The 288,358-nt window shown below is 38.8% G+C and overlaps 1 pseudogene; it reads right to left on the bottom strand.

Annotated features, from left to right (window-relative positions):
* Positions 1 to 87,643: 87,643 nt before the first annotated feature.
* Positions 87,644 to 211,864, bottom strand: LOC118668612 (annotated as a pseudogene).
* Between the last annotated feature and the right edge of the window lie 76,494 nt (positions 211,865 to 288,358).

The raw sequence follows: 288,358 nt of genomic DNA, 5'->3' as shown, positions 1-288,358 counted from the left end.
GGCCTCTCCATATTTCAACTTTTTTCCATTATTTCACCAGTTTGTTCAAGATTCAAATTCCCAGAAGAGAATCTCATCATTCTAGATTCTGTCAGAGACAGGGCTTAATCCCCAGCTGAGGTGTGTGTGCGAGTAGGTGGGGGGCATGAAGGCAGGGGAGGCACAAGTATTTATACCATTACTGTAGGGAAGCTAGATAGAATAGTCCCCCAAAGGAAAGGGTAAAAGAAAGATGCTGGGGAAGTAAAACCCAGCAGCTGTCCAGAACAGTGCTCAAAAACTAATCTAGAAGGGACTGAATCATAAGTCTGAGGGGAAGGTATTTAAGAGTTTGAGATTTTTGTGGTAAAACGCTAGCACTGCCAGCTTTGCCCTTTCCCGTATTCCTACCAAATTACTCATAAAAATCCCCAAATAAATTAAAAGTTTAAGTAGGACCAGACATGAGAATATTAGTTAAAAACCTTTCAGATCACAGATGGAATTCATTTTCATTAAGCAAAGTTAGAATCAGAGCCTTAAGCTGAATAGAAAAACCATACACAGGATAACGCTACACAAAATTTCCACCAACCAATACCAACCACATGAGCATAACAGATGTTCCACACAGACCAAGGCCGTACCACTCTAACTTGTCACCCACAACCCACTACATTAGTGACTGTGTTCCTTTCAATGTTTCAGAATGTATCTTTTGACCTCAGTATTTCTATTTTTATGTTTATTCAAATGAAATAATTTTTAGATAACGATTTTTATAGAAAGATACACAATTGTAGAATGAAAGGATTAGTGGAATGCCAGATTAAACAGATTTTTAAAGCTATTCAGTGCACACTATAAAGTTCAAAAACATCAAACACAAAAAAATTCCATAAAATTTCATAAAGTAATAGTATAATCCTAACACAACACACACAAAAAAACCCAATAAAAATAATACAGGATAAACAAGACCATGGAGTAATTTATTGAGTGTTGCAGTAAAACAAAGATAATTTTAGACCCAGAAAAGCAGCCATATAATAGTGAAAGCAAAACAATGTTGTATTCAGTCATCCAAGACTTTGGAAATTGCACCATATAATCATGCTCTTTGAAAATATTGTTGGAAAGAGTATCTGGGAAAGGAGAGAAACAAATGGAGGAGAGTGCTATGAAATATAGGAAACCAGGGTGGAAAAATATCACCTATTATTTAAGCAAGCAAGACCAAAAACGTATCCCAACAGTAATACAGATCCAATATCACAGGTGATAACATAGAATATTAGTCAAGAGGTAGGGGTAGGTGCATAGAAAGACAAGAAGGAGAAGGTAACTTGCTAGAATAATTATCTAGTTTTATGTAGAAGTATAAATATTGCTGAATTTAACTGATGGATAAAAAGCAAAGAAAATATGTCATCATTACTTAGGGAGACTTCCAAAAGAAAAAAGTAGATAGAGTGAAACTTTCAAAAGAGCTCAAAAAAAAATATGATTTATCTAATGAAAGAGGGGAAAGAAGGAAAAGGAAAATATGTCAATGAAAACTGTAAAATATGACGGCAGAAATGACTTCTAATAAATGAGTGAATAGAGACTTCTGACTCTGGCCAACATGGAGAACTGGGACCAGATTTACTCTTCTGATGTAAATATCTAGAAAACCAGACAAAATATGGGAAATAATTATTGCCAGACATCCGATAGCAAACACTGCCTGGCTGTGATCCTTGAAAAAAGAGAAACAAAAAGGTGAGCCTATGATGGTACTAAACAGCTGCTTGGAGGCAGTTTCCAGAGTATAGCAGAGTGAGGGCAACCCAAACACAGTCCAACAATCTCACTGACTTCAGGAGTCAGAGACTGCAGTTTGGAGAGGCCAAGTTATCTAGAACTTTTAGTGCAAAGTACTGGAGATAAAGGAGTTGCACACAGAGAGGGACAGAGATATAAGGATATGTATACAAAGAGAGCTGAAACTTCAGAGAAGGATACTTGGGGTACTTAGCTAAATATGGATTTGTGCAGTGTGGGGAGGAAACTACCCAACTTATAAAAAAGAACTCCCAGAGAGGAGTAGAGGAGAAAGGGGAAGAGCTCACACTGACCTGAAATAATCTGTAGTCTTACCAGCCAGAGTCGAAAAAGACCTTGCTGTAATACATGGGAGCACAGTGAAGACATCTTAAGAAAATACCAGCTTAGATTAAGGATGCTTAGGATCTGTCCTACTAAAGCTTAAAAGCAAAAGCTTGAAAAGATCCTGCTAATTCCAAGTAAACAATAAAAACTTATACCCCCCCCCCAAAAAAAAGACAGAAAAAAGTGATGTAAGTGTCTTTATTAATATTAACTAAAAGACTTCAGAATAGGAAACATTATTATGATTAGAGGAAATTTTTATAAGATGACTGATTCATCAGGAGGATATAACAATCATTAAATATGTACACACTTAATAACAGAGTTGCAAAAGGAAAGCAGAAACTAATAGACATGAAAGGAAAAAATAGAGAAATCTAAAAATACAGATGAACACCTCAACACTCCTCTCTCAGTAACATACTAGAGGCCCAGTGCATGACATTTGTGCACTCGTGGGGGGCAGTGGGAGTGTCCCTCAAGCCCGGCCTGTGCCCTTTAGCATTCTGGGAGCCCTCAGGGGATGTCTGACTGATGGTTTAGGCCTGCTCCCCATGGGGAATGTGCCTAAGCTGCAGTCGGACATCCTTAGCACTGTCGTGGAGGCCGAAGAGGCTCCCACCACCATTACTGTGCTCACCAGTTGTCAGCCCGGCTTGTGGCTGAGCAGCGCTCCCCCTGTGGGAGCACACTGACCACCAGGGGGAAGCTCCTGAGTTGAGCATCTGCCCCCTGGTGGTCATGCAAGTTATAGCGACTGGTCGTTCCACCATTTGGTCAATTTGCATATTACCCTTTTATTATATAGGATGGGGAGGGAAGCAGATAGAAATTAAATAAGGATGTAGAGGAATTACACATTTCCACCAGACTTTATTTGGTTTGTTAAGTGTGCAAAACAGACTTAAACCAAAATTAATCTATATGATTCACCATATTAATAGATTAAAGAATAAAAAAAAAATCATCTTAATAGGTACAGAAAAAAATCATTGAACAGATCTACAAAATTCCTATTAAAAACTCTCAATAAATTAGGTATGATATGAAACATCCTCAGTTTAGCAACAACAAATAAGCACACACAGAGACACCTGCAGCCAATATCCTAAATAACGGTGAAGGAAATGTTTTCTCCCTCTGAGCCTGGGAACAGGGCAACAATGTCTAATCATAATTTTAATTCAAGATTTTATTGGCAGTCCCAACCTGGGCAAAGGCAAAAGAAGAAAAGGAACCAAAAGGGGGCATGAGGAAAGACAGTTAGTCCATTTGGCCGTACACCAGGTTAGTTCTTTTTGACTACTCATAGCACTAATATTTTCATATCCATCCTATATAATAAAAGCATAGTATGCAAATTGTCCCCTCAACCGGGAGGTCATCTGGGAGTTCGACCGGGGGGTGGGGGGGGGTGGCTGGGGGAAGAAAGGGAGTACCCGACCAGCAGCCAGCAGATGCTAGGGACCCTGCCAGTGCACAAATTTCATGTACTGGGCCTCTAATCTGATAATAAAGATTTTTTGGATATTTCTAATCTGAGGTAGAAAATTCCAACATTACATATTTTCCAAATATACAAGGATAAGAATGTGTGTATGTATAAACAGTTTGGAACAGGTCCCACTGGTTGGAGGAAACTGGCTTGGGGTTAAAGAAAAAAAATCGTTATATTGTTGATTACCTATCATGAACTGAGAAGTATGAGAAATTCACATATGTACCTGAGAGTCATGGAAACATTTTCTACATGTGAAAAGAAAGGAAAGGAAAGGAAAGGAAAGGAAAGGAAAGGAAAGGAAAGGAAAGGAAAGGAAAGGAAAGGAAAGGAAAGGAAGGGAAGGGAAGGGAAGGGAAGGAAGGGAAGGGAGGGGAGGGGAGGGGAGGGGAGGGGAGGGGAGGGGAGGGGAGGGAGGGGAGGGGAGGGGAGGGGAGGGAGGGGAGGGGAGGGGAGGGGAGGGGAGGGGAGGGGAGGGGAGGGGAGGGAGGGAGGGGAGGGGAGGGGAGGGGAGGGGAGGGGAGGGGAGGGGAGGGAAAAGAAAAAGTTAAATGTCACTCAGTGTGAGTGAATCAAATAAAGAGCAAGAAGCTGAAAGAATAACTGTTATAATGAATTTCTCAAGGATATCTACAACTGGACACATGGCTGTGGAAAGGAACTATAACTGGATGACAAAGGCAAGGATAGTTGCAGATTTCAAATTTGGATGTCTGGTAGCAAGAAGGTGAGATAATTCCAAGTGATGGCCTCTTGTTTCTCAATATTACAGGTGAGGCTATTTGCTGAGGACCAAGAGCAGATACAGCATTAAAAATTTAAACAGCATAGAAAAGATCTGAACCAAACTTTTTTTTTTAAGTGAAAGGGTACATTAATCAGAAAAATGTGGGATGCACACACAATCACATTTGCATATATTATATATATATATATATATATATTCATATATCACTTGCGAATGCAAATCTACTCACAAAAATGAAACAAAGTATATACACTACAGTGTTACGAGAGCTTATCCCTGAGTAATGAGGTAACAGGTAATTTAATTTTACAAAGTTTATTCCTTTTGTTCTAAAATGAAAATGTATGACTTTTACTATCAAATTTTTAAGGACTGAGGCAGGGTTTTATAGTCATGGGAGAATACTAATTTATGCGTTAGAGACAATAATTAGGCTAAGCCCAGCAGCAGGAATAATCAGGTAAAGAGCTTCATGGAAAAAGCATCTTCCCAACTTATCCTCCAAAGATTTTGTTTAAAAAACCCAGAAAAGAATTTGAAGATTTATAGTATCAAGCAGAACACAATGTCACTGGCATTTCTAAAGATAGATTATGTGTCTTGGCCTAACCTGAATAGCCGTTTACATGGTTTTTATAAGTTTTCCAACTTATATGGAAATGAACTAGATGAAGTAGTTAGTTCTATACGCTACCCATACAATTGATATCCGGATGCTTCCCCCATTCTTAATAAGAGTATATTGGAGCCCAAAGGGAATGAGAAATTTTTCCTTGAGTGATATTGCGAGGCACTAACAGAACTGGGATCAAAATTCAACTAATCCAGATGTTGAATTTTGCCTTCAGTTGAATGAAGTCCATATGACCTTCTTTGTGCTTCTCAGGTCCTCCAAGTCTGCATCTGTTTTATATACTGCTCCATTGAGAAAGGTCCCCAAACAGATGCAATATGTGAAGTATGCGAGGAAAAAAAAAAAAGATGTGAAGATATAGTATTATAATCAGTCAGGCTAAAATTAGATTCCTTCTGTTTCCAATATTCTGCCTGTCCCAAAATGTTCCAAAGTCAAACAGCAACCAGGTGGGAGACATCCATTTCTGTGTTTTAAATACACTTTAGACAACTTAGGTTCAAATAAAGTTTAAAGTTTTCCAAACTCAGGTAGAGAATAATTTTCCATCCAGGTGTGGTACAGATGTTATGTTTCAATGTCAATGATAATAGAAATTAGAGCGGTTCTCAGACCCATTGTTTTCAGTCCCTGTCTCTGTCTGATTAAATGAACTCTCCCAACAGCAGTCTATCACAGAGGATAAATATTCTGTATTATCTTGCCCCCCGATCCTCTACTTAATTACATATAAAGTGTGGTATTTTCATGTCTCTGGGAAACAAAACCTAAGAATTTAGCTTTCAGATTTTGTTTCACTGTGACCTTAGAAGGGAGAGTCCACATTCTGAAGTAGAGTTTGCCTGTTGATAAGGCAACCTATGACATTGTGTCCTGTCGGTATTTATCAAAATTCTCTAGCATTATTTCTTAAACTTAGCATCATCTGAACATGCCAGATAATTATAGGGATTCCAAACCTTATTGGTTTCCTGTTAGGATAAGTGCATAATTTATTGTCCAAATAGATAGGACCCTTTTACAAGTAAAAAAGGAAATATTAAAAATAATATCCATGAACAACATAAACTGATGAACAAAAACAGATCCAGAGACAGAGAAGCATCAATCAGGTGCTCAAACCTTAGAGGGAAGGTAGGGGAGGGTGGGGGTAAGGGAGAGAGATCAACCAAAGGACTTGTATGCATGCATAAAAGCATAATCAATGGACGCAGACAACAGGGGGTGAGGGTGAGGGCATGAATAAGGGGGTGGGGTCAATGGGGGGATAAGGACACATATGTAATACCTTAATCAATAATAAAAAAATAATATCCACACAAAGGCTTAAACTGGAACTTTCTGAGGCAAACCATAATATGGAACCAAACTATGTTAAACGTGCAACTGTTTCCCCAGATTGCTATAGCGAAGCATCATTTGGATATCAATGTTTCTTTTCCCAAACCAATTAATCTTTTCAGTGTTCCCATTTCTGTATATTGTACCACAATTCTCCTAACCGCTATATTTTAGAATAGCAAAATCATTTTTATGTCTTTTTTCTTTACTTACAATAGCAATTCATTCATCAAACCCTTTACTCTCAGCACCCCTAGGCTAAGTCCATAATAACTAAACAACAAATCTAACTTTATTCTGATATATTCTTAAATTATTTACCCAAATATCCTTCTAGTTAATACACATAAACATTTTTTATTGCCCTTTAGATAAATGTAGTTCTTAGCTGACTACTTAATATTTGATATCACCAACACACATGCTCATGTGTGTAAGCATAACCTGTCCACACTATCACCTCAGTATTTTGATCCTTCTGAACCTTTTTCTTACAATGCCCTTCAAGATGAGTTACAGACTCTGGCATAAACGACTATTTACTTGATGTATAGTCCTGGGCAAGTTAGTTAATTTCTTTTTGTCTTGTTTCTTCGTTCATTTCCAAGGTTTGTTTAGAAAGCTTTATTGCGGGAGGTACAGTGTGCAATATACAATATTTAAATGCATCCCTGGACGCTCTACCTAGTAAATACCACCAGCACCTCCTCTCTCAAGCTTTGATCATCAAAAATGTTTCCAGTATTTCCAAATGTCCCTTGGGGGTAAAATTGCCTGTGACAGAGAATCACTGCATTATACAAGGCTAATAATAGTTAAGATTTTTGGGACAATTAAATATTTATCATATTGAACATTCTTTGACGAGTATGAGCACATGAGAAAAATTATCTAAATGCCAGCATATAACTTCCACAAGTTCAAACCATCTACTCCTTCTAGACCTATGAAACCTTAAAATTATTTTGCAAGAATTTGTTCCTTGGTCTCATGCAATATATTTTGAGATAAGCTCTTCAATCTTGTTAATACCTCTTTTTCCCCTCCAGCAATAAAATATTTTATTTTCCTTTAACAGTTCAAAGCAACTTGTTTATCCCTCCTGCAATTTATTCTGCCATAACAAAGGAGATGCTAACTAAATGGAAGCCATTTTTGTTTGATGGTGGTATAGCTGCTGAATTATTCACCTTTCCCTAAGCAGGCACATTTGAGGCAAGGGAAAACAATGTCAGACTTGGGAAAAAATTATTAATGGCAAGTTTAAACATGCAGTGCACAAAGACTATACCAGATTGGGTCTTTATTTTATATTTTTTTTAACAGTTTTAAGATTCAAAAGAGACACCTGGAATGAATAACTTGGGATATACTGGGTTAACCCATCTATAATTCAATAGCCTTAACTTGCCTCTGGGTTTGTTAATTATATAAATATGGACCATAGCTTTGGATTTCTAAATCATAAACATAGCCTTTACCCATAGAAGATGAAAGAATGTATTCCTAAACACATGAGGAATGAGGAAGCTTACTATAAAAAGACTATGCCACCTTCTTGGGTTGAGGTAAATAAAAAACACAGGGAAAATATTACAATTCCAAAGGCAATGAAGCAACTTCAAAGTTCTAAGATTGTGTTTCCAATCTTAGCAATTCCAAAGCAGAGTCATGGAGGCTCCCATGGGTCTGGCGTAATGTCCTTGCTCAGCGAAGTAGAGCAGGTATTCTCTATCCTGGCCGTATGTGAGAATCACCTGGGAGGCTATTATAACTCCCCTGCCCAGATGGGGCTGCAAACCCTCTCTGAGGGAGATACACTCATCAGTAGTTTAAAGCTCCCCAGGTAATTAAAATACACTGTCAAAATAGAGAACCACTGTGGCAGAGGCTGTGCCATTAGTGACTAGATTAAAATCATTAGATTAAAATGAAGGGGGTTGTATATTAAAAAAATGGGAAACTTCTTATAAAACTTATTTTTGTTTGTTTGAGTGTGTGTGTGTTTTTTGTTAATCGTCACCCAAGTATTTTTCAATTGATTTTTGGAGAGAGTGAAAAGGAGGGAGAGAGACAGAGAGAAACATCGATGTGAGAGAGACACATCAATTGGTTTCCTCCCACATGTGCCCTGACCAAGGTGGAGGATTGAGCCTGCAACCCAGGTAGGTGCTCTTGACCAGACTCGAATCCTGGACCCTTCAGTCCACGGGCTGATACTCTCTATCCACTAAGCCAAACTGACGAGGGCATAAAACTTCTTTTAGAGCTTATTCTAAAGCATGGTGACTGGAGCAAATTTCTCAGCTTTCCAAGAAGGCGATCGGGTCTCAAATTCCACTCCAGAGAAAGAGATGGTAGTATGCATACCACCCTCCCCCGACATACCGCGTGCCAATATTAACCTCATACTGGGAGACTTCTCCCAACTGAGGTTTTGTGGTTTTTCTTTCATTACAGTTTACATTCAATATTACTGGTATTAGTGTCAAGTGTACAGCATAGTGGTTAATCATATACTTTAGAGAGTGGTCCCGCAATATTTCAAGTACCCATCTGGCCCCATGCATAGTTATTATTATATTATTGGCTATATTCTCTATGCAATAATTTACATCTCGGTAACTATTCTGTAACTACCAATTTGTACTCTTGAGTTTACATTCATTCATACAATTATTCTAGCCAATCAGCATAAGCTTGCATTTAAGGCAGAAACCAAAATTTTCTTCATCTAAACTCATCCACTGAGATACCATGTAATTTTTGCTAGAGTTCTTGCCAACACTGAATCCTGGATTCTAGAAACTTGATCTTGCCTGGGATAACTTCTCTTGAGCTGGGAATTAGCATTTTCTAAATTTTGTGGCCATGGGGTCAGTGCATAATAATACTGTGTATCTTTTTGAAAATTTGCTTCTGAATGTTGAAAGTGAGACAAATCAGAGATTTGGTATGAAACAAAACTTTCAATTGTGAGAGAAACTTGCAGTCCACAGAGAAACAGGCCTGGATGCAACTACAAATTTAAAAAAAAAATGCAGAATATAAATTTTGGATTTAAATTCTTTGAATTTTAATTCCTAAGAGTAAGGCAATTTGATTTTAAAGTTAAATTTATTTGACTTCAACTTATAAGTACATTAATTTGAAGACTTTCATTTCTCCTCATTAAATCTATGACAATAGAAATATATACTAAATCTAGAGGCCCAGTGCACAAAATCCATGCACAGGTAGGGTCCCTAGCAGCTGCCAGCTGCTGGCCAGGGCCTTCCTTCCTTCTGCGCCGCCCCCTTGTGGTCAGCGCTCACCATAGTGAGCAATTGAACTCCTGATCAGTCAAACTCCCAAGGGGACACTTTGCATATTAGAGTATATATCCTATCTAATAATAGACAAACATGGTAATTGACCATACCTCCACTACGCTTCCCATTGGCTAATCAGCCAGATATGCAAATTAACTGCCAACAAAGATGGCGGCTGGCAGTCACATAGCTGAAGCGAACATGAGGCTTGCTTGCTCCAGTGATGGAGGAAGCCAAGGTTTCCCTCCTGCTGCGGCCCAGCTCTGAGCTCCGGAAGCAACAATGTTTCAATTATAGAAGCTAAACAAACCCCAGATACCTGCATTCAGCCAACCGGGGCCTCAGAGCTTAGAGCGCCAGTGATGGCAACAGAGTTTCAATTATAGAAGCTAAACAAACCCAGATCAGCAAGCCGCGGCCTCAGAGCTGGAGCCGGCTCTCAGCTACAGTGACAGCTATAGAAGGTAGATAATCCCAGAATAAAAAACAAAATTAAAAAAAAAGAGGCTGGGAGCTTCAGTCATGCGCCAGTCTGAAAACGGCCCTCAGCCCCTCACCCAGACTGGCCAGGCACACCAATGGGGACCCCCACCCTGAAGGGGATGTGACCAGCTGCAAACAGCCATCAGTTCCTCACTCAGGCTGGCCAGGCACCCCAGCAGGACCCCCACCCTGATCCGGATCACCCTTCAGGGAAAACCAACCGGCCTCCACCCGTGCACCAGGCCTCTATCCTATATAGTAAAGGGGTAATATGAAAACTGACCCTAACAGCAGAAAGACTGGGAATGACTGGTCACTATGACACACACTGACCACCAGGGGGCAGACTCTCAATGCAGGAGCTACCCTCTGGTGGTCAGTGTGCTCTCACAGGGGGAAGCTCTGCTCAGCCACAAGCCAGGCTGATGGCTGCCAGTACAGCAGTGGTGGTGGGAACCTCTCCTGCCTCCTCAGCAGCGCTAAGGATGTCTGACTGCAGCTTAGGTCTGCTCCCCACTGGCAAATGGACATCCCCCGAGGGCTGCCGGGCTGCCAGAGGGATGTCTGATTGCCATCTTAGGCCCAATCCCCCAGGGAGCAGGCCTAAGCCAGCAAGTGGTCACCCCCGAGGGGTCCCAGACTCTGCAAGAGGGCACAGGCTGGGCTGAGGGATCCCCCTTGCCCTGAGTGCACAGATTTTTGTGCACCGGGCCTCTAATATATATAGATATAGATATAGATATAGATATAGATATAGATATAGATATAGATATAGATGATATAGATATAGATATAGATATAGATATAGATATAGATATAGATATAGATATAGATATAGATATAGATATCAAGATATAGATATATATATATTTGATGCATTTCTCTGTTGACATTTTATTATTAGATGTTGAAGTAATTCATCTTTTCTTCTGGCAGAAACCATGATAGGCTAGGTGGACAATGTTAGATATAATTTGGGATGGAAAATAGAATAGTGAGCTTGGGGTTTTCAGCCTCCATCGGAAACTAGAAGTTGACTTAATGAATTAATAGTTATGAACCAATTAGAGCTCCGAGGCAAATTTCTGTCATCTAGCAGTTGTACTAAAAGGATATCCAACAGAGCAGTGCCTTTTCCTGGAGACTTAGTCCTGTGAAGATGGGAGCTGAATTCTCCTGACAGTTTGAGTTCTCCTGCCCTACGGTAGATAGTCCCATGCTTAGTTGACCACAGCCTTAATGGTGAAGCCAGTGGATTAAAAAATAAAGCTTATTCTCCACTCCCCAATGTTTCCATCCGTTCCTCAAGCTCCACTGCAACAAGTCTCTCACTCTGTCACTCACTGCTCTCCTGGAAGTAGGAGGAGTAACAGAATTCTTGGTTTTAGAAGAAAAATCTAAGCACATGTGGTTGATTCTCTTCGTCCTGCTTTTGGGAAGTAAGCTTCCAAGGAGCACATGTTCCCTGCTCTTCTGTGCCACATGTGAGAACATGTGGAGAAAAGCCTTCTCCAGTACAGAGATGACTGGGCTGAGTGGAGAAAAGTGGGGGACTCTGGGTTTAGAATTACGAATATTACTTGCTTACATATTTAAATTGTGTTCTCCAATATCCACTTAATAAAATTTATAATTTTATATCTGTGTATCTCACTCCTTTCTTTTATTTCTCAATTTTCTCATAACTAGGGTAGGATAGAAGGATTCTAGCTAGTAAGGAACCACCTCAAATACTCTCCAAAAGTTATAACTTAAAAATTCCTTGCCTAGTGTTTAATCAAACTTTTTCTTCATTGAGATCTCTGGAGGGTTGCTTATGAGGACACTGGCATATTTGTATGTGTTATATACTATAATACTGTGCATAAAACACAAATAAGTGGGTGCAGGATGAATGATGACAGCTGAGCCATGATCTCCTAGAACCAAATGATAAACTTTCCATCTGTGTGGTTATCTTGGAGATCCAACCTGCTGTGCTTTTCTTTATAGCCCCAAGAAAGCTAAAACATATTTTGGACAATAAAGTATCCAATTTTATTAACAATTAAATTTCAACCCCAACACAATTTTCACTTTCAACCAAGATAGAGTATCAGGAATCAAATTTACTCTCACACAACCAAAAATATGAGCATTGGGGGAGGTGTACAAGGAAGAGATTATACAAGGGCATGAGAAAACTTATACAGCAAAGGACATACTGATTTCCAGTGGTTCTGAATGATGGTTGTTCTATAGTTTAGCTGTAATTTTGGTGTGGTTGTTGGTGGGTGTGAGTACTTCATTTACCTATACTGCCATCTTGACCAAAGTCCCTCTCTTTTCTTCATTTCAGATAATTTCTATTAATCTGTCTTTAAGCTGATTGATCTTTTCTCTTATAGTGTTTATTCTGCTATTAAATTAATTTGATGTATTTTTAAATTTCATTCATATTTTTATATCTAAGTTTTCTTTTACTATTTTTGCAGTTTTCATTTCTTTAATGAAATTCTGTTTTCTCATTCTTTCATCTCTTCCTATAAATTCTTCAAAATATCCATAATAATTATTTTAAGTTCCTTGCCATCTACTTGCAGTATCTGGGTATCTGTGAGTTAGTCTAATGCTATTTTATGAGGATAAGTTCTATTGACTTGCTTCCTAATATGTCTTACATTTTTTTATTGTATAGGATCATTATTTATGAAAGAAGAATAAAGGCTGAGGAATACTATCAACTTAATATTATTACTACTGCTACTATTCCCTAAGAGTGTAAACTTTCTTACCTTTGTTTGCTAAATTAAAGAGATTTCAGCATGAATCTGTGACTGAGCCACAATGTTAATAAAATCCAGCCCAACCATCCACCACTCCTGCTGTTGCTGCTTTTACCACCATGACTGCCCTTCTGTTATTTAGGCTCTAGGGTTTGAACCTGAAGCCAGAAAAGGGTGGGCTGAGGTTGGATGATTTGGTTGAGAAGTTCCACAAAAGGGTGTGAGACTATTTGTTTTGTTTTTTTCAGTCTTACTTTTGCTTTATTTTTTTCTCATAAAAATCAGGGGAAAGGAGAAGCGAGGAGTTTTACTATGCCAGGAAAACTGTTACATATTATGTTTGGGAATTTTCCAGAGTCCAGTCCATCCCACCTGTTTCTACTGCTGCCAGTGGCCTGGCTACCTTCTCAGTCTCAAAGTTGCAGGACTCTGGCAGACTTTCTCCATCTATAGACATCCAGACCCAATTTTTTTGCCCCAGAACCTGCTACAGCTCACTGCTCAATTATGCAGGGCTCCCTTCTCTGGAGATCAATTCATCACTGCCTTCTTGCACAAAGAATTTGGAAACAGTCAAATAAATGTTTGTGACTTCTATATTATCCATATTTTGCTTGGTGTTACTGCAAGTGAAGGTCTTCTATGTCTTCTCACATTCTACACTGGAAGTGGAAATCCACTGAAAATCTATTTTAGTGTTAGAGGGGAAAATTAATCTTTCTGGACACGCTAGGAAGTGGTATAAAGCTCTGACACGATTTTCACCTTACAGAGGGTCTCTCAACCTCAGCCCTGTTCTGTGGACATTTTGGGTGGGAAAATTTGGGGGTGGGGTGGGGTTAGGGGTGTTGTAGGGAGTAGATTGTCCTCTGCACTATAGAATGCTTAGCAGTCTCCCTGGTTTTACCAACCAGAGGCCTGGAGCAACCCCTCCCCTCATGGTGACAAACAAGAATGTCCACATTGCCATAGGCAGCCCCAGTTCTTTTCTGACAAAAGTGTATTTTCTTTTCTTTACACACGACTAGACAAAAGGTGTCTAGACTGTGACATTTTTACTTAAAATAGAAAGAAAATTGTTTTAGCTCATTTGTAAGACTGGCTTTAAATTTAAATCAGTATGTCTTTGTTGTTGTTTTTTTCTTTTATTTTAAGGAAACTCATTATTTCATCAAAGACAGCTCAGGCTTAAAGCAGTCATTTAAAATAATTTTCTCACACCAAGCTCTAGTACAGAGTTTGAAGACTTTGCAGTATTTTCAATCAAACAAACACCCAGATGATGATGATGATGATGATGATGATGATGATGATGATGATGATGATGGAGAAGAAGACAATGACAACAATGATGATGACCGAGAGCTCCCATAACATGACAAAGGAGTCAGGCTGAGGTCATGCCCTGAAGCACAGGTATGGAAGCCTTTATCACCTGAATTGTCCCAATGACAGGAATGAGGACAAGACCCGTGGCCAAAGGTCACAAATGTTCATCTTGTCCCTCACATAGAATCTGTTTTTCCAATGCCAAAACTCATGGAAGATGGATTCATTTAGTTTGGAATCCATCTGTCACTCTTCATTATCTCCATTTTTTTATTATAAGGACAGATTTATATTGTAGCATCATCTGTTTTCATTTCAACATTGGGCTAAGGAAGCAATATGGTGTGAAAATAAGGTCACCCCAGAATATTGAAAGAGTTTGCTTTCATTGATGGCAGAAGAGAGAGAGAAAAGTAGAGATTCTGTGAATAAATATGGGGAGGTTCTAGTTAAAGACTATAAGTTCTTCCAGAGAGATACATTTCTTGCTACTATCCCAACACAAAATTCATAATAAAGAGAAAAAATAGCATATTTGGGAAATTCACTTGGGTTCTACAATATTATAGAATATTTTCTCATCATTAACTTTTATTTTTCTCCTAATTTCGATTTTCTGTTTGTTTGTTTTTTGTTTTGTTTATTTTGGGATGTTACTGGTGTAGTTGGGACTTTTTATTCATTCAGTTAATCAAGCTCTAGTTTCAGGAAACAGAAAACTCTTTATACCAGTACCCAGTCACTGAAAAGGAAGTGGTTGATTCTTATCACTGAATGTTTTAGATGTTTAGTCCTGTAAGAGGTGCTTTAAGAGTAATTTTAACCAGACAGTTGGTTCAGTTGGGATAAAAAGACTTTTGAACTCTCAGGTCTAAAGAAACATTGAAAAATAAGTGTGCTTTAATGTGATTTCTTGGACTTGGAGTGGAGGGAAGAATGTTTCTATGCTAGTGGAAAGTCATAAAGTAGAAAATTGAGAGTTGTCATAGAATGTGAAAGTGTTCAGCTGTAGATGATTATGCCAGTGGCTCTCTCACTTTCATACCACAGAATTCCAGAGTTTGGAATGTGTGGTATCCTAAGGAACTTTTATTGACTCCTATAACCATAGTTATCCAAAACCAGCATATACTTTACCTTCTCTTCTGTTACTATAGATAAATTCTCCAGGCTCCTATGTAAAGACAATTCTAAATCCTATCTCATCCTGCTTATTCAAAGACAACATGCTATCAATTGTCTCTCCTTTCTATGTCATCAATTTCTCCTCAATTGTGTGAGATATATATATACATATATATATATATATATATATATATATATATATATATATATATATATATATAAAAGCCCAGCGACCATTACGGCAAAATGACCGGAACAACCAGAATGAGAATGACCGGTCACTATGACGTGAACTGACCACCAGGTGGCAGACGCTCAATGCAGGAGCTGCCTCCTGATGGTCAGTGCGTTCCCACAGCAAGAGTGCCGCTCAGCCAGAAGCTGGGCTCACAGCTGGTGAGTGCAGCAGTGGTGGCAGGAGCCTCTCCTGCCTCCGTGATAGCACTAAGAGTGGTGAGCCAAATGGTAAGAAGCAAGCAGGCAGGCAGTTAGGAGCGAGGAGACGGGTGGTAAGGAACGATCAGGCGGGCAGTTGGGAGCAACTAGACAGGTGGTTAGGAGCGAAGAGGCAGGCGGGCAGTTAGGAGCTAGCAGACGGGTGGTTAGGAGCGAGGGGTCCCAAATTGCAAGGGGGCTCAGGCTGGGCTGAGGGACCCTCCCTCCCTTTCCCCATGCATGAATTTCATGCATCAGGCCTCTAGTCAGTATATAAAACCACTATTAGTTATCCCACATTAAAATAGATAAATAATTTTAAAATCTCTTTTGACCCCGTTTTTTCAGTTAGGTACCAGTCCATCTCCCTATGCTCTTTTTCAAAAATTCATGAAAGTACTGTTTCTAATTATTCTCTCCAATTTCTCTCCTCCTGTTCTCTCCTAAATCTTCATTAGTCAGAATTTGTTCCCAACACTGTATTGAAACTGTTCTTTTCAGAGTCACTAATGACCTCCAAAGGTTAGTTCTTGGTCCTCATCTTATTTATCAGCAACATTTGTCATAAAATAGGAGATCACACTCTCCTTGACACAAGTTCTTTACTTGGCTTCCAGTGAAACACTCTGTTTTCTTCCAATGTTGTTGGTCACTCAGGCTCCATTTCTGAGGTAAAGTTCATTAACAGAATCAATCATTCACCTCCCTGAAGCACAGATCGTTGCAAAAACAAACAAAAAAAGACTTTGCAATGCCCACCCATTGTGGCTATAGCTTATTTTGCCTTTTCCTGGGTTTAGGTTAAACCATGTGACTTGCTTTGGCCAATGGTTTATTAGCACATGTTTTGCATGCAGAGGCTTGAAAAAAACCATTGCCCTGAGGACATGCTTGGATTTTCCCAGTGAAGCCTGAAGCGTGGAGCAGAATTGCTGCAGATAAGCTGCCCTGGTCCAGCCCAGCTGAAAACGAAGCTCCCAACCAGCCTGCAGACACATGCGTGAGCCCAGTAAAGACCAGCTGGACCTAGCCTCCAGCAGCTAATTCTAAGACTGATAAACTGAACAAATACTGTTAGACCACTGAGATTTCTGAGATTATTTGGGATACAGCCTTACCGTGGCCCTCGTTAACTAATGCAGTCTCTGCTCTTTATTTCTCCTGCTCTACATGCTGCCTTAAACAATGGAGTGACCGAGGCATCAAGCTTTGAAGCTCTATCAGTTAATAATTCAGATCATTTTCGCCCTTTATTTATATTAAGTAATACTTACACTAAAAGGAGAGGTTTTTGTGTGGACATAAGCTTTCAAATACTTCGAGTAAATACCAAGGAGCATGATTGCTGAATCAGAGGGTAAGGCTATATTTAGTTTTTTTAAGAAACCACCAAACTGTCTTCCAAAATGTATCATTTTGAAGTCCCACCAGCCATGTAAGAGAGTTTCTCCTCCTTGTCAGAATTTGATATTGTCAATATTTAGGATTTTCATTAGAATAGGTGTTTAGTAGTATGTATCATTGTTTTAATTTGCATGTCCCTGATGTCATTATATGGAGCATCTTTTCATACACTTTTAAAATTTTTTTTCATTTTATTATTATTTTCAAAATATATTTAAAAATTTAAGCTCATTTGCCATATTATATCTTCTTTGATGGCTCGGTTGTTAAAAACTTTGGACAGTTTTTAAATCAACAATGTACCTGTTAAGTTTAATCTGAATTATTATAGCGTTTGCCAAGATCTGATATCTGTGGTATAAATACTACCACCATGACCGTTTGCAAATATTAGTACTCCAGATTTACCAATAAACCATAGCAGGTTTCAAGCTATCAAGAACTCATCAACATAGTCTTGAGAGAAACACAGAGTAATATAACATTATATATATATAGTATTTCCATAATACAGGTAGAATAGACATAAATTATCCCAAGAGCACAGATAATAGTAAAATAATTTTTAAAAATGAGTTTGAATATTTGTTACTTTTGCTTTAATATAGTTTAATATAAGTTTACATAATTTATTTTTAAAGCATGCATTTCTTGAACAACTGACTCTCAAAATTCCTGAAAATTAACAATTGATTCTCCTGACCCCATGTGAGCCAGCTACAGCAAACCACAGTAGGTACATATATGCCACCCTAACTTAGGGCTAACTCCATCTACCTTGAAAAAGGAGAAGCAGAAATCCAGAAATTTTTCTTGCCTCTTTTGCTATCCAATCTTAAAGCTTTCTTTTTAGGCATTTTCAACAGGAGCAGGACAAAATACCAACATTATCTATCTATCTATCGATCGATCGATCGATCTATTTATCTATCTATCTATCTATCTATCTATCTACCTATCTATACATACACACACACACACACACACACACACACACACACACACACACAGAGTGGGGCCTTGACTTATGAGTTTAATTCGTTCTGAGACCGAGCTCGTTAAGGAGCTCGTTAACTCAAATTACTCTGTCAACTCAATGCAAAAAATCAGCCAAGAGACAGCTGGTATCTCAAAAAACTCGTTAGTCGGGACACTCATAAGTCAACGCCCCACTGTATATCTTCAGAATTGAGCAAACTAATTAGGATTGATTAAAGTTTCTTAAATGTTTTGTTTTATTTCAAGGCTGATGTTAATTGCTCTAGGTTTTCAAAAAACTTCTCTGTATCATCATTTGAGAATCCAAATAGGTCTTAGAGTTCATTTTGTCTTTCCTCTGGTCTCCAAGCAGGACTTTATTTAAAAAATACTGGAGAGGCGGGCCACTAATCTGCCTGCCAACTCAACATTTCCCAGAGTTTTTGCATGTATTTAAAAAAGTCCATGTTTCTCCCCCCCCTCCCCTTTTCAATTTTCTAAAGAAAAACAGCATTAAAGAGTTTGAATGGAAATTTCTGCTGTATGGCTTCCCAAGGGAGCGTCTCCCAGGTGTGCTCATAGCAGCATAATAAAAGGCTCCTTTCCCTCTCCTTTATTTCAGGGTCCAGGTCTGCATTTTCCCTTTAGAACATCAATGGAAATGACAGAAGTATCTGTTATATCAGACGTTTTCCTAGGCATTATATTGACCCTAACACTCCTTCACAGAACACACACTAAATGGAACCATTAAGGTTATTCTCAGAGTGGATTGTCAATGTAATTGTCATTGTACAAAAAGCACTATGAACATTTACTGCTTCTCTGCTTGGACAGCAGATACATTTCAAACATGAATATCTCAGCAATTAAAATCACAAACATAATCCTAGCAACAAAGGCCCTGTGTTCAACTCTCACTTAAAAAAAGAAAAAAAGAACGATGCTACTTTCTCTCCCCATTTAAATGAAATAAAATGGATCCACATTTTAGATTCAGTTTTCACATGGACTGAATAATACAATTAATCAGGATCTTTAGTCACATACTACCTTTCATACAAGTAAATCATTTTATGTATCACTTTGCATTCACTAATTAAACAATTCAAAATAAAAAATTGTCATAAAGAACAGTTTCATGGTACTTTAAGAGCAAATCAATCAGATTTGTATAGACTAATTGAGAAAGAAATATATGCATATGGAAGTATATATATATATATATATATATATATATATATATATATATATATATAAGATCAGACACCTCACCCCTCAATGAGCTCAAGAAAAATTCCAGGTACTTTTCTTTGCTTTCCTTCTTTGGTAACATATTGTGCCAAAAGAACAGCCTGACATAGTTAGGCCAAATTTTAATCGACTTAAAATTGTGTGAGTGCCAGGAATTTTCAGCCTGATTTGAGTCAAAATAACTGAATCATAAATCTTGGCCAGAAAGGCTCAGATAAAAAGCCCCAAAGTCCATTCCCTTGCACAGCGTGGGGGCTGCAGTGCCATAGTGGATTGCTGGACATATAGTATTTGTTTGAGAGAAATTGTACGTTCTTACCAACTCGGAGACCAATGCAAGAGATAAGCCAAGGAAAGAGCGTGGCTGAAGGGGAGGGAGGAATGGAGAGTGTAATGGCTTACATTTACACTGTAGGGATAGTCTCAACAATGACTTTCTATAGAAAGTCAATCAGACAATCTTTCAGAGGACAAAGGTTATAGACACCTATTTGATCATGTCTATTAAAGTGAGAGGCTCTTTAAACCAACGCTATCCAAAGGAAAAGTTTCAAAGCAGTCTTCTCAAATCCTGAGCTAGAAATCAATAAAGTCACCAAAATTGAAAGGGTGGGCTTTCCTAGGGATCAGATAGATGGTCAGCTACTATGCTGACCTCGAAGCTTGATAGACACCATTGAGCCAATCAGAATCAAGGTTTAGATGCAACCTTGATTTTCTTTTTCTTAAAATGTTTTCAAGACATTTAATTCAATAGACAGACAGGAAGTAACAGACTGTTCAGAACAGGCACATTTTCAAACCATCGAACTGCTCTCAAGGAACATTTAATTGCATAATTTTCCATTCAGAAGCCAAAGTAACATTGACAAAAGAACCTAGATAATTGGTTCTCACATACTCGTAATTTTATTTCCATTTTATAAATAAATAATATTTTCTGCTTAGGTTTTATAGAGGAAAGTTTGTATAATGTAGTTTTGTACATTTTCACACTGTTGTATAATTCCAAGTCCAGATGGTTCCAGCAAATTATAAAATTAAAGTCTCCAAATGTCCCATTTATTAGGATAATATGAATCTAAAAATGTATCTAAATTATATCCCCAAGCAAAACCCTAGACCAAAGTCAGCTTTCCTACTGCAAAAATCTTCCAAGCTTCTATGAAAAGAATAAGTAGAGAGAGGGTTGCAGCAAATATTCTCTTATCCCTACTCCTCACACTAATTGCACCTCCGGACAAGACCTCCTCTCTCCAAAGGATGTGTAAAAGTCTTATCTGACATATACCCTTATGAATTAATCGCTGCTAGTCTTACTTCCCCTCCTCTATTCCCATTTGGAGGTGGGGAGAACCTTACCAGGTAATGGTAGTAGCACCATCAGAATCGAGTGCTTTCCAAATAACTTGGAAGAGAGACAAAATACCTTAGAGTTGGTATATGTGAGTCAGAGTTTGGGTTTGAATCCCAGCTCTGACATTTGCCAGCTTTGCAACCTTTCATTAATGCACTGTATACTCTGTGTTTTCATTTTCTTACCTGTAAAATGGGTATGATAATGACTGAATTCTCAGGATTGTTATGATGGTAAAATAGTTCAATAAAGACAATTATAACACTGGCGTGTGGTGAAGGGTGGTGGAATAGGCCACTTTCACATTATTTTGAGTTTTAAAGCACTTGAAAAACAGCAAATTTGAAGAAAATAATAATAATCCTGATCCTATTTGTTTTTCTTAAAAGCAGGAGATGAAATTCCCCTGTGAGAGATGTCCTCCCTGTACCAGAAGGAAAGTGATGTTCTTATCATCAAGGATGAGAAGGTGAGACCTAGAGAATTCTATACAAAGAGACCTTATTAAAATATTCGTATTCTCTAACCTCCCCACGTAGTTTAGTTACTTTTCCACAATTGCCTCTGTTCAACCCACTATAGAAGCATATAGGTTCCATCATTTCCTTGGGTCTTGCTTCCACCTGAGGCTTCCTGTATCCTGTAAAACCATATAAATGTGTCTGCTTTTCTCCTGCTCTGAATTTGTCTCATCTCAGTTTAAATTGTGGATCATCCAAGAGTCACCTTTACTAGTTAGCTAGCTTACCAACAATATTCAATATGTGTGAAAGGCAAAAACAAAAAACACATTATTTACACCTATAACCCATTATAGAAAGAAGATTTTCAAAAATGATACGCTCATGCCTCTTTTCTCAACTTCCTGGGCCTTATGCCAGACTTGCTAACCCAGAGTCTTCAGGCTTAAGAGTTAACATACATCAGACACTTAGTGGACACTGTTAGCTGTTATATAAAGTTACACATATGGCACATCTGACTTTCTGAGTTCAGCCCTATACTTCGGAGCTTAGGTAGTTGTTTCAGTGTTGCCTGCACAAGTGGAAGACCTGGAGAGTAATTTGAAAAATGCAGTTATCCAGCCCTCATGATAGAGATTCTGGCAGGTAGCAGAAAGAGAGCAATGCCAGAGATAAGGTTTTCATAGTGTATACCTATTTGCATGGCAGAGCAACCTTTGATTACCAAACATTTGCTCTTCTCACCTTCCCATAAATTGCCTTCCACTCATTTGAAGCCCCAGACCTCTATCCCTTTAGCTCACCTGGTGTGTAAGCCTCAATCCTCAATCATCTGGTCACCTTTTGAGTCTCTTCCTTTGGTGGAGATCCCAGACATAGATAAGTAATTAAAATTCACAAGGAGGGGAGGAGTCTTAGCCATAAACAATGAAGAGTAGAGGTGTTAAAAATGATTAAAGAAAACAATGTAGGTGATACAAACCAATTTTATTTAACAGTTAATAAAGTGATGGTCTCCTTTCTGAGAACTGCAAAAGAGGGCAAAAGGCAAGAAGTTCTAGAGATAAAGAACAAGGAAAAGACACGCAGAAAATATCTGACTGGTTGGGTCACACAGCCAAACTTCTTTGGGATAAGAAGGAACTAGGAGTAAGTATAGGGCCCAGAGTTGGCTTGGCATTTGGAAGCTGATTGGCTGACTGGATGTACTGTGTTTCTGCTCAAGCAAAGCATTTACAGGAGCACACAAGTTACCTAAGTTTTGCTCAAATGGCACCCCAGGCAGAAGCAGCTCCGTCTTGGCCTAGATTTTATTTCAGCGGAAGGAAAATTATTTTTCTCCCTCAGCTATTCTGATTTGGTAATTTTAAAGGAAAAGCAAGACTCTCTATTACAAACAAAAACCCCCAAAAGATAATTTTCATATCTAGAGAGACTTGAAAAGCAGTGACTTGGCACCAAAAGCTTCTTTTATAAGAACTGGTGAGATAATAGCTTTCATGGGATGTTGGAGAAGGGGAAAAAAGAGAGAGAGATGCCTAGTGGTTTGGCTTTCCACATTTTTAGTGGGAGAAACTTTCCTCAGAAATAATTCCTAAGTAGAAAGGCAATGGACAAACACAGCTATACACAAGCCACTCTAGTAAACCTCCCTGTGAATGGGCCCCAAGCACCTTCATGGAGCAGCCAAGACTCCCAGTGTCACAGTGTAGAAATCATCACTTTCGAGATGAGAATACCAAGGCCCAGGAAGGCAGTCACTTTTCAAAGTTAACAGCTCACTGGCTCCTTAGTCATGACTAGACTCTTGTCTTTATACCATCCACATGAACTTCCAAATTCAAGAGTGGCCTGAACAGTTAAAAAAAGAAGTCAACTGAGTCAGTTAACTGTCATGAGGAAGCAACAAGTCAAGATGCATTGTACTTAACCCGTGCTTCCATCTTGTTTCACCATTTTTCTTCCTTGGTTGTTTCTGAAAAACACTAATTTTCCCTGTACTTCATGATATAACATAATTTGTTTTTATACATACTTACTTTAGAAAGTAAAAATGAGCGAACGAGGAATGATTTCAGGGATCTCTGTGAGAAGTAACGCTTGGAGGTCTTTTTCCTGCTCCCTTAGCACACTGCAAGCTTACACAGTGACAGTGAGCTCTCCCTGTGGAGCCAGCAGGGGAGTTGTTGCAGGTGCTGTCACATTAGAGCAACAATCAGATAAGTGTCCATAAAGGATCACAGCCCTGAGATGTACAGAGGAGCAGTGCACCGGAGGGAGGTATGGGATAATAGTAGAAGATGGAGAGGGTTTAGGAAGCAGGGTCATGGCTAGCAGAATGACTCTGCTTCCAAGGGTCTCATTTTTAAAATCCCTTCCTCTTGTAAAAGTGCTTTTAAAAGAACAAGAAATATAAAATTTCAAAATCAGCAGTCCCAGAAGTTCAACTATATATATATCCAAGCAAAACATAAACTTCAGGACAGCAGTAAGTCTAGGAGCAGGGAACAGAAATGAGAAGGCGCTGTATACTGAATCATAGAAGATAATGACTAAAATGAGATTTAAGGGGGCTGTAGAAAAACCCTTACAGCTATGAGTCCAGTATATGGCTGCTATTGAAAATGGAAGAGGGAACGAAAGCAAATATTGGAACGAGATATGTCAACTCAAAGAAAGAAAACACGAAAACAAATCAAACCAGGCATTGTCCTTTAGGGTATTTTATTTCACTTTTGCTGCACTGGCCCTAAAGCACTTGCAATGTTTAAAGATGGAAAGTGCTGGAAAAGACTTGCTGGACTGTAAGAAAGTGACCTTCAGGCTGTGTTAGTAATACACATATTTGAGAAAACAATTCTGAAGTCTCTGACATCATTCAGTTTTATATGTATGAGTGTGTGTATGGGTGCACCAAATCTAAGTTCTAGTCCAAGCTAAAATCTAAGCTCAGTGGGATATAAAGAGAACAATTATCTTTGACTTGACACATACTTGTAGGATGTGAAGCTTTTGTTTCTAGGAAATAAATCATATGAAAAAAGAATCTGTCCTTGAAATCATTCAGTGACTCAATGAGTTTCCATTTTCCACAGAAATAAGTCTAAAACCTGGTCCTTGAACTTAATGTTGACTCTGACTTGGACTCCCAATTATACTCTATGTAAGAGTCTATGTAACTTTCACACAAATTTTGAACTTCAATATACCAAAAAAGTAAAAATTACTCTTGAAATAATCACATTTTTTAAACTATATATATAAAAGCCTAAGCAACCGTTAGGACCGAATGACCAGAATGACCAGTCGACCAGTTGCTATGATGCACACTGACCATTAGGGGGCAGATGCTCAACACAGGAGCTGCCCCCTGGTGGTCAGTGCACTCCCACAGCCAACCTCCCATGGCCAGGTGGCGGCATTGGTGGCCAGCGTCTGTTCCTTCCGCGCCTGGCCAGCAACTGTCACCTTTGGCCCCTTTGGCCCGGGCTGGGATGAGGAACAGGGGATGGATGGTGGCAGATCCCTTCCCCAGGGGGGCTGAAGGCTGGCTCCCTCCTCAGGGCAGGCAGCCAACCTCCCATGCGCTGTGCCTGCCCCCAACCAGCAGGCCCTGATTGGGCCCATGGCCCCTCCCCCTGTCTCTTCCCTGGGCCGGCATGCCCTGATCAGTTGGCCCTGATCAACCCTGTTTGCCAGCCAGGCCTAGGGACCCCACCCATGCATGAATTCATGCACCAGGCCTCTAGTAATGAATAAGAAGTTAAAAATCAATCTCGGGAGAGAACCAAGATGGCGGCATAGGTTAACGCCGGAGTTTGCTGCTTTGAACAACTACTTCAAAAGTGAAACCAAAAAACGGAAGGGACAGCACCCAGAACCACAGGAACGCCGGCTGAGTGTAAGTCCTACAACTAGGAGGAAAGAGAAACGCATACGGACACCCAGAGGAGGCACAGTGCTGAAGTCAAATTCTGAGGTGCGGAGTGCGCGGAGCGGGCTGGCGGCGGAGGGCGCGGTTGGCGTTTTCAATCGGGAGGGAGTCGCAGACTGTGAGCTCCAGATCCGGGCGAGTCTTTAGGGGCCCAGACTCAAACGGGAGAAACCGGACTGTCTGGCTTCGGTCAGAGCGAGTGCAGCTTTCTCTCTGAGCTTTGCAGCGGGTGCTGGGACTCAGAGAGGCAGAGCCCCTGGGGACAGGACTGAGAGCCACCATAACCGCTCTCTCCGGCCCACCCTGTTGATCCTGTGCGACCCGCCCCGCCCAAGCCCTGCACACAGGCATTTGCCGGATAGCCTCAGGCAAAGGCTAGATTAGCACCTCCCTAGAGGACAGAAGTTCTCTCACTGCTGACACAGCTGATTCTCATAGCCACTTGGCCTGGAGGTCAAACCCTCCCTGGAATTAGCTACAACAATCAAGATTTAACTATAAGACTGTGAACAAAGACCACTAGGGGGTGCACCAAGGAAGCATAAAAAATGCGGAGACAAAGAAACAGGACAAAACTGTCAATGGAGGATATTGAGTTCAGAACCACACTTTTAAGGTCTCTCAAGAACTGTCTAGAAGCCGCCAATAAATGTAGTGAGATCCTCAAGAAATCTAATGAGACCCTCAATCTTATATTGGGGAACCAACTAGAAATTAAGCATACACGGACTGAAATAACGAATATTATACAGACTCCCGACAGCAGACCAGAGGAGCGCAAGAATCAAGTCAATGATTTGAAATGCGAGGAAGCAAAAAACACCCAACCGGAAAAGCAAAATGAAAAAAGAATCCAAAAATGCGAGGATAGTGTAAGGAGCCTCTGGGACAGCTTCAAGCGTACCAACATCAGAATTATAGGGGTGCCAGAAGATGAGAGAGAGCAAGATATTGAAAACCTATTTGAAGAAATAATGACAGAAAACTTCCCCCACCTGGTGAAAGAAATGGACTTACAGGTCCAAGAAGCGCGGAGAACCCCAAACAAAAGAAATCCAAAGAGGACCACACCAAGACACATCATAATTAAAATGCCAAGAGCAAAAGATAAAGAGAGAATCTTAAAAGCAGCAAGAGAAAGAAACTCAGTTACCTACAAGGGAATACCCATACGACTGTCAGCTGATTTCTCAACAGAAACTTTGCAGGCCAGAAGGGAGTGGCAAGAAATAGTCAAAGTGATGAATACCAAGAACCTACAACCAAGATTACTTTATCCAGCAAAGCTATCATTCAGAATTGAAGGTCAGATAAAGAGCTTCACAGACAAGGAAAAGCTAAAGGAGTTCATCACCACCAAACCAGGATTGTATGAAATGCTGAAAGGTATCCTTCAAGAAGAGGAAGAGGAAGAAAAAGGTAAAGATACAAATTATGAACAACAAATATGCATCTATCAACAAGTGAATCTAAGAATCAAGTGAATAAATAATCTGATGAACAGAATGAACTGTTGATTATTATAGAATCAGGGACATAGAAAGGGAATGGACTGACTATTCCTGGGGGGGAAAGGGGTGTGGGAGATTCGGGAAGAGACTGGACAAAAATTGTGCACCTATGGATGAGGACAGTGGGTGGGGAGTGAGGGCGGAGGGTGGGGCGGGAACTGGGAGGAGGGGAGTTATGGGGGGGGAAAAAAAAGAGGAACAAATGTAATAATCTGAACAATAAAGATTTAATTAAAAAAAATGCAAAAAAAAAAAATCAATCTCAATATCACCAAGCTCTTCTTTATAGAACCTATTTTTTATAAAATTACAGAGCTACATAAACTCATATAATTCCTTTATGAATTATAAAATGGTATATTATATAAATTAATATATATATATATATTACACATTATTTTATCAATTAGGCATTTCTATTATTGTGCCATCATTATACCACCTGGATAACTCTATTATAAACTTTTTATCATAGTTGTCTCCTACTCTGTTTCCCCATTTTAATTGTAAAGTATATTAGGCTGAGACTGTTATTCTCATCTTTGTATCTATTATCAACTACAGAAGTAGTTCATTAACTTATTGTAATAAATTAATCAATATGGACTAAAAGGACCCAGGGTTGAGTTACAACCATGAGCTCTACTAGGGTGAGAATAGCACCAAGCATAGAGAACACATTTCCATAGAGTATCCATCAACTGGAGAATGGACAAACCAAATGGGATAAACCCATACAATGAAATGCTACTCAACCACATGGGGAAAAATATACAATGACATGGATGAATCTCTCAAATGCCTTGTGCTAAATGAAAGAAACCAGACTCAAAAAGCTGTTCACTCTATGATTCCATTCATTCTGAAAAGGCAAAACTATAGGGACAGAAAAGTAATCAGCAGTTGTCAGGGACTGAGGGTGTACGCAGGGTGTTTGACAAATGGGGACCAGGAAGGAAATGTTATGTGGGTGATGGAACTGTTTTATATTTTGATTGTGGTGGTTACACAAATGAATATATTTGTTGAAGGTCTCATAAGTATAGACCAGCGATTTTTAACTGGTATCTCAGGGTAGGCACACTGGTCTGCCACAAGAATTTTTAAAACATGCAACAACTGACTATTCAGTCAGGGGGATTGACCTCTTTTTACTTAGATTATCAAATTAAAAAAATGACAATAGCCACACAACAATAACTGTCCAGTGTGAATTAATCAAAACTACTTCCCAAATGATAAGGAATGGAATATGTCAATTGAGAGCAGTGGAAGGTATATTTTGAATGTGGCTCATGCTAAAGGAAGGAATATTTATCTCTGAAGTGATATTGGAAGATGATAGTACATTTGAGCATTTTACCTGTTGATGACATATCATGGGAGAGTAAGTGTTAAGTCAAATCTTATTAACAGATGAGTATCCATAATGCTTATCTCTACCCCTACCATTCCACAAAGTTCCGGTTGAGAGGGGAGAGGGAGACATTTGCCAGGTCTTATTGTCTAAACATCAAATATAACAAGGATAAAGTAGTGAGAGCAGGGAAGGGGAAGAAAACTATGAAGAAAGAGCAGGGAGGGAGAGGATAAAAGGTAGTGAGGGGAAGGAATACATTTTCAAAATATTTCTAGAGATTAATAATTTCATAGAATTCAAGAAAAGCAAATAAAAAGTATGAACTATGTTCCAATGATTTTTGATGCATGCAGTGTTCTTTTGACCGCAAACATTTCAGAAGTGACCGAAGAATGCTGCTATTAACATTTTTCATCTTAATTTTTGGTTTGTGTTTTTAATTTGTACTTTTAATAAGAATATAATACATACAATATATACCATATAAAATTTTTTATGTACACATAAGTATTTACATCCATTTGTATATTTCCATATGTATATAATTATATTTATATAGGCATATACTTATATATGCACCAATAAAATTATACGCACAAATTTACACGTGTATATAATACTATACATGTGTATGTTTTACACATAAATAAATTTTACATAATATAATTTTGTAGTTAATAAATATTTTATTAAAATAATTGGTAGCGCCGTAACCAGTTTGGCTCAGTGGATAGAGCATTGGCCTGCAGACTGAAAGGTCCCAGGTTCGATTCTGGTCAAGGGCATGTACCTTGGTTGCGGGCACATCCCCAGTGGGAGGTGTGCAGGAGGCAGCTGATCGATGTTTCTCTCTCATCGATGTTTCTAGCTCTTTATCTCTCTCCCTTTCCCTCTGTAAAAAATCAATAAAATATATTAAAGAAATAAATAATTGGTCGCATATTGTATTTTCAATAATGGCCATAAAAATGTGCCCCATTCAATGTGATTTCCTAGAGTGGGACCTTATCACTCTTTCTGAGCAGTGGAGTCTAATTTCCCTTAAAAGTGGGTTGACTTCATGACACATTTGTAGCCAATGAATTCAATGGAACTGAGGTTGTGCCACTCACAAGGCTACATAAGAAAGCTCCATATGCAGCCTCCACTTGGTTCCTTGGGAATGCACTGGCTTGAATCCCATCCCCCTAATGCCAAATGTAAAGATCATATGCGAGTATTCTAGTTGATGACCTCAGCTGAGCCCAGTTTTCGGAGCCTTCTAACCAAGGCGCTAAATGTGAATGATTAAAACAACAGATGATTCAATCCCATGGCCATTTTCATCATCTCCAGCACTCGTCTTTCCAGCTGAGGCTCCAGACATCATAAAGGAGTGACCAGCTGTCCCCCATGCACCACCAAAATTCTTGGCTCAAAGAATATATGAGCACACCAAATTAGCTGTCATTTCATTCCGCTAAATTTGAAGTGGTTGTTTCACAGCAATAATAATAGTCTGTGTGTGTGTGTGTGTGTGTGTGTGTGTGTATGTATGTATATATATATATATATATATATATATATATATATATATATATATATATACACACATATACATTTATATATGCAATTATTTCTGTTTCTAAGCTGAGTGTGGTTATTTGTGTGCATAACTTCATCAGCTTAGAAATAGAAATATTACTCATAACATTCATAGAAATATTACTCATAACTTTCATAGAAATATTACTCATAACCTTTAAGCTCTTGTCAAAATTTTATTCTTGTCACATTTATAGTGTCTTCCCTCTCTATCAAGGGTATCCACTATTTCAAATTGTTTTTAATATTTTTATTATAGATGATAAATCTATATTAAATATATACATATGCATACATACACATAAATATGTAAATATCTAAATATTATGTTTTCCAAGTGTTTGAAATTTATAGATGGCATTATATTTTATTTTTCCACTCAATGAGTTAGAATTTATTAATATATATGTTTACAGCTATAGTTCATTTTCACTGCTACATGATAATCAATTTTATGATTATATTTCACATTATTTAATCATTCTAGCTGTGTATATCTGGGCATTCCTGGGTTTTTATTATTGCAAATATTGCCACCCATACTCTTGGGTATGTCACATGTGTAAGAGACTTACTAAGAATAGAAGAGTATGATCAAGGATAGTATCTTCATGCTGAGAAAGTAGTGTCAAACTGTTTTACTAAGAAATTGCAGTAATTTGCACTCCCAGCAGCAGTCTAAGAGTTCCTTTATCATTTTTTGTTAATCTTATTCTTTATTTACTTTTTAAATTTTTTCAATTTGTATGCCTTTATTCACTTCAAAGATGTATTTCATTTTTTCTGATAATTCTAAAATATGAAGTCCTTGACTGTCTAAATCAGAGGTTCACCAACTTCCTGTGTATGGATAATACAGTAAATATTTTAAGCTGTGGGGCTACCCAATCTGTTTCACTATTATTCAGCTGTGCTATCATACAGAGTAAAGGTAGCCATAGATAATGCATAAAGGAATGACCATGGCTGAAATCCAATAAAGATCAGCAGACCAAAAACAAAACAAAACAAAACAATCCCATTTACCATTGCACCAAAAAATTAAGATACCTAGGAATAAGCTTAACAAAGGAGGTAAAAGACCTGTACTCAGAAAACTATAGGACACTGAAAAAAGAGACAGAGGGAGACATAAACAGATGGAAGAACATACTGTGTTCATGGATTGGTAGAATCAACATTATTAAAATGTCCATACTACCCAAAGCAATCTATAGATTCAATGCACTCCCCATTAAAATACCAATGGCATATTTCACAGACCTAGAACAAACTCTCCAAAAATTACTCGTAACATTCATAGAAATATTACTCATAACTTTCATAGAAATATAATCTTTTCCATCTGGAATTTAAAAAAAGACCCCAAATAGCTTCAGCAATTCTGACAAAGAAGAATAAAATAGGAGGGATCTCAATACCAGATATCAAGCTGTATTACAAAGCCACTGTTCTCAATGGAATAGAATAGAGAACCCAGAAATCGGCCCAAGCCATTATGCTCAATTAATATTTGACAAAGAAGGCAAGAGCATACAATGGAGTCAAGAAAGTCTTTTCAATAAATGATGTTGGAATAATTGGACAGATACATGCAAAAAATGAAACTAGACCACCAACCTACATCATACACAAAAATAAACTCAAAATGGGTAAAGGACTTAAATGTAAGATGGGAAACCATAAAAATCTTAGAGGAATCCACAGGCAGCAAAATTTCAGACATATGCCGAAGCAATATCTTCACCAATACAGCTCCTAGGGCAATGGAAACTAAAGAGAAAATAAACAAATGGGACTACATCAAAATAAAAAGCTTCTGCACAGCAAAAGAAACCATTAACAAAACAACAAGAAAGCCCACTGCATGGGAGAACATATTTGCCAATGTTATCTCCAATAATGGTTTAATCTCCAACATTTACAGGGAACTCATACAACTTAACAAAAGGAAGATAAGCAATCCAATCAAAAAATGGGCAACACACACTACAAAAAAAGGGGGGGGGCAAGGCACCTAAATAAGATACTTTTCGAAAGAGGACATACAGAAGGCCAAGAGACATATGAAAACATGCTCAAAGTCACTAATCATCTGAGAGATACAAATCAAAATGACAAGGAGGTATCATCTCACACCTGTCAGAATGGCTATCATCAACAAATCAACAAACGACAAGTGCTGGCAAGGATGTGAGGAAAAAGGAACCCTCATGCACTGCTGGTGGGAATGCAGACTGGTGCAGCCACTGTGGAGAACAGTATGGCATTTCCTCAAAAAAACTAAAAATGGAACTCCCATTTGATCCAGTGATCCCACTTCTAGGAATTTATCCCAAGAAACTAGAAACACCAATCAGAAAGGATATATGCACCCCTATGTTCATAGCAGCACAACTTACAATAGCTAAGATATGGAAACAGCCTAAGTGCCCATCAGCAGATGAGTGGATTAGAAAACTGTAGTACATCTACACAATGGAATACTATGCTGCTGTAAAAAAGAAGGAACTCCTACCATTTGCAACAGCATGGATGGAACTGGAGAGCATTATGCTAAACGAAATAAGCCAGTCAGAGAAAGATAAATACCACATAATCTCACTCATTTGTGGAAAATAATGAACAACATAAACTGATGAACAAAAACAGATCCAGAAACAGAGAAGCATCTTTCAGAAAATCAAACCTCAGAGGGAAGGTAGGGTTAGAGGGAGAGATCAACCAAAGGACTTGTATGCATGCATATAAACATAACCAATGGACACAGACACCAGGGGGGTGAGGGCATGAGCAGGAGGGGGTGGCGGTATTGGGGGGATAAGGACACATATGTAATACCTTAATCAATAAAGAAAAAAAAACTGTTAAAAAAAAAAAAAAGAAAAAGAAAAACTCAGCAGACCAAATTTGGCCCAGGAGTGGTAGTTTGCTGACCACTGGCTTAAATCATATGAAATTTTTATTGTTATTGTTGTTTTACTTTTACTCTTGTTCATGGTGACTTGTGTGTGTGTGTGTGTGTGTGTGTGTGTGTGTGTGTGTGCGCGCGTGCTCATTTTTAATAGTGAATTCATTGTTTTGCCTGAGTTGAACTCCTGGGAATCAGTACCACAATTTCTCCTCCAGACAATATTTGCTTCCACTGGGCACTAGGGTGAGCCACCACCTAGAACCACTTTAATTCAATGTCTGCTCCGACTTTCTCAGACTGCTTAGATAGTACAATCTCAGAGCCAAGGCCAGCTTGGGAACAAATCATGGTTAAATATCCTATAATAGAATATTTTTATTATTAGTTGTTTTTCCATTCAGAACTGTGACAAGATGGATAGATTTTCTTGTGGACTTTGCTGGCAGATAATTTTTTTCAACCCATATTTCACAAATGCTTTTGGCTCTTCAGAAGTTCCAGCTAAATGTGTGGATCTCAGATCCCAGCTCCCCGCTCAGCACATTCCCAAGACTTACTCTTCCAATTTCCTTGAGTTTGAGAATTTCCAAAATTTCCAAATTTCCTAAAATCCCAAGGCAGACCTGGCATTCACACTTGCTTTCTGGCTTTGACTTATTATCCTCTTTTATGTATGCCTTGAGATGTCCTTAAAAAAACCTTGACTTTTAAAAATATATATCTTCATTGATTTCAGAGAAGAATGGAGAGGAAGAGAGAAATTGAAACATCAATGATGAGAAAGATTCATTGATTAGCTGGACTACAACACCCAGGGTGAACATGTATTACAAGCAACAGATAAACATTTTTGAGTGAAGCCATTGAGGTTTGAGGATTGTTCATTACAACAGCATAATCTGGCCCATCAGGAATAATTAATTCTATTGGCATGAGAGAAAACATTAATTATTGCCTATATAACATGGGTAATGATAGATGGGACTATAATTCAAATCCAAGTTTATTTTATCAAAGCTACTTATTGCTTTTGCAAGCTGAGGAGTTAGTCAGCTTTCTGAATATCTCGAGTCCATAGATCTATTTGGAGTCAATAGATTCACTGTGGCCTCTCCCAGAATTCTGGAGCCATCTCTTATAAATGAGCATTCTTACTGCATGATATTTCATCTTTGAGGCAGTTAGATGGAGAGCATATGAAAATGGCTGTTATCTATTTCTCCTCTGACTCATGATAGAAAAGCAGAATTTCTCTGGTTGCAACTCTTCATCAGATTTCATGATACCTAAGCAAAGAAGAGTATTTTGGTAACCTTACCCCAGTATGACACCGAGTAATTCAGGGAAGATTGCTAATGGTTCATTAGACTTTTAAAATTGGGTCCTGCCCCATCACACAAGCAAAATAACTTCCATGACCAGTTTAAATATTCCTCCTTTTCTTTGTGCTTTGATGCCGCTGCTCATGAGCACAGCTCTGCCCCTCTCCTGCCACACACACATTCAGGATCAGCAGCTCCTGATGGATGCTGGTCCTTCCCGTCCTCGAGGTTTCAATGGAAGTGCGGCAATAAGGGAGTCATTGGGCCCCCACCTGCCTTTTCATGGTCCAGTTTCACCCCTGCATTCAGACTGAGGTGCAGCTGTCATTTGAATGCTGGGCCCTCCCATGGCAAGCAACATTTCTCTTCACTCCAATCCAAACTGTCTACAAAACCATCTGTTTCCATACCAGAGTTCAAGCCAGCTTTATAGACGTATTTTTAAAATCTGCTTATCCCCGTGTGAAAGACCTATCCTGTAGCCACATGTCTACGAGGCTTCACAAATTGCCAATTCTGCAGCTTTTTCTCCTGGAGACTTTTTTTTTTTAAGGAAACCTATATGCACTCACAATGCTCAGCTTTTCACAGAGGAAAAAGCTCAGAATAGCTGTTTCTTCCAGTTTTCACAAACTGTGACAGACATGCAAAGTTGAGCCCCTGCTATTTCTCAAAGGGCCTCTTCTTGACATCCTCCAAACCCTAAGCTGCACTATTTCTACTGAAGTTTCCAAATCATAGAAACTGTAACACAGATACCTGTTCCCAAGATCACACCTGGCAGAAAGTCTCTGTCTCGATTCTATGTCCTGTTCTTGGAGATTCCAGTTTTACCAGAATGCTTAAGTTCTGCCTTCGCTAGGTCTCCCCTTCCGCCGGCCCTTCCCTTGTATTGGAAAGCCACAGCTGGGAGGACCATCATGGCAGCTCCTCTTTTCCATATGCATCCTGCGTGGCTCAAACGGCCGCCATGTGAGTGTCCACAAGAGTCTCTCTGGCCCAGAGATGCTTCAGACCTCAGCTCCAGGGCTGCCTTCAAGGCTCTTGGTGGAGCCCATAGCGACACTGCTTCTCACTGTGGGCATCACTGCACATTCCAGGGGCTTACCTTTCCCTTGCAGGGTTGTGTACAATTTCCCATGCTGTGTGAATTAAACAGCTTCCCATGGTGTCAGATCAGTAAATCCACTTAGCATGACACTGACATGCTTCTCTCTCACACCCTTGTGTTGTCCTGGAACAAGACAGACTGCCATTGAATTGGCTTGAGAGGCAAGACCAGCTATATAATTTATAGAACCCAATGAAAGATAAATATGTGGACTCCTTGTTTTTAAAAAAAATTAAGGAATTAAGAAAGCATTACAGTAGGTGTGGGGCCCTTGTGACCGCACAGACGGTATGCCCATGAAGCTGGCCCTGCTGGGGGCACTATTACTCGGACAAGGTGCTCGGGTATTAGTTATGTCTTTGAAGGTATTTCCTGAGTCCTGATGTTATTCTCACCCAGAACCTTTTCTAAAACTTCAAATGGGCAAATCCAATAGAGTTCTCACTGCAAATAGGACACTTGGTAGCCCATCATCACTGTCCCCAAGTCCCCAAGGAAATCCCCAATCATGGAAACGTAGAGCCATTTTTGGCGATTGAACACCAACCACACAAATGTTTCCCATAGCAGAGCAAGACTCATGTTCAAGTCCATACTGAATTCTAAAGCAAGGATTGTGTCTGCTGAACCTTAGCGTGTAAACTTAAACAATAGGGTGCCCCAAATCAAGGTCTCTCTGAATACCACTCATGCCTATTGACAACATTTTGTGGGCTCACAAATCTGGAGAGAAAACAGGACAACTCCATCAACACAGAGTACTTCCAAAAGTTGTTTCATATAAAGGTAATGAAGCCTGAGGGACATCTTATATCTGTGTTTAACACATCTTGCAACATGACTGAGAAAACCATTTGGCAACAGTAATACGGCTGATGGCCTATTAGCATTTTCACAGGGGTACACAATTCCTGTATAAATTCACCATTTAGGTAAGCTAAAAAGGGTGACAGAAAATAAGTACATCCCTTTTAGTAAAATTATCAGAACAGAGAAGTGTGGTGTAAAGCTGAATGCCAACATGAGCTGTCGAATTCCCAACCCCTTCTATCTCATTTTCTATATAAAAGGCGGTCTCTCCCATTTCATAAATGCCAAGGAGCTTATTCTGTATCTAAGCGATTCTGTGCTGATGGGTAATGTATTTCTAAGCCACATTTCCCCCTCAGATAAATCCCAGCTCGTAGAGCTCTACAGGTGTAAGTCAGCAGGTAAATCACCTTCCACAGGCAGTTCTGAAAACGCCCACCAAGGTGTTTTTAGCAAACGTGAGATTGAACATATAAGAAACATCAAATAGCGGTCCCTCGCACTGATAAGAAGAGAATATCTCCTTTTCTTACATATTCACATGTAAAACTGTCTGGTGACAAAGTAATTTATACTCTCTTCCTTTCAGTTCATTTCTCTTCCTGGATTTTAAAATCCTAAACATAAAGGAAGGAAACTTCACACTTCCTTGATCATTAGGCTTCCTGTCCTCTAATTGTAGGTCTCCTTCCTGTTTCTCCACCAGCCATGTTCTCAGGGGGAATAATAAACACACATTGACAGATATGAATAGAGAAATCACATCAGTTGGTGTAACTTAAAAATAAGTTTTTTTTAAAAAAGAGAGTCATTAGGAAAAAAAAATAATCTTCCAAATTGCAATATCAGAATTTTACAAGTGGTGCTAGGTGTCTTTTTGGTGTTGTTGTTAATCCTCACCCAAGGATATTTTTCCATTGATTTTTAGAGGAAGAAGGCAGAGGGAGAGACAGAAAGAGAGAAACATCGATGTGAGACAGACACATCAATTGGTTGCCTCCCACAGGGGCCCTGACCAGGGATCAAGTCTGCAACCTAGGTATGTGCCCTTGACCAGAATTGAACCCGGGACCCTTCAGTCCACAGGCCAACGCTCTATCCACTGAGCCAAACCACGTAGAGCTGGTGCTAGTATTTTAGAGAGGCTTTTTATTCCATGTTTTTGGTTGTAGTATGGATACTTTCATGCATTGAGTTGGGACCATTATATCAGACTTAGACCTATATGTTTCCATTAGTAAATATGGATATGGTATTACTTTTAAATTTTTATTTTTATTGTAAAGTTTTAAACATCCATCCATTTTGAGCATCTATTAGATAAAAAGCATTCCTACCATCCAGGAATTTAAGTCTAGTGAGAAGAGAGGCAAAAAAAATAAAAATAATAATAATCAATGGTTAATATAAAAAATGTTAAGTATTTTGATTAAGGTGGAATTTAGAAATCTATTCTTTGGTACTAGTCCCAAACTATAAATAAGTAACCACAGAACAAGTGTTCCTCCCACCCCGTCAGTGGCAGCATCCTTTCACAGCCCATGCATGGGCAAGTCAGCGAGTCCCTACACTCTGTTACTTCTGAACGCCAGCCAACCCCCAAGCAGCACACTTCTAACCTTAACTAAGGTTGAGTGTCCTAGGGAGGAAGTTTTCTCTTGCTTAGCAAGTAGTAAATTCAGCTCTGTGCTTCAGGTAAGTGTGTGCACGAGCGTGCATGTGTGCATGTGTGTGTGTATGTGTGTGTATCATTTCTCAATAAAGATATGCAAAGTTATGTGACCACTGTGGAAAATAGAGCATAAGAAGTGACTTAAACTCCACATGGGCATCAGAGAGAGGGTGGCAAGGCAGAAGGGAAGCAAAGACAGGAAATTTTGAGCTGAAGCTTGAATGGAAATCAGCTTATTCAATGTGTTGGTGGTGGGTTTCTCAGACAGAAGGAACAGATGAGCGAAGTCAGGGAGACATCTGATTTTCTGGTGGATTAGAGGAACATCTAATGCTCAATGATTCAGAAGACTCCAGGTGGATACATAATTGGAGATAACACAGGTAACTTGTGCAGGTGCGAAGCTCTGCATGGTACATTAGTATCATGGGAAGTCAGTCAGAGATTTAACCTGAGGAGTAGTCAAATTAGTTTGACATTTAGAACAAATTCTTTAGCGTGAAAGAGACTAAAGAGCAGAGACTCTAGGTGACATGGGGCTTGTAATAGCTGTAAAGAATTTTGGATATCCTCCAGAAAAACCTCTTTATTTTGATAATAATAAAAATGAGGCCCATTGGATTATTTTTAAGTGGCTCATCCAAAGTCACAGAACTAGGACTGGCACTCTAAACAGCTACTCCAATTTCTGTTTTAAAAATCAAAACCAGATACACAGTCATATTCTTTTTCCTCTGACCAGCTCCTCCCTCAGGAGAGACTCTATGCACAAAGTAGAAAGTTCTCAGCTCTGCACCTGGGGACCACGGTTAGCTCTGCTTCTTAACTTGGACAGACCCGGTGCTGAGCTAAAATAACAAATGTCTGGATGACAAGTGAGGTGCCAGTAGTAAGATATTTGGAAACTTGGCTGAGTGCCATGTTACTGACGGAGACTGAACTTTCAACATATGCCCAAAATGCATTTCAGTATATTTGAACGAAACTTCAATAGCATTAAACCCAATTTTTTTTTTCATTTCACAGGTTAAGGCCAACAAAGGTTAAGATGTGGGCCCAGGGTTACATAGACAAAAAGCAGAGGAAGAAACACTGAAATTCATGTGTACTAACCTGCAGCTGAGGCCAGGGATTACAAGCTGCCAGAAAGTTTGAACTGCAAACAAATTGAGAGAGAATTGTCTTTGACTGAAGCCCTCTGTTGACTGTTTTCTCTTCCTAAGTGTACATTTAAAACATACCTCTTCATATATATATATATTGATATCAGAGAGGAAGAGAGAGGGAGGAGAGGGAGAGAGAAACAGCAATGACAAGAGAGAATCATTGATTAGCTGCCTTCTGCATGCCACCTACTGGGCATCAGCCAGCAACCAGGGCATGTGACCTGACTGGGAATCGAACCGTGACCTCCTGGTCACACCACTGAGCCACACCAGCTGTACCTCTTCTATTTTGTTTGCTTTCAATCTAAGGATATTTTACAAACAATGAAACACACATCTGAGTTTTGACAATTACACATGTCTATATAGTCACACATTAAGACAAAGAACATTGTATCACCCCAGGACATTTCCTTGTGCCTGTTTCCAGTCAGCCCCACCCTCCAGGCACCTACTTTCTGGTTTCTATGATCATAAATTAATTTTTCCTCCTGTTGAACTTTTACAAACAGAATAATGGCATATGCTATTTCATGTGTCTGGCTTCTTCTGCTTAATTATTTGAAATTCATGCATACCCTAGTGTGTAAAATTTTTTTAGTTCTAAGTTGTACCCATTTGTATGAACTCTCAACAATTTATTTATCCATTCAACTATTAAAGGACATTGGGGTAATTTCCAGTTTTCTTTTATTTTTGTGAATAAGGCTGCTATGAACATTCTTATGCAAGTCTTTCTGTGGATAAATGTGGTTAGTGTTCTTGAGTAAATACCTGGGAGAGAAACTGCATAACAGCTTTAGTACTTCTCTGAGCACATGGTAGGAAACATCAATAGCAGCCTAAACAGTACCCTAGTCCAAGGATCCACAGGAAGCAATTAGAGTCTCTGAACCTCAGTTAGAAACACTAGGAGACAGAATTGGATTCCTTGGATCAAGCAAGTAGGCAGGTAGGTATTTCATGTGGCGTACTACCCAAGCATCATGGGCGGAAATACATATTGAGAAAAGATGTAGGGAGATTCTATTAATGGATTGAGGGGATAAGGAGAAAATTTGTCACCTCTTTGCATTAGAAAATGACGAGTAGGATTTTATAGCAGGGTAATCTCAATTGCATAAAAGAAACAGTGTAGGAAATATGAGGAAGATGTAGAATAAGAACTCTATATGTATAAAAGCACTGATCACCAGGGTTAGACACTCAACGCACAAGATCGGCTCCCTCCTGTCTGGATCTGGACTGCCGGGATCAGGTCGAAACCAGCTATCCGATATCCCCCGAGAGGTCCCGGATTGCGAGAGGGTGCAGACCAGGCTCAGGGACCCCACAGGTGCATGGGCCTCTAGTGAGTAAATAAACTGACTATCGATTGACCTTTGGAAGAAGCTGCATTAAGAAAATAATCATGATAATGGAGGCATTAACAAGTTCATGTTCGCACCCTGGCTTTAGAGATGGATTGAGCTAGAATGATTGATCTTAATCCTTGACTAAGCATTTTAGCACAGCGTGTCTTTGCCCTTAGGGATCCTTCATTAGCTCTAGGCACTTAATATCAGTTGTTACTTCCCTGGTGAGAAGAATTTTTCCTGCAGGCACTGGCTTCTGAAAAATTCTCCCTCACCCAGGGAAGCAGATTACACCTGCCATTTCTTATCTGCACACACCAGGGAGGCTGCTTAAAGCCAGAGGAGAAGGCCAGTGAGCATTGCCAAGCTTGAGGATTCAAATCACATTCTATGTGTGTGTGTTTTTAACTGAATTTATTGGGGGATGACACTGGTTCACAAAATCATACAGGTTTAAAGTATACAACTCAACAAAACATAATCTTCACACTGCATTGTGTGCTCACTGCCCCAAGCAAAGTATTATCCCCTTTCCCACCTTTGCCCACCTCCACCTATCCCACCCTCCTCCCCCTCTGGCTATATATAACCACACTGTTGTCTGTGTCTTTATATAGAGGCCCAGCCTGCACCCTCTCAAATCCAGGACCACTGGATCCTAATCGCTCGCCTACCTGCCTGATTGCCCCTAACCACCTCTGCCTGCCTGCTTGATCACCCATAACCACTCACCTGTTTTCCTGATCACCCCTAACCCCTCTGCCTGCCTGCCTGATCACCCCTAACTGCTCACTTGCTTACCTGATCGCCACTAACCACTCTACCTGCCTGGCTGATCGCCACTAACTGCTTGCCTGTCTGCCTGATTGCTCCAAACCACCTCTGTCTCAGCCACTGCTGCCACGGCTTTGTCTGGAAGGTCGTTCTGCTGTCCAGTCTAATTAGCATATTACGCTTATATTATTATAGTTTTTTGTTTTGTTTTGCTTTGCTTAATCCCTTCACCTTTTTCACCGAGCTCCCTCTGAGAGCTGTCAGTCTGTCCCAGGTATCCATGCCTCTGTTTATATTTTGTCTGTCAGTTTATTTTGTTCATTAGGTTCCACATATACGTGAAATCATATGGTATTTGTCTTTCTTTAACTGGCTTATTTCTTTTAGCATAATAATCCCCAGTGCCATCCACGCTGTCACAAAATTTGGCATTCCAGCCTGTTGTGGCCCTATTCCCAGATTCTCAGCCCAAATTTCATCCCCTTATTCTTTTTTTATTTTTGAATTTATGGGTGAGGGGTTTTTTTCTTTAGAATATATTTTATTGATTTTTTACAGAGAGGAAGGGAGAGGGATAGAGAGTTAGAAACATCAGTGAGAGAGAAACATCGATCAGCTGCCTCCTGCACACCACCTACTAGGATGTGCCCACAACCTAGGTACATGCCCTTGACCGGAATCGAACCCGGGACCCTTAAGTCCGCAGGCTGACGCTCTATCCACCGAGCCAAACCAGTTAGGACTCATCCCTTTATTCTTTACCTCAATGCTCAGTCTGAGCTCTCCAGCCTTAATGCCTCAACAATACTTCAACTCACACCTTTCTGTTTCTGTTTGGACGTCAGCCTCTGCCCCACACTTGGCCCACATCCATCTTGACCTGCAGGATTCACAAGCCAGAGCATGAGCTCATTTTAAATTTTGATGATACCCTAATATTTGACAACATGCTCTAACTCTGATTCTACTCTGTCTTCAGATTCATGTCAGCTACACGTCCCTTTACATGAAAAAGGAACTCCTGCCATAACCTGTCACTACCCTTAAAACTGCACTGGCCGTCTTAAATTAGTGTATCAAATATTGGATTACAAATGTTTCAGGCCATGGTGCTGACCAATCGGAGAAGTCCATTGTTCTTATGTCAAATTAAAGAGACATTAACCACACCTAAGTGCATTAGGAGAAAATCAGGGTTGCTCAGTCACAAGCAAACTTTACTGAGAACCTGTCATGTGCCAAAAACGAAAAATCTGGAAATTCTTAAAAAATAAAAATGCAATCGCTGGCATTCATTGAGTACTTAATATATACCATGCATGTTGGGAGTATTTTAATTGTAATAGTTTATATTATTCTGCTAAAAATCATATGTAGGGTTTATTATTATTATTATCATCATCATCATCATCATCATCATATTATACTTAAAGATATTGAGGCACAAAAATTTTGAAAGTTATTTATCTTAATTACCCAGCTAAGAAATGGACAAATCAGAATTGCTAACTCTAATCTCAGTGCCAACGATCATTTTTCAGCCTAGTGGAGCAGAGAGTTATGTGTAAGTAAAATACAATAATAAAGACAATAATATCTAAGCATTAACACATTATTAAGGAAATACCACAAGGCACAATTAATTGCTTGAGCAGAGAAAGGAGGATGTTTGTATTGGAATTGGTTTCATAAGGGAAAAGAGATGATTGAGTTCAGCTCGAAAGAAAAAAAGAATTTGAACAAGGGGAGGAAGGCAATGTCAATCCAGTCGGAAAGAACAGATTGAACAAGATTAGTAGTAGTGGCCATGTGTGGAGGTATGATAAGGCAGTGATACATTTTCTCATTCTTCAGATAAATCTTTGTTGAATCTTTGGACCTCTAGATAGGGCTTTCCAATGAAAATCTCTCATATCAACCAGGGAAGGAAAAAAAAAATTATGAAGATGAAACAACTTGCATCTTCTTCTGTCTCCAGGCTTATCACGGGTTTATAAGAGGAAGCTTGGCATAAGGAAGGAAGTCAGCAAAAAAACAATAGACCTCAGGTCCAGTTGGTGTGGCTCAGTGGTTGAGCATTGACCCAGGAACCAGGAGGTCACTGTTCAATTCCCGGGCAGGGCACTTGCCAGGGTTTGGGCTTCATCCCCAAGAGGGGGCATGCAGGAGGCAGCCAATCCATGATTCTCTCTCATTGATGTTTCTATCTCTCTCTCCCTCCCCCACCCCCTCCCTTACTCCGTAATCAATAAAAACATATTTCAAAAAATAAAAAGAAATAAAAAATACACTTCAGGATATGAGGATGGGGACTACTTTATAAAAGAGATCCTGGTACTTGAGTAATTTGACCATCTCAAACCTAAGTAACTTTCTATAGAGCAAAATGAGGTCAGGTAACTGATTTCATTGTATTAACTTTTTTCCCAGAATTCTTTGCCAGTAAGACAGGAGATGCCACACACTACATGCTGCACGCCTTAAAATTGCTCCAATGCCTGTGCTGCCTCTGTTAAACCTAAGAATCTCAAATCTTTTCTCCATCATGTTTTTCAGTTTCCATGACCTTATGGCTTTTCAGACTCTCTCCCCATCATCCTCCAATTTTTTCTGGCTATTCATGTGCAAAACCACACAGAGAAAGGCCATGCTATCCATTTCTGGGAAATGGCCTATTCGGGCTCCATTTCTCTAAGTGGTCTATTTTATTAAATTACTATCTGGGTTCTCTGAGATGATGACTGCGTCAGCCATTCTGCCCCATTGGCCCAGTTCTGGGTCTTGGCCCTGTGGGGCCATAATTAACCACCTGCATTGTGGTGCTGGCCAGTCTTTGAAACTAGTGATGCTCTTGGCTTTCCATGGAGCTGCAGCATACAGTAGCTAGCTGCTTGGTGAATCTCTGACTCGCAGAAGTATCTCCTTTCCTTGCTCTGAATTTGCTCATTGTGACACATTTTTGCTGTGGAGTATTTTAGAGCTCTTCATTTATCTTTCATTAAAGTCTGGTTTAGCATTTTGCCACTCTGGGTTTGAATGTACAATTCACTTGTTATATTATGCTAATATAGTAAAATCAAAGTGCTTATAAGTATGGTAGCTTCTTACCCACAGCAGTTAGCAACTTCTCAAAGAACAATGATCAGAGCACAGAGTTCAAAGTTAAGAAAAACAAAGGGCTGCAATAAAAATTGATTATTGGTGTCCAGCTGACAACAGATTTATACACAAGAACCAATTTATATATAGATTCAGAATATATAACAATGCATTTATTTCAGATTCTCCTATTCTTTATTATCTTTTCATTTTAACCATGTTTTTAAGATCTTTTTAAAAAATTTTATTGGATCTAAAGTTTCTTTCCACTGATATGTTCTCTACATCTATTCCTTTTATTAAGTCTCATAATACTTTCAAGCAGAGATGATATTATAGGCTATGAGATTCTTTTGCCACATACTCCTTCCATGGGAAACAAGCAGAATTTTATTACACAAATAGATTTATATTTGGACTTCCTCTTATTGAAGTGCTTCATCGTGTTCTTTGGCTTAATCTAAGCATTTCAGTTGTTCTCTCTTCTCTGTACTTTCAAACTGGCCAATTTACTAGAAGCTGAGAAGCTATTATAATAGCGCCCTAGAATTTTTACAGCATTACAAAATGCATTCCTGTGTCATCTTTCCTTCCCTGAAAAATGAAATTGATGAAGGAACTGAGGCTAATGAAGTGATGATCACAAAGTTAATAAGGAAGAGTTAGAGCTATGGGCAACAACTTTTTCACCTTTAGTCTAAGTCCTTTCCCATTTAGAAGGGAGAAGATGATGGATTTTAAGATTCACGAGGCAGATGTTTGAATAAAAAAAATAGTGGAAAGCTTACAGGAGTTTAATATAGAACTATTACTACCTCGTCCATCTTTAAAATCAATTTTACCTGGATTCTTAAGTTTTCCTTTGATTTTTTACTCATTGCATAAGAACCTTGACTTTCGGTATACATTGATATAGAATCCAAGATTTTGGTATAAGCAACAAATAATTCAAATATATGTAAAAATAAAATGGCCATATGGACATGTAAATTTTGGCTTCCTAGAGACAAAAAGGAAATGTTGCTTCAAATTGAAAGATTATGGCCATTATTTCAAAAAGAATCATCATAGTATTGATTTTTGCTTGTCCTCTGAATTTTCCTTCCTTTCTCTACCAATCTTTATTCCCCGCCCCTTTTAAGTTAATTAGTCTTGATGAAAAGTGAAAATGAAAGTAAGAGTTTCCAATTACATTGCTATTCTACAAAGAATTTCTTTGATATAAGTTTCTTTTTTTTCATCCTCGGCCTGAGCTGCTAATACTTGTAATTTTTTATATAAAATGACTCTAGGACCCAGAACTGAAAATACAGTGGCTATGTTCAAAGATGACAGAATGAAATTCATGATTTCATGATTACCCATCAATCCCACTCACAATCAAAGAGCATACTTTTTAAATTGAGATGAGGTCCAGTTTAGCATCCTTTCCTCTCATGGGTAGTGTTTTGGTTATCATATCTAAGAACTCTTTTCCTAGTTCTAGGTGGCAAAAAGTTTCTCCTATGTTCTAATGTACTTGAGTTTTACATTCAAGTCCATGATTCATTGTGAGTGAATTTTTATGTAAATGATAAAGTATAGGTGAAGATTTTTATTTGTATTTTTGCCAATGAAGGTCCAATTTCCCCAACACTATTTATTGGCTTGTGCTCCTTTGTGAAAAATTAAGTGGCCATATCTGTGTGGATCTGCTTCTGCATTCTCTATTCTGTTCCAATGATCTAAATGTCTACCCCCTCTCCAATGCCACACTACTATGATTTCTGCAACTAGATTATAAGCCTTAACATTGGAGTGATCATTCTTTCTAATTTTTTCTCTTCAAAGTTGCTTCAGTTATTCTAGGGACTTCACTTTGCCATATAAGTTTCAGAATAAACTTGTCCACAAAAGGTTTTCCTGCGATTTTCATGTGAATTGTATCAATTTAGGAAAAAATTGACATCTTTACTAGATTGGGTCTTCCAATCTAAAAATATGGTATGCTTCTTAATGATTTTAAGTCCTTCTTTATTTCTTTCATCAGCATTTTATAATTTTTATCACATAAATTCTGTACATGCTTTGTTAAATGTATATCTATTTTTTCCTTTGGAGAAATCCTAAGTGGTATGATTGCATTTTAAATGTTGGTTTCCACTTGTTCATGACCAGTATATATAGATACAACTGATTTTTATGTGTTGCTCTTGTTTCCTGTTTTCATGACAGCTGCTTTAAATCTTGTCAGCTCATTCTAACATCTGGTTCAATTCAGTAGTAGCATCTATTGATTGTATTTCTCTTCAGATTATGGTTTTCCTCTTCTTTGGGATGACCTGTGATTTTTTATTTTATCCTGGACATTTTATTATAGTAAGAGACTCTTAATCTTATGTAAATCTTCCATTTTAGCTAATACTTGTTCCTTTAGGTTTAGTGAGTGAATTCTGGCTACCTTTTGTGGGGTTTAGTTTTACTGACAGGTTAGTTGTTGAGCCCTTGCAATGATGTTTGGTGCACTTCACTCTCCTGGGGATCCTGGGCTCCTCATCAACCCTTGCTGCTGTCATCTATGGGGACAGAAAGCACCTGCCTGGTGTTGCTGGGCTACCGTGGGAGGAGGGGGAGCAGAATCTGTTGGCATGAGTCTCCTTATTCCACTGGGTAGAAAGCAGATGAATGCAGGTCTCTGGGATTTTGGCCCTTCTGGAAAAGCAATCTGCTTCTAGTGCCTCCGTTGTGACGTGAGGGCTAAGGTGGTCCAACGTATTGCTGAATTGAATAGACCACGCTGCTGCCAGAAGCAGGCTGTGAGGTGAGACAGGATGGCTACTTATAACACTTTGTAAGCACAAAAAAGACATGAGAACAGCAGAGACCATTGGTTCTTCAAGTGTGGTCTCAGAACCAGCAGAAGCAGCATCAACCAAGAACTGGTTGGAAATGCAATGCAAATTCTGATTTGGACCTACTCTATTGGAAACTCTGGGGTAGGGACCAGAACAATGTATTTTAATAGGCAGGCCCTCCATGGGCTTCTTATGAACATGAACTTTGAGAGCCACTGCATAGGTGATGGCTATATTTAAGTGAATGTGGCCTCCTAGTGTCTCCCTTCTGTTCTTCACAGAATGTCTCTAGAATGGTCTTAAAACTAAAACAAGAATTTGACAAGTGCTGGAATTCCACAGCAAAATGACTCATGCATATTTACTTCATACATACTCTTCTTCATCCAAGCTGAAAGGACCACCTTAGCAATTTGAAACAAACACATAAGACATACCACCATGTAAGACAATAGTTTTCCCATTCAAAAAGCCACATAACATCTTTTATCACCATACATTTGGCCCCCTTTATCCCTTACTACTCCTACCCTCTTCCTTCTGGTAACTACCATACTGTTGCCTGTGTCTATGAGGTTTGTTTTGTTTGCTGTTCTTCTCTGTTCATTTGTTACTTTCAGTTTTATATCCCATACCAGAGGCCCATTGCACGAAGATTCGTTGCACGAAGATTCTTCCTTCCCCTGGCTGCCGGCACTGGTTTTCCTCCAGCAGCCATGACCCAGGCCTTTGGTCTGGCCTCAGCGAGGCTTGGCTTCTCCCCTCCAGCTGCAGCGAGGCTTGGTTCCTCCGCCAAGCCTCTTCAGTCTTCAGTCTTCAGTCTTCACTCTGGCCAGAGCCTTCAGTCTTTGCTCCGTGCCTGCGTATGCAAATTAACCACGATCTTTGTTAGGTTAATTTGCATAGTTGCTCTGATTGGCTGGTGGGAATAGCGGAGTGACACCAATTTGCATGTTTCTCTTTTATTAGTGTAGATATGAGTGAAGTCATAATTTTTAACTTTTTCGACTGACTTATTTTGCACACATACAATATGCAGATCATGCATCATAGAAATGTACACTTGAAACCTATATCATCTTATTAACCAATGTCACCCTAATAATTTTTTTTAAAGCCACAGAACATTTTCTATGCATTTTTAAAATCTTCACCTGTGCTTCCTAACCAGATATCAAACGATACTACAACGCTATAGTAATCAAAACAGCATGGTACAGGCATAAAAACAGACACATAGAGCAATGGAACAGAAGAGAGGGCCCAGCCATATGCTATTTGCTTTAAATTGTTTCGTTTTGTTTTGTTTTGTAATAGAGACAGATATATGTGACATATTCCATCACTTCCCATAGGCAAAGAAAGGATTCCAAGTTGGACTATAGGGGTATATTCTGATTATGGGACACGATTATGCTGATTTACACAACAATAAAATCCTGACTAGTGTAATGCAGTAGCTAAGTTAATCAATTCCACCGAGTTTGGAATTTTTTTACTCTTTTTTCTATGTATTTTATCACTGAGAATATTTTTTCAGTGTAACGATTTATAGATCTGATAACCAAAGTAGAATGTAAAGTTCTTAAGTGTGTGTGGGGGGGGGGAGGGGGGGAAAAGAGAACGTCTGTAATGTTGACAATAAAAAATAAACGTAAAAAATGAAAATATTGTAATAATAAAAAAAATAAAGAATAAGTACAATATTGTATCTTACACAAATGTATATCCCTAGCATCACAGTGGACAGTTTTTGAGATGTAATAGTAGGCACTCAAAAAAATATCTGTGGAGCTGAACTTTTGAAGAAATTCTTATGACGTTCATCCATTTAAAGCCAATAAATTCTGTTTTGTTTTTCCCTCTGATACTCTTTTTGGCCTCTCTGATTTATAAAGAACTAAGAATGCTATGAATTGCTATTTAAGGACTCTTTAAACTTTTAAATCTCACCACATCTGTCATTGCTGATTCCTTGTAACTCCTTTACATAATTCCTATGTTCACACTTTGACGTTTTCTCAGTCCTACATGTTTTGGCCTCTGAACATCTTCTCCCATCCAGAAGCCCCCATTGCTTCACCGCTTGTTCCAATCACATATCACAAAACTCATATTCCCCAGTACCTTCTCTTTTTTTATGTCATCTCTTGTCACCTAATGAAAGTGGCCCAAATCCTGTACTCCATCTCCATCCCATTGCGTGGTATATGAGCGTATCTCATCACTTCATTTAAAGGATTCTGATGGGTGCTGGTCATCTTGTTACATAATACATCTTCCTTAGTTCAGATACTATGCCGCCCGGCTCCCACTTTTCCTAACCCTTTCTCTGTTCTGCCAAAATGTTCCTCATCAAGGACATGTATAACACATGAGGGTCTTTGAGTTTGCCCTCTGACAAGGATCTTTCTTTTCGTGCTCAGCTCTTAGTTCTCAGAAATATTTTCCTGAACTTACAGATAAAATTAACCACTCTTACACTTGCACTTCCAGCTGACTCCTCCCTGCTTCTAGTGCCTCATTGGTCACATGCTCACTTATTTGTTCACACGTCTTTTTGCTCTAACGGGAGACAGCCCCTGTGTCGTATTCACATCTAGATTCCCAGCACCCAGCAGAGGTCGTTGCAAATTTTTCTTAATTTAATTAAGTGACCTCTTTGAGTATTGCCTTTATAAGTAATATATTTTAGAAGCCTCTGGAGAGGATTTTCCAAATTGTATACTTCTCTGCACCCTTTCCTTGACCACCCTGCTTTGCATGTAGAGGACAATGAAAAAAAAACTTTAAAAAATCAAAACAACATATTGTAATACACAAAAGGAGGAAGGTGTGATTATATTGACAAATGCACATATTTTCTTAGAACTAGGTAAACAGAAAACATCAACACACCTGACTTCGTGATGCCATTGGTGCTAATGGTAAGTGCCACTGGGTCTAGAAGGCCTTGGAATTTCATTGTTAGGAAATTTCACTCAAGATGCTTTCAGGAGTGGGTTGTCTCACCTTCAGGTTGGCTCCATAAGAACTAGATAAGCTCTATATGGCTAACCTCTCTTTCTCTTCCAATAAAGCTTTCAATATCTTTTTCTTATTACAAAAGTAATACAGGCTTATTTCACAAAAATTAAAAAAATACAATCACAAAGAATGTAACAAGCAAGCATGCATATTTCCATTGATCAAGAGATAGCTGCTACTAACACTTCGGTATATAAACTTTGGGGAGGGGAAGTGGGTATATCTAATCACAGTAAATGCTGCCAGTTACAAAACATTTTCTCTATGCTAAGTTTTCTACACATTTAGCCCAGATGACAGCTCAGTTTTTTCTGGCTCTTAAAGTCTTTGTTGGATTGAACTGACCTCCATTCTAGGGCCTAGGATAATAATGCACCCTCTTCTTCATGCTTACAAATGTTAGAGAAATTGGCCCTGTGTCCTTGCAAACTGCAAACATTTGGTGTCAATCCAATTCTACAGTTTAAAAACAATTCCTTTGCAATTTCCCCTTAGATGTTTTTGTTTATCCTAAGTCCTGCTTCCACCAGAGATCACTGAGCCTTCCCCCTTCGGGCCTCTCGCCAAGCCGGAATCTCATCTCCAGCCACTTATGTTTATGTGGGGCCTCCTCACTCTCCTTCCAAAGTCCTTTCTATATAGAGACACTCATAGATTTCTCCTCTTCTTAAGCCTAAGAGTTAAAGATCATCTTTTATTAATTAAACCTGACCTCTGGGTTTTATCCTTTACCACACCTGTATTGATCTTTTTTTCTAAATAAGAGTAATTAACCAAACATATAAGCGTGATATTGTTTAATTCTCACAGCAACAGATGAGGAAGGTACAATTAGCTCTATTTTATAAGTGAAATCAATGAAGCATAAATAAGAAAGATAAACAAGTTACAATAGTGTTTATAATTGCCTCTAATTGCTTGTATCCCCATTCATAATGGTAGAAATCGTGCCCTATTCTCATTTGTATCTACAGTGTCTAATCAGTGGCTGGAATATAATAGATAGGCAATAACTATTTTAAAAATATATTTTATTGATTTTTTACAGAGAGGAAGGGAGAGGGAGAGAGAATCAGAAACATCGATGAGAGAGAAACATCGTTCAGCTGCCTCCTGCACACTCCCAACTGAGGATGTGCCCGCAACCAAGGTACATGCCCTTGACCGGAATCGAACCTGGGACCCTTGCGTCCACAGGCCGACCCTCTACCCACTGAGCCAAACTGATTAGGGTGGCAATAACTTTTTAAATTAAAAAAAATATACATGAATGAGTACGTAATATTATCCTGTATTACAGTTCTCATTTTAGTTGACAACAACTTTAACCCTGTTGATGGTTGCCCACTCCACACGGCACTTCCTCTATTTGAATCCCAGAACACTAGCTTCATTGGTTTCTCTTCAGTACTTTTTTGTTGGTTTTCCCTCTTATTCAAAACCTTGGAATGTCCCAGGGCTGAGTCCTTGGTCATCTTCTCTCTTAAGTCTACACTAAATATATAGGCTTTTATCTCTATCGGTCCACAATATGCTGGTGAATCTAATTTTTATGTGCAGTCTTAAACTGTCCAATTGCTATCAGAACCCAAAATATCCAAACTTAACTCTTCATCTCCCACAATACTGTTAACCCTGTTAGTCTGCTTGCTCCAAACACCTGTAGTCACCCTTGATTTCCCTTTCCTGCACTCCATATTTAATATCTTTGGGAAACCTACGGCTCTAATTTTAAAATATATTCAGAAATCAAAATGTACCACCACCTCCACAGCTGCCATCTAGTCTGAGCCACCATTACTTCTCCTCTAAATGAAGACAACAGCTGCCAACTGTTCCTCCCGCTTCTTTCCTTGCCATCCCCCAGATGTTCTTCCTACATCAGCCACAGTGTTTCTGTTATCCCTTTGCTCAAATTATTCTATAATGTATAATTTACACAAACAATAAAAATAAAAAAATCAAGTCTCTAAAATAATTGGTGGAAAGTGAATACTGACCGGCTACTTGGTAACAATCAAGATTTGCTTTTCAGTATGATAATGGTTTTGTGGTTATATTTAAGACATGAAGGCCCTATCTTTTAAAGCGTATTAAAATATTTATAAGTCCAATGATATAATGGCTGTAATATGTTTTAAAATAATCAGGGAATGAGGAATGAAATAAAACTGACCTTATATTGATCATTATTTTAGCTGAATTATAGGGCTCAATTGTACTAGTCTTTACTGTTTTATGTGTTTGACATTTTCTATAAAACAAAGAAAAGAAAAGTAATCCTCTAATGACTTTCCTTGTCACTCAGGGTTAAAACTAAAATCCTTCCAGATTGCCCTCCCCCAATTTTTCTCTCTAATTTCATTTCCTATGACCTTCAAATTGCTCATTCCACTGCAGCCTCTCTCAGCTCATCAAACATATCATATACACTTCCACCTTAGGCCCCGTGCTCTAAATCTTTTATCTGCTTATATATTCCTAACTTTCTCATCTCCTGCAAGTCTTTGCTTAAATAGAACCAACTCAATGAGATCTATCTTGACTACCCCATTTAATAATGGAATTTGTCCCCCACACTCACCAACTTCCTAATCCTCCCTACATACCTCTCCTTTTTCTCCATACCATTTGAAACATTTTCATGTTTTTAACAACTAATTTATCATGTTCATTATTTATTGCATATGTCTGTCCACTAAGATGTAAATTCCCGAAAGCAGTGGTCCTTGTATTTTTTTGTTCTCACACCTGGCACATTATGGGAATTCAACAAATATTTGTTAAATGAATGAATCAATAGCCTATAACTGGCAGAGCATAGATTCAAACCAGAGTGGGCTACTTCCAAAGCCAATGTTCTCAATTGATATGTTCTTATACCAAGTCTATAGGTAACAAATAATCACTTATTAAAATGTCTCAAGTACACCTCTACAAAAATCTTTATCAACTAACTACTAACAGGTGTAGAACATTGCATTTTCATATTTAAATATAGAACAAGTTTTAAAGTTTGTTTTCTGAGATGCAGTATATAAATGCTATGCCTTTTCTTTCAGCCTCACAATGTCCCTGATTGGCAGCACACAGGGCCAAACTAGGCTTCCTTTCTTTTTTTTTTTTTTTTTTTTTTTTTTTTTTTTTAAATGGCTTCCTTTCTTAGTGTGAAGAGATTGTGATATTCCTGGCAATAGAATTTCAATAAAAACCAAACCCTCAACCCAATGTTCTTGGCTTTAAGCAGGAGTCCATTGATTTTGCTTTGTAAAACTTCGCTCTGGAGTTTAAAATATAATACACAAGCAATCCTTTCCATTTTGGAATAAAGGGCACTCTCCAGTTAAAATCATTTGACAATCAGTCAAGTGGAATCCGTGGCCTTATCTTTCATACCAGTTCCTCAAATCCCCGTCTGCACTTCAAACTCAACATGATAAAAAGAAAACTCATTATCTCTCCACCACTCAAGTCACCTACTCCTCCTCCTCTGACTTCTTTATTTTGGAGAATGACATTACTAGTCTTACAAGCAACAATTGCTTCAAAGACTCAAGTCACTTTTGACTTTCCTTATTCCCATCATCCCATCAGCTGTCACATCCAATAGAGTCAACTCCAGCAGAGCATCTTGCATGCATTTTCTTCCTGTCATCTTTTTTTCTATTTTCACCCAAATGAATCATGCCTATCATTTAGATGTTGGCAATACTCTCATGCCTGGACACCCAACACTACATCTGTCCCACACACTCAGCCAAATGATTCTTACTAAACTGAAACTTTAGCTATGCTGCACTCTTGTCCTTATCATTTGGGGATGGCAGAGAAGATGTACACATCTACATTTAAATTAACATTGCATTCCATTTAAGAGAACCCGAGCCTATATGGAGGCTTAACTGTCAGTGAACTACCTGTAAGAAAGGACTGTTGTTATAAAGGACTTTTTATGCTCACTAAATTGAGAAGCAGCACATTCCAGAATGGAAGATTTTATACAGTATATATCGACTACACATTACCACTAGCTTAATCAATGAGATTGCATAAAAATCACTCCACTGTGCAAGGTCTTAGGGAGTAAGCATTTCTTTTTCTCACTGTTAGGTCTGTGAGTCAGGTGGGATAGCTTTGCTCTAGTTTGGGATTTGGTTGTTTTGGGATGCAGCCTGTGCACGGGGTCCAGACATGTTCTATATGTCTCTCATCCTCTTTGGCACAGAAGCTACCCTTGGGACTTTACCTCTCATGCTAGTTTTATGGCAAGAGGCAAGCCAAACTGTGTCAGCACATGTAAGCCCTCTGCTTGAGTTCATCTTATTATGTTCCATTCGCCAAAGAAAATCCCATGGCTGAATCCCAAGTCCAAGGTCTAGGCAAAGAAATGTATATCTCTCTGACACCAGAGAGAAAGGGAGGCATTTAAACATTTCTCCGGTGTATCATAGCCGCCTTAATTATTTACTACTCCTCATTCATGTTTGATGACTACTGATAATAAAAATATTTTAACTGTGATGATAATTTGAATCAATACTTATAATGATTACTTGTAATAAGAAAGTTGATAATTTTTGAGGTGATTTAGTATAGATCTAGCTATGTTATTTGCATATATCAAACTATTCAGCATAAGTTCATTTTCCTCAGATATGTCCCATGATTCCTCTTAAGTTTTATTCATTGTTTCATTTGCATAGTATGCTTTCTTCCCACTTTTATAACTTTCTAAACTTATCAACATCCTATGATCTACTGGAAGTATCACCTTTTCTATAGTTTATTCTTACTTAACTAATCAGACCTACCTACAGTGACTCTTAAGAGCACTTTACAAAAACAACTCATGGCATTTCAATTCTGTCCCATGAAAGCCAGTTTATGTCCCTATTCTCACTCTGAGAATGAAGCTCACTGAGGACAGTACAGCTGTCATGTTCTTCTTTGTGTCTCCCACTGGGGTTAGTAATGATCCATGCCAGGTATTGTCTCCCACTGTCAATTACAAGCAAGATGCTGCTGGGAATCTCAATCCCCTTTCCACAGCAGCCTCACTGATTCCTGAGTAACTTTTAAAAAGTCACATAACCTCCCAGTTCCTCATTAGCTCTAGCTTTAAAAATCAGAGCAGTGCTTATCGTCAAGCTGTCTAATGATTCAGAGGTACTGTTAAGGATTAATGAGATAGAATAAAGCTCCCTGAGTCCTCTAAGGAAAGGTGTGATAGAGGAACAAATGAGTTATTATTATCTATTAGTAGCACCTTGCATAAAATTCTCCCCAGCTCTGAAAATAAATTAGATGATTTTGGAAGAACAATTAACTCTTTCGGTCCATTAGGCAATGAATTAATACATTAAATTTAATAATAAGGCCTTACATAATCCATTTACAGAGTGCTTTCACAAATATATTCTCTCATTTCACCTTCACAAAAATGTTAGGGAATGAGCAGAGCAAGCATTGTTATCTACCATCTACATATGAGGACATTGAGGCTCAGGAAGATCAAGTGGCTGTGCTAGCTTCAACAATTAAAAAATTATAAAACTAAAACCTGAACTCATTGTTTTGACTATAATTTCAGATCCCATTTCACTTTATTACACCAAAGGATATAAAGTATTAACATAATGTGTAAAAATGTCCTGTGTTATCAATAATCTCAGAAATGCCAACAAAAATAACCATCTACAAACATTAACTGTCTTTCAAAGTTCAGCTTTGAAAGTGTAGAATAAATGGATTCATATAATGTTGGTGGTAAGTTGAAATAGTATCATCAATTTCAAAATCCATTCATTCATTCAGCAGCTATGTATTGCCTTGCTGTGATGTGCTAGGCATGCTGAGATAGTATGGTTACTGCTCTTCTAGCTTGCATTCAAGTGGAGGGAAAGAGATGGGAAACATACAATAAATAATTTCAGAGAGTGTAAAACTAAATAATGAAAATCGAAGAATGTTGGGATAGAGGATGACAGTGGTGAGCATTTGAGATATGCTTGTTAGGGGGAATCCCTGAGGAGGTCAGATTTGAGCTGAGGTCAAACAATGAGATGCTTGCCATGGGCATATTCAGAAGAGCTTTATAGGCTACAGGAATGCAGTGGCCCAGAGACAGGAAAGAATATGGCCTGCTGCTAAGAAGTCAGTGTGAGAGTTCAGGCTGGGAAAAACTAAAACAACACTCATTTCTTAAGGAGAAAAAGGTATATAATTTATTTATCTAAACTTACACTGACAAAGAATAAAGAATAGCAAATCCCAAAAACTCTTTTTTATCTTCCTTGCTCACATAATGTTCAATGTGGAAAAATATAAACATTAGTAATTCCCAATATCAAATTATTATTAAAGATTTCAAATAAACTATTAAAATGTTTTATTTAATTGACTACTTATAAAAATAAGCAGACTATGGTTCAGAATACCCTAGCAAGGACCATTAGTACCAGGAATTATTAGGACTTGGACATTATTGCAAAAAAAAAGAAAAGAAAATATTTTCACTAGAAGGACAAAAAGGAATAATATGTATTTTTTTCTTGTTTAAATAAATTAAAACATATTTTAAGTATAATTTTATTTTTCTACTTCCTTACTTTAAGTATTTTGTTATACTTACACTAGAGGCCCAGTGCATGAAATTCATGCATGGGTAGGGTCCCTAGGCCTGGCTGGAGATCAGGGCCAATTAGGGCCTTCCGGCTGCCGGCTGGGGCCTTCCTTCGTTCTGCACCACCTTCTGGTGGTCAGCGCAAGTCATAGTGAGCAATCGAACTCCCAGTCTCCCAGTCAAACTCCCAAGGGGACACTTTGCATATTAGCCATATATATACATATATATATATATATATATATATATATATATATATATATATACAGAAGACTTAATATTTACTCAATATTCTTTCTAAATTGATTAGTAGACTCAGCATAATTCCTATCACAATTCCATCAGGATTATTTTTGAGAACTTGATTCTAGTTTTACATGGAAATGTAAAAGCCCTAGAATAGCTTGAACAACCTTGAAAAATAATAAGTTGGAGGACTTATACTACCTAATTTTAAGACTAACTAGAAAGCTACAGTAATGAAGACAGTGTGTTATTGGTAAAAAGATCAATAAGTCAACAAACAAAAATAGGAATCTAGAAATAGACCCATACATATAGAATTAAATGATACTCAACTAAGGTGTGAAGTTAATTCAATGGAGAGGTCTCCTTCCTCCCGCACCCCGCCCCCCCAAAAAAAATTTTGCTCTAACAACTGAATAGTTATATGTTTAAAAAAGAATATTGATTCTATCTTATGTTATACACAAAAACATAATTTGATATGGACAAATAGCTCTAAGTATAAAAAGCAGAATCATCATGAATACAACATAGGAACCTATCCCTGCATACTTGGGGTAGGAAAAAGCACTAACTAAAAGACAAAAATATATTCACTAGCCTTCATCAAAATGAAGTTTTTGTACTATCAAAAGCTACTATTATTAAAAAAATAAGCCACAGACTAAAAGAAAATATTAGCAAACATATCTGACAAAAGAATGGTATCAGGATATATAACAAACTCCTACAAATTAGTAATAAGAAAACTACTATTCTCAGCCCAGAGTAGGAGGCCATGCAAATATACATGTCAAATGAGTGAATGAGTAACTGGAAGCAATGGCCCAACCTACTATTTTTATAATTCCATCTTTCGAACATCCATACTTAGATGTCCGCTGGACACCACTTTATTTTTTTATTTTATTTTTTTTTATATATTTTATTGAGTTTTTACAGAGAGGAAAGGAGAGAGATAGAGAGTTAGAAACATCGACCAGCTGCCTCCTGCACACTCCCCACTGGGGATGTGCCCGCAACCAAGGTACATGCCCTTGACCGGAATCGAACCTGGGACCTTTCAGTCCGCAGGCCGACGCTCTATCCACTGAGCCAAACCGGTTTCGGCAAACTCAAGGTAGACACCACTTTAGAATCACATTGACGAAAGGCTTGTTTTTATTTACTTTTAAATGAAAAAATGCCATTGACCATCTCAGACTTTAGGATATCAAATGTCTATCTTGGTTTTAAAGAGTGCAAGTTGCCTGACTCTTTACATGGAGTTGGAGGAGGGAAAAGAGTGGTTAAATTCTTATCAGAGGCCATAGAAAAGATAGATACAGGGAGTATCGTGGTCTTCAAATAATACTAAATCATGCTGAAACAAATGCTTTTCAAGCAAAAGGCAGGAGAGGAAAAGACAGCATGTCTTTGAACATTGTTGTTATTTTGTCTTCAAACTATTGGCAATAAACAGAGGATAGATTCTATCTTGTCTTACTTCATTTTTCATTATTAAGCACTTAAGTTCATACAATTTAATAGGAATTAGCATTTGTAAAATAGTCATTTATCTTCCTACTAGGCATCCTCATATTTTCAACCTGAAATGTTCTCCACCTCCAGTCTTCCAGATGAACTTAGTATCTTAGGAGATAGTAAGATATATTTGAAAATTCTCCAATAGAAAGCATTCTCTGATATACTGATACTCTCTCTCTCTCTCTCTCTCTCTCTCTCTCTCTCTCTCTCTCTCTCTCTCTCTCTCTCTCTCTCTCTCATACATACACACTCACACACACATGCATGCACGCACACGCACACACACACCACTCTTTCTCCTTCCATCAGCCTCTACCCCTGGCATTAAGAAGAGTAAACATTCCTCCTTTGTGAAAATTCAGTCTCATATCTATTCTTCTAACCCCACTGTATTCTTTAGCCCACTACACTGCAACTCATTTACATCCATATTACCACACTAGGCCACTTGTTTCTTTAAGTCAGGGGTTGTGTTGAAATCACCTGTCATGTCATAACTATCTAAAATGGAGTGTAACACCTCTGTATTATAAGTTACAACTTCTCTGAGCTTTACTACTGATCTCACAACATTGGTATGAAGATTTAAAAAGGTGATGAACTTAAAGATGCCTGCCAGGCACACACAGGATGGCTATGGATATTCTGAATCTAGGGAGGAGGTTCTAGCACACACATGCTTCCATTATCTTATTTGATCCTTGAAACCAGGCATTGGGTAGATAGGAAAAGTAGTGCGATTACGTATCCTTTTTTGCAGATGAAGAAACTGAGGCTCAGGAAAGTTGGAGCAGGCTCTAGGCTTCCCTGAGATAACATGGCTCACTTAGTGAGCAGTGATATAGGAATCCAGCTTCACCATGTTGGCTGAGCACCCCACTGGTTTTTCTGCCACACTTTCGAAGTGCAGGATCGCATTGATGAAAGCTTTGTTTTTAATTACTTATAAAAGAAGAACTGTTGTTGACCGTATTATGTCCTTTTTCAAAACCAGCTCCATGAAAACTGGTGCTATCTACTTAAATGCTATGTAATTTTCACTGCTGGACAAAACCAGGGACAAAAGAGCATTTAAGGAAGCCTTGTGGATTTTTCAGACAATAGAAGAAAATAGCAATTGCTCTCTACATCCCCTGCTGGCCAATCCACTCCCCAGCATCCTCAACTCCCCAAATATAACTGTCAACTTCTTCTTGGTAGACTATCACCATGGAAATCAACTGCAACTCTTTCACGGAAAAAGTCAAAAACTGCTTTTCTTCATTAGAGCTCATTTATGCCAAGGCTCTTTCCAGCAATCTACACTTTTTTACTAAATAGACAAAAATGAATAACAGTCAGAAAATGATTGCTTTTATCTCTAACATGCATGAAGCAATTACTTCCTTTTGTGTTGAAGTCCAAAGAATCTGCATAGATGGCTTTGTCACCAAAGTCAACTCAATCCCTTATTGCCAAATGGTGTAGCCGACTTCTAAGTTAATGATGCATTTGGCTTTTAATACTCTAGTGACTGAAAGAACTGTAATGAATCTCCCTGACTTGAATTTCAGGGCATGGACCTGCAAATCAATGGCTTGGAAAAGTCACCTTCAAGGTTGTCAAAGTGCTACGTTAGCTTTATGTCTCCTGGTACAGAAAACCGCTCTCTTTTCTTGTTTAAAATTATACTGTCTGTGGATTTGGGAGTCTCACAATAGCTAATGAACATCCCAGCATCATTTTCATGGAGATTACTAGCCAAGTCCTATTAGATTCCTATTCAAAATACCCAAATTTGAAAATACACATGCAGAAAAATGGGATGTGTTATAAACATCTCGGGGTGTTCTTTGTCAACTGCACTTTCTCTAGTTTGGTTTCGGTCGTGTTTGATTTGAAGATTTCAAATATAATTGAAAGCATTTGAGTTCAGAGAAAAGTCCAGCATGCCAATTATACAGATCAGCCCTTCCTATTCACAGTCCTCCTGGGAGGAGTATGTGCTGTGATGTAGCAGCAGTCCTCAATGTCTTTGGCAACTCAGGGACCTTCTTTTATCTCTTCTCCTTCATTTGCATTCATATTTAAATTGGACAATGTGCTTTCTGTTTAACCTGACATACAAGTGTTTCATGAGTTGGCCTGAAGTATAACATTCTGGGGTAGTGATAGCAACCCAGAAGAGACATAAGAATCTGATGTGTTCTGATCCCATCACTCTCCTACTTAAATATTCGAATGTGTCTTGAACTATAAGAGCAGCCCTTGTTTTTCTTTCCGATCTTTTTCTTTCCCCCTTTCTTCTCTGCTTGGTGAACCTTGACTCATTTCCCAAAACTCTGCACAAATATCAACTTCCTTGAAAAGTCCATTCCCAATCTGTGTGGTTATTCTTTTACTTTATGCTCTTAGAGCTCCCTATATAAGCCTATAATGTAGCACTTATCACCTACTATTGTATTTATTGGTATGTATTTCTATTTCACTAATGTTGAATTCTCCAAGGGCAGAGAATATCTTCTTTGTGGTTAGCTTGAACAGAGCAGGCCTGAAAATGTTTACTATATAAATGAGTAAGTGTGTTCTGGCAGGAAAGAACCATCAAAGAGTCAGAATGGACAGACTCTGGCTACGTTTGAATCATTCTTGAATTATTCTGCCCTCCTCTTTGAAGAGGGAAGAATTATTTTTAGGATCTCTAATGTGTGTTTAAAAGTTGCAGGGAACTTCCAGTCTTAACTGATTTACTAGCCAAAGCAGATTGAACCTGTGCAGGTCACAACTTCCTGGGGATTTTTTTAATAGCTGGTTAAACGTAAAAGGAGCACGCAGGCCCCAAGGCTCTTTGCTGACAGATATATTTTCAGAAGGGCAATCCTGTTCTAAAGGGATGGTAAAGCTTAAGTTATAAAACTCAAAGTATTTGTCTGCTTTTTAGTAGTGCTATGATAGCAGACAGGCCTCAGGGGGATAGGGATTTATTCCAAAGGTTAGTTTAGTTGCTTACAAAGATGTGACTGATTGTTACGGCAGTATATTTTACTGGGGGCCCAGTGCACAAATCCGTGCACCTTGAAAGGAACTGTGGGCCGTGGGCTGTGGTGGGCATAGGGGCGGGTCTCGGCCCATCCTCCATGCCCCTGCCTGGCCCCTGCAGCCACGGGCCCCAGTCCTCTGTCTGCTGGCAGCCCCGTCCCTGCCACCGCCAATCCCACATGCTGAGGGCACTGGCCCCGCTTGCACCCACTGACAGCACTGAGCAATTGGGGCCAGCGCCAGCAGCATGTGCAAATGCCCGGCGGGACCACAGCATGCAGGAGCAAAGAATTTCAGTAAACACCAGCGGCTCGCCCCGATGACAGCCACTGGTGCCCTGCCTTGCTCTGCTGCCATGCTCCCCTGCTCCACCATCTGGCTGCAGCCGATGCCTGCCATGTTCCACACTCTGCCGCCTGCTGCGGATGCCTGCCAGGTTCCACACATGCCCCCTGGTGGTCAGCACACATCATAGCAACCAGTTGTTCAGCTGTTCAGTTGCGGTTGGGTCTATTTGCACATTAGGGTTTTATATAGAGAGATTAGGCCTACAGTCCAATGGTGAGATCTCTGCAGCCCAGCAACAGGGCCTCCTCTACCCCTTACCTCTCTGCACACCCACTCAGCCAGGCTGAACAGAGAATTGCTGGAATCTGATGGAAAAGTAATGGCATGGCCTGTAGACACAAGATACACAAATGCAATTCAGAAAAAAAAGAATTGGGCCAAATATGATCAAGAAGACCAAGGAGAAATAATCATCCTTATAAATATGCAAAATGTGAAACTTAAAGCAACAGCAACATGATAATATGCCATTTTCCCCATCCAAATGTAATTATTTACAGAATACAGTGCTATAAATAGTCTTACCATATACTGCATAATCTGTAGGAATAATTTGAAGATGATGATAAGAGACTTACATGTATGCATAACCTTTGGTTCCACAAGCTCACCTTCCAAAATCTAACCTAAAGAAACAACCAGAGATGAGCATACAGACTTATTTATAAGAGTACTTGTTTAATGTTATCAAAATAACAAAAAATGACATGTTACATGCTGAACATGAAAAATTGCCTAAATAAATGACAGCTCACATGAACAGTTTTATAAAAATAACTGAAAGAATTTTTAAAGACAAAAACCAAGGCAAAATCAAAGTTTATGAGCAAGATGTACAATAGGTTATTATACGTTTACATCTAGAATATGTCCCAGTGGCCAAAAAAGGCTTGGAATAGCATTTAGCATTTCTCTGCCTTGCCAAAAATAAATTGAATTCACCAGGAATTTATTGAAACTAGGTATTTTTACTAAAGAGTCATTAAAATGGGTGTGTTGGGGGAGGGCAGGTATACACTCACACAGAAAACCTGAATTGGCTCTGAAATTCCCCATTATTCACCCTGAAGTCTACCCTTTGATGTTCAGACCTGCATCTCTACCTTGTCCCTTTGCTCCACCAAAGGCACTGAATCTACCCTGTCTCTCATCCTAGGAACTGCCCACTATGGTAGCTCCCAGCCACCTACAGCTCATAAGCACTTGAAATTAAGCTGTGAGTATAACACATACACTAGATTTTGAATATTTAGTACAAATAAATTAATACAAAATATAATATTATTTTTCTATTAAAATTGTTTTGATATATTGAAATTTTTGGCATATTGGTTTAAATAAAAATATACCATTACTATTCATTTCTTTTGTTTCTTTTTATTTTGTAATGTGGCTAGTAGAAAATTCTAAATTTCAAATGTGGCTGGCATTATATAGTCAAGTAAGTCAAAAATAGAATTTAGATTTTCAGCCTCAGTTCCTGTTAGTCTCAAGATTACTCTAAACCAACCCCACCAAAAGGAAGAACAGAACTTTATTTCCCTTTTTTACACCGAAGATGCTTTTGTCTTTTGGGGAAAAATCCTTAACACTCTACATATATATCCAAACATAGAAGCCCTGATTATGAAATACCAAACTTATAAAGCATCAAAGTACCAGTTATTAAAAAATTCACCTTCTGTCACCAATCATTTCGAGCATGTTGATTCCTGATCTACTCAGAGGGAATTGCCTGTGGAAGCCAGAGCGATGAGACAGGCATAACCCACAATTGATCAGCTACATTAGAAGCTTCCCAGCCTTTGAAATCTTTCTGTGGCTGAGAATGTTGCAGAGCAGGAAAACAAGGAGTGGCAGGGTTAGCTGGCACTTAATCTTCAAGTCAAGCTTTCTTATTTGGAAAGCAAAGCAAAAGATACGAATGGACTCTGAGTCTCCTTGAGGATGAAGCAATTAGCTCTTTGAAATGTGCATTTCACTAGCTGGTGAAGGGGCTCTGGGAAGGAGACACACTCCACTGTCTTTCACTGCCCTGCAGGCACAGGCATGTGGATGTGAGAGCACAGAGCCACTCAAACTGGCCTTCCAGCAGTGCCAGTGGGTGACCCTTTGTCAGCGGTCTGTGACCTGGTAAGTGCAGTGCTGGGAGTGAGCGCTGAGCAAGGAGGCACTTAGACAGCAGTTTGTCAAGTTGTGCTGAACTAAGAATACAAAAGAGGTTTGTAGTTTTATGGGCTTATTCTTTATTTTAGTCTCTAGCAAATCAGTTTTATAGAACGTTTTATAAATTCGGTGTCAGGTTGTATAGATAGATGAGATAGGTTAGAGAGGGAAAGGAGAGGAGGAGGGGGAAGGATGGGAAGGGGGAAGGAAGGGATGGAGGGAGAGAGAGAGAGAGAGAGAGAGAGAGAGAATAAACTAGCTCTTCACCACAGACAACTTGGGAAGCACTGCTTTAGCAGGTATGCATTATTTTCCTCAGGCAAAATGAAACTAATTCATTCCTCAGTTGTGATCTATTTCCTTTTTCTATTTTAAACTCACTAGGAAAACATGAAACATGAAACCAAACATAAGTCCCATAGTACTCCTTTGGCTAGTCCAACTAATGGCAGACAAATTGCAGAAACCACTTTATAGAGGAAAGATGCTCTATAGGGAGAAACAAACAGAAAAATAAAAGAATAATAATAACTCAATGAAAGAAAATGATGAAAAACAAGGACTCTGCCTTATTCATATGTGTACCCTCAGCAGCAGCAGCAGCATGCCTGATACATGGTTGGCCAACAGCAAATATCTGTTGAATTAAAGAAGTGGTAGGTGCCATTATTGCTTCTTTATTCTTGGTAATTTTCCTCCTTCCCCTTTTCTAACAACTTCTCTCTACCATAACACAGAAGAAAAGAAGAGGGGTGTCTCAATCTATATATATAAAAACCTAATATGCAAAGTGTCCCCTCAGAGGTTCGACCAGGAGACCGGGAATTCGATCACTCCGTATGATGTGCGTTGACCACCAGGGGGTGGCGTGGAATGAAGGAAGGCCCTGGCCGGCAGCCAGAAGGCCCTAATCAGCCCTGATTGCCAGCCAGGCCTAGGGACCCTACCCGTGCACAGATTTCATGCACAGGGCCTCTAGTTAATATATATTGTATAATCAGTCTATTAATTGAATTGAAGACAGCTATCTATGAACTATAATATGGCCCCTATCATTTCTGGATTCTCTCCTTCCCACTTCACCACACACTACATAGCCACATCAATATCTTCTTGGTTTTCTCTGCTTCCATTGATACTAGCTGTTGTGTGAGGTATATTTTTACTAATGTTTAAGTTAAGGATGAACAATTGTAGCATCATATGATATAGACAACAACCTACATAACTATCATGACCTAGACTATCATTCCTCCCACGGGGAATGCTCCTGGTCTTCCATTTGGGCTCCATCTTACTGCCATTCTCTAAGGATGTTTACATTCCCCAAAGGTCTTGCTCCTCAAAATTTTTGATGCTAATTTAAATCTCCAAATTCCTATTACTTCTGTAAAGTAATGAAGTTCTTTCTCAACCATCCAGTTATGTAGGGTCCCATATTTACAAAACAGAAGTGTCATTACAGGTCATCAGGCTTTACCAAGATCATTTTTTCACAAAAACATACCTGCTGCCTCCCTCTTTTATGATGTGAAAGCACACCAGCTATTCTGTTTTCTCTATGTTTCTTTCCCTGTTTGGTATTTAAACAAACATCCATCAGTGGGAAAGTATGTACTGCATTGCCTCGCACCACGTCAAGTGCTTTGAATTATGAATAAGTAAAAACATTTGATCTTTGACATCAGTAGAAAGGAGATTGACATGAAGTACCCCTGGCACATTATAATACTAAACTACGTGGTACTTTAGATTCAGTGCCATTCAGTATATTTTAATTTAAACCATAGCAAGAACAGAGAGTCATGGAGAGTAGAGGGAGGCATGAATTAACATTGTAAGTAAATCTTAATGTTATAGAACAGGTATAACAATGCAGATATATACAAGAAACAGAAGCAACACAAAGAAGGGGATGATTAAATGTGTACCTGAATGTGAGGATCAGTGAAAGCTTTACAGAGGAGGTGGTGATTCTACAGAGCTTTAAAAGCTGAACCTTTTTCTAGGTAAATAGAAAGGGGCAAAGTGTTGACATTCCAAAGGGAGAACACAGCATGTGCTAAGGTACAGGGAAATAAACCAGTGTATGGTCAGAGAGCTATAGGAAATTGCCACGTCTGACGGTTAAAAATCCAGAGAAACACACAGGTAGGTGAGCCTCAGAGCACGACTGATTGTTAAGCTATGAGCAGCAGTCCCTGTTGGCTGCGTATTAAGCATCTATTTACCTTTGACACATCCCCAATACTATGTCCAACTGAGGGATTATGTAATGGTGGAACTAAGCCAGTCTGGGAAATTCCATTGCTATTGCCATATATTGATCTGTGATGTTGCATAAGACCCAATTTTGGCCAACAGATTATCAGAAAGTGTTGCAGACATTTGCAACCAGAGGAAAAGGTCAAAAAAATGACAGAGATATTGACCCAGGGCCTTAAGCGCCCTGATCCATTGTAAATCTAGCTACTTCCATATTCTATTTAAGTGATACAACAAAACACTGCATTGTTCACAAAGTTAATCTGTTATTTGCAGCCATAAGCATCCTTGTTGACATATCACATTAAGGTGCTACTTATCTAGCAGAAACAATGTATAAATACTAGAGGAAAGTGACCTGGAATAATCATAAATGGCTTTACAGAGGAGGTGTGGCTTCTACCAAAGTAATCAGAACTAATGCTTTTGTAGTACCTTATAGTTTACAAAAGAACAAAGTATTATATCATCTGGAAGGCAAAAAGAGTATAAATGGGAGAAAATAGCCATTTCAAATAAATAAATGAGAAGATTGTAGGACCCATGTAGAGGTATGTTGGGAAGGTGGAATTGAATCCATAAAGGAATTTTTGACATGCCAGCTTAAAGAGATGAAGCTTGTATGTAGAGGAGTCAGCTGTAGAACCCAGGCATGTCTGAGTCCACACCCATGCTTTTTTACCTACCCTATACTCTGATGCCTGTCAAAGTGGAGTGAAGGTATGCTGGGGTCCAACCCCAGCAGGTCCAGGGGTTCCCAAAGGCGTAGACGGAGTCAGCGAAGAAGGAAGGACACGGAGACAGTGTTCAGTTGATCAGCAGCCTAGCCAGGATCTCCTAGCCAAGTTCTGGTCTGGATCTCCAGAGAGGTTCTGGTTAGGATCTCCAGCCAGGTTCTGTGTCCATGTTCTCTTGCTAGGTTCTGGTTCAGGATCTCCAGCGAAGTTCTGGTTAGGATCTCCAGCCAGGTTCTGTGTCCATATTCTCTTGCTAGGTTCCCCAGCCAGGTTCTCCAGGTTCTCCAGCCAGGTTCTGTAGCCATGTTCCCTCGCTAGGTTTTCCAGTCAGGTTCTGTCCAGGTTCTCCAGCCAGGTTCAGTCACCAGGTTCTAGTCAGGTTCTCTTGCCATGTTCTATCCAGGTTCTGTAGCCAGGTTCTGTCTCTAGGTTCTGTTGCCAGTTTCTGTCCAGGATCTTTTGCCATGTTCTCTCCAGCGAAGTTCTTCTGTCTCTAGGTTCTGTGTAGGTTCTGTCTTCTAAGTTCTGTCTTCTAAGTTCTGTGTTGTTACATCTGTATTTATACCAGTTGATTCCAATCCTATCAATCTCTATTCCAAAGGTTAGGGCGTTTCTTATCTCCATTCCAGGGAGTAAAGATTATGTAGCTTAAGCATGATTGTTCATAGTTAAAGTGATTAATTACCCGCCTGGCACTTAGTTAAGAGGTTTTATTCCCTCCCTAACTTCAGGGGAAAATCCCTACCTGGGGAAACAACCTTTCTCAGAGAGGAGACCTTGGTTAAAACACATAGTGCCAAGAAGGTGAGCAAACATTTTAAGAACAGTATGCCATATATGCCAGGTCCCTTGAAACAGCAAGGATGGACTGGCTCCCAGCAAAGGTAATTTAGAAAGAAGATATCAAGACCCATCAGAAAGTTATTACAATAATGTAGGATAGGGCTGATCTAATACCTTGCCCTGAACTAAAAATCAGCACTCCCCTCTTAATTCCTCCTGGAATGTCTTTACCAATGTAAGCCGAACACATTTTGGTAATGTTCTCTCCCTACTTAAAATTTTTCAAATTGTTTTCATTATTTGCAAATTAGACATAAAAAATACTTAAATGGTCTAAAGACTCTACTGTTGTGACCTTCACCTCCAGCTTTTCTACCACATTCCCACTGACATTTGTGATCCTGCCATCTAGGCCCCTTGCAACTGTTGCCAACGGGCATTAGCCCTTGTTTTATCTACCTTCAATATCCTTTTCTTCTTGCATTTGCCTTGTTCATATTTATTCACTTTTTATGTGAAGAATAACTTCCAGGAAAGCCTGACCTGAACTCGCCAAATACAGCAAAGCCTCAGTTATCTATCTGCATAGCAATGCTGCATAACAACCATGAAACTGCACTAGCACACAAACATGAACATTTATTTTTTGTTCATGAGCCTCTGGGTCAGCAGGGCAATTCTGAAGATCAGAGATCAGCTTGGTTGGGTGCATTCACATATCTGTCATCAGTTATGAGTTACCTAGGCAGCTGGACTGATCTCTGGGCTCTCTCATGTCCAAGGCCCTGGCTGAGACAATTGAGCTGATACCACTTTGCTCCATGTAGCTCATCCAGAAGGACTGAATCAAGCATGTTCTCATGACAAAGGCAGAGAAGCAAAAAAAGGGAATGTCACAAAGTCTCTTGGGGCCTAGCTTTGGAACCACCACCGTGTCACTTCTGCCACTTTCTATTGGCCAATAAAGTCGTGAGGCCAGCAAGGGTTCAGAGAGTAGGAAAACAGATTTCACCTCTTAATGAGAGGAATTATAAAGACATACTGCAAGGTGTTTGGCTACAGGAAGAGGCAGAGACTAGAGTGTATCCTCCAAATTAACCCTCCATACTGGCATAGTACCATGCATCTTCCCTACAGCACTTGCTGAAAGTTTTATTTTATGTGTTTGCTTTACTCTTTGATTGACATCTGTGTGCTTTCCCCAACCCACTAGAATGTAAGTTTACAAAGGCAAATGCTCAGTGCTTCATACACAAAAGTCATTTCATTTTTTTAAAGATTTATTGAAAATAAATCTACTATCCTCAAATGTCTTTTTAATGGTCTTTTGAATATGATTTAGTCTTTAGCATAGCTAACAATATGAGGAAAAGCTACAGATATCGTAAATTCTCCCATAATTTAAAAAAATGTTAAATATATTTCTTTATAGATATACTAGAGGCCCGATGCACAAAATTCATGCAAGAGTAGGCCTTCCTTCCTCTGGCTGCCAGCACCAGCTTCCCGCTAGCACCAGGGACACAGGCTTCCTTCACAGTCCTGGCTTTGTCCAGAAGGTTGTCCAGAAGGACGTCCAGTCTAATTAGCATATTATACTTTTATTATTATAGATAAAGGAATTGTATTGTTGAAACCTTAGAGGAGGATATAGAAAGCTGGGATACAGGTTTGCTTGCCATACAATTATTTCTATGACCACAAATGACATGTGGCAAGATCAATACTTTTACTTTGATCAGATTTATAAAAAGGAAAAGTTGACCTGTGTAATCTGGAAGGGAGATAATAAATAGGGTATTTTGATGCATATTTTTTAACAAATGAGTAAATAAATCAATAAATTGCTTACCTACTAGAGAGGGAAAAACATCCTAGCTCTGCCAGGCCTGAGACACAGCTGTTTCCAACTATCTTTGACAATCTTTAAAGCTGACGGCAGACCGCGGTAGGATAAGCAAGGGCATCACACACATTTCCCCAAATCTGAGGAGACTGGATACAATCTAGGTTTCCCTAGGACTCTTTAAAGAAACAAAGCACATATCTCTACTTTAGAAATAAAAATTTTAAAAAAACAAGCAGAAATGAACAACAGCTTTTTCCAGGTTCAATGACTCCTACTGAGGGTAGTCATTAATATAGTGATTATATTCATTTTATGGGTAAAATGATCAGTAAAATAAAATTTTATTTTTGATCACATACACATAACATAACTATTTAATTCACTGATATTTCCATTTTAGCTTTTCAAGAGAATTTGGGAACCTGTTAAATGGCATTGCCAATTTGGTTCAATGAATGAGAACAGCAGGAGGAAATAATCATATTAAAAAGAGTGTCTTCGTTAATAATTGCATTTTTCCTACATTCCTTTAAAACATTTGGCTTTGTGATTAATGGATACACTTTCTATTTGAAGCTGTGGTATTATATTTTTCTCATAGAGTTTAAAGAACCAATATTTTTTTAAAAAGCAATAGGTTTTAGCTATTTTTTAAAATAGTGACTTTCCACCTTTGTAAGAACCTTTTTAGATTTTTATCACTCATCAATTACAGGTTGTGAAAAATATGAAACATACTGCTGAACAACATTTATGACCTCTAGCTTTCTTTGTGATAGTTTTTCATTTCTCAGAGTAGTCGCATTTTTCAAGCTAAAAATATAATAATAATTCTACCCAGTGGAAATTATTAAATAAAAATAATGCTGCAATTAAAATAGCTTTAAAAAGTTGAAAGCACTTGAAAGACACGCAGAGTCCTTTTCAGTGCTCTGGTAGAAAGGGCCTTCTGACAAGTGTTTTTTTTTATCTCCATTTTTTAAAAACTGTGGCTTTGTGGTTTAGGAATTTATATTCTGTTTTAAAGCTTATCTTTTCAGTGTTCAACTCTCCATTGTGCTATGCTACAATATGCAATAAAGTTCTAGATGGAAATGAAAGTCATTTTTAGAAAACACAGCCGATTTACCTGCCCTTCAGCTACTCAATAACATTAGGCAGTCACTTGCTTTGCATCAAAGGCTTGTAAAAATGATTGTTTAGAGCCCTTTGTGGAATCCAAACTGGAAGGTCAAGAACAGCCTATTCCCACACTTTAGGAAATGAAATTCATATGTGGGATGAACTTCAAAACTAAATTAAAAAGGAAAAAAAGAAACTGCCATTAACATAAACATCAAATAGTAAGTTCAGATCTAGAGTATTCTTAAATTGAAATAAGTACTGTTGGGAGAGAATGTTGCAACTTCTGAAGAGTTAAAGTATCCATGAGCCATTAGAAAACAATACTGACCGAAGAGTGAGAAGACCCCAGTTGTGCCACTAGACCTGCCACAAGTTCAGCTGGGAGGATATAGTTCAAGTGTTGGAGGTTTGGAATCAGAAAAACTGATTCAAATCCTAATCTAGTACTTCCAGTTGTGTAACTTAAATGTCAGCAAGTTACTTTATAACTAGAAATCTCAAATTCTCAATATGTAATTTAGTGATAATTATAGGTTTTACATCATAAGATTATTGAATCAATGAAGAAATTTGATGCTTGGCATCGTAGTAGACACACAGTGAGTAGTTGGCTAATGAGTTGTGTAAACTTGGGTAATAATATATCGGTGCCGTTTTAAGTACCAAGCACTATGCTAGACACTCTACACAGGATATCTCATTTAGGTGTTCAACATTATGAAGTACATATTGTCTCCAGTACAGAAACGAAAACTGTGGCACACAGAGAGATATAAAGCAATTTTCCAAAGGATACAGAAAGCCATGATTCAAATCCATACATGTGCAACTCAAAAATACATGCTCGTCTCATTTTGCCATGCTACTCCTAAACTCACTTAATAGTTCTTGTGTCTCTGAATTTATATCAAAATTGAATAATTCTGGTTCTGGGTAAGAAGGAATATGCCAATCCAAAGATGATAAAAAAAAAAAAAATGACCCCAGTCTTAACTCAAATACCCTGTTTATTACCTCTCTCCCAGACTACACAGATCAACTTTTCCTGTTTATAAATCTGATCAAAGTAAAAGTATTGATCTTGATCTTTCCACATGTAATTTCTTGTCATAAGAATAATTTATATGGCAAGCAAACCTGGATCCCAGCTTCCTATCGTCTCCTTTAAGGTCTCAACAAACACTCACCATTCTTACTGATGCTGCTGTCATCAACACAATAGCCTCTACTTCTAGAATGTAGCCAAGAAGTAAAACTTAGTAGGGCACTTACTGTGGGGTCCATCGAAACCCTGCATAGAATTTATTGACTTGAATAGGGGAAAAAAACCTTAATCTTGATAACCCATATCTGATATAAAGCATGCCCTTTAATTATAAATGTTGGCAAATAAGAACAACAGCAACAACATTGCTGTCCAATAGTATGTGTCTTTGTCACCAAATGAAGTCACAAATATTCTACACTTCACACTTTACAATCATTGTAAATATCTCAAAATATTTTATTGTGTCTATTTCCAAATTATATTAGTTATTAGATCCACTGCTAGGTCTTATTAAGAAGAGGGGGGAAAAGGTAAGATACCAGATCTGGCATAGCTGGCATGAGGAGCATTTCTAAGAAAGAGAGAAAAGAAATTAGAACAACTTCTGGGCTATGTGGAGCTCCGGGAAAAGATGAACAAAAAGAAGCTTTTGAGGAAGCTCTGTAATGTGTACACAAAGGTAATCCCCCTTGATCAAGCCCTCAAAAATATTTCAAGTCAATGTTGCTTTTCTTCTGAAAGTATTTTCGCAGGGTTGAGGTATGCCTCCGGCAGGAGCAAGATAATCTGTCGATGGTCCCCACATGATGATGGTACAGAAGCAATACATATTCAGTAGAAACCTCACTTCAAAATTTGAATTTTGATCTTGTCCTGGGCTAGCAATATGTGGTACCATATTCTCGCACGAGGCTGGGTGGCAACAGTGAAGCATAGCCCCCAGTCAGCCTCACAATCATGAGGGCAAACAGCCCATACGCTACAGCGTACTGACTACGTGGCCAACGTTTTGAGGATATTGTGTTTTGTGTTTTCACATCCCATCATGTCTACAAAGCCATTTCTGTTTCCTGCTTCTGGTGAAAGTACAGGAAGGCAATTACTCATTTTATTTGTTACTTAAAGCAGTGGTTCTCAACCTTCTGACCCTTTAAATACAGTTCCCCATGTTGTGACCCAACCATAAAATTATTTTCCTTGCTACTTCATAACTGTAATGTTGCTACTGTTATGAATCATAATGTAAATATCTGCTATGCAGGATGGTCTTAGGCGACCCCTGTGAAAGGGTCGTTCGACCGTCAAAGGGGTCACGACCCACAGGTTGAGAACCACTGAAAGGCTTCTGCCGTGTGTGTGTGTGTGTGTGTGTGTGTGTGCGTGTGTGTGTGTGTGTGTGTGTGTGTGTGTGTGGCAAGCATTTTTAAAAGACTTTGTGGACTACATCTATCACCTCACTAAATGCCTTTTATAGCTCAAATCACAGACTTCTCTCCCTGCCTTTTATTTTGCACCTCCAGCTACTTCCTTGACAGCTGTCTCCATACCTTATTGATAGATAAAATTCAACATGCTTAACATTAAACTTTTCTTTCCAAAAGTTAGTGAATTATTGATTATGTGTACAGATTATTAGTTGTGTATTTTCTGAATCTCTCAAGATGAATATCTTAGGACTTCATTTTGCTTTCCTCATGTATTCATGTCCATCCACATTTATTATTAAACACATAGATGTATTGGGTGTTGATCTAGGCACTGAGGATACAATGGTAAAACAGACACATAGGGTTCTAGGTCAAAGTTGACCAAAAACATGGGATGTTTTTCCTTTAGAATTTCTTCTATCTCTTTCTTCCTTACTACCAAAAATCATAATTCAGATTATCATTTACTTATGCCTGAGGAATTACTATTATCTACTATCTGGACTTTGATCCGCCTTCTAAACTTCCACACTGTTTCTTTACTAAGTTTTTAATCTTATATTTTACTTGAAAGCATCACTTGACCTAAAGCATGGAATCCATTCACTTTACCTAGTATTCAGATACTCATAGCCCAACCCTGACATTATTGGTTAACTTCATCTCTTCTGTGGGTCCATTGATGTGCACTTTGCACTCTTCTACTTACTATATTTTCAACATGCCTTAAGTTATTGTTCATGCTATACATAAACAATAAGAAATAAATATTATTTATGTATAGCATAAAAAAAGAACTTCAGCCCAAATTTATAGAATACTTTCAAGTTCTTAGAACACATTTGCATTAGTTCTCTCATTCATTATTGTTTTTCATCCTCATAGGAGTACGCTTCGAAGAACTGATTTTAGTTTAGCCAATCTGAATGAGGAAACCGAGTCAAAATAAGGTTATGAATGAGTTGATGAATATCAAAAAGTTTAGCTAGAAATTTTGAGTCTTAGTTTTTTCCTGCTCTTTCCACCACGCCATGTATGTAACTGCTAAAACTTACACTGAGGAGATTAGAATTCTAGCAACTTAACAAATGGCAAACGTAGCCTCCTCATGGAAAATTGCAATGCTCTCTCTCCCGAGAGTAAAGAACTTGATCAATTAGGATTCTATGTGACACAAATGCTCTGTTGTGGGATTGACTGCATCTCCTTGAAAAGCGCACGGCCCTTTAGCTTTCATTTTATCTTCATCTCCCTGCCTAGGTGGAAACTATTGTTGATTTAATACCCTTAGCCTCCTTTTAATTCTTAGATTGATCTGGACGAGGTAAAGCTAGATTTGTCAAACTCGGGTTATATATTGGGGCTCAAAGTAAACCTCTGGGATGCCTCGAAACAGTTGGTGTCAACTAGAATATGATGAAATCCTGTAAGAACTGAATGGGCTATGAAAACACTGCAGCAAGGCCACAGGAGCAGTGAAAACAGGAAACATTTTTTAAAGGTGAGAGAGAAAAAGAAGATAAATTGCTATGGAGATACAACCAAAAATTGGTGCTCACCTTATGTACCTCTTCTGACTGAAAGATATCTCTCTATAGTCAGCAAAAAAATTGCTCCAGCTCAGTTTTTTTTTTATGGTCAGTGTTGCTATTCTTATACTAACATGTATATTTTACATTTTATGAATTTCATATAAATGGCTACTTTTTGTCACAATTGCCAGAGAATAAATATTTACCAACTGCAGTCCCATAGAAAAACTCATTTGTTTTGAAAATACATCCTTCTTGGCTCAATGAGAATCATCATTTATCTTTCATGTTAATATTAGAACATTTTGTGTTTTGACTATAAAATATTCCAATAACACAAAGCCTGGAAGAGAGGAGAAAAACAAATGGCATTTACTGGGCTCCCAGATCTTTACACATTCTCATTTTATTAAAAGTCTGTCTTTTGGTCTACATTTTAGAAATGAGTAATTGGAGTTTTAGAGAAATTAAATAGTGCACTCAACAGCTCTCAATTAGGCAATGTCAGATGTAGGCTTGAACTGGGTGTGTTTCACTCAAAACTGATGCCCTATCCACTTAGAAAATCATTTGGCACATATTCATTAATTAGTAAATAGTAACCAAATAGAAATTTCTTTCAAAATGATTTTTTTTTCATACCTATGAAGAAATACTGAAAGTAAAAAATAAATAAATAAATAAATAAATAAATAAATAAATAAACCGGGAAAGAAGTATGCATCTTTGTAGAAAAAGTAGAAAAAATTATTTATATCTTAAAATGTGTAAAAATTAGATTCTTTCTGCTTTCTTTAGAAAATACCTGGCAAGAAAAATTATTAAACCTCTAAGATTATATGTTTATTTCTTCAAACATACGCATAAAAAGTTGACATTAAAGTAAGTTGAAAGTAACAGGGAGCAGAATTTGCCACCTTAAAACATGTCTCTTTGGCATTAAGATTATTTTGAGCTGGTTATTTTTAAGAAACAGCAGACATAGAAGAAGCTCTGAAAACTGAGTAAGATGCATATACCTTTATAAGGGAAATCTCTGTTTGTAAGAGTTCTCCCTCTCTGTACCAAGCAGTATGACACTAAATCTCTAGAAGTTGGAGACTTAAATCTGCATAGCAACCGTGCCCTTGTTTACTGTGCTTTTTCTGGTTCTATTACTGGTATCCTCCTCTCCAACATTTTCTTTTGTCTTTAGCTGGAGATGTTATCTAAGGTGATAGCTGGGGCCTTTTCAGGCAGTAATTCCGTTTTCCTGGATCTCTCGTATGTATGCAGGAAGTATACACATTATTTAACTTCTGGATTATTTTTTCCTGGTAATCTGTCTTTTATCATACCAGGTATCTCAGGCAAGAACCTAGAAGGGCAGAGGGCACGCTATTTTTCTCCCCCATGAAAGTAAGATTGCAAGTGAGTAGAAGCTTTCCACCATCTTCAAGCACTGGTGGGAGAAGAATGACAACATCAATAAAAGCCCAAGTCACTTTTCTCAGTCTCTTTTAAATGCTGGTCTCTTAACAGTCAATCATCATGCCATCAAAACTAGCACTATGGACAAATTGTCTTGTTCCTTTGAATGAAACCTGTGGCAGCTTAGCCAATTGTAACTGGTTTCTTCCCACGTGTTTCTAACCTTACTTATGTCTTTGGAGGATGTTTTTTATTTGTTTGTCTATTTCTGTCTAAAACATCCCCTACTTATGTTATATTTCGCCATTAAACTTTTTTTTCTGAATGGTATTTGAAATGTCCTAAGTTAAATTACAGTGGGCCAGAGGACAGGATGGGACAAGAGAGGCTAATGAGTTAACAGCCTAGAGCTGAAACCAAGGAAAGACTGCCTGCATTCCTCAGTGTGTTGAAAGGGATCAGCTTCTAGGCTGCTACCTAAATAGAATTGCCAACCACTAGATGTTAAGGCAGCTTGCTTATGCACAAACTTTTCAGAATGTTGCCCACAACCAATCCAGAAACAGCAAATACTTCTTCCTTACAGACTATACAACTTCCTGGGAACTAGCCCCAATTTACCCTTTCCTGCCCCCTTTATTTATAGCCACTGTAAATTCTTTTAAAACAATTTATGTATTTCTTCCCCAAACTCAATATATAAAAGAGCTTCATCACTCCAGCATAGCGGACATGTTTGTCTTCTCAATCTAACCTTGGTAATGATGGTTTAGGCTGCATGCCCCAAGGACTGGTCTCTTTTCTGGCCAGCTTATGACTCAAAAAAACCCTTTCTTTCAGAAAAACTTTTGACCTCAAAGGTTTTCATTTAACAAAGTAAATGATTTGTTGTTGTTTTATATTGTGATTAAAGTGTCAGAATCTGGAGTAAGACTCAGGGGGATGAAACCCCAGTTCTGTCATATACTAATTGTGAATTAGGGAACATTACATAACTGTTTTTCCCTTCAATTTTTAAAAATTGATTTGAGAGAGAGAGAGGAAGGGAGAGGGGGAGACAGAAATATGGATAAGATTGGCTGCCTTCTGCATGTCTCCTAGTGGGGATCAAGCCCACAACCCAGGAATGTGCCTTGACCAGGAACCAAACAGGTGACCTCTTGGTTCAAGGGTCAACATTCAACCACACAGGCAGGGCATTACTTAACCTTTTTATGCTTCAGTTTTCTCATCTTTAAAATGGAACTAGTAATAATCATATTAATATGGTTCACATGGTTTTATAAAGATTAATGTACAGCTTAGAAAGTATTTTACAAAATGTTTATCAAATCATACTTATCAATGAACAAAAAAATTATTATTAGTTTTTACCCAATTATCCAATAAAATACTCAAAAGCTTAGAAAAGAGAAATACATGAATCCACTTTAAAAAATTATTAGTGTCTCTGTGGGAAGGCCAGACTCTTGTCCTTTCCATGTCCTACCTCAATGTCTGGTATGTGTTTGCTCCTCAACTTAATTTATCTGCACTGAAATTGGTTCCCAAAAGTATGAAAAGATGTTCACTAATTTCATTTCCGGTGAAATTAAATTGAGTGGCACAAGTGATGACACACACTGTAAATGGGTTAAAGATTCTGCATATTAATATAGCCTCTCACTTCTGCATCAGAGAAGGCGCCATAAACTTATTCAAGGTTAATTAATCTCCATATTTGGATTAATTTCCTATATTTGAGAAATTGAGGAGAAAATCCCACAACAACATTAGTCCTGTGGGATAAAATGTATAAGGCTAAAAAGGAATTTATTCAGGAAAATATATTAGCCCTATAAGGCTTGGAAGCCCAATATCAAGATCAGAGCTGATTGCCAGTGAGCTCTCTCTTCCTGGCTAGAACTCAGATATCTCCTATTCTTATAGGAATACCAACCCAATGAAATCAAGGTCCCACCCCTATGATCTCATTCAACTTTAATTACCTCCTAAAAGTTCTATGCCCAAATATTAAGTCATGTTGAAAGTTCTGGCTTCAACATATAAAATTTGAGGGGGACACAATTCATCCATGGCAAGAACATAGCTCAGAAAACGCATAGATTATGATAATAAGAAAAATGATGCTATTTTAGAAATCAGATATGAATGCTCCTGAAGGGAATGGAAAAAGACGGGCTTTTTGAAACTGGAGTGGGTGTTGAGAAGTGACAGACTAAGCAGAGATGAGCGGAGTAACAGGAAATGGAACATGCAGTGGAAGTACTGAATTTTTTAGCCTAGAGACTGCAAATTACCTTACTAAGTCACTCAGGTAGACCAGTTACTCCTAAAGTCTTTACTCTGTAAACAAAAGGGGGGGCTTTGTACAAGTTCAGTGACAGAAAGTAACCTCAGAGGATGATCAGATCATAAAATCCTACTTGGGCAGGTCATGGTGTGTCATCATTCCTCAGTCCTGTAATTTCCCTAGTAAGAGATTCTCTTTGCCTTAAAAGCAATTCCTATCCATTGCTTTTGTGCATCTAAGTTAACACACCTTTGAAATGTCTCTTTTTCAGACTCCTCAGAAGTGAACCATCCTCAGGAGAGCACATTATCTTATTAACCATCATACAATCCAATTACAGAGATTTCCCAGCCTTGTTTTCTCCCAAGTTCATGTCAGCTTTCTTACTTTCCCTCCTTAATTCCAAATGTAAAAAAAGAAATTGCAAGCTATCATTCTGAAAAGCATTTTTCTCAGTCAGTTGAGATCTTGCTTCCAGACAAGTCCTTTTTTTTTTTTTTTTTTTTTTTGACTCAAACTGTTATAAACTCTTATAAAAATTTTCTACAGGTTTGGGTATTCTTACATTGACAACTCTAATAGAGGAATTACTATCATTGATGCATTTTTCTTAACATCTACTGCTTGGTTAAATTGCAAATTTCCATGAAGAGCATTTCAGGAATAATTATTAAATAAATTTTAGATTGTAGTATTTGGTGTGAGGAGGTTTGGGGAAAGAGAGAGGAGAGCAAAGTGGATGAGTAGATAAATGAAAAGGAATAAAGAAGGGTGTTAATATGGGATAGCCCAGTCATGGAGAACTCAAGATGGCAAAAAAAAAAAGTGGCAGAGGAAATTAGTTAAATAACGAGTAGAAATAAAGTAAATAATAGGCAAAGGCAAAAGGAAAATGCTACCTCAGGAACAGCACTTATACCATTATCATATATTAAAAGATGATCTAAATATGAGAGTCAGGAGAATAATAAAAATGCTAAGGGTTCAAATCATTGTTCCATTGTATTTTAATAAAATCTTGATGTGCTTTATTCTGTAAGTTACTTTCGGGAATGGTCCCTGTTTTACATCACCTTATATTCCCGTAGTACCGTGTGAACAAACTGTTCCACAAATATTTGTGGATTGTTGAATTCAATAAATATTGATTGTGTTTTTACTACCTACCAGATACTGTGATAGTTGCTGAGAATATAAAGATAAATGTGCTTTGGTTTCTAACCTCAAAGTGTTATCAAGCCTAGTTAAAGAGAAATATAGATATCCAATATTTACTCCTGAAATAGAAGCAAAAATCACCTAAAAAGATGGCAAAGTTTTAAAGGACAAAAAGTTAAGATAGTAGACAAAAGGCACATTTTTAAGTGAAAATGAACATTTTAACACCTTTTTTAAAAATATATTTTATTAATTTTTTACAGAGAGGAAGGGAGAAAGATAGAGAGTTAGAAACATCGATGAGAGAGAAACATCGATCAGCTGCCTCCTGCACACCCCCTACTGGATATGTGCCCGCAACCCAGATACATGCCCTTGACCAGAATCGAATCTGGGACCTTTCAGTCCGCAGGCCGACGCTCTGTCCACTGAGCCAAACCAGTTACGGCTCCCTTTTTTCATACTGGTATCAAATTACTCCTAAACTTATACCAATGTGCATTATCTTCAAGGGCTATTCTTGAAATTTTCAGATTTCAGGCTAAACTGAACTATTTCTTCTAATTATCCTATAAGTTAGACTCCTTCCTAATACCCTGAACGTCACACAAATTTTGACAATAATGAATATGAAAAGGAGTTGACTTTTCCAAAAACCACAGAGCTGGTGTGGGGCAGAGACAGTTTAATAACTAATGTTGTGGGTTCTTCAATCTGGAAATTTGGAGAGATAGCATTATAGTTCATTCTTCATAATACCTTCTCTCTCCTATTTTGAGATGAAAGTCAGAGGAAACTCAATTACAGAATCCTGTAACATTATATTATGTGTAAATCTAGCCCGCCCTCCTTTTAATTTCAGCCTTGGAAAGGCTGATCAAAAATACAAGTCAATTTTAGGGCTGTGATAAGAGCTAGAAACAAAAAAGCAGGAAGTGAGATCATCTAGTTTAGGTAATTATAAAGCCCCTTCTTAAATCAGAACAATTTCTAGCAGGTCCTATCATAAAAATTTCTGCCCAGAAGAGTCCAGCAGAGAATGAACTAGCTGCCAGAGTCCTTGACACAGCTCAGCTTTATATCTCTTTCTCAGAATTTTTACTAAAGCTTTCGACAGCCTTGGCTAACTCACCAGATGGGTTTGAAAGAATGTCATTACAGAGTCCTTATGAGTTGGCAAACAGATGTCAACAAAAGCTTTGTACTTTATCCAGACCAGCCCATGCTGAGGACTCCAAAGTCTGATTCTCAATACTAAAATATTTTCATGTAAAAAATATGTCCCATCTGAAGCTCTACAGCTTTGCTTGTGTTCTCCCTCTCCCCCTCTCTCCATTCTCTCTCCCTCTCTCTCTCTCTCTCTCTCTCTCTCTCTCTCTCTCTCTCTCTCTCTCCCCTTTCTCTTTCTGTCTCTGTTTAAATTTACACTTCATAATAATAAAATATTTCAAATGAGCACCAATTCTAAAAGTCACCCTGTACATCAGAGGCTAAGTCAACAGGTTGGAGAATAATAGCACTTGGGGGGAGATAAATCCTCTTGGTACTTAACGTTATGCATTTGCGTTTATGTGTATCCACATGTATAACTTATCTTCCTTTTACCCACTATATCTTGGTTTTATATTTGTTACATGAAATAGATAGTAGGTCCTTCCTCTGAGAAAAGAGAAATCAATCTGACCAGTGACCAGCCCGGTAGGAAAGTTCTGTCTCCTGAATTGCAGCAGGTCCCCACCTGAAACTTGAGTTATTGAGAAAGCAGGACACAAGCATTGCCAGGAGGAAACCTTTTAAGTTGTCTCTGTGTAGGACTCGCCACCTGGGTTGCAAATGGCCCATCTGTTAACACTGGCAGTCTCCTTGAGAGGCAGGAATAGCTTCCGCGAAATTGAATGTCCCACACAATCAAGAGGGGAAGAACCAAATGGCTCTCCCATGGATGCATTGTGAAGAGCAAGCCTGCCAGATGTCCTCAACAGGGAAGAGCAAGCAGCATATTTGCACACTGTGCTTCTGGTCATACTTGACTTGTGAAGGGTGGGGGTAAACAGCTACTCGGAGTGTTGGCTGAGTTGGGAAGGGACAAGCTGAGAAGCATGCTATTCTGAAATGATATCCATATGTTCATTATATTTTAACTAGAGGCCCGGTGCATGAAATTTGTGCATGGGTAGGGTCCCTAGGCCTGGCCGGTAATCAGGCCTGATTGGGGCCTTCTGGCTGCTGGTTGGAGCCTTTCTTCCCCAGCTGCCGGCTGCCAACCAGGGATTGCCTTCATTTTTCACTGCCCCCTGGTGGTCAGCTCACGTCATAGCGAGTGATCGAACTCCCGGTCTCCTGGTCAAACTCCTGAGAAGAAACTTTGCATATTAGCCTTTTATATATATAGATATGCATTTACTGATACAGTTACAATGTTTTTGATGTGTCAGAAAGAAACTCTAAATTCGACCTTCATCAGGAACAAAGGTTTTTCCCTTCATGTCCTCATTTATCAAGAAATGCCTAGTCTGCCACTCTCTGTTCAAGGAAGTCTATGCTACTGAGGACTGGCAGGTGGGAGGGTTGTTCACAGGGAATGACGCAAGGGGATCTCACTTGGAAGATACCAGTATCTCAGGAGCTGTGATTCCCTTCCACTTTTTCTCTTATCCTCTTGACAAAAGATTCTTCTCATCTCTCTCTCATCAAGAACTCAAATCTCTCACCCTGCCCAGTTTTTCTCAGTGGTTAGAGCATTGACTCAAGCACCGATGGGTCTCAGGTTCAATTCCCACTCAGGCGCACATATCTCGGTTGCAGGTTCGATCCCCAGCACTGTTTCATGGTGCATGAGGAGGCAACTAATCCATGTGTTGTGTCTGTCATGTGGAGGCAACTAATCCATGTGTTGTGTCTCTCTCACATTGATGTTTATCTTTCTCTTTCTCTTTCTCTCTCTCTCTCTCTCTCTCTCTCTCTCTCTCTCACACACACACACACACACACACACACACACACACACACACACCTTCTCCCTCTCTCCCCCTCTTCCCCCCTTTCTACTCTCTCTAAAAAAAAAAAAAAAATAATGGAAAAAATATCCTCGGGTGAGGATTAAAAAAAAAAAAAAAAGAATTCAGGTCTCTCAGCTCCATTCTTTAAACCCATCTGTACTTCTCCCCATTTCCTCAGACTCAATATTATCTAGCCTTTGAGAGAAAAACTTACTTTGCAACCTAGCATTCACTTTAGACCTTTCTTTTTAACCCTTAGGGCAAATGTTTCTTTGAATACGTATTTGTTTCTGCCTGTGGATGAGCTTAAACAGCAAAAATGGCTCACAAGCTCCCACTGGCAGATGAAGGGGTCTGAGCAGCTTCCCAAGATGTGCTGCTTTGGAAAGGGCATTATTTTGAGATAAAGGCCATCAAGATCCTGGGGACTCAATAGAAACATTTACCTCTCCCTTAAAGCATTTAAATGTAGTGTCTTGACCATAATAAGAGTTATCGCCAGAAATGACTTTTTATGACCTTTGTATAGGGCAGGGTAAACTTCTAATTACTGAACATCTGCTCTTCGAATCCAGTTGTTAATGCCCCTCTGCCGTTCTGAAGTTCCAGGGATCTTACCTTCATTCCTTGACACAAGGTTTCATATATACTTCATTTTATCCATTTTATCTTTCTGTCTCTGAATAGCTTGTGTATGTGTGTGTGTGTGTGTGGGGGGGAGGGTGTCCTACTCTCTCATGTATGCAGGGTTCCTCTGTGTACATATGTAAGTGTGGTTATCTTCTCTTGTTCATCTGTCTTAGGTAAATTTAATTACTAGGCCAACCAAAAGAAACTAGAGGGACAGAGTAAAATGTCTTACCACACAGAGCAAAAAGGGAACTACACAGAATGTACATGGATTTGTACTTGAAGGAAAACACTACATTTTTAAAGACATTATCACATGTTTTCTTCACACTAACACTTTTAGGTAGATATGATTAGCCATTCTGTACAGATGAGAAAACTGAGATTCAAAGAGGTGTTACTTCAGCTGGAAAATGTGGCCTATCTATAGATGATATGAGTGTGTGGGTAGCAGAATATGCCACCTCAAAATATACATCTTTGGCATTTGGATTATTTTAAGATGATTATTTTGAGAAATAGACATAGGAGAAGCTCTGAAAACATAGTAGAAATTACCCTTTATTTACAAGAGAAACTCACATTTATAAAATAAATCTACATTTGTGTTTCCTTTCTTGTACCCTGAAGAGGATGACTTACCAGTGGAGAAGGAAGAGAGTTAAATCTGCATAGCAAATCATATTCTTGCTCACTGTGCTTTTTCTGGTAACCTCCCATAACTGGTCTCTCCCTAGTCCATATTCTTTCTTTTGTCTTTAGCTAAAGATAGTATTTAAAGTGGTGGCTTGGGCCATTTTAGGGAGTTTACTCATTTTTCCTGGGTATCTCCCATGTATACAAGAAGTATGCCTGGTAATAAACTGTTTGTGTTCTCTTGTTAATCTGTCTTTTATGAAAGAGAGTCTCCATCAAGAACTCGGAAGAGTGAAGGGTACATTGCTTTGCCTGCCTGAAAAGTGATATTGGAATTATGAAATATTTCTATTTTCTCTTAGCCAATTAGAGTTCTATAAGGTTATTATCTTTTAAACTAAGATATTGCTATTGCTTGTAAGCTCCTTAAACACAGAAACCAAATCTCTACGGCTCGCCATAGTAATGGCCAGCACTTAGCACACTGCCTGACTCATGAATGTTCAATTAAATATTTGTTTTGAGGTATGGGTAAGGTATGCAGATAGAATTATAGTTCATGTGTTTTCTAATTTTTCTTTCCTAGTGTGGATTAGAGTTAATGTTATTCCTTAGCCTTAGGACACAGAGTTGGATAGATTAATATATTCACTCACACATACATAGGTATCTCAGTGTTTCCTGAGTAATGTAGTATATTTGCTACTTGTGGTCTTCTGTATGTAATCCACTGATAAATAATGGGGTATGTAAAAAATGCATATATCATTATTTAGCTATAGAGGCCCAGTGCACGAATTTGATCAGGCTGATGGCCAGCTGGGGATGGACCACAGGAGGTTGGCCAGCTGGGGAGGGGCCATGGGAGGACTCCAGGGTGTGTCCAGCCTGTCTCACCCAGTCCCAATGGGCTGGACCCCAGCAGCAAGCTAACCTACAGGTCAGAGCATCTGCCCCCTGGTGGTCAACGCGCATCATAGCGACAGGTTTAGGCTTTTATATATATATAGATTTGTATGCAAGCAAAACCTACTTTATTTTGCACTGTGTACACGGCTCTCTTTTATGTTCCCCATTTTTGATGTTGTCCAAAGGTATATTTCTTACTTTTGTATGTTATACACTTTTATAACAATGCTTTTATGAAGACTTTCACTGATGCACAGTCAGTTGAAAGCTCTATAAAAATGTTGGCTCCTATTACTAGAAAAGGAGGCAGTTCTTGTCAGAACAAATTTCTCAATGAGTCTGAGAAAGGTTTGGTTTAGGAAAAAGTACCAATCAGGGTCTATCCAGAAGAGAAAACAACTTTGCTTCCATTCAAAGCATCTTAGAATACTCTCTTTAATTGAAGAGGGCTCAAAACTCAGTTATCTTTTAAGCACTTTTGAATTAGTTTTATTGTTATTTTTATTTGATCTGCCAGGAATATACTACTTTTGCATGTACATTACTCAGTGACTTTCAGAGTGTACCTTCACTTCAGTAGAGCTCCAGAGGAAGAGATAGAATACAGGGTGGAGCAAAATTAGGTTGACAGGTGTTAATATGGAAAGTAACACAATAATTATTAAATAATAATACAAGAAAAACTCTATGTTTCTCATAGTCACAACTGTAAACCTATTTTTGCCCTAACCTGTATGTTACTAAGAGAAAATGGCAATGTTTCAGATGACATTCTAGACAGAAGTCACTTAATACAGAGCATAAATTTTATAAACATAATTATATATCAGATTCAAATGTACATTTCTGATAAATGTTTATCAAGTCAGGTAAAAAATACTGTCCATAAAATTACATAACTTAAGGGTTGACAATGTCTATATGTCTATATCTAATTCCACAATGTCTCAGTTATATCCATCACACTTAGAAGCTATCAGAAGGCAGATTTATCAAACGTATGAGGGATGAATTGCCATGTATCATTAAGGGCCGGGTAAAGCTCAAAGAGGGGAAACAAAGGCATTCAGTCTTTGTCCACATATGTAGAAACAGACTGTACCTCTATCATAAGTTTCTTTTCTGAGGAACTTTGAAAATTACCTGCCCAATTTCATTGACTCTTCAACTGAAGTGTTCAAACACTTAGGATCAGGATTCATGCTAAGGAAAGACCCAATAAACAGCCATTTCTTTTCAGATGAGGAGGATAAGCACACAGAATAAAAACAATGATACTAACATGCATTCACATCTTAGTTATAAACTCATCCTAAACCAGTAAAAACTGTGGCTTGTCCCTTAGTAGACCACAGAGCTAACATTTAACAAAGTGTGAGTGGATGCTGGAGTATATCACCTGGTTACCTTCATTCAGAATCAAGACTGTCATTCCGTGCCAGGAATTTTGAATGTGAGCACCCACATATGTGTCCCTCACTGCAGGAAGCAGTTGCCTCAACCAAAGCCACGACCCCTCCTTAAGGATGGGGGCAGCAAAGACTGGCAGAGGCAGAGCACCAGGTTTCCCCCTTGCCTCAATTCTGGACCTTTCTAGAAGGTCATTCCTGCTCCAGAGAAACCCCAGGGGATTGGCTGTGGCCCCTGTTGCTAATGCATTGCAGTTCAACTTCTTCCTCTGCAGCCTGTACGCTCTCACAGGTGTTTCTGAGAGTACTCCCAATCAACCTCAGGCATATAGATAAATCCATCTCAGAGTCATTTCCCAGGAGCCCAACATGGCCGTGTGATTTTTAAAAAGCAGGATTTTCTGGGGTTATCTTCCATGCATATAGTTAGCATTGTCCACAAACTGATCCGGAACTACCACCACCACCAATCACCCCACCCCAACTCTACCTCCAGGGGAAAGAATGTTCTGAAATTATGTACAGTGGGGCCTTGACTTACGAGTTTAATTCATTCCGTGACAGAGCTCATAACTCAAATTACTCGTATGTCAAATCAAAAAGTGAACGAGTGAGACACGTGATGCTGGGCTGATGTTGTGGCGTTCACTGTGACGTTCGCTGTGCCAACTAGCGGTGGGGTATCTGAATCTGGCTCGTAACCTGAATTTTAGTTCACAACTCAAAGCAAAAAATTGGCTGAGAGACAGCTCGTATCTTGAAAAACTCATTAGTTGGGACACTCATAAGTCAAGGCCCCACTGTATCTTCCTCCCACCTCGCTGGCTCAGCCCAATAAGGGAAAGACAAAGGGTTACATTTATTCATTTTTTAATATTTTTATTGATTTCAGAGAGGAAGGGAGAGGAGAGGCAGAAACATCAATGATGAGAGAGAATCATTGATTGGCGGCCTCCTGCACACCCCCTACTAGAGATTGAGCCGCATGTGCCCTGACCGGGAATTGAACCATGACCTCCTGGTTCATAGGTCGATGCTTATCCACTGAGCCACCGTGGCCAGGTGATCTTTACAAGTACTTCTTTCTATTTTCTAGGTCTGGTCTGGGCCAAGTCCACAAAAATGGAAATCAACTTTTTCTCTTTCTTTGTGGTCATAAGAATATAATAATCATAGCAACCACTTTGAAAAAAATGTGCTGAGCCCTTGCTTATTTTCTGCTTCAGTAATCTTCACTGAACAGCAATCCTGTTCTACATTAATAATATTTGTTTTACTTGGGGGCCCTAAAATTCTTTATCTAATATTCATTGTGCACCTGGTCTCATCTTTACTTTTCTGTAGCTGTTTATGAAAACAAGCTGGCTCAAGAGATCATGGGCTGAAAAGAAACAACATAATTCTAACATTTTTAGTTTTTCTGTGAAGCAAAATAAACACTGTGAGGCCCATTTCTCCAAAGGCTCTCTTCCTACATGATAGAATCCTAGATAATATAAGCTTATGAAATGATTGCCTCAAGTTCCTCACTGAATTCTGCAGTATTATGGTAATAGAAAGTCTTAAAAGAAAATATTGGGTGTTCTTAGCACCATATCATGAGCAGGTCTGCTAAAACATCAAGGACACCTGCAACCACCTCATTTCTGTCTGTAAACTGCTATCAGCTAGGCTAAATATTGATTAATCAAAACTCCCAGGATTAGAAACCAAGTATAGAAAGAGACAAAAGTCCCATCCCCCCCTCCAATTTTTCAACTGTTTATTATTGGATTTAAAATTTATTTCAAGGATATATATATACACTAGTTTGATCAGCTACTAATAAATTTTGGTATCCCTTTATTTTTTGTATTCTGTGTTCAATACTTAGCTTTGGAAGTTTTGGCAAGTTCTTCATCTGTTACTAAAGTGTTAGCATTTCCATCATGCTTGGTATAAGTTGCCCTTTTAGCTTTCTTTCTGTGGGTATGTTTTGTAGGACTCTTCTGTTTTAGGTTTTTGGTGGGTTTTTTTTTTCATAACTGTGCTGCTTACAGCCCACAACATGATCTTCCCATAATTCCCTCCAGTAAATAAGATTCTAGCAGAAAGCAGACCTGGGACATCCCCAAAGTGTGACCTTTACATCCCAGTTCCTGTGCACATGACTCCCATCACCATCTTCTTCACCATAACTAAAAATATTGCCACGTGATGCCACAGACACAGAATGGGCTAGAGCAGGGTTTAAAGCTAAACAATCCCAGTGAATTCTCTGTATCTGTGTCTTCAATGATGCTGAGACAGGCAAAACTACAATTACATAGAATCACTCAATTAAATTTGCACTTTTTGCAATCTACATTAGATCAGTTCCAAAACTCTGCAAGAAGGACTGTAGGGAATCAAATAAGAACACCCAAATGTAATGGCAATCCAAATGTAAATCCTTTCCTGGCAAAGATTCCCACAGCAAAATAGAATCCAGTTTTCTTGAGAATGAAGGAACTCTGGTATGGGAGAACACAACTTCTCAAAGGCCAAGGCGCTGTCTTTGGAGACATACTGTGGCCCCCAAAAAAGAAAGAACAAAGAGCATGTATTCTCTGTCCCTAAGAACCAAGATCTTATGACCATCCATTATACCAGCGTGGCCTTGCCAAGTCCTACAAAGAAGCTACTGACAGAGATTTCGAGAGAATTCACAACCCCAAGAATATGCAGTTTTCAAAGATTTTATTCTAAACATTTGAGAATGCCATGCTGCTATTGCTTTCATTTTCCCAGGAAAAAATATTATAGACTATGGATAATAATCAATATTCTTAAGAATGTCTATGAATGTCAAAATGGGTGTAGAATCATAGAATTCAGCATTCCCAGAGCCCGTTTATCCACAAAACTAAACAATGTTGCCTTGTGAGGATAAGTTTTCTTTTTTTCTTTTTCTCGAACGTAGGTGGCCAACTACATGATAGATTTCAGAAGCATCAGGAAGTCTCCCATTCCCCAAACATCTTTTTTTTCTTTATTACTATGATTTCTCAAATAGGAAAACAACATTAATTTTAAAAATAACTGAAGAGTAAGTAGGAAAACAAATATCTTTTGAGCTCAACTATGTGCCAGAACTAGAACTGGAACACTTTCATAAATTACCTCACTTAATTTGTTAAGAGTAACAAATGTCAAGTGATTTGGACACAGTTTCTGCGGCTTCCAGCATCTCATTCCTTTATTCATTCATTTATTCAACGGTGTTTATTTAACAATTCCTCTGAACTAGGGATCATGTAAGATGAACTCAGAAGTGGGGATAAATCACAAGGATCAGAGTGCAAAATATCATTAATTTAGCCAATAATGCTAGCTTCCTCTGAAGCTTAGTCAGAACACTATGTAGAGAATAATCAATAGGTAGAAAGAACATTTAGTAAAAAAAAAAAGCAATGATATCATGAGATGAAGTCTTTGAGCGAGACAAGAAAGTATTGCTATTTCCAGCTGGATTCTCAGTCCCATTCACATCATAGTCTTACTGTACTGCTCCCTTTCTATATGATGATCTGATAACTGTCTCTATAACAAACTCAAAATCAGAATTAACAAAATGCATTAAAGACAGAATTTTCTATTTCTACATTAGATGAAAAACATGATATTAAAAATGTAAATGATTTGCCTAAGATCATACAACTGGGAATGTTGCAATATTGAAATGTTAACACCACCCTAGTAGAAAGTGCCCGATACATGCTGCCTCTTTAAGAGTACAAAACAAATATGCCTTGAATAAAGAAAGTAACTCAAAAGTTACCAAGTAAAGGACTGATATCCTTACTTTCAGTGAGTACTGAGTTTGATAGTGGGAAGGAAACAACAAGAAGTGTTGACCATATACAATAACTTTCTCAATTCCAAAATTTGCTTCTTACTATACTAGAAACTATGTTTCATATTCTTGCTTGAAGGTGAATGATCTATAGGTTGTGATGTTTTGAGTCCACACAGAGTTCTGGGATCTTAATGGAACATTTTTGTAATGAAAGAACAACTTCCATTGCAATTAATTGCATTTTTAACCAATTGGTACTGCAGTGACAAATCTAGTCAAGAAGTCCAGTAGCCATCTGTTCTGATATGATATTTCTGCAGAAAAATCATCTTTTCTTAGAGAATCTTAGAGCTGGGAGTAACTTTAAAGATCATTTAATTTAGCTCTTTGGAGAGCAGTGTTCAATAGATTCTGGGCGATTTACTGAGGAGCATTAGGTTTTTTTCTGAAGTTATTGATTAGACCCAGAATGAACACAGTTGAAACTGCATAACAACCTCAAAACTTAGTGGCTTAAAACATCAACTTATCTTCCATGGTTCTCTGAATTGACCTGGCTCAGTTTTGCAGTTCTTGCTTGGGATTTTTCACATGCTTTGTCAAATAGCAGCTGAAGCTGGAGTCATCTGAAAGTTCAACTGACTCACAGTCCATGGCAGCTGTTGGCTGGAAGGGTAGTTGAGTTTCTGATTAGAGAAACGGGGCACATGTCTTCAACATGCAGTATGAGCTTCTGACAGCATGGTGCTTGAGTCCCAGAGAGGGAGCACCGATAAGTAAGCCTTCCAGAGACACAGGGAAGAAGTTTCAAGGTATTATGATTTCACCTGTTACCTCCCAGAACATTGAATCACCACCATCTGTTGTTCAAGTAAGTCACTAAACCCATACTACATCCATGAGAAGGGCAATTATATTCTATCTTTAATGTGAAGGGCAACCAACATGTGCACATGAGAAGAAAAGAAATTGTTGGTGGACATCTTTGAAGAATATCAACCAAAATATCTTTCCTTTGTAAAAGTTAGATTAGGTGAAGTTTTACTTGGCAGTTTTATTGTCTTGAGTTTTCTCCTTTGTATCCCTCCTGTGAGCATTGAAAGGTATGTTTTTGGATAGAAAATAATAGATCAAGAATAGTTTTATTGCTTGATTGACATTGTTCAAGTAATATCAATTCTGGACCTAATCAATAATTAGATTTAATAAAATGAGCTTAATTCTTCTCACTGAATCTGATAGCATCTACTGAGTTCTTTTCTCTAAAGAGCTCAAGTAAATGGTCTTTAAAATCCTTTACAATTAAAAAATACTGTAACATAGGATGATTTTCTGCAGAAATACCTACCTCTACCTAGTCAACATCAGATCATTAAATAGAAAAAAAAATGTCATTATTAGAAGTGTCATCACATTTCTTGATAAATAACTAACTCATTATATAATGAAATTGCATTGTAGGAAATCAGATTTTGAATGAAGAAGTAGAGAATTTCTACTATCATTCCATCAGTATTGTCATTTAGTATATATCTGCCTGAGTTTTCACTGCCTTCAACAGGACCTGAAATGTAGTTACCACTCAGTAAATGTGTCTTGAATCTTAAATGTTTGAAAGAATGCATGAGTGCATGACACCACTAGCACGTCTAAAATAGCACAAGGATGTGTTCCACAAATCCCAGGAAATGAATGCAAATAGATAATACTAACTTATGTGAAATTTATGTGGCATAGTGCAACTAGATTTATAATTTCCGATCTCTCTTGAATGGAGCTGTATCTCATGCTCATAATCCAGGCCCCAGTAACCATTTTTCCATTGTGTCCCAAAGATTCAACAAAAATCCCGATGCCTTGAGTTGAGTAACAAAGTTACAAACTCAGTAGGTAATGAAAAAGTCACATCTCTGATATAAATCTTTCAAAGATATTTCTAAGATATGATTTCCATTTTGATTCTGTTTCTGGACAGAAAAACCAGCCCATGTCTGTATCTGCAAGGAAACATATGCAAAGGTGATGTCATTTGAGTTGGTTCGATGCCCTGGCATGTGTGCTTCCAGGCTGATTGTGAATGTTCCAGGTAACAGACAACATGGTGGTTCCAACTCATGTCCACATGGCCTGGAGGCCCATGTGCTCCAACACTTTTTGAAATAGTGTTACTAAAATCCCAACACTGCTTCTCCTAAGAAACTGCAATGGATTCAGATATGAGAGCACAACTTCAAATATGGTAGCCGGGGAACAGGCGCACTGCTACCTATTGTCAGAATCAGAGTGACTTGGCTTTGCTCCAAGCTGTGCCCTTCACACACACCAATATTGTTATAGAGAAGCTTCGTAAACAGAGAATTAGACAAATTCCTTAGGTGATAGATCTTTTCTACCTTCCTGTATAAGAAAATCCCTGCAACAAGTAATGTGTGTTTTTTTTAAATATCAATGTGCCTTTTTATCTTTGTGTTTTCTTATGTATGACTTTTCATTTACTCCTCACCCAGAGGTATGCGTCAGACAGCAATTATAATGTGACCGCAAACAATTAAGATTTGGCTTCTCCTATCTCAGTAGAATTTTAAAGTCTACATCAATGGTGAAGACTGGAATCATCTTTAAAAGGGGGGGGGGGTGTTCATTTTCTTATCATCTTTCTTTCATTTGAAATATGAAGAGGTAATTCTTACAATTTGATCACAGAATTTTACAAAATAGAATTCTTTCCCAATCAGGAAGAAAAAAAAATAGTGGAAGTTCTGCCCAGTTCTGACAGATTGAGAAGAGTGGAAGAGGAGAGAGTTAAGAGAATGAGAAACTTGCCCAAACCTTGCCTGTCCAGGCCAACATTATAAAGAAAAAAATGAAGTATATGTGTTGGGAGGAAGGGAATCCTCAGAGTAGACAGGCCTCTATTTCACTACTCATTTGGACTCAAGGAAGAGAAAGGTATCCCTCTAACTTCATAAGAAAATTCCAAAAGAGTCAACCAAGAGGGAGCAATGACATGGTCAGATAAAGAGGGAAATTAGTGCTCAAGAGCTGCCATTAGCTCCAAAGTGACAGAAATAATTGGAAGGTCATGCATGTCACCTACGAGTGGGGGAGTGTGGTAGACAGCTTCTAAGGTGGGTCCCGTGATACCCACTTCTTGGTATGCACATCCTGGTAGAATCTCCTCCTTTTGGGTAACTTGCATCTAACCAAGAGAATGGAGTAATTGGAAGGGAATGTCACATCTGTGATTAGGTGTCTAACACTGTGCTTTCTGTCTTGCTAATGGACTCTCTCTGTTGCTTTCTCAGCTTACACACTTTAAAGAAGAGGCTAACTTGGCTGTAATGAGGACGCTAAACGTAGCTGTAGCTGTCTGCCCAGGTGGCAATACCAGAATACCAGAGATTAAGTGTCTTAAGTAACAGAAAATTATTTTCTTACAGTTCTGGAGACTGGAGGTTTAAGATCTAGATGTCATCAGGGCTGGTTTCTGGCGAGACCTCTCTCCTTGTGTTGCAGACAGTCACCATCTCACTGTGTTCTCACATGGTCTTTCCTCTGTGCACATGTGGGGGGAGAGGAGGAGAGAGAAAAAAAGAGAGAGAGAGAGATCTTTGGTGTCTCTTTCTCTTTTTATAAGGAAACCAGTCTTATTAGATTGGAGATCCACCACAATTACCTCCTTTAACCTTAATTATTTTCTTAAAAGCCCCATCTCCAAGTGCATACTGGGGATTTGGGCTTCAATATATGAATTGGGGGTAAGGGCACAATTCAGCCTATAACAGGAGCCTCTGGGCAAAAGCCAGTGAGGATCTGAGGTCATCAGTCCACCAGCTAATAAAGATCTAAATGCTGCCAACAACCAATGAGTGGCCTTGGAAGCAGATCCTTTCCCAGGCGAGAAAGCAGACCCTGGGCCACCCACCACCTTGTTAACAGACTTGAGAGTAACTGTGAAACAGAGGATAGAGGTCAGTCATGCCAAGACTCTTGAGCAACAGAAACTGCAAGATGACAAATTTGTATTGTTTTAAACCACTCAGTTCTGTGCTAATTTGTTAGACAGCAATAGATGGCTAATATAGGCCAGTAGATGTTCTGAGAGCCAGCAGCTCACCTACTGAGGCCAGGAATCAGGCAACTACATAGCACAGGAATAGGGAGTGGTGTTGGTGAGAGGAAACCGCCTGTCCCTCCTCAGTGTGTTATGAAAGCAGAGAAGTTTAAGTGCAGTTGAGAAAGTGGGTTCAGCCCCACTGGTGTGGTTCAGCGGTTGAGCATCCACCTATGAACCAGGAGGTGACGGTTTGATTCCTGGTCAGGGACATGCCCAGGTTGCCGACTCAATCCCCAGTTGGGGGTGTGCAGGAAGCAGCCTATCAATATTCCTCTCTCATAGATGTTCCTATCTTTCTCTCCCTCTCCCTTCCTTTCTCTCTAAAAAAATCAATAAAAACATATTTTTTAAAAAAGAGCATGGGTTCTAAAGTCAGACAAATTTGAACTCTTTTCCTTCTGAACCTTACCAGCAGTGTACATGCAAAGTGGTGAGTGAAAAACACAGTGGCTTAATATCACAAATGAATATTCCAAATGTGCTGAGGAATAAGTGACATACCAAGAATAAACTATTTAGCATATAAAAAGTGTTTGATTGACATTAGCTATTATTGTTAAGATACAACTAGGGAGGGAGAGTAGGCCTGGTGCTTAAAACACATACTGAGTTTATGTGCCAAAAAATTTGCTATGCTGTACGTATAATATGCTATGTAAAACTCTAATATATAAAGTAGATATGGTCTTGCATCCTCTACATGATGATTCTGCAGCCACTGCACAATTCTCCTCAATGGTTACTATTAGCCTCATTTTTGGAACAGGCATTACAATTTCAGAAATTGTAAGTAATTGACTTCAGTCATATGGATCCCATGGGAATTTGGATCTAGGATTATGGGTCTTGGGAACCTTGGCCCTTTTTGTTGTATCATGTCTGAAAAATGATGATAAAACCCTCCCAAACAAAAACAGAATCTGTGGAGGTTACGCAGTACACTGCAGAGCTGTGTGCCAACCTCTTGCAAAACAGAAAATATAATGACAATAGGACACTCGATGGTTCAGACTGTTTTCAATTTGGATTGAATCCTTTTTGCTTTCATTTTGGCTAATGTGATGGCCACATGAGAAAGAGATTATCATGGGCTGATTTAAAATGACTTTATTCAATTTATTCGATTTACTTCACAAAAGAGAGAAGTAGGTTTATATTTCCCATCACTTACGAACAAAATAGGGTCATCAACCTTTGCATTGCATTGATTTGATTTTTGTTCACATCTTTCTCACATACTCTGTTAGTTGCAGCTGGATAATTTCTGCTTCCTGAAACTGATGAAATGTACATTGGGGAAGATGCTTTCTGAGGCAGAAATCAGAAACATGAAACCTTTTTCTTTCATATTAATAAGACCAGAAGTGGCTACTGAAATTGGCATGCTAACCTTCTATTTCCATGCACTCTAGGGGAAAAAACACACAGCTATGTGTATATGTTTCTTAGGCTTTCTCAATATGCTCTAAATGTTGCATCTGGAAAATACAATGGTCAGGTTCTATAAGAACATCAGTGAACTGTCAGGCACATCCCACAAAGATGACAGGAAGACAAAAAAAAATGAGACCAGGGAGAAAAACACTAGATAAATAATGTCAGAGTCAAATGTGTTAAATAAGAAGAAGCTAGGAGCGAACAAGGAAAATGACAAACTATCCCAGTGAAGACACTTTCCGATGCTGTGTTTCTATTAAAGGCAGAAAATTGCCTGCTGAAATGACTACCCAAAAAAGGAGATGAAAGAATTTCAAGGGATGCTTTGTTCTTCCCAGTCATTTGTTATCACTCCAAAATTCCAGTAAATATATTCAAGGATCTATTGGCCATGAATTCAGCCTTTAGATCCCTTGGCGGGTGGGAGGGTATTTGACATACAAAGCGATCACTTACGGTGAATGACAAGCAGAGTGGCCTCAGCAATTCTCCGGAGCTCTGCTGGTTTCTTTCAGTCTTTCCAGGTTTAGCTGTTGTGGTGGGGCTTTTGTTTTGGGGTGGATTTTTTTTTGTTTTGTTTTTTTCCACTCTGCATCTTTTCTCTTTTCTTGTTCTTTATTGAGTTTAATTACAGTTATTGTTCATGGGCTATTGAGCTTAAAAATCATTTGCTGTCTTGTATATTTACCCTGTACTTGATTCATTCACAGCTGTTCATCACTGCCAGGCAGTTCAGACTGGGGAGTGAAATCACTTATCTCCACAGAGCAAAGAAAGCAGTTTCATTTATTCAAGGTCTGTAAAGAGAGAATAATAAAACTATTACAGTGGTAATTGTTCCATTCCATTTATTTAAATTTTCTTTTACGTACCAATAGTATGGCATATTTTTTATGACACCCCATTAACGATGGTCAGCAATTCCTGGAGATAACGGGAAGAATGAAGCTGCACTTTTTCTAAAAGAGTGGGTCTACATCTGTTGGCCTCCTGTGGAGATATATTGGCATCTCTGCCTCAGCACTGATATCAATAGGCTAGCTGCACCCTGTAGGCATAATGTGAATCATATCAAATAAGCTTTCTTGCCTTAATAATTTTGCTGGAGCCCTGGCTGTTGTGTCTTAGTTAGTTGTGCATCACCCCATGCACCAAGAGGTTGCAGCTTCAATTCCTGATTGGAGCACATGCTCGGGTTGCAGGCTGGATCCCCAGTAGGGGCCGTGGAGGAGGGACAAAGGGGCCAAATGGTGCTTCTCTCTACCACTGATGTTTCTCTCATCCTCTCCCTCTCCTTTCTAAATTCAATTAAAAAAAATTTTTAAGAATTTTGGTAGAGCCCTAACCGGTTTGGCTCAGTGGATAGAGTGTCAGCCTGAGGACTCAAGGGCCCCAGGTTCGATTCTGGTCAAGGGCATGTACCTTGGTTGCAGGCACATCCCCAGTAGGGGGTATGTAGTAGGCAGCTGATTGATGTTTCTAACTCTCTATCCCTCTCCCTTCCTCTCTATAAAAAAATCAATAAAATATATTAAAAAAAGATTTGCTGGAGTGCCTGGCATTTCCACATTTTAACTTTCTACTTTGTGTGAAGATATTGTCTTGAAGTGATAATTTTTATATTGTAAGATGTTACATAGGAGAAGCAATATATTCGCTCTCCCAGCATTTGGAATTTGCTTATGAAATTACAGAGTTGTAAACTTCCTCCTTTCAGGATGAAGCAACTGTTCTCAAGCATTGATTAGTAGTCTGTGAGAGCAGTTTCCCCTGAGCTGCCCAGAGCATTCTTCTTAAGGTTTGGCTTGCCAACTTCCTCTCCTTACCAGTAAGGTCACCAGCTAATCCATCCCTACAATACACAGTTTGAAGGTTGTTATTGAAAAAATATTTGAAAGAATCATAATATAGATCACCTACTGTAACTTTTCTTTATTTAGTCGTGAAAAAGCATGAGACTTAGAGGTTTTAAATGAATTGAAGGCTTGGTCAAATTTTCATGGCTTATTAAAAACTTCAAGAAAGAAAATATATAGGAAGAATTAACTGTTAATATGGCATTTATCTTGGAAGCATGTGCCAATTCAACATGGCCCACACCATGTTGGGGCTTTGTTGGGACAAAAGTCAAAATCTGAGGTCCTAAATAAAAACACGGAAGTTTGAATCACAGACCATAAACACAAATTACACAGAACAGTAAATGTGTTTATATAATTTTAAAAAGAGAGGTTATAAAAGTAATTTAAAGATGTAAAAGCAATAAAACACCAATGGGCCAATTTGATAAACAAACAGAATTTCTTAGAATGAGAAGAGTGCAAAAATGCAATGAATTGGCTAAACAGCAAATTGGATGCAAATCAAGAGTTTGTTAGTAAACTGGAATATAGAAATAATCATGTTCAAAGAATGTAACAGAAGGAAAAATGATAGAAAATAGGAAAGTTGGGAAACAAGAAGGAGAGAAGAGCAAGTCTATCTATTGCATGACTAATTGAAATGACAGAGAGAAAAGGGGGGAAGGGAAATATTTGAAGAGATATATAGAGTTTTAAAGACATAAATGTTAAGTTTAAGGAAATGCAATGACTATCTAACTTTATAAATACCGAAAAAAAGAAACCTACATTTATTTGTACCATAATAGAACTACAGAATACTAAATAAAAAGAAAAGGCCTTAAAATAGTCAAAGACATAAAATAGTAAAACTATAAATATCTGGCAATTTTACCACTAACTTCATACTAAATGCTAGAAAGCAGTGGAGTATATCTTCAAAATGCAATCCAGAACAATATACCTATCGAAAGTTTCTTTCAAGAATAGTGGAAAATAAAGACAATTTTAAACATAAAAATTAGTTGAGAGCCCTGGCTATTTTGTCTCAGTGGATGGAGCATTGGCCTGCAGACTGAAAGGTCCTGGGTTCAATTCCAGTCTGGGGCACGTGCCCAGATTGCGGGCTAGGTCCCCAGTGGGGAGCGTGCAGGAGGCAATTGATTGATGAATCTCTCTCATCATTGATGTTTCTCTCTCTCTTCCTCTCCTTTCCTCTCTGAAATCAATAAAAATATGTTTTTAAAAAATTAGTTGAGAATGTAGATGACCAATATGGTAGGTAAAATTCCAGTAGCATCCATGGAATATGGAGGCTGAGGTGAGTTAGGACTCTGATTTTATTTACTCATTCAACAAATAAATTACAAATTATTGGTTAGTAATCTAAACACTAAAGAAAAAGCAGAAAGGCACAGTCCCTAGACTCAGGGAATTCAAAATCTAATAGAAGAGGTCAATGAATAAGTAGGAAATTATAGTATAAGATGAATAAGTGCAGTGGCCACATAGAGGAACTGCTAAACCAGTTATAGAGACCAGTGGAATGACACATAAGCTGAGAACTGAAGACTAGAAATTAATCAGGCAAAAAGAGGATAAAAGTAAAGTGATCCAGAAACAGGAAGGAATATGCATAACACACATAATATGAGATGCTTGGAAATTTTTAAGAAATTCAGTGATTGATTTTTCAGAGAAAGAACAAGCAAAAGACCAGATTACAGAAAATTAAACAGCAAACAGAAAATAAAGGATCACAATAAATATTGATAAACTTAATTCAATGGGGATCCAATGAAGGGTTACTTTTAAGCAGGAGGATGACCTATTCTAGATTTGTATGTAAAAAAAATCTGCAGTATGAATATTTCAAGTTTGAGTAAAACTAGAGGCACAATGCATAGGAGGCTATTAAAAAAAAACCTTGGCAATAGATGGTATTTTAGGGCAAAGGGGGTGAATGGAAGGTTTTGAAATATACTTAGAAGATACAGCATTAACAAAATCTATACTAATAAAAGGGTAATATGCTAATTAGACCAGACAGACTAGACATCTTCCAGTCGTTCATTCCTCCTTCCGGACAAAGCCATGGTGGTGGGGGCCGAGGCAGAGGCGGTTAGGGGCGATCAGACTGGCAGGGCGGGCAGGTAGGGGCGATCAGGCCAGCAGGCAGAGGCAGTTAGGGGTGATCAGGCAGACAGGCAGAGGAGTTAGGGGCAATCAGGCAGGCAGGCAGGTGAGCGGTTAGGAGCTAGCAGTCCGGATTGCGAGAGGGATATCCGACTGCCAGGATCAGGCCTAAACCAGCAGTCAGTCATCCCCCACGGGGTCCCGGATTGGAGAGGGTGCAGGTCAGACTGAGGGACACCTCCCCTCACCCCCGTGCACAAATTTCATGCACTGGGCCTCTAGTAGATAATAAAAAAGGACATATGGGTTCGCCATCATAGTTTATCCTGTGCAAACAATTTTCCTCTCAATTAAGGATTCATGGCATGCTTTCAGTCAAATCTCCTAGAGTTTATTCATAATGTAGAGAAGTCTTTACCACGAACCATTTGCCAGAGGCGATCTCTTTTATACTACATTAGCATAGGCGATTCCTCCCTTGTGGAATGTTTCTGCAAATCTTATTAATTTACGTGTAGGTAATATTCTCATTTTAGCCATCTCCTGTAATAACATTAATTAGCATCCAAGAACAAGCCCTTGTAGTCTATACAATTTGACTCAGGTTTTTTTGCTGTTTTATTAGCATTTTTGACCTTGCCTCCACAATAGAACTGCTCAATAAAAGAAAAGCAAGCTTATCTTCTCAGACCCACTGCCTTCCTGGTATCTGTTCTGAGCACAGCTGTGTGTACCAAGGAGTCAACACTATTCCATTTTTCACTCCTTTTCTATCTGGCTTCTGGGTACTCTATAAAGCATATTGTTCTTCATTCCCAGCTGACTGAATTGTGCTACTCACAAAATCTCTTTGCATTTACCTTGTGCCAGAAATAATGTGCTAGCCAATGTTATAGGTCATTCTGTATCTCTTTAAAGCAAAAAGAAAGAAATTCTTCTGCTTATGTGCTTAGGAAATAACTTGTCTCAAAGTATGGGCAAAGTCCTTAGGATAAATAGAAACTATAAAGGCAAATAAAAGACACCAGTAAAATGAGGCTTGCCTAGACGTAAGAGCTAGGCTTACCTATATGAGTGTGGAATCACAATAAAGTTGAATGCTGTCTTCATACCCATCTAGTTCTAATGCTCCTATATTCAATACTTATTTTTTCAAAATCAAATCCTGTGGTCATAAAACTCTTGCTTGAATAAGTCCCCCAAAAGCATATTGCTGCTTAATGCTTGATCAGGTATTTAAACAGCTCCTTCTCTCCTTTGCCCACTTAGATGGAGTCCTTGAAGACAAACATACACAAACTTAGCGTCCTTCTCCATCCAACTCCAAACAAGGCATCTAATATTTTAAGAGCACCATTCCCATTAGTAAGTGAAGTCTGAGATTAGTTGCTTTGTTAACAGCTTACGTATGTGGTGGTCCTTGGCATCAGCTCAAAGCAGCTGAGTACTTCAGAAGTTCAGGATTCCCCTAACATTTCACGTCCTTTTCCAGAACTATGACTGGGCTTGCCCCTGATTGCTCAAAAAGAGTTCCAGCCCTGGCCGGGTAGCTCAGTTGGTTAGAGCATCATCCCAATATGCCAAGGTTGTGGGTTTGATCTCTGGTCATGGCACATAAAAGAAGCAACCAATGAATGCACAAATAAGTGCAACAACAAATTGATCTCTCTCTCTCTCTCTCTCTCTCTCTCCCTCTCTCTCTCTCTTCCCCCTCTCTCTTCCTCCCTCCCTCTCAAATAAACAAAAATTAAAAAAAAAAAGAGTTCCAATCTCATACAAGGGTAGATGCTTTTCCTAAGTCCAGACTCATTTACATGGAATCCTAAAATTTCAGCTTTTCACAGATCCTTGATTCTGGAAGGCTAAATTTTGTCTTGATGCCACAAGATTAACATAATGTGGCTTATTTAGCTAACCTCTATCTGACTTCAATTTTCTCCATTCTAATATGGAAGCAAACCAACTTGTTTTGTTCCCCTTAAGATAAGATGTCTCTGAGTAAACATAATTCTATTTTCTCCTAAGAAGAAAGAACTAAACTATGCCTTTGCTCTGAATAACTTAACATCTATGAATGCAACATAAAGAATATTAAGTTTCCTGGAAGCGACATCATGCTGTTAGTTTTTGAATTTAAAAAACGTAAGCCGTACTGTAGTAGGTATTTCTTAACTGATAGTAAGTTTTTTCCTGTAATTAGGTAGAGTCTCTTTCTATGGTTTTTCATGTAGGTTGGTTTTTTGAACCCAGAAATTTGCAGCTATTCATAATACATTTTATTTTATTTTATATTTTATCATTCTTTTTTATTTAGATACTTTCAAAAGTGTTTTACTCCTAAACTGTGTTATTTAGATCTTAATGTGTCATCTGAAAATCTAATAATTGTATCTTCCATAGGCTCATTTTAATCATTGATTAAATTTAGTACTAAATGTAACCAAGAACAAAGCCTATCTTTTTCCACAAAAGTCCTCCTTTGAGGGTTTTTTCAATCTAATATTTATCATTTTGGAGTCATCATAATTCAATGAATTGCAGATTACAAATCTATCTCACAGCTTTCCCAACTTATTTCAAGGCTACAATAAGATGCCTTACTAAATATCTGGAGTTCTTTGAAGACTCATCCTTATTTTACAAATAAAGAATTGAAGCTCAATGAAAATGAGATAATACTTCCTCTTTTCCTATTGTCTAGAAGATCTACTATTCTTTAAAATGTCTTAAAAAATCAAGAGGGATTCAATTCTTTATTCAATAACCATAAAACCAGTGTTCAGTTACTATGTTAAACAGCCTCTTCAACTTCACTAAAGTACCCTAGGATACAACTCTTTTGAAAATAGCAGCATGCTATCCTATGACATTCCCACAGGACTGTGTAACTAAGATCAAGGACTTTGTTCTCCTCACCTCTTCATCCCTAGTGCATAACAGAGTCTAAAAAATAGTAGACATTAAATAAACATTTGCCAAAAGAAAAGCTGCTATTTCTTTTTTTACCAATACGAGACCTTAAGTCTGTCTTAACTGTACTTGCTCTGCCATTTTGAACTTAAAGCTAATTCTCTTTGGCAGAAGTAATAGAAACAAAATAAGAATCACATAGACTCATATTCTTCACTTAATCTCTTTTCATTTCCTGCTCCATGCTAAAGGCCTGGCCTTTCTTGATTCTTAAATACTTATGAGGTCATACTGATTGGTCTTTGCAATTATTTTATGAACTAGCTTTAGTACTATTACATTTTAAAAATATATTTGTATTTATTTCAGAGAGGAAGGAAGATAGAGAGAGATAGACACATCATTGATGGGAGAGAATCATTGATTGGCTGACTCCTGCATGCTCCCTATTGGGAACTGAGTCTGCAACCTGGCCATGTGCCCTGACTGGGAATGAAGCAGTGACCTCCTGGTTCATAGTTTGACACTCAACCACTGAGCCACACAACATAACTGTTGTTAATATTATTTTATTTTTATAGATGAGATTATGAGAGTTCAAATGACTTGCCAAGACCTTACAGAGGCCACCACAAATAGTCCACATTCAAATGATATATTTTGTAACCCCAAATCTGAACTCTTCCCACAATATTATGCAACTTATAGCTAACTAATCATAACTGAGATACATAATTCCATTTGCATAATAATTGAACCATTAATACCTACTTTGAATAAGGGAGAACAGAAAATAGGAGATGTGAGCTCTCATAACTAGAAAGTAAATAATCAAAGAATCAGGGAGTTTGATTACAACATTGTGACATACATAGGACCTATAACTCAATACAACCCACTGTGGTTCAGCCGTGCTGACAAGCCCTGTGAGGAAATAGATTCACACTTTTTATTGCCTGCTCTTCCAGAAAATGACTCCAGCATGAAGAATTGGCCTCCATGCATAACTCAATAGAGATGAGGTCCAATCATAAAATAATATGGTCAGTTATCAGCTTGAAGAGGGCAAGTGAAAAACTGTGTTCAGGAAACACTCCCACGAATCAGGACCCAAGGATTTCAGAAACAAATAGGAAACAAAATGCATAGTGGGATCACATCAGGAGCAGACATTGTTGGATGCCTGGGAAGAACTCTTATTATGTGATAGACGTGTGGCTACTGGGCAGCCTATCTAAGGACATAAGGGAGGAGCGAAAAAAAGTAAAGTGTGATGGAGGAAATAAATATTTGAGATCACTGCCCTAACCAGTTTGGCTCAGCGGACAGAGCATTAGCCTGCAGACTGAAGGGTCCCAGGTTCGATTCCAGTCAAGAGCATGTACCTTGGTTGTGGGCACATTCCCATTAGGGGCATGCAGGAGGCAGCTGATCGATGTTTCTAACACTCTATCCCTCTCCCTTCTTCTCTGTAAAAAAAAATCAATAAAATATATATATATTTTTAAACAAGGTAAAACCCTAAAATATTTGAGGTTACTTCTATGCAAGAAAAACCAAGCAGACTAATTCATTCAATTATTTCATAAACTGAGATATGGGAAGCTATCATTTACTTAAAGCTACCCCATCCCATTCCTGTCCAGTTTGCAACAGAGACATAAATAAATAAATAAATAAATAAATAAATAAATAAACAAACAAACTCTTAAGGTTCCATGAAGAACATTTTTAGTCCTAACACAAGGCCAGGTACCATGACTCTAACATCCTTAATGAAATAGGACTGACAGTGAAAAACCATCCGTGCTTTTCCATTTGCACATGGAGAAGTACATCATCATATCTTTCCCCCCAAATATTTTGAAAAGCATTTTCTTTTTTTGTACAAGAGAAAGTGTGAATGAACAGGAAATGAATCTCAGGAGGAGAATTCATGGGATTAACATTCTCTTAGAAGTGACTGAGAATATTAAGGGAGAATATCTTTATTTCTTTAAGCATAGATTGTATATAATATTCATCTAGCATATGTGCTATACAAAATATATATATGTATATATATATTTACTATAGATATACACATATATATTTAAATATATATATATGTATATATACACATATATATTTACAAATGATTTCTACCCAATTAAAATGCTATCCAATTCATCGATATGATCCGAAATAATACCCATTCTCTAGTCCACCCCCAGTTTTCTTTTTCTGGAAAAAGAAAACTAGGCAAGTTTCAGAAAAGCTGAGTCCCAACATAATGTATAATTATTCACACCATTTATTTATCAGAAGTTAGATCCAAATGCAATGTACCTACCCACCAGCTGCCAAAAGTGATTGACACATTGGTAATTACAATACAATTTTAAATGGAATATAGTAACAGAATGACATCTGGAAATTTGAAATCTAAATACTTCTGTGAGTCTCTAGTGAAGATGTGTCTCGATTCACATTTCTGTCATGCCTTCTTTATACGATTTTTAAAGTCACTTTCCATTTTTAAAGGCAGCCTTGCTAAATCTGCTGTCACTGCAGTTTGGTTCCCGTGGGTTCAGGAATGGTGTTAGTCCACTGGTTTATGGTACAGCAGACCCCATTGTTTAGAGAAGAAATGATAAGCTAGATTGACTCATGAGAACAAAAAATAATAAATAATATTTGATTATGTTTTTATTCTAATGTGTATTAATTAAAGAAACTCTGATATAACTTCTGATAAATACATGTTAAAAGATCGCATATGGCCTTGATTTTATGCCAGAAATACTGCTTGAGCATGATTGAGGAAGATTATTTAGTGAAAAAAAAAATTACCAATAGCATAGATGATATTTTAAATGAATAGATATTATACAGAGAAATCTATAATGACAGCAATCTCATTCTCTAGGGCCACTGCCCCTGACTAAATAATCAGATACTGAATGTTTTAAAAAATTCTTGTGGCACACCGGTTGAAAAGCACTGGTTTAAGGGGATGTGATATTACTTCTACTTCACATAAGCACCCTATTATGGTTTTAACAATGGCAATGTTAATGGGAGAAGGAATTTACATATAAGTGATGAGCCATTTATTCTAGTGGACATTTTTATGAAGGTCCTGATTTTTATAATGATTATATTCTCAATTGCTTGTTTTTTGCAATGAACATTCTCAACCAGGAGAGAGAAATAGAGCTGTCAAGTTCAAATGTTTGTTATAGAGATTTGGCCCAAAATAACTTTGGAGAAACTTTGTTAAGAGTCATAGCTCAGTAAAAACTGAACTGCCATTTGACCCAGTGATCCCACTTCTAGGAATATATCCTAAAAATCCCAAAACACCAATCAGAAAGAATATATGCACTCCTATGTTTAAAATAGCTAAGATCTGGAAACAGCCCAAGTGCCCATCAGTAGATGAATGTATAAAAAAGCTGTGGAACATTTACACCATGGAACACTACGCAGCAGTAAAAAAGAAAGACCTCTTACCCTTTGAGACAGCATGGAGGGACCTGGAGAATATTATGCTAGGCAAAATAAGCCAGTCAGAGAAAGACAAGTATCACATGATCTCACTCATAGGTGGAATCAAATGAACAAAATAAACTGTTGAATAAAATAGATCCAGAGACATAGAAGCATGGAACAGACTGTCCAGTCTCAGAGACAATGGGGGAGGGGTTGGGTAGAGATTAACCAAAGGGTTTATATGCATATATGCATAGCCCGTGGACACAGACAATAGTGTGGTGAAGGCCTGGAAGGGACGGGGCTGGAGCTGGCTATAGCTAGGCAAAGGCAGGGGTGAAGGGGGGGGGGGGCATCTATAATAGTGTCAACCATTTAAAAAATAGCACATTCCTAATACTGTTCTATTATGCATACAGAGGCCTTAAGGAGCGAGAAGAGAACCAGCACTAACAACCTCATGAACAAGGATGAGGAAAGGGCTGAATTCTGGGTCACATAGGCAGGCCCAGCGTGCACTGCAGGAAAGCAAGATGAGGCTGCAAGTAAATGATCGGTCATTATTTTTCACTTTTTCCACTCTATCATTTTTATTAAGCCACTTTCCTAATCATTTGCAGCCACCAAATTGTCCTTACATGCTTCATAGCTCAAGAACTTTAAACACATTGCTTTTTTGGTTTTTCATTTTTAAATAAAACTCCTATTCCATTCTTTGCTCTGGAATACAGTTTCCTAAAAATATACAGTTGACTCTTGAACAAGATGGGTTTGAACTACTTGGGTCCACTTATATGCAAAACTTTTCAATAAATTATATGAATATATTTTCTCTTCCTTGTGATTTTTAATAACATTTTTTCCCTCAAGCCTATTTTGTTGTGAGAACATAGTATATAATTCATATAACATACAAAATATATGTTAATTGTCTGCTTAAGTTATCAGGAAGGCTTGTAGTCAACAGCAGGCTATACGTAATTAAGTTTTTGGAGAATCAACAGTTACATGTGGATTTTGGACTGTGCAGGGGAGGGCTAGCATTCTTAACCCTACATTGTTCAAGAGTCAACTGAATTCACAGAAAATGAGTCTTGTGGAATGTGAATGGCTTTTACACATTAAAATAAAATATTCTGTGGTCAAATAAATTTGGTAAATACTAGGTTGAGTGGTTTCTTCACTGCAGAACTTTCCAGCAACTCTTCTGTGTTGATGTGCCTTGTGAAAACCCCGTAAGAGGTCACAGTATGTGCAGCATGTTCCTAATTTTAAAAGTGCTGCTACCTTCCATGTCTTATGATTCTTGAACAAAAATACATCCAGTGCTCAGGTCTTTCAACAACAGCAGCCACCACTTAATCACTCTTTCCACATATGAAGAATCCGTAACACAGGTTTATCAAGTAACTTGCCCGAGATAATGAGAGTCTTCTTTGGTTTATAAGGAACAAAGCCTGTTTGTGAGTTTTGAGATCGTGTTTGCTCTCAATACACACGCCTGAAACAGGTCCCAAGTGCAAAAGAGCATGATGATTCTAAACCTTGGCTCCAAAGATGTGGTTCTTTCTGGAATCTACAGCTGCTTCCAACCCTTCTAATTTCACACTGCCACAGCATAAAGGCTCCCACATACTTATTGTTTCCTTAAGTCAGAAGGCAGAGCTATAGACTCATCAGCAGTGGGTACAAAATTTAAAATTGAGAAGGTCGAGTATTCTGGTGGGAATGGCATTCCTAATACAATGCAGTCACCATCCAGAAAGACAGGACTATATTTGAGTTCAGCCACTAGTCTCTGCTTGAGGAGTAGCACAAATTGTTTATGATATGCCTCACTTCACCTACTCACACCACCCCCCTCCCCCCACCACCACCACCATAGTTCTGTTGGGCAGCAGGAAGGTCTGAGAGGGGTTCCTAAACCATGGCTTTTTGGGTGCTCCTCTTGTTGGCTCTGTTCATCTCACTGTTATCCTCACACACACATCCTGGCTATTCTTTCTCAGCCTGTTGACTTGGGAGTCACTGCAAAGTATTAAAGATGCAGCCAATCCTATATAATAAAAGCCTAATATGTTAAGTGTCCGGTTGACCAGTTGGCCATTCAACCAATCAAAGCATAACATGCTAATGATATGCTAAGGCTGCTCAACTACTCACTGTGAAGCAATACTGACCTCCAGGGGGCAGACAGTCGACTGGTCGACCAGTCACTATGATGTGCACTGACCACCAGGGGACAGATGCTCCAACTGGTAGGTTAGCTTGCTGCTGGGGTCTGGCTGATCGGGACTGAGCAAGACGGGCCAGACACACCGTGGAGCCCTCCTGCAGTCCCTCCCCAGCTGGCCAACCTCCAGTATCCCTCCCTGGCCCCGATCAACCGTGCACCGGTAGGGTCCCTTGCTTGGTCTGTGCCCTCTTGCAATTCAGGACCCCTCAGGGGATTTCAGAGAGCCAGTTTTGGCCTGATCCTGCATGCCAGGCCAAGGGACCCCACTGGTGCACAAATTCATGCACTGGGCCTCTAGTAAATTAATATAGCACTAAGAAGGAGGAAGACCTAGCCGTCAATAGAGGTTAAGAGACTAGATTTGAATTCTGTGTTGTTTTCTCATTTTCCGACCTGGAAAATGACCGAATTTCTCTATATCTTAGTTTCCTAATCTTATAAAAGGAGGACACTTGGAAGGTTACTGTAAGTAATAAAGGAGATGACACATGTTTTCTAGGATGTGTTCCCACAAACTGACCCTGAGAAAAATATTCAAGTGCTACTAGTGCATTTTGGAAATGATCCCAGGAAACATAGCAGGGGAATAGGAGAATGGGCCTGGAAAGGGAAGGAGGCAAATTAAGGGAATGATATTAAGCAAGTTGATGCTGTAGTCAGCAAGAACTTAATCCCACTGGAGAACTGTGGGAGATGTCATAGAACACACAGCTTAGAGTTATTCTGACCGAGGGCGAGGATGCTGAATTATTATCTACCAATTCTTTAACTGCCATCGGTGGAGGGTGATTCCAGGGGCATTAACACCCCAGAATTCCTGCTTTGTCCTATGTGTGTGACTATGGTACCCTGCAGCCAAAAGGAAATCTCCCATGTACAGAGAGCCAGAGATGTTCTCTGGAAGCAGCCTTTGGTGGGAAGAGGTAAAAGTTTACTAAGAGCCTTTGTTAAATGGATAAAATCTGTGGAGCAGTCCCTGCCCTTGACTGGGGATCAAACCCACGACCCTTTAATCCAGTGATGGCGAACCTATGACACGCGTGTCAGAGGTGACACGCGAACTCATTTTTTTGGTTGATTTTTCTTTGTTAAATGGCATTTAAATATATAAAATAAATATCAAAAATATAAGTCTTTGTTTTACTATGGTTGCAAATATCAAAAAATTTCTATATGTGACACGGCACCAGAGTTAAGTTAGGGTTTTTCAAAATGCTGACACGCCGAGCTCAAAAGGTTCGCCATCACTGCCATGGGGCCAACACTCTAACAACCAAGCCACACCAGCCAGGGCTAAAAGGGTGATATATTTTTTTTAGATTTTTATTATTTTTTAAAATTTATCTTTACTGTTGAATGTTATACAAATCTACCCCTTTTTTCCCCCATTGACTCCTTCTAACCCACCCCTCCCCTTGCCCCAGGCATTCATCACACTATTGTCTGTGATTTTTATGGTACATGAATTATATTTCGATTTTTCAAAATGTGCTAACCACTGTCCTAAAATAGAAAACACTATTGTACAGGGGACGTTGATCCAAAAAGTAAACTCCTTTCTCTGCTTCCTCAGTTTTCTATCTTTTGCTTAATTGATTCCTTAAACAAATTTCTACATTGCGCCAGATAGTATCTTACAGGATGGATGTACTGAAGTTACAGAACCAGACATAGTTTCTGCACTCACGGAATTCATAATCCAACTGTAGTCAGTCAATCCCATGCCAGTGTAGAGAAAAGAAGGGAAAATTATGTGACTCACAGCAGGAGCAGCTGAGCCAGGGTTTTGAGCTTATCACACACATGTCTGTTTCTCAGACTTCTCAACTGTTTTTCAACGCTGGGATTTTGTCCACCGCTTCCCCCGGCCAACAGTGAGGACTGACCTTGTTGAGGCAGCCAGAATGCTGACTGCCCATAAGACAGCTGCCAAATGTATGCCACCCTGTTTATTTCCAAACTCTGCCATTATATAGCAGATTTCAATGGGAAACATCTAAATCTCTTAACCCAGCTGAAAAATTCAGAAACACAGCAGCAAATATTCACACTGAGTATCTTAGTCATTGTCTCTCTGCTTTCTTGAAAGAAGACATCTAGCCTTCAAAGACACCTACTCAACAATTGTCTACTCCTGTTACTGCAGGTAACTTCTTCATATTCCACCCTGTGTATCTATTCCATATACAATTTTGAAATCCGAGCCTCAGCATTTTTTCCACTTAAACTTGAGTCATGTTATAGGAGGAAAGAGGCAATGTGATTCTCAGTACTAACTATACTAAGTTCACAAGGTATCGTCAGCACAAGTCTTGCATAAGGACAGAAAATTAGTGCAGGGGCAACAAAAAAGGGAAGGCTCCTAAGTATTGGACAAAGGGTTGCAAAGCAGACTATAGCATCCTTTCTTCCAGGAAATTTTAATTTTGGAAATGGGCATAAGTATGTGATTTGGCTTAGGTATCTTCTTGCCTAAAGACAGGCAGAGATTTCATTATTTCTGAGAGTTCTCTTTCCTAGAATTCAACATGGTGTTGTGTGGGAACTACAGCTCTTTGTAATTCTTAGTGATCTGGAGGAGTTCAAAATCATTCCACAACATTCTATGAGTATGTTTAGCTGAATCGTCTATTTTGCACATTCCTTTAGAACAGCGATTTTCAACCGGTGTGCTGCAAGAATTTTAAAACATGCAATACCTTACTGTTTAGTCAGGGGCACTGGCCTCTTTTCCCTTGGACTGTCAAATAAAAAATGACAACAGCCCACACAATAACAGCCATCTAATGTGAATGACTCAAAATAATACCTTTTTTTTCTCTCAGATCAGCAAAAAATATAATCTATTTTTTGGTGTGCCACAGAATTTTAGTAATTAGTTTATATATGCCATGAGATGAAAAGGGTTGAAAATCGCTGCTTTAGGAAGAGATAGCTGAAATTGGCTGTAATCCTGGCTTTCTCCTACTTTCCTGCACTTGTCATGGCTCAAAAGAAGAACTGGCATTTAACATTTCCATAAAGAATGATCATATTTGTGGATATACTCTTGTTTTAAAATGTTCATTGTCTATAACAACTTGAACTTGAAAATAAATGATTCCACATTAAACCATAATATTTCCAGCATGACACATGTGTTTCAATGCCGGGGCTCTCAAGCCCAATTATAAAATAAACTAGAAATTTGGCTGAAAGAAGAGAGAGCAGGAAACAAATCCTGTTACTCCTAGGAAGGAACATATGATTAAGGAGCTGAATAGTACCCTAATTTGCAAAGGACATCTAAATCTTGAGTTGCAGATGCAAAATAGATACATAGCTTTTAATAGACCTTGACCAAATGAGAAGAGAAGTTTAATCAATGCATACAGACAATGAGACATTCCAGAAGGAATAGGGGATTGGTGTTCTTCGCTGAAAGAGACCAAGAAAATGAACACTCAGGGGATAAGCTGTCTCTGTGTATTAAGATTTACTAAACTTATAAATATCTATGTCTGCAAGGCTGTTAGAATTGGGAAGTATGTGTTTATCCCTGTGAGTAAAGCCAAGACTGTGTATAAGGGAGAGAATGAGTAACAACTATCAACACGCATGTTTAAAATTATCATATGGGTGATTGCCAGAAGGCAGGGGGATGGGGGAAGATAGGAGAGGGTTAGGAGGGGATAAATGGTGATGGAAGGAGACTTGACATAGGGTGGTGAACACACAATACAATATACAGATGATGTATTGTAGAATTGTATACCTGAAACCTATATATACTTTATTAACCAATGTCACCCCAATAAATTCAATTACAAAATAAAATAAATAAAAAATAAATCCCCATACAGATTTTTACCTTTACATAAAGGTTAGTAAACTCGCCATTGGTGTATTTTAGGAAAGCATTACACTACATCTGAAAATCAACACTTGCCTATCCATGTGTCAAATCCTAAATTAAGAAATTAGGTCAGTCATGTCTAGGTGTCTACATTACTATAATCTGAAAAATAAAGATGCAATTTCTAACTACTTAAGGTGCTCATAAAAAAACTTTGATAATACCAGTAATGGCTGTTTGACTTTCATTTCCATTTTCAAGTGAAACTGTTATCAATAAGAGGTTTTGGCTGGCAGATATATTTATCTGTAACTGAATTAATAAATGAGCTTCTACCACATACCAACCCTTGTTTGTGGACATTGTGGTGAAGGTGGGTGGTATTAGATATAATAGCATCCACCATATTTGAGGTGGTAAGATCTTCTGAAGGAGCAATTGAATGACATGACATAATCAGTAAATGTCTGCATTTAAAGGCCAAAGCAGTACACTCCAAGTACCTTGTGTGGGCTATTATCAGCAACACCTGGAGCTCATGAGAAATACAGAATCTGAGGACCTACCTGAGAGAGTGTATCTGAATTTGGGGGGTAGTGCCCAGAATTTTTTGCTGCCATTCATTATTTCTTCCTGATACTATCTTTATTATTAGGGGAAGTTGTTTAAACATTCTTCTTAGAGCAGAGCCTCCTATAAACTCAGATTTCTTCCTCAACCTTGGAGGCATCTCTAGTAATAATGTTGGAGTCTTCTCCGACCAGTGTGTCCAATTTTAAGTCTGATCATCTCCATCCTGTTGCATCAAACAGGTCCCCGTGGTTCCATCTTACATTAGTCACCCTGACCTTTGAGATCCAATACCATTGACTCCTTTTGTTTTTCAAGTCTACAAATGGTCGTTGGATGCCTACTAATGTTACCACACTAACCACTGTTTGGCTTGGCTCTCTCATCACCTGCATAACTCATTTTCTGTATTAAAGTCAGCCATTTTTAAATACTTAAGAGTGATTTTTCTCTTCAAGGTTGAACACTAACTGATAAACGTGCTTAGTGACTTTTTTTTCTCTTTCCTCTTTTCTTATCCCTTCTTCTGTTTCAGTATTTTTGTTTGTTTGTTTGTTTGTTTTTGGTTTTTTTGTTTCAGTATTTTTTAATCTGTGGACTTCAGGTCAATCTTTCTGTATTTTGTGTCTACTTCTTCCTGTCTGTGTGGCCTTGAGAAAGCCACCTTCCTGAGCCAGTTTCCTCAGCTGTAGACCAGGAATTAAGTTCTCCACATTTTATAGTACAGGGGTTAAGCATGCTGCAGCTAGAGATAAACTGAAAAACTCAAATCCTGGTTCCATCCTCTTCTAGCTGTGTGATTTAAGCAAGTTATTTTGATATGTGTGAACCTCAGATAAGGTTTCCTCCATACAAGAGTGAATAATTATTGTAAAATTCTCATAGGACTATTTTGGAAACTAAATGAGACAACACATATGAAACATTTAATAGAGGGCCTGGTACCTACCAAGTGCTCAATAATTATTACTATAATGACCATCATGATTATTATCATAATTATCATAACTATAAATCAGGGAGACTATTGCCAACGATATCTTTTTGTATCCTTTCTCCTTACTAATTTTTTTTATCATTTCCCTTTCTATTCCTACTTTGTAACTAGTTGTACAAACTGTAACAAAGTTGACTTACAATTTTTTTAACTTACCTCATAAAGCTCTTTCTATAAAATTGTAAAATTAGGCAAATCAGAAGATAGCATAATAGTGTCCATAATGCCAATATTCATAGTCTAAAACCAATGCTCCTCACATTAGGAAGAGAAATAACTTATAGTCACACATGGTATATTATATAGCGATGGGGATGAGTGACCTGCAACAATATGAGTAAATCTCACAAACAATGTTGAGAAAAAGAATCCAGATACAAAAGAGGGCATCGGGAATGATTCCCATTTTGAATGAAGTTCAAAAACAGGCAAACTATTCAATGATGTGTGAAGTCAGAATAATGATTGTGGTTTGATCACTAGAAGGAAATACACAGTATGACTTCTAAGGTGCCGGTCATATTCTGCTGTTTGCTCTGGTGACTTATAACAGAGGTGTGTGTACTCGCTTAGTGAAAAATTCATGTAGCTAAACACATATCCGTACACATTTCTCTCTACATGTTTAAATTCAATAAAGACACAGACACAAAAAGACAGGAAAATTAAATGTGCTCTATTATTACGTCTAGAAAAATGAACCTAAAATGTGTTATTTATTGTCTATAGCCATCAAATTATTTTGTCTTCTAATAATCTAAATAGAAACAAATATATACTTCTGCTTGACTACAGAGTTCAGTAGCAATTGTCATTAATTGTCTCTCACAGTTCCTGGGGGCGGAGAGGAATACAGATTGTATAAAATGGTTGATGTATGGAACAAAGCACCCAACTTCAAGATGGTAAAAAAATAAAAAATAAAAAATAAATAAATAAATAAAAAGCAGTGCTTCCAGTCCCAGTCCTTATGCTTATTTAGTAAAAGCTTTTTCTCAACATTGTTTGTGAGATTTACTCATATTGTTGCAGGTCACTCACTTTTAGTAAAAGCCTGTGACAAATCACAACCCCTCCATGTACCTCAGTTTCTTTGTCTGTAAAATATTTATGATGATATCACGTGGCCACCTGCGTGGGTCTCTACGCAGAAACAAATGAGGTGGTCCATGTTAACATTCCTATTGTTTCTTGATCTTACTCATCTTGGTTAATCAAACATCACTTCCTCTTTTCATGAATCTCTCATCCCCCCCAAAGGAAAAACTATCATAATACTGATATGATATATATATCATATTCTCAATGTACCTTAGGTACACTTCTATCCCAGAATGGATAACTGATTATATTTAATTTTTCATGATTTTTTTCTGTGACTTTCCTCGCATAAGAATTCCAGCTTTTTCATTCTAACAGATGCCTAACAAACCAGAGAACAGTATCTTAACATATGTTGTAGTGAGATGGCGTTGGAATTCCTTACAGAGTTTTACACTTAACTGATTCACTACATTCTAGTTGTCCTTATGCACTCTCCATGGTATGTGGTTTTAACATTTAGGCAAATATCATGTATAATTCCTTTGCAGAAGGCACAGAATCATGAACACATTGCACCACCTCAATAAACTCCCTGGTGTGCATTACAATGCAACAAACCAAGTAGTTCCTATTGCACGAGCTTTCCATTGTAGGGTAAAAAATGCCTGGAAACCCTTGGGTAGTGGAAATGCCATAGAGCTTATAATGACCTTTGTAACAAAAAGAGTGAATCCAGTGGCATTTTGGAGCTTTCTTATATTGTAATTGAATGTTTCATTGCCTTTTAATTTTTTTTTTGACCTTTGTCTTCCCATTGTATGCCATATTTAGGCTTGATTGGTTCAGAGAAATTGTAGCTTCACTGAGACTTGACCTACAGAATCACAGACTCAGGTTCTGGTCACTTTGCTGAGAGTTTCCCAAGGTATAAACAGAGGTCAGAGGTCAGCCCAAAGGGCAAGCTGGAACAGAAGTGCTTACCTGGATAATTTAGCTATGAATGGGCTCTACTATAGAATATAAGTAACACGGCCAGGCTGGCTACATAATGCACCCAGCTATAAAATAAAGAAAGAGAAGGGGACCCACCCAAAGCAAAGCCAACAGACATGTTCGCTTTGGTCCATTTTATCATCCCTTTGCGGAAGAAGACTTGCAATATGGCGCCAACTAGAGTAGCAATTTTAAACTCTCCTATGCTGACTGCTGGGAGTGAAAACCAGATTTCAGTCTCTGGCTCTGTGAGCCTGCACGGATGACTCTATCCTATTTCAACCCCGGGCAGTGAGTCCAAGGTAGGACACCCCAATGATGAGTTACACACTCCCTGTCATTTGTGGCACTTTGTTCAAAGAGAAAAGATCGCCAGTGATGATGAGGGCAGTTCACTTCAGCCCTCGGATGCAGATTCCTGAGAGATGAAAGACACACACCTGTTACAGAATAGATATTTTGAGAGAAAATTTGATTCTTTGAAATTAAGTTAAAGCTTGCTTTCATATAACTTGTAGTCAATTTTCATAAATATTTCAAGAGCATACTTCAAAGAAATGAGTATTCCTCATTTTGTGCCTTTAATAATCCATGTATATTCATTATATCAAGATTATTAATTATGCTGTTCACATGTTCTTATCCTTACTAGTGTTTTGTCATTTGATCCATTAATTACAAGGTATAGTATAGTCTACCACTCTGAATTTATATCAGGTGTACACAAATTATAAATTATTATATTTTCCCTGGTGAATTAAAACTTATCATTACATAATTACCTTCTTAAATTCCAATAATTATTTTAACCTAAAGGCCATTTTGTCTGATAATCATAGTTAAGTCAACTTCCTTCTGGTTAGCATTTGCCTGATTTTAGTGCATTCTTTTACCTTTTCCTTTCTGTAAACTTCTCTGTTTTATTTTTATTTTTTTATATATTTTATTGATTTTTTACAGAGAGGAAGGGAGAGGGATAGAGAGTTAGAAACATTGATGAGAGAGAAGCATCGATCAGCTGCCTCCTGCACACTCCCCACTGGGGATGTGCCTGCAACCAAGGTACATGCCCTTGACCAGAATCCAACCAGGGACCCTTGAGTCTGCAGGTTGATGCTCTATCCACTGAGCCAAACTGGTTAGGGCTAAACTTCTCTGTTTTAATCATTCTAACCACATTTATCTTTTAACTACTGAGTTTATTCTGTTTTTATTTACTTGTTACTTTATATGTATATACCTGTATGTATACAGTGGGGCAAAGCACATTTACAGCTATAAGTACACAAAAACAGAGTTTATTTCTGTATTATTAATTATGGTATTATTTTCCATATGAACAACTGTAAACCTACTTTTGTCCCACTCTGTACATGCAAACATATATTAATTTTGTCCATATAATTTTTATTTTCTTTTTGTAACCTTTTTTATTTTTCTGTTTTTCTTTCCAGTTTCTGTTTTCGTTGGTTATCTTAGAAATTACATTTGCAAATTAAAAAGGGAAATAAACCTTAAAAAGAGAGAAGAGAAAATAATAAATGTGGAGATAGAATTAAAACCTCAACAAAATATTGTTAATTATAAGTAAATTCAAGGGCTGACCTTTAAGGGGATAGCGGGATAAACACACCTGTGATAAAACTCATAAAAAAAGGGGGGGGGGTTCAAAAAATAATGTAACAACATGTAGAGAGGAAATTAAAAATTACAAGAGAATAATATTCTCAATTGTGTGTTAATTAAGCTAAAAAAAGCCCCATGAAGTAGACAATTTTCTTGGAAAAATATATCCCTGGATGCTAGTACCAGTCGTTAGCATAATAAATGCAGGAGGTCCATCAAAAGGTTGATGGACACCTTCAGCAGGGCTGAAAATCTTCATGTTATTACCTACTGCTGGAACAGCCAAAGGCAGTTCCCCCAACCTGATAATCTTTTTATTGCTTACCAGGCCTTACCTTTGCTATGTATATCTGCTGTGCTAGAGGGCAAAATGTGTGAATAAAAAGCCCTGGGTGCAGAGATTCAAGGAGCTTAGTCACTAGAACTAAGTTTCCAACTGGCCCTCCAAAATGCCTTCCAAACCCATAGTTCTTCTCTAGCTACTTCATTCATTTATGCACAGCCCCTTTTCCAGATTCCTGAACCCTTCTAGATGCTGATAACATCTCCGGCACGAATTTCGTGCATCAGGCCTGTAGTTCAGTGGTCGCCAACTGGTGGACCGCGGACCGCTAGTGGTCCATGAGGTCCGAAAGGTTGGCGACTGCTGGTTTAAGGGAATCTTTGGAGCAGCGGCCACCAACTGGTAGTCTGTGGACCACTGATGTTTCATGATGTCCAAAAGGTTGGTTGCCACTGCTCTAGTTTATATTCTAAAAATAAGAACCCTATATAATAAAAGCCTAATATGCTAAGTGTCTGGTAGTCCAGTCGTCTGTTCAACCAATCAAAGCATAATATGCTAATGATATGCTAAGGCCTCTCAACCACTCACTATGACATGCACTGACCATCAGGAGGCAGACAGTTGACCAGTCAATCAGTCGCTATAATGTGCACTGACCACCAGGGGGAAGACGCTCCAACCAGTATGTTAGCTTGCTGCTGGGGTCTGGCCAATCTGAGCGACAAGGGCCGGACAAGCCCTGGAGCCTTCCCATGATCCCTCCCTGGTTGGCCAACCTCCCATGTCCCTCAACGCAGGAGCTGCCCCCTGGTGGTCAATGCGCTCCCACAGTGGGAGTGCCACTCAGCCAGAAGCCTCTCAGCCAGAAGCCTCTGCAACAGTGCTAAGGATGTCCAACTGCGAGAGGGTACAGGCCAGGCTGAGGGACCTGTATTGCCAAGTGCACAAATTTCATGCACCAAGCCTCTAGTTCAGTATAAAAGGGAAGAATGAAGAGACAAAAAAAATACAGGAATAACTATAAAAATACTTTGCATCAAAGAGTCATTTAAGTATTTGATGAATCGGTGAATAAATGAATTAGAGCAAGATTCATAATCATCTACTGTTTGGGATTATCCATTTCACTCTAAACCTTTATTAACCTGGAAAACAGACAATTATACTTTTAAAATATAGTGTAATATGTCAAGAGGAAGGCAAATTAAGATATGTACTTTGATTGACTAAATTGATTGACACAATACAGATGACAGTCCAATCAGAAAATATTCCTGATTGATTCCTCCACACAACAGTACCTAGGTCTCTCTGTCTCGTCCTTGACATGCTTCTTGGTTGAAACTGTCCCAAAGTGACAAAGGTAGAAAATTTTTAATAAATAAATAGACTGACTTAAACTAGAGTTTCCTTCAAAGAAATGAGGTCTGTAATTCCTGATTTCACATGTTGCATTCTGTTGTCAGATCAAGTGATTTATTATGAATCTGGAAATATAGTGGCCATACTTCTAATGTGGAATGAGAAGATACTAAGTCACATGACTTCTAATTCACAACGTTCTCAGTTTCTGGTAAAGTGCTCAGCATTCAATAAGAAATTAAGAGAATCCATTTTCTTACAATTCAATTAATTCATTAAAAATGGTTTAATAATGTGTTTACTAGAAATGCTGTATTGCTCATTTGGTCTCTCTAACGTGCGTTTGTGTGTTACACATAGTGGGTACTCAACCAAAATGTGTTCATCTGCTTACTTCAAAATAACTCCAGATTTTTTTATTTAGCAGTTTAATATCAAGTGATTATTATCTGATTATAATGCAAAAAAGCCACAAATTAAGATAAATCATTCAAATTGTTCAACAAGTGAATTGTACCTTTATATTCAAGAGGCTATGTGTTATCTATCAGCAGCCACTTCTTTTACAACATAACTGACAGACAAATATATCTTATGCTTGGACTACCCCAAGATTATTATCATTGTATTGTCAATATATGACTGGAATACAGTCATGGACATTTCATTAAGTTCAAAAGTTAAGGAAAGAATTGCAATAATGGGGAAAAGGTGGTTAAAAAAAAAAAAGTCCCTTTTTACATATTTGTAAGATATTCTGCCTATATGATATCGTGTTCAGAATCTTTCCTCTATTCACAATCTATTCAGAATCTTTCCTCTATTAATCCATGTCTTGAATCCTTCCTCAACTTACATATGTGGGTAAATGCAAATTTAGAAATATATTTTTAAAAATTTTAAAACAAAAAATAGACCATGTCTTTCCTTGAGTACATTTACTTTCCCAGGGCCGACTTTCTTCTGTTGCTCATGCTCACAAAAGATATAAGGAATTGCATCTTGCATGAGAGATTTATTTCAATCCTAATGCAGTTAAGTGCAGAGAAAGTTTGTCTCCTTACATAGTAAACTATGACATCAACTTTCGGATATGTTTATGAAAAAGGATTAAGGAAGTTCTGGTCTATATTAATTCTAGCTCATGAACAAGCGTGCTAATCAAATGAAATTATTTTGGTTTGGGTTGTGTACTTTATGATTTGCTATATATTTGGTTCAAAAGCAAATTCAGCATTACACGTATATCCTCCCTAGCTGATGCCAGGCACCTGGAGAGGGTAAATTTAATCTTTCAGGACAAGAATTATGTTTGCATGTTTACATTTCATTTGAATTCCTTCTTTAATGCAGAGTATGATAACATATTACAGTTGTTACATATGGCCAATAATGAAATTTAAATTGATTAGGAAAAATAAATACTACTATCTACTTATATGACCAATGAGAATTTTATTCATTACTTTCTATTTGATCTCTATTTAAATAGAAAATTATGTTCAACATGTATATTGTAAGATTCTACATGCTGTTAAGACACATGGCATCAGAAAATGAGAGCTTTGCCTATCAAAGTTATTACAACTGTATTATCCTGGCCTAGTTGGTTATCCTTACTAGACTGCATTCCCTCATCAGTGGAATGAGAAAGCTGAGCAATAATTCCACACTTTCTCTGTCAGGATCCAGTCAAGGGTGGGTTGATGAGTCCCTTAAGTCTCTTTAAATCTATAGATTTCCCTCCAACTCCTTTTTTGTTCCTCCTTGTAATTTATTTATTAAATGAGCAAATATGAAATTTTGCTGATTGTGTACCTGTGGTGTTAACATGTCCTTTTGTCCCTATATTTCCTGGAAAATGCTAGTTAGATGTAGGTTTGATCAAATTCAGATTTAATTTTTTAGCAAGAATATTTTGGAAGTAGTATTGTAGTCTTCCACCTGACGGCACATAATGTCTGGCTGTTTTTCTTTTTGTGATGCCAGCAATTGTTGTTAATCAGTGTGAGTTCATAATTTCTATAGGGAGTTCTTCGTTTTTTTTGGATGACCAGTTTCAGAACATATGATCACATTGTAAGAAGTTATCTGTATTCAAGTTGATGTAACTTTCTCTTATATGAAATAAAAACTATAAATTTATATTTACTTCTCAAGATCCTTAGTCCATAGAAATTATCAACATAGACAATAGGGTGGGGGGTGGAGGTGGGGATGAGCTAGAAAGGGTTAATGGGGTAAAAAGGAGGACATATGTAAAAATTTAAACATTTTTTAAAAGAAATGAAATGGACAGAAACACACAATTTTGCATGCATGCTTTAAAATGAAAAATGATGTCCAAGTGCATAAGAAAGGGGGAGAGAACGGCAGATAAAAACATAAAACTATAGCACATACTTAAAGTACATAAATTTATTATGGCCTCAGTAAGCACCTTTATCTGATGGCTTTCCATTCCTGGAAACCAAACAAAAAATAAGTAAGTAGAAATAAGTCAATATTCCCACATACTTTCATGAGAAATTCAGTCTATTAGACTTTCCGAGAAAGCCTTGAAAAATGTCTTCACTGTATTGCAATTCTGAGTGACAAATTCTGCCTTTAATCCTAACAGGAAGGAAGGAGTTTACCAGATGTAGCATGACATTAAAGAGCAGACACTCTCCGAGTGAGGTTGCACCAGAAATATTCTCCAGAGGAGAGAGCACCTAAAATGAAGTGATACCCCACCAGAATGTCAACACCAGGGGCAAAGGAGAGGCTCTATTACAAGCTTTCCTCATGATAGTGAGTGGTAACTGAGTCTGCACTGGGGGCGGGAATGGGAGGCCAGGAGCCATTGCATAAGCAGCTAAGTCTGTGGAGTGGAATAAAAGCCCTGCTCTCATCATCCAAAGCCATTTGTGCAGCATGTAATTGCATATGAGCCTTCTCTTAGACTCTGCCTATTTGGTCTTCTGGCATATAGGTGCACTGGGCACAGTCCCAGAGGGGCAGTTTCAGATGAAGGATCAAAGGAAGTCTGCATCTGAAGTACAAAACAGTGAAATGAAAAAGTTCAGGTCAGGTAGTAAGAGAAAACATCGTAAGGCTTCAGAAAGGGAATCATAGAACACTCTACCAGGAAAATTCTGATATGAATAGAACAGTGCCCGGTTTTGTGTTCCAAAAGTTTATGTGGAAGATGTTTGTAACTCTGAACACATTTCTTCACAGAAAGTTTAAGGATATTTATGCTACTAAAATAGTATATTTAAACATCTATAATCATAAAAGCATAATATGATAATTAGACTGGATGTCCTTCCAGACGACCTTCCAGAGGAAGCCGGGGCTGTGAGGGAAGCTTGGGTCCTGGGTGCCTGCTGGCAGCCAGAGGGAAGCCTGGGTCCTGAGTGCCTGCTGGCAGCCAGAGGGAAGCCTGGGTCCTGGGTGCCTGCTGGCAGCCAGAGGGAAGCCTGGGTCCTGAGTGCCTGCTGGCAGCCAGAGGGAAGCCTGGGTCCTGAGTGCCTGCTGGCAGCCAGAGGGAAGCCTGGGTCCTGAGTGCCTGCTGGCAACCAGAGGGAAGCCTGGGTCCTGAGTGCCTGCTGGCAGCCAGAGGGAAGCCTGGGTCCTGAGTGCCTGCTGGCAGCCAGAGGGAAGCCTGGGTCCTGGGTGCCTGCTGGCAACCAGAGGGAAGCCTGGGTCCTGAGTGCCTGCTGGCAGCCAGAGGGAAGCTCGGGTCCTGAGTGCCTGCTGGCAGCCAGAGGGAAGCCTGGGTCCTGAGTGCCTGCTGGCAGCCAGAGGGAAGCCTGGGTCCTGGGTGCCTGCTGGCAGCCAGAGGGAAGCCAGTGCCAGTAGCCGGAGGAAAGAAGACCCACTCTTGCACGAACTTTGTGCACTGGGCCTCTAGTGTTTCGTAAACAGTCAACTTCCATCTAAATATACAGAGTTGCTTTTTTGGGCTGAACTGTGTCCTTTCAAATTCATATGTTGAAGCTCTAACCCAGCCGTGGGCAAACTACGGCCCGCGGGCCGGATCCGGCCCGTTTGAAATGAATAAAACTAAAAAAAAAAAAGACCTGTACCCTTTTATGTAATGATGTTTACTTTGAATTTATATTAGTTCACACAAACACTCCATCCATGCTTTTGTTCCGGCCCTCCGGTCCAGTTTAAGAACCCATTGTGGCCCTCGAGTCAAAAAGTTTGCCCACCCCTGCTCTAACCCCTAGTATCTCAGAATGTGACTGTATTTGGAGACAGAACCTTTAAAGAGATCCTATATAATAAAAGCCCAGTGACTGAATGGCAGAATGACCAGAATGACCAGGACAACTAAGCCTCTTGCCCCAGCCAGCCATATGCCCCAGTGGGCCCCCCACCCCAATCAGGGGCAGGGCTGGCCAGCAAACTGCCTATGGCCCCAGCCTCCAGTGAGCACCCCCATCAGAGGTGGGGATGGCTGGCAAACTGCCCACAGCCCCTCTCACCAGTTGGCCATGCCCCAATGGGCCCCCGAACCCCAATGGGGGGGGGCCCAATCAGCCCCCATTGGGTTGGCCGAGTAGACCCCACCAGTGCACAAATTCATGCATTGGGCCTCTAGTAATTACATAAAAATGAAACCACCAGAGTGAGCCCTAATCCAATCTGACTGGAGTCCTTATAAGAAGAGAGGCAGCAGAGGTGTGCATGAACAGACCACCATGTGAAGAGGCAGCAAGAAGGAAGCCATCTATAAACCAAGGAGGGAGACCTGAGAGGAAACCAACCCTGCCAGCACCTTGATCTTGAGATCAAAGTTTCCAAAACTGTGAGAAAATATATTGGTTGTTTAAGCCACCTAGTCTTCAGTATTTGGTATATCAGCCCTAGCAAACAAATATAGTAGCTAATATCATTAAATTTTATTAAGCCAAAACAAATTTTAAATGCAATTGGTTATCATAGATCTACTGTTCCAAATGGAGAAAAAAATTTCCTTAAGGAAAAACACCCTGAGAGCACAATTTCTCTTATAGATATAAAAAAAGAAGTCATTTCTGTGGTGGCCAAGTTTCTCACCAGACACATTTCCATAAACATGCATGGTAGCCACCATCTGCCTGATCTTGAAGCCTTAATCTCTTAATAGATCTTTAGATCCCTGTGCTAATTCCAACAGATTTCAGCAGAGGCAATTATTTCTTCAATGGGCCCCGTAAAGAGGCTATAGAGGAAGTTGTTTCTAAGGTGATAAGATCAGTGATAAATTTTAGAATGAGGCCCATAATGTTTGCAGCCTGGTCCTTTGCTTCCTCAGTCACTGAACCATCTATCTTCCAATCAGCAGGCATTTAAGGTGAGACTACACTGTCACTTGATAATTAGGTGATGCATTAAAATAACAAAGGGTTCTTTTTCAAAGACAGCTTGGATAATAAACATTTTAGTCTCTTCTAACATGTAGTAAGTACTTGCAATAATGAAAAGACTTTTGTTGTGGATGTTGGAAGCATACACACAGTATGAGGAAAAGAACAGAAAAGCATTTTTACCTCTAAGAGTCCAGAGGAAAGCCTATGAGGGAGAACTCATGTAGAGCTTGGAGTCAATGACTTCTGTTCAAATCCCATGTCCCTCTTACAAATGTGATCAACTGTGTTAAGAGACCTGCCTTCTGTGAAGGTCATAGTTTCATGGCTCTTCACTTGTGCAAGACCCCCTTTCCAAGGTCCTGGGAGGGGCACTAGCCAAGTAAAATACTTTGATATTTTTTATATTTATTATATTTGGCATATATATAATGATTACTTAATTAGTATACATATTTGCTTTCATGTTGAATTGTGTAATTCTAATTGTGTATGTACCAAGTAAATATCAGCCAAGAAACTGTAGATTATAGCTGTTCTACAGATGATACAATTATTACTCAAAAAAGGTACAGGATATCTCAACCAGAGGAAAGTTTTCCTCCTGGGACTATGTGGCAATGTCTGGAAACATTCTATTTATCAAAACAAAGGGGCAGGGTATGTGCATCTAGTGAATGGAAGCTGGGGATACTGCTTAACATCTTAAAATGCACTGGACAGCCACCACATCCAAAAATTATCTAGCCCAAAATGTCAATAGTGCCTTAAAATAAACTGTCCATTCTTCCAAAACTAAGAGGTGGTAAATCAGGATGTAGAAACAAGTATGTCTAAAACACAAAGCTCATGCTCTTTCCACTACATTATTCTGAGTAGTTATAAGAATTACACTCTTTTTCAGCAGCACCAATAGCAGTGAAATAAGTGAGTCTCGATTGTATGGTACAACAATGGTCATTGAATCTGCCTTCTTGACATTCTGTAGAAACAAACATGTACCTGTTCCTATGCTGGATACCACATGGACCAGAGGAGGCAGACAAGCAAGATAATACTAGTCCTTTTCCAGTGCTATCTGCCCTAGTTAATGGCACCATCACACACTTAGTTATACAAGACACACACACACACACACACACACACACACACACACACACACACCTCAGGGGGCATCCTTAACTCGGTTATCTCCCTGCTTCACCATATTTATTCCATGATTTTGTTTCTTAAAACCCACATTATCCAAGCTATCATCCTCTCCTACTACTCCAGCATTCACATTGGTGTAATAGTCTACACTACATTCAGAATGATTCTTTTGACATATTGGTCAAAATATGTCACCTTACCAGGTTCTTAACTCCACACTAATTGCTTACCCCCTCTATGATCCTGGGTTTAAATCAGATGATGACCTCCCATTGGTCTTAGGACAACAGCCAAAATTCCCAAGATGGCCTACAAGGTTTTCTTGGTCATACCCATTCCTTTCTTTCCAGAATCATCTGTCATCTTTCCCTATTATTGTTGGTGCTCTAGCCACTGGCTTTCCTTTAGTTCCTTGATAAAGCTATGGTACTGCCTCACTACAAGGTCTTATGCTATACTTAAGATACTCTACTTCTCACTCCTATTTGTTTTTTCTCGAAAGCATATCTCTCACTCCTTGGGTAGGTCACATTCCCCATTCTAGGTTTTTGTAACTACACAGGTCTCCTTTGTGAACTTATCACAGTATAGTTTTACATTCATATGTGTGATTGTTTAGGAAAAAAATGTCATCTGTCTGATAAACTTCATGAGGGCAGGTACTTTGTTTAGCTTTACTTGAAAAGCAAAGTGTCCTGAGTCTATTAGCATTACCAGTCTCTTAAAGAACTTGGTATTTAATGGGGTTCAATAAATACTTGTTGAATGAAGTAGTGTACAAATAAGTGGATGAATGTTTGAACTAATGAATGCATGACAGTAAAGGGCTAAATAGACTTAGAGAAAGTATAAGCCTTAATGCTCAGTAAAGCATAAGCACTGGTAGGTCTATACCAGCTAAGTCATAACCAACAAGATATTAGGTGACCAGAGATGGCTAAGCCAGATGGCTACTTTGATTTAAAAATATATATCAAGAACTCCTGAGCAAACTGAGTTTTTCCAAGGAATACAGCCTTTTGATTTGGATTTTCCTGTGAATCAGCCAATTATTTCCCCAGAACAGAATTTAAGCCTTAAACGATCATCATTAGTGAAAATAAGAATATCTGACATTGGTGAAGATAATTCCATGGATTCAACTGTACATGGCAAAGGAGTACAACATTCTCTAAAAGACCCAATGATTCCACTCCAAAGTGACTTCCCATGATTTAGCAGAGGACACAGAACTCCTGGCATCGGAGACTACTTCTGGAGTGACCAAAGCATACCCAGTCTCCTTTGAGTTGAGGTAAGAGAACGCATAAAGATTTGAAAAGGCAACATAATAATGCATTGCATGTCTTTGTGGAATCAAATGTCAAATGTAGGAGCTTGCTCTCTAAATGACATGTAAAATGCAATGCTAGATTCTAAGTTTGAGGCATCAAGCATTTGTACTTGACTTCAGGACCTTTATGTGTCTTTTTCTCACAGTGTGTTCTCCAAATTGCAGGTTATCTTAACTGAAAATGACCTTTCTCTGAATCTGCCAAATATTTCTCTTCAAAAAAATGTTATGTTGGAAATGAAAGCAAGCCTTTGACCTAGATGAATATGATAAAATAAACGAGAGAGGAAAATGTTTTAGTTATGGCATTCATCTTAAAACAACTATAATTCAACAAACTAATATTCAACATCTATCCTTTTGTTTTTTTGCCCTGACATTTTCCCATCCATTTGCAAACATGCTGCCAATGATTGGCCATAAAACAACAAAAGTGGGTTAGTTAACTTTACCCCAACTTGCTCCAAATGGATGACTGTAGAATCTGCCAGAATAATAATTTTAAAAAAAGGATAGGTGACCTCTTGACCCTTCTTGCTTTTAATGTACAAATAAAACAGGGTGTCCAATCCTTTCTAAAGCTGAAAGCCAGTCCTAAATGCCTAAGTGACATGACTCTAGACAGGCACAGACACCCTGGGACAATGAGATGCTGAAATTAGAAGTGCTCATAGTTTTACATCATGAACGGACTCACTGTGCATTTTTCCAACAACATAACACTAAGTTGTGACCCGCTTGGCCTGGCTGGCACTTCTTTTTAAAGCAGACAAAAGGCAAATTGACTCCTTCTTCTAAAGTAATATCAGCAACAACAACATAATTGGCATCCAACTGGCACCTTTCACAGAAACTGTTGTAAGGCTCCACATCAAAAACCAGCTCACCATGAAAAAGTTCTAAGTTTAGCACCAGACTTGTTCTAGGATGGCTGAGTGTAAAATATTTCTGAAGTACTGAGGAAACATTCCAATGCGGAATTCCACCTCTCTTAAATAAAGAACTATCCGTTTAAAACAAATAGAAATAGTAAGCAAAGCAGAAAGACAGGTTTACTTGTGTCTTCAATAAACATTTGAAATTTTGTGATATGTCAGATGCTGCAAGAAATATAAAACAAATGAGACGAGGTCCATTCACTTACAAAAATCAATTTTCTTATGTGCCAGACATTGTGCTAACTGCCTTATAAACAGTATTTCATTAAATTCTCACAATCCTATGATAGGGGTAACAGTTTTATTTCCATTTTACTGATGGTGAGATTGAGATTCAAACAGGTCTTTGATCACTGGACACAGAATCAGTATATGATGAGGCAGAATTCATGTCCAAATACAAACTGCTATCTTTCATGAAAACTTAACAGAAAATAGTTAAGTTTCCCATTAAGTTGATCACAGGAAGAATGAAATAACTGATGATAATTGCTACTTTTAGATTGGGCGGGGGGGGGACATGTAATGCTGACAGGGTGAGATATTATAACATTTATTTGCCTGTTCACATTCAGATTCATTAAGATCCTCCCCTTATTTTCCATCACAGAGGGCTGACCCTGCAAACTACATTTCCCAGACTCCTTTTCTGCCTAGATTATCCCAATGGAAAGTACTCAGTGGATGATGGGAAAGGGAAATGAAGAAAGAAGCCAGGATATTTCTCCTCCTCTCTGTTGAGCAGTATCGCTGTTCTGGGAGCACTATTAGGACCTGTAACTTTACTATTGGTTTAGCTCTCATCAGGCTGGTCCACCATAGCTTCAGCTTCAGCCAAGTGGCTCTAACCCATGGTTACAACACCTCCTTCTGTTCTTCCAGCCCTGTAGTTGACACTAGCTTCTAGGAATTGCAATGTTCTGCACTGCTTTTCCTTTCCCTCTGTGCTTTTTTAGCTCTTCTAACACCTTGTTACTAATTCCCCACATAACATCCTTCTATTGAATAACTTGGCGTTCTGGTTTTATTTTTCTGGCTAGACCCTAATTAATACAAGTATCATGGAAATCTGCTGGATCTGGAAGGACTGGGTGGATGACAAGAAAAAATATTAGAGGTTGAATAGTCTTAGGAGCAGCTCTTAGCCTTGCCCTTTCTATATTCATGACACATGTAAGTAAGGAATCCTCCCTATGATAATAAAACAAAAACAAAAACAAATGGAAAACACACACACACACACACACACGCACGCACATCAAGTTAGGCCTTTTTCAAAGAGGCTACTAAGGGGAAGGCATGCTGGCATGGATCTTTCTTTCCCTGCTTAGGGATTATTAGTGCAAACAAAAGAGGAATTTGCTTCCTCTCTGAAAAACAGGTGGTAAGTGATGCTAAAGACATATATGGCACTGAAATGTGACCAGGCCTTCTGTATTGCCTGCTTTTTGGCTCCTGGGCATAGTCTGTTGAAGGCAGATTGGGCAACTGATACAAGGACACACCATTGTCAAACTCAATCAGTATGAAAAAGATGCAGGTGGCCTGGCAAACAGACCATAGCTACTCCATATTGGTAATGAGAAACACAAGAGAGAAATACTCTGAAGCTAAAATATGCAGCACCAAGCAGACAAATCACAGCGTCAGATCCAAGATTCAAAGCCACCTTAAATGCAAACCACAGAAGCTTTAGAGAGTAACATATTGAAAAAATTTCTTCAAGGAGGCAGGACATGAAGATAAGAAAGTGAGACTGGTAAAAATATAATGAAGAAAAAAATAGCTAGAATCTATAGAGTTCTCAACTGAAGTTCTGTAATAGAATTACACCCTCATGTCTTAAGTCAATATAGCTTTCAAAGTGGGATTCCCCAACCTGGATACTTTTTAGAAATTCAAATTTTCAACTTCTACCCCAGACCTACTGAATCAGAAACTGTCATCAGCATCCCGAGTTTATAGATTAAAAAAAATTAACTGGATAGGTTAAGTGTCATGATCCCAGTGTCAAATAAGTAGTAGAGTTAGAATTAAAATTGGTTTATGGCAACCTGTACTGTATTGTTCTGCACGCATACTCTACCTGAATGTAAGAACAGCAAAAGGATGATTTTCCATGATCTTGGCCATCAGTCAGTTTTCCAAAGGGTGATATGTCACTTCCACTTCCTCCTCATTCATAAAAGTAACACAAGTAAATACTTATAATCCCATCCAGTGGTCAGCAAACTGCTGCTCTCGAGCCACATGCAGTTCTTTGGCCCCTTGAGTGTGGCTCTTCCACAAAATACCGACTTCTGCGCATGGGCCACAAAGTTTCAATCACACTGTACATGCGCGCCTGCGCGTGTTATTTTGTGGAAGAGCCACACTCAAGGGGCCAAAGAGCCACATGTGGCTCACGAGGCGCAGTTTGCCGACCACTGCCACAGGCTATCAGACGAATGTCCTTCTGCTTTGGAAATTGGAGTGTCCTGATCATGCATCTTGCCAGAAGCCAGTAATTCTGTCTTCCCTGCTGTTGTGTAGTGGGTGAAAGCATAATCTTCAAAAGCTGGATTTACCAATTACTTACAGAGAACGTTGGTAAATATCTTAATCTTCCTGAGTCTCAGCTCCTTTATTTATATTTTGGAGGAATTAACATCCTCTGCCTCATAGGGACATGGTATGAACTACTAAGGCTTGCAAATTTCTCAGCACACATTTTGCTATTGCACAGTATTTTCTTTTGTGTCTCTTTTCCATCTTTGATAAGACTAGTTACTCCATGGCCATATATGAGAAGGAGTTCATGGTATTGTCAGAATGTTTATAAAACCAGCATGGAATTTTACAACAGTTTCATTATGTACAACAGTTTCACAACCTTGGCACTATTGATGTTAGTGGCCAGATAATTATTATATGGAGCATTCTGGGCATTATAGAATGCCAGTAGCACCCTCCCACCATCCCTTGATTATGGCAACCAAAAAAAGTCTTCAGACATTGCCAGGTATCTCCTGAGTACAAAACCCACTCTCTTTGTATCAAATCAGGTCTTGATTTGAGAAGGACTGAAAGAAAAGAGAGTTACTCTACCCCATTGCATCAACAATGAGGGAAACTAGTTATTAAACCCTCGCAGAGGATTTCTGCTAAATGGATTTATAACTATTCACATTTTGGCAGACCGTTTGCAAAGAATGTTTACACAGAAGCCAGCTGGTGAACTGGGGCAAATAATTTAATAATTTGGGTAGAACAGAAGCCAACTACTAAATAAATACTGGTGTTTTTATGTGGTTGATTTATCCATATTCTGTTATAAAATTTTACTAGCTCTACTCAGCACAACAAAAGCCATCCAAGAAGTTCTTAACAGTTATTGTTAAAGTATTACCCTTTCATTAATTTATATTTCATTATAAACATAATTGATAATCCCATTCTTCCCAGACACAACACTTAATGTGCTCAATGATCAACCCCTTAAAATAAAAAATACAAAATTGTTCACATCTATCCCTGTGACAGACTGAGCAGCTCATGTATTATAAATAAAGGGTTGCATTTTATTCAGCTATCCCAGCTGAGTCTCAAACAAATGAAATAATATAACCCCTGGGAAGTCCTAATTATTTTAACTCAATTCCTTCCCTTTTGAGGAACACCTAGCCAATGTTTCCTGGGGTCCTGAGGTGAGACAATGATTAGGAGGGAGAAAGTGATCTGTGGATCCAGGTGATGAGTGCCCAATGTAAGTTTTTCTTGGGTGATAAGAACAAGATGAGTCCAACATCCTTGGTGTATCTGTAAGAGTATGTGTCTCAGTTGTCCATGTGGCTGAAGTAGTCAGAGCGTTAGTCATATTAATACAGTTTGCAGAGATGGGTGTGTCTGGGCTGTCACTCACTAGTTTGAAACAATGTACAAACTGATCTGTATATCTGGTCCATTCAGTGTAACCCAACTGGTCACTTCATCCTGAATGGATATTCAGTCCAGAATGGAGACTGTAACTGGGACAGCAGCATATCTGGGTAAAGTGTTTGCCTTCTCAGGAGTCACCAATCTGGACTGGACCGTCTGCTTGGAGTTGCCAGTCTGACTGAACCAGCATTATGTCTAAGCTCGCTGTGTCCTAGGTAACTGGGATGTATTATGAATTACATGTTTGAGTCCCCCCAGAAGTCATATGTTGAAGCCTTGACGGTGATAGTTGCAAATGAGGAAGTAGGCAATAAAGGTGGGGTCCCCATGATAGAGTCCTTGTAAGAAGAAGAGAGCCAGCCCTAACCCTCAGCTCTCTGATGTGAGGATAGAAGGAGAAGACTGTCATTTGTAAACCAGAAAGAGGGCCCTCACCAAGAACCTAACCATGCTGGCACCTTGACCTTGGACTTCCAGCCTTCAGAACTGTAAAAACGAAATGCTTGTTGTTTAGTACCCAGTCTCTGGTGATCTGCTATAGCAGCCTGAACTGACCAGGGCAGGCTGTTTCTACAAAGTTTTACTGGGCTTGGTTCCCACTCTCATGTCCCAATACTGTGGCTGGTTGTGGTTTTCATACATCACTGGATACCTACTTGTTCAGTGGCTGAAGAAATCACACAAAGACCATATCAAGCTGAACTCAGGGAAAAAAAAAAAAGAATAAAAGGCACTCTCTTAGATGGGGAAACCACCATAAATTAACTGATTAGATATTTACTTCAGGTAGACTGAGTCAGGTGCCCTCTCTCGCTCTTGCTTTTTGACATTCCAATGACTTTTTTTTCCAATCATGAATGATGAATTTGAACACAAAGCTGGACCACCATTTACAAAGAGATTCAAATACTATTTTACTGTTCTCTGAAGGAAAAGTGAGCTCCCCAAACAATACATTCTGAATTGAGAAACAAAGCCAGGTAATATATATATAGCCTGTGTGCCCTTCACCTAACTTTTCCTCTGCTTGTGTTCACTGGATCACAGGCTGGAATGCCAGTCTGGCAGGCACTCAAGAAAAATGGGTAGTCTTATTTTTTAAATTTTTTTCTTTTTGTTCTTATTTTTGTTTTAAGACCAAGAGAAAATATTCAAATGACATGGAACTGACAGAGAAGAGCAGATGTCTGCAGTTTATTTTCCTTGATTGGATTTTGATCAAATTTGCATAGGCCCTTATTTATTTTCACTTTATCGCATTAGGGAGTCTGGGCTCACAAAGCCAACTAAGGGTCAGTGTCTGTTCCGATTGATGGATGACAGAGCCATGAGACTGGGATCACCCGAGGAAAAGTCTGTGATTCCGAGCCAAGACAGAGAGTGATATTCAACCCTGGGGAACAGCTGCGGATCAACTTGCACAACTTTTTCTCTGATCTCTCAGGAAATAATGCTACTAATCATGATTAGTAGCTTACAAGCCTTAGTCATTCTGCTGAGCACTCTACATGGAAAATCTAATTCAATATATTTATCACTGTGAGTGAAATACAATTCCACAACCAACCCCTTATCAGCAATTCCGATACCCACTGAACTCTAAAAGCAAACAAAATAACTTAGTGTCCTCGCAAGTCTCTTTCAAACCTATTTGTGGCAAAGCGTGACCAGAACTGATCTGAAGCTATAAAAGACTTACTTTCTTATTTCATCCCACTTTGTGCGAATATTCATACATTTGCTGCAGAAATAGAACTGTGATGATTACCGGGTGTTGTATATCCTGGGGAAGGGGGGGGGGGGGGGCTAAAAATAACCTTGCTAAAATTGGAAAATGCTAAACTTCAAAATCTGCCTTTCCTCAAGGTTTTGGGGTAAAAGATTGTGGGCCTGCAATAGTATTACTATCTCTGCTTAAAGGAAGAGGAAATTGATTCACAGAAGTAAAACAGTTTGTTCTTTAGAAAGTGTTCATAAAGGATCAGCTCCTTTTTCTGAGTGATAAGAGGGTCAATACACAAATTACATGAGCGCTATGTGTATTTCAGGTCTCACTGGCTTCTCCCTCTTTCTACCTTCCCTAGTCAGCACCAGAGAGAAAATCCTTACATTGCAGTAGAGCAGCGGTTCTCAACCTGTGGGTCGCGACCCCTTTGGCGGTCGAACAACCCTTTCACAGGGGTCGCCTAAGACCATCCTGCATATCAGATATTTACATTACGATTCATAACAGTAACAACATTACAGTTATGAAGTAGCAATGAAAATAATTTTATGGTTGGGTCACAACATGAGGAACTGTATTTAAAGGGCCAGAAGGTTGAGAACCACTGCAGTAGACCATATAATTTACATGAAAACTGGGTCTCTTGTGACAGTGAAGGGATTACTATTAATAATTCCACTAGCCTGTGTTCATAGCAGCACAATTTACAATAGCTAAGATTTGGAAACAGCCTAAATGCCCATCAGCAGATGAGTGGATTAGAAAATTATGGTACATCTACACAATGGAATATTACGCTGCTATAAAAAAGAAGGAATTTTTACCATTTGCAGCAGTGTGGATGGAGGCAGTGAAAGAAAAATACCACATGATCTCATTCATTTATGGAAAATAAAGAACATTATAACCTGATGAACAAAAAGATAGATACAGAGGTAGAGAAGTATAGAACAGACTGTCTAATTACAGCAGGAAGGCTGAGGAGTGTTGGGGTTGGGGGCAAGAGATTAACCAAAGGACTTGTATACATGCATATAAGCATAACCAATGGACACAAGACACTGTGGGGGTGGGGTGAGGGCATGTGCGGGGGCGGGGGGAAGTGTAGGGGAGGCTGGGAAAAGGTCAATGGGGGAAAAAGGAGATATAGGTACTACTATTTGTAATACTTTAAACAATAAAATTTTAAAAAAATAATAATAATTCCACTAGGACAAGCCCTAGCTGGTTTAGCTCAGTGGATAGAACATCGGCCTGCAGACTGAAGGATCCCAGGTTCAATTCCCATCAAGGGCACATGCCTGGGTTTCAGATTCAATCCCCAGTAGGGAGTGTGCAGGAGGCAGCCAATCAGTGATTCTCTCACATCATTGATCTTTCTATCTCTCCCCTCTCCCTTCCTCTCTGAAATCAATAAAAATATATTTTAAATAATAATAATAATTCCACTAGGGCAAGGAACACAAAGCAGGTCTGGCTGGGACAACTGTCTCCCTGTGTATGTATTATCTTTACCTAAATATAGACTCAGGACAGAAAACAATGACTCTCCCCATAGGGAGTTAACATTGAACTCCCACATTGTTCCTCTGACACCCTGACCACTTGCCCCAGAACAGTCATACATTTTCTCACTGACAAACCTCTGTGTAGAATGTCCTCCTGCCTCTCCCTGATGACACTCTTTTCCTCCCTCCACGGCACAGTCCCAGTGGGGCTACTGCAGGGAGCTGCCTCTATCACAGGACATAGAGTTAGTTCAGTGGCACATGCATTTATGAAGCATATGGCTGTGTGGAGCCCATGTTGGCTGGTGGACACCCAAAAGTCCATGATTCTCACTGGTCTTTGGAGGTGAAGAGCTGTCTTCCTTTGATATCTCGGATTGAGACTGCCAGAGCCAAAATGCACCAAAATGTTTTGCAGCCATTTCCAAAGATGAAAGATGCTGCCTGCTGGTGGCTCCTGATTCTTCTGTCAGACCACGGAATTAGTGTTTTTGCTTCAAGAACATTTCCTCATCAAACATATCCCACTAAAAAGCTTTGTTTCCTGAATGTATTTCTAATCTGGTTCTTCAAGTTCTGGTTGCCTCAGTAATACCATGTCCAGTTAGTCTCCCTCTAATTGTGGCTCATTGGTTCACTAGAAAGTAACTGGTACCTGTCATCACCATGGAAGAACCCAACATAAATATTTATGATTTTTTAGGACCAGTCCTAGGCCCTATCTCTAACCTAATGTTTCTAAAACTGTAATCTGTGCAATCTACATCAGAAATTCCCAGGGTATTTGTTAAAATGCCCATCCCAATCCTATTACAGCTGGGGCTCAGAATGCTGTATTTAAGTATATTCCCCAGGTGTTTATGGGGTGCACTATAACAGAAAAGCCACTGTTCTCATTAAATTAAAGTAAATGAAGTCTTCCTTTAGTTCTAGTGAAATTTCCGTCCTTTCTCTTCTTTTGTCCATCTGGCTTTCTCTCTTCATTTATCAAGAAAATTTTCAAGAAACAACAAAAAATGTCAATACATAGGAGAAGTTTTAAAAAATGAAAATTTTGTTGCATTTTCTTTCTTTGTCATTGTCCTTTCCTCCACAAGCCTGTAACACATATCCCACCCCTAAACATCAGAAATAAGAATATAGAGAGGTTAAATAATAAAAGCAGGACCTGAGAGAAGTTACGTTCAGTGATTTACTTATTTATTCTGCAACTTATTTGATCATTTTGATCTAATTATATAGACCATTTATTACATTATTACCTAGAATAATACATGTTGTCTAATACAATATCCACTAGCCATATGTGGCTATTTAGCACTGAAATGTAATTAATCTGAATTGATATTCTCTAAGTAAAAAATATACCCCATTTCAAACACTTGTTATAAATACAAGAATATAAATTATCTCATCAGAAATATTAAATTGACTTTATATTAAAGTGATAAGATATTGGATATTGGGTTATTTAAAATATATTAAGATTGATTTTGTTCTTGTTTCTTTTTATTTTATGTGGCTACTAGAAATTTTAAATTAAATATATGGCTCACATTTGTGGCTCACATTGTATTTCTACCTAATAATGTTGTTGGAGATGCCAAACTGGGTGAAGTAGAGGACCCAGTGTAAGGTGACAGTTGTAGAAACATGGGGGCCTTAAAGGACATATAACTCCCATCACATGGTATTGAGCCCAGAATCCCCATCTTTATCACATTTCCCAGAGGATCCTAGTAGAAGGACTTAGCCCCAGCCCCAACTCCTATAATACCTCATTTTGAATGACATTTCAGGAGTCTGCCTTCAAATGTCATGTTTGTGCTTTTTTCCTTTTTCTTTTTTAAAATTCACCCTCTTCCCATAAGCTAATTCTTAAGACTTTAAAATCCTACCCATTTAGGGGCTGAGTGAAGCTTTCATAAGCAAAGTGTGATACCATCAAAAAGTTCTTATTTGTCTTTGCTTAGTTTTTGCAGAAGTGCACTTGATGCATGGGGGCTGGACTTGGAGAGATAATGACAGAGGGGAGGCAGAGCTCAAGCTCATCTCCAGTAGCAAAAAGAACAGAGTCACAGATCATCCCTTTATCTAAAGCCCCATTCCTCCTAAGCTGTCATATGCTGCTTTTTCAACCACAGATAATTTGGCTTTTCAAGAATCACTTCCTTTGTCTCTTATCAGTTTGGACATCAACTGCAAGGGTGATATTCAAGCAGCAGAATCCTCCAGTGGTCTATTAGAAACTGAGGTCAGAACCCAATTTTTCGCTGACTGAGACAGATATTAGATATAAGGTTTCCTTAAGCAAACAATCTCAGTCTGAAGATTCTAGAAAACTATCCATTGCATGTCTTCTGTATAGCTGTTATTATGGTGACTTAAAGTGTTTGGGCTTTTGGGGGGGGACTTCAGATAAATAAAAAATCAGGCATCTAAAATACATGCTAAAATTGTTTATATTAGTATTATGAATAATAGCCCCATGATGTTCATCAATAGTAGAATAAACGAATTATGGTGTATCCAAACAAGCAGAAAATATAGCTGTGAGCACAGACAATTACATAACACTGTGGATGGACATCATAACATTGAACAAAAGAAGCCAGACACCCAAGAGTATATCTACCTACCTAAAGTACCAAATTAAGCAAAAGTAAGGTATGTTGCTAGAAGAATGAAGGTTACTTTTGGGGATTGAGGTAATAGTGACAAGAAAGGAGCGAGGAGGGCTTCTTAGATGCTGGTCATACAAGTGTGTTCAGCCTGTAAAAAGTCACTGAGCTCTGCACTTGCAACATATACAAATTTATATTTGCACATTATACTACAATAATAAGTATAGAAGAAACAAGAGGAACAAGAAAGGTAGAGGAGGAGGTTGGTAGTTTCAGGGTTTTTATCTGATAAAAAAGAGATTTTTATTGACCTATGGCCTGTCCACTTCTGTAAGACCCAGGAAATGTCCCAGTCCAAAGTCACCTGAGAAGGAAAAACTCACACGAATACTGCATCCTTCAGAAAAACTTCCAATCTCTTTTCATGAACTACATTTTTAAAGGGATACAGAGACTTCCATACTAATCTCATCTTCTCCTTATTCCAAGCTCTTTATCATACATATTTCTGCATTATGCCTTTAAAAAGCAAGTTACATAGATCAGGAAGCTCAGGAGACAACAGTGACAATCTTAGGTTCATGAACAGGAACTACAAAACCAACAGAGGGACAACAGGAATTCCACTGAGCAACTATGTAAGCATTTAAAACTTGAGAAAATTTAGGGGAGAAGAGTAAGTACTTTCAAAAGCTTTCTGTCACTTTTCTGAGTTAATAGAGTTATGATTAATTATAGACCCCCATTACTGTTATTCTTCCAAAAGAAAATTTGTTGTAGACTGAATATTGCATTTATTCATTCATTCAACACATATTGATTAAATACCTACTAAAGGTCAGGTGCTATAATAGATGCTGACAATATAAGAAGAATGAGTTCTGATCTCGGATTTTTAGGGTGCCATTGATTAATGGGAGGAAAGACTTGTGAAGAATTACAGCATGCTATAAAAGAGAGAAAAGCACAGATTCTTAAGATAGAGTTGCAGAAGCACTTCCTCTACTAGGTTGTATATACAATAGACGATGAGAGATTATTTGCTTTCAAGACTAAAATCACTCAAACTAGCTTGAATAAAACTCAGAGATTTTTACTGGATGTATAGAAGCACATTGTATAAAACCAAGAACAAAAATGCAGTGACTCCAAAAACACTGGATTATGTTCTGAAAGCTGACCAAGAATGAAAGAAGCAAATGTCATTGGCTTTTCTCTCTTGTTCTCACCTAGAGTTGCTGCTCCTCTTTCTCAGGGGTCACTTTTCCTGATGCATTTGCATTTAAGCAGGCATGGTCATCACTGCCTTGGTTTTATGCCATCTCTAAGTTTTGGATCCCAACAGAAAATATGTCCCAATTTTAATTTTTCAGAACACTTGCATCCTTGCATTTCTAGGTTAGGTGCTGGTTTAAATTAGGCATTAGAGCAATCCCTGAAAATGAGCACCATCCCTGTAAGTCTCAAAAAGGAAATGGTGTTTTTTAGTTGAGTTTTGAAAGTTGGGCAGAGCTTTGCCAGCAAACAAAGAGGTCCAGATAAATAGTACAAAATATGCAAATGCAGATAGGCATGAATTGGTGGAGAAATGGTTTTGGGAGTCACTCTCAAAGCCTCTAGACACGTAGAGGTTAGGGGTTTTTCTGCAGAATGGAAAGATCATTTTCGCAAAATACATTTAAATGAAGTCACATCCTCAAAATACCCATAACTCCCAACGCTGTTTGAAAATGACTAGCTGCTAAGGAAGTGTTATCTGGAATGGGTTAAGAGAGAAGTCATTTCTAAAGATGCAAAAGTCTTTTGAAGATCATAAACAGAAATTCTATTAAACTAATAGTCAATGGTGATAATAAAAACAAACATGAAAAATCTCTCATCCTGAAAATAGGTTAATATCTTTCAAATAGTATACATGTATTCAAAAGCCAGACTTGAGATAACAAACCCCTAAGGGTTTGGTGAATTTTTATCATTGTATTTGTAACCTCTCAACTTCCTGCTTTGCGTGGTAAATATGAGTTATGGTGGTGATTTCCAAGTGTCTCTAGTGGCAATGATAATCTGAGTAAATCAGATATATCCTTGGTACTCTAACACACAGAGCAAATAATTTCTTCCCCCTGCATGCATGTTTATCTTAACATTTATTTACTCTTTCTATTTCTAATACTTTCAAAGTTGTATGTGAGTGAAGCACAATTTCTTCCCTTTAATATGGTAGTACATTTTGGTTTTTCATGGATTTATCAAAACTGTCTTAGCCAATGCAGAAGACTAGTGTCCTGAATTTCAACCAATAGAATATGCATATTTGCACTCCTCAATTTTTTTAAAAATTTTACTCTAAGGGATATATTTTAATTTTTTCTCATTACAAATTAAATATTTTGCTTCTTAGAAGATTAAACAGTTTATTCACTTCCATCCTTTCCCCTAGGTAAAAACAGAGAACCCAACTAACTAATAGCTTCAAATTATGTAGGAATATATTATTCATATACTTATTATTGGTAAGAGAATGTTCTTGTGGTCACTGACAACTGGACTTTCTTTTCTGGTTCTTGCATTTCTCCCTTGGGCCTGCATAGGCAACTCTGTGGGAGAAGGATGTTGCACTCACTTAGGAAATATTTTACAAGAGCTACTGACCTTCATGTCTACCCACGGAAAGACCTGGGCATTGGTCAAAGGGCCCTTGATCTTGGCTTCAAGGCTTTAGGCTTGGACCGTGGGCTTGCCAGTGTCTCCAGAAAAATGGCAAGTTCTTAGTCACTCTGAGGATTAGGTGTCTCATCCGAAAACTGTAGTTGTCATCTAGTATCATGAATATAGAAATATGTTGAGATGATTTGGAGCTCTACTTAGGTGCTTTACCAAAGCAGTTATATATTTACCTGTTTTTGATATTGAGGTTTTGAGAAAAATTTCATCTGAATGAAGGCTCTTTTTAAAACTTTGAAACCTTTGACCTAATTGATATCTGTTTCTTTCCACTTTTCAACGTCTATAATTATGGGAAAGACCACAGTAGCAATGGGTTTCTGTTTGTTTTTGTTTTCTAAAAGTAGGCTTTATGATTGCACTGCTTAGCCCAGAAGAAAGAATAAAATCCATTATGACAATGGTCTGAGTTTTAGCAAATTCAAGATCAAAAAATCCCTGTGGGGTCCTTGATTGAAGGCTTGAACAAGAACATTCCAGCACTGAGATGAAAACTGATATGGATAGAGCAAACAGCCTCTTGGAGCATGAATTGAAGAGCTCTATTCACTGCTACCACCTATCAATTGCTTTCTGTTTTCATAAGATTTTTATTTGGGCCGAAACCGGTTTGGCTCAGTGGATAGAGCGTCGGCCTGCGGACTGAAAGGTCCCAGGTTCGATTCCGGTCAAGGGCATGTACCTGGTTGCGGGCATATCCCCAGCGGGGGATGTGCAGGAGGCAGCTGATCGATGTTTCTCTCTCATCGATGTTTCTAACTCTCTATCTCTCTCCCTTCCTCTCTGTAAAAAATCAATAAAATATATTTAAAAAAAAAAAAAAAAAAAAAAAAAAGATTTTTATTTGGGCTCCAATTAACCAAAGGGTTACTATTCACTCTTCCAAAGTCCAATCTATATAATTGAAATTATTCCTAAGATAAACCATGATAAGACCACTCATACTGATATTGATCTTTCCCCCAAAGAAAGCTTGTGGTTTGCCCAGTGCATTCTAAACCAGTGGTTCTAAAAGTTGGAGCATCCGCATCACCTGGGAACTTATTTAAAACGCATATTCTAAAGCTCCATATCAGAAACTCTGGGGGTGGGTCCAGCAACCTGTATTTTAGCAAGTCCTTCAGGTCATCATTCACATTTGAGACTCACTGCTCTAAACTGTCTCCTCCTCTGAACCAGCAGCAAACACCATTCCTGAGGAGATGTTACAGACACAAGGTGTTAGTACTTGAAAGATGGAAAATTGCTCCTCAGAGATACTACCTTTTCCTGTCTCTCACTTCCTGCTTTTTCCTTTCACAGAGAAAAAATAAAAATAAAAGTGTTTTTCTTGGAATACTTTTATCTTGAAGAAACAGCAGGAAGTTGGAACAGTATTGAAATAGAAAGGATTTAAGAAATAAGAATGAGATATCTGAGGGCTTTCAATTCTCATCATTGCTGCTAGTAAAATCAGTGCCGCTATGACACTTAACCTACATGCCATCACCTCGGGCACACACTGGCATTAGGTTCAGTGGCTCATAACTCCAGATACATGAAAGCTATCTTTTGCTATAGGTTCTAGCTGTTCCTCAGCCCTTCTTCCTCAGCCCCACATCATCTCCAATCATTTTATTATTAAAGCTATATCTAATCTTTTTCAGAAACCTAAGTCACATGCTTTTATAAGTTTTTATGCTGCCCGGAACATAATTCTTGCTGAAAGAATTGACTGGTTACTTGCTGCTTGCTGCAGTCATTCTCAAGGAAGTGAAAACATCCTTTGTTTGCTGTTTGCTTGGGGGTTTTAATTTTAAATTCTTTAAAAAGGTGGCAAGCCCTAGCTTGTTTGGCTCAGTGAATAGAGCATAGGCCTTCGGACTGAAAGGTCCCAGGTTTGATTCTGGTCAAGGGCACATGCCCTGGTTGCGGGCTCGATTCCCCAGCAGGGGGCATGCAGGAAGCAACCAATCAATGATTCTCTCTCATCATTGATGTTTCTATCTCTCTCTCCCTCTCCCTTCCTTTCTGAAATCAATAAAAATACATTTTTTAAAGATGTATTAAAAAATAAATAAAAAGGTGATGATGTTAGTGTGATGGGGACAGAACGTCTTTTGGTATGTATCATATGTACTCTTTCTGCAAACATGAGATGTTTAGATAAAAGGCAACATTTGACTATAAAAAAGCCACTTTTGGAGGTCAAATTTACCTACTGAGACAATATTTTTGTGATTATTTACTATTTGTTATCATGCTCTATATGCCCACATAAAGAATTAATGAAAGTCAGGCAGTCCATGGTCTAACCCATATTCTAAAAATCATTAAATTATTGTGATAGGAAGGAATAACTAAATAACAGTCCCTTACCTGTTCATTGTGCCTTGAAGCTTAAAAGGGGCTTTAATATACAATAACTATACAGTAGGTAAAAAGGGCATAATTATCCAATGTATAGAGATGAGAAATTGAAGCTTATGGAAGTTAAAGGTCTTACAAAAGTTATATAGTTAGTAAATGGTAGACTTCAGACTGTGAGACAGAAGGGTACAAATCATTTCTGTGTCTTAAAAGGAAGGACAGTTGAAATAAGAGAGGAAAACACTACAAACCTAACTCAGATAAACAAGCGCTTCCACTATTTCAAGTTCCCACTGTTTCCCCACTGGCTAGTTTGAGCTACCTGGGCTCATCCTGCCAGGGTTCTTGTTCCAGCATCTAGAAGGGTTCAACAATCTGGAGAAGGGCTGTGTGTAACTTAATAAAGAGTCCAGAGAGGAAGCATAATTTTGAAAGCCATTTGGGGGTCAGAGGAGTCTAGCTAAAGAAACTAAGATCTCCACCTCTCAGGACCCCATGCTTTTTATTAACACAAATTGTCCTGAGGCGAGGCAGAGATATACACATAATAGGGTCAGGTTTCATTTACAGAGTCCATTGTCAGATTGAAAGAATTTGCCTACTGCTGTTCAGGTGTTTGGCTAGTAGGAGGCAAAACTATGTAGATTAAGATGCCCTGAGCTGTCTGGCAGCAAACAATCAATTTATGCATCCCTTTCAGGTTTTGGGAAATGCCATCAGCCCTTCCCAGGTGAATTGGCTTCCAGCATCATCCCACCTTGGGCTCCACAGAATAACTCTTAGAGCCATGCAGCAGGCCTGAGACATGCTCCATCTTCTATGTCAGAACACAGCAGTCTGGGGTGTGGAACATAGAAATGATGGTAAGATCAATTACAAGAGAGAGAGGATCCAAAGGCCATCAATATAGGGTTTACTGTATTTCCATACAATAACTATCCTGCTATGTCACTATGGGCAATGTTTTTTAAAAATCTTTCCATAGGTAAGTTTGAGGACCAGTAGTCAAAATGTCTAGCACAGCTTAGAAGAAATACGGATAGTAAGTAGGATTTCACTTGCAAACTTTCCTTCATGAACTTCATATACCTCATGTAACTCAATGTAAGTGGACAGAAATAAAACATATACTGAATGCCTACATTGTAATAAAGGTGAATCTAGTCACTTCAACATAGTGAATTTCATTTAAGTTGCACAATGAATCTTTGAAGTAAATGCTATGGCTTCCATTTGCAGATTCATTTCCTCAACAGGTAATGATTGAGCTTCTCCTATGTGCTAACCCCTGAAGAGAAAAGTTTGAAAGGAGAAACTGTACACTCGAGTCATTCATTCTATACTGCCAGAAACACATAGATAGCGATAAAACAATAAATCGATGCATTGGTAGAAAATAGGCCAACAATACTATGGGAATTCAAAAGGGGCAGATAACTGAGCTGAATCTTAAACAGTAAGTAGGAGTTAATCAAGCAAAGGAAAGGGAAAGGAGACGTCTAGGGAAAATTTCAGATCAGAATAAAAAAAGGAGTCAAAAAAGGACATAGTATCTGGGAGAAATTTTTAAAAACAAGGGAAAAGTTTTCAATGAATGAAGAGAGTGAAATAGGGGAAAGGGCTGGGCTGGTACATAGAATAAACATGTTAAGAAACTTGGCTTTGTCTGAGGACGATGGGGAAACACTGAAAAGAGAAAGAGAATACATGAGGTTAGAACTTTAAATTGACCATTCACCGCAGTATGGAGCATGGGCTTAAGAGGAGCAAGACTGGAGAGAAGAAATACACTTAGTAGAGCATCGTAGTCATTCAGACAAGAGATGATGAAGACCTAAACCTTTAGAGTGGAACTGAGGGTGGGAATAAAAGGAGAGACTTAAGAAACATTTGAAACAAAAACAGTGAAAAGTGTACTTAATGACTACAAATAAGCTTGATTAGGTAAAATATTTTCCTCAAGGCAACATGGGCAGGATGTGGCCAGGCTTGAAATCCAACCCCATGAGAACAAGGGATGAAGAATCCCTCTTGCATAAGCTGTACACAGCTAACTCAGGAAACATAACCAGTAAATAACACTTAACTCCATATGTCTTCCTTCATTAATACCCAACTTGTTTCCCCCAACATTTGTAGATATACTAATATACCATGCTCTAGCATTGAGTCTAAGGGCAGATGGTAAGAAAGAAATCTACTTTTCTAAAGAGATCTAAAGAGAAAGGTGATTTTGGAACCAGAGTTTAAAGCATAGATGGGATACTCATGAGTAACTTGAGAATAAAAGCAGCAAAAAACCCCCACATATTTCTGTAGCTAGGGTTTCATGAGACATAACTTAGAAATTTCTTTCGCTGAATTAAGATCATCTCCAGAGAAGTCTTCTCATTGTGCACCTTTGATTTATCCAGGAACACTTGCCTAGCAGTATCTGGTTAGGCAAATGTAAAGCGAGCAATCACCCACCTCCATGAAGGGAAAGAGAACAGGGCCATTGCACCTGGCAAAGGCTGATCCTCCGATCTACAAATTTGGCAGCCAGAGAAAATGCTAGAGAGTTAGTGGCACGTTTACATAAGGGGCTGAGAAACAGTTGGTAGGGGAAGGAATCATAGATCCATTCACAGAATCAATGGCACTGGAGTCTCTTCAATAGTTCTCACCAAGGAAGGGCCCCGTGCAGGCAGAGGTGGTATCAGCATTAGATGAGATGCTCTGACCTCAGGTATAGCCCTGAGTGCGTGGGAACATGGTGTAAGCAGCAGGTGAAAGTTCATTTGGTCAGAGTCATTTTCATGGTGGGCATGTAAACAGTGGCTTTGCCTATTGGTGTAGATCTGCTCTCAGATCTGTAACTGTGGTAGTCCAACGATAGACACTATGGCAGCTCATACAAGGATCTGCGTGAGTAAGGCATTGTTGGCTGGCCGTTGGCTGGGCTGTGCAAGATGCATTTTCAGCAATGACTCCATGTTGCTATAGCAGCAGAACCCACAGCAGGAGTAGATCCACTCAAATGCTCCCGTTCTCTATCAGGGGTGGGGAACCTTTTTCTGCCAAGGGCCATTTGGATATTTATAACATCATTCAGTTAATATAACTCACTTAATATAAATGTATGTTGTTATGAAAGAATCTCCTAGATTTATTGAATTTCAATTACCTCCTGTGATTGCCTTGGCAGGGCCAGACGAAATGATTTTGTGGGCCTTATACGGCCAGCTGGCTGGACATTCCCCACCCCTGCTCTAGACCCTGCATCTACCCCATTAGGCTGAATTAGCAACTAAGGTTTAAGTAACATTTAAGAATTGGAGAGGTAGGAGAGTCTCAAGCATAGAATTATTTCTTAATGGAACCAATGGGAGCTCAAGTAATTAACTAAAATAACAAAAGTGATCCAAACATATTTGTGCCGCAAACTAGTGAAACCAAATGTACTATATTATAAAATTTGTATTAAAAATAGTTACATCTATTTCTTCTCTCTTTACCTATTCACTTTATTGTAATTTTATGCATGCTATAAAGTGCACTCCATCATCAATTAGGTAAAAAATCTTTACAGTAACATTATAAGTATGATAAAAGGCACTCTTGAATTTACAGATGAGGAAAATAACAGCAGAGCCCAGACTAGCACTGTAACTCCGGTCCACCATTCCTCGGCTGTATTCTATCTGCCACTTCGGCTCCTGCCTTCTAAAGCTCCAATCTGCATAGCTGTTTGTAAATTAAAACAGAAAGCTAAATTAAAAGGGAGAGAAAGCAAGCCTGGTCTGACAGTGATATTAAACCCTCTGAAATCACTGGTCTTTTCAATTAACAGCCTCTTTCTGAGACATTTATTGCTCTTGGCTTGAATCGAGGTCATTAAAACACTCATGAGCGGGGCTCTCAAAAAGTCTGCTTAAACACTCTCTGCAAGGGCTTGGGTACCACTTCTGCTCTGCATAGATTCAGAGAGAAGGCATAATAAAGCAGGCCCTAGGGCTGCCATCTTTGCCTCTCTGCCTCTGTTTTATTACCCAAGTTCACGAGCCTGTTCAGAATTCACCCCTGGATCTATTCCATCATCCCGGGGAGAGACCAAGATACTTTATTTCAAACGTTGGTCTGAATGAAAGTGAATATATAAATTAGGTAAACCCTTACATACAGCATAAATTCCAGCTAACCTCAATGCGATTGTGCACATCCACCTAAGAGAGGCCCGGCGGAGAAAGCGTGCTATGCGGCAAGATGAATCACCGCAGCTTTATTAACCTTCACTGAATTAGCCTCCTCACACTGGAATATTTTACAGCATTATTTTATTGGCAGTCACTGTCACCAAATAAACTACAAAGTGGTGACTGATGCAGTAGAACTAGACAGCTTGACGGATCTAGATTACTTGTAAAAGAGAAGTATTTTGCCAAGCACGGCAACGATAAAGCAATCCCGATGCTCATAAAAGGAGGTAACGGATGGTGGCAAATCTCAGCTGAGCCTGGGCCTGCGAAAATTACCTGGTGAGGATGAAACCAACTGGATTATTTTCAGATGCCTGAGTTTGCTTTTGTTTTTATTTTGTTTATTTTTTTTTATGACAGAAGGCAATAATACCCTAAACATACTGTGTTTTATTGCTGTAGCCAAACGCATCATGCATTCATTATACTCTTACATTTGGGAGGAAAATTGCTAGACTGTAATATAGGAAGCTGCCCAAACTGAGCGTGAAGCGTCTGTACACAGGGAAGCGTTGCTCTTGTCTCTTGTTCACTAAACATTCTGATCGGCCCTTCCTTCACCTGGAAATGACTAACTGAATCTTTTTCCCAGAAGAAAGGGAATGACAGAGGTGATATAAGGTTGAAATCTGAGGTGTGTAATGCCATTTTACCAATGTTTCACAGTGGGCAGAATTTACTTCATCCCAAGAGAAAGAAAGTTCAGTCTCTGAGTATACCAATAAAAAATGATTGGCCAGCTAAAGGGGACATTCTGAATTACATAGGAAGGGAGGGGGAGGAATTCCAAAGTGCAAGGGGGTTGACAAGGTTATGTGCGCCGACCTCTCTACTGCCTCTGCCCAACCTGCCTCTCTAAGACCAGACCTGTTGGTTCCACCCACCTGGTTGAAAACGGCTGCCTGCAGGAGAAAACCCAAAGCATTTAAATTGATCTCTGCTATGGGGACCCAGGTTATCTTTCCAACTTCATTTTTCATCTTCCGCCTTAGAACATCCAGCTCTATGCTTCCATGGCCTGTCATTCTTCCATACCTATTCACGTGACTTTTCTCTGCCTATTCATTCCCCGCCACCTGGCTCCTCCCCCAGGGTCCTTCCATGCTTTGTACCTACCTCCGTAGAAGATACCTCAAACATGTTTGAGGGCTTAACTCTCCCAATGGATGGTGAAACAGTCATGGACTGGGACTTGGACTTCTAAGAACCAGTTTGGCGCCTTATACAGGTTCTGGAACACAGGTGCTCCATAAGTAGTTGAATTAACTAAATTTCATTTTTAAAATTGTGCTTCTGCCTGTCCTCATCACTACTGAGAGATTCCCTTGAGAACTAAAACTGTTTTATTTATTATATTACTCCTTCAACTCAGTGTCTAGCAAAATGCTTGACACATAGAAAACATTTATTATTATTATTATTATTATTATTATCATTATTATTTTACTAAATAAATAAGAACATAAGTAGGGATGCTTTTTAGACACAAATACCTAAATTTAAATCTAGACTACCTCCTACTGACTTATAAACTGGAGTCAGTTTTTAACTTTTCTTAGCGAAAAAAAATAGTAGTAAAGGTATGTACCCCCTGGGTTTATTGTGAAAATCAAAAGTAATGACATGTATATGGAATAGGCCTGTGTTTGACACTTGGTACATGCTCAACAAATGTTGGTTCATTTTTCCTGCTATATCTTTTCAATAAGGAATATTTCCAGCTGCAGGTAATAGAACACCCCATGTGCTGTGCCTTAAACAAATGCTGGCCAGTTTTTCTTAATAGCAAGTGGTGCAGCAGTAACTGAAATGTGGTGAGTTTTTCTTAACATCCGTTGACTAGAGTCAGGAGAAGACGTATCAGCTCTCCAGGCAGGACTCTGAATAAGACCACCCCTTCCCCAGCATCTACATCACCATTCCTAAAATTCTGCTTTCTCCTAGCAAGTCCCCTCTCACTCTAATATTCACCAACACTATCTGTCTTGTGACTGTGAGGGTAAATTTAACTTCACAGTCTTCATTTGTATTGCATAACATAAAGTCCAGAACACAAGTCATCTCTCACTTTCCAGATTCTAACTCCCACATGGGTCCACACCCTTGGCAATCCTAGCCCTCTCTTTTTCCTGGTTTATTTTTCTCGGGATTTGTTTAAATCATTTTTTATATACTGTATACACACATGCATACACCCTAGAATTTTGTTTTCTGTCTCTCTTCTCACATTAGAATATAAGGTTCATAAGAGCAGAAACTTTTGTTCATTGTTTTCACTGCTGTTTCTCCAAAATCTAAGAGTATGTTTGTAACATGTAAATGCCCAATAAATAGTTGTTGAAAATGGAATGCAGGGCTGACGCATTGATTTAAATGTTTACTGATGACATCAAAGCTCTGGTCCTTTCCACATTTTTGCTCCATTATTTTTAGCCTATTGAGTTGTGGGATGCTGCCCCATTTCTAAGCATCAATCACATGTCAGAAAGAAAGAAGACGGTGGGGCAAAAGCTTCACAAGCCTTTTTATATCCTACCCTCTTTTTTCTAACCTTAAAAATGAATGTTTGCCCAAACACTTTTCACAGATTTCCACTTAAATGTTATTTATCAGAATATACTATTCATGAAAGTGTCACATGATACCCTAACTTCAAGGGAAGTTGTTAGTTCAATTTAAATTTCCTAGTAAACAAAGGAAGTGAGGAGGGAGTAGAAATGGGTTTCGAGTTACCCAATATATAGTTTATGCCAAAAATACCTCTGTTATCTTGCAAATTATTTATACTGAAATGAATAAATTAGAATTTAAAGCACCACATATTACATGAAAATAGCAGGCAAGGAATCTTGATTGTAGTATGATTCCATAGGTTAGAAGAGAATGCAGGCACATATGTTTATATCAATGAGAGCAGAAATACCAAAACTTCAAAATTATAAGCAATGAAACTCTCCACTTACATTTGGTTTTGGAACGTTTCTTGAATTGTATTTGAAGAGGATGAATCTCAGACTGAGTCAGAGTTCACCTTCTATAAGACATTTCTAATAAATTTTTGAAAATGAGAAGTACTTCAATTACAAATGGCTTGAAAATAGCTATCCTTTGAGTGTCTGCTAATTCTAGATGCTTTGCCTACATTGAGTTATTTAATCCACACTACAATAATCCTCCAAGTAATATTATCTTTGATGTAGACACATTATCATCTCCTATTTTAAAGATGATGAAACTAAGGTTCAGAGATTTTTGAAGACTTTTAGTCCTTATAAATGAGAGAGCCAAGATTTGAACTAAGTTTGGTTTGATCCCAGAGTACAGTTATCCAACTATGTTCAAGGCTCTTCCTCACACAGAAGGGTTATAGTGCAGTATGTCATTGACAGTTGTGCACTGCAATATAATTTGCCGGTTTTCTCTTCTTAATCAGGACACTGACCCATCCCAGATGAACCACATTCCTTCAGACTGATTCAAGGTTGACCTTCCTTCCCCAGGGAATCTTAAATCAAAGAGAAAATGAAAAGTGACTAGATGATAAAGGCTTTCTTCAATTAAAAATGAAAGTGCAGGGAGTTGCGATGTCAACTAGACTACCATTAGCTCTGATCAACACTGCAATGGACAAGACCCTGTCAATAAAGGTGAAAAGGGATAGACTGCGCCATGGACAGAGGTCTATAGTCTGTGTCCATTTTCATTTGCTTTTGAGCCTTTTGGAAATGACTTCTACTAAAAAAAAAAACTCTTGATAACTGTAATACCAACCCTCAGAAGCGTGATCATTTATACTTCCAGTTCCCTCCCCATTTCCACATAGCTCCAAAGTTCACTATTCATAAAGTATTAGAGGAGAAGGAACTGATGAGAGGGTGGCCAGGCCTACTTCAAGCTCATACCCTTTCTTCGACAGCCTAAAAACACAGAAAACTTCCAAATAATTAGCACTATATAAAAGAGAAAGAAAGAAAAAAACCACCTTCCTTCACTATATAACAATTTATAGTCTGACTACAAGACCATATTTTAGATAACCTCAAAACAAGGCTGAAATAAGTAGAAAAAAATGGGGTAGAGGGGAAGCTAGCATTATTGAGAAAAAATTTTGCCAGGTACTTCATACGTATTATTGCTCGGGATCTCCACAACAATATTGTAAGCAATGCATTATTTTTACTATTTTATAGATGAGGAACTGAGGCTCAGTAAAGCTCAAGATCAGTAGTACAGCCATGCACTGCTTCACTATGGGATACATTGGGAGAAACGTGTAGCTAGGTGATTTTGTTGTGGGAACATAATAGAGTGCCCTTACACAAACCTAGGTGGCAGAGCCTGCTACACACCTAAGCTATATGATATAGCGTACTCTTCTTAGGCTACAAACCTGTACAGCATGTCACTTTACTGAATACTGTTGGCAACAAAAATACATGGCGCTATGATGGTGGCTGTAGTGTCATTAGGCAATAGGACTTCTTCAGCTCTGTTATAATCTTAGGGGATCACTGTCATATATGTGGTCTGTCCTGACAAAAATGTTGCTATGTGCGGGCATGACTGTATATAAGGAGTAGGTCCATCTGATGCCATGACATATGTTATACCTTGACCACCCTAGCTTTCAAAAATTGTCTTTAACTTTCCCAAAATACACCTGCTTTTGATTCAAATGTGACCATGTTCTAGCTCCTTGGATATTTTGTGATTCTCAGACCAAGGCCAACTTAAATCAATAAAAGGTATTGTAGATTTAGGTCCATAGAAAAGACTTTGTGTTTGGGTAAAAGTAAGCTTCTCTACCAAGAGCCCCAAAACAATAGAACCTCTAACAAAGTATAAATTTATTCTCTCTCAAATTTATAGTTCAGAAGTAGGAGGGGCTGCAAACGGCAGGAAGTTTTGCCATAAGTGGTATCCAGAGACTCAGGTTTCTTTAATCACCCACTATACCTGGGGGATGGCCCTTCTCTTCTCAACTGTAGCTGGCTCATCAGCACCATACTAAGATCAGTCCACAGGAAATGTGAAAAAAGATAATGTAGAGCTACCTGCTTCCTTTTTAGAGACATGATGAGCAAGTTGCATGTATTACTTGTACTCAAAATTCACTGATCAAAATTTAATTGAATGACCAAAACAAGTTACAAAAAGTTTCTAGCTCTCTAGCTGGGTTGCTATAGGCATTGCTAAGCTATATTGAGATTTGGAATAAAAATAAATTTTAAAAAAACATGGATGAATGAATATCATGGGACAAAAAGTGATTCAGACATAGGTCTTCCTTCTTTTTCTTTTTTTTTTCTTTCTTCTTAATCCTCACCTGAGGATATTTTTTCCATTGATTTTTAGAGAGAGTGGAGGGGAGGAGTAGAGACAGAGAAACATCGATGTGAGAGAGACACATAGATTGATCCCACACAGGGCCAGGGCTGGAGCCTGCAACTGAGGTACATGCCCTTGACTGGAACCAAATCTGAGACCCTTCAGTTCGTGGGCCGACACTCTCACCACTGAGCAAAACCAGCTAAGGTATGTCTTCCTTCTTGATTGAAGTGGATTAGTCTGGAAATCCTCACACAATGTTGTCTTCTTTTTAGAGTGACTAATACATATTATTTTCATGTAACTTTTTTCAAATCTAAATGACTTAGAGCCCTTTTGGAAACCAAGGTTGTGGCAAGGAGATGGATGGTGGTTGGCAATGTTTCCAGTGGAATATTAGTGTCTTTAATTATTATCAGTACTGAAGTGCTATAGGGATTTGCTATAATTACACAACATCATCCCTCCCCAGTCACGGCTAGTAAGTGACCTAGTTGAATAAAGGAAACAAAAGGAACTTGCCTGACCTTGCTTTCCCTCAATCTCCATTAGGCTGCTCTCCTACAGAGAGGGCTACCGATTATAAAGGAATTTTAAACAGCCTTCTTTCCTGCCAAAGGAGTGATTGAAGAGTTTCTGAAAGAGTCCCAGGCACAAGGCAGGTTGACAAGTCAAGCCATACCTAGGGCTGTGCCTGAGTCCTCACAGGGTTGAATCTTCAGTTCTTAAAGATTCCTCCTTGTGAATTCATGATGTAAAGAAAATAATAAGCAGCAGCTAAACAGTCAGGAAGTACCAGGATCTTACTAAAAACTTGATTGCATGTGGTAATGTTCTTGCCTAGGAAATTTCAGTGCGGTGGCCAAATGGAGTGCAGAGATTGTAGAGAGCTGAGTTTTACAATTAATAAATCTGAACTGTTAAAGAGTCCCCTGCTGATGCTGCAATGCCAGCCGCTCAAGCCTATTAGGTTGGCTGTAATAGCAACTAATGATGTGGGAACAGCATGGTGTGGTGGTTGAACAGTTATACGCTGAATTCCTCACACTGTGGTTCAACTTCAGTTGCCACTACTTCTAACCCCTTTTCAAAAAGAAGGAAGGCAAACCAATTAGAGATTTCTTCTTTCAATACATTTTTGTTTTCTGGTACCCACTATGTGTCATAAAAGTGGAAGAGAGCCTAACCTGAAGTAGTGGCAGAAGGAGTGGAGGCTAGAGAACACACTGAAGAGCTATTTGTTATTTTGGAAGTAGAACTGTCACTTTCCTAAGTAAATACAGATCTCATTACTAGTATGTCTTTCTCTCTCTCACTCTCGGATCTCTTTAATGAATTTGCTGCAGTTTATTTTCTACTATAAATGTTACACTATGTGGTCAGGATAGTAGCCAACAGAATGGGAAGGTTTGGATAAATTTTTATCAATAAAGTCAACATGATAACTCTTTGCTTTCCTCACTCTGGGTACACAGAGGGGTTTTTTTGTTTGTTTCTTTCTTTCTTTCTTTATCACAAGAAGACTTTTAAAAAAATACAGTTTTGACTGAGTGGCTCAGTTGGTTGGAGCATCGTCCCAAACACCAAAAGGTTGTGGGTTTGATCCCAAGTTGGTAGGCAACCACTCAATGTTTCTCTCTCATCTCTCTCTCACTCGCTTGCTCTCTCGCTCTCGCTCTCTCTCTCTCAAATCAATAAAACATACCCTCAGGTGAGGACTAAAAAAATAAAATAAATAAAAATAGATAAAAACTTCTAAACTGTGGCATGGATAGAGTGTAGAAGAAAGAATGCTAGATTCAGAGCCAAAAGGCTTGAAAATGATTTCTGTTAGTTCTACTGTATCACAGTATCAAATGGGGCAAGTCTATTGGCCCTAAAATTCTTCATTGGTCAAGTGGGGATGGTATGGCTGTGCTGCCCACCTCACAGAAACGTTTATAGGATATCAACTCAAAGTGCTTTATATATCAAAATATTTTGCAAATACTCCTCCTGGGGAAATAGAACTCAGGGTCTCTCAACTTAGCATATATTTATACACATAAAATAAGATAAAAACTAACACCATGCACAGACAGGAATATTACTGAAAAGATGAGAAGCAATCCAAGTGTCTTCACATGATAATTATGTGGATTTATGTAGACAGAGACACACATAAACATATATATGACATATTTTTCACACCAAGAGCACACCAATTACTTCTATCTAATTTCTGGCTCAGTTACTACTCTGTTTCTCATAAATCTGATAGGACAACAGAGAGAGGAACAGAAATACCAAATCATGGAGTACTTACTTTAATTGGCTGTTTCCTGTGAAGGTTTTGGTTTTGATAGAATTTAAATATTTCTCTACAACTTGCTGGATCTTCCTGTTTATTGTCTTTGATTTTAGTTCTATAATACAGAGCACTATACATGATTCATACATATAATTTTGAAGATATTATTAAATCCTCTCTTTGTTGGCTTCCATTTCTCTACAAATCTTATAAGTTTCTTCTTTAAAAATCTACCCATTTTCATGGTGCCTAAAAAGAGTAGGATTGCTTGTTTGTTTGTTTGATTTTTAAAGGCAGAGAATTCTTTAAAATCATTCATACACACTTTCCAAAGATTTCCCTGCAAGTATCATCTGATTCAACTTTAATTGTTCTCATACTCAGAAGTCAGAAAAAAATAAAAAATTAAGAGTACCAAGTTCATTTGCCTCTCCAACACGCATCCCCATGCCTGGAACACCACCTGTGTTACTATTTATTTTTAATGCATTTTATATTCACACTTAACACTAGTTTTTGCTCTCTCTTTCATAGCATATAGACTTGAATTTAAGACCAAGACACCTATGATTTGACTCCTCTCTGAACAAAAATGATGGTCTTTGATGATATGTTCCTTGGGTATCAACCAGAATAGGTATTAAAAAATGGCATGGCTAAATTAGAAAATAATTAAGACCAGTATTATCTAATTTATTTCAACCTTAAATAAAAGTAAAATTTAAGGGGTACCGGATTAAAGTATGTTATTAACTTCAATGACAATCCCCTTAAATGCTGAATTCCTGAACACTTGATGAATCCAATGGGTTAAGATGGTATTAAAGTTATTTAGATAACACGTCCATTAGAGCTATAATAGACAGCCTAACCACACATTGGGAATCAATTAAAAAGTAGACTTCACAAAAAATATTTTGAAATGTAATGAAATTTGCAAAAGTGCACATGCAATTTTGCCAGCTAGCATAGCCATTAAAAACACTACTCAAAGAGTGGGGTCCCATTCTTAGGAACACAGCTAAAGAGATGGACATTTTTTCCATCTCACATATAAAATGTAGTTCTTATATATTTCTTGCTTGTTCTAAAGGCATATACCTATAATAAAAAATATCTTTATTTCCTATTTTTCAATTTTTAGAAATGAGTCTGACCTCTTGAACAAAACTGACCATCATTATAAGGTACAATCACTAATGGCCCTACTTCTCATTTTAATATTTTTTATTGTCCCATAGGGGGAAGCATAAAATGATGGGATAGTCCAAACACAGTACTCCAAACACTTATAACCACAACAGTGGTGTGCTTCATTCATGGAATTTATTAACTGTAAAAACTCTGACACTTGGTTTCTCAAGGCCAAGATTATATTAGTTATGAAAAATGGAATGATAACAAGCTCTTCTGTAACACTCTGGAGGCTGACTCCATCTCAGTATATTCCTGGGACACGCCATCACAGCTATGAATTTTGAATCAGTAACACTGTCTCCCTACCAGGAACCAGGCAAAATTTTTCAAATCTCTGAGGAAAAACAAAGCAGAAAATAGCCATATAAAAGTGAAACTAAAATGATACATTTTAGTTATGAAAGAGCCAGCTTGCTGGTGTAGAGTTTTCATTCAAGTATCCATTAATCATAGGATAAAACTTTGAGCATCAATTCTATTTGGAGGGCTTTCATTAGACCATACATATTCCTATTAAGGTTTATCCTTATTAACACCTATTAATCTGAAGGCAATATATGTCATGATTTGGCATTTTAACTGGTGGAAAATGTCCTAAAGAGACCCCCATTGGATATATATGTAGCACATGCCTTAGTCTTTCAGCGTGAGTAGAATTATATACTCCAGAAAAGACAATTTTCTCTCTCCCTCTTTCTTTAGGCTGAGATATATTTTTCCTTCTCCATTCTGTCTCTACTATCTTACTGGGACTTCAATTACATGCTAGAGTATTTGATATTGTCCCACAGAGTTATTCTGTTCTATTTTAGCCACTCTTTTTTTCCTTATTTGTGTTATTTGGCTGTGTTCTATTGACCTGTCTTTCAAGTACACCAATCCTCTCCTCTAGTCCATCTGCTGTTAGGCTCATCTGGTAAATTCTTTAGTTTTTTGGCTTTATTTTTTCAATTTTTGTTTCATTCTTTTGTATAGTTTCCATATCTCTAGAAAAAATGCTCCATCTCTTTATGCATGTTGTCCTTTTCAGTTGATTGTTAAAGCATTTTTTACAGTTGTGTTAAAGTTCCTTGGCATATACATGGCCATGTAATGGAGATAGTTACATCAAGTTATCACTATTTGATAACATTAAACATTAGAATCATCAATGAACTCTCCTACCATCAGCCAACTTTCATCACTTTAATTCCAGGCTAACCCCAAAACTCCTGATTTTACTCTGCCTTCCCATCAGGATATTCAACAAACAGAGATGGACTATGCCCATAATCAGTGGTCTCCTCTATGTGGCAATTACTTTATTTCATATTTATTTAAATAAGGAGATATGCTTATTCGTGTTTACAAGTCAGTTTTTAAAGAGTCTAATTTGTGTAAATCTTTTAAGAAACTGATCATCTCAAAGCACACAGTCAAAAACCAATGTGGAGAACACCCTGTTTCTCGGTTACTTTATGAATAAACTAGAGGCCCGGTGCACGAAATTCATGTATGGATATGGTCCCTAGGCCTAGCCTGCAATCAGGGCCATCTTTTCCAGCTGCTGGCAGCCGGCCCCACCCCTCACTCCCCACCGCCACCCACCCCTGGTTCCCCAATTGCCATTGGGCGATCAGAGCCTGCTAGCCAGGGGAAGAGACCGAGTGGTTGGTCAGCAGGCCCCAATCGGGTGACTGGGGCCTGCAGGCTGGGGACAGCTCCCTCATTGAGCATCTGCCTCCTGGTGGTCAATGTGTGTCATAACGACTGGTCGTTCTGCTGTTCAGTCAATTTGCATATTACCCTTTTATTATATAGGATGCTTCACTGTGTGACCAATTCTGAGCATATGGTCCATAACTGCCAAATGAGGATGACAGGAAAAGGGACTTTTGAGGAACGTTGTGAAGATTAAAGGAAACAATGCCATATAAAGCATTCAGCATGACTTTTGGTGCATAACTATCATTCACGCTGTTTTACAAATATTATTAGAGAACTTACAGAAGTGTCTCTAGACCAGTGCTTCTCAAACTTGAATGCATATAGAAATCACCTGGGGATCTTGTTGAAATACACATTCTGATTCAGTAGGGGGATCTAGGGACTCTACATTTATAACACACTCTCAGGTTAGGTCAATGCTACAGGACCACGGACCACACTTTGAGTAGCAGGGTTCTAGATTACATACCTACCATGGCTATCTGCTGAACATAAAAGCTTTACAACAAAAGCACCAACTCTAATCTTTTCCATTGCTTAGGTAAGCATCCAGAATATGGCCTTGGGGCTGACTGACAACAAAAGCAGCAACTCTAATCTTTTCCATTGCTTAGGTAAGCATCCAGAATATGGCCTTGGGGCTGACTGCTTTGCATCTACAGTACCTCCTGGCCAGAGGGATGTATGTGTTGGTGTAGTTGTCCCTTCAAGTTTCCAACTCTCCAACAGAGGCAAGGAACAACTTTCCACTACTCCCCCCCCAAGAAAAACTGCACCCACCCAGTCGGCATGGCTGTGGTTGAGTGTAGACCTATGAACCAAGGAGTCATGGTTCAATGCCTGATTGGGGCACATGCCCAGGTTTCGAGCTCGATCCTGAGTGTGGAGCATGCAGGAGGCGGCTGATCAATGATTCTCTCTCATCGTTGATGTTTCTGTCCCTCCCTCTCTCTTCCTCTCTTAAATCTATAAAAATATATTAAAAAATAAAAAGAAAAGCTGCACCCTGAATTTACCTAAAACATAACAGAAGTCATCAAAAAGCCATATGACTCAAGAGATGAAAATTCTTTGGAAAAGAGAAAATCTCGCTGAGGGAGGAAAATAGAAAGTGTTAGAAGAAATTGTAACACAAAAAAAGAAATGGGTGAAAAGAGCATGCAGAACTTCAGATGGCGCTTCCTGTAAAGGTGTGAGCCACATAAGGAAGGCTGCATTAGCAATTCTACAGAGTCTGCCTAGGACTGAACTCTGTAAAGAATTTGACTTGTAGCTTTGATAATACCAAACAATAAAACGTTATCGTTTTCAAGTTTCTTTTCTTCACAGATAAATTCTCCCCAGTCAGAGCCACTAAAATGTATTTTAATCAGAAGCCTATTTGTATATAAATGACAGATAAAGTACAGGCGAGAACTTTTTCTTTCTTTGCACAGTTCATCATTTCTTTGAGGAATGGAAACACAATAAAAGAATACTAATATCCATTAATTTTTTTCTCCTTGCAAGTACATTTAGGAACGAGTCAGTGAACAATTCTCTACCTTTCCATTTATTTTTTGTATTCCTAATTCTCAACCTAGACTATTTCTAATAATAACAGGAGAATTCTGCACTATATAATATTAACATAAGCATGTTTCTTTCGTGAATGAAATGACATTATGTTGCAAATATTCAGCTTTTCCCTCTTATTAGAAGTCAGAAGAGGCAAATTCCAATTTCCATTACTCAGGGGTCATTCCAACAAACCAATGTCAGCAAATAAGGGCGAGTAAGTACCCATTTGCACAAGTGGCTCTCACCAATGATTAAAGTGGATTCAAACAAAAAAAGAAAAAAAAACAGGAAGACAAAATTTGCTCAGAAGTTACCCAGAACCACCCAGGAACAAATTTAACCTTAAGGAGTCTGCACAATATTAAAAGGAAAATGTTACACTCTTACTAAAATATCTCCATAAGCAGACAGATGAAATACTACACATACCCATGAAATGCTAAAAGCTTTTTTTTCCCTAAATTTTCACTTTTTTTTTTGTAGATGGATGAACTGGGTTGTTTGAGTAATTCGCAGGAGAATGCTGTTATACGTGCATAAGGGAAACATTAGCCTATAGCAGATATTACATTTTTTGAAAATTTTACCTAACTCTCCTTTCCAACCCACTATGCCTCCCCAAATTTTTCATAGGTTAAATTTACTAGGTTGTTTATTTGCTCTGGGGAGTTTCAGTAACAAGTGCCTATGGTTGTGAGAAATATTCTCCCAGTGTCTTCCTCCAGATAGGCAGGGCCCTCCCATCCATTCTTACCATCACAGCCCAGAACATTCTATACAGTTTTCTAACCCTCAGTAGGAACAGTTACAAAAATGCTTAAGAAATGCTTCATATATGCATAAAAACAAAAACCTTTTCAGCCTTCTTAAAATGAGGCTATAAGAGAGCTTTCCTATTAATCTAGAGATGTTCCAATTTTTTAAGTTAATTGGACAAGTCACAGGTTGTCTAATATATTATGAACTCTTTGAGAAACAAAACCCATTGCCAAATGACAGTAGGTAAGGTCAAGCCACTTGGAAGCAAGAAAACGAAATAGATAAAGTAAACTGTTTCATCAGGACTAGTATCATTTTATATTTTGGGCCAAACACTATATATAATACGTCAGTGAGATGGATTGACAGGGGTCTTAATGGTACTTATTACATTGGATTTGCACAGAGAGAAATTCAGACCTAGTGACTTAATAATGTTGATAGCATCATCCATCTTAGCTGAAGAAAACAGCTAATCTACTTTAGCACAGAGTTCATTAAAGACTGATTTTTTTTCGCCCCCCTGTGGGAGAAGCAAGGTCTGAGATAAGTCACCTTCAGCTAAGTATTTGCACAGACAGGTAACATGACAGCCTACAAATAAGAAAACACAAGAATAAAGAGGCTGTATATTTTATTAAACACTACAAAATAGAGAATATTAAAAGGCTGTCGACACACCAGTTGGGGATTATTTAATGTAAGAGGCTGAGAGGTAATTAAATTGTTGGGGGTGGTGGGGGGAGAGAAAGAGAGAGAGAGAAGGAAGCATAAGAAGACAAGAGAGTTGCTTGTAGAGGAGCCAGTGATGGTGATGCGGTCCAACAAGGTTTTTCTAGTACATTCCATGCATTAGGATGGCTAATGTCATAAGACAAACCAGTGACAGGAAAGGCTTCAGAGATGGATAAAAATCTAAATAAAGAGCCATCAGAATTGACAGAAAGAGTGTTCCAAGGAGTAGCTTTTTTACTTAGAATACTTAAAAAGCGTCTTTAAGGTCTGACTATAGCAGGATGGTTTTTTGTGACAATAGCTGGTTTTTTGAATTTTTACAAAGAGAAGGAAGCCATAAAGGGGACCTTGCTAGTTATGAGTTTGTATTCAAGGTAGTTTTTCTGAGAAAACCATTCCTGTTAATGACATAAATCATAAACAGTGCTATTTTATAGTTTTCAAGGCTTTTGACTCAGCATAGTAAATGTGTTTGCATCTCTATTTTAACATATGTAAAAATTCAGTGGTGATTTATGTGTCTCAGCTCACTCAAGAAGCATAACTGATGACCTACTGTGTGCATAATAATATGCCATGTGCTGTGAATAGTAGAGATAGGGCATGGGCCTGTTTTCCTTACAAGCATTCTTGGGAAAGAAGTAAGTCATGGACTTGCACATATGCACATAAGGACAGGGACGGGTAGATTATATTGCTGGGGATAGTCAAAGGAAAGGGGGATTGGTTCTAACTGGGGTACTGAGAAAGACTCTAACCAGAAGGTGTCATTTAAGCTACTTACTGAAGAATAAATAATATTTGCACAAGTTGAGATTGACAAATGACAGATTCTAGGCAAAGAAAGAAAAGCTGATCACATTTAAATCAGGGAACTCAAATTATTAGGGCTACTGGCGGGGATTCTAAGATCTCTCTCCAGTCTCATTAAAGGTAAAAAAAACAAACAAACAAACAAACAAACAAAAACGAGCAAACAACAAAAAGCAATCTTAGTTTATCAGTTTTGTCAGTCTCTTTATCGTTCAACTTTTTACATTTGGGATTTAGTTCTTCCCTTCAGTTAGTTACTTTAAGTGAAGTTTCTTTTGAAACCCACAGCCCCTTCTCAATAAAGAAAATCCTTGCATATATATGCTTTCCTGTCTCTCTTGAGGATTTGACCAAGACATCTTAGCACACAGACTGCTTCACTCTATTTAGGGCTACGAGTTCAACTTCTCATTTTTTAATATGTGTATGAATCACCTGGGAATCTAGTTAAAATGCAAATTCTGCTTAAGTGGAGCTAGGGCAGTCAGAGATTCTGCATTTCTCAAACTCTCAGGTGATGCTAATGCTTCTGGTCTGTTAGACACACTCAGGGTAGCAAAGATCTAGATTACATGTTATGAGAACAACTTAACCACATTGCTCACACTCTCCCCAGTATCTAGCTCAGTGACCTTTACACCTTTTACACAATAGGTGCTCAATTAATGTGTTGCAGAGACTATATGAGTGAAAGAATGAATAAGTGAGTGAATGAACAATGAATAGACTACTCTCCTATTACACAGGACCTGCTAGCATGTAAGTAAAACAATTTCCCCAAATCTCTCATAAATGAAGACTGGAAATACATACTTTGGAATTATCAGGTCCTTTGTTCACCTACCTCAGGTGCTTCCATAAATTCAATGACCAAAACAAATACAAATAACAGGTAACAGTTGGCCTCCAGCGATAGATTTCAGAGTCTTCAAGGGGATTTTCCTTGACTCAAAGAAATTACCTAATTCTAGCATTTTTACTTTGTCTCCTTTTCATAACCTCTTACTCAGGCTCTCCCAATCTCCCAGCTGGAAACAATCTTCCTTCTAAATTCTCCTACAGCTCTTCCTGCACCTGTCTCTGAGAAGACTGAAACTCATTTGTTCAAATCCTCAACCTAATATGATGGTATTTGGAAGTGAGGCCTTTGGGATGTGATTAGATCATAAGGGTGGAGTTCTCATGAATGAGATCAATGCCCTTATAAGAGATGAAAGAGCTCCCTCGTCCCTCCCATCATGTGAGGATGCAGCAAGAACTGAGCAGTCTGCAACCCAGAAAATAGCTCTCACCAGAACCTGACCATGATGCTTCCAGATCTTTGACTTCCAGCCTCCAGAACTGTGAGAAATAAATTTCTGTTGTTTGTAAGCCACACAGATTATAGTATTTTATTATAGCTGCCCCAATGGACTAAGATGGCATGATCACATGACAGCTCTCCCCAGAGACACTTATCTCATGCACTAATCTATAGATTCCTTAAGGCAGCGGTTCTCAACCTGTGGGTCTCGACCACTTTGGCAGTCAAACGACCTTTTCACAGGGGTTGCCTAAGACCATCCTGCATATCAGATATTTACATTATGATTCATAACAGTAGCAACATTACAGTTACGAAGTAGCAACGAAAATAATTTTATGGTTGGGTCACAACATGAGGAACTGTATTTAAAGGGCCAGAAGGTTGAGAACCACTGCCTTAAGGAGAAGATTCACATTGTAATTGGAATCCCAACTTCCACACTTCATCTCCTGCACCCATCAGAAAGCCCTACACAGAAACTATGCCAAATAAATAATTATTCTAGGAAAGGAGAAAATGTTGTGATTGACATTTTTCTAAGAGCTTTATTCTAAAATTTCTAGGGCTTGAGAAATATTATGGTCTGTTAAGAAAAAAATGCAGAAATATAATACCATTTTTCCATTAAAAAGCAAATGTGGTAGCATTTGATCATTCATAACATCTAATCCAAAGCTGAGATCAGTCCTGAGAATGGATAAACAATCTTTCTTTCCTTATAAAAGCAAAGGGAATGTATTTAGGTGAAATTAATCAACCCAATAAAATCTCGGGCAGAATTCACAGTCCAGAAAATATCACAGGGGAATTATTCATTACTATTTGTACATAATTTGCTTATAATAACCTGGAGGTGCCATTTGCCCAGATTTCAGAAGATAAAAGACAGAAAATAATTAGTAAAGGAAGAAATTTCAATTCTACTCATATAGGAAATGAGGGAGGGTGGCCACATATTGAGGTTACTGATTCTTTCAAATACTTTTTAAAAATGAGTTCAGAGTTCAGTTCACGAAAAACAGTGCTACTAATGATGGTTTTCCAAAAACGCTTTAGATTTTTGCTATTTTTATCATTGCATAATTCATTCATTCACTGTAATCTATGTTTGAGCTGAGAACATTTTATCTTCTGGATCCAAAATTAAAAAGGAATCCATGCCATCAACTGCACTCTCTCCTCTTCACCTGTGCTGTGGAACACTGGGCTGGACCTTGAAGAAATATTATAAATTGTTTTCACTTTCACCCCAGTATTCCTCTCATTAGCCATTAAAAGTATCTTGATTGTGGAAAACACTGAATAAATGTCAGCTAATTGTTGGTTGGATTATTTCTGGTGTTCAACAGATAATTGGGTAAGCCTGATTCATTGGTTACCTCATTCATTTACTCAATTATTTGTTCATTCATTCTGACGTTTATTTATTGGACTGTTTGTCCAACAGTCATCTATTAATAATTTAGCATTTGTAAACTAGTATGTGAGGCACAGTGGAGAGTATCTACTAGTACATGCAGGGCCTACTTCATGGATGTGTGACCAGCTATAGTCACACAAGGTCCTGCAGTAGGATTTTATGCTCTATAGTTACTGTCTTGGAATTCTTAAAAATTTTATCTTTAGATTTGTAATTTAAAAAGAACTCCAGGCCGAAACCGGTTTGGCTCAGTGGATAAAGCGTGGGCCTGCGGACTGAAAGGTCCCAGGTTTGATTCCGGTCAAGGGCATTTACCTGGGTTGCGGGCACATCCCCAGTAGGAGATGTGCAGGAGGCAGCTGATTGATGTTTCTCTCTCATCAATGTTTCTAACTCTCTAGCTCTCTCCCTTCCTCTCTGTAAAAAATCAATAAAATATATTAAAAAAAAAAAAGAAGTCCAATGAGATAATGAAGCACGCAGTAGGGACTCACAGATTCAGCTCATGTGTGGTCCAACCTCCACCCACATCCCCAGGATGGGTTCTTATCCACCAGTTCTCACCTTTAATATCCTGGGATGCCCCCTTCTCATGTCACTGCCACTCTCCATCCCTAATGGATCTGGGGCACAAGCATGAAAAGGGTCAGTTTTGGACACATTCCCCAAAGTACCTCAGGGTGGAGCATGGTGGCAGTGCCATGAGATGGCAGTACCATGAGTTGTCAGCACCATGGTGCTCTGGATGAGCAATTTAGTGGAGGTCAGCCTTTCTGGTGCCTCCTGGCATAGCTGTTACAATGCTCCTTGGCAGAGGGGTTACCTGTCTACTGGCATCAAGCCCATGGGGAAGGCGGATGCCTGACTCAACTTCCAGAGGCATTGGTCTGGCAACAGGCAAGAGGGACAACCCAACCCATAGGCCCTCCCAACTGCATGTGCATGCATGCTAAGTCATATGGTGGGGTCCTTTGGTGTGTGTGAGAATCTATACTTGTGCCTTTAGTATCCCTGTACTAGGGAGACTGCAATATTATCTATATAATAGAGGCCCGGTGCACAAATGCATGCATGGGTGGGGTCTGGCTGGCCCTGCCTCCGAGTGGGGAGGGGGTGGCACCAATCAGGGGTGGGTCTGGCTGGAGGGAGGGGCCCTGGGTGGTTGGTGGGCCAGCCCCACCCCACCCCCTGGTCAAAACTCAGGTGGAAGGGACAATTTTCATACTACCCTTTTATTATATAGGATATAAAAGGCTAAACGACTGTCTGACAGGCCGGTAGGTATGACACGCACTGACCACCACGGTGCAGACGCTCAATGAAGGAGCCATTGAGCCGCAGTGACTTGGCAGTGTGGTTCTTGGGTGACGCACCCTGGAGCCAGACAGGAGGGAGCCCAATTCCTCACAGGGCCATGCGATTCCACCTTTGGCTGTGGATTATGTTGTTGCTGGGGCACTATTGGCCCCAAATCTGGTTTACTGCTGAGCTGCAGAGACTACAGATGCCCTTCGAGCCACGCACCACCCCAGGTGTGACCGGCCACTGGGAGGGACCATAAAAGGTTACCTCCAGGGCTTGTCCAGCCCATCTCGCCCAGTCCTGCCCTGCCAATCACCTTCTAATTAATTTCCTTTCAATGTGCACAAATCCGTGCACCGGGACACTAGTATAGAAAATAAACATCATGCCCTAACTGGTTTGGTTCAGTGGATAGAGCGTCGGCCTGCAGACTCAAGGGTCCCAGGTTCGATTCCAGTCAAGGGCATGTACCTTGGTTGTGGGTATATACCCAGTGGGGAGTGTGCAGGAGGCAGCTGATCGATATTTCTCTCTCATCAATGTTTCTAACTCTCTATCCCTATCCCTTCCTCTCTGTAAAAAATCAATAAAATATATTTTTTAAAAAAGAAAATAAACATCATGACAGATCAAGAGTGAGATTGATGAGGAAAGAAAAAAGCACATTTCCCCTGCTTTTTGAGCAAGAACCTCCACATTTTTGTTTTGAATTGGGTTTCAATAATTATGTAGCCAGCCTTGAATATATAAATAAGCCAGCCTTTGTTTTCAAGGAAATTATTAATTTCTATTGAAATTAATATAAAAGTTTCTCTCTCTCCCAGCACCCTACCCCCAATTCCTACAATATTCTCAGAGTGCGTGCCACTGAAAAAACCCATTGGGAAGCCTGGGAAATGCAATTTGTAAGAGCCAGTCATCTGTAACAAAGAACAACAGAGCAAGAGATGGGAAAGCTATAGAACTCAAGGAAACAGGCCCAGACTGTCACAGGGTGAGAAGATGTCTGCACAGAAAGGTAACTGAACATACAGAATAATAGGTAGTAAGTATGTGAGGTTACCTTAATCATCTTTATATCTCCCTGGATTTTGTCCATTAATGGCACTTAACATGTTTATTTGATTCAACAGAATTGCACTGACTTCAACCCCATTCCAAATAAGCATTTGTGTCAAACAAGCAAGACAAATGGAATGTGACAAAACCCAACGTGACTCACATCTCTCACCATTTTCTTAAAATTTGGTAGGGGTAACCTACCTTGCCTCTGGATGGCAAAACTCCAGCAGGAACATGACATTTCTGGGCACGCATACATTTTCCTGAACCAGGAATCTCTATTTGGGGTATTGCTTTGCCTGGAATTAGGAAAATGCAGGAGACAGGTGCCCAGCAGTCAATAGACTCTGAAGAGATTTTCTAAGTAAGATCTTCCCCATCTCTTTACTTCTCTTCTCATTCATTATTGGCTTTCAGTGGCATACCTCTATCCTCTCTTTGCTGCGATCCCCTTAGCCTTCCTTGACTTTCCATAAAGTGTCACAAGAACTCCTTAATAGAGTCCTCTATAGGCTCGCTCTCTCTCACATAGTCCCATGGTGCTCAGAAATGTAAACATCCTTAGCCCAAACACACCCAGGACAATTACACCACAACAATAATCTTTTGGATCCTCCACCAAAGCCTAGAGATCCAGCGTACAGTCCGGTCCCATCCCACAATCTATTTTTGTTCTTTCAGACATAAATCCAGCAACTACTGGGCGTGCAGCTGCCCATGTTCTCCAAGTGACTCCTTGAGGTCCTCCTCACTAGGCATATGGTTCTAAGGTAGCAGAGCCACCCTGTCCCCGGGGCACAGTGGGCATGACAGATTCAGCAATAGCTCTTTTCCAAGAACGCTCATTTCCAGCCTCCTCTTCTGAGATCTCTGGAAACTCTTTGTTTTTCATTCTTAATCTGGCTGAGAAGCTCAAAAGTTATTGAACAGATTCATAGTCATTTCCTTTTGCTTATGTGTGGAGGCGAGGAGGGGTGGTTCCTATCTCTAACTCCTGCTGTTCTCTTGATACATACAGAATTGGTGCCACCCTGAAACTAAGAGAGGAAGGCCATACTCTGAAGTCACTGTTTACACAATTGAATTGAGTCAAGAGCAATAGAGTGAAGAAACTTTTTCAAGGTTATTTGGGCATTAAGTGGTGATGCTGGAAGAAATGGTGAAGACTTTAGAAACACTAGTGCCTTTTAGCTTTTTTCATTTATGTTAAACCGTGAATCAAAACACACTGGAAATTTTGCCTTCTTAGGTTAAAAGAGAAATAGATACTCAAAATTCAGCAAACGAATTTTCTATTAATATCTTCTCTTTCTCTCCCCAAATTCCATACAAAATTAAGTTCAGTTCTCCCTCAAACACTGTCAGCTAAGCACATTTGTCAGCTCGAGTGAGTCAGCCAGTCCTTCATTACAATGCAGTCTACAGGTGGTTTAGTTTGGGGGGAGGGGGGGGTCACAAATGGCAAGCTCTGAGAAAAAAACAGGAAATATGAGTAAGAATGTCCCATCATTCCTTTCAAGTTTCCATCACATTTCTTCTCTGCATATTGCAAACTTCTTCTGGGCAAGGGCCCAGGGGTATGTGCTAATTTGTGCAGTGGCCTTAGAAGGTACTGTTCTAATTGCTTCAGCTGAAATCCATTTGTTTTACAGCCCAATAAAATTATGTGTGCAATGGTAAATAAAACCATGTGGACGCGGCCTCGGTGCATAGTTCTCTGGGCTCCATTTGCAGCCGGTGATAAATTAAAGAGGGAAAAAAGCCATTGTACAAACGGATGCAATTAGCTGAAACGGTATATTTTTGGCCTCTGATGATGTCTGCTTACATTCAATCCCCCACTTGAAAACCAATTCTCATTTGAAAGCGAACTAGAAAAATCTCTGTAATACAGATGGACCTCATTTGGTTGCATGTTGATATGCAAAGACACCTTTATACACTAAATTGCAGTGTTGACTTCTGCACTTGAAATTTCATTTTGTCATTTTTAATCACAATGAGCAAATGTCATCCTTAATAATAACCCTCTGCTTCTCTATAATGCCTCTTAACAAAGGACCTGAAAGCACTTTTGCAAATATTAATAAGCCGAGATTCACAACAACTCCCAGAGGCATCTGTGCTGCAGGCTGAAAAGAAGCCCGAAGTCATGGAGTGGCTTTGCTAATCCACCCAGGAAACTAAGCTCAAGGAGGAGACACAAAGACTATCCTTCTGCTTTGTGTCAGCCTCACCTTATTCATGTTCACCAGGCATGTTCAGCCACAACTGGAATTTCAGAGCCCAAGGAATGAATGAAGGACAATTTGGGCTCTTACTAAAAGTTATGCTTAATTTTCCCCCCCTTTTCAGTTCTAGCTCTAGCATTTTGACTCCCAACTTCATATATCCAATCCAACTTGTCCCTTGCTTTCCATACTCAGACATTGAACAGTCCAAGATGTCTAATAGGCATCTTGACCTTAACATATTCATAACCAAACCCATGATGCCCCTTCCAGAATCCTGCTCCTACGTGTCAGAAATTAGCAATTCTCTTCTAGTTTACTTTGTCAGTACAAACACCTTAGAGGCATCTTAGAATCTTTATCCTCTTTCACCTCATCTGTGAACCTAGATGGCTCTACCATTTAAATAAATTCAGAGGCCAAACAAGTTTCATCACTTCTTCCTGGGCCTAGGCCACAATCATATCTTGTCTGGACTACCGTGATAGCCTGCTAACGTATCTCCCTGTTTCTACTCTTGCATGATAGTCTATGATTTCACAGCAGACAGATGGATCCCTTTAAAATGTAAGTCAGATCATGCATCTCTGGCTTCAAAAGCTTCCAATCTCATTGAAAGTACAATCCTAAGTCCTTACCATGGCCTACAAGACCTGCATGTTCTGGTCTCTAGTATCCCCCTGATCTTATCCACTGCCACTTCCTCACTCCTTTAGCTCCAGTCCTGCTGTCTCTTTTGTGCCCCTCAAATAAGCCAAGAACGCTACTGCCTCAGAGCCTTCAGACTTGTTCATCTTTCTGCCTAGACCGCTCTTCCTCCAGATAGCCAAGTGCTGTCTCTTTTTTAAAATCTCTGCTCAAATATCACCTCATCAGAGAGGCTTTCCCCAACTACATTATATCGTACAGGCCCATCCTCCACAACACTCTAGGGCTATCAACTTTGTTTTTTTTTTATTTTCCTAACACTTATCAGCACCTAGCAGCAACCTCTAAGTTATCCTTACAATTGAATGGCCTCTGTGGTCTGAGACAGGTCTTCTTTCTATAATTTCAGAAATTCTTCCTTCTTCTCTGGGGAGAATTAAATGCAACTGACTTAGAAGTCTTTGAAAATAATTCAATTCCCAAGGACTACATTAAAACTTTTCCTAAAAAAGAATAAAGTATTCTATTAATTGGTAATTTGAAAATCCTAGATTTGAGGACTCCTAAAAATTCATAATATGCATTTAAAAAAAAACAAAAACCTGATGACTTTGTAAACAGGCACAGTGAAGCTTCAAGTACTCAGAGTTCCCAACCAGAGAAAAATTATCTGTTCCTTAGCGCTATGAAGGATCTGGATTGGATTGTTTAGTGCCCTTCCTATAATCCTTTTATTCTACATCCTCATGAAAGAGCTAATCAGAGAAAATTCTTCAAAGTAATTGGTGAATATACAATTTTGAACAAGAAGATTTTTTAAGACCGTGTCACACAAAAACAAGTTTCCAGGGCTACAGCCAAAATCCATTATAACAGAATTCAGGCTCTAGAATATTTTCCTCAAATTGGAAGAAACTTGCAAGAGACAAGTTAAGGATAGAAGAGGGGGGGGAAGGGAAGGAATTTGCAATGTTGAGAGATGAATCTTTAAGCCCCTGCAGGATGATCTCATTATTCGGTTTGTCCTTTTAATTCTCAGAACAATCACGGAGGTAATTTCTATTTCCTTCATTTTACAGATGGGGAAATCAAGAGAGATTTAATTTAATCCATGCTCAGCTTTAAAAAAAAAAAAAAGGTCTTTAAAGGAAGGTCAAAATCTATGATCTATGACTTCAAGCAGAGAACAGACTTCTCAAAGAAAAGAGGCTTCCCTGGATTCTGACTTCTTGGTCCATTTTATTGGTAAAATGGAAGATTCACCAGCTGACAGCAACAAAACTTACATCTTTCAACTGTTTTACTGTTCACAAATTTTAGAAAATTATCATTTTCACCTAATCTTCAAGTCACCCTTTAGAAATATATGGCTCCCATTTTACAGATGCAGAAACTGAGTTAAAGAGATTAAGTTATTCAGTGTCTCCAAACAAGAAACTAATAGAGCTTGGGGGGGGGGGGGGAGGGGGCTCTCCAACTTTTATCTTCAAACTCCAAATCTCACATTGTTCTCCCAGAGCCTCACATATCATTTCCAAGGCAACAGAGGGGAGGGAGCTTGCCCATTAGTCACAACAAACCATTAATTTCCTTGTAGTTTCAACATTATCTTTCAGTTCCATTCATTTCACAGGCTCTTCCAAATGAAGGCGATTTGTTTCCTTCCGAAAGTATTTGAAATTTCTTCTAAATTGTGTTACTAAACTTTCTAGTGAAACTTTTTCTTTTTAATTTATCTAGTTAAACTTCTTTTTTTATCTTATTAAACTTTTGAGTAAAAAGGATGCTCTGAGAAGATGTCGATCATCTGACCTGAGGCTCCAGTTGCCCCTGGCTCATCCATCACTGTGCTTTCTGGTTGTCCCAATTCCAGGTTGAGCAGCACAGCTCTATAACTTTTATTCTAGAATAATATGGATGCTGGGGAGGGGTTTGATTTATTGAGAACCCAGTCACCACTATGTAGCTATTTATACTTATCCATTATTGATATTTTCAGTAAGGCTGTTCGTGGGCATTTTATTCCCACTAAATGGGAAGGCAATGGAGGACCAGACACATTAGGTTCTTGTGCAAGTTTACACACCTGAACAAGGCTTTGAGTCGACCCTGAAGCACAAGTTTATCTGAGAAGCTCCCATCTGTCTCATGATGTTCCCATATAGGGTTTCTTTTAATACCAGATGCTTTTGATTTTATTGAGGTAAAGGAAACAGACTGTACTCTACCTATAGAGGAAATAAGTAGATTATGAGTAAAAGCAAGAGATTTTCTCTTTTATTGTTATTATTAGTAATCCTAGTGAAACTAGAATATCCCACAACCCCACATTCAGAGTTTTCTGATAGATGATGCTCAGTATCAACATTCCTGCCATAACCCGTGGGCATCATTTGGTTATAACACTTTCATTTCTCACTGGTTTGAAACGCATACAGATGCTCTTCTAGCTTTGGATCCTGGATGCTAAAATTTTTAAAAAAAAATTTTTTTATTGATTTCAGAGAGGAATGGGAGGGAGAGATAGAAACATCAATGAGGGATAATCATGGATCGGCTGCCTCCTGCAGGCCCCACAATCCAGGCATGTGCCCTGACTAGGAATTGAACCGTGACCTCCTGGTTCATAGGTTGATACTCAACCACTGAGCCATGCCTGCCAGGCTTGGATGCTTAATTTTTAAAAGTGATTATAAGGAATAGTTGATTTCATGATATGTCAGATATTCCTGAACATAGAGAAACATGAAAGACGATGTAAAACTGATATCGGTGGGGGGCTCTCCATGTTCCCACCTGCTGCTGGTGGAAGTGGGCTTGTTGGGGTGCTGCTGGAATAAGAATTGCCAGAGGCCCCCATGGGAGGATGAGCTATCATGGAAAGTTTTATTTCTGTGGAATTACACCCCTGAGTTTCCAAAGTCCCATATCCCTCCCATGGCCAAAGTTCCATTTTGTCTTCAGCAGGGCTAAGATCAAGGTCACTGCCCAGAGCCTCTGTTCCATGTTTGCACAGTCCAGTCCAGCATCTGGCTAGCTTAGTTTGTGTTCTGGGCTGCAGCCCATTGCGTGTGGAGTCTGCATGGCCCTGGGCCATGCTGCTTCTAGGGCCACATGGCTACTATGGAGGGAGAATGGGTGAGTGCAAGTATTACCAAAAAATTTAGTGGGTTAGATTTCTCCATTGCTCATGGGAAGGGGGTTCTTGGGGTACCGCTGAAATAGCCATTTTCAAAAGCCCTGAAGGGAGACGGAGACGTGGTAAAAGACTTTATTTGCATGGAGTTACATGTTACAAAGTTGGGTTACAAAGTTCCCTGTGCCTTCAACCAGGGCTATAAAGGGGGCAGCTGTGGGCCCAGCAGAGCCTAAAGGAGGGTCAGTGTCCAGAGTTTCCATTCCATGTGCAGCTGGGGCCAGCAGAGCATCTGCTAAAGCCCCTTAGTCCATGAATGGGTCCCACATGGCCATGAGCCACGTGGGTGCGGGAGAGTGTTCCCCTGTAACAGGAGTCACGGGAGCACAAGCAAGCAGGAGAGGCAAGAGAGGGAACTCCCTTTTGTCTAGGAGTTTAAATATTCAGGTTCCTGCTCTTGCAGTGACCACGCCTATTCTGGCCACTGTCTCACTTCCAGCTGTGACTGACAGAAAGGCACCTTCCCAGGGCACTCAGACCTTACTGAGCGTCCAAACAGCCTTTGTCCAGTCCCTTCCCCCATCGATCAGCAGGGAACAGGCTCAGAGTGTTGAATTAGCAAAGCTGCATAAATGGCATGCCTCTATTATCTAGCCCTCCCTTTACTCCTTTCCTGTTAATAATAACCAGGTTATTACAATAGTATCACAAGGAAGTAGGAGCAAAGCCAGAAGAGCAAGAGAGCAAGTATTCCTCTGTCTGGGGATTTTAACCTTCTAAGATTTCATAGGCTTGAAGTGGCTCTACCCACCCGCCCCCCACCCCCACCCCCCACCAGTCAATCCATGGTTTCCCAGGCTGGATGGAAGGCAAGCACCTGACCTATATCACCCTGATTTCACTGCACATGTGTCCACCTGCTCCTTCGTTGGACCCCTTTCTCCAGTGATTTGCAGGGAATGGACCGATGGTTCTCTGAGGAGTATGAAATTTCAGCTTCCTGGAGTATGAAAGACCACGCTTATAATGTCTGGCCTTCCCTTCACTCCTTTCCTATTAATAATATTAATAACTAGGTAATTGCAATAGTAACAAAACTACATTAGATTCTTGAATATTTAAGAGCATGAAATGTATCTGAAACAGTATATATTTTTTAAATTCAGGGTTAAATTAGAAGTCTGTAATGTCAAAATGATATGGCTTTTAAATATCATTCTTCTCCCCTTTTACCAATATATAATCATACAAGCCAAGCTAACGTCTTTAAATAAACTAAGTATGTTTTTAAATTTAAAAAAAAAAATTGCTGTCTCAGTTTACTGAGACAAACACTCCCTTGGTGTTCGGTAGAGGTGATATTTTTCTACATTTTAATTGTAAATTTCTGATAGCCTGGGGTATGAGGTGCTAAATAAAAAGGCGCTAACACTTAGAGAGGACTTCATATGTACTAGTTCCTGATCATACATTTTCTTATTTTATCCCATAACAATCATGCCTTGCTATCCCTGTTTTATGGGTGTGCAAATTAAGGTTCATAGAGGTGAAGTATTGTTTCCCAGTCACATAGATGATATGTCTAATTATAAATTCCAATTTACCAAGGCTTGGCCAACCTGCCTGCATTCTGTTTTTGTAAATAAAGTTTTATTGGAAAACTGCCATGTTCATTTGTTTACATGTTGTCAAGGACAGAACTGAGCAGATGTGAAGGGCCAGAAAGTAAATATTTGTGTCTTTGTAAGCCATATGGTCTCTGTGTGGAAACTCAACTCTGCCCTTATAATAAAAAGGCACAGACAATTCCTAAATGAATGTGTGGCTGTGCTCCAATAAAACTTTATTTACAACAACAACAAAAAGGCAATAGGCCAGTTTTGTTTTGCACGTTGTCATCTGACAGTTGCTCCCTTCAGTACAGAAATGTGTCCTCTAGAGTAGAATTTTGATTAGCTCATTAAAAAATATAGAAAGTTTGAAGACTGTCTTATTATTATTATTATTATTTTAAATCAGTAGTTGAAAAGCTCAGGCATTCATAGTTCAATTTGCTCATAATTACTTGAACATAAATCTTGAGGGTTTTTTCATTGCCTTCTATTAAAAAATGCTAGAGACACAAATATCCAGTATTAGATGATCTTAATCTACCAGACGTTTTCTCAAAATAGGTACAATATGGACTATATAGATATAGAGATAGAGATAGAGATAGAGATAGAGATAGAGATAGAGATAGAGATAGAGATAGAGATAGAGATATAGATATATAGATATATTCTGGTCTCTGTGACAGGTCTGGCTGCATATACAGACAAGGCTTTGACCTTCAGAAAGGTCATACTTTAAAAGGCAAAGACAAGCTCCCTGCCACACATCAGATAGGCCGAGCATAGAGCCCAGGAAAGCCTGAGATCTCTCTGCTAAATCCCCAGCCCAGGTATAATCCCAAAGCTCAGTGAATTGGCTTCCAAAATGAGTTCTCTGCCCACTTATCTCACCCAGCAATACAGTCTTGAGTGACACCACATCTCTCAAGTGTAATGAAAACTGGTGCCAAACCCAGATGCCCAGCCAAAGGGAGAGAGTACATCTGGCAGCAGAACATGTGTTAGATGTCAGTCACACGGAGTAAGAATTCTAGCCACAGGAGGAGGCTGGCATTTTGCAAGAGAAATATCAAAGAGCCATGATCCCAGGTTTACAATGGTCTACAAAAGGCTGTCACTGCTTGAAGACCAGAAAATAGAGTTACTGTTGCTCACCTGCATCGTTATAAAAATGAGAACACGTAACAGTGTTTTTAGGTTGATTTGAGCAACAGCACAATGAAAGAGGGATGCTTTGTTTCCAAAGTACTCATGTTTAGCTAAAACTAAAGGAAATGTTTAGCAAGAACCCAGGCAATTTTATTCATTTTCAAGTTAGAAATAAAAATAAAAATAAAATAATGTTTTATGTAATAGATTGTATGTAGCACTTAGTGTGTTCCAGGCACTGTTTTAAGTGTTCATAAATATTAACTTTTTAAATTTATTTAAAATCTATGAGGTAGGTCCAATTATTTTCCTTATTATTTTTAATATTTTTTGCTGATTTCAGTGAGGAAGGGGTAGAGAGAGAGAGAGAGAGAGAGAGAGAGAGAGAGAGAGAGAGAGAGAGAGAGAAACATCAATGATGAGAGAATCATTGATCGGCTGCCTCCTGCAGAGCCCCCACTGGGGATGGAGCCTACAACCCGGGCATGTGCCCTAACCAGGAATTGAACAGTGACCTCCTGTTTCATAGGTCAATGCTCAACCATTGAGCCACACCCAGCCAGGCAATTCTCCTTATTTTTACTGATTTGGAAATGGAAGCACAGAGATGCCCTATAATATTTCCCATCACAGAGCTCCAGAGTTCAGCCTGCTCTTAACCATTTATGCTTGTTGATCATGCCTCCAAATGTAGCATTCTCAGGCATGTCAGTTCATGGCTCTGAACCTCTGTTTTCTCATGCACAAAAGGGGGATAAGAACTCTTACCTCACCAAATGGTTATGGAGATTAAAGATGAAATAAAATGTCAATTACCCGGCAAGGCATTTAACAGATAATAATTACAAACAATTTTGCATCTTATGAGCTCTTACTATACGTGATTAAGAAGTTTGTGCACATTATCTTGTTAATCCTCAGCAAACCTCATGACATAGACATTAATATTATCCATATTTTCTACATGAAGAAATTGAAGATCCTGATGCTTAAATGCTGTGCTTGAAGTCATGCCTCCGGTAAGGAGCAAAATCAGGCCTCATATTTCAGAGGTTGAAATGCGCTCATTAAAAGTGTATTCCCTTCTTATAACAACAACAACAAAAAAGACTATTGGTGGCAAAGAACCAGGAAGGTTCTAGATATCTGAAATGAATGGGATTTTTCTGATTCTCAAGCAAACACCTTGATCCTGGGACTAGCCATGTACCCATCACCTCTTAATCCTAGAACTCACCTCAGAAAATCCCTGTCAAGGTGCTAGTGGGAGACTAAAATAGAAAGTAGGAAATTTTTAACCTCCTAGTTTTATCCTGTAGAACCACACTCATAGTTCTTATTACAGTACTAGAGGCCCAGTGCACGGATTCGTGCACCAGTAGGGTCCCTCAGCCTGGCCTGCACCCTCTCGCAATCCAGGACCCCTCGGAGGATGTAGTAGTGCACGAAGCAGCAGGCGGCCAGGGAGGAGCCTAAGCCCTGGCCTGGTGCTGTGCTGCTCCTGCTCATCCCAGCTCCACTATACCTGCCACCGACTCTGCTTCATAGCACTGCCATAGAGGCAGGAGAGGCTTGCACATCAGCTGCACTTGCCAGCCGTGAGCCTGATGCCTGTAGGTCTGCTGAGTAGTGCTCCTGCTGTGGGAGCACACTGACCACCAGGGGGGAGCTCCTGTGTTGAGCGTCCACCCCCTGGTGGTCAGTGCACATCATAGTGACCAGTAACTAAGGGTTTTATATATATAGATAAAATAGTTCTTTATATCAAGGGTACTTGGAGTTTCATAGATATCTCTTCTGGGTGAATTGTTAACTCATGTATTTGTTTTAGGTTTTTTAATATTTAACAATCAAATATTCTTATCAGGTAGTACAGATGTGAAATGTCTCAATAAATTATCAAGTCAAAGCTGATAATAAAGGAAAAATAACTGAACACTTTAGCTCTAATCTTGAGGAGGAATGAATTTATTATGCCAAAACATTAAAACATCCCCCTCAAATTACTTTGACCTAAGACTACACCAGATGTTGTCCTAGGCCACCAGCAAGGGGACAAATAAAGGTCATACCAGTTACTTCTGGCTCAGTCCTTTGAAGTCTTTGCTTTGGCATTTATTTATTTTAAATACATTTTTATTGATTTCAGAGGGGGAGGGAGAGGAGAGAGAGATAGAAACATCAATGATGAGAGAGAATCACTGATCAGCTGTCTCCTGCATGCCCTCCACTGGGGATCGACCCCACAACCCAGTCATGTGCCCTTGACCAGAATTGAACCTAGGACCCTTCAGTCTGCAGGTCAATGCTCTATCCACTGAACCAAAGTGGCTAGGGCCGTGCTTTGGTTTTTGAGAGAGAGAGAGAGAGAGAGAGAGAGAGAGAGAGAGAGAGAGAGAGAGAGAAAGAGTGAGGATGAATGAGAGAATCCCCCATGGTTTGTCATAACTGCTCATTTTGATCCTGATTCACAAAAGTCATACAATTCCCAAATAACCCATTTGCTTCACAGCTCAAAAGATGCGTCCACTGCAGCTGGCTGGCCACACTGCATCAACTACATCACTGTGCCCAGAGCTGTGTTCTCCCACATGCAGGCCTCTTTCTCCTCAATGGGAGCTGCACCTGCAGAGGACTCCTGGGGCTGCTTCTCATCTAATACTCCTCCTCGTCTAATTCCTGCCCCACCTTGTATTTCAATGTAACTTCTCACCACCTGGCTCAGACTCTTGATTTTATCATAGCTCCTCTCCTTCTCCTATGGATGCCAGTTGCTGAAATGCCAGTGTTTTCTCATGAAGCTACTCTGCAACTCCAGCCTAGGCCCATTCATAGAAATCAGGCTCCTTTGTGTTTCCGGAGCAACAATATATAAGAATATATATAATGCGAGTCACATCTGTAATCTTACATTTTCTAATAGCTGCATTAAAAAAGTGAAAAGAAAGAGGTAAAATTAATTTACTGATATATTTTACTTAAACCAATATATCCAGAATAGTATTTCAATCTGTAATAAACAGTTTTAAAAATATTATTGAGATACCTTACATCCTCTCTTCTAGTACTATCTCTCTGAAATCTGGTATGTATTTTATACTTACAATACATCCCGATTTGAATGCTAAATTACCACAAATACTTAATCTATATGTATTTTACAAAATACATAGTTGAAAAAATAGATTGACATACCCAAGATGTTCCAATTTAAAAGTTTTCCAATGACTGAACTGAGTATCAATTTTGAAATTTTAATTTAAATAAAGTAAAATTTAAAATTCACTTTCTTAATCACACTAGTTATATTTTGATTGCTTAATAGCCACATGGGATGAGTGGTTACCATACTGAATAGTGAAGTTCCAGAGGGTGTAAAGTCTGCCTTCATCAGCTGCTCAGCTTTGAGCGGCCTCACAGGACATATTCCATTTCTGTTTCTTATACTCCCTCTCTGTACTACATCAAAAAATCAAATCACAACTCAGGCTTGTTAGGATGCAACTGAGTGATAACCAGATCAAGAGGTTTAATGAGAATAAAGTGAGTGGTAAGAAAAAGGTCATTATCAGAGAAATCCTTTTGAGAAGTGTGGCTACGAGACAAAATATGAGTATGGAGAGGAAGGACATCTACATTAAATGAAGGAAACATCATTGATGTTTCTGTCTCTCGCTCCCTCTCCCTTCCTGTCTGAAATCGAGATTATATATATAACAAATTCTGGAAAATATTTACAGAAAATGTTCCTGAACACTCGAAAGTTCATGAAGAGAATACAAAGGTCTCAAACTGAACCTTCCTACCAAAACCTGTTGTTACAAGTTTGGAATTTTGGCCTGGTTTCACAGAACGTTTGCATCTGCCTTTTAGAGAATCACATTTGTTTGTGAGTTTCTGAGCTTCAAATCTATCTGGAAAAAATACGTATCAACTCTATCAAAGTACCTTTGGTCAAGGAAGGTTTGTGAAAATATTCGAGTCTAATCTCCATCGTCAGAGACAATTAGCACCTGTAACTCACCTCCAATACCAGATCCAGATGCAAATTAAATCATAATAGTAGTAGTAATAACAGGAACAAGAATTCCCCAATTATGCAAATTATTTCTGCTTGAAACAAATCTCTCAAACAGCCACATTCTTTTCTAGGGACACCCAGGTCCAGAGAGAATATAGCAGTTCCTCTAGGCAATTCTCAACCCTGCCTGACAAGAGAATGAAATGATGTGACTCAGTGTGACCCACAATCATCCGCTGTGTTCCCTTTATGGGCCAAACACTTGAAACAGGAATTGCTTTACGATCCAAATTGGCTGCATAGCTGAGACTCTGCCATTAGAACAAATCTGGAAGCTTATCAAGTACAGCATGTTTTAAAGCTGCAGCTGGATAATGGTTAGACTCAGAGATTTATTTTGCATATGTATTTATATTTTCATGGATGTGGCCAAAATAAATGCATTACGAGACCCAAGTCCCCTAAAACATTGCTAAATCCAAATAGTGGATGTTTATAAAATAGGTTTACATACATATGTATGTAGACACATGTATATATTATTACATTTACAATACAGGTTATATAGTTAGAATTTCAGTTTCAAAAAGGATCACACTGCAATTCACCAAGTCGCTCACATACTTAGAAGTTAATTGGAGAAAAAAACAGACTTGGGGGGGAAAAATCACCTTAAATTATATATATATAATATAAAATTTTTTAAGTTTTATAACCTCACTTGGGTGTCCTGATACAGGTTTCACATTTAGAATTTTTACTTAATCGTTCAAAAGGTATTGATAAAAGATCTTCTTTGTGCCAAGTGCAGTGCCATTCACTCTTCTCCTACGCTGAAGACAGGTGCCAGAAAGTCACCATCTCCAGAGGAGGGTGTGCCTCTGGAACTGCCCCCCTCCCCACAGAGGGCACCACGGCAGAGCCACTTGGCCATGATAGAGATAGCTAGCAACTGAAGCATGAATGGCAACCTCTAGTGCAGTGATGGCAAACCTATGACACGCGTGTCAGAGGTGACACGCGAACTCATTTTTTTGGTTGATTTTTCTTTGTTAAATGGCATTTAAATATATAAAATAAATATCAAAAATATAAATCTTTGTTTTACTATGGTTGCAAATATCAAAAAATTTCTATATGTGACACGGCACCAAAGTTAGGGTTTTTCAAAATGCTGACACGCCGGGCTCAAAAGGTTCACCATCACTGCTCTAGTGGCTCAGACGTGTGTTTCGAACTCTTTTTATTGCTGGGACTGAAAGGAGAAAACGGTGGGTTTCTGCTACGTGGGTTCCAGGGAGTTAAGAGGAAAACCACAGCTCTGCACTTGGAGGAGCCGGCATGTGGGGAGCAGCTGCTTTGGGAACACAGGGGGCTGAGCAGGAAGGATCACCCGCTTTGGAACGTGAGCTAGGACCCTTGGAGCCTAACTCGGGACCAAGAGGATGGGATGGTGCTCTGTTAAAGACTTGTGGCTTTGGGTGGTGCTCCCGTAGGGATTTAAGACCAGCAGCGGACAAGCAACACCCGCTGGACGGCATCACATTCTACTGTCCAAAGGCTCTATGTGGCAGCCAGAAGGAAGGGCCAGTGAGACTGATGAATTGTGGGTTCCCTCTGGTCTGCTCAGATATGTGAGTAGGCGGAACCCCCATTCTTTCACACTGTGTAAGCTCCTGGGCTTCTTGGATGTGGGGAGCGGGGAAGGCCCTATGAGCAAATGATGAGACCTTTGCTAATCTGGCGAATGAGCACGGGAGCTCATTTTCTTCTGAATGACATTTCCAACTTGAAATGACCGCTTGCCTGGGAGTCAGAGGCCTGTGCAATAGGAGAGCTTTGCCTTTGGGTAGCCATGTGACGTTGGAGGAAGCTTCAGCTCAAATTCTTTGCTTGTACATAAGTATTTTGACCATACGGTCAATGGGCCCTTCTCACTCTATAATCTATTAACTCAACTTCAAAATACTTTTTAAAATCTTTTGGAAAAATTAGTCCATTAGCCTGGATGAAATATACTATCCTCAGCTCAAAAAACATGTGAATTGTCTCCTGGATACTCGCTATAATTATTTATCTCGGGTCAGTTAGAAGTGAATTGTGTTTATAATGACTATGACATATTTTTAAGTGCTTCCCCCACCAAGAAACTTATTTTATCAGTCTTATAAAATGGGTATCATTTTAGAGGTGAGAAAACAGAGGCTCACAGGGTTAAAAAACTGGCTTAATAGCACACGGCTAACATGTTGAAAATACAGTTTCAAACACTTCTTCCTGATGATGAACATGAAGCATTTTAGCACTGCTTTTCAGGGAATAAATTGGATTCTGTTCAAGTGATATCATCTTTCTTTTCCCATCTCTACCAATATATCTGAAAATCAGTTTTGGTAATTTCACATTAACAAAAAGTGAGACTCCCAAGACTAAGCAAATGCAAAAATCCACTGTAGTTCTTAGACACATAGACTTAATTTAGCATTTCTACCATACACAAAAAAGCTGAAGGTTGTTACCTATTGCAATTCTGCATAGCAGTGAAGTTATCCTCTCTCATCAGAAGGTGTTATTATTAACAATAATATATTTTAAAATGTTATTTACAAGATAACTGAGGAACAATAGAGTTATTTCAAGTTTTGAGATAAGTTAGAGATAAGTTTGTAGTTTTCAAATTCTGCCAAGCTCTCTTTCTATTCATGTTGTTTTTGTCAAATTGTAAAACTATTCTATCCAAATAAGTTATATTCTACTTCCTGATACAGTAAAGAGGAATCAGAGCTTCAAATACCATATATCAAAATAGTAGTGAGATTGTGTCACTTGTTTAAAACACACAAGAACTTGCTGTTTGAAAAAAAGCAAATGTTTGGCTAATTGAGTTCTAAGATACTTTCCAACAAGCTCCTTTCATTTCTCTAACCTGAATCATATGATTATGTTTTCTGACAATAGATTGAGTGTTCTCTTTTCCTTTGCATTTTATCAAAGAGAATGTTAAAATTACTTTTGCAGTAATAACCTTCCCAAGCTTAAGAACTCAAAACATACTAAAAAAAAACATACAGAGATGACATATTATTCTAGAGAAGATGCCAGATATCTTCCCTTCTGAATTCTGAAATTCTCATAAAAATATATTATGCAAAATATATCTTTCAGTGTAAATTATCTGTTGGCAAATGGTATTCTTCAATTTCATTTCCAAATTACCCAAAATGAATTAGGATTTCATATTGAGCTGTCAACATCAAATTCCACCTCCCAAAACACAGATTTCATTTACACAAGAAAGTACAAAGTGGTAAGAGCCAGGCTTCTTTTATACCCTCCAGTTATATATAGCATTCAGGAATCACATATAATCCCCTAAATAAAGTTTTTTTTCTTTTGTTTTATTTTACTGTGTGATGGTTTGTGGATAACTTACTAGTAAAGGCACTGATAATAACTGTTTTTAAAAAGGACAAAATATCACTAATTCTAATAAAATGTACTAAATAGATCCAGGTTTTTATTCATTCCATACAGCTGTGCAAGGTCATGGTATCACTGAAAAGCAAGGAAAGTTATGAGTCAGTGTTACCAATAATATGCAACTGATTAAAATGAAATTATTGGATTCTAAGCATGGGATGTATCACTGTGACATTTCCCATTAATCTTTTTTCAGCTTTGGGGTTAAACTACGAAGGCATCTTTTGATCTGAGATAACCAGGTTGACACCCAATTTACCATGAAGACAAACATATTGCTATCATTAAAGAACATGCGTGCCAATGCCAATCAGAGAAGGATTTCCATTTTTGATGCTGTTCACGTGAGCATAAAGGTAAAAGAAGGTTGAATTAAAGGTCCAACTTTCCCTCCCTAAATGCCCTTAGCCACAAAAGGAGTAATAAAATGTTACATGGTAATGAGCACATTACCCCATCAAAATACACTATCTCCCCTCAGCTCCAGACATATATTCAACTGCATACTTCTCATGCTGTATAGGCTTGTCAGAACTACTACATCTAAAATTAAAACAACCCTTTTACCTTTCTCAGGGTTATTACGTCAATAGACGGTACATGATCCAGCCTATTGCTCAAGTCAAAAAAGCCCAGGGTGCCTTCTTTGGTGTCATGCTTTCTCCTACACTGCATCAAATCTATCTATCAGTTCCTATTGGTTTTACCTACAAAATACTTTTTAAATATTTTGGTTTTCCCCCTATTTTATTATCACCATTCTTGCCCACCATTATCTCTCACCTAGACAACAGAAATAGCTTAACAGGCCTCCCAATATACATTCTGATCTGTTCACATCAATCTCTGAGGAGGAGCCAGAGTTATCTTATTTTTTTTTTAATAATTGTAAGCCACAGAATTGCTTTAAAAGACTCTGGTGGCTTCCCATTGCTTTGACCATTACTCTTTATTTCAATCCCAGCCCCCACCTCCAGACAACCAGTCATCTATTATCATTTTTTCTGATAGGAAGAGGAAATGAAAGACTCAAAGTCTTGACTAGAAACTCAAAATTGAGAAAGTCAAATGGTCCACTAAAGACCTACTAGTGGGAAAGCTGAGAAAGAAATTATGAATCATTTCCTGATGGAGAAACTCCACTATAGAAAGAATTGCAAGGTCTTTCAACCAGAAGACTTTTATGTTCATAGAAATAAGACAGAGAAGACTTCAGAGAACCTTAGCATGAAAGATTGGTGAGTGACAAGACTCTAGTCCCTCAACACATCACTGCAGATGCAAATTTTTTTTCCCTTTATTGAATAAGATATTACAAATGTGTCCTTATCCCCCCAATGTCCTCCTCATCCCCCCAATCCTGCCCTCACCCCCTGTTGTCCTATCATCAACAAATCAACAAATGACAAATGCTGGTGAGGATGCAGAGAAAGAGGAACCCTTGTTCACTGCTAGTGGGAATGCAAACTGGTGCAGCCACTGTGGAGAACAGTATGGAGTTTCCTCAAAAAATTAAATATGGAACTTCCATTTGACCTAGTGATCCCATTCTAGGAATATATCCCAAGAAACCAGAAACACCAATCAGAAAGGATATATGCATCCCTATGTTCATAGCAGCACAATTTACAATAGCTAAGATTTGGAATCAGCCTAAGTGCCCATTAGCAGATGAATGGATTAAAAAACTTTGGCACATCTACACAATGGAATACTATGCTGCTGTAAAAAGGAAGGAACTCCTACCATTTGCAACAGCATGGATGGAGCTGGAGAGCATTATGCTAAGTGAAATAAGTCAGTCAGAGAAAGATAAATATCACATGCTCTCACTCATTTGTGGATTTTAATGAACAACGTAAACTGATAAACAAAAACAGATGTAGAGACAGAGAAGCATCAATCAGATGCTCAAAACTCAGAGGGAAAGCAGGGGAGGGGAGGGGTGAGGGAGAAAGGTCAACCAAAGGACTTGTATGCATGCATATAAGCAAGTTTTTATCTGTGCACTTTTTCCTACCCTTATCTATCCACACTTTCCCAAACTACATAATATGTAGAAGGCAACTCCTTGATTTCTACCAGTCTGAGTGAACAAGAATAGATTCTAGGAACAAAACAAAACAAATGACTTCTCTTTGTTTAAACTTGGGCCAGCCACAGGCACAAACTGGTACATGACAATTCTTTTTTTATGCAGAGATAGGATCAGAGGACCAGAGCTCACAAATCAAGGTATCTATATCCAAACGTTCCCATACAGAGTCCTGATGGCCATTTCATTCAAAACATTCTCTAATACCTATTTTATAAAGACCTTTGAACACAGGTGCTTCTCCTGGTGATGCTACATAAATAAATGCAAACTGAATCGTTTTGTACTTACTTTCTTTGACCATTTTGGCCTCCCTGACAGCAAACAGAATATTTTCCTCCTTGTATAAAGTTGGGAGATGGAAGGTTTTTTTAACAACTCAAATGTCAGAACTATAGAGGCCTCAAACATGTCAACTGAATGCCTATTTACTATGTCAAACAATGAATTCATCATCTGTCTGTGACAGGAGAATTTAAGCCTCTGGGTACTAAATCTGCTTTGCGCTACAAAAGTCACAATAGGTACTAAATTAATTTAATTTGATTTTTTCTCTCATGAATATTTTATAGCTCCTTTTTCAGGACATCTAAATTGTCAAGTACATTATTAAACCCACACTAATTTTAATTTTTTAAGAAATGTTTAAGCCGAAACCGGTTTGGCTCAGTGGATAGAGCGTCGGCCTGTGGACTGAAGGGTCCCAGGTTCGATTCCGGTCAGGGGCATGTACCTGGGTTGCGGGCACATCCCCAGTGGGAGATGTGCAGGAGGCGGCTGATCGATGTTTCTCTCTCATCGATGTTTCTGGCTCTCTGTCTCTCTCCCTTCCTCTCTGTGAAAAATCAATAAAATATATTTAAAAAAAAAAAACTACTTTATAAAAAAAAAAAATGTTTAAGATCAAATGTATGTGTCATGTGAATGTCTTTTCTGCCATAATCTCATCTGCAGGACAAATAGAAGTGGTCATGGTTTAATGCCATCCGTCACGTGAGTGAAGTCCACATGAGGAGGAGTTTCTTCCTGAAATGTAAAAAGTGTAGGGCTCTTTATTATGATTACCAAAGTGCAGATTCCTTTAAAGAAAACTTCTGACCTAAATGGATAGAGCTTATCTGATTGAAAATTTTGATTAGTTATTTTAAAACTCAATTATATCGTACTTCCAAAGCACAATTGTGCATAATTTAACAAAGTGTCCTGAATTATGAAATAATTTAAAAGTCGCACTCATTAATTTTGAACCAAATACTGTTAAAACATACCACATATTTTACATCACTGAAGCTGAATCAAACAAATACAAGTCTTCCGAGTCTAGAAAAGAAAAGTATAGACCAAAAAGTTAGATGAGCATTCACCTAACTGGAGATAATTTTACCACCACCACCCTTAGTCCCTGGGGACATCTGTCAATGTCTGGGGACTTTTCTGATCGTCATAGCTCTGATAAAGGAGGGGTGGGTTGCTGTTGATATCTAGTAGGTAGAGTCTACAAATAATGATAAACACCCTACAATGCACAGTACAGTTCCCCACAGCTAAGAATTATCTGGTCCAAATTATCAATAATGTCAAGGCTGAGAAACGCTACGTTATAAAAATCAGGAGAACTAAACTAAGAAAGAGGTGGGGAATGAGAAGTTTTTCTCAAAAAAAATAGAGAGCTCTTAGAGGAATATCACAAATGGCTCTGGGTGCATAACGCCATATCTTGATTTCAAATTCATGAATTCCGGATTCAGATGGCAAGGATGAAATAATACAATGGAAATTATGAGGAAAAATAAAAATTGTTTGACCATCACATTCACAAACGTGTCAACTTCACAACAAACAGGAAAATCATCTTTCTCAACATCATCATCATCTTTCCCATGTAGCCCTAGCTGGTTTGGCTCAGTGGATAGAGCATCAGCCTGTGGACCAAAGGGTCCCAGATTCAATTCTGGTCAAGGGCACATACCTTGGTTGCAGGCTCCTCCCTGGCCTTGGCTCAGGTTGGGGTTCGTGCAGGAGGCAACTAATCGATGTGTTCTCTCACATTGATGTTTCTCTCTATCTTTCCCTTTCCCCCCTCAAAAAAAAAAAAAAATCAATGGAAAAATATCCTGGGTGAGGATTTAAAAAAAAATTTTTAAGACATCGTATAATGTTTGAGGAAATTAAATATGGCAGAAGTCAACAGACTTGCCCAAGTTAGTCGGGAAAAATTACAGTGAGGATGTGCACCTAAATTATCTGACCCTAAATCCAGTGCTTTTCTCATTACATTGTGATAGAAAAGTATCATGTATATTTCTGTCACATCCTTCCCAAAACAAAACAAAACAATGTATGCGGCACTTCACACCAGCTGTTATGTGAAGCAGTGGCAATGAAGAAGTTCCATTTTAGAAATGGCAATGGCTTGGATGTGTACACTTGCCTCTTTCAGGTTTTGCAATAAGACCCAAGAACTTCTAAAGCCCCTTAAAATTCTAGTGCAAATGAGTATATGTCTCTGAGATCAGATACTCTAGAAGGTAAACAAATCCCATCACCAAACCCAAAGCACCATCAACATGACATAACAATGTCCATTTATCTTCAAGATATTAAAATCATCACCAACTCTGGTTGAGGAAACATTTCTGTAGCTCCATACTTATGGCATCACCTTGAGCCCAAGGAAGAAAGGGTATTGGATAAATAAAGCAAATAATAGATGTGGCATCTGAAAGCTTTAGGAAATCACAGCAAGGGCATTAGGCTTAGAAATTCTTTCAAAACCTGGCTCTTTCCCTGCGTTACTATGTAGCTTGAAAAGTAATTTAAACTTTCCATATTTCAACTTTTTCATTGGTAAACTGAAAAAAATTGCTACCACTTAGGCATAGTTTTACAGATAAAATGAGACAAATTTATATAAATGGATCCAGATAGGAAAAGCCAATAAACAGATACATAATGTCATTACTCACTGTTAACTATATGCCTTTATTATTGATGTTGTTTTCCACAAGGCTTTCAGTAGTGTGTCCCCTAAAATATATGTTCAAGTAACTGGTAAACGAAGAAGTAATTGCCAAACTTTATTTTGCCAGGTTCAAATGGGCTCTGCCAAGAATGATGTTGGTTTTTAAATGATTCTGTAAAATACTGACTGTGAGAAGAAGCTCCCTGAGAGAAGTAACTCATAACCAATAAAGAGGATGTATTTATATTGATACCTTATCAAGAACAACCCTTCTACTAGACCCTGTTTATTTCCTTCATGGCAGCTATTCTTTGTGTTTGCAGCTGCTCTTCTCTAACTAACAGACCTTTAATTTCATGTTGAATGACAACATGCTCAGCTCCAGGATATGAACTGATTGGTCTAAGCCGTCACATTTCCTTAGAAAACAGCATGTAGCCTAGTCCTGACCAACGACCTGTAAGGAAATATCTACTGAATGAAGGAGGATTTTGTCCTCCATGGTTTGAATGAGAGGGAGAGAGAAAAAGAGAGAACTATAGATGGCTCTTCTGTTTCCTTCCATGTTTCCTGCTTTGGTAATGTGGAGTATCAGGCCATCAACCATGAGGCAAAAAACTTGATGTCCAAAGCACACATGGTGAGGATAGCCTGGCTGAGAGGAGAATGGATGAAAAGAGAAGGAGTTCTTGATGATATCATTGAGCTTTCTAACCAGTCCCAGAACCACTGCACCCTAATGGGTTGTTAACTGTACACTAAATGTTTTTTTTTTTTAAGTTAATATTTTTCTGGTTTTCAGTTAATCATAGCTACAGTGTCCTAACACAGCCACATACCAATTCTACCTGTGCCCTCCAGAGATCTACTTGCCTGTTTTGACATAAATTTAGCATATCTCCATTTCTTTTATAAAAATATAAAATTTTGTTAATGGAAAAAGAAGACCTAGGCTATAAGGCATTGAAAAACTAACAACTTCTTCTGCTGCATGAATCAGCAAATACTATGGCATTGTTTCTCTCACTCCTGCACTTTGCCCGTGCTGATTCTTCTGCCAAGAAAGGCCTTCCTTCCTTATCTAGATGGCCAGCTGGAGATTTACTTCAATGAAATGTTCTCTCAAGCAGTGTTCGATGATTTCAACTTCCTAGCTAGGTAAGCAAGTCTTCTCTTTTGTTAGAGAGAAACAGAACACATACTCAAAATGGCTTAAGCAAAATGGCGAACTTCAGGCTCACATGGCTACAAGGCTTACTTCAAGGGTTCAATGAGGTTGTCAAGATTCACTCTTGGTATTTCTACCTCTCCTTTCTCCTGTCCATGAGGTGATCCATTCTTAGACAGGAGCTTTCTTCATGCGCAAAGATGGCTCTAAGAAACTTAAGGTCTGATTCTTCCTCCAAGATGTTGCAATGGACAAGTAAAATAATTCTCCATAATCTTAACAAAAGTCCTGGGACATACTCTGACTGGGGTTGTATGTTCATGGTATGGAATACACTCATTAGTTTAGTACTGAAGTTGGGGTGAGGACAGTCCCACACAAACCCAATGAACTGAGAAAAGGAAGAAAATTGATTTCCCAAAGAAATTCCTGAAAATGGAAAAAATGGATGAGGACTAGAAGAAACCATTACACCATAGGAACTACTATACCATAACACCTAGTACATATCACTACATTATGCCCATATATTAATTCCAAAAATATATATTATTTGTTATACTCCATTTCTCAAGGACAAACTTCACTCCTCAAGGACAATGTCTTACTCAAGACAACTTATACCCTCTTTTCTAGCATAACGTACATTGTGCTGTTACTATCTCTGGGTACTAGTCACCTTACACCAGCGACTCTCAACCTGTGGGTCGCGACTCCTTTGGTGGTCGAACGACCTTTTCACAGGGGTCGCCTAAGACCATCCTGCATATCAGATATTTACATTACGATTCATAATAGTAGCAACATTACAGTTATGAAGTAGCAACAAAAATAATTTTATGGTTGGGTCACAACATGAGGGAATGTATTTAAAGGGCCAGAAGGTTGAGAACCACTGCCTTACACCAAACTGTGAAACCCTCAAAAAATGGGGCCTTTTCTTACTCCTCTTTCCATTTCAAAAACCCCCAAAACAGTGCCAGCGTGGCACAAAGTATTTACTCACTAAATCTTTATTGAATGAATGCATTAGCGCTCAAGAACTCCAAGCAGAACTTGAGTTGTAGCTAATAGACAAGAAGGGTACTCAGCATGCAGATCTCTAGATCAAGCATGTCAAACTCGCAGCTCGCTCTAGATAATACCTAATATGCTTTTCTGAAGCTTTCGTAGACCCCTAGCAAAAGCAGAGTTTCTGAACAGAATGAAATCAAAAAACTGGGCACAGTTTAAATTGACCACCCACATATAAACAGAAAGGAAGTGGAGATATCACAGATGTAAAGTTGTGTTGCTAGTAACTATAGCCAGAGTCACACATTGAACACGGGAAACATTTCAAACATTGAAGGTGATGGGACAGGGAAAGGGTGCTTTCAAAAAGGATGTTGTAACCATTCATCAAAAACAAAGAGGCTCTTAACTCTCTAGAGAATATAGGTCACAAGCAGAGCAAAAATAGAAATCCAAACGCCTTAGACAAAGTCAGAGGCAAGCAGCCAAAACACTAACATAAAAAACACTCTCACTAACTTAAGTAAGCAGCAGGAAATAGCATCGTTGGGACCTGGTTCTAGGCCAACCTCGGGTCTCAAAGCTGAGCTGAGGCAGGAAATATCCTGGCCATGTTCTCCAGCACCTCAGGTCTGACGTAGCAGCCAGAGAAACAAACATCTAACCAGGCTCTATGTTGAGAGATGAGATGAAATTTTGAAATCAAGATTAACAGCCCAACAAACACAAAACCAAGACTAAAGGATAGATGTGTCAGGTCAAGATTCCAAACACAGTGAGAAAGGGCCGAAGCATAAAAATGAGTTTAAAAGAATCTTTAAAATAATGATTTAGGCTTGTTGCTTTCTATTTGCATATTCATGTGCTTTTTTGCATATTTTAACAGCTTGTTGTCTAGCAAGGGTTTTTATTTTAACTTTTAAGAGATGTAGAGTAACATGTCTTTGGAACATTTGTATTCTTTTAAATGCTTTAAAAATAAAAATTTCAAGTAGCCACACTATTCTCTGATTCAAAGACTAGGGGCTTGGAATTCATTCTTTCTCCTGTATTTTCTCCTTGTTATTTATTTAGAAAGAAGTTATAAGCAGTAAAAGATACATGACATAAATAAGTCAAGAGAAGCTGACCCGCACCACAAAAAACAAAACAACAACAAAAAAAACACCCCAAATTATTATTCTTTTCCTTTTCCCAATCTTTATATTCAAATCATGGGAATCATGGAATGATTTGCTGCATATATTTTTGCTTTTGAGATGATGATACTCATAATAGCCTGCCATTCACTTAACTCATGACATCACTTCCTTTTTTGTCTGAAGTTTAAGACATATACTAATCATTACAATATTGTTTTAATAGCCCAATGGGAATACACAGAAAGATGTATATATCCTGCAAGAGGAAGGTATACTAATCTGTATATTTACACTGGCCTTTTTGAAGAAACAAAACAAAACAGATGCTTACTTACATGTTCTTTTAGTTATTTTCCAAAAACTTCCTATTTGTGTCAATATTTTATACCTAAAAGCTCATAAATGGTGGGGACCTTCAGTGTTTAGTTTACTTTGTGAGTCATAAAACACCACTGTGAAAACAAAACAAGTGTTTTCCAGTTAATGAGCCCAAAGGAACTAAACAGAACCCTTCTCAAGTCTCTTGAGGCCAATCTGTCAGGAAAAAAGACTCAGGGCATCAATTTTTTTCAGCTTCTCATCTTCCACCCAAAAAATTAAATAAAGAATATTGACCTTCTTTTACCCAAGGTGAATTCACTTCCTCTGACTGTCCTTACTTCTTCTTTCCCATGCACTCTGTTACTCTCATGCTCCTTCCATAGCAGGGGCCTGCCCTGCCTATCATAAGTCCAAAAGCTCTACATGCAACCTGTGCTCTCCTCAGTCTCTCCCTGCCTTCCCTCCAGGAGGGAAATCCTAGCCCCCCCTCACCATCTCCTCCTTATTCTTTGGGAATTCCAATGGGAGTCCTCTTCGAGACATTCTATATTCTTCTACAGAGTCAAGCACTTCAACCTCCATTCTCAATGGCCCTTTGCCCATGCCCCTGCTATGGTATATATCACACTGTATTACCATTTTCTACTTCTGCCCACCCCCTCCTCAAAATGTGCTTTGTCCAGCCTTATATCCTCAATGTCCTGGTCATAATCTGGTATATACAAGATGCTCTTTTTTTTTTGGGGGGGGGCGGGCAGAGGGGCTTATGGGGAGAATTAATGAATAAAATAGAATGAATTTATTAAATTTACCAAGAACAAAGGCAATGTTTACTCTTGGCTCTGTACAATGCCTATAGTAACTGATATAATTAAATGTCCATCAAGCTTCATGTTTCCCCTTCTATCATGCAGAGTGACATTGTAGAATAGCTGCTTAATTGGAGATTACATTCCCAGTTCTATTCAGGCAGGGCCCGTGACCAATTCTCACCAACAACATGTGAGTGGAACTTACCAGTAGATATCCTATACAATAAAAGGCTAATATGCAAATCAACCGAACAGCAGAATGACTGGTCGCTATGACACGCACGAACCACCAGGGGGCAGACGCTCGATGCAGGAGCTGCCCCCTGATGGTCAGTGTGCTCCCACAGGGGGAGTGCCGCTCAGCCAGAAGCCCTGAGCCAGGCTCACGGCTGGCAAGCTCAGCACGGTGGTGGCAGTTGGACATCCCTCAAGGGTTCCCAGGCTGTGATAGGGTGCAGGCCAGGCTGAGGGACCCCGCCCTGAATGCACAAATTTTGTGCACTGGGCTTCTAGTTACTTTCATAACAAGGCAGTTAAAAAACAGATAGATGGGCTTCTTTACTTTCTCACTGCCTCCTAAAACAAAGAACTCTGAAGCCCTAATAGGATAGTGAAGCAACAAGAAGAGAAGAAGGTCTGGGTCTTTGAATCTCCCAGGGAAGAAAGCCAATCACAAACCAGGAATCCCTCATTAGCCTGTTATTTTAGTGCAAATTAAAATTGTATTATGTTAAGCTACTATATGGGGGAGGGGAAGGGCTGGAGTTATTTGTTAAAGCAGCTAGCCTTACTGTTACTAATATACTTACTCTACAGTGAATTCTCTAAGGCAGGGGCCCTCAAACTACGGCCCGCGGGCCACATGCAAATACAAATATTGTATTTGTTCCCGTTTTGGTTTTTTTACTTCAAAATAAGATATGTGCAATGTGCATAGGAATTTGTTCATAGTTTTTTTTTAAACTATAGTCCGGCCCTCCAACGGTCTGAGGGACAGTGAACTGGCCCCCTGTTTAAAAAGTTTGAGGACCCCTGCTCTAAGGGATGCAGTATAGTGTCTAGAAAACAAAAAAAACATCCAACAATCTACCCTAACCTGTTTCATGCTGGAAAAGTTCCAAGGCTGTTTTCAAGTGGTATTCCTTGAAGTGATTAATTTAATAAGGGATCTTTCAACACAAGTCTTGGGATAATGTCACTGCTCTTGGGAAAAGTTTTATTGATTTTTTTAAAGATACCATTAAAAAAACAAACCTGCTAGAGTTGTCATGTTTGATTATAAGGCTGTATAATGACATTGCATGGCATTAGTGACAAAGCTAATACACTGAGGACAGCAAAGAAAACAAAGGGAAAGAAACTGGGTGCTTTAGAAAGCCACTGAAACTCTAAATTAACCAACCCTGAAGCTGTCTCACCTCTAGAAAACTTGATAGCAATATCTGTACTTACTTTTAAGACACTTTAAATTTTGTCTTCTGTTTCTTGCAAACAAGGCATCCTACTGGAAACAAATACTAAAATTATCATTCAAAGAGCTATATTTCAGCTCCAAGGCAACCTTGACCAAGAAATACATTCTAAAGTTGTTTTCTTATTTTTAAGTAGGTCTCATAATTTGTATGTTTGCAATGTTATTGTAAAAAGAAATGACACATTATACATAAAATCACCATGTATGCTACAAAGTCCAGGAAAAAATTCTAATAGCCCACCAGGGGCCAGAGAGGTAACATACATAAAATATAATGTTCAAGACAATATGTACTAACCTTATTTTTTTTTTTACCAAGTGTAATAATTACTTGGATATGTTGCCTTTTAAAAGACTGGGATGCCAAGCAGAGCAATAAAAAGACGAGGTCCTATTTATTAGCCAAGTGCTTTTAAGGACTGTAAAAGTTCCTGTTACTGTAAACCATTATTAAGTACTCTATTCTATTCCTCTAAAGTGTCATTAAATGCTCGAATCCATTGAATTCTCCTTATGTACAACCCCTTAAAATTCAAATACATTTAAAATAGGAACAAAATTCACAGTAAATAGGTGAAATAGCTCTCTGGAAAAGGAAGGCCCTGATTTACAGCCTTTGCTGATTTCCATGGTGTAAATACTCCCACCATGGTCTATTTCAAGCTACCAAAAGCTTAATACTCAGCTCACACAATCCTGAGTGTTTAACAGTTGCCCCTAGCATGCCACTGTCTAGAATCCAGCTGTTTGTCTTCCCAACCCCAACGCTAGACATGAAAATGAAGAAGTAAATGAACTCAGTCCTGACCAGAGTCGACAGTCATTAGAGACTACACACTGTAACCTCACTAGAGACTACACATTATAACTATCTACCGGAGCCACTCCTGAATTCCTGACCCACAGAAAATGTAGGAGATAGTAAATGATTCTGGTTGTTTTCAGCCACTGAGCTTTGCAGTAACTAATAGCAGCCACAGTAACTGAAACAGTCTTCCAGGTACAAGTTTAGTCCTATCCAATGGCAAGGAACCCCAGGCCCTTGTTGATCATTCATGTGTGAGCCAGATTAGACCAAGAATTACTTCTTGAGGAGAATCTTGAGCCTAATAGAGCACCCACCTCTATTGCATTTTACTCAAATTTGCATCCTTGTCTAGTTCTTTTCCATGAGGTTGTCACCAGTTTGCCTAATGGGAAAACTTCTCTCCCAATGACACATCTAAAATACCTGTGCTGTGCTCCAAGAATGGTTTTATGTATATCCTGACGTTCTTGTCCTAGGGAACACAGAGGCACTCTCTTCAGGGAACTGCTGCTAGTAATTTCTGGGTCCTTTCTCCACTGACATGTACTCTGAGTGCCCCCAATTCTAATGATCTATGGGGAGAATTGTCATAAAGGCCTACAGACATTTGTTGCTCACACTTCCATGTCTCCAGGAAACATCTATCTCAACATCATAGGAAAACATGAAGATCTTTTTGAGCTCTTTCAGGCCTGTTGCATGAAAAGATTCGTGCAATGGGCCTTCCCTTCCCCTGGCTGCCGGTACCGGTTTTCCTCTGGCACCCAGGACCCAGGCCTTCGCTCTGGCCGGAGCCACCTTCAGTCTTCGCTCCGCTTCGCGCCTACGTATGCAAATTAACCGCCATCTCTGTTGGCGGTTAATTTGCATATTTTGCTGATTAGCCAATGGGAGGTGTAGCAAAGGTACAGTCAATGACCATGTTTATCTATTATTAGATAGGATGTTAGTGTGGTAATTAACAACATAGAATCTGAGTCAAAATGTCTGAGTATGATTCCTGGCTCTTCCATTTACTGCCTATAACTTTATGCTACCTATTAATCACTTTTTATCTTGATTTCCCCTTCTGTAAAGGAAAATTTAAAAATAGCACCTCCATATAGATTATTAGTGTCTGCCAAAATCGGGGCTCAATAAACATTAGTCATTAGTTTTTAGAGCACTTATAAAACTGTGACATGAAAATGTGCCAAGCAATCTTTTGGGTGATGGTGGGGGGTGCCTTTAGCTCTAGCAAGACTATGAGAACAGCATATCAAGGTTGCATGTCCAGAAATATCTGCCTACCTCCCCCACCCTCAAGGCCTGCCCCAGGATTATAAGCTCCCCCACCATCTGCCACTTCCACAGATGATGACTTTGTGTGGTGCCAGCCAGAAGGCAAATTTGAAGTCTGGGAGATGCAATCCATGAAATCATTTACACTAATTAACCCTTTAGCTCCAATTAACTAAGCAGTATGGCTATCTCCTCATAGTCATGTCCACCCATCTAACAAGCCATAATAATGAGCTCAATATTCCTGGTATGGGCTTCCATTAGAGAAGGAGGCATGGTTTCTGCCATCAAGAGCACATAGAAGAAGTTATGGTGTAAGGAAATCAAGCAGGGGTCAGAACACAGAATATCCTAAAGAGGAGGGCAGCAGGTGTAAAAGGAAAGGGTATTGACGAATCTGTCCTCATCACAGGCATATCTGAGAGAGATAGACAGGCTGGGAGGAAATTCAAAACAAATTTATTTTTCAAAATGTTATCTTGAACTGTCCTGATGTGAGTCTACAGGCTGCCAAATTTAAATTGCTTTCCTGTCAAGTTCTGGATTCCGAAAGCATGAACGTAACCAGCACGACGTAAAAGTCATTATGTTACACGGATTCCATAATACTGACAAGAGCCAGGAGCTGAGTAAGGGTAAGACTGGAAGTGTGAATTAACATCGGCAGCGGAGACCTTTTAAGATAGATAATGTGCTGAGAAAACCAAGAGAGGTCAAGTGCCATTTGTATAAGTGGAGAAACTTTCTGATTTGTATTCGGACACGAAATCTAACGAGAAGGCCCGTAGAGATGGACACTAGTAACAACTGACACCGGAGTGCCGCTACACACTGTGCCTTCTTCCTGAAACCCTCCTATGAAGTGTTCGATATTCGCAGGTTCACTCAGAAGGGCTTCCCAGAGAAGTTAGACTCATTGCTCCAGTCCACACGGCTAAAGGCTGCTACGTAAACACATGGAACCCCATCACTCTATTCCCAATCCAGTGTCTGTGGTCTGCACCAGCTTCTTTACTCCCCAAAGCAGTGGTTCTCAACCTTCCTGATGCCGCGACCCTTTAATACAGTTCCTCATGTTGTGGTGACCCCCAATTTCATTGTTACAAATTGAACATAATTAAAGCATAGTGATTAATCACAAAAACAGTGTGTAATTATATATGTGTTTTCCGATAGTCTTAGGCGACCCTTGTGAAAGGGTCCTTCGACCCCCAAAGGGGTCGCGACCCACAGGTTGAGAACCGCTGCCCTAAAGGGAGATGAAAAGGCATTGGTTTCATGTACGTTTTAGTTCACCAATAGACTGCACAACTGTGTTAAAATGAATGCTCAACTCCATTAAAGCAATACCCTTTCATCAAGATGGCAACTCAAGTACGCTCCTTTGTTGTGATTCATGTGATTCAGTTTTTCTCCCCCCGCCCCCTGCCCCCCTCCCACGACCAGGATTTTTTAATTCAGAGGCTCCCCTGCTAGCATCCATCCAATAGGGGAATGAGAGATGCAGGAACTGCTACTCCACAACCCACCCCCATCCATGCTTCTCCTTCCCTCCATACAGCAAGCAAAGCCAATTCAGTCTACATCTGATGCCTCATTCAGATTTCTTTGGAAGGCGTAAATGATGATGACGTTAGTACCAACTGTTTTGAGCAGCTGCAGAAAATCATTAACCCAAATTGCTCATTACACCTTTATAGTCACCAAGCCAGTCTGCCTGCTAAACACAGATATAAATATAATGAGTAATAATGGTGATGGGACATGATAAAAAATAAGCAAGACCGAAGGGGTGGACCATCGCTGCTGAAGGAAATTCTCCCTGTTGCACCCGGCCTTGTCCATTAAAAATCACAAACGCTAAAATTAAAAGAGAAAAAGGTTACGAACAAACTCATCCCAACAGGCCTGCATCAGAAGCTTGGCTTCTTTTCACTGACTGCATTTACTGTGAACGACAAAGGGGAAAAATCTTATTTGGGGGCAAAGGAACAGATTAGAGAGAAGCCTTGTAGAAGCATTCGCAAAAATGGAACGCAGCTGCCGTTTCACGGCTGGGAAGTTATCTCCAGAGCACAGGACAGGCGTCAGCCAGGGGGCAGAGCCCAGCGAGCAGGCCTTTTGCAGAGAGACCTTGAAGGGAGGATTTGCTGCCAGTTAGGATGCAATATGGTCCTGCTGCCCTTCAGTCTCTGGAGCCGCGCTGAGTGGCAGCTCGAATGGCCCTGCCAAATCTCTCCGCTTTGCTCTTTCTAAAAAAAGAACAAGGGGAGAGATGTGGCGAGTCAGAGCACCAATCCACGCCTCGGCAGATTGCGCCCTCGCTGCAAATGTTAAATTTTTTTTTTTTTTAATGTCAATGTGGAGGATCCTGTTTGAAATTCAGCGGGGAGCAAAAATTAATGTAAGCCTGCTTAGGAATGTCAAACGAATGTTCGTCACATTCTGGAGAGTGTTTTGTGCAACTTGAAAAGGACAGCAATGGGAAGTGGAAGGCTTCTGTTGATAATCATAGTAAAAGGGGGAAAAACATTTTTTTGAGAAAGAAAAGCATGTACTTGGAGTTATTGGTGTAAAAATATAATTTGTGGAGGGAACTGGGAAAAAATAGGTGTGCTTCTTGCTGGGAAAACGGACAGCCTATGAGGAAAGTAAAGAACGCCAGCAAAGACCTTACATGATATTGGGCAGTTTGATTTCGGAAGAACAGGACTTTTGGGAAATTGGGGGACAGGGGAGGGGTAATTACCCCAACTTTCGACCCCTCCTGTCTGCACATTGCTTGAAATGTGACTTTGTGTCTCCTCCCACCCCCCACTTGAGTTGAGCTGGCTGTGATTTGCCTTGGCCAATAAAAGCAGGAGTGACTACATGCCAGTTCCAAGCTCAGGCCTCAAGAGACCTTGCTCATGTTCACGGTCTCTCTTGGAATCGTTCCACTGGCGTCAGAAAAATGCTTAGGCTGCCTGCTGGTTGACTCCTCACAGAGCTGAGTCGCCCCAGCAAGGCCCTCCTACACCAGCCCACTTCCAGCCAGCAACCGTGGGCCCAGGACAGAGGCCTGTCCATATCAGCCCAGCCTAGCCCAGATCAGCAGAACTGCCCAAGATGTACCACACACTTTGAGAAACAATGAATGGCTGGTGTTTTCAGACACTAAGTTGGGGAGTATTTCGTTTCACAGCAATGGTAGCTAAAACAGTATCGATGTATAAATGGCCAATCAGCCTTAGGTAAAATTTTGAGAAAAACGTGACCCCCCTGATACAGAAATAAAATCAACCCCTCTTCACTTCATGATTCGGTAGGTATTTCTTGGCATGTACAAGCGTTTCCAGTGGGAGATGGGACACGGATGTCTGTGAAAGGTCATGCATGTACCTATCATTAAGCCATGTCCTCTTGCAGCACCGTCTATTTTCTCCTTCTCTGAGTTACAAATTTGAATCTAATTTAAAGAGCGGATTTTCTACTTGAAATCCAGCTGAGGCCTGAACAGGACTTAACTGAACAGAGCTCTCATTTGGCATTTTAAAAGCTGTAATTTGACATAGTTAGCCATTCTTGTAGGTGCTGCATGTCACCTTAACCACAATCCTGTATAACTGGTAGAATTGAGTTGATAAGGCTCTTCAACATTCTGAATAGCTTTTCTTTTAATCAAGAAATCCCGGGAGGTGGGGTGGGGTGGGGGAATTGAGATAAGGAGTGACTATGAACAATGAAAACCAGAGTTTACTTGGCTATTTTAGCTGTGAACATTATTTCCTCCTGGCTTTCTTAAACTTCTTGACGACAGCTAGCTCCATTTCACCAATTTACCTTCTTTAGGGAGAACCTTAAAACTCTTATCTGCTAAGAGCTAAATGAATGGAAATCTAAAAGTCATTATACCTCCCTATCAACACTCTAACCTGGGACACGTTCTTTCTCTCTTCCTCCTCGTGTTCTAATTCATCCATTATTTGAAAACCACATGGATATTGAGTGGCATGAGAAAAATGTGAAGTCTGGTTTTGTCACTTGGATAATAAAACAATGTGTGTCATGCTTCAAAATGTGAATTTAAAATCATATCTATAAAATTATAATTCAGTTCTTCTCATTCCAGTTCACTGCTAGCAAATATTGTTTTCACCCTAAGAGACTCAGAAATCCCTTTAAAATAAATTGTGGGTTAAGAAATTGCTCTTCTGGGAAATTTCAGCTCACAGCAATAGCAGTGGGTTTTGTGCTTACATGTTTTACTGCTAAGTGACACCTTCCAATTGCACAGCATTTTAAAATTTACAAAATACAGTTTTGTTTTGGTTTTTTGTGAGCTAGCACCCTCTCAGGTGCAAGGCCAACAAATTCAGTCTCATTTTTTAATATTTACCTTCCGATTCCCACAAGCAACCAGTCAGTTGCTAAGTCTTTAGGGCCTGTAGATTTTTTTTTAATGTATTAGGACATGTTTCCATCAATAAGGCATCATACAAAGCATTTTCACTGCCTCAGAAGTCCTCCGTGCTCTGCCAATTCAATTCTCCCTCCTGCTAACCCCTAGCAACCACTGATCTTTTTCCTGTCTCCATAATTTTGCCTTTTCCAAAGTGTCATATACTTAGAATCATACAGCATTGTAGCCTTTTCAGATGTGGCTTCTTTCATTTATTAAGACGCATTTGAGTTTCCGCCATGTCTTTTCTTGACTTGATAGTGCATTTCTTTTTAGTGCTGAATAATATTCCATTCTCTGGATGTACCACAATCTCTTTACCCATTCACCCACTGAAGGGCATCTTGGTTGCTTCCAAGCTTTGGCAATTATGAATAGCGTTGTTATAAACACCTAATGTACAGGTTTTTGGACAAAAATTTTCAACTCCTTTGGGTCAATACCAAGGTGTGCAATTGTTGGATTGTAGGGTAAGAGTGTGTTTAGTTTTCTAAGAAACCTCCAACTGTGTTCCAAAGTGGTTGTAGTACTTTGCATTCCCACCCAGCAATGAATGAGAGTTCCTATTGCTCCACAGTCCTTTGCTATTGCCAGTGTTCTGGATTTGGGCCAATCTAATGCGTGTGTAGATGTCTCACTGTTGTTTTAGTTGGCACTTCCCTGATGACATGTGATGTGAAGTCTCCTTTCATATGCTTGTCATCTGTATATTTTCTTGGGTGAGGCACCTTAAGGACTTTGACCCGTTTTTTAATTAGGTTCGTTGTTTTCTTATTCTTGAATTTAAAGTTTTCTTTGACTATTTGGGGTAACAGTTCTTTATCAGATGTATCTTTTGCCAATATTTTCTCCCTGTCTATAGTTTGTCTTCTCATATATATATACTTTATCTATAAAATTAAAATATATATATATTTTTAATTGATTTCAGAGAGGAAGGGAAGGGTAGAGAGAGATAGAAACACCAATGATGAGAGAGAATCATTGATCAGCTGCCTCATGCACACCCCCTACTAGGCATCAAGCCAGCAACCCAGGCATGTGCCCTGACTGGGAATCAAACTGTGACATCCTGGTTCATAAGTCAACACTCAAACCACTGAGCCATGCCGGCCAGGCTGTCTTCTCATTCTCTTGATGATCTGCAGATTTTGTCTCCACAACACTTGTCATTTTTTGGCCCTTTCTTTCGGGTCATTTCTATTGCCTTGTAGAAACACAGGCATTGTATGCAAATGGGAAACACTAAAAGCAGAGATACTGTCCAAGAGCAGAGGGACACGGACTCTACAGTAACTTCTCCTTCAAGGTAATGCTGTGGCCGTGCTCATAGTAAGTTTGGTTCAAGAACCAGTCAAGCGTGATGAATGCAAACATCCTCTCAAGCAGAGGCACCTGGATGAGTGTGGTCCTCAGAACTCATGGATTAGAACCAGACAAATACAAGGTCCTGGGCAACATACCACACTGTCAGATTCTCAGGGGAGGGGCAGGAGAGCCCAGGGATCTGACAGTTCACATGTCCCTCTCCATGATTCTGAAGCACCCACCATTTGAAACCTATCCACCTAGAAGGAGAGTGTAAGTTCCTCAGGAAAAGCGATGTCAGCCCCATCCTATGAGGGCAGTAGGATTCGATTCGCTTCCCACTCAATGTGTCAGGCTCCTGCCTGGATATGAAGCTTATCTATTCGTTTCCACCTCTGCCCCAGCAGCACAGCCTTTAGGGAATCAGCAGCCAATCAAAAACTCATCAAAGTCCAGCTGCATCTCCTACTTCTTCCTGTCACCATTGCCATCTTACTTCAATTAACTTTGATCATTGCCTAAACCATTGGGAACTTAAAGCAGACATATTCTCTCTTTTCCTGATTAGAAAACTGACTTAGAGCTTTGTATATTCAGAAACTGGATTTTCAGTTTGATTTCTAAGGAGTCTCTCCTGTTTCTGATCAATGGAACACTAAATCCAAAGTTATCTTCTTGGGGGAGGGGGAGAACAATTAAAAGTTATAAGAACAGGAAAAGAAGTAAAATTCGCTTAATCCAGATAGAGAAATAATATAGCCACATGCATGAAAATTAAAGTTTTCTTTGTTGTAGTGATTATTTACATAGCTAGCGGTGATATCCAGAAGTCAGAAAAGATATTCTTATAGATTCCATAACAGCAGTATTTTATCTCTAAAATTTAAAAAAAAAAATCTTAAGAACATATAGCAAAATGGGACCAGCTACTAAAATTGCTTGGTATTTGCATTATACAAATTTTAGAATGATCTATATGTCGGCATAGCTCATAATAAACTGGAAAATAATCTTATGCTTTTACATTCTATATCATATTTTTTCCAAACGCATTATCATTATAGTGTGGCTTCTTGGGAGAGAGAAGAAATAAATTGCATTTGAGTACCTACTATGTGGCAGCCATAGTTGTCAGCGCTTTATATGAATTATCTCATTTTTGGAGTCAAACTTGGGTTTTTTCAAGCACAGGACAGAGTGAAGATTTGGATAGACACTGCCGCCTAAAGGAAGTGAAACCTAACTGCCCACTCCTTCCAAAGAGGACAGTATGAAAAGGATGAAAGAGGAACTTTGTGGAGGAGAAACAGGACAAGCAATACCCCACCCATGTGTCCAGGCTTAACTTCCTCAATGATAAGTCACATCCATAGTATGTAACTCTGATAAAAATGGCACTTTTCCGCTCTTGTCTTCCTCCTGCAAAAACCAGTCTAGTCACAAGAAAGAAACATCAGATTAATCCAAAGTATGAGACATTCTACAAAATATCTGACCAAGATTCCTCAAAAAGTCTTCAAAAATGAGGAAAATCTTAGAAACTGTCACAGTATAAAGAAGCTTAAGGGGACATGGCGACTAAGTGTAATATAATATCCTGGAACAGGAAAATAACATTAGGTAAAAATTAAGAAAGTCCTCCTAAAGTAAGAAAGTTCTACTAAAATAATCATCCATATTTGTTCACTGGTTATGACAAGTAAATCCTACTAATGTAAGAAGTTAACAAAGGGGGAGACTGCATGTGCTGTATATGAGTATTAACTTTGTAACTTTTCTAAAATTCTAATCTATTCTAAAATTTAGAAGTTCCTTTTTAAAAGGAAGGTGGGAAAGATAAAAAATGTAAGCATGCAACTATTGAGTGAATAAACAAATGAATGGTGAACAAAAGAGCAAATCCGCACATAATGGCCAGAACCAAATTTTAGCTCATTTCAACAGTAGTTTAAAAATTAGTTTGTGGTCAGTTTTATGACAAATAACAAAAACATCTTCTGATTCAATTGAGCTTTGGGGGCTTTAACTAAACAATGAAAGAAAAAATAATTTCTGGGTTTTGAAGATGTTGTTGGACTTACTCTGTTGCAAATTTCTACATAGTCTTTCAAGATGTGATATTAGCTGAAAACTTATAGTCATGTCAAGAGAATTGCAGTGATATATAAAATGTGGAATGTATACTTTTATGTGCAAATTTTGAAGGTTATTACAGAAGTGAAACAGAATTTGAAGTTAGAAAAGGAAATCAAAATTGTTGCGGAAGTTAGAAAAATGCTGTGTCTGACAGCAAGATTTGATTGTCTCCCGTGTACACATCTTTTCACACATAAGGACCACAGAGACTGATCACAAGTATTTGCTTTTACTTTTGACACTTCCAGAGCTTAAGAAGCCATTTACTGTTTCTGTGCCCTGTTAAGTGGGTGTGATCATTGTTTCCTCCTGCTATACTAAGAGTTTGCAGTTTACTTTTTAAAAACCTACTGGGGAATTATTTTAAGATGCTTGATTCAAAGGCTGAGTGTGCAGTTTCCAAATGCAGACCCAGACCAGCTGTCTCAATTTTGAGGGATATTAAAATCCCTTACTATTCTCTGCATCCCATTTATATCAGATTCAAACAAATTTTAAGTTTTTCTTGATTTTAATCATAAAATTCATTTGTACTCAAGTGGCACCTGTCACTTTCTATTACCTTGCAACCCCCTTTCGTCTGGCTCTTCCTCTCCCTTGAGACTGGTATTAAAGTCCCGATGACAGTCTTAAAAGAGCCCACAAATACTCTGAAACTCCTCTAGGCATGAGGTGAAGGTCTATGCTCTCTCCCTTTGAATCACACAACTCGCTTGTAACCAACAGAATGCAGGGACTTCTAAGACCAGTTCAGAAAAGGTGCAACTTCTGCCTTGCTCTCTGAAAACATAGCTTAGACCCTGAGTCGCCAAACCAAGCCACAAGGAGAGAACATGTGTAGTCAGTCAATGGGGTTAAGTGTCCTAGTCTCCCAGGCTTCCCGCCCAAGCGACAGATATGTTAGAATGAATCTGCAGATGATTCCAGATGCTAGCCACAGAGTCAGTCCTAGCCTCCAAGTCTTTGCAGCAGAGTCCCAGACATGGTAGAGCAGCGACAAACACTCCCACTGTGCCCTGTTTGAATTCCTAGCCTGCAGAATCCAGAAACATAATAAAATTGGGAGTTTATGTATTAATAACTGTCACCAACGGCCTTTATGTCTCTAAATTCCAAGAACATTTTTTCAGTCCCCATCTTTACTTGACCTCTTAGCAACATCCCACTAGGTCAGTGGTTTTCAACCTTCCTAATGCCGCGACCCTTTCATACAGTTCCTCATGTTGTGGTGGCCCCCAACCATAAAATTATTTTCATTGCTACTTCATAACTGTAATGTTGCTACTGTTATGAATCGTAATGTAAATATCTCATATGCAGGATGTATTTTCATTGTTACAAATTGAACATAATTAAAGCATAGTGATTAATCACAAAAACAATATGTAATTATATATGTGTTTTCCCATGGCCTTAGGCGACCCCTGTGAAAGGGTCGTTCGACCCCCAAAGGGGTCGCGACCCACAGGTTGAGAACCGCTGCACTAGGCTAACTCCTACCCATCCTTCTTGGAACATTTCCTTCTCTGACTTCAGGAATCTTTTCTCTAGCACCCCCTTCAGGTCTCTTTGCCACCTCTTCCTTCTTTATCCAACTTCTTTTTGCTTGAGTTCCCTACAGGTAAACCACCTCTGCTGTTACTCTAAACTCCTCTAAGTATCTCCCCCATGTGTATGTTCTATGAATCATGTATATTCCAGTGACTTACAAAGTGATGTCTCCAGCCAAGCCTAGTTTCTAGAGCTCCGGTCTCATATAGCCCAGCTATGTAATTGCATTTGTTCTGGCAATCTTAGAGGTTTTTTAACTGAACATGAACCAAATGAATCCTTGATCTTCTCCTTCCCCAAACTGTACCTAGTGCAGTGATTCACACATCAGTACCTTCGTTCCTCATGTTAGGATCCCTCTTCATTAAAGCAATCACCCTTTTTGAATGTGCGATCTGTTTTTGGTTGAACAGCCAGGTGTACAATATCTTTTTATTCCTTCAATAATTAGAAAAAATATGAAATGCCACAAAGGTATAAAGACAAAAGCAATATGCTTACAGAGAGTCAAACTCAGATACTAAAGCACCCTCCAAATAACAGCCTGTGTCTTGGCTGTTGTAAAGAATGCTGCAATGAACATAGGGGTGCTTATATCTTTAAAATTAGTGTTTTCATACTCTTTGGATAAATACTCAGAAGAGGAATTCCTGGATCATATGGTCATTCTATTCTTAAACTTTTAAGGAACCTCCATACTGTTTTCCAAAGTGGTTGCACCAATTTACAATCTCATCAGAAGTATACAAGGGTTCCCTTTTCTCCACTGACAGATGAATGGTTAAAGATGATGTGATGATATAGATAGATATACAGATATAGATATAGATATAGATATAGATATAGATATAGATATAGATATAGATATAGATATAGATATAGATATAGATATAGATATAGATATAGATATAGATATAGATATAATACTACTCAGCCATAAAAAGATAAAATATTGCCATTTGTGACAACATGGTCGGATCTTGAGGGCATTATGTTAATTACGTAAAATAAGTCAGACAGAAAAGGATTAGAAACACACACATAATTTTTCTTATATGTAGAATATAAAACAAAGAAGTAACAAGCTAACAAAATGAAACAAAAATAGGCTCAGAGGTACAGACAACAAAATAGTGGGTACCATAGGGAAAGGAGGGTAGAGGAAGAGCAAATTGGGTAAAAGGGTCAAGTATATGGTAACAAAAGGAGACAACTTTTGGTGGTGAGCACACAGTATATCATAGAGGTATCAAAGTATAATGCTGTATACGTTAAGTTTATATAATGTTATTAACCAATGTTACCTCAATACACTTAATTTAAAAATAATAGCTCAAACTAAAACAGACAGCCTAAGAAAGCTTCTTTAGTTAGGTCAGGAGTCTGGCTCAGCTGTGCCTTACATCTGTAAAAGGTCCCCCCACGTGTAGGGGGCCAAGGGCTTCTATTGAAATGAGTGCCAGATTGTGATGAAACTTTCGTGGACTCTGGGAGAACTGTCCTATGTTCTGATATTGTATTTTTTGCTGATAAATTGCCCTTACTTTATAGAATAACTTGATGCCAGTTTGTTCTATTTCTCTTGATTCCTCAGATTGATTTTGGAGATTTTGCTAGTTTGTGACATCTAAAATATTGGAAATTTAACCCCTTGAAAAGTCTCATTTGGCCATCTATAATGTGTAGCCACATGGAAAAATAACAGAGAAGTGAAAAAAAAAGAAATAGTAATAGTTCAAAATATTGCCATGTTCATTGAAATGCCTTTTTCTAATAAAAAATGTCCTTACAGCTTGTGTCCAGTGATAATGTAAGTTTTCTAAGAGGTAATCTAAAAACCAAGTTATTTATATTATTTCTCATTTCTGGGGGGAAACTTAAAAATTAATCCTTAAATACTGGAATGTTACAGACAAACACACATTTAAAATATATGGTAGGTTCAAAAGAAAAGAATTAGAATATATCAGCAGTTCTCTACCTGTGGGTCGCGACCCCTTTGAGGGTCGAATGACCCTTTCACAGGGGTCGCCTAAGGCCATGGGAAAACACATATATAATTACATATTATTTTTGTGATTAATCACTATGCTCTAATTATGTTCAATTTATAACAATGAAAATACATCCTGCATATCAGATTTTACATTAGGATTCATAACAATAGCAACATTACAGTTATGAAGTAGCAATGAAATTTTATGGTTGGGGGTCACCACAACACGAGGAACTGTATTAAAGGGTCGCGGCATTAGGAAGGTTGAGAACCACTGGAATATACTTTAGTCAACCCATTTCCAATTCAAATCTCTAGAACAGCTGTGGGCAAACTACGGCCCGAGGGCCGGATCCAGCCAGTTTGAAATGAATAAAACTAAAAAAAAAAAAAGACCGTACCCTTTTATGTAATGATGTTTACTTTGAATTTATATTAGTTCACACAAACACTCCATCCATGCTTTTGTTCCAGCCCTCCGGTCCAGTTTAAGAACCCATTGTGGCCCTCGAGTCAAAAAGTTTGCCCACCCCTGCTCTAGAAACAGTGAATATTTCCAAATAAATTATTACACCCTTAACTGCACTGAAAAACAAGGAGAGTCCACAGTAAATCAGAAGCTCTAGAAGAGGGAAAATAGGGGGGGAGGGAAATCCTACTGGAGGAAACGACTGCCTGGAAGATGAGGGCTACAAAGGATACTATAGTTACTGACATCCAGATAGTTACTGACTAGACTTGGTTCAAAGGCAAATGGGGAAGATTAATGTGTGTGAATCATCAGGTTCGCCACCCCTCCCTGTCACTCCCCACCTTCCTCAGGTCAACAGCAAGAAGGAAATGCCTCCAGGGGGGTGCCTCTGAGGATAGAAGCTTGATTTGGAAAGGCTGAGCCATGCTCTTGGCTAAAGAAATGCAAATGAAGTATGGACTTTAGTTAACAATTGTGTTTGTCTTGTATTTGATTGTGACAATGAATCACACTAATGAAAGATGTTAACAATGGGGGAAACTGGATGTGGCATATTCTAGAATTCTCTGTACTATCTTTCTAAATTTTCTGTAAACCTAACACTTTTCTAAAATAAAAAGATTGTTTAAAAAATTACCCTCCACCAGTATTAAGCTACATGAAATAAGCCAGTCAGAGAAAGACAAATATCATATGATTTCACTTATATGTGGAATTTAATGAACAAAATAAACGAACAAACAAAATAGAAAGACTCATAGATACAGAGAAGAGACTCACAGCTGTCAGTGGGGAGGGGGATGGGAGGCTGGGTGGAAAAAAAACTGTCAAGGGATTAAGCAAAAAACAAACCTCACCAACACAGACAATAGTATGGTGATTACCAGAGGGAAAGGAGGGTGGGGGAAGGTAGGAGAGGATGAAGGGGGGATAAGTAGTGACAAAAGGAGACTTGACTTTGGGTGGAGAATACATAATACAATATACAGATGATGTATTATAGAACTATACACTTGAAACCTATAAGTTTATTAACCAATGTTGCCCTACTAAATTCAATAAACATTTAAAAAATAAAAGAAAGAAATCTGTGACTGTATCAGGAGATGGGCCTTGAGAAGTAATTAGGTTATTGTTATGCCCAGAGTTCGGGGTCCCCAAGAATCAACCACCAGAGAGCCTCTTCCAATGCAAAAACAAAGTCTTTATTCAAACCCGGGTTTGGCTTAGAGCCTCTTTACCAACTCAGCGGCGAGACGAGAGAGCGAGCCCCAGGAGAACAAAGATTATATAGGGCTAGTCATCTAGGTGGGCTTCGGTGAGGGTCGTGGGTGACAGTGATTGGCCACTCTGGCCAGGGTTTTATTTCAGCGTTTTATAGCACAATGGTCAGGTAGTGACTAACATATTCTAGGGTTAAGCCATCCCCCCTGTGGTATAGCCTAATTTGGACCTTGGCTGCGTTCCCGGTGCCTCATTGGTCCACGTAGGCGGGGGTTGGGGGAGGGTTGGGACATTACTGGCATTCCTGTGGTTGGGGTCCCAGCTTCACAAAATGGAGGACAGTTAGTTTTGCCTTGCTCTTTCAGTTATGAGGGTGGAGCCCTCCTGAATGGGATTAGTGCCCTTATGAAGAAGAGACAGGACTGCTCTGTCCTCTCTGCTCTCCACCATGTGAGATTATAACAAGAAGGCAATCTGCAAACAGGACCCTCATCAGACAAAGGATCTGCTGGCACCTTGGTCTGGGCATCCCGGCCTCCAGAGCTGGGAGAAATAAATGTTTGCTGTTTAAGCAGGGAGGGGATGGGGAAAAGCCCTCCACCTACCCCAACAAAATCTTAATACCTGTCAATGAAACACCTCATTTCCAAATAACTCGTAGCTCAAAGAAGAAAACAAAATACTCTTACACTATTTAGAAATGAGGAACAGTAGAAGAAAGAAATGCAGGATGCTGCAGGACACAGCAAAACAGTTCTCAGAGGAAAATGTGTAGTCTTAAATGTTTCTATTTCTAATTAAAATAAACTAAGCTTTCAAATAAAGCAGAAGAAAAAAAATCAAATTAAGGGAGGTTATACAGAATTTTAGAAAGTTTGTAAAGTTTTTAAATATAAAAAAATAAGCTGAAGAACACCATCAAAATCTTATTTAATTAAGCAACTAATTAATAAATGACAATAATCTTTGTCTCCATGAGGAGAGCCATTTGATAACAGAGTGGGTTAACAAGGATCTGGAGAAAAGATTTCTCAGAAAATGAATAAAATCCTTGATGCATCCAAAAATGCTGCTGTCTAGATAATTTTCAAAGAGTTTAGCCTGAATTAATGATAAGTATAGAAATTTAAAATCAGTGGGAAAAGATGTCAATATTTAGCCTTGCATAGCAACAGAAAGTGTAGAGGAAAAGATTCATAGTATTACATGACTCAGCCATAAATAGTGCTTACACAGTAATAAAAATGCAAGCACTGACTACTGATGTATGCAAAATTATGATACTGGGAGAATGGGAAAATATGAAGAACTAAGGGTGCCAGAGGAGTGAAGGTTGAGAGAGAGTTAAGTCTTCATTAATGTAAAAGGTTAATTCAAATGTTATTTAATATGTAAATGTAAACACCAAAATAAACAGCCAGAAGAGTTGGAAGTGGTTGCTTTCAGGGAGGAAAAAAGCTGTGGGAAAGAAAGTGGTAGATTTCCAAAAGATTACACATGAGGATATGTGTAACACTCCTTACATAGCTCATTATGCTCACATACAGTGTAATTAAAATGCTTAAAATATAAGTGAAGAAAAGTTTAATATCATAATAATGAGAGAAGTGACGATTAAAACAAGATACTATTCCACCATTCAGATTTTCAAAAAATAAAAACTTGAAATTATGTAGTGCTGGTGAAAATGCAAAAAAACGTGTATTCTCATAAACTGCTGGTGAAGGTATAAATACAGACACACTGGAGAGCATTGTGATAATATTTTTAAAAAATGAAAACCTACCTACTGCAACATTTCATATAGCAATTATACTTTAATGTATTTACCCAAAAAAATCTTTAGGAAAATATATGAAGTATGTTTTATTTTCTGTAAAAGAGAAAAAGGAAAAATAATTTCAATATCTGTCAGTAGGGAAATAGGAAAGTAGAACGTAGCATGTCTACATTTATGAAATAACCTGTCAAGGGAATAAATTAGATCAACATAGAGAGAAGGCTTTCAAACTTTCAAGTGTGATATACAATAAGAAACACACTTTACATCATCACCTATGACATACAAGCACTCTTGAAAAACATACCTCTTTATAGTCTCCATTCTATATTATTCTATTCTAATTTACATTTATTGTGTTTAATAAAAACAATGCCGATAAGACTCACCAAACTGGTTTCTTTAAAAAAAAAAAAAAAACACGTTTTTATTTATTTTTAGAGAGAGAGGAAGGGAAAGAGATTGAGAGATAGAAACATCGATGAGAGAGAAACATCATTGGTCGGTTGCCTCCTGCACACCCCTGATGGAAATCAAGCCCAAAAGCTGGGTATGTGCCCTGACTGCGAATCAAACCAGTGACCTCCTGGTTCATAGGTTGACACTCAACCACTGAGCAACACTGGCTGGCCAAACTGGTTTCTTAATAAAACTGGGAGAAAGTGGAAAGATAACCTAGGCCAATGGTCGGCAAACTGTGGCTCGCGAGCCACATGTGGCTCTTTGGCCCTTTGAGTGTGGCTCTTCCACAAAATACCACATGTGGGCACGCACGTACAGTGCAATTGAAACTTCGTGGCCCATGCGCAGAAGTCGGTATTTTGTGGAAGAGCCACACTCAAGGAGCCAAAGAGCCACATGTGGCTTGCGAGCCGCAGTTTGCCGACCACTGCCCTAGGCCAACCTATGCAATCAGGTAGCCACTGGCTACATATGGCCATTGAGCCCTTGAAATGTAGCAAGTCTGATTGATGTGCTGTAAGTGTAACATATTCACCAAATTTCAAATATATCATTTTAAAAAAGAATGTAAAATATATGAATAGTTTTATATTAGTTACATGCTGAAATATTTTCAATATATTGAGTTAAAAATATACTGAATTTTATTTTATCTGTTTCTTTATACTTTTTTTATGTGTCTACTAGAAAATTTTAAATCACATGTGGCTTGCATTAGTGTTCTATTGGACAAGGCTGGCCTGAATGATGTGAATATTGTCCCCCAGCTCCATTAGCATTATATGACTATAAATTTACTAAGCCTTTAGTAGTCCCAATAGCATAAAATAGTTTGACTTATAGTCTAGAAACATGAAACTAGAACATGCTCTCCAAGTTTCATTCCACTAATTTGGTTTCCCATAAAATTACCCAAGAATTCTTTTGGTCTCCCTAACCAGTTCTGGTTTTGATTATAAGTCAACGAAATGACTTTTTTGTTGGTGCCATGTGAGTTTTGTTAGCATGAGCCAGCATCTCTGAATTAACCCTGCTATATGAGATGGACTTATGAGCTTGCAGGGCCAAAGGCAAGACCATGGGCCACGGTAACATTATCAAGGGTTGTGATTCTCAACCTCTAATGAGAATCACCTGAAGTACCTCTTGAAATAGGGTGCTGGACCCCCATCCCCAGGGTTTCTGATTCACCAGATCCGGGGTGGGTCCTGAGAGTTTGCATCTCTAACAAGTTCTCAGGTGACCCTGGTCCAGGCATCACGAGTTAAGAACTATGGATCAAGGTAAATGCCACCTTTTCGGAGGGACATAAGTGTCCACTCAACCTTCCCCAGATGTTCATGCCTCTGCCATATAGTATGTCCTATTTCTATTTTTGTATCATTGTCATGTGATCTTTGGTAAATCCTTGAATATCACCAGGACTCAGTTTTCTCATCAACAAAATGTGGGATTTCATCAGTATTCCCATAGTTCTTTTGGCCTATCCCCCAAACCCCTTCTCCCCTTCCTCTTAGTAAAAGAAACCCACTTTTTAGCTGGGTACACCGCCAACACTACTAACATGCCTTTCCCAGTTCTCTTGCCTGACTCAGACCTGCTGGATCAGAGGCGGGCAGAAGGGTTGCATGGGACGCCAGGCAGGCAGTTTCAGCTGGTGAGGGGCTTTCCTTTTGTTTTTCTTCTATTGACTAGAATGGCACAGAAAGGTGGAAATCTGCTGCTGAGAATGTTGGAAAGACAACATCCCATCCCTGGATGCCCATCTCCAGGTTTACCTTAGGTAAGAGAGGAACACGTCTCTAGCTGGTTTAAGACATTGTTGTTTTGTTTTCTTCTACAGGCAGCTCAACCTGGATGATCATCACGTCAGGAGACTAGTCTATGAATGAGTTAGCCAACACGTTAAAACACAGAATCTCCTATGCACAGGGACCATTTTCTTCCTACAGATTGAAGGTGCCTTAGATGACACCCTACGTTAATTTCTGTTTCCAGAGTTTCTACATATCCTGTATTTTGTGTGTCTTTCCCAAGATATCCTGACTTCATTGTGCCATTATATTTATTCTGCTTTTAAAATACTTACAGTATCCTCCTGTCTTTTCCAGATCACCAGTAACTTTCATCTTACATTCATCCATGAAATACTTTGGAGGACCAACTATATTCAAAAGCCCAGGAAAATGTCAGGGTAAGAGTTTTGAAGTGGGGAGGGGGGGTGGGGGGTGGGATTCAGAAGAACCCATTGTTAAGAGGAAGGAGAAATGTCACAGTTATTAAAAATTAAATGTGTTATGTCAGTAAACTCAGGAGCAACTACACAAAGAGGTGCAACCTTTTAGAAAGAGATTTTAAAGAAAAGAAGATGCCTTGTAAGCTTTGACTGCAGAAGAAAAGTGCGCCCAGAGCAGTGGACACTGAACCCAGCTTAGCTGGGATTCATTAGGGGAAGGGCTGGAATTAGGCACAGACTCTTCTTGTCAGATGATCTGCTTATGGAGGTTGACCTTAAATATTGACATTATAATGACAGACACATGACCACTAACTAAGAAGTAATTAGAAAGAGAGCCACACTTTCTATTTGGGAAAGGATTAATATAAAGTTGTACTATAAATAATGAGAGAAATATATAAAAGGATTAACTTGAAACTGTGCTCACAAAAGCTTTCTGAGTTCAGTGTGTATCCGCTGTTTCTTCCATTGATTTTGCTTTACACTGATATATATAATAAATCATGAAGCTGTAAATCCAGGTGGCTACACATACTGCTCTGGGCCAACCCACAGAGAACAATGAGAAGAAAAAAAAACAGTGTACAGAAAGACGTGTGAGGTTTTTAAAATCTTGAAATCCAAAAATAGTAGAAAAGTTGTTTGTTTTCAAGATTACTTTGCCCAACCCCTTCCATTTAAAGATGAGAAAACTCAGGCCTAGACAGATGTGGTTTGTCTAAGGTGCAAGGCCAACCAGAGCTCGAGCTGGTACAGAGCTGAGGTTGTCCATCTTTATAAAGCAATTGCACTCCTGCTGTTCCCGCGACTTCCATTGCACCCAAACTGCGTTTATCTGCATTTGACAAAGAGGCAATTCTGTCCAGTTCGGTCATGATTTTATCTGAAGAGCAGTAATTCCTCCAGTTATATGTTAGACACTTGAAAGATAGTTTGTGGATTAAAACAGCTTTTCGGCATAATCCACAGAAGGACCACTTAATCGTGTTTTTCCCTTGGCGATGCAAACTGAACACTTGCTCCGTCAAAGTTGTGGTTGAATCCCTTCCAATCTGGAATGTTCCCTCTCTAATTAAGTACTTAATATCCATTATTTGCTGCTTTTAGTGAAAATGACTGGGATTCAAGCTGCTCTACAAGCTCTCATCTGCTCACTCTGACAGAGACATATGCTGATGAAAGTCTAATGCAGTTTTGCTAAAGGCTAAACTCAACACATCTGGTACAGCCTCACTCGGTCCCCAAACTCAAAACCTGCTATTCCAACAGCCTGCCATGAAATTAGGGCAAAGATTGGTAAAATACGTAAGCATCTATCTCTAAGGGGAAAAAGCAGAATTGTGAGCAATACTTGATAGAGAAAACAATTGCAAAGCTACTAACATTAAAAATTTTGACGTATTTAATATGATTCAGATGTTAAAAAGCCTTTTAGGTTTCTTAAGAAGCTTCTCCAATTTGGCTTTCATAACATACAATGACACTACAGAAGTTGCATGTGGTGTGGCAAAAAAAAATAAGATATTCTCTTTAAGTGACCTTTAAAACAATCTGTTAAAAATAATTAAATGAGACTTGAAAACAGCGGATTAGCAGGCAGCTGGAAGATACCGTTCTTTTTCTCAAGTGTAAGTAGCCAGACAGGTCTGACTCAGACGACCAAGAGGCTGCAGTATCTGTGATTAGAAGAGAAATGTACATGACATTTATAACTGCTGGCTATGGATTGAAATGATATAATATCAAAATAAACCACAAAATATCTAAATAAACATTTCTTCGGTTAGAAAAGTGGCATTATTTGTGAGATACACACACACACACACACACACACACACATACATCCACCTGATACTACACACTTAATCATCAAAGGACATTCCTGATATAAAATTGTTATTTTCCAAGCACTAAAACATTTTGCAGAAATGATTTCTTGAGGGTACTAGTATTTAAATCAGCATTTCCTGAAATGTGTTCCATAGTTTAACTTTCTTCTTTGCATGATGCTGTGAGGTGTCCCACAAAAAAATTTAAAGTACAATGTTTCTCTGGTCTAATAACCTTGGGCAACAGTGTGTTGAGCAAAATCACGTTTCTTAACTGCAGGATCCTATAACATCCTACTAAACTGTACTGTCTGTTTCTGAGTGGGGAACATAAGCGGAATCTCCCGAAGTTGATTGCACAGCCTGTTGTCTGTGCATACTGCGCAGGCCTGATGTGCTGCAGTCACTTGGTGAAAGGTGATTAAAGACAGGTGTATCGCTCTTCCCAAAGAGGTGAATAGGGCTTTTGCCATTGGTTTCCAAGGTGCCAATCTTAATGATTATATTTAAAATTTAAACAGAAAAAAAAAAGAATCGCACAGCTTTCTCTGTATATCCATTACTGTATATACAAAAACAACATCAAAAAACTCACCTTGCCTTTTTCTCAAAAGAAGATAGTTGGAGAAAGAGTGAACCAGATACAAAGAGGTGGGCAAAGGTAGATTTACAGTTATAAGTACATGAAATAGTTTATTCTTGTATTATTTTTGTTAGTTATTATGTTATTTTCCATACAAACAACTGTAAACTTACTTTTGCCTGCACCATATTTTTAACTTATAATAGCTGTAATGTAACTCATTAATCAGATGGATAAAGCAGGCCAGGAAACTAGGATCTGTGTGTTGGCTGAATGGACTTGTAACTGGGGAGTCCCTTTGAGAAAATAATGCATCATAATTACATATATGTAATTATGTAAGAATTACATATATGTAATTTTATCTAAATTTACTTTCTGTTTTTCTGATGTTGCTATTTTGCTAGAGTCCTCAACATATAGACATTAGGATTTGTTCAGAAAGTTAGTAAATGGCTCAAATAAAATTAACCAACTTGAGAAGGAATTTCCCAAATATTGGCCTCCTCCTTTACCATGTCAACCTTTCAGGTCATGCAATTCTCCACAGTGTGAATGGGACATCGCTGTCCATGGCTGTGGCCTTGAATGCCCATGGCAAAGAGAAATCCATGTCTCTTATTCTCCTGCTGCCACAAACATGCCAGTGGTCAGGCAATAAAGGCCTGAGGTTTAGATCTCTTGACACCTCCTCTTGGCTATAGCCAGGCTACATGGAGTTGCAGTGGGGCCTGCAGGGCACACGGAGGCAACACCACTAGGCCAATGGGCTCAATGACAGCCATGGAGGGGGACTTAGACATCTGAATCTAATGAAAACCAACACAAAACGGAGATACCAGCCAGTGTCCACTGAAGGTCCAGCAGAAGGTCAAGGAGTGACCTTCTCACCAAAATTATATTAGTCCTCATACTACTAGATGCCACCTTAGGAAGTAAAGCAGGCACAGGAAAATGCTGGCTGGGCACCAGCGCAGTTTTATCTAAGAACGACGGTGCACCATCCATTACATGATTAATCTAAAATGTAAACTAAGTCGGACTAAAATTCATTTTTTCCAGGTAATTACCAAGTGGAGTCTTGATCATGGAAGTGAACAATAAGATTTATTATAGACGAAATAAAGACATTCCATGACTCCTTCACATACGCATTGTAGTAGAAGTTGAATCTACAACCCCATGTGCATCCTTCAGAGAATCAGAGTACAAAGCACATGTCATCGTTAAAAAGGTGACACTTATTACATTAGGTGGGGTGGGGGAAGGAACTAACCCTGTCATCTCACATTAGAGATGAGCATCCATTTTTACCTCCAAGGATAAATTCATCATCTCCAGAAAATGTCTATGTGATTCAGTCAAAGCTCATCTCCTGTATTATCACCACCTGCTAAGGAACCTGGTTACAATGAAGGATTAGACTTCAGAACCACCAAAGAAGGGAAACTCAATTTTGTTCCCTATCACATGAAATGACCACAAAATAGCCCCAAATCAGTCCAGTCCTGTCATGAATCTGACAAAATCCAGATGTGTCTAAGTTCTCCCTCAACTCTTTGATATTTAAATAAATATGACAAAGAAAGAGAGGAATGCAATTTTGTCCAGGTGCCTAAGCTTCTAGTTCTGTTAGAAATGTACTCTATGATGGTTGGCAACCTGTACTATCTTTTGATGTCTCTCCTCATGTAAAGTGAAGCTAATTTTTTTTTCATCTGTCAAGTGTTGTAAGGATCACTGAAATAAAGGAGAAGGGATACAAAAGAGATTCCTGAGGCCTGTTTTCAACAACAACAAAAAATAATGTAACTTTGCCTTCAAGAGGCCTCAGCAACCTGGCACAGTTCCCGTTGGACAATGAATTAAATGTCTGGAACATTTAGTAAAGAAAACAAGTGATCTATTCTATTTGGATACTAGCCCTGAAGGGGAGGGGGAGGCTCAATCCATCACGGAAAGAACTGTTTTCTTGGCAAAGACACGTGGAAATTCTAAAATGATGTTACTTCCTGTAATAACCACAAACAATTTTGATAATCCAGTGAACATCAGCAAGCGCTTCCTTCTGCTAGAAAAACTACCAGGGAATGAATTGAGGTCTTCATCTCACACACTCCCAAACTGGAGGTGCCAGATTCTATAAGGAAAACTGTAACAGGGAGTGGAATTACATTGACGTAAACATTACCTTTACACCAGGTATAAAGGTTATGACAGAAACCATGAACTGGATCTGATTATCTAAGGCAGATAGCTGCCTATGAATGCTTACATTTCCTGGCCACGCTTTGAATGAGCTGCAATCCCATGAAGAACTGTGACCAGTGGGATCTGAGTGGAAATTATGTGCAACTTCCAAGATGTAGTCTTAGAGTGAGCAAGCAAGCCCCCATTGTCCCTTTCCTATCTCCCACTGGCAGGATTTCAGGTAAGATAGTAAATTAATTACTCTACAAATAAAGGCAACACCCTATGGATGGTGACACAATAAAATAAAAGAACCTTAGGTCCTCAACATCATGAAATGTCTAAAATATACCAGATTGTTGCATAAAAGAAAAGTAAACTTCTGTCTTGCTTGTGTCAATAGTATTTGGAGTATTTGTTAGTGTTGAAAGTGACTTCCATCTGATAGAGAGGTGCTACTTGTCTGGGTTGCCTTCCTTCAGTGAATCTTTTCTGTTTATGTATTAGGTGTGAGGCACTAGAGCAGTGATGGCGAACCTCTTCAGCTCAGCGTGTCAGCATTTTGAAAAACCCTAACTTAACTCTGGTGCCATGTCACATATAGAAATTTTTGATATTTGCAACCATAGTAAAACAAAGACTTATATTTATTTTATATATTTAAATGCCATTTAACAAAGAAAAATCAACCAAAAAAATGAGTTCTCGTGTCACCTCTGACACGCGTGTCATAGGTTCGCCATCACTGCCCTAGAGATAAAAAAGTGTACAGCTTTACAGGACAACAAGATACCTGGAGCACTGTCCCCATATTTGTGCTCATGGTACACAGAGAACAAAATAGAAAGTCATCAACTCCACATGTAGGGCTAAGAAGTGAAATTTTGGATAAAGAATATTCATTGATCTGATAACTAAATCAGTCACTTCTCCTAGCAATACCTTACCTGAAGAGGCATTTTAAAACATAGCAACAAAACAAAACACAGAACTATTAACTCTGAAGCACACACTATATAATATGTATGTGTGTGATGTGTATAGTGTGTGTGTATGTGTGTATGTGTGTACATATATATGTATATATATGTATATGCATACATATATATTTGTATACATATACATATACATATACATATACATATACATATACATATATATATGAGAGCTGGTTTTGGCCTGATCCCTGAAGGTCAGGTCAAGGGACCCCATCTGCTAGAGGGACCCCGCTCACTCCGCAGATACCCTTTGAGCCACCGTGCCATTCCAGGTGTGGCCGGCAGGGGGGGACCATGGGAGGTTGGCTCTAGAGCATGTCTGGCCCATCTCGCCCAGTCCCGTCCCACCAGCCACCTTCTAATTAATTTCCTATCTATTTCCTTTCAAATCCTGTGGGATTGGGCCTAAACTGGTGGTCGGACATCCCTCTCACAATCTGGGACTGCTGGCTCCTAACCACTCACCTGCCTGCCGGCCTGATTGCTCCTAATCCCTCTGCCTGCCTGTCTGATCAACCCTAACTGCCCCCCCTTGCAGCCCTGATCTCGCCCCCAACTGCCCTCCTCTGCCAGCCAATTTAGTTCTGATTGGTCAGTTTCTATGCCAGTCAGTGTCAAAAGCTCCGCCTCCTAGGCAACCATTTGCTCCTCACAGTTGACCCAGATTTGGTTCTGGTTGGTCAGTTTCTATGCCAGTCAGCGTCTCTGGGCCTATCAACGGGGCCTGATCAGAAAGGCGGGGCTGATCAGCAGCCTGGGGTGGAGGCCTGGAGAGAAATGGAGGACCCGCTTGGCCAGGCTGGGAGAGAAAGAGAGGCAAGTTCTGATCAACAGTTGCCACAGAGGCTACGGATCAGATCTTGCCTCTCTCTCTGCAGGCCTCTCTCCGGGCCTGATCCGCAGCCCCCTAGGCAGTCAGTCCTGGGTCAGGGGCGGCAGTGGCCCCAGTCAGTGCTGGGTTGCCATAGCCATGGCAATGAATAGAAAACATTCCAAGAAAAAGTTATATTGTTACCAATGTGTACTATGATGGTTGTATCTATGCTGAACATGTACAAACTTCATTTTTCTTGTAATTCTGCAAACAATACAGTATAACAGCTATTTACATATTTACATTGTATTAGGTTACATAAGTAATCTAAAGATAAGTTAAAAAATACAAGGGAAGCAAGTAACTTGTATAAGGGGAATTTGAACATCCTTAGATTTGGATATGGGGAGGAGGGGGCTCCAGGAACCAATCCAGGTGTGATACAGAGGCATGACTGTACAGTACATACACACACATTACATATGTGTGCACACATACACGTATCACATATGTAATACACACATATAAGCATAGGCAACCTCCTCAAATATACTGCGGGGTTTAGATCTCACTACCTTCTTTCAACTCCAAATTACCTCGTATTTAACACTTCCCAATATAATGACTTACATCATAGTTACTTGTGTACATCTTATTTTTGTACAAAAACTGTAAATTCTTGGCAGAAAGGGTTATGTTTTATTCACTTTTGTGAGACAATAGTAACACAGATAGTGCTTGGGACAAAAGCAACTTAATATACACCTGTGAATAAGTGACTGACTGACTGAATGAATGACTAAGTAAATGACAGTTTGAAGGGTCATGCCAGGAAAGGAGAGAAGGCAGCCGAACACAGATTTTCTTCCTGAGTGGGGGTCTGTGAAATAAGCTGGCATATAACTAGAAATTAGGAAACATCAGACATAACATGTAATTGCCACTTAACCCAATACTTATAATCCACATCAAGCCTTTCGAAGGCAATAGGTCAAGTCCTTCAAAGAAAATGTGTATTTATTTATGGAACGTGCCTCCATTATGGAGAGAGAGTTTCTTGATCTGTCCAAGTTAACAAAATGTGTCAAAGGCCAAAGTTATGTTGCTTTCAGACTCAATTGCAAGTAAGCAGTTACACTGGAGTCCACTCATTCTGCTGGAATGCTGAAATGTCCTGATTTACCAAAACTTACTCTATAAATATAACTAACTAACAATGAAGGAAATCATAGGCAATTCATGATGAAACCAAGCTACCCTTAGAGCTTAAAACTTAGTCTTCAACATCTGCTGCAAATATAAATACTTGAGAGCCATGTGGGCAAGCATCCAAAGGGCCATGCAGACACCAGCAGCCCAGTCCAGAATGGCCTCAGCCATCCTCACAAGCACCAGCCTTGAAGGCATTTACCTTCAACATCAATAATCAAGGGATTTTGACTTTTTCCTCTGAGACGTCCTGTATAATGCATACCACGTGTTTCTGAAAATAGGAAATGGTATGCCTATTGCTCTCCTCTCCAGGTAATGTTCATATGATTTATACTGTGCTTTGAATTTTTAGTTTAATTGATATATAGCAGAGTGGGAACCTGCCTTTATAAAATAAGGGGCTTGAATTTGATGATCTCTGTAAATTCCTTTCCAGCTCTAAAAGGATTTCTCTACAATCATTCATAAATCCCAATAAAAATGCCATCCCAGGGAAAGTCAATGCAACCTTCCTTAGGTTTTTGCCCTCTTCTATTTTGTCTGCCTTTTTACAAAGTAAGTTATTAGGAGGTCTTAGAAAGAAAAATGTAAAAGTCAACAGTTACAAGGATATATAACAACAGTACTAACTTGTACGGGAAAAGTGGGATTCCATACCATAGTAACTGAGAACGTGGGGGCAATTTTATACACCCAAAGGCCTTAATATTTTCATATCTCACACAATTACAATCCAAATAATCACTAAATTCAATCTTCAATATAACCTAGTTTTAAATCTGATGATACTTTTATCCACTGTTGCACAGGATCTAAAGTACTGGACATGTTGAACTCTGCCCATTACCTCTGTCCATGTGCCATCCAGAGAAAATGCACACTCTCACTTATATGTGGAATCTAATGAACATAATAAACTGATGAACAAAACAGGCCCAGAGACATGAAAGCATGGAACAGACTGAGAATCTCAGAGGGCAGGAGGGAGGCAGGGGCCCAGAAGAGATTAACCAAAGAACTTTTATGCATATATGTATAACCCATGGACGCAGACAATAGTGCAGGGAAGGCCTGGGTTGGGGAAGGGGGGTAGCAGAAGTGAGGTGGAGGGGGTCAATGGGGGGAAAAGGGGACTGTCATATTTTTTAAATATATATTTTATTGATTTTTTTATAGAGAGGAAAGGAGAGGAATAGAGAGTTAGAAACACGATCAGCTGCCTCCTGCACCCCCACCCCCACCCCGGGGATGTGCCTGCAACCAAGGCACATGCCCCTGACCAGAATCGAACCCAGGACCCTTCAGTCCACAGGCCGACGCTCTATCCACTGAGCCAAACCAGTCAGGGTGGGACTGTCATATTTTTAACAATAAAGATACATTTTTAAAAATCTATCTATATAAAACCCTAATATGCAAATAAACTGAACAGCGGAACAACCGAACAACTGGTTGCTATGACGTGCACTGATCACCAGGGGTCACATGCAGAACATGGCGGGGGTCGGCCATTGTGGGATGGTGGAGCAGGTGAATGGGGGCACTAGACCAAGACAGGGTGCCAGTCACTATCATTGAGGCGAACCTCTGGTGGTTACTGAAAATTCTTTGCTCCCGCGTGCTGCGGTCCCGCCTGGCGCTCGCATCTGCTGCCAGTGCCCGGCCCTGATCCCAATAGCCCCTGAGGGCTTTTCCACCTCCCTCTGCTCCTGAGGGGCAATTGGAGCCAGCAGCCACCTCTTGCACCTGCTGCCAGTGCCAGCCCTGCTCACACCTGCAGCCAGCGCCCTCGCTCACACCTGCTGCCGATGCCTGGTGCCGTCCCGATCACTCAGTGCAAGTCAGCGGGTGTGAGCGGCAGCTGCCAGCTCCAATAACCCCTGAGGGCTTCTCCACCTCCCCCTGCTCCTGAGGGGCAATCAGGGCAGCAGCTGCCACTCACACCCGCTGACGGCACCAGCACTGCTCGCAGCTGCTGCTGGAGCCAGCCCCAATCGCTCCCTGCCGTCAGCAAGTGCGAGTGGGGCTAAGACTATCAGCTCATGGGAGCGGGGCTGCCAGAAGACACAGGACCAGGGGCCATGGCAAGAGGGGCTGGGCGGGGGCACAGAAGATGGGTTAAGACCCCCCCCCCCTGTGTCCACTGCAGCCTCGTGGCCCACAGTTCCTTTCAAGGTGTATGAATTCATGCACTGGGCCCCTAGTAATAAAATGAAAACGCAATTTTTAAAATGTGCACACACATAAAATAGCCCAGGATAGATGAGTGTCCAGGCACATCTACCACTTTTCATGTTTTTTAAGCAATTGAAATTTTCCACCTATTCTGCCTGGAATCATTCGGGGCAGAGAACTTAATATTGCCAAAAGAGGTAGGTTAGGAAAGCTGAAGGACAGTGCTGTAGAGAAGGATTTTTAAACTCTCAGAAAGAATTCGGCTTATTTGTGGTTTTTTGTGTGTCTGTTAAATCCACAGCCATTATTTTTCTAGAAGCAAAGTGTCAAGTTTCTCTATTCCCACGCAGTACATTATTAAATGGAAATGAGCCTAATTATTCACCTGTTAGTGGGTGGGACTGAGGAAAAGAGAAAATGAAAAGAATAACATTTCCCTTTCAACAGCTTAGTGCAGAATCTTATGCTCTAGTCCTATGAATAGCAATCTGGCCTTGTATGACTGGGTGATGGGATAATAATTTTAGGTGATACCCAAGGTTTCTTCTCACCCACAATTCCTTGCTCCCATTCCTACACCCCCTATTTCCTACCCATAATGCACCTGACTGTACCTTGCAGTCAGAGGAATCCATCCCCCTGAGAGAGGACTGTGTCAGCAGAAAAGCAAAGCAAGAAAAGCCAGATGGTCTCTGCTATGCTAGGGTGGTGTTTAGGCTTTTAGGGAATTAGACACTTTCAAAAAAAATGTTATGTTTTCATATATATGCAACCTTGGGGGCATGTGAAATTTGTATCTATACCAATAATGATAGTATTGTTGAGTCTTTCCCTAATAACAATAATGCACATTATTTTACATGTTGGGACTACGTAGGACTCAGGCATACTCTAGTGGACTTACTCTTTAGTTCCCTGAGACACGCTGACCAGTTTCCCGAATCCTGACCTACTTCCAAGCTGTTCTGTATATACACGCCAGCGTGAGCCAACAGCCCGAGAATAAGCCTGAGAAGGCTCTCATTCACCCTTCCATGCTGAGGCATCAGTATCCTTTTGTTGAGGTTAAAAGGGAAACTGCACTACATATTAGAAATATGGACCTTTTTAAAGAGTTACTGAGGTCCTACACTACAAGTGATGCTCACCTAAGAGGACCTGGAATTTCATTTAGACCATAGAACCTAATAAAATAATTTTGTGCAAACTGTTTTTACGAAGCCTTGTTTTTGTTTTTTAGTATTTATCTGGCTAAGTCAGGATGCTTATGAGAGTGAAATGAAGCAATATGACAACTCTCCTAACCCTTTCAAGCACACTGAGTTATCTGAATCAGAAATTCAGAAAATTTTATTAAATTTTAAAATGAAAATGTATGCTCTCATATTTACCACCTTGAACTTTTTTTTTTTTTTCAATGTTGCTGCCTCTTTTGGTTTTGAATGTCAAATATCAGGGAATTAAGAGGAAGGCATTAACCCTGGCCTTCTAGCTCAGTTGGTTGGGGCATCATTCTGATAATCCAAGGTTGTGAGTTTGATCCCTGGTCAAGACACATACATGAATCAACCAATGGATGCATAAATATATGGAACAAGTCTTTCTCAAGTTAATAAAAGATGAAGGTATTAAACCTACTGAAGAAGGCAACAAAAAAGTTGACTCTTGAGATGACTCTTTATTGTGGAAGTGGCCATGGCATGGTAGTGTTTGATTAGCCCTCAAATCCTAATGTGAAATGCCTAAAGACTGCTGCTATCAAAACACCTTCTTACAAAATGCTGCCTTCTGACTCATGCAGATGAGCAGTAGCCCACAGTCTGATGTCCAAAAAAGATTCAGGTGGAACTGTTAGCATTTAAAAAATAGGATCATCTCTCACTCTTGGCAATGTTCTATTTCTTGAACCGGAAGGTGGATACGTGACTGTGTCCTCTTTGTGATAACACATCAAGCTTTTGATTTACAATGCATGCACTTTTCCTTGTATGTGTGTTTTGTTCAGTTAAACTTTAAAAAAATCATCTGTGCAACTAGGAAAATCTAAAGACTCTCTTAGAGCCCTAGCCAGTTTGTTCAGTGGTTAGAGCATTGGCTGATGGACTGAAGGGTTGTGGGTTCAATTCTGGTCAAGGGCACGTACCTCAGTTGCAGGCTCAATCCCTGGCCCCAGTCAGTGTGCTTGCGAGAGGCAACCAGTCGATGTGTGTCTCTCGCATCTTTGTTTCTCTCTCTGTCTCTCCCCCCTCCCTTTCCACTCTCTCTAAAAATCAATGCGAAAATATCCTCTGGTGAGGGTGAACAGCAAAAATGAAAATAAAAATAATGACTCTCCTGGAAACAAAGCACTAACTCTGTGCTATTCTTCGGACTTTGAAAACTGAAAAGGGTATAGCTAAATAAAAGTATAGCAGCAGCCCTGGCTGGTGTGGCTCAGTCAGTTGAGTGTCATCCCATGCACCAAAAGATTGCCAGTTTGATTCCTGGGGTCAGGGCACATACCTAGGTTGTGGTTTTGATCCCCGGTCAGGCTGCAAGCAGAAGGCAATCGATGTTTCTCTCTCTCTTCCTCTCCCTTCCTTCCTTCCTCTCTCTCAAAAAAATAAAATAAAATCAGTAAAAACATATTCTTTTTAATTATAGAGACCATCCTGATATTTAAACATTTACAGTTTAAAAAGCACTTACATATTCACAGTATTAGTTCTGTGAGAGATTTAGTACTTACATTTTAAAGAAGAAACTAAATTTCAAAGCAGATAAATGACTTTTGCAGGGTGGTTAATTTAATAAGCTTCAGAAATCTGTCTCATTCCCAACAATTTTCTATCTGAATATAGTAGTCTTCATGCCACAATTTCACAGAGGACTCTACTACAGAACCTTTATTAAAACTAATCCTGTTATTAAGCCAAAAGACAAAAGTTATATGATATTCCAAGACGTAAAAAAAGGTCTTGTTATAAATTCCAGCACCTATTTTATAGTACTTTAAAAAATGTATTGTTAAACCTCTTTAATATGATAAATAATACTAATCTCAAAATAGCATTTGAGCCGAAACCGGTTTGGCTCAGTGGATAGAGCATCGGCCTGTGGACTGAGAGGTCCCAGGTTCGATTCAAGTCAAGGGCATGTACCTTGGTTGCGGGCACATCCCCGGTAGGAGGTGTGCAGGAGGCAGCTGATCGATGTTTCTCTCTCATTGATGTTTCTAACTCTCTATCTCTCTCCCTTCCTCTCTGTAAAAAAATCAATAAAATATATTTTTAAAAAATAGCATTTGACATTTTATTTTTTTTAATATATTTTATTGATTTTTCACAGAGAGGAAGGGAGAGAGATAGAGAGTTAGAAATATAGATGAGAGAGAAACATCGATCAGCTGCCTCCCGCACATCTCCCACTGGGGATGTGCCCGCAACCCAGGTACATGCCCTTGACCAGAATCGAACCTGGGACCTTTCAGTCCACAGGCCGACGCCCTATCCACTGAGCCAAACCGGTTTCGGCAGCATTTGACATTTTAAAAGAAGCATGCTCCTTAATGGCAAAAATAACCTGACAATGTCTGTTACCACTGCTATTAAACACGCTATGATGTGCACTGACCACCAGGGGGCAGATGCTCCAACTGGTAGGTTAGCTTGCTGCTGGGGTCCTGCCAATCGGGACTGAGCGAGATGGGCCAAACACTACCTGGAGTCCTCCTGCGGTCCCTCTCCAGCCCGACCCAGCCCGACCGTGCACCGGTGGGGTCCCTCAGCCTGGCCTGTGCCCTCTCGCAATCCAGGACCCTCGGGGGATGTCAGAGACTGGTTTCAGCCCGATCCCGCAGTCCACTACCCTTGGGAGGGTGCCAGACACAAGCCTCTCTTGATCGGGACTGATTGGGCACAAGCCCACGGCAGGCACTGTGAGGCCAGGATGAGCCGGAGCAGCAGGTAGGAGCTGCAGGCTGCGTTGGACTGCGGGTCTCAGCCCATCCCTGCAGGCCACCCAGAGGGACCCCACCTGTGCACGAATTTGTGCACCAGGCCTCTAGTTTATCATAATAATAAAAATAAAAACCAACTAAATATTTGACAATAGGGAGTAGGTAAAATATGGTATAGTCATATAATAGTACGAATGGCCATAAAAATATATATAAAAATATTCCATGGCTTGGAAAAATGTTCAAGGGGGACAGTAAATTTTTAAAAAGTAGGTCATGAAATGATTTTTTTGTTAATGAAAAAAGAGAAAGAGAGCATGCTTTGTATTTGCATTGTATTCTGGAAATTGGGCACAGAAGTGATGAAAACACCATGCAAGTTTAAAACAAATTCTAAGAGTATTTTAAATTCTTAAGAGACCAGAGGTAGGGCTAGCTTGGGTTCTTATTTCAATAATACACAAGAGCTGAAATGCTGGTGGTCCACCATTCAAATATAGATTCAGCTCCGTAAAATCATTCTCCAAGACTATCTGGCTCCTGAAAGAGAGCATCGAATGCAATCTAAAAAATTAGAATCAGTCTGGGTCCTAGGGAAACTGTAGGCTTCCTTAACACCCCACTTAGAAAGTTAACCTTCCTTTTAAAAAATTCATCTCAGAAGTGGTGCATTTCATGCATACACATGAACAGCAATAGTTAAAATACAATCAATACGCTTTCAAGGAATACACCTCAGCATACGACATGATTCACATTTTTCCTTTCTTGGTGTGTAACACTGACTTCGGATTACGCTGAGGAAGCGGGCAAACTACGATTTACAAAATTTACCTCGTGATATATTTAACTACCTTGCAAAAGTTTTACATGCATTATGCCTTGCAATAAATACTGACATTTAGCATCTAAAATTCTCATTCATGCTAAAGGCAGGCTCGTTCTTGCACTTAGGTAGTAAAAATTTTAATATAGTATGTGCATGAGAAGGAAAGGGGAGTATCAAATATATTAAGTAATTCACTTGGCTATTAAACTACCAGAAACAGGACATCATTTTTATTTTCACATTTCTCAAGCAACACATTGTGCACCAAAGCCGCCAACCCATGGGAGGGTTCGGGCTGAGCTAACACATCAAGTTTACTGAGAAAAAAACATAGCACTGTGGGTGATTTCCATTTTCTACTTCCTCAATATTCACGATATTCTCATGGAAGAGCCAAAATAAACACCTGTTTGCCCCTCATCTAAACCAGGATTTCCACCTGTGGGTGATCGTAACCGAATCAGCAACAACCTCCACAACTACTTACGTTGGTAAAAAATGGAAACCTCATCACCCAAAAGCAGCTTCCTCCATTTTTTTCCTTCTATATGTCATCTAAGAAACAGCATGTTATTTCCAAAGACAATTTTTTCCAAATGAATCACAGAACGGTGAGGCATGGACACATATGAAGGGAGCGAAAGAGGAGAGAGTATTTGAGGTAAAATTGAGCAGTTTGACAGAAAGTCAATTTTCTGTCGAGTATATATTGTCTTGGCTCCAAAGAGCTCACAAATATGCAGACGGATGATGTCGAATGTTACCGATTGGTGCATATGTTGTTCATTTAAGCATTTCATTGCTGGCATTTTTCTCTGTGGATGTTGCCAGTTCCACCTGAGCGAAGTTGATCATTTTACACTGAAATGAATGTGCACTTTAGGTGCAGGGGAGTCTCATTGGAATATTCCCTGTGGGTGCATAACTTCGGGTTGCCTTACAACAAGATATCTGAGGTTCTTCTAAAACCATCCTCCAAGGATAGATTTTTAAGACAGACTGACTACGTTAGTGAATTTTAGACCATAAATTTTAAAAATGAAACTCCAAAATTTAAAAATAAAATCAATTAGATGATTGTTCACCAAATATTTCCTTCTTTTTTTCTTGTGCTGTGGGCATAATATATGTTCCCACCCCAGTGGTGTTTGGGCTTGGCCAGGTGATGTCTTTGGTTAATGGAATATAAGAGACATAATAAAAACAAAGGCTTGAAAAATACTGACATAGTAAAACTCGCCTAATCATGCTTTTGTCATTGCCATGCACGATGGCCTGAATGTTTGTGCACCCCCCCACACACACACCCTAAATCAGTATGTTAAAATCTTAACCCCCAAAGGGGATAGGGCCTTTGGGAGGTGCTTAAGTCATGAGGGTAGAACTCTCACGAATAGGGTTAATTTCATATAAAAAAGGATCCCGAGAGATGCCTAGCCCCTTCTGCCATGGGAGAATGCAATGAAGTCTGTGGCCTGGAAGAGGGCCCTCACCTGGACATGTTGGCCCCCTGATCTCGGACTGTCAGCCTCCAGAACTGTGAGCAATAAATGCCTGCTGTTTATAAGCAACCTAGCATCACAAATAGAGTAAAAAACCCTGGAATGACCACTCTTGGGTTGTCCCTTATTCCAAGGAGCAGAAGAGACCCATCAAACTGACTTGAACTCAGCCTGTGACTGGGAGTCAAGCTCATTTGAGCCCAAATTAGATCAGCTGACCTACAGCCACTGTACACATGGATAAATAAGAATAAAGGTTTTGTTTAAAGCTACTGCATTTGGGGTACTTTGTTACCAAGCACTACTGTGGCCATAGTTGACTGATATATACCTGGCTACCAACACATTGTTAACGTAGTAATTATAACATAGGTAAGTCCTTGCACTGACTCTAAAGCAGTTATAATGTAGCAAAACTTAATGAATAACCACATTGCGTGCATATAACTAAAAATGTGATGTATGTCAAGGATTCAATTATCAAGATATTATGTTAAAGGAGAAATGACTGTGCATTTTGAGCTAGCAAAATATGCCTGGATAGCAGTCCTCTCTTTAAATAGGTGGATTTAATACTTTCCCAGTCCAGTTCTAAAGGGGGAATCCAACACCCTGATGAAGAACGAGAGAGGCAGCTTAATTTTGAGTGGCTATCCTGATGTGTTATTATCCTGATGCTTAGTAAACCGAGGGGGGTATTTTCTAAACTGAGTTAATAGGAAAAAAAACTAGTAATAAATGAATTCAAATTAAAGCTGCTAAAAATAATTTGTTAGTCATTTTAGACACCGCATTAAGAATCAGATGATAAGTATTCAACACTAGGAATCAGATTGTAAGTATTAGATATTATTATTCTTAAACAAATCTAGCCTGGTATAAACAGACCCAAATAAAAATTCTCAATTGTCAATACAGATGAAAAAAAAAATTGTTTGTTTATATTGAATAAAGTTAAATGAATAAAGAAAAAAAGTTAAATATTTTTTATAATCCTCACCCAAGGATATGTTTTTATGAAATTGAGAGAGAAAGAGTAAGGGAAAGAGAGAGAGAACCATTGATGTGAGAGAGAAACATGGATTGGTTGCCTCACATCCTAATTGGAGATCGAACCTGCAGCCTGAAGTTGGCTTTTATTGTCTTAATTTTCGTTTTAATTACCACTATAGCACCTTGATTAGAATGGCATATTTCATATAAACTACAAAAGAATACTAATAATTTGTCTTACAGTACCTTGGAAATGCTCTTTAGGCTTAAAATCCATGAAGAAAATTTGGGAGGAAACAAAATAGAGGAGTCAGATAACTCTTTTGGCCTGAATAATTAAAGATTGAGATTGACCACTGCCTATGATGGGAAAAACTATGAGTAGACTAAGGTGATTTTTTTGTTTGCTTGCTTGCTTTTAGTAATTTAGATTTAGATGACAATTTAAGTAATATATTAAGTTTGAGATATTGGATGGAAGTGTTAAAAGTGGAAATATTGAGAAGGTGGTTGGCATACACGTTGAAATTTAAGATTGAAATCTGGAATAGAAATATAAATCTGGGGTCTTCATAATATAAATGAGATTTAATTCGTAAGACTTGATAAGCTTTCCAAGGATATAGGAGTAAAGTAGAAGGAAAAATGTTCCTCAACCAAGCCCTGGGGCACTCCAACAATTAGTGGTTGGGGATATGAGACAGAATTAGCAGAGAAAACCGAAGGACCACCCAATAATGTAGGAAGAAAACCAAAAGTGTTGACACCTTCTCACTGAAAAGCCATGTTGAGTCAAGCATATCAAAAAGCTGCTACTGAAAATTCAAATGCTACTGAAAGATCACATAAATCTTTCAGGGAGTGAAAATTGATCCCTGAATTAGCAACATGGAAGTCAATGGTGGTCTTGAAAAAAAGAAATTATTATGGAGTGGGGAGGGCAAAAGTCTGTTTAGGAGAAAGAAATAGGAGAATGGGAGACAATTAGTATTGACAACTCTTTTAAGGGGTTTTGCTTCAAAGGGGAACAAAATAATGGAGCAGTAACTAGAGAGGAAATGAGGGGGACAAAGCAGTTTTTTAAGAGACAATGAACAATCACTCTGTCCTGATGGGAATCATTCTGTCTAGAGGTGGGGAGGTAGTGACATAGGTAGAAAGAGAATTGAATGAGAGATGTCCTTGAGCAGAGAAGAGAGGGAAGCTATGGAGGAGCCAGCCCTAGATAGGAACACAAAGAGTTCATCTAGTTTTAAGAGAAGTTGAATGTTTGAAGAGAGACCAGGAATGTGAAAAGTCAGTTAGGAGAATGGAAAAATAAATGAACTAAGAAAAAATTATTCCTAGGCAGCATTAAAAGTCCACATTGTTAGGGTGACTGAAGGAGAAACACACGAGGCCAAACATGGTAAGGAATTATAAATGTACTAGAGGCCCGGTGCACGAAATTCGTGCATGGGAGGGAGGGGTCCCCTCAGCCCAGCCTGCACCCTCTCGCAATCTGCGACCCCTTGGGGGATGTCCCTGAGGGATTGGGCCTAAACTGGCAGTGGGACATCCCTCTCACAATCCAGGACCACAGGCTCCTAACTGCTGGCCGGCCTGTCTCCCTGATCACCCCTAACCTCTCTGCCTGCCTGCCTCATTGCTCCTAACTGCCTGTTCCAGCCTGCCTGATCACCCCAAACCCTCTGCCTGCCTGCCTGACCACCCCTAACCACTTGCCTTCCTGCCTGATTGCCCTTAACCGCCTCTGCCTGCCTGCCTGCCTGATCACCTCTAACCACCTCTGCCTCGGCCCCCACCGCTGCGGCTTTGACCTAAAGTGCATCCGGAAGATCATTCGGCTGTCTGGTCTAATTAGCATATTACGCTTTTATTATTATAGATATTATAGATTAGGTCATCTGGATACCAGATGGGCTGAGCCCCAAAATGGCACCAGCACCCAGGAACGGGGAGTTAGAGATTTTAAAGGACTCTAGGCAGGCTTTTTCTGGGCAGAGAATTCTCTGATTTTTTGGGCAGGTCCAGATCCTAGGAAGGTCTGAAGGGAAAGAATAATGGTGTTAGTGAGTGGAATGTGGTCTAAGCGAAAGGGAATGTCCATTGTAAAGTGGTCTAAAGGTCAGTTCCCAGGGGAGGGGATATTGATTCAATTTTTTAATCAGACCTAACACACAGGAGGCTTGTTCATGAAATTTAAGTCAGACCATTAATAAAATATATTTTTCTCCATCTATGTTTTGTGACTTTGCCTCTAGGTATAGATTATGGAGAAAATGTGAATTTTTCAAGTGAGTACCACAAAGTGAGAAAATGGCAAGAAAGTTAGATATGTGGAAAAGGGACTGAATGTAATTATTAACCACAAAATTTAAGCCATCTAAATGTTAGGGGCAAAAATAGAATATTGGAGACTAGCTATAGATAAAAGAAACATTAACTATGCTCTGTTAACCGTGATTGCCTTGTTCTGATTAAAGAATGGGCATTCTAACCTGGCTGGGATTTGTACGCCCTGGGATCTGGAATCAGCCTTGGAATGGGGTCCATTCTCATTCAAGAACTGCCTGTTATCATGGAAAGATTAACAACCTAGTTGCCCAAACAGTGGAGTCCCTCCCCAGACTGCATAGCCTACTTCCCCATGCCTATAATTCTTACTTCCCCTTGTAATCTTTGTCCTACCCAATACAGGCAGCTGGTTTGTTGGCGGGGGCGGGGGGGGGGGGGGCGAGGGGGGGTGGTGCAGAGCAGATTTTTATGAATGACCTGCTGCTAAGCCCGGACCCATTTTGCCCGGTTACATAAGGAGAGGAATGAAAACTCCAAAGGATTTAGAGAAGATTAACATCAGTAGAAATGAGTAAATTAGAGGTCCCTGTAAGGTTGGCGGCTTTTTAGTCAGGATACAGTGAGAGTGAGCTGGAAAGAGAAAAAAGAGCTTATCAGAAAGTGCAATGCATGAAACTGAGGTTAGAGATAACTTGTAGTTATTAGTGATGCAAAGTCTGAGGCATGTTCATGAAGTGGCTGAGATAGGGGAGAGGAGAAAAGTTTAAGGAATTAGGAACACAAGGTTTGGGGAGGGTCATCTATGCATATTAACATCAACTGAATTACAACAAACAGGAGTAATGTAGATAGCAACAGTAAGCCAAAAGCTTTAATAAAAAAAAAAATAGAGAGAGAGAGAAATAGCCTGTTTGGTTCAGTGTTGGCTGGTGGACTGAAAAGTCCTGGGTTCTATTCTGGTCAAGGGGCACATACCTCAGTTGCAAGCACAATCCCCAGCCCTGGTTAGTGCACGTGGGAGAGGCAACCAATTGATGTGTCTCTTGTGCATAGATGTTTCTCTCTCTGTGTGTCTTCCCCCCACCCCCACTCTCTCTAGAAATCAATGTAAAAATATCCTCGGGTGAGGATTAACAAAATAAAAAATAAAAGTAGAGAAATAAAGAGGAATGAGCCAGAAAATTGAAGAGAGCAATAAGGGGCAGCGGGTAATTTATAGCTCCAAAACATGATGTTCAAAGCTGGCTACTTTTATGTATAACGGAGAAATAATGATATCAAAGGCCCAAGGAAAGACTAAAGATGGAGGAACAACCACAGTGTAAGAATCTGCAGGGGAAGCAGAGTGTCCTCAGAGGGGGTCCAGGTTCAATGACAGCAGGAGGGCAAGAGCAATGTTCAGGATGTTCACGTAAGAGGTAGACTTGCATAGGGAAGTGTGCTGACACTGGACCATGACTTTCTGAAAGCAAAATGAGAGTTTCAGAAGCTAGGGAGAGGAGAAAGATGGGGTAGAATAAAATAATATGCAAAGCTATATGATTAAATGTTGATAATCAGGGATATGTTAAGACAATTTTCTCAAACTATATTTGTGGCTTTTTATGGTGACTGACAAACAGGAGTAAAGAGCAATATGGGAAAGGTAACAGAGTCAAACTAAATGTACTATGTTAAAAATGTACTACTTGAGTATATGAATCAGACACAGTTTTGAGTTTATCAGTGAATCTTGCCCAAAGAGTCTGATGCTTACCACTTCTAAATCTTCTTATGAAGCAAAAGCAATTGGGTCCTCCAGTTTTCTGGGCATATTCTTGAGATATTAAAACCAATAAAAGGTAAGTTGCCACCCTTGATATAACAATCTTGAGATGACTAGGCTGTTGAGGAACTGAACTGCCTTAAAATGGAGTAGAAAAGGGGAGAGTGAATACCAAGGAATGCTTGAATCCCAGGAAAGAGTAGAGCCCTAGCCGGTTTGGCTCAGTGGATAGAGCATTGGCTTATGGACCAAAAGTTCTCGGGTTTGATTCTGGTCAAGGGCATGTACCACGGTTGCAGGCTCCTCCTCCCCGGCCCTGGTCAGGGCTCTTGCAGGAGGCAACCAATCAATGTGTTTCTCTCATATCACTGTATCCCCCTGTCTTTCCCTCTCTCTAAAAATCAATGGAAAAATATCCTCGGGCGATTAAAAAAAAAAAAGAATAGAAAATAATGAGACTCATGATACCCTGACACTTCACTTGACACATTTAACTTTCTCTATTGAGGATCCAGCACTTACGAAGCATGGTCTAAGACAAGTTTCTAAAACTGTATCTGTTATCTATCTGGTCGTCACCCTAAGGGTGAATTCTTGGACCACAAGAGCATCCTACCACAGTAGAAGAGCCTGGATTACCCCCCAATTGGTCTCTTCTTATGTCATGTTTCTATTGTTAACAATGCTTAATATAACTCCTCGAGAGTGACTGAGGCCATTTCTCTAGCAAGCTAATGACAAACCACAGTAGGTAAAATTACCATAAGCTACACATCAGTTACTGAATAAGGCTCTTACACTAAGAGATATACTAAGCCTATGTGGTCATAGAAAACAAAAGAGTGTTGTTTTAGTTTCTAGACTTTTTAGAATCTCAGTTATATATTTTCCTGGAGGTTAGCAATAGTACGATTTTAAGCTTTCTGTTAAAAAAAAAAAAAAAAAGTGACCCTGACTGGTTTGGCTCAGTGGATAGAGCATCGGCCTGTGGACTGAAGTGTCCCAGGTTCGATTCCAGTCAAGGGCATGTACCTTGGTTGTGGGCACATCCCCAGTAGGGAGTGTGCAGGAGGCAGCTGAATTGATGTTTCTCTCTCATCGATGTTTCTAACTCTCTATCCCTCTCCCTTCCTCTCTGTAAAAAATCAATAAAATATATTTTTTTAAAAAGTGGGTTTCTCCCACACACTAAAGGGAAATGTGTGTGTAAGAGAGAAAGAGATGTAATTTTGTTACACATATACAGAGAAACCTAAATTCATCCCAGCACTGGACCCCATTTAGACCTCTATCGGCATCCTTTGTCAACCTGCAGGAAATCCATAATTATAAAACATGACACTGAGAAGGCTAAATTGTATTACTTATAGCAAGGAGGTAGCTTAAACACTCTAAGCTTGACTTATTAGTTGCCTCTGAATGTGTAAAAAGGTATATGAAAGAATTCTGACCAGCTGTGACCAAAATGACAGAAAGCCAAATTAAGTTATAGCCTAAGTACAGGTTAACATAGGGAAGAACTTCTCAACTATATAGGTGATTAAGTGGACAACCAGGATACTACCACTGATTACAGAATTACTCTCTCTCTCTCTCTCTCTGAAAATCTTTAAAAAGTAAAATATAAAAAGATACTTCTGATGCTCATTACAGGCCTGAGCAGATGTAAAGGACTAAATGTGGAAATCCTTTGGGATACACAGCTCTCGTTATAAAATGTCCCAAGGGTAGAATTGCATTTAAATATATACACCAGAATATAAAAGTAGGTACTTTGGTTCTCGGTAGTAATCAAGTAAAGGTTTTGGAATTTGCCTATGTTACTTTATTTTCTCTTAACTCAAAAATAATTAACTAGATTTTGCAGATGCTCTCAAGCACATCCACTTAGTCATGGTGTATGTTTTAGTCTAAGTGGTTAGAGTACAGAAAGTCCCAAGCCAATGAATCAATGCTTAACCCTGGAAGATTGTCCCAATTAGTGTTCTCTGCCTAATGCCAAATTAAGAGTGATAATTGTGTTAGACTTCTGCATTCAGCTTTCCAGACCTGTACCATTTTAAATGTTCAAGTGAATTCATGATGACGCAATGAGAAGTTAGAGATAAGTGTGGTCCAGCCCTGCTCTTGGTGAACTCCAGCCTCATGATAAAGTAGACATTCGTGACACACTATGTTATAGGAAAGATCTAAGAGGTTATCTTACCAAAGCAGCCTTGGGGAAAGGCATTCTGATTCCCTGTGTCTTGTGTTCTCTCATTGGGCTTTGCAGAAGGAAAACTCACCCCTACCTGGGATGGGTACCCTAACATTCATAATCTATGAAAGACAGTGATAGTCGAATCCAACTTTATCATTGCAAAATGAAAAACCTTTGTATTAAAAAACACTATTAAGTTTGTAATACATACATAAAAGAAGAAAACAAAATTTTTTCTAAGATGTTATAAAGATTGAACATGTTCATTTTTGAGGTTTTAACAAGTAACTCGTTATCACTAGGAAAACAGACTTTGCTTTAAAGACTATTTTGCTTAAGACTAATAGAGCTCTACCATCTTTTTATTTAGTGTTTGCCTAGTTTCTTATTCTATCTTTTTAACTTTCTGTGTCATTCTGTTTTAGACATGACTGTTCAATAGTATGAAATTGGATATCTTTTAAATTCAGAACACATTTTTCTCTGCCAAATTCAGTTTATTTACATATAGCATAATTATTTATATATTTTCTTTAAATCTACAATTGTTTTTTGTGCTTTCTCCTTGAAACTTCTTATCTTTTCTAATCTTCTTTTTGAATTTCTTATATATTATTTTTGTCATTCTATCTTTTCCTCTCTACTAGTTTGAAAATTATAAACATTTTTGTGGTTATCCTATAAATTAAGGCATGCATCTAATGGTATAATTTATAAAATAAATCAATAACTTCAATAAATCAATAACTCCTCCAAGACAGCATGTGGTCTGTAGAACACTGTAAGTCTCCCAACTAATATGCTGCATTGCATTTGTGTGTGTATATGTGTATACAAACACAATTACATATACATAATTGGAAGTTTTGTTTACATAGGCAATATTAACATAGATATATCCAGATACAACTTTGGTTTTCATTTCTTCTCAAATCTCAGATCTCCGACGTGAATAATTTTCCTTCTGCCTAAAGTATGTCATAAGAATTTCCTTTGCAGGTCCATTATGACAAATTTCATTACTATAGACAGCAACTATCTTTAATCAGCGTTAATTCACAGGTTTCCAGATCCATGAAGATGATAAGGTGTGGCAAAAGTAGGCTTACAGTTGTTCATGTGGAAAATAATACAATCTACACTAATAAAACAGAAACATGGTAATTGGCGTACGACCGCTACCCTTCCCATTGGCTAATCAGGGCAATATGCAAATTAACTGTCAGCCAAGATGGCGGCCAGCAGCCAGGCAGCTTGAAACTAACATGAGGCTTGCTTGCTTCAGTGATGGAGGACTCCAACATTCCCCGCCAGCTGCTGCGGGCCTCTGAGCCTGCAGTTTCAAACATTGTAACAAATATAGACGCTAAACAAAACCCCAGAAACCAGCTTTCAGCCGGCTGGGATCTCAGAGCTGGAGTTGATACAGAGTTTCGAGAACCAAAACAAACCAGATACCTGCTTTCAGCAGCAGAGGCCTAAGAGCTGGAGCCTCAGAGCTAAAGCTGGCCCAGAATAAATTAAAAAAAGGAGCAGTTGGGAGCTTCAGTCCCAGCCTGAAAACAGCCCTCAGCCCCTCACCCAGACTGGCCAGGCACCCCAGTGGGGACCCCCACCCTGAAGGGTGTGTGACCAGCTGCAAACAGCCATCATCCCCTCATCCAGGCTGGCCAGGCACCCCAGTGGGGACCCCCACCCTGATCCAGGACACCCTTCAGGGCAAACCAGCCAGCCCCGACCCGTGCACCAGGCCTCTATCCTATATAGTAAAAGGGTAATATGCCTCCCGGCACCGGGATCAGTGTGACAGGGGGCAGCGCCCAAACCCCCTGATCGCCCTGCGGCTCTGTGTGTGACAGGGGGCGGGGCCACAACCTCCCTATCCACCCTGCTCTGTTCGTGACAGGGGAAGGCGCCCCAACCCCGATTGGCCCTGCTCTGTGCGTGACAGGGGTTGGTGCCACAACCTCCCCATCAACTCTGCCTTGAGTGTGACAGGGCGCGGTGCCCCAACCCCCCAATGGGCCCTACCCTGAGGGTGACTGAGGGTGGCATCGCAACCTCCCAATCCGCCCTGCTCTGTGCATGACAGGGGGCGGCGCCCCAACTCCCCAATCAGCCCTGCTCTGAGCCCGACCAAGGGCTGCACCTAGGGATTGGGCCTGCCCTCTGCCACCCAGGAGCAGGCCTAAGCCAGCAGGTCGTTATCTCCCGAGGGGTCCCAGACTGCAAGAGGGCACAGGCCGGGCTAAGGGACCCCACCCCCCTACCCCCCGAATGCACAAATTTTTGTGCACCAGGCCTCTAGTAATTAATAAGTAATGTCATAAGAATAAACTCTGTTTTGTGTACTCACAACTGTAAACCTCCTTTTGCCCACCCTGTATATGTACCTAGGCTGCCTTACTCTTACCGGATGATGTATTACTCCTGCTTATAATTTACTGTGGAGTCTCCTACTTGATTCCTCTCACTGTGCAAGTTTTGGGCTTTAATTTCTATATTCCTCACCAAAATGAAGTTCTAACTTTCCCAAATCAGCCTGTACTCTCAGGGCAAAAGCAGTTTCCTACCCAGTTCCTTTCCCTTTCTGAGTTCCCATATTCTCTTTCATTTGGGCCTAGTAATCTCTATGTTCTTAGTTCTTCCATGCCTTTAGATTCTTTTATCTTTACATTTATTAACTATTTGGGGCTGTTTTCAGAATGAGAGTTAGTTCAAATGATCAAGTTGGCTATTATCAGAAACCGGAAGCTCAGTTTAGTAAACTTCTGAGGGGCATTTATGAATGAATTCTTGTAACAAATGTTTACTGGGTACTAGGGATCCACCAAGCATTCAGCTGGGCATGGAGAAATTGATTTGGCCCCTAGCAAGAAGTAGTTCCTAATAAAGGCAATTCACATCCCTCTGTCTTTCTGTGGGAATACATGACATCAAGAGAGAAGACACCATAGCAAAAGATCGGAGTAGCAACAGAGTAGGGTTTGAGAGCACAGGCTCTGAAATGCTCCTCCTGTTCTTACTACCTGCTTGAACCTGAGCACATTGCTTATTCTCTCCATGCCTCAGATTCTTCTCTTATAAAATGGGGATAATCATAGTAACCGTCTTATTAGGTTGTTATGGAGATTAAATTAGTAGTACATACCAAGTTCTTGGAACATGTCTGAAATTTAAGTCCTCAAAAATATATTAGCTATTTTTATAATATCCCACACAGAATGTCATCTACTTCCATGGCATTCTTGATTTAAGATTTTTGAATATCAGCAGCTCTAAAAATAATCAGTGACTGTGCGTGGTCTGAACTGGACATACATTCTGGGAATTAACATGTATTTGGTTTATTATCCTCTACTTGGCATTGGGCAGTGGAGTTCACCTGGCCCACAACTAAATATACTAAATGTATTTTATTATTCTCTTATTTGGCCCTCAAGTGGAGAGGGTTGAGTAATTATACTAATTAGTTATAACACAGGTGTCGAGGGTTGAGTAATTATACCAATTAGCTCACACACAGTGTCCTCATTGGTCCATGCAAGATTCCTTGTGCTTTATTTACATTTTCCTTTTACCAGTCATCTTGATTAAATTCTTCCTTCTCCAAGCAACTATTCTAGTGTTTTTCTTAATGACTCCTTGAATTTGTGAATGTGTGAAAAAACTGTTGATTTTATAATTAAACTCAACTCCAAAATGTACACCCAAAGCCTTGCACAATACCATGTACAACAAATGCCTAACAGCCTCACTAACACAAATATCAATTTTGTGCCATCTACCCAGCCAACCGAGGCAGAAAATTCAGAATGCTCTTTTATTTCTCCATCTCTCAGCTCCCTCCATCAAACCCTGCCAATTCTACCTGTCTGCAAAATCCATTTCCTTCCCTCATCACCACTGCCACCAAATCATTTCAAACCCTCAACTTATTTTCTGTCAACGACATCAACCTCATATCTCTCCAAGCAAAATCTCAGCTTTATACAGCCAGGGTAATTTTTCTAGGTAAAATTAATTAAAAGCAGATTGTTTGTGATTCCAACTTAATAATATCCAATAACTCCCCATTGCTCACAAGACTAATTCTGAACTTTAGAGGTAGCTTTAAAAATCCTTTACAATCTGCCCAGGTTCTAGGCTCGCTTTCTCCCATCATTCCCCATAACCGACCAAAGTCCCTGTGCCACCCAAAGGCACAGGGCACTTTTGTACATCAGGGATTGTGCTCATGTTGTACCCTCTACTTACAAGGCTTTCATTCTTCCAATTCCAGGTGAATACTTCTCCTTTAATTCTGTTGTAAATGCCATTTCATCGAAACCCCTAAGCCTCCAGCTGCCACCAAGACTACCGCCTCACTGCCCAGGAAAAAGTGCTCTCGCCTCTATGTTTCCTCAGAACTGTGTATAGATCACTGGTACCACATCTGTCATAGTACACACTTAGGATGGTATACTGGGCTGAATTGTGTTTCCCCAGAAATTCACAGGTGGAAGTCCTAAACCCCAGTACCTCAGTGTGGTCATATTTGGAGATGGGGTCTTTAAAGGGGTTGATTAAAATGAGATGATTAGGCTGGACCCTAATCCAACAGAACTGACGTGTTTAGAAGAAGGGGAAAGTTGGACACAGACATGTACATACAGAGTTCTGCCTCCAGACTGCCTTCAGACATAAGCTTATAACATCAATTCTTCCCTGGGTTTCCAGCCTGTCAGCCTGCTATGCAGATTTTTGACTTGCCACAAATTGATGAATCAATTCCTTAAAATAATTTTATTGTTCTATCTATGTACATACACATATATACACACATTCCCTATATTGTGTGTGACACCATATATACATTTATGCATCCTAATATATGCATATACTAGAGGCCCAGTGCACGAAATTCATGCACTCCGGGCGGGGAGGGGGGCGGTCCCCAGCCTGGCCTGTGCCCTCTCACAGTGTGGGAGCCCTGCGATTGATCTCCCCAAAGAGGTAGGCCCTGCCCACCCATCCGGGGCTCCTCAATGGATTGCCCCAAAGAGACAGGCCGGAGCCAGGGGTCCGCCTCCACGGCTCCACACGGAGCCGCCAGGATCCCCAGTGTCACCGATGGGACCCACCACCATGCAGAGCCACCAGAACCCCCAGCGTCACCGCACAGAGCCGCGGAGGCCTGCCTCAGTGCCGCGCACGCAGCGTCAAGTCCCTGCCCACTGCACGCACCTGCCCCGCACACAGCCTCCTGGTGATGGATTGTTACAGCATGAGGGCATCACGGCGTGAGAGTGTGATTACCACATAGGCTTTTATTAGTATAGATACATCACTATAATGTATGTACATATATAGTGTATCTGGGTTATATATGTATACATATACACATATACATGCATTCACATGCATTTTATTGGTTTTATTTTTCTGGAGTACCCTAATAGAGTCTCATCAACTCACTGCCAATATATACTAATGCATTTAATCCTTACAAACCTCATGGGAGAAATACTATTATCTCTATCTTCCTAATGAAGTATCTTACCCAAAGTAATTCAGCTGGTAAATGATAGGAGCAAACTTTGAAATTTGGCAGTCTGGTTTGCAATCCCCTTTTTACCACATGCTAGACTATAAAACAGTCTGAAAATAATTTTATCTTGTTAAAAAGAATACATGATATGTAACCCAATGTTGGCACAATGTAAATAGTCAATAAATGTTTATGGAATAAATAAATGAATGAACAATATTAATAAACATTTATTTATAAAATGAATAATGTCAGCTTATATATTTATGCTACATATATACATATTATAAATACATAAATATTTACTTACAATTGGAGGTTAAGCCATTTGGTGGGATGTGTAGCTTCTGTTTTAAGGACCAATGTATAAAATTCACACATTAGTATTTATCTGCCCAATATTATATGGTGATAAAAGGATAACAGGAATGCAAAATACTTTATAAGAATTATAAGTATCAAATGGTAATATACCCTTTAGAATGAGATTCCATCAAACTATTCCCATATACCTAGCCAATGAGATAAATAAGGATTTTATCAAGACTACGTTTTAGTTTTTGTTTTGTGTTTTAATTCAAACAGAACAAAATTTTACCAATATTTATAGTATGGTCACTATTTATTTCATTTCAGAACGTCTTACATCTTTGTATGTACTTGTTGAACCTGATGTGCATTTTAGTATAAAGGCCAATAGATTTTGTGCCTGAAGATGTGTTAGAAAGTAGAAAAAAGTTTTATCCAGATAGAGATATTTTATGAACTGTCTTAAATACTATTACATTAAAGATGTAATATGAGGTACCAAACATTATAAAACTAACATCCAAACAATGTAGTAGGTTTATCTTTTTCTGAAAAGTCACTCACAAAAACAAGAGACAATGCATTATTGATTCCCCATCACCCACTTTAAGCTGTCAGAGGGGTCCATTGACAAGTACTGAATTGGAAAGAGAGAAAACAAAAGCCTGAGTGGCTTGACGCACTTGCTTCTCCACTCCGATCTTCCATCCTTATTGTCTGCACACTGATTGTCCAGGCACAATGACAAGCTCAACAAATTGCCTTTTACTGTTCCTTTGATTTGCACAATAACATGTTAATTGCAACCTTGAGCACTTCTTCTGCCCTATTGATTACATAATCACCTTTGCCAATTCATGCTTCCCAGAAGGTTAAAAGACACCCAGTACAATTAAATACAAAATGAAATCGTTCTCTGCCCAACGTCTCCCAGTAAATATAGTTTCAAAGCATCTGTAACCTCAAGATTGTTGAAAGAGCACAAGGTCCGGTCTTAAAACTATACTGAAATATCAGAAAAACAACCTTTTTTTCTGGTAAGTACACCCTTCACCACTTCCAGTATTTCAGACCAGGTCTTCCTTCCCTGACCCACTGACACCCACAGGCTAGATTTGCCAGGAGGAATTAACAGTGACCATTATAATGTGGAAAACAACAGCTGCGCCTGTTCAGCTCCATGTTAGGGATTCAGTTTTGTGGAGCAAGGAGACACCAACCTAGACAGCAGGGCTTAATAACATCATCTTTCACCTTGAAACAAACATCTTGCTGTGTACTATAAAGATATGCACATAGCATGTTCGGCATTTCTATTATTTGAAGAATATTGGCATTACTACTGTCCATATTGGATCTGAATATGTAGGAGACAGAATTTACAGACACATGACAATGTTACTGTGTTTACTAATGAGTTTGCCAAGTACAGTAATAGCTCAGCTTTCAGAACATTCATCTGGCATTGTTACCTAGTCAGAATCTGCCAAGATTCAGGAATCAGGCCAACACAGAATGGCCTCTGAGAAATAAAACCTATGTCATACCTTCTATGTGACTATTTGATATACTTATCAAATAGAAGTAACTTATTCTTTTATTTAATACCTAACATATTCAGACATTAGGTTTTCAGAGTCAATGAGAATCATTAAAGAAAGGGGCTGCATATATATATATATATATATATATATATATATATATATATATATATAGCATTGAGAAATCATGTAATAACAAAGAGCTACTATGTTGAATGATATTTTTATTACATAAAAATTCTAAAATCATTGTCATTCTATTCTGATATATATACATGTTGGATATAGAAAAATACTGAGAAAAATGCAGATCTTTAAAAAGAGACATGTTCTATTTGCAGCCTGAACATCATTTACTTATACACCGCTGCTTGATTATGTGTCTTCTATTCCCCCAGAAAGATAATCCCTCACTTAGTAAGAAGTCTTTGTTGGATTTGCCTGATCATGGAATTACCTGTCTTCATCTAATTAATTTTTGCATACTTTCCTTTGATGCTCACTAGCTCAACCACCAAATGATATCTAACACATCAACTCAAATGAAGTGGCTTCAAAACAACATTTTATTCTATTTCCCAATTCTAAAATTGACTATGTTCAGCTGGAAAGTTCTTTGGTCACACGTGGTTAGATGGCAACACTTGGGATTGCAACATGCCTGGTGCTGTAGCTGGAATGGGTGGGATGGGTGGAATGACTGGGGGCCGGTTGGGCCTCTCTTTCTCCAGGTGTTTCCCGATCATCATGGGGTGGTCTAGCCTGAGTTTTATTATGTGGTGGTTGGAGTCAAGAAGGTGAAAGCTTCTTAAGGCCAGGCCCAGAAGTCACACAAAGTCATTTCTTCCATGTCCTATTGCCCCCCCCCCCCCCCCGCCCCAAATTCAAAGGGAGGGGAAATGAATCCACCTCCTGATGGGAAAGACAGCATACATCGACAGAAAAGGGAGGACATGTAGCAATCAGCTTTGCAGAAAATCAATCTGTTATACTTACAATTCCTTCAGACACCATGTATTTATGAATGAAGAAAAAACAATTAGTACATGGGAAGAAGTGAGGTCCAGATAGACAAGGCCAGCAAATAAGATTGAGTCATCAAGGAAGCAGGCATTCATCACTGTCCAGAAATAAGTCTAGCCAGTGAAGTATAGCAGGTTTGGACAGGTGAGCATCCACAGAGCCAAGGGGACATGTGAGCATCCGCAAAGCCAAGGGGACATGTCCCAATTAGCTGATGGTGTAACAGTGTACAGCGGTGGATTGATCATCCCTGGAAGCTGTAGCTCTCTGCACCGTTTTCAGCACTGTATTCACTTAGTGCAGTAAAGACTAAACATTTGTGATAAGCCTCAGTAAAAAGATAGGCTTTGCAGGGGAATTACAGAGTGGGCGAAGCTTGTTTTTCAGAAGTTCTAATCTAAAAAGGAGACAATTTTGTGTTACCTAAAAGACAAGCTAAGCACATGTGTAAGGCTCTAGCAAATGAGGGGCAACAACAAAATATTATTTGGTAAGGGTTGGATGTTATTTAAGAAATTGAGAATATAAGAAAGTACCCATATTAAGATGATTATAAAATCTTATTGGATGGTATAAAAAACTAAAAAAGATATACCACTTTGTAGCATGGAAATTTGTTAATAGGATAAAAAGTCAATTTTTGACAAATTAAAAATATATTTAATGCATTTCCAATTACAATTCCTATACAATTCTTTTTATAAATTGAATTAAGTCATCTTAAATTTGTAAAGAATAAAGAATAGGCAATAAAAAATACTACATAAATCCACTGTAATCAAATCAATATGTTATTAACATAGAAAAAGACATAATTCAGAGGAACAAAATAAAGAATTCAGGAGAGAAAAATCAAAATAAAAAATCAATACATCTCAAAGATAATACTTCAGTTTAATGAGGAAGATAATAAATTATTTAATAAATGGTGCTATCCTGATAAACTATATCTGGAAGAAAATAAAAGGAAGTGCCAATTTTATATCAAACAAAAATAAATTCCAGGTATATTAAAGACTTAAAATATTAAAAATAAAAACAAGGTCATACAAAAAAAATCTAGGATTAAGATTTGTATAAATTATGAGGAGAGAGGAGAGAGAGCTCTTTAAAAAAAGCAGATGCCACCTGGCTGATGTGGCTCAGTGGTTGAGCGCCCACCCATGAATCAAGAGGTCCCCAGTTTGATTTTCGGTCAGGGCACATGCCCACTTGCAGGCTGGATCCCCAGTGGGAGAATGCAGGAGGCAGCCGATGGATGTGTCTCTCTCATTGATGGTTTTCTCTCTCTATTCTTTCCCTTCCTCTCTCTCAAACCAATAAAACATATTTTTTAAAGGCATATTCCATAAAAGAAAAGATAGACATATTTGACAACTGTCAAATCTCAGAGGAAGGCAGGGGTAGGTGGTTGGGTGGGAAGAGATCAACCAAAGAACTTGTATGCATATATGCATAACCCATGGACACAGACAATAGGGTGGTGGAGGCCTGGGGTGGGGGGCAGGGGTGGGCTATAAGGGGTCAATGGGGGGGAAATGTAATACTTTCAACAATAAAGATTTTTTAAAAATAAAAATAATTTTAAATTTTGTAATACAAAAGATATCAGAGAAAAATGAAAAGACAAATAGAAATGTTAATCAATATTAGAAATATTAATAAAGAGAACACGCAAAAGAAAAATATTAAAATTATCAAAATCACACAAAAATCCAACAAATGGGCCAGGAGTTAAAGAGAGAATCCACAACAGTGGAAACCAGCTGGGCAGCACACACAGGAAAAGATGATCACCCTCATAATAATTGGGAAAATGAAAACAACAAAATATCACTTTACAGCCCTCAGACTGAGAAATACAAAAAGGACCTGTCTTTTCCTGAGTTTCCTCCGAAGTAGACTCTGGAGGAGAACCTGGTTGCAGGTTGTTTATTTGGGAGGTAATCATGGGGAAGAATTGAAAAAATGGGGAGAATAAGACAAAGGAGGGAAAGTTGAGAAGAACAGTTACTTTTGTTATAAAGAGCATCCCTGTAGGCAGTGGACACTCAAATCCATCAAGATTTTCTGAAAAGTAAAGGGGGTATATCTTAGAACTGCCCGCTCCAAAGAAAGGAGGCAGGGGCATTATTCAATGGAGGGTGCCTCAGCACTTCTGAGTTGCTCATACTCACAAGGACAAATCCAGAAAACTCTCACCATCATCAAGCCATTGAAGAGTCCAGGGCAGGAAATGAAACAGAGCACTTGTAGTTAGAAGAGACCAATTTGAAGTTATTTGAAGCCTACAAGTAATATTCACCATTTCAGGCACAGGTAGAATCCAAGATAAAGCCCTGAAGATTTGAGGTAGGGAACCAGACATGGTTTCTCCCAGCTATCAATAACCACATACCTGGTAACAAGGGGGTACAATGGAGCACTTTTATCCATTGTTGGAGGAAATACATATCAACACAGCCTTTTATAAGCTGTTTGACAACAACAATTAACACTAAGAATAGATATTCCTTTATTGCCCTGAGATCACTCCTCTGAATTCTATACTATAGAAACAAAGGCATAAGTACATAAAGATAAATGTAAAGTGATATTTATTATAGCACTGTACAAAACAGAGGGAAAAATAACTACAAAATAACTAGCATTATTTTGTATGTACATCATGGAACACTGTGCAACCATTAAAAGAATAAATTAGATGTCAGCAGTTAACTTGGAGAGATTCCCATTGAACTATACTTTATGAGAAAAACAAGATTTTAAAATGTGTGGTAATATAAACTTGTTTTTATAAAATAAGAAAATACAAATTTCTGTGGATATGTTTGTGATTACATGCACATGGAGAAAAAGTGAAATGCTAGAATGTTGTTTACATGGGTAACCAGGTTGGGTAGGAGAAATAATTAGTAGAAATGGTGTATGTGGAGGAGAAGATAAAGTGAGGGAAATCTGAAGGAAAGGGAGCAGAAGTTTTCCTAACCAAAAAAAACAAAAAACAAAAAACAAAAAACAACGTAGTGATATGATTATGTTTATGCAAATAATAAAATTGTGTATTAAGTACTTTTTTAAAGAAATCATAATCATACTAAAAATAATTTAAAAATTTGAAAGGACTTATTAATTCTCTTTTTTTTTATCCTTATCCAAGGATATTTTTCAATTGATTTTTAGAGAGAGTGGAAGACAGAGGGAAAGAGAGAAATATCCATGTGAGAGAATCACATCGATTGGTTGCCTCCTGCACGAGTCCCAACCAGAGCCAGGGCTGAGGAGGAGCTTACATGTCCTTGACTGGAAGTGAACCTGGGACCCTTCAGTCTGCAGGCTGATGCTCTATCCATTGAGCCAACCAGTTAGGGCCATTTTTGTTTTTAAAAATGTATAAAGAGTGGCAAAGCATTACAAGCTTTTTGCCTTTAAGATCTTAACTTGGCCCTGTAGACAATAAAAGAAATTGTGATGTCCTTTGGGCCACTGAAGGTAGAAGGCACAGACAGGTTCATGTGTTCATTAGAGAACCAGAGAAAGAGATTGGAAGTTTCAACCTTATCTAGACATTGAACTCCTTTCTTCATAGAATGTGTATGTATTAACATTTCTGGGAGAGCATGACAGAGAGAGAATGTGGCAGGCAGAGAGAGAAAGAGAATGAGGGGAAAAGAGAGAGAGAGGAAGAGGGAGGCAGGGAGAAAGAGAGAGAATGAGAGTATGTATGTGTGTGAAAGTGTGAGATAGAGAAAAATGAGGGAGAAGGAGACAAAGAAGAATGAAGAAAGGAGAACTAGGAGGAAGAGGAGGAGGAGGAGGAGGAGGAGGAGGAGGAGGAGGAGGAGGAGGAGGAGGAGGAGGAAGAGGAGGAGGAGGAGGAGGAGGAGGAGGAGGAGGAGGAGGAGGAGGAGGAGGAGGAGGAGGAGGAGACAGAAAGATAATAAACATTGGAGGAGGGGGACAGAGAAAAGCAGAGGAGGAAAAGGAGAGGATGAAGGGAAGGAAGGAAGAAGGGATGGATAAGTTTTTTTCCAAAAGAGAAATTTTTCACATCTGGGGGATAGATTGCAGAAAACAACCATAGCATTATATGAGCCAAGGGAAGTTATAATTAGGCTCTTAGAAAATAATAAAAATTCTTAAGCTTGCATATTATATACAGATTTATTAACTTCAAAATAAGAATTCCACTTATATATCACTTCTGTTTTCATTGTTAATGGGGCAGAAATACATTTGCTGTTTGAAATGAAATTGTACATATGGTATTGTTTATTCTCAATGCTTTCATATTTGGAAATATTGGTGCTGAGCTCAGTATAATAGTGAGAATTAAGTTTTACCGATACTTGGCATCCAACAGAGCTAAATCTTAGTGAAGAAAATAGTTTGGGATCTTTCTGCATAAAGTAACAGCCATCAAACTAATTCATGTTCATGTAACTAAAGCCTAAAAATATCATCGTGTATAATGAGTTATAATGTGTTGATCGTCAAAATTATAGAGTAACTTTAAAAATTATTGACTTTCATAGAGACAAGGAAACAATTAACAACCTCTACCCATGCTGCCCTCCCCTCCCACCTCCATTTATCTATTGAAGAGAAAGTGAGACCTAGAGAAGAAATAAGTCAACATTTACTTGGATTCCTTTTTATATTCCAGACACTGATCCCACAGGTTTTCCTATCTTGCCCCACCACAATGTTGTAAATAGGTCATTATTATTTTTACTTTTACAGATGAGGAAACAACATTTGATAAAGAATTTTCCCAAAATGGCACGACCACAGAGTTATTAGGATTAAGGTTTAAACCCCAGGCAATCTGATACAAAAAGCTCACTTAATTCTACTGTCACCGTCATTCTATCTTGTAGTTAAGTGCTATGAATGGCACCACCCAAAGAATTACATGGAGAAATTTTCTCCCTGCACCTAACATGTAATCTAAAACCATACAGACAGTAAAAAAAAAAAAAAGAAAAAATTTTTAAATTTAAAAATCCAAACAGAATGCCATTTATTCCAAAGTTTCAAATACCGAACCCCATAATAAGTGCCTTAGACATAGTTTATTATTTAATATTTATGGGGGGCGGGAAAAAAGACTTCAAAGACAATTTGGATTTTATGGAGATTTTAACTTAATACCTACCAAGAGTAATGTAAACCCCTTCCTCCATCTTTTCTAAGGAATCCTTCAATTAGTAATTTTTGGTGCAAAGGATGTTTTGGTGAACTTGAAGGGCTAAGAATGGTTTCATTTTTTGAAAGGGGTACAGATGGATACTAATAAATACAGTGACATGTGAGTCACACCCCAAGGAAATGGGAGCCCCACTTGCTACCCTGCCATCTCCTAATCTGTGGACATTTTATCTTCCGAGTCCCCACACTCTCTGACACTCACCATTAGCACCGCACTAGGATATTAGCTATGAGCCTTTAGTCATTGCAAACACTATTGAGCACCCCTTGTTTCATAAAGAACCAATGAATAGACATAAGATGGGAAAAGACAGAGAAGTCATAACAATAATTACTATCAGATTCTCTATGCAGAACCCAAGGGAGACAAGAAAGAGTCCGGCTGACAAGCAAGGATTTGTCTCTCTGGCCATTTGAGATGTATGTTCTCCTGTGGCAACACATATATCTGAAATGTTTTCTCTGAAGTAGGAGAAGACTCCTTTCTCTTCTAAAATAGGAAGACTGAGATTTATCAGGGTTAGCTGTTCACTCATCCACCTATAAGCCATGGGCCCCAGAAAGTCCTACAGTACACACATATCACTTACTCTCCTGCAATTGCATATGCAAACTGAAATCAGCAGGCACTACAGTCAAATTATCAGTTCACCTCCAGTGGTCGGCAAACTCATTAGTCAACAGAGCCAAATATCAACAGTACAATGGTTGAAATTTCTTTTGAGAGCCAAATTTTTTAAATTTAAACTATATAGGTAGGTACATTGTTATTAACTTAATTAGGGTACTCCTAAGGCTTAGGAAGAGCCACACTCAAGGGGCCAAAGAGCCGCATGTGGCTCGTGAGCCGCAGTTTGCCGACCACGGACCTACACCTACTTTATCTCTTACAGTTATCTTAATGTGGAACTTCTGGCTGTGTGACTTTAAGCAAGATATTTCATTGCGCTTTGGTTTTCTCTTCTGTAAAATGGATCTGACAAGGGCATGTAGTAGAAATGTGATAAGGGCTAAATAAGATACACTGTAAAATACTTATTTGATATCTGGTAATCATGGAATAAAAGCTTTATTTCAAAGTCAAAGAATACAGAGAAATGCTACTATATTTACATACATCAGAGCTTTTCCCTGTGTCTATAATGAAGGATAATATGCCCCCATCCACCCACCCAAGACATCATGGACTAGTATTGCTGTAGTGCTGTGCTTGGTAGTCAGGACAATGTCAAACTGCTTTTTAAAAAAGTTTCAAAATGCATGCTCTCCATTTCTGTACACATTGCATTGTAGATCAGTAAGTTTGTGGACTAACATCCAACCATGAATCATCCTTTGAGTGGCATTTTAATAGAAGACCATAACTATCTCAGAAAATAATAAGGTTAAAATAACAGATTCATTGTCATCATTCCATTTTCTTCATCAGAATTCCTTGAAATTATAGTCCACATAAGCAACATAAAAATATATAAATCCTGGTAATATGTTCATATCAAGCAAAAATATATATATTCACCTTATCTCTATAATTGAGGCAAAAGAATATTAGGAAGTCAGACTTATTAAAAATTATATAGCAATAATATATCAAGAATTATGTATCAAAGCCTGTTCAACTTTATGTATATCCACTCTACTCTAAAGTGTCAATTCCTCCATTAGGGAAAAGAAAACAGCTCAAGTACTCCACATGGCAGTGTAATGCTATTAAAAAAAATCAGGAGAATACAGTAAATTGCATCATTTATCAAAGTAGTTGATAATAATGCTACACCAGACCTGCATTTGACACAGGCACGTAACTTATTACCAGTCCCAAGCCAACAGAACATGCACAGAAGAGTATTTTCAAAAGCACTTACCATCTATTCAAAGTATTTTGAAGTATGAGAAGAGACAAATTCCTAGGCAGTCGGTATATACTACAAGCCAAGCACGCTTAAAATCACAAAGGAATTGATTTGACTAAGAAAAATAGTCAATAATTAATTCCACAATTACTTTTTATGTACATTAGTACAAAAATAATATTTGGAGCCTATAACATTGCATATAAATTACTGCTCATAATGAAATGTACCCAGATTTTTTTATTAGCCTGAATCATTGTTTTATAGAATACAAAACCACCATCCAAGTAAATACCTATTATGGTTTGAAAATGTAAATTACAGAACTGACTTCAAAGAAATTAAGAAAATAACATTTATCTCCTTAAGTAGTGTGTCTACCCATAAAGTGCAAACTAATATTTTCCTTATAATAACTAACAGACATTACTTTATGTGTGATGTGTTAGATAATCTTAGAAGAATCATGGTTGAAAAAAAGTTTAAAATACTACCTAGTTCAATTCAACTCTATCATTCAGTTTTCTCTAATAGTAATTCCTATCTCTGTGGCTAGGAAAATAATTAAAGGCACAATGACATGACCTATTAACACTATACCCAACTAGAACAACCAAAAAGAAACAAACAAACAAAACAGCAATGTAAGGTGCTGGCAAGCAGCCAGAACTACTAGAACTCTCATGCATTTCTGGCAGGAACAAAAACGGTGCATACATTTTAAAAGACATTTAGGTAGTTTCTTGTACACAGTCATTTGCCATGTCACCCAATAATCCCACACCTACGTACTTTCCCAGGAGAAATAAGAACATACTTCAGATTGGTAACATTATGTGTGGTTGTGATAGGATAAAAATTGTAGTTTTTAGCCAACATCAATAGAACTGCACTGGTTAGCTTTCTTAAAATAAATGTCACAGCAATTCTTAACTGCATTAAGAATCAAAGTCAAAAATTGTTACAACATTGACGTGTCTGTGTGTGCAAATACAAACACGTCAAGAACAAGAAGGCATATGGGCATGAGGCAATTCTAAGACAGAATCTTTTGTGGGGGTTTTTTAAATGACAGGGATAATAAATGAAAAAGATCCATGTGCCAGACATTGTCCTCTAAGAAACACATACTGCTGGTGTAATAGCAACACAATAAGCAGATTCACATATTTAAGGGATAAATATATATTTTTAATCAGAGAATCACACAAATTCAAATTTACTTCATCAAAAATATATAGCACAGCACTAAATAATGAGGCCTTTTGAATGAACATACCTTAACATTAACCACCCAAATGGATCTTCAGGATACCAGCTTTAGAGAGATCTATTACTTAGAGACATTCTGTGTTCAAAACTTCTTTCACTTATATTTTCGGAATGACCCTCACAGCTTCTTCACAACTCACATGAAAAAGCAATATTTATAATGTCTACCTTTACCAAAGTCAACCAGCTTTATCATTCATGTTACTTCACCAGACTTTGTTTCAAATAGCTTCTGAAAATTTCAAAACAAAACCCATTTTGGAGCACAACAATTTCCCATCTGGCTCTTATCCAAAAGTGAATTGGCTGTGCAGTGGTTTAAGTTTATAGCACCAGCAAAGAAAACTATTGTTCAAGGGAAAACAAAGGTTTAATAAATGCATTCTGGGCAGAGCAAGAGGAGTAAGGCACTTCCCTAGAGCACAAAATTTAAGACAAAGAGTGTCCAAAAAACTCAGCTATCAAAATAACTAGTAAGATAATGTAATATATATTGTAAAAATCCAAAATTGATGAAAAAATCCCCAATGAAGAACATATGAAATTTTAAATAAGCACAACACAGAATCCAAACCTGCGCCTGTATGACTCACCTCACTTGTCTGACTATTTACCAGTAAAACAAAACAAAACAAAAGAAAACTCTAAGGCATATAGGGTAACAGCAAAAAAATTTTTTTAAAATCAACTAACTAAAATGGCAACCTATAGAATGAGAGAAAAGTTTGCAAAGCATATATTAATGAGGATTTAATATCCAAAATATATAAGGAATTCATACAACTCAATAGCAATAATCATAATCCAATTAAAATGAAAGTGACCTGAATTTCTCCACAGAGAGCATACAGATGGCCAGCAGACTCATGAAGAAAGACCATCACTGGAAATGCAAATCAAAACCACAGTGGGATATCACCTCACACTGTTGAAATGGCTATCAACAAAAAAACCCAAGAGATATGAGTATTGGCATAGATGTGGAGAAGAGGGAACCATTGTGCATTGTTGGTGGGATTGTAAATTGTTATAGCCACTTAAGAAAACAATATGGAGATTCCTTTAAAAATTAATAGAACTGCCATATGATCCAGAAATTCCATTTCTGGGTATATATATATATATCCAAAGGGAATTAAATCACTATTTTGAAAAGACATCTGCACTCCCATGTTTGTTGCAACCCTACTTACAATAGCTAAGATATGGAAACAACCTAAGTGTCCATTAAGGGATGGATGACGAGATAAAGAACCTGTAGTATATATGCACAGTGAAATGTTATACAGCCATAAAGAGAACCCCTGCCATTTGCAACAACATAGATGAAACTTGGAGGCATTATGTTAAGTAAAATCAGTCAGACAAAAACACATACTCTATGATCGATCTCACTTAAATGTGGAATCTAAGAAATTCAAACTCATGGAAACGGAGAACAGATTGGTGGTTGCCATGGGGAAGGATGTCCTGGGGTGGGAGAGATGGGGGAAGGTGGGCAGAAGTTACAAACTTCCAGTTATAAGACAAATAAGTTCTGGGGATATAATATATAGCATGGTGACTATAAATATCTATGTGAGATGATGGATGTTAACTAAACTTATTGTGGTCATTATTTTGCAACACATACATGAATGTTGTATACATTATGTTGTATGCCTTAAACTTATACAATATTTTATGTCAATACAGATCAATAAAACTGGGGTGGGAGGAGCTTCCAGGGGAAAAATAAATCATCTGATTACTTTATCATCACATCTTCCCTTATGGAGCCAAGTACCATGAGTTTTCAACCTGAACGATCACAGGAAAGATCCCAAAGGAAATGAAATCAGGTTTTACATGAAGTGGGGAGTGTAGCCTGGCTCCTTCAGCTCCACTGGGAATGTAAATGTGGTCACATGAATAGTAAAATTCAAATTCTACCAGCCTGTTCCTCAAACTAAATAAATGCAGAATTTTAGCCTCTTGCAAGCACCTCCCTCCCTCCCTCCCCAGTATAGCTCAGGTAGTCAGGAACAGCAACTCCCTTGTAGCTGCTAAATTAGTACACACGTTCCAAGTTAGGGCTGGAGAGAGGTAGATTACACCCGTATCCACATACAAAATTCTATTTCAAAATATAGTGACCACCTGTCTCTCACATTTCACAAACATGCTTAGGAGTGGCTTAGGGACTAGGCAGGGATAGTTTTCTTGACCTACTAGTTGTTTTTAAAAAAACTCATTTAAAAAATTCTCAAAGCAGCTCAAATAGCATGAATGTCCATTCTACAAACTATGGTGCTATAATCACATGAGAGCTATACTCCAGTTGTCCAACCCTTAGTCACAGGGTCTGTGCTGAATCGATCTTGGGATTTCTTTATCTGCAGAAAAGAATGATGAGACCTTCAGAGAGTGACTTGGGTTGGGTGACTGCAAGATCTCAATTGGATTCTCTCTGTTTCTCATTTAGTGTCCTTCCTGCTGACACAACTCTCTATTAGGGTTAATGGAGGAGCTAACTTACCTCAGAGGGGTATTGAAAGGAGCAGTCAGCAGGATTAACACTGAGACTAGCCTAGCAAAGTATGTTGTAAGTGAAAACCAGTTCTCCTCAGAATGTCAGGTGCAGAATCAAGGCTATTATTTCAAATAATTCAGCTCTTTCACCTCAATTACACACATAATGAGCTAAGTTGTGTCATTTTTAAGGGGCATTCTGGGTTAGGACACACTGATTTTGCAACCACAAAATCCTAGGTATTTGAATAGGTCTCCGCTTCCTGTTGGACTTGCCCTGAAATTCTCTAACATTGTTGACCTTTCTATTCACACAGATCTGGAAGGAGAGTCCTCATTCCGAGCTGCATGTTCCACGCTCAGTCTCAGAATCTCTCCTCCTCCCAGCCAGCTCTTGAGCCACCACCTACACTGAGTATATATTCTTTTCATTGACGTAGAGGCATCCTCTACTTCCTCCTATCTTGGTTCATTCATTCAGTTATCAATGCAATGAGTCCCTGCTACTTGCCAGGCACTGTTGACTAAGTTTACAACAGCCAACGAGGCCAGTGATGTCTCTGCTGTCGTAGACTTTACATCTTTAGAAACACACATTACTCCTCCACTTCTTCCACTTTCTCTTCAGAGGTAATTGTCTTGAACAAAAGAATGCAATAGCCCCACCTTCATTTCTCTTTCACTCCACAGCCACCTCATTTTGGCTTTAATCCTCACACTTTTTGTTTCAATGCAGGAGCTATTTTATTTTGGGTATCATTCTTCCTTTTGCCTTCCCATGGCCTCTCTGCAGCATTTCTTAATATTGGCTATTTCATCATTTTGGAACTTTTACTTGATTTCTGTCATACCACCTTTTCCTGGTGTGTGTGTGTGTGGTGTGTGTGTGTGTGTGTGTGTGTGTGTGTGTGTGTGTTTCATTTTGTTTTTTCTCTAGCTTCACTGGCTACTCCTTCTTGATGTTTTTTCTGGTCTTCTTCCTCACTGCCCACCTTCATTTTAACCCTTGCATATTCAGATTCATTGGGATCCATTTCTCGTCCAATTTTATTTACTCTTTCCAGAGTGACTTGATTTAGTTCTATATACTTAAAGGTCCCAAATATGTATGTATCTTGGGCTCATTATTTCTTTTCAATTCTGAACTCAAAATTTACCAACTGCCCTATTTGGCATATTTATTTGCCACACAAGCATCGTAATTGTATTTAGTTTGGGGCAAATTACATCTTCCCTGCTGAATGGCCCTCCCATCCCTACGCCTCTGCCATCACTCTCCATCATTTCCATTTAGGAATGGCACCACCAATTGCAAGCCAGAAATATGGCAACTATCCTGCACCTCTGCTTCTGAATCATTCCCATATCACTAAATCTTGTTCCACTTTCTTACCTCAGCTTGACTCTACCCTTTTCTCGATACCGACTCCCCCGCCTGAGAGAAGGCCATGTTTATTTCCCATCCAGACTCCTATAGAAAACTCTATTTGGTTTCTTTGACTCGAATCGTATTTTGCTCTAATCCTTCTTCTCCACGTTGTTTTTAGAGTGACCTTTTATAAAAGCTAATTTCATGCTATTTCCATTTTAAACGTTTCAGAGATTCCTCCCCCCATACATAGGACACACAAGGCTCTTCCAAAGGACCCTCTACCTACCTGCCCAGCACTGACTCTTACCTTGTCTGCCCCATTGCTTGCACTCAGGTCACACTGTCCTGAAGTCGTAGATTGTCTCTCAGGCCTCTTGGGCTTTGCACTTAGTGGCCTCTACTCAGAACATTCACCCCATTATCTTCCCTCACACATTCTTTAAGACTTGCCTCTACATTTCCCATAAGAAGCCTTCTCTAATTCTCATCTTCCCAGCCCTAAGCATTGCCTCTCATGTTCCTACAGGATTTGATTCAAATATTTAAGGTGGCACTTTTTATAATGCATTATGATTATGCATTCACTTTTCCGTTTTCTTTAACAGACTATGAGCTTCTTGAGTTATGGTCTGTATTTTATTTGTGTGTGTATAGAGAGAGCTTCACCTAGTATTACCAAATTATAAGAACTCAATATATGCACCGTGAATTAATCTTCTTCATGACTTCTATCCTACAACATTCGCTGTAATTTAAATACTTGTTGCTCTCCTCCGTTCACAGTGCTAATCATTCCCTCTTGTATGCTGACTGCATTCTTTCTGCATACTTCCATTATTACACACAGCACCCTATTCTCTCATCATTTCATTTCTTATCTGTCTTCTTCTATTAAAGACTGTGCTGTCTAGGTAGAAAAATCTATATCTATTTATCTTGCCTTTCCAAATAACCTAACACAGTGCATGCCACAGGAGAGGAAATCAGGAAAGAGTCACTGAATGGAATTGAGTTAAATATCCAAAGGCATTTCAAAATCAGTTTGCCAAATACAAAACACAACTAAATGTACTAACTTTATCAGCATTTTTTCATCATAACAGAAATTGTAAGGGTGCCATTACAATCTAAAAATAAAGATTCTGATGGCAGGCAAATTGTGGATTTTCCTAAAAATCATATTCACTTCTCTGAAGATGTATGCCATCCTATTAATGGAAAAATTTGTATAAAAAGGTATGAATTAAAACCTAATATAGCTTTGAGACCCGAGTTGTAGAGCAGAAATAGGTCATACACAAGACAATGCCAGAGCCCCACAACCTTACAAAGAAGGAAAAAGAAAGCTTCGTGCCTGCCAACCTCTTGGGTGCTTTATGGTTTAAACTGACTCCTACCCAGCAAATGGGATTTCTTGGTGACTAGGAAAACATCTTATTTTAAATATTTATATCAACTTGAGTCCTCAAGAAACTGTTCAGTTTTTAGATAAGCAGAATGCACATGTTTTCATATTCAAAGAAAACTTTTCTTCTACTTTATCAATCTACCAATACAGAGCAAGAAGGAATCATTAATAGTGCCATAGAATTAACTTGTTGAAATAATGAGGGAAAACAAAAAGGGAAAATGGTGATTCAGTTTGAAATGTTAGGCTGTCTTCATACTTACAAGCTTGGTAGAATTGGTTACCACACATTTAATCATGGGTGGAGCTGTAACCTCAAATCTGCTTGGCCATGGCCTTTTTAATATTTGCTACTTCAAAGATAGACACCAAGATATGCGTAAAGGGAAGTGGAGAATTACTTCTGTGATCATATCTTTCCAGTAGGGCCTATGTCTTTTTACTTGAATTATATAAATAACTCAAATAATTAATTTGCTTAGATATACACTAAACAAGAAAAAAACTGATATAAAACATGCTTTAAAAATATAACTATATAACTGTGTATATATGTGCATGCCACAAAGATACATATATCTGTTATGATGAAAATAATTGTGGGATGTTATTGTTAGAGGACAATTTTCATAATAATCATGAATGTCACATAAATATTATCACATGGCAAACATTTTAAGTCATTAATTAGTGAAGAAAGATGTTACCAGTCCAGAGGAGAACTCAGAGGATGAACTTATTAGAGCAATCAGGAAGGCTCACATGAATGGACAAACAAATGCAAAATTAGACAATTTCTATGGACAATAATTAATTGCATTTGTCTAGACACAACTCATTTGCATTTTATGAACGAGCAAATTTGCATCCTGATCAATTTTCTACAGTTTATTTACAGAACATCCAGGAATCATTTTTGCAAATTTTAAAGACTTTAACCAGTTTCCTTGACAAACTCTTTGCTCCATTTTGTTTAATAAAGAGACTCATCTGCACCCACCCATCCTTTGCACACAAACAAGATGTCCGTATCTGTTTCACTCCTATTACTCTCAAACTGACCAAACTTTATTCTTGCTATAATTTCAGAAACCATAAGGAAAACCCTCCTTACCTAACATCCAAAAGAACTTTCCCACCTGCTGACTTACATCAGATTTTGTTTTACATAGGGAATTGTCAGAGACTAAAACAAAAACTACCAAAGGGGGGAAAATTGAGTTTATTAACTTGCCAGGCAAGAGAACATGCAATAATGTCAAAATGCACTGAGCAGTTCGCTTTGGGAGTGAGAGGAGAGGGAATCTAGAATTTCAAGGAAGGACACTTTGAAAAGGAGCCCTCTGGGTAGACCATGAAATGAGTCCTCACATCTGTACACAACTGGTGTTTTTTCACTCTCAGTATTTACTGGTCAAAAATGAGTTTTCAGTTAGATCCAATAATAGTGTGGGGTCCTCAGGTCATCCAAGCTTCACACTTCCTTAATTTAATTAGCTGCACAGAAAAAAAAATTTAGGAAACCCAGTATTCAGCTTTGATACCTCCTAAGTAGAAATTTTCATTCTCAAAATGTGTAGCTTCATAAACAAAGAGTCAGAAATATATAGCTGTAGGCCAAATCTACAGCACTTTTTAGTATGACCTGTGAACTTAGAATGATTTTTTTACACTTCTATAGGGTTGTATTAAAAAAAGAAAAACAAAAAGTATGCCACAGAGACCATAAGGGCTTACACAGCTTAAAATATTTACCACCTGGCCTTTTACAGAAGAAATTTGCTGACCCCTGTGCTACACCACAATGTTTGATAAGGTTTATGTTGCAGATATCCCTGGGAAATGTAAACTGGATTGCACTTTACAGTGAGGTACAAACACAAAACACACAACAGCCTTGCTGAATTACAATGGATAGAAGAGGGAAGCAGCAGGAAGGCACCGATTTCCTCAAAAGAGTAAGTTTTTACAAAAACTCATAGAAGGGATATTAAGAATGGAAAGTAGAGTGACAGGCAAACATCACAACTGGCCTTGCTGGCAAGGAGGAGGAAAGGAAGAGGCATCAAAGGAAACAAATGAAGGAAAGTTGACCCATTATGCAGGCAATGCCTCATGTTACATCCCGCAAAGAACTAATGAGTGCTCATTTGTGGACACTCAAGGGAAATGACAGTGAGAACAAAAGCCAAATTGTTTTCTAAGAAATACTAAATTGTATTAAATTTTTAAAGATAGACTAAGAGCAAATGTGTCGAGAGGACAAGTTTTCCTGCCAAACAGGAGCCCTATCCAATCCAGAATCTAGGCTTAACAGAGGGCAGTTGGGTAGATCTTTTCAAGCCATGGACTACGAACCATCTCTGTCAAGTATTAGGAAAGCCATGTTTTTGAGGGCTGCCTTTTGGTGGCCAGACTTGAGTCTGTCAATTTGGCAAGCACCCCTAGGGCTGATGGTGGTCTGGCTACAGTGCAACGGGATGATCCTTAGGGGGCAGCTGGGGTAAGATTTCAACATACAAATTTTGAGGGGATATAGATATTCATTCTTTTTTAAAAAATTTAATTTTATTATTGAATTATAGATGTCCCCTTTTTTGACCCCCTCTGCCCCACTCCCACACCCTCCCTAGGCCTTCACTGCACTATTGTTTGTCAAATATTCAACTCTTGAGCTGTATGCCCTTTGCTCTAACAGGTTTAGAAATTTATCCCTAAATATATAATCATAGCAGTACCCAAAAGCATATGAATAAGAATGTGTTTTGAAATAATTTATATACTAGTGAAATCAGAGAGAAAACCTAATTAGGAAAAAAAAATGGTTAAACAAATTATGGTACATCCATATAAAGACCAAGCTAAGAAAATGGTAGCATTGACATGTATGTGTTGACCTGAAAAGGTAGCCATAATACATATTATTAAATAGAAAAGCAAGTTATAAGCCAGCATGTTTAGTGCAAACTCATAATTCTACATAATTAGAGTTTAATTTTCTATTTGTTATACTTCAGTATGATTTGAATTTCTTACAGTAAATATATATTACTTTTGTAATAAATGAAAATACTTTTTTGTACCTTTACTCATGACAACCCAGCACAAGCCAACCTTTCTCGCCTTTCTCCATATAGTCCTCCTACTTCTCCTTCACTCCAATCTGGGTTAACAGTTGCCAAATTATGCTCTTTAATGCCCTGCCTTTGGTATTTTGCTTCAGATTTCCCCAGCCTGAAATGCCCCCTGCCCCAGCCTTGTCCCTCTCCCCTCTGTTCATCTTTCCAGATCTACCTCCGATTCCTCCTGGACATCTCCTCTGAGCAGTCTCCCTGGGATTGAACACCATGCCTTTAAACTGGCACTTCCAGTTTGTCCTAGAGTTTCTTCACCTGAGGTCAACATCCCTCATGGGTGGGCTTCCCTCAGTTCCATATCCCTGGGAAATAGTAAGGAATTTCAGCAGATGCATATGTGCATTTCCTTAGGGTTCATAGCTTCCATCAAATGGACAAAAAGGAGCACAAACATGTTGTTGGTGTATATACCTTTAATTTGCCAAAATATCATATTCAGCTTTTTTATCTTTCCTGTATTGTTTTTCTCAAAACATTACTTAAACCTTACATTATTACTTACCACACACATATCTATGATTTCTCTACCCAAATATGTTATGAAATTTTTGAGAATAAGGACAAGGGTTGGCTGGGTGCGTGTGTGTAATCCCTGATTAAACTTTGCACAGTTCAAAGTACATAGCAGAAATTCAAAAAAATATGTGTTAATTTGACGAGTGTCAGTACCCACAAGAATACGTGTGGATAATCCTGAAGATTGAAAGAAAAAGTCCACGGGGAAAGAATCAAAGTAGAAACCTGTTGGCAGTTCTGAGACGGCAGTTCTTCTCCAAGGCCTTACTGCTCTGAGATATCAGGTGACTCACCATCAGGACAAAGGAAAACACAAAAATACCAAGACGCAACGTGGCAGGAAGATAAGACTTCCCACATGATGGCACATATTCAGAATGACTCTAAAACTTTCTGGAGGTAATAGTCCCCTAAAGAAATCACCAACAAGTCAATACCAGTACAAATGAAAGGAAAACCCATGTCATTGGGGTTTTAACATGGACTTTTTTTAGAATACTAGTACAATGCTTTCCTTCAAACATTAATCACTTGATTAAGGAACCCTTAACGGAAAATAGAGATGTACTTGTGAGACCTAATTTCACTATTAATGAGAAACTTACTCTATCAGGAATAATGAGAGAGAATTCTGTATTCCCTTTTAAATGTTCTCAGTTTGGGGACATTGGGCGGATCACTTAGTGTCCCTCGGTTTCATTTCTCATTTGTAATAGAAGAGAGGCTGAGCTAGATCAATACTCACGTGCCTAGAAATAGACCAGCCGTGGGCAAACTACGGCCCGTAGGCTGGATCCGGCCCGTTTGAAATGAATAAAACTAAAAAAAAAAAAAAGACCGTACCCTTTTATGTAATGATGTTTACTTTGAATTTATATTAGTTCACACAAACACTCCATCCATGCTTTTGTTCTGGCCCTCCGGTCCAGTTTAAGAACCCATTGTGGCCCTCGAGTCAAAAAGTTTGCCCACCCCTGAAATAGACCCATTCTTCTCAAAATTATTAGGATATAAAGGATAAGTCCAAATTTTAAGTTAAAAATGGTCACATGTTGTTGAAGTGAAAAGCATACTAAAGATTTAAGAGCAAACTACTTAAAAATGACATTGATATAGCATGGGGGGAGGGGGAAAAGAAGGAGACTACAGAATTTCTCGATTTAATAAAACAAACTTGTTCAAGGAACCATCTCGATGGAAACGTTTACTATAAAGAGGTGGCTAGTGGAATAGTCTGAATTTTCTGAGGCTGGACAGAGGAGATAGCTAAACCATTCTGGATAAGAAATTAGCAAAAATGATGGGCAAATTCAGATAAGAATGGAGCTTTGGGGGAGGGGGGGAGTGAGTGATGGAATAAGCCACACCGTAGCAGGAGAGGAGCCCCCTTATAAGTGAGAAGATGCTGGCACCAGGGGCAACAAATCCAGCTTTAAGAACAAGGGCTGACCAGCATTTACTTTAATGTATATATACATAGCTATGCTGTAAAGCCTTCGTCACAAACATTTTTACAGGATTCTGGTATTTCTGCAGGTACTTTATGTGAGTTGCATTATGGGGAAATGAAGGAAACTGTTCTACCTATAAGGGTCCTTGAGGAGAACTGAAGATGGTGACTTTAGCAAGACTGAACATGCAGTAGAAACAGGAAACCAGGGAGACAGGTGTACACAGCACATAAGCCCTTCGGAATTTCCAGATATCCTGAGAAGGACATTAAAATTCCTACAGGACATGGGGTGAGGATCCTCAGCTAATTTTATGGAGCTCGGCTGAGATGAATTTTGGCTTAGTGGACATGTACATTTTATGGAAAAAGATGCAAAACCTTATGACCTCAAATAATTTGTTTACTGCTCTTTCCACATACCCCAGGATGTACATCTTTACCTTCCTCTAACACTGAGAGAAGTTTTGAGAAATATGGGCTAGGGCCAGTGGTTGGCAAACTGTGGCTCGCGAGCCACATGCGGCTCTTCGGCCCCTTGAGTGTGGCTCTTCCACAAAATACCAACTTCTGCGCATGGGCCACAAAGTTTCAATCGCACTGTACGTGCACGCCCGCACGTGGCATTTTGTGGAAGAGCCACACTCAAGGGGCCAAAGAGCCGCATGTGGCTCACGAGCTGCAGTTTGCCGACCACTGGGCTAGGTGATATCAGATGGTTCATTTCAGTCTAACATTCTACATCTCTGGCAAAACATGATACATCTATTAAGAAAAATTGGTACCTCCCTTTCAGAAAGTAGTTGTAGGTAAAAGTAAGACATAATAACTATGAAGAAATCCATTCTAAGTAAGATTATGTCTACAAGATACCAAAGCAGAGACTGGAATTTGTTCTATTAGAGAAAATTCATAGCATAGTCGGTGCATTTGAACTACACATGGTAGAAAGCTTAACTCGAAACTCCCTGCAAAGAAATATTGCTTCAACCGGATCACCATGACATGGAAATGTAAGTTAGAAACTAGCCTCTTAGATCCAATCCAGGGGCACTTCTGAAATTATCAATAATTCAGTATTTTTAAACAATTCATTAGCATTAGTGTCAGGTTGTAAATCTGTCCTGGCAGACATATCAATCACATATAGTAATGATGACGGCAGCTGCAAATCAGAGAAAGTCAAATTACCTGCCAAGGCCTCCCATACTTAGAAAAACATTTCACAAAGACAGCCGATTAACTCGTTCTCACATAGTCATTTACCAGCTTTGCAGAGTTCATTCAAAAGTAATTTCCACTACTTTAATAAGCAACCTATATAACTTGCTAATGAGAATGTGTCAGGATATGTCTTTACAGAGTCATTATATGAAATGTCACAGGTACAGGTTGATCAAATCTCTAAAATGTACCAGGCTCCATCTCAAAAAAAAAATATTATGCAAAACTGTCTAGTGAAGAATATTCTGGAAGTTTGTCACAGTTCCATCATAGTTTGGCTGGAATTATCCAGAGATTAAGTAAAAACCCATGTTTATGCCAGCAAGTGAATCATAACTGTATATGAGTTATTTTGTTATAGTTCTTTAATAAATTCTATAGCAAATATTGTTTTTAAAAAATGTTGAGAAAATATACTTGCTTCATTTTATCCATATCTGGGCACCCTTATTGGCTTGTGCATACTTGTATTGACTTATTCACCTTTTAATTACTTTCATCCTGCATGTCAAATAAAACCATTTGGGAAATTATCAGATCATTTTCAGAAAGTTGGCAAAGTAAAGAAGAGGGCAACTGTTGGAGTGGGAATGACTGTTTTAAAACAGTAAAAAGAAGACAAGCAAGTAGGTCTGTTCAATGTTCACACAGACACTGTTATGATGGTGAAATGTTATTGGGACAAGGGCAATAGACATCACTATTCATAATACGAAAAAATTCACCTGACAGTAATTGACTCTACTCAAGCTCCAGTTCATAAAAATTACTAAGGATTCTAGCCAATGGTTGACTATATGGAATACAGTACTATGCACTCATTAATGATTTATTGGTTGGCCAGATTTATGAGCAAACGACCTCTGAGAATATAACCTTCAGCCCCTTAATAGTCCCTTCCTCTGATATCTCTTGGATATAGAAAATGTGACCTAGCAATTCTGTTCAACCAGATCCTGCTCATGGACAAATGTTCTAAGACCCAGATGTTTGTCCAATATTAAAACTGTCCTAGGTAGTCCTCCTACTAAACATACATGCACACAAACACATACACATACATAAAAATGCACATAAACTATTATTGTCATCTTTTCACCTTTGGGAACACATTATAATATTATAGTACCCACATGTATGATGGTAAATTTCCCTGATTGGAATTAAACATTTGCTAAAGAATTGCAGGTGTCTTTAAAATAATTAGGTTAGTCCCAAATGCAAGAAAAAGGAAAACAAATAATCTGGCAATCAGTACACCGTCGGCATCATTAAGTCTAATCTCTAGGGTCTACTCTTTTTAGATGTGAGAACAAAATAAGAAAATCTCACAGCTATACTATTATGACAGTCAATTACATTTTGATAGAACAGCTTCATGCTTCCATCTGTAATTAAAGTCAGCAGTCTTATAAATTAAATTCCTACAAAGGGGAAATTGGATGGGAGCAGAGGGAGCACTTAGTTGTTTCTAGGATGAAAGCTGGGAAATAAATTTGTATAAGACCAACTATCTTTGAACAGTCCAAGTTATTGACCTACTTACTAGGCATATTGTGATTAGGACATATGTATAACCTCATAAGCATGTTAGAAAGTGTTTCTCTTATTTGCAGACCACACAATGGTTTAACTGTTATTTACTCTAATTCAGTGTGGGCTCCAAATAATATATTTCAATACTGGAAATTTTTAAATGTTATACAATAATAGGTAAAAAAGCATAAAATTGCTGAAAATCCTAAAGTAACATTGCCCACTATGATAGATTTGATTGAAATCTTACCCCTTCTTTTGCAAGTTTAGCCACGTAATTTGCTTTGGCCAGTGGGATATTAGCAGACATAATGCAAGCAGAGGACAGGAATCTTCTGGCACAGGTGGTTTTATTCTCTTCAGGGTCTGACATCGCTCTGAGAAGAAAATTCCCAGGCTGATCTGCTGATCTCAGAAGGAAAGTTTTAAAAGTGGAACAGCACCCAATCCTAAATGATATAGCCTAAGAACAGCTTAATACCCAATCTGACTACAGATGCCTGAAGTGAGCTCAAGTGAGAACTGCATGTTCTCCCATTGAATACAGCCTAAATCAGCCAAACATTAGCCACTGATCTGCAGATGCATGAGAAATAGAAGCTTACAGTTCTATTATGACATTGTGTATTTATGGCAGTTGCTAACTGATACACCTACCAAATAAAGCTTAATTCTTTAACACAGAATCTAAAATCTTCAATGGTCTCTTATAGCTTGGCTTTACCTAATTTAATGAATTCATTAATTCATTCAATTAACAGTCTGGCACCAGGAATATACTTATCAAAAAGTTGAACAAATTGCCCTAGCTGGTTTGGCTCAGTGGATAGAGAGTTGGCCTGTGGACTGAAGAGTCCTGGGTTCGATTCTGATCGAGGGCACATGCCTGGGTTGTGGGCTTGATCCCCAGTAGGGGGCATTTAGGAGGGCAGCCAATCAATGATTCTCTCTCATCATTGATGTTTCTCTCTCTCTCCCTCTCCCTTCCTCTCTGAAATCAATAAAATATATTTTTTAAAAAGTTGAACAAAAGTTCATATTAATATGGAGTTTAAATTCTAAAAGACAAAGAAAGCAATAAACAACCATAACATGACAGGTAGTGATAGCCTCAATGAACAAAGCCAAATAAAAGTATGGAGAATGATGGTGACAATAGGGTAGTCAGGGAATACCTCTCCACTAAGGTGACATTGGAGCAGATATTTGAATTGAAATAAGGAGCAAGAGATGTATATATCTTAGGAAAAAGAGTTTCAACAGTCTAAGAGAACAGAAAATGCAAAAACCCTGGGGAGAACATAAATATATTTCAGCAAGAACATGGAAGCTGGTATTTTGAAACACAATAAAAATATAAAGGTAAAAAAATCAAAACATATCCACTTACAAAAAAAAATGAAATCACAAAGAAAAATAGGAAGAGAAGGGAGAAACAAAAGAACTACAAAATAGAAACAACAAAATGGCAATATTAAGTCAAAAATTACTATCAATAATTACTTTAAATGTAAATGGATTTGACTCTTCAAGATACAGAGTGGCTTAATAAATTAATAAAAACAATGTCCAACTCTATGTTGTCTATAAGAAACTCACTTTTGATTTAAAGACATACATTGCAAAAGGGATTTTAAAAAGATATTCCATGTAAATTATAACAAAAAGAGCAGGTATGGCTATACTTATGTCAAAATTGACTTTAAAATGTCTCAAGTGATAAGGAAAGTCATTACATAAGGACAAAAGGGTTCATTCAACAGGAGACATGACAATTATAAATATGCACCCAACATCAGAGTACCTTTAAGAGTTCTGACAGATCTGAAGAGAGAAATAGACAGACATACAATAGCAGTAGCAGACTTCAATACCCCACTTACAATAATTGACAGATCATCTGGCAGAAGATCAATAAGGAAAGAACAGACTTGAACTACTCTATAGACAAATGGACCTTAATAGACATACGAAGAACATCCCACTCAACAGCAAAAGACACATTCTTCTCAAGTGCACATACTAGCAAATCTTCTCCAGGACAGATCACAGGAGAGGTCAAAAATGAGTCTTAACAAATTTAAGATTGAAATCATTGCAAGTATCTTTTCTAGCCACAATGGAATAAAACTAGAAATCAATTTTTAATATAAGGTGAATGGAAAAATTCACAAATACATGGAAACTTAACAACAAACCCTTAAACAATTTCCAGGTCAAAGAAAAATCAAAAAATAAATTGGGATATATCTAAAGACAACCTAAAACAAAAACATAACATACAAAAACATATGGGATAAATCAAAAGAAGTACTAACATGGAATTTAGTGATAAATGCCTACATTAATAAACAAGTAATACCAAGTAAACAACCTAATATAAAATCTCAAGAACCTAGCCGAAACCGGTTTGGCTCAGCGGATAGAGCGTCGGCCTGTGGACTGAAAGGTCCCAGGTTCGATTCCGGTCAAGGGCATGTACCTGGGTTGCGGGCACATCCCCAGTAGGAGATGTGCAGGAGGCAGCTGATCGATGTTTCTCTCTCATCGATGTTTCTGACTCTCTATCTCTCTCTCTTCCTCTCTAAAAACTCAATAAAATATATTTAAAAAAAAAAACCCTCAAGAACCTAGAACAAACTAAGTCCAAATTTAGCAGAAGGAAGAAAATAAAAATTATTATTATTATTATTAGCAGAAATAAATAGAGAAAAGAATAGAAAACTATGACAAAACTGAGTTGGCTCTTTGAATAAACAAAATTGACAACACCTGAACTAGACTAAGAACAAAAGAGAAAAGACTCAAAATAAAAAATGGAAGAGGACACATTAACAAATGATACCATAGAAATAAAATTAAAAAAGATCATAAGGGACTATTATGAATAATGATAGAAAGTCCTCATTTAACATTTTTGATAGGTTCTTGCATACTGCAACTTAAACAAAATGGCATACAATAAAAGCAATTTTACCATAAACTAATTTATATAAATAAGAGCTAAGTTCCTATGGCATATTTCTGGTCTCAAAAAAATTCTAAAGACCAAAAACACTTCTAATATTAAACTGAAATAAGTATGAGCTACACATACATTAAAGAAAGAATAATAAAAACAAGATAATGATTTTCCAAGTGACTTATTTCAGTTCAAGGTTGCAGGTGTCCAGAACCTAGCCCAGCAGCTAAGGGCGCAAGGTGGGAAACAACCTGGGACAGGAAACCCACCATTTTATCAAGGTTGCATGCACGTGTGCCCCATCTCCGCTGCCCCATACACACACACACACACACACACACACACACACACACACACACACAATCATAGTGGAATAATTTAGACATGCAAATTAGTCTAATGTGCACATCTTTGGGATATGAGAGGAAACATGAGTAGTCGGGGAAAATCTACACAGACATGGGGAGAGAATGCAAATTCCACACAGTGACGTTGGCTGGGAATCAACTTTTTTCTTTTTAATATTATAACAAAATGTTGAACTAAATGACATTATTTGAGGACCTGCTGTATATGCCAACAAATTAGACAACCTGGAAGAAATAAATTTCTAGAAACATGAGACTAAATAAAAAAGACACAGAATGCCTGAACAGACTAATCCTATATAATAAAAGGCTAATATGCAAATTGACCAAACAGCCGAATGACCAGTTGCTATGATGGGCACTGACGACAAGGAGGCAGATGCTCAACCCAGGAGCTGCCCCCTGGTGGTCAGTGCGATTCCACAGGGGGAGCGCTGCTCAGCCAGAAGCCGGACTCAAAAGCTGGCAAGCGCAGTGGTGGTGGTGGGAGCCTCTCCCCCTGGGGAGCGGACCTAAGCCGACAGTCGGACATCCCCTGAAGGCTCCCGGACTGCGAGAGGGCACAGGCCTGGCTGAGTGACACACACCCCCAGTGCACGAATTTCATGCATAAGGCCTCTAGTAACAAATAATAAGATTGAATCAGTCACCAAAATCTTTCCAAACAACCCTTTCAGCAACAAAAGCCCAGAATCATATTGCTTCACAGGTATATTCTACCAAAATTTAAACAAGAATTAATACCAATATTTCTTAAACTTTCAAAAATATTAAAAGGGAAACACTTTCAAACTCACTATGAGGCCAGTAGCACCCTGATACTGAAGACAAAGACACCACAAGAAAAGAAAACTACAGGCTAATATACCTGATAAGCATGGATGCAGAAGCCTCGACAAAATATTAAGAAAATTAATTCAGCAGCATATTAAAAGAATTATAGAACATAAAGGAGCAATTTATTTCTGGGATGCAAGGATGGTTCAACACACACAAATGAATAAGTATGATACATTACATTACCATAATTTTTTAAAGGTTAAGACTTTTTACATCACAGATCATCTTAATAGATACAGAAAAAAAATTAACAAAATTCAACATCCTTTTATGAAAGAAACTTTCAACAAATTAAGTATAAAAAGATTTTACCTCAACACAATAAAGCCTACAGATAACATTATACTCATTGGTAGAAAACTGAAAACTTTTTCTCTAAGAGCTGAAACAAGGCAAGGATGTCAGCTCTCAACACCACTATTAAATATAGTACCAGAAGTCCTAGCCAAAGCATTTAGGCAATAAAAATAAAATGAACACAAATCAAAAGAAGGAAAATTATATGTTTGCAAATGACAATCTTATATTTAGAGACTCCTAAAACACCACACAAAAAATTCTGTTAGAACTAAAAGGTAAATGCATAAGTTCAGCAAAGTTGTGAGATGTAAAAATCAATGTACAGAAATCAGCTGCATTTCTATACACTAACAATTATTCAAAAAAGAAATTAAGAAAAAAGTCCCATTTACAGCAGTATCAAAATTTAAGTAAAATGTTTGGGAATAAATTTAACCAAGGACATAAAAGACTTGTAAACTGAAAACTACAAAACACTGATTAAAAAAATTAAAGCAATCACAAGTAAATAGAAAAAAACATTCCATGCTTATAGATTAGAAAAATAAATTGTTAAAATCTCCATACTACTAAAAGTGATCTATAGGTTCAATGTAATCTCTAAAAAAAATCCCAATACTATGTTTTACAGAAACAGAAAAAAAAAATCCTAAAATTTATGTGGAACCACAAAAGACCCAGAATAGCCAAAGCAATCTTGAGCAAGAAAAATAAAGCTGGAGGCATCACACTTCCTGATTTCAAAATATATTACAAAATCACAGTAATCAAAATAGTATAGTACTTGCATAAAAACAGACACATCGATCAATGGAACAGAACAGAGGTGGCTATTATCAGAAAAATAATGTTGTCAAGGACATGAAAATAATAAAACGAACTCATACATTCTTGGTGGAAATGTAAACTGATGTAGCCATTATGGAAAACAGCATGGAAGTTCCTCAAAAAAAATCTAAATATAGAACTACCATATTAGGCAGCAATCCCCTATCTGGATATATATCCAAATAATTAAAATCAAAGTCTCAAAAATATATCTATACTCCTATGTTCCTTAAAGCATTACTCACAATAGCTAAGACATGGAAGCAACCTGAAGATTTATTGATGGATAAAGATATTTTTAAATGTGGTATAAATGCATAATAAAATACTACTTAACCTTAAAGTAAATCCTGCCATTTGTGACAAATCGATGAACCTAGAAGATATTATGGTAAATGAAATAAGCCAAGCACAGAGAGACAAATATTAGATGATACAACTTATATGATGATCTAAAACAGTCAAACTTATAGAAGCAGAAGGTGGGATGGTGGTTGGCGAAGGGGTTGCGGGGGGGGGGGGGGGGGGAGGAGCGGGAACAGGAGTCAAAGAGTACCGAGTACAAAGTTTTGGTTACAAAGATAAGTTCTATATATATATATATACAGTACAGCATGGTGACTATAGTCAACAATACTGTATATATACTTAATTTTTTGCTAAGAGGACAGATCTTAAGTTTTCTTATCACAAAAAAAAGTAATAAGAGGGGAAACTTTCAAAGAAGAGCAATAAGATTCTGGCATAGATAGTGGTGATAATTTCACAGGAGTATTCTTATATTCAGACCATCACGTTATATATATAGTTATATATATAGTTATATATATATATATAGTTATATATATAGTTATATATATAGTTATATATATATAGTTATATATATATAGTTATATATATATATAGTTATATATATATACATATATATACATATATATGTATGTATGTATATAACTATATATAGTTATATATATATATATATATATATATAGTACAGGTTTTTATATGTCCCAAAAGGCAACAATAAGAAAGGAAGGGGATATGGTGTCAGATGGTTGCAGGAAGCTAAACTATGTAGACCTTGAGGCTGTGATTTTACCCTAAGAGATTGAAAATACCTAAGTCATTGATGTCTACTTCTTATCATCAATCTACTTATCTATACATCCATCTGTGTACCTGTCTATTTACCTATCCATCCCATTATCGATTATCTATTATCCATCAAGCTTTATTTATCTATTTATCCATCTTCCTATCACAATATAATCTGTGTTATGAATATTGGTGTCTGTGACATAGCTTTTTTTTTTATTGCTTAAAGTATTACAAAGAGTATTACATATGTCTCCTTTATTTTTCCCTGCCCTTGACAATCCCCTGGCCTCCCCTACCCCCCAGTGTCTTATGTGACATAGCTTTCCTACTAGATCTTGAGATCCCTGATGGTAGGGGCTATGTCTTACTCATGTCCTTATTCCATGGAATGACTGACACACTGCTAGCTATCAAATAATAGAGGAATTAATAAGTGCACAGACACATGAGCATTTAGTACAAAAACCTCACTCCTTATGTTTTTAATACAAGAATACAATAAGATTTCCTTGGTTCTTGGGATCAAAGGCTAGACACCATGCAACACAGCGTAGAAGCAGAGAGTTAGGAGAGCCCCCGCTGTTGCTAGCCTGAGGCCCTCCTTAGGAAATTCATCACCTATATAATATGTGGATAATTCAGAAAAAAATTCTCCCCCTTTCTACATTTTCAGCCTTAGAGCCCAGAAGCTTTTGATAATAGCAATGCTGACAAGTCTTCTGGGTGGCATTTTTTCTTTGACTCTATGCCTAAACAATATAAGTAATGCACGTAATGTTGTGGTACATCTGCATCGTTGCATGGTAGCTACCTGCATTCCCAACCAGCTAGTCCTATTCTCAGCCACGATGAAAAACAGCCACCCTAAAAATCCATGCAGGGAACTGAACTGGATGAGAGAAAATTCCACAAAATAGATTGCATGGCGGAGGAGAAATCAATATGGCTTTATTTACTTGACAGAAGGCAACTCTCAGCCACAGCACAGTTATATGATGTATAAAGAGCTTTTATTCTGAGTTTTATGAACTTCCTTCTCTGAAAAGTAGGCATATAAGTTATCCAGGTAGCCAAACATTATTGAGACCCAACAAAGACCCCCCTCCCCAAAAGCCCTGTCACCTCATAACAAAAATCAGCGTGAATTAGTTTGTTGCATAATAGAGGGGGGACAAGAGCAAATGGGAATGAAGATGCAACTGTCTTTTTTTAGAATCCCACCCTATAATCTCGCAATATCCGTAAGCATTCTTGGCCAACAATTCCTCTACAAACAAGCTGACTTGATTATATCAGGACTCTAGGCATAAGATGCAAACGGATTTCTTATGAACTTTTTGTTTGCCTACAGAAATGGTTCTAAAACCTGAATGCCCTTCAAGATTTATGTTGGATGGTAAAATGCACTGGAGAAAAAAAGAAACAGTATTTGCCCCAAATTCTGAAAAGAATGATTGGGCTTTTGATAAGATATTTGCGCGCACACACAGACTCTCCTAATTTATCCAGAGCCTGACTCAAAATCCAGGCTGTGAGGGCAGATAAGAGTGTGTGTGGTGTGTGTGTGTTTTTCTAAGACTTCAACTTTGAAATGAGGTCATTTCATGCTTTTAAATCACAGAGAGAGAGAGCTTTGTAAGCCGTTCCTCCACCGCAAGCCTCCGGCAGGTCTTCAGAGATTGAATTCTTTCCTCGCTGGAGAAACATCTCTGGAACAATAGTGGGAGTTGATTTTTTCTCTTCAGTCAATTCTCCCTGTTAACAATTAGGATGCAGGGAGCTGCGTTGGATCAGGTTGAAATGGTAGGTCAAAATCCATACTGAGTAGATTTCAGCGTATTTCCCAAGATGTTCCTGCTGTGCCCTTCAATTGTGCCTGTGGGGTCACGTCACTATATGTCCTATATTAGTTGATTGTTTTTCTGCTGAAGTGTACTCACCTCCAAAGATGAAAAGACTGTCACTGAGTATTTTGATTATTTCTGTGTTTGTTTTGTTCACGGCAGCTTCCCTGGAGCATAAATTATTACAGCAACACTCTGCCAGGTCATCACCATTAGCGTGCATCTGGACCTGTGTTCTTCTCGAATTTCACTCACAAAGAGATATGCAAAAGGGAAGTGTCATGAAGGTGTGACCGTGTCAAACTCTATACTAGTGGTTCTCAACCTTGGCTGCACATTAGAATCACCTGGGAATCTTTTTAAAATCCTGATTTCTGGGCCTCATCCTCCGGAAATTCTGTTTCTTTGTTATGGGGTAGGGCCACAACATTAGTAACAAAGAAACAGAATTTCTGGAGGATGAGGCCCAGAAATCAGCATTTTAAAAGATTCCCAGGTGATTCTAATGTGCAGCCAAGGTTGAGAACCACTGCCCTAGAAGGCTTTTTACAACACAGGTGGCTGGGCCCATTCCTTGTCTTAATCAGGGGGCCTGAGGTGGAGCCCCACAATTTGTTCTTCTAACAAACTCCAAGGTGACTGCTGTCCAGATCTACACTTTGAGAACCAATGGATTAGCCAATCACCTAGGAAATGTCTGTCCCAATTTTGCTCCCTTAATTGTTAATTATTAGTAGGAGAAGGGCCCACAAAAAGGGGAGGAGGGCCGGTCAAATTAGTCTGCTGGTTGCAAAGTTTGAAATCATTATTGAGGACAAATGGAAAGTCTGAGTGAAGATATCCACCAACTAGAGTCCTTCTAGCCAAGTTCCAACTACAAGGAATCATCAGTAGAGGGAAAATTGGGAAGGACGGTGTCTTGGTGTGCTAAGGTTGCCAGTAATTTCTCCATAAACAAGAACGCACTCCCACCCTTGCTGTTTGCTAAGTCACTTACCAAATTACATGCTTTAAACATGTAATGGGCTTAATGTTAGTTCTTAAAAGGTCCAAAGTGTCATGTTTTGTCCCTAATTTTTTTCCTTAGTTGAAATCTACCTGTGCTCATCAGTTATTAAAACACAAACACACACACACACACACACACACACACACACACACACACCCAGATGATCTCGTAAAGATAAAGCAGTTTGGAAGCCTGATGCATTGACATCAAATTATCAATAGATTTGTACGTAAAATGTTAAGTTTAGAAGTAAATGTAGACTAAGACAAAACTGATTCACTTAAGACTTCCTGGGATATTTAGTCATATGTAGATAATACTTCCTAATGTAAATTTTATAAATTCATGGTAAAATAGCAATGAAAAGACAGTTAACAAATCTGTAAGTTCAAACTAAGATTTATTGTCAAGCAATATCCAAAATCTGGGAGGTATTTCCACTACTAAGGCAGTGGAAACTTAAATTGGTGATAACTAGAGAGAAAATTAATAAAATAAAAATGAGGCAGTTTCATTAAACTCCAGGTGCATCAGTTAATGACAGCATTTGGCTATGGGTAACCAAACGTTTGGCAATCAGGGGCTCAAACAGGATTTGTTTGTTTAGGGGGGTTTTTTCATATGCTGTCCAGAGGTCATTGTTCTCCCATCACTACAGCAACTCTTATCCTTTTAATAAACAATAACTGCCATTGTAAGAAGATGGAGTAAACAAGCCTAAAATGGAATTTTTCTCTTCAGTCGCAGGTATTTCCTTCAATGTTTTCCCCTTGTGGGTGGCCTTGTAGACTCCAAATGTTCCAGTCAATCAGGTTTAGGACCGGGCCTCCAGATTTCTGTATTAGTAACATTCACTCAAAACCATGTATGCCCTCCCCATATCAAAGTTACTTAAATGTTACATAGCATACATGAGGAATGTGACTACCTAACTCAGCCATTCTTGAATATTACAGTGGAAAGAAAATATCAGAGATGCCTAGAAAATTTTTCAAATTTCAAATCAAACTGCCTATGTCTTCCCATGCAAAGATTTATCTATACCATCTCTTCTCCCCAATACAACAGCCCAGATTTATGTAATCATTGTCACAGTAAGCTCCTGTTAGAGATGGGGTAGGAAAAATACAGGACATATAGCCCAACCAACATCACAATCAAAACAGAGAATGCAAACAGTAGAATACAAAAGGTAATGTTGGAGGCCACTGGGTTGCACTAGCCAACTGGAAAAGTCGCTACTCAGAAGGGCAGAAGGAACCAGGAATGCAGGAAATTGATGGAGATAAATTTGATCATTCCTCTGAAAACCAATTACATTTTACCAAAATTCTGTTATTCCTTTTTTTAAAAAAATTCCTACACAGTATAATCTTAAAAATAGAAGAAATTAAATGTCAATATTTTGGGAATCGGAGTAAAGGTATACAGGCTTCCCTTGTTCCATTTTAGCAGCTTCTGCTTAACTTTGAAATTGTTTCAAATAAAAAGAAAGAAGATTTTAAAAGGAAACATGGCTTCTGGCCCCACATATAAGAAGCTTAGAAGTCGCCACCCCACCTCAACCACCGAGCAGGCTGAAAAATCAAGACTTTTTAAAATCCATTAGAGAAGGTAGGACACAGGACAAACCTCGGCCCACAAGACTGAAGAGACAGGCGAGGACAAGAGTCACAACTTACCAGAGAAGAGACCCAAGGGCAAAAAACACCATGGAAACCAGCTCCTGGGCAGGAAAACAGGAACGAACTTGCGGAATTGCTGGAAACTCAGTGTGGACAATTGAGCTTTAAAAACTCTAGGAGAGACCCAGTCACAGAGGGTTCCTCATAATATTATGAGATTTACCTCCAGGAACTCTGCCCCCAGTAATTTTCAGAGCTTCCTTATCTTCAGGCAGGAGGAGGGGGAAAGAGCCATTTCTAAATCCCCTAGAGCAGTGGTTCTCAACCTTGGCTGCACATTAGAATCACCTGGGAATCTTAAAATCCTGATTTCTGGGCCTCATCCTCCGGAAATTCTGTTTCTTTGTTACTAATGTTGTGGCCCCACCCCATAACAAAAAAAACAGAATTTCCGGAGGATGAGGCCCAGAAATCAGCATTTTAAAAGATTCCCAGGTGATTCTAATGTGCAGCCAAGGTTGAGAACCACCGCCCTAGAGCAAGCACTGTTTTTCCTAACAAGGTCTGTCCTCAGAAAAACAAGTTAACCAGAGCCTAACCTGCGGGAGAATTATCGGGGCCTAACTGACCTGGGGGAAGGGAGACACCCAACTCCAGCCACTCCAGACATCCTGCCCCACCCATGAGGGAGGAAAACAGAAACACCTGTGACATTCACAGTCCAGAGGCATAGGCTCCCTAAAGATAATGTTTCTTTTTATTTATTTTGTTGTTAATCCTCACCTGAAAATATTTTTTTTCATTTTTTAAAATATATTTTTATTGTTTTCAGAGAGGAAGGGATAGGAGAGAGATGGAAACATCAATAATGAGAGAGAAACGTTGATTGGCTGCCTCCTGCACGCCCCCTACTGGGGATATAGCCAGCAACCTGGGCATGTGCCCTGACGGAATCAAACCTTGACCTCCTGATTCATAGGTGGATGCTCAACCACTGAACAACACCGGCCAGGCCTCCATTGATTTTTAGAGAGGGTGGAAGGGAGGGGAGAGACAGAGGAAAGATCAATGTGAGAGAGACACATCAATTGGTTGCCTCCTGCACATTCCTCGACTGGGCCAGGATCGAACCCGCAACTGAGATACGTGTCCTTAACCAGAATGGGGCCTGAGACCCTGCAGTCCTAGGGCCAATGCTCTAACCACTGAGCAACCAGCTAGGGCTCCTTTTTTTTTTTTTATTAAATTGATAATTCTGATTTTGAAGGATCCCCAGTAGGATAGACTTATCACAAAGTTATGTGCATAGAGTGTCAAAGTGGTTGTGGTAAGTTTATACTTTTCTGAGTGAATGGGCAGAATACAGGATCTTGAGTTTCTAAACCAGTGCTCTTCAAATGATTTTGACTGTGCCTTTATCAATTTTTTTTAATTGAACATGCCTTTCTCCACATTTTGTATATGTACTGCTGTTGCTACTTACTATCCCAATGTACAATATAGGACATTTTATTGATATTAGTGATGAGTGTATAGCTATACCTCAAATAGCCTTCCTGATTGGTTGAATTTTTTACAGGAGCTTATCAGATTATTGCTTTTACTCTGCAGTTGACAGCGAAAGACCTCATTCAACTCACAGAGAAGTAGCAGCTGTGCCTCTTCAGGGTTTCCAGGTCTGTTTGTATTATTAGAAGCTTTCCAAACTACATTTTCTCTGAAAAAAAATCTTGTTAAGCTATTTGTCCATTGTTGAGGATTACTTCAAGTTGAAACTAGATATCAGGCATTATTCCATCTAACCAGTCACAAGTAAACAGCAGGTGTCATAAAACACTAAAAATAACCTGAATGAGAACACTCTGGGCAACCCCACTGTAATTTTCTACTCTGAATTATTCAATAAACCTTCTGTAATAGGTCAGGTCCTTTTAGCTGCTATTACATAGAAACCCCAAAATGTATTTAGCGTAACACAAAAGTCCAAAATGGTTGTTTAGGGGAAGCTTTCCTCCAAGAAGTAATTTAGAAATCAGGTCCTTGCCATGTATGTCTCTGTTTTCTCCAACATGTGGCTCCCAAGGTCTCCATGTTCACTTCCACCAACTCATAAAGACCATGCAGAGGAGGTGTGTTATGGGACAATGGGTCGAGAATGATGTGCATCACTCACTTACATACTCTCTTGCCAGAATACAGCCAATGGCCACACCCATCTACAAGAATTTCCAATGTCATCAACTTTGTGTCAGGAGGAAGAAAAGGGTTTTTGAGAAGAGCTAGCCAGTGTCCAACCATTTCCATAACAGACAGACTGAATTATGGCATCAGTGTCAAAGTAAGTATTAAATATGTCATGCTTAATCTGTTACTCTTAAAATAATCACGTAATCATAGAGTTTTTTTAACGTTTCCAATATACCAGTAAATAGAAAGATGACAATACAAAATGAATGGCTTCTACCTTCTTGTCTTCTGCTGACATAATTGAAAATAAGAAAACCCTAAAACTCAGGAGAACTATAGTCTCTGATTAGAAAACTCATAAGATCAAAGCTAATATAAAGCAGTGATTCTCAATCTAGGGTTCATGGACTGCCAAAGATCTAAGGGTTTTGTCTCAGGGATCATACTCTTGATATTATAAGCAACTTGTGTGCATATGGTTTGCTGTGTGCATGGGCGTGTGTGTAAAAGTGTGTGTTTTGCAGAGAAGATTGATATGCATCATCAGAATCTGGAATGGGGGTGTGACAAAAATAGTATTATTTTTTAAAAAACAGCAATTAAGAAGTAAACTTTTCTCAAACTGGTCAACAAACATAAATCCATAAATCTATTCTCCAGACATTCTCAGAAGTCATCATACATACATGCTTGAATAATATATTGCTACAGTACTGTTCTATTATTATCACTAAAGCAAAAAAGAAAAAAGAACAATTATCCCATTATATACGAAAGGATGGAGATTACTGTAAAAACATTCACATCCATATGCTTATATTCTATGCTTCTTACCTTGACAAATATGAGGAACTGAGGGCTTCATCAGCGGCATTCGGAAGGGTATACAGCAATAAGAAGGTCAACAAGCCTTCAAATCCAGCTTAGAAGGTTACATTTTATTTAACTCTCAAGTTATCCCCTCACTTGGGAAGAACTTGGACCTATAAGATAATAATCCTTTCCAGAGGATGAATTATTATATAATATGCCTATAGAATCCATTTTTTCTAACATGAACACTTGCCATAGTTTAAAACATAGTAGGGAATCTAACAAAATTTTGTTTTAGTATTTGCAGTCTGGTTCCTTAGTTATTACTTTTGCAAGATTTAAAATTGTTCTGTAATGTGACTACCCAGTCAGTTTTTTGGCTATGTTTGGCAAAAATAGGCAACATCATATTTTAAAATTGCCTGGTCCTCTGCCACCTGCCCCTTACTAATCTTTGTGATCTTAAAACCCACTCGCTTAAAACAGCAGTGCTTTCTCAAGAGTTCTACAGCAAGCATTGGCAAAACTAGCATCAACCCTCCTGAAATAATTTTTTTTTCCTTCCTGATTAGTGACATTTTGGAATAAATTGCTTGAAGGCTATATTTGTAAATGAGATATAAAGAGGGAGATAATTCAGAAGTAATTGAAAATTGGGATTTTCTGACATGGTAAATTCTATGGTCTGAGACTAACCCAATTTGGTCTTGGGAAAGGGAGATCTTCACTTTCCTTAGGAGACACTGTTGTGCCTGCAAAGTTCAACTCAGAGTTAAGGGAAGCCAGAGTCCGCTAAGTTGGGCTGGAAGAATGAGAGCTAGCAGAGAGTGGGCTATACCCACACTTTAGGGAGCACAAGGCAATGTCTGTCCCTTTGAAGCTCTCCACTGTCTGTTCTGCAAAGGACAATATGTATACCACTTAGAACAGAAAAAGTACTTATATGTATTGGGCAGAGAAATGAGCATCCAGAAGAAATCATTTTCTTTACAACAGGCATGACTCTGTAATGGGAATTGGGCTAATCATGAATTAGGTAAAAAGTAAGGCAATAACTGGTTTTTAAGGCATATCAACCATCATCCTATGCTAGACTGGTGCTATAATAAGCTTGAATTTTAGGAAAAAACATGATTTGATCACATCCCCAGAATATAGTAGGCATAAAAATTGCCTGGAATTAAACTGGAGTGGAACAACCTACTTATTAGAAATATAGATTGATTTTTGTCAATATATATTTGCATGACTTACATTTATATGATGATATTCTTTTGTGACAATAACTGAGGGGAAACCTTATTAAATTATGCTCATGTGGATTATCTAACGTTAGCATATTTGTGTTTATTTAGGGACCGTACTTTGAGTAGCTGCTGTGTTCCAGACATCATCTGGAAGAGCTTCATCACCACCATTTATGATAGGGGGAATGAGGATGTCGGATTGCATGGGCATTTTAATGCCATCTGCCCCAGCACGGCTCCATCACCAACTAATGCAGCTGGCTGATGTCTTGGAAGAACAGCAATGAAATGGCAAAGCCATTCTACCACATACTTTGTAGCCAACAATCCCCCCAAAACAAGCCACCAGGGCCCCTGCATTACATCATCCAGAAGTGTTTCATTTCAACCATCCATGCGCTCACTCCATTTCTTAAGGTTGTCCTTATTTTCTCTGCTTCTGATTTCTAACATCGCTTCTGTTGTGTAAAAATATGTCCTGAGATTTCAGGGTTGATGCTACAGCTCTGACACTTACCTTGTCTCATTTCTTTACACATAGCCCAGCCCAACACAGTCTATCGTCTGGCAACTCAGCCCACTCATGCTAAGTTACTTCACGCCCAACATACATAGCCTCATGGGGAACACCAGCCAAGAAGAACTTTAGACGAGAAGATGAGAAAATTAAAGCTATTCTCCCAGAGAGGTAGAGGGATGGACCTCTACTCTAAGTAATTTGAAAGGTGCTCAAAGGCCTGAAATTCTAAGTAAACTGGAAATAAGCCAATAGTTAAATAATTTTTAAGTGCAAATTAACTATTTCATATTCTCGGAGTTTCTTTTCTTTCCAACCTGATTTATTCCAGGTATGAGGTACTAATTTGCTTAACTGTGTTAATAATACCCAATCAATGATAAATTTTAAGTATTGCTTTCTAGGTGAAAGGCACTAATTTCCTTTCCAAACTACTTGAGCTACCCAACTCCTTGTAAAATAACATTTTAAAGAAGTTTCTGCTCTGACTGCTTGCATATCAAAGTGAAATAAAAAAGTGGGGTTAGTACATCTCTTAAATCAGGGTTCAAAGACATTTTCTGTAGAGTTATATAGTAAATATTTTAGACTTTGCAGACCATACAATCTCTGTTGCAACTACTCAGCTCTGCTTATTGTGCACAAAGCAAAACAATATGTAAACAAATGAGCTGTGCGACAATAAAATTTTATTTAGAAAAACAGACAAATATGTGGGCCATAGTTTTCTGACCCCTGCCTTACATCATGATTATTCTTAAGATGTAATACATCCTTCTCATTTCATTAGTTTAAAAATATCTTACCAATATAAGTGATTTCTGATAAGAGAGATTAGAGGTACCCAGATCTGGGGAGGTTAAATATTATCAGAGAAAACATTCTCTATATCTGGCATAGAGTAAACATAAAAAAATTAAAAATTCTAATTCACACATCAAATATATATATAGTACAGTTAGCCAAATTCTGAAATAACCTTGAAAATAGTTTTATTTCACAACTTTTTGCTATCTTTACCTTCCAATTACTAGACATTTTTAGATATTCTCAGTGTCTTCATTATTATGCATACCCATTTTTTATCATTATTCAGCAACTATAAGCTTTCATCAAACTGGTACTCTTCAATATTGCTGTATTAAGGGAAATTATAATAGCTTATTGACTGCAGTTCAGTCGATGATCCATTCATTATTCTGTCTTGAAGGCTAAGTTCGTAAAATAATGGATGTGATTATCACAAAAGTCAATATAAGTATAAATGTGAGGATGAAACTAATGATGAGCATAAGCAGTTAACTTATGTTTTTGCACCATTTCACAAATACATGCAACTGGATCTGGGCATCCTTCTCTACCCATTGTCTACTTCAGCGACCTTCTAAGTGAGATGTGGGCATGTCAATGGGTTGGCATGATGTTTCATTGTGGTGTCAAGCAAAATTTTCAGAATTCCTTTTTTATTCAGTTTTATCTCATTCATTTATTTTCTATTTTGTGAATTTTATAATGTACTCAATATATTATTACAGTTGTGCATGCATGTAATGGGTGATCCATATTCAAGAAAGTTTGGAGAGCCTTGGCCAGGTGGCTCAGTTGGTTAGAGCAAGGTCCCATACACCAAAAGGTTGCAGGTTCAATTCCTGGTCAGGACACATACCTATGTCGTGGATCCCTGGTCAAATGTGTATGGGAAACAACTGATCAGTGTCTCTCTCTCTCTCTCTCTCTCTCTCTCTCTCTCTCTCTCTCTCTCAAATCAATAAAACATATCCTTCTGTGAGGATTAGGGGGAAAAAGTTTGGATAACTATTGATGGAGTCTACATAGTGCCATATAAGGTTATCACATGCTCTTCTAAATGCCTAATGTAAATATTCAGAGAAATACTCAAGTTTTAATGCAACTTTGTATGTCCTACATATATATATTAGGAATATATATTTTTATAAATGGGTAGGAAATGTAGGAGATAATTTGGATTGCATAATTAGCAGCACTCTGCTATTTCATATTATGATTTGTGTTTAATTTATTTGCTAGTCTGAGTATTTTACAAATACATGCTATAATGAAAGAATAAAGAAGTACATATCATTCAGAAAAATTACAATGAATTTTGCTGCATCAAACACCATCCCAAACTTAGTGGCATACAACAGCAATCATTTTATTATGCTCATGAATTCTGGAACAAAAATTTCAGGAGAGGGCACAGCAGGGATGACTTGTCTCTGTCCCACATAATCTGATGCCTCAGAGGGGAAGAGTTCACTGGCTCGGGGGAGGGGGAAGTAGAATGACTGGGAGCTAAAATGATAGGAAGTCTTTTTCACTCACATGCCTGGTGCCTGAGCAGGGGAGTACTGAAGGCAGGACTGAGCTAACATTAGTGTTACCCTGTGTGTGCTCTTTCCCTGTGGGTTGGGTTCCTTCAATGCATGAGGGCTTCAGTTGTACCGTTTCACAAATGGTACATAGTAGCTCAGAGCTCCAAGAGCAAGTGTTCCAGCAAACAAGGGGAAGCTGCAAGGCCTTTCATGACCAAGCCTGGGAATTACATGGCATCACTTCCAGGTCAAGACAGTCCAGACCTGCCCTGATGCAAGGGACTGAGCTACCACCTCTCAATGGGAAGAGTGTCAAAGAATTTGCAACTATATTTTAAAACTTCCACAAATAACTTCACACGCACACACACGCACACACACACACACACACACAGACACATAGTTTTGATCAACAGAATAATTCAATTCTAGCAACAAAAATAAGTGAAATTATATTTTAAAAACATAATATTTATATGAAAAGATATTTTTGATAGCAAAAAAATTTTACAGACACAAATATAGGCTTTTTAAAAATATGTTGCATTACCCATTTGCCTTCCTGCTTCTGGATTCTGCGTCATGTTTAGGGAAGCCAAGTTAAATACATTCAGCCCACGTTTTCTTCTGTATGGCTTCATATTTTATATGTAAACCTCCGATTCATTTAAAATTTTTTCTTGAGTATGAAGTGAAAATTGAATTGAATTTTGTATTTTTCCAAATGACTACCCAAATTTCCCAGCACCATTTATAAAATGTCGATCCCCACGATGATCTTCTTAATGTCCTCCCCCTGTTCTTCAAGGGAGAACATCAGTGTCAGAAAGGTGGACAGATATTTCAAGCACTATAACAAAAAAGGCAATCCATGCTTACTGATGTAGAAAAATGTCCCCTGTATTACCTCTTTCATAGCACTTGACATACATGGCTTTGCAACCATGTAGCTTTGAGTTTCTGTTCCCCACTGGCCCCACTGGACTGGATACCCCTTAAAGCTGAGAGCCCCATTATACTCAGTTGTGTGTGTCCCTTGTACCTAGCATAGTACCTGACACCCAGATATGATCAAAACAGGTTATTGATTCCGTTAAATTCTGATATGCATGGGCTTATTTAAATAGAGGCAACTGGCTCTCAAGAACCACCAAAATCAAAGTCTCATAAGTATTTATATTAGAGGTAGAGGCATAGCTGTTATTGACTTTGTTTCCTAATTATTCCCAACTATCTATTTGCTGGGCCGTTCTTGACCTCCTCCCCAGGGGTTGGGTGGAATCACAAGACTAGTTGTGTCCCATGAGGTGTGAAGAGAAGTGGAGAGTGTCACTTCGGGGCAAGGCATTAAGTGGTTAGCGTGAAATACTCCATGACTTTCTTTTCCTTGTGCCAGAGCGAGCAGCATATCCCAAATGGTGGGGCTCCAACACCTGGATCTGGGTGCACATCTTATATATGATGTAAGCAGAGGCCCTTGCTAATCTGCAACAGACTTGCAATTTAAGCAAGAACACACATTTGTTGTTGTTTTTTTTTGTTTTTTTAATATATTTTATTAATTTTTTACAGAGAGGAAGGGAGAGGGATAGAGAGTTAGAAACATCGATCAGCTGCCCCCTGCCCACCTCCTTGCCCGCAACCAAGGTACATGCCCTTGACTGGAATCGAACCTGGGACCCTTCAGTCCGCAGGCCAACGCTATCCATTGAGCCAAACCAGTTTGGGCAAACATTTGTTGTTTTAAGCTACTGAGATTTGAGTATTGTGTATTACCAGAGTGTAACCTAACATATCCTAACTGATGGGAAAAGGGACAAAATTGTGACCTCCTTCTCCCTACCCTGACCAGCAAATCATTTTTAACGTAGTAATAACTATTGGGAAAAGGGATGAGCACACATGATGTAAGAAGAAAAAAAAACAGAAAATGAAAAGCCAGTACCTTGGGAGCAGGAATGGGTAGCCCATACTCAGAGAACAGAAAGAAAGAAAGCCGAACCCTGTGTAGGTTTATGGGCCATTGGCTCACGTGCTTCTGTGTGAGCTGCACAGTTAAGAAGAATGGAGGCCCTAGGAAGAAATCATGTATAAAGGGTGCATTCATTTTTGGCAGAAAAGAGCCAACAATAGTAGTTAAAACTATAAGCATAAAAGCGACGAAGCTTCAAAAAGGTAATGAGGCAGAAAAAAAGCTAATAATAGACTGAAAGGGTGTTTTTCCCCTTTATAGTGGCTAGCTGGTATCTAACAAGACTGCATGACAATACTCTGCAGATTCCAGTCAGACTTTATTTCTTTGTGGTCATTTATTTCCCCTGTCACATTTACATAAACTTCAGAATGCATTTGGAATGCTTGAATTTGACTGTCATTTTTAGGGCCTGGATTGCTAAATTTTAATTGAAGAGCAACTCAAGGTCTGACGTTTCAAATTTATATTTGCAAAAGTTCCACTGCTCGACACACAGCTATTGTTAAAATGGGCTTTGTGCTGAGGCAAATCACTAAGTTCTTACACTAACTTTCAGGGCTGTATGTTTATTTTTAAGAATACTTAATGTTTTTTATTGTTGTCCCAAACTTTAGAAAATAGAGAAAAAGACATAAAAAAGAAAAAGGACTCAAGTCTTCTATTCAGAAGAAACTAAGGTGACCACTTTGATGAAAATTCATAGACTTTTTTCTAGGCATTCATATGCATTTTAATATGATTTTAGTATTTAGGCCCCCGCGTTTTCCTTTACACAGCATTGAATCATGAGCACTATTCTACAAGAATAAAAATGTCTTTAAAATTTTATACAATTATTTATTTAATTATGACTCTGTTATTTTGTAGGTCAGGAGCACTCTTTCTTTTTTTTAATGATTATAAATAACACCAGGATAAACAGAAATACTTTCTGCATCTCTGATTATTACCTAGAAGAAAAGAACTAATGAGGCAAAGGATTGATGTTTTAGGACTCCTGAAATAACAAGACCAACTAGTTGCCATAAAGTCTACCCTAATTTATACTCATTTATAGGTTTCTGAGAGTGCCATCTCCTTAATCCTTGCCAGCATCGAGAATTATGCCTTTTATAATGTTTAGCATTATTGTATAGATTTGCAGTATTGTATTAATTTGCTTTATTTGTTGACTAATGGTAAACATAAATAATTCTTCATGCATTTAAAAGTTATTTGAATGTGTTATTTTTGTTTGAATTTATATTCTCAATTTTTTTCTGTTTAGAGTATCAGTAATGTTTCCATTGATTTTTAAGTTTCCTTTACATAGTTAGGCTATTAATCTTTGGCTATAATATTTATTTCCAAGATTAGCTTCAGATCAGATTCAAGATATTTGGGATCAATAAAATGAAATAAAGTATGTGAAAGTTGTTTTGAAGCTTGAAATGCTATAGAATTGTTTGCTTTATTGATTTTCTTTAGTTTTTTCAAATTTTGAATGTGTACAACTCCTGCTTCTCTTTTGAAAGTATTGAACAACTCAGCCTAACACCAAATACTTGATTGGCATACACAAATGTAAACATAATTCCATATCCAGAAAAATTTTAGAGTTCCTTAGCATTAGTATTATATTGTGGTGGGTACGAACAAAACTGGAGAGCCAGACTCCCCGGGTGTCAATCCCAGCTCTGTGTTCTATTAGTTGTGTGAACTTGAGCAAGTTATTTAACCTTTCTAAGCCTCATTCACATGATCTGCAAAATTCTCAGAATATTGTGTAAAACAAGGAAGTAGCAGACCTCACCGTATTACTGCAAAAATTAAATAAGATGATGAGGTAACTGGTTCAACTAGATAGCTATTTTAATTAACCTAGAAAACTGAGGCCAGGTATCTAGTAAACTTATAAAAGTGCTAGTTCTTGATATGACTTTTTACATGATCGTTAACTAGAGATAGGCCTTTTGTTTTAATTTATTAGTTAGGTATTTGGAGTGAAATACATTTCTGTCTCAAATATCAATAGTTAACACTTTTTGGATCACTTTGCAAAACTTATTGATATTCACTATTCATTCAACAATTAGTTATTAAATACCTGAGTTGCTAGGTGATATTCTAAACACCTCAGCTGTAAACAAAACCAAGGTCTCCCGGATATGGACTTTTCATTCCAGAGAGAAAAAATAAAAAAAGGAAAAAATGCAAATAAATTAATGAGTTAATTTCAGAGGGAGATAAATGATACGAAACAAATAAGGCAGGAGAATACACTGAAAGATGATATTGGGCTAACTCTATCGGGTGGTCAGGGCAGGACAGAATGAGGAAGAAGCAATGTGCTAAACACTTAATGAC

The sequence above is a fragment of the Myotis myotis genome, unplaced genomic scaffold (assembly GCF_014108235.1).
Source record: "Myotis myotis isolate mMyoMyo1 unplaced genomic scaffold, mMyoMyo1.p scaffold_m19_p_13, whole genome shotgun sequence".
NCBI lineage: Eukaryota > Metazoa > Chordata > Mammalia > Chiroptera > Vespertilionidae > Myotis > Myotis myotis.
This window is presented reverse-complemented; position numbering and strand designations above follow the sequence as displayed.